This window comes from Phascolarctos cinereus, unplaced genomic scaffold (genome assembly GCF_003287225.1).
Source record: "Phascolarctos cinereus isolate Bilbo 61053 unplaced genomic scaffold, phaCin_HiC Scaffold_4;HRSCAF=312, whole genome shotgun sequence".
Lineage (NCBI taxonomy): Eukaryota > Metazoa > Chordata > Mammalia > Diprotodontia > Phascolarctidae > Phascolarctos > Phascolarctos cinereus.
The window spans coordinates 249,715,965-250,004,322 of NW_027555847.1; the positions used below are offsets into that span (position 1 = coordinate 249,715,965).

Sequence of the window (288,358 nt, forward strand, 5' to 3'; positions counted from 1 at the left end):
ACCTTCCAGTAACATTTTTAAGCTATTATGTAAAAAAGGGTTTTTTTTTGTCACATTGTAGCTATCGTTGCTAAATGCAAGTTTTTTCTTCATTTTAAAAAATTTTATGCAGAGAGGGTTGTTAATGCCATGTATATCAAGTACAACATTACTGAATTCTTTCAATGAAAAATTCAACTTTTGTAGGATTATACTTTTCAGATATACTATACATCTGACAAGTATATTCAAAATCAACTGTCAGCAAAGAATTTTAAAAGATATTTAAAACAGTCATTGAAAACTATCATAATGCTGGGTTCATTCAACATTACACCCACAGCTTTTTTTTCCAATCTTAAAAAGAAACCATCTGTGTTAGATTTTTTTTTAAAATAAGTCACAAAACCCTTTCTACTAACTTCCAAGTAATAAATATTTACAGTGTGTGCTTTGAATACTGTACAGATTTTAAGTTATTTTGAAGACAAAGCTGTCTTCAAAAAGAGAAAATGCAATTTATAATTAGCATGCATGAGATTAAATGTTCACAATGTATAGGTACTCTATATTGACCACAGAAATGCAGTGGTCTAGAGGAATTACATCAAGGATGTATCTTAAAATAATAATATTTCATCATGTTGCTTTCATGTCAGTGATTTGCCTACCATGGAAAGCATTCTTCTGTTAAAGCAGAAATTAATTCTGTTCTTTTATTATAAGAAACAGGTTCTTATTCCAACCCCCCAATTCTCCCCCAAAAAATCCCTTTTTAAAAAAAGCATTATAACAAAACCTTGAAAATGCTTGTTTTCATATTTTTTTTTCAGATTCATGTAACTTTCTATCAAAGAACTCAGAATTTTTTTTTCCTAAACAATCTGGTTCTTTTCAGTACTGAAGTATGTAAAGTATAGCAGCTTGCAAAAAAAGAATTATGTTTCTATGCATATAAATGTATAATTTCTTTCTCCCCTAATACAGAGAAACGTACATTGTGTTTTACCCCTTAAGGGTATTTCAGACAATATCTTCTATACTAACAATCCACTATGAAACAGCAAGAAAATTACAGAATGCTCTGATTTTGGGAAAAAGTTAGATTTTCATTTTTTTTTACCTGCTTCAGAGTTTGAAAGTAGAAAGAGTATCTGAGCTTAATTTTTTAAAAAAGGGTTTTGGGGTACAGATGTTATGGAATAAAAGACCATTTTGTTGGTTTGGAAGAGGGAGAAAAAAAGTTTTTCTTACAGTGGTAAATTTTGAGCTTGTTCATTCTTTATATACCATGAGATTAATGGAAAACCAATAAGCAATAGCTTATTCAATAATTTATTATAATGAATCTAACAATACTTTATCTGTTCAGCCTAGAAGAAAAATCACTCCAATTTTCTAGTGGAGAAGAATCATAAGATGAATTTCTCTTTATGAAGATAAAATTTGAGGGATATGATGATTTTTCACTATGAATATTGGAAATGTAGATTTCATGTTGGAATAAAGAAAAAGAGGGAAAATTAATTTTAAAGATATCTTTTAAAAACAAAATATAGCATGCATTTCAGCAAGATCTCTTTTATAAACATTATTTTTGGTTAACTTTAAGAACTGTTTGTGTTATTCTACATGGAAATTATCTATTTATTTTAGTCAGTGTATTTCTACTCTCAATGGAACAGAAAGATGACAGAAACTGATTCCAGGTTAGAGGAAATTTAGAAACACAACAGGTAATATATTGCACCCTTTACTATAATAGACTTTAGGAAAGCTATTAGCAGGTAAAACTGAGAACTTTTGAGTAAGTATGAATCATTTCTTGGGTAGGCTCTTTATGTGGATATCAGCAGTAAACACAGATTCTGTGTTTCTATTTCAAAAAAAAGGTCTTTTTTCAGTCAACTAACAATCATTTGAATTATGAAGAGGAAGCTGAAGAACGAACCATTATATCTACAGATTCTTCCATTCAATATCGTAATGCCTCATTTACTCAGGAAATGAATCTTCAAGTTTAATAAAGTGCTGAGTATTAATTTTTAATATTCTAAAGGTTTTCATGAGCAATGGCTATTATTTCCTTGACTTTGAAAACAGGACATTGAACATAATAATCACATTTGGTGTCCTTGAGAATTTATTGTGGTAAAAGGGCTATTTGCTGCAGACCTAAATGGCTATCAGCTGCTGTGCTTTTCTGGTCAGTGTTCCTTCTCTGTCATCTGTTGTCTTCCCTGATGGGATAAAAAATAATAGTTTTCCTTGATGTCTGCTTAGTTCAGCGTTATCTTTTATCTTCGTTTCAGGACGCCTGAAGTTACTAGATTAGTGAGGCTAACTACAATTTAATTTCTAGCTGAGAACCAAATCTACTATTTTGGAAAGAAGGTATAATAGATCTTTAGTTTTGTCTGTAGTTAAATTTTCATTTATGTAGTTTCTTTTATTAAACGTGATTAAAAAACTTGTATTGATACCTTCCTTTCCTTCTTACAACTTTCAGTTTGGCTGACCTTTGCTTATACATAGGAAATGTAGGTCTTATTACCTACATTTTACATTTCTCTATGTATGGCATCAATGTCTATTTAAATGATTATTTAGTTTATTCTAAATATATTATGCCAATAATAACTTTGAGGTGAAGCATAAAGTTATTAAAGAAGTGACTTGCCCAAGGCCTTTGCTAGTTAGTGGTAGAGCCAGGACTAGAACCCTGACTTCCATTGTAATACCTTTACTCTCTTCCCAAATAAAATTGGAGTCCAAAAGAAAGATAATCTTGATATGGTTAGAGTTTGGGTTATAAAGGAGAGTTAGTGTTCAGATCTTAAAATTCTTCAACATGCTAAAAATTACATTGCTACATCTACTTCTGGAGTGAATACATTTCATTAAATGCCAATACTAGTTGACTAGAATAATACTAGCTGACATTTATATGGCACTTTGAAGTTTGCAAAGTGCTTTACATAGTTCTTAAAGAAAACGTCTCTAATTTTTAAAGCCATCATTTCTTTTATTTGGCTTTGTGTTTTTAGTGCTCTTATGAGGCAACTTGCTGTTCTCTCCTCCTATATGGACAACTTGATGCATCAGCCATTTCTACTATGCAAACAAATAGTTTCATTTCTCATTCACTCTATTCATTCTCATCCACTAGGCCAAAGACAATCCTTATCTTGATTTCAGTTACTTATTTCTGCTTCTGCTGATAGTACTAACAACCAACACAATCCAAAATTGTCAGGGTATTTGGAACACCACCAGCAGTTTCACTGTCTTATGTCTATCTACCCTATCAATCCTTCATCTTATACTTTCCTGTCTCGTAATTCACTTTCCCAAAGGTATATGCCGTGTCTGCTGAATCACATGCCTCTTGTCTTATGTCATTGTCAACTCCCGCCAAGTGAAACAGAAGAACCCAGAATGTCCTTATTTTATAGTTACCTTAAAAAGAAGAAAAAACACTCAGGAGGATACTCACTTTTCCTCCACAAGTACTAAATTAGTTAACTGATGCTTTTAGGGGACTAATTTCTAGAATTAGGATCATTAAATAGTTTTCCAATGGATTTAGTTACCTAGATAATTGTATGAAAAATATTGAGGGATGCTACCTTTTAGCTACCTAACTTTTTTTAGAGTATGATCCCTTCAGAATCTAGGAAAATGAAGCTGTGTGGGAAAGGATGTAGCTCACTCATCTTACAAACACTGTACCAGTCTGTGTGTTGTTGTCCAGGCCATCTTCATCTGGTGGCAGAAGAAATAAGGTCACTTGCTTTTACTTGCCTAGTTAAAATTCTTACTCATCTTTGTATCTCAGGCAAAAAAAAATCCTCAACAATAAGTGCAATCAGTACCTAATGAATGAAATAAATGATATACGGAGTGTGTTCTTGTACAGTGCAGGTGGCTTCATCGTTGTTTGTTGAACTGAATTTAACTGTAAGGTAGGGAAAGGCCAAAAGAGAAGAGATCTGCTATTTTCTCATCTACCTCAACACAAATATCCTACTTTTCCCCTACATAACTAGATAGTAAAACAAGCATTCCAGTTTCCACACTAGGCTACTTTTTGAGAGAAGCGGGAAAGCTCAAATAACAGCATTTCATGTTCTCTCACTTGGTCGTCTTCTCTGAGAATTAGGAGGCTGGGTAACTAAAGAAACAACATCCAAATACGTTCACTTAGTTTGCTTAGGTCAAAGTGTTATAGAAGAAGCAAAACAAAATGCAAACTTCCACATGCAGGTAAGCTTGATTTTCATAGAGAAGGAAATAAATGATACAACACAGCAAAATTGTAAATATCCTTGGCAGTGCCTCAAGTCAGATTCAGTTTGTCTCCTAGTACCAAACCCTATATTCTCGTCTGCTACACTTCCTCCTTGCCCTAAGATGATTTGCAAGCCTAACTCTCAGGAGGGCCATGCGTTCCCAGAGAGGCAAATGTGAGCAGCACCACACCAAAAGCAAATGGACACCACCTCTATCAATCACCTGCTTCAAAAGCAGGGATTCCACTACCAGGTCTAGCATATGCAAGTAAAATATTATTTTATAGATTGCAGGAAATAACTTCCTGCTTACAAAGGGAATTCTAGCTTTTGAATATTCAAAAGATGTGATATGGAACACAGCACATGCACACACACAAATCACTAGCCATTTGTAGCAACTCTGCCACCAGGTGGTTTCTATTTTATAGATTTAAAAAATACTATTTGATTCTCAGTTTCTATTACGTACAACAAGTATCATAAAAACTCACCCTTCCTTGTGATATAATGACAGGCATAGGCTCTCTTAACCATTTAGAAGCTGGAAGAGTATTAATACTTAAGTTAAAAGAAAGGAAGTGAATGGATAGTGTGAATGGGATTGGAGGTTTAAAGTGTTCAAGTAAGACAAGAATAAGTTGAGTGTTTACTGTAATTAAAGGTCATTTCCCCACCTCTACCCTTTCCATCCATATAGTTTAGTATTTTAGCCTGCCTTCCCAGGTTACTGTGTTTTACTCAGTCTTTTTAAGTAAGTTGAGCAGGATGGTATTAATAGTAATTTTATTCTAAATCACCTACCCATTTGCCAGATAGAAACTTGCTATAAAAGATTGGCCAAGTCAACTCTGTTCAAATTCAGGGGGGAAAACCCCACCTTTAGGGCCATCTAAAGCTAAAATGCATTTTGAAAGAGGACTTTTAGCAATATAGGTGTCAAGTTAACTCCAAGATGAAGGAAAAAGGATGAATCCATCAAAAGGACCTTATTTCAGACTTTTCTTTCTTTCTTTTTTTTTTTTTACTTTGAAAGACAACAGAACTAGTTCTCACTTGCGGTAAAGTGTTGTTTAATCTTCAACTTAACGCAGAGTTATTAGTCCTAAGGATTTTGAACGGACCTTAACAAATCCAATCTAATTCACAAAGTATTAAAATATCATGCAAAATTGTTAGCATTGTCTTATTTTGACTAGGGTTTGTTTTTTTTAAGTCACTACTGATCTCAGTTGAATTTAGGAATAATTTATAAAAGATGACATTCCAAAAGAGTGTCACCACCTCCTCATGTTCCTTCCCCCTCCCTCCCTTCAACAAACTACATGGACATGGTTTATATGGGGAGTAATTTCAAAAAAGGTTAAATTTTTAGAGCAGGCACTTTTCACTGATTGCAGGAATCACAATGCAAAACCCCAATCCATATTTCAAAAATAGGTGATCACTGAAAATAACATAAGAACGATCGGAGGAAGTAATGAGAGGGGGAGATGGTGTTTTGTGCAAGATTTAATTAAAAAAAAACAAACAAGAATTAGGAACGATCAGTTTCAACAATTCTGTTGTAGTACTTTGCCACAATATTCTGGGATGTGTGGTTCTAAGCTGCATTAGTAGAAGGAGTACAAAATGCCATCATTTCCACTCCCCACTCCCCCCACCCCCCGAAAAATCTTTTATCAGAGTCGAGATCAAGGGTGGCAGAATCAGGGTTACAAACCACCTCTCCTCTCCAACTCCCCCTCTAATTTCTCTCCAGTAGGTCAGTGCTGTAAATCTAGGCAGAAACAGAATGTCCTCAGGCTTTACCTCAGAGAAACACGAGTTAAGACTAACTCCTGGCGTACTTGGCTCAAAGTGCACACGAGCACCAAACCACTGCCAGTTAGCAGCAGAGCTAGATACGCCAACTGGGCCCTGTTTCCATACCAATACATTCGGTAAGACAGAGCTAGCTTATCAATAGGCTGCTGAGCCTTAATACTGACACTTAGTGTAATGAATTACAGTAAAGAATTCTAATACAGGCTGCTAGAATGGGAGGGAAATTAGATCGTTTGCCTTCCTCCCCCCTCCAAATCATTTACTAAGTCTAGAATACAGTGGAAGAAAAGATTTGCTAAGATGTTGGGAGGGAGGAGTTGAAGGAATCAACACAGCAGGAAGTGGTGTGAACTACAATCCATAAATCAGTCTCTTATCCATCCATACAGTTAATGATGACAATAATAACAATAACAATAATAATAATAATAAAATACGGTACAGACAAAAATCAGCCTTTGTGTTGTGCTGCTGCAAGCCAGGTGGGATGTGTATTCAAGTTGAATGGGATACAACTAGTCTTTCTTCAAGTCCCTGGATTCAAAGAGTTTCAGACGTTCTTGCACAGTCAGGCCTTCCTTCAGACTCTGGGTGTGGAAAGATTAAAAAAAAAAAATGCAGAAGATTTTAAACTTCCCAAATCACAGCTCTTGGCAATTTAGGTAAAAGTCCCAAATAAAGGAGGACATGGTGCAAACAAAGAAATGGTGTTGGTGCTCAGGCAAAGGAAGGAGAAAGGCTGGTCTCCTTTGTGGAGAGATTAGTGGAACATGCTGGAGAGAAACATATCATGAAGTGTTATTGGGGAATTCTAGAGTTTCCTGCCCTCTCTCTCCCAAAGTAACTGGATGATAAAAGGAGAAACGAGAAGGTGTGCATAAAGAAGCTGAACTCTGCAAATGAACAGGCTTGAAGCTGTACGACAAACAGTCCGAGTGGTTAGGTTAAAAATCTTGTAGCTACCTGGATAGCCAAAAGTGTACAGACCAAAACCCTGTCACACCTTATCATGTGGAATTCTCGTACATCCGCACCCCTAAGAAGTCAACAGAGTATCCCCCAGTATGCTGGAGATCTTTTTCTGTGTGTAATTCCCCGCCCCCCACCCCTTGAATATCTTGAAAAAGATACTTATGTAGAAGCCAGGCTATTCATCTACTGACTCTCATTCTCACTACCCAACTGATTTTCCTCCTTTTCCAGTCCCATGTGTCTTTAGTGGGATTTGTATTCAATTTCTCAAATGCTAGTCATAATCAGTAATTATGATGCTACATAGCTTATTTGCACAGCCAGTATGTTTTTTCATTGTCGTTTGGATCACAAGGAATTGATACTTCTGAGATTCGCATCCTTTGTTGCAGCCATATAGCACTGATGGGATAATACTAACATAGGGAGCAATGAGTAGCACCGAAACCATTAACTGTAGCGATTGCTTTCGGTACCGGAGGCCAGAGAATGAATTCTACCTCCCTTGTCTAAGGGAGATAGAGGACTCTAGATGAGGAATGGGGCATGTTCTGTCAGACACAGTTGCCATCCGTTGGTTTTGTTAGAGTGTTTTTCTTTGTTACTATTGCAGTGCAATGAGGAGAAGAAGGTGGGAGAAGCTGTGGGGAAATGATTATCGCAGTGTGTACAAAAGGCACAAAAAAGAAAGTGCTAAAAAAAAAAAAGAAAAGAAAAAGAAAGTGCTACACGGCTTTTCCAAAGATGATCCTACTCAATTCCGAAGCAGAGAACTGACCATCTATAACATGTGTCCAAGAAAGACGAAGAAGCGAACTGACTCAGTGGGATTTGTGACACAGCTGCCTGTCACAATCTATAAGATGTCTTTTTAGCCATGTGGTCAGCCAAACCAAACTGAATAAATTGACCTCTTTCATATTATCACAGATTTCACCGGGACTCAGTGAAATTAAGTGTCATTTACTACTAGGAACATTTGGAGTACCCTGCCTTTTGAACTTAAGACAGAAAATTTTCTCTCTCTCTTTTCATGGCAACTTATTCATCTTTTATTATGAACATTGTGTACCAACTTAGTAGAGTTGGGAAGCTCCAGCTCTGTTGCTGACTATATAACTAAACATAATTAATGACCCTGTACCATCATTTGTCATTTAAAGTGGTGATGATACTTTTACTTTACACATGTATTGTGAGAATAAAGTGACATTGTAGTAATGTTGTGAACTATAATAGTGATACTATAAAACTCACAACATGAATGCTCTGTATTGCCTTTTTATGTGTTACATGTATTTATCATCTCTCCCAACTAAAATGTCAATTGCTTAAGGGCAGGAACTGAGGCTTACTCATCTCTTCATCCTTTAAGGTGCTCAGCATAGTGCTTTGAAACATGAGAAGCATTAACAAATTATAAACCAATAAATGTCTAAATAAACCTAAATCACAAAAGGTTGAGACAGTATGCTCCGCAGGACCAGGCAAGACCCTGGGGCTGAGCCAGAATGCGAACCTTCTAGAAGCTAAAATCTCATACCCTTTTGCCGTGCACAAACATGTTCATGTGAACTGTGTGAACAGCCAAGGGGCCTTCTTGCGCCCTATCCTATGTAGGGGGCTGCAGGGAAACAAGGATCGTCAACAACAGAGCATCCATGCAGAGACACAGGCCTGTCAAACGGTCACAAATCACAGCAAACAGGGTTGAGGGGACATTATTTTTTTTTCAGGCTCTAGCAGTTTTTTCTACACTGAAGAAGAGAAGCAGGAAGGAAGAACAGTTAGTAAATCACCAGTGACAAGCTGTGGACTGCAAAAACACCAGTACTCATTCATTCACTGTGCAGCTTCCTCACTCAACACTCATGTGGTCTGCTGCTGTATGTGTCACTTCAGAATCCAAATAGAAAGATTTGGGTAAAAAACCCACAATTCTCTGGGGCAGCTTACTTTTTCCTTTTCTCTTTATATTCTGTTGTTTGTTAATAAAACCAAAATCACAGGTTCGATTCCCCATTTATGCTAGGTAGATTCATGGATACATTATCTTCTATCCCCAAGACCATACCTCAAACTTCAGTCAACATTTTAGAAAAAAAAAACGTGCTGCAATTGTTTACTACAAAGTCCTGCTGGGACTACAGAAATTACCCAATGTGTCTTATTGTCATTATGGGGAAAACTACTGAAAACTGTTCCCATTCGTGCTGAGTTGATATAATTTTTGAGTTATGACAGACTTTTTTTAAACATTACTAACTCATCTTATACATACTTAAAAGAATGTTAAGTCCTATTGGTGAAGCATACTGTCATGGCTTGTGAAAATCTACTGTTGAGATATGGAGCTCTTAGTGATACAGGTAGCACATATAAATATCACTTTGTGAGTCATAACTAAAGCATGACATACCTAGTTCCAGAAAACTGTCTACTTGAAACCACACCAGCAGCTATTGACAATACTACACTATTTCCATTTTAATTCTCCTACTGTTTTTCATTAGTTTTTACAAATGTTTATATTAAGGAAAATAAAAATGTACTTCATTTCTTAATTGTTGTCAAACACCAGGATTTCTGACCTGTGAGCTAGAATTTATTGGTCTGTTAACATGGCATGCCCATTAACTAACCCTGTTATTTCATATAACTAAATATGGCAATGATACAGAAGGCAGTACTTCTAGATATCTGTCCTTAAGAGACTGGTGAATATTAGAATGCTAAAAATTTAAGCACTGGAGTCATTCAGCAGATCTGAGGCTGAATTGGAACTTGAAGTGGCCACTTCTAATGCTACAAAGAACAATAAAGGAGATTTATAAGTGCAAGGAAACCTATTACAGATACCAGGAAGAAGAGAAGTATTATAATGATTATTGACTCCCTGTTGAAGGGTCCAGAGACAGTCATATGGAGGCTTGACTTAGCTCATTAGAAGGGAGTGGTGTCTTTCTGGAGTTAGCTCTGAGATATGACAGACTTATCAAACGCACAGACAGCTATCCTCCTGCTGATTAAGGTGGAAATAACGACACTAAACCTAAAAAAACTCGAGGCAGGTAGCAGGAAGCCAAAGGACCTAGGAGGTCCTGACATTGTTTTCATCTGTTTCCCTAGAAGAAGGTTAGCATCCTGAAAGAAAAAAGAGGATATAAGAAGTGAACAATCCACTATGTTGATATCAAAGAAGAGGAATTTCTTTTCTGGACCATGGCTTCAGACACCAAAATGACACCTGACCATGAATGCCTTTACTGAGTGATGGGAAGAATGAATTTGACCAGACCCTTGCCAACCTGACCAAAAAGGATTTAAACCAAAACTAAAGAGGGAAGAGGGAAGATGTCCACATAAAACTATAAAATGAGAAACTGTAGAGTTTAATAGGTATAACACGGGACAATGGTAGAATAAGTGCTTGATAATTCAAAGGAAAAGAATGGAGAAGAATAGAAAAAAAAAACAGGGTCTCAGATGTCTACATGCACAGAATATGGATAATAAACTGAACTTGACATTTAACAAGTATATATAAGCTCATTAAGACTTGGTGGGATATGACACAGTTTTAAGTGAGCAAAATCCATAGAACAGTTTATACAAGGGCAGAATGGTTGTAAAGAAACAACTCTGAAAAACTTGAGAACTCTGATTCATGCAACATACAACTGCATCTCCACAAGACCTAACAATGAAGCATGTTACCACCAGACAGGTGCTGGACATAAGATGCAGGAAGACAACATTTTTGGACGTGGTTTAACTAAAGTGGCAGGTAGGTGGTGCAGTGGATAAAGCACGGGCCCTGAAGTCAAGAGGACCTGAGTTCAAATGTGGCCTCAGATACTTGACAGTTACTAGCTGTGTGACCCTGGGCAAGTCACTTAACCTCATTGCCTAGCAAAAACAAAAACAAACCATGTTGTTTAACTATGCTTCTCTGTTACAATGATTTTTCCCCTTTCTGTTTTTAGTAGTTGGGGGGAGGGGGTGGGGGGAGGGGAATGTCACAAGGGGACAATAGGGATGCCAAAAATAAAAGGGCCATTGATGCATTTTTGAAAATGCACAGACAAGAAATAATAATAATAGCTAACATTTATATAGCCCTTCTCCCAAGGGCCACTGTGCTAAGTACTTTACCATTTTTATCTCATTTGATCCTCACAACAACCCTGGGAGGTAAGTGCTATTATTATTTATTCCCATTTTACAGATAAAGAAACTGAAGTAAACAGGTTAAGTGACTTGCCCAGGGTCACACAGCCAGTGTCTGAGGCTGAATTTGAACTCAGATCTTCCTGACCCCAGGCCTAGCATTCTATCCACTGTGCCACCTACCTGCCATAACACAGATATTGTGTGTGTGTGTGTGTGTGTGTGTGTGTGTGTGTGTATAGAAATGCCCTTTTGGGAGGTGTTTTAAGTTCAGTGTAAAAGACTTGGTGGGACAGGCTTCACGGTCAAACAAAGGAACAAAGCTGATAGAAGGGGAAGATTAGCACTAATGGGTATGGAAAGACCTGCACCCGAGATGGAAAGACCTGACCCCCAATGACAAGAGAAAGAAGTAGAACTGATTTACTCCAGATAACCCAGTGAGACAGGGATGGTGCCCCGGCACAAACACACACAGCTCCAGAGGACTGGCACTAATGGGTGGCAGAGACAGAATGATACAGTGACCCAAGCTCTACAGTCCTGGCTCTCTGTTCCCTTGGGCAAATCACTTAACTTTTGGGTCTGAGTTTCCTTATCTGTAAAAGAAAGTTGGGCTAGATGACTTACAGGATTCATTTTCAACAGTGACATTCTATGACCTTATGTTACAAAGAGGCAGATTTTGGATCTATATAGGAAAGAGAATGGACTATGGATTCTGTGTCACTAAGAAGTTCTTTTTTTTGGCTAGGCAATGGGGTTAAGTGACTTGCCCAGGGTCACACAGCTAGTAAGTGTTATGTGTCTGAGGCTGGATTTGAACTCAGGTCCTCCTGAATCCAGGGCTGGTGCTCTATCCACTAAAGAAGTTCTTAAGAAAGAGGTGAGATGCCTATATTTTAGAAACGCAACCTACTCTCCCTCCTCCTTCTCAGCTTAGGACCTTGACTCTTACACCACTGAAAAAAGGAGGCTACCTGGAATGAGCTTCCTCTTCTCTCCAATCCCACATTTCAAATCATCTCAACATTCTCTCCTGTAACCCAGTCTCAGAGGATGGGGTTGGCCCTTCTCCTCACCAACATATTCTTTACTTGACCCCTTGATCTCACATTCCCTACCATGCTGCTCTCCAGAGGCTTGCCCCTTCAATCATTCCATTTTTTCCACTACTTTCATTTGTTCCTTATCCATTCTTGCCTTATCTTTTCCTGCCACCTACAAACATGCTCAAATTTTTCTCCTTAAAAAATCTCAACCCTACTCTCCCCACAGGTAGCTAGATGGTGCAGTTGATGAACATGCCAGTAGTGGAGTCAGGAAGACGAGTCTTCCCGAGTTCACATCCAGCTTCAGACACTTACCTAGCTATGTGACTGTGGGCAAGTCACTTAATCCTGTTTGCCTCAGTTTCCTCATCTGTAAAATGAGCTAGAGAAGGAAATGGTAAAGCACTCCAGTATCTTTGCCAAGAAAACCCCAAACGGGGTCATGAAGAGTAGGAGCAAAAGAAATGATTGAACACCACCACCACTAATCCCCACAGACTATTTATTGTTCTATATCTCCCCTCCCTTTTACAATCAGAATTCCATGAAAAAAGGTCTTCAAATTCAGCTCCACTTTCTCACCTCCCATTCATCTTTCAAAGCTTTGTCTGGTTTCTGGGGGATGATTCAAAGGAAGTTACCCTTTTCCAAGATCACAAATGATCTCTTACTTGTCAGATCTAATGGCCTTTTCTTAGTCCTAATTCTTCCTGATCTCTCAGCCCTTGACACGGCTGATCACCACCTTCTAGATGTTCATAACACCATTCTGTCCTGGTTCTCTTTCTACTTGTCAGATCCTTCTTAGTCTTCTTTACAAGTTAATCATTCGTACGTCAGGTCTAATGTACAGTTGTACCCTCTGGGTTCTGTTCTGGGCCCTCTCCTTTGCTCCCTCTGTATTCTCTGGGGTGGTCCCATCAGCTCCCCTGGACTCCACTATCATCTCTATGCATATGTTATCAGCACCTGCATCTCCAGCTCTCAGCTGAGCTCCAGTTCCACATCTTCAATGGCTTCCACTTGACGCCATCAGCAGAGCAGAACAGAAAAAGCAATGACTCTGGTATCAGACCCACCTCTGACTCTCCCCGCCCGGGGGACCTTGCGGAAGTGCCTTCACCTTGCTGGGTTCCAGTTTTCATATCTGTACAATGAGGGAGTTGAACTAGATTCCTTCTGAGATCTTTTCACCTCAACTGAAAAAGGAAGGTTTCCTGTTGAATTCGTGTCTACCCTGATGTCTCATAGGTATCCCAAATATGATACTCTCCTTTTCTACTGAGGGCACTGCTGTGCTTCTAGTCAAGTCAGGCTTACAACCTACACAGCCCTGGCTCCTTCTTCTCTGCCTCCTCTTCTGCCATCTTTATTCAGCAGTCCAGGTTTGTCAGTTCCTTCTCTATTTGTTCCTTTCTTCTTATTCACACCACAATGACCTTAATCCAAGCTTTTATCACCTCTCACTTGGATTATTTATTGCAAAAGCCTCCTAAGTGGTTGCCTGTATCCAATCACTCTACAGCCCAACTTCCACACAGATGTAAACAGCTCAGGTCTGACTATGACACTCTCCTGCTCAAAAAGCATCAGTAACTCTTATTTCCCCATAGGATAAAAATACATCCCCCTTTGTCTGGCATTTAAAGTCCCTCACAATCTGGTTCCAGCTTAGTTTTCTAGGCCAATTACAAATTACTGCTACCCTAATGCACTCTAAGTAAGCTCAAACTGGCATACTTGCCGATACCCATACATTACCCCTCCAGTTCTCACCTCTGGGTTTACAAAGGCTATGCTCCCCATCCTTGGAATGCTCTCCTTTCCTCATTTCCTCTTGGAATCGCTAGGTCCTTTGGAGGTTCAGGTTAAGAAAGCCATCTCCTCACCTCCTTCAAAATTCCTTTCCTCATTCCCCTGGTTGTTAATCCCCTCTCCCCCAACATTGTGTTTTTGATAGATATCATTTTTGTATCAATACCTCTCTATATACATATACACATATTTTATATGTACTTATCTGTGAATTTTATCTGCCTCAATAGGCTGTAAGCTCTGTGAGGGAATGGGACTATTTAATTTTTCATGTAATAGATTTAAAGGTTAAAATGCCATAAATCACATTTAGATGCCTCTAGGTGAACAGCACTCCTTTAAATAAAAATTAACTTAATCCTGTCCCGCTTGCAATAATATACTCATTATTCCATTTACCATAACTGACCATCTCTTTTGGATCCTGTAACTTTTTTTTTTTAAGGCAACTGGGGTTTAGTGACTTACCTAGGGTCACACAGCTAGTAAGTGTTTGGTCTGAGGCCGGATTTGAACTCAGGCCCTGACTTCAGGGCTGATGCTCTATCTCCTATGCCACCTAGCTGCCCCAATCCTGTTACCTTTTTTAACTAGGTAAGGGAATCTGGGTGAACAATAGCTTAATTATAAAGTACATGTACTCAACTACCTCCATCTTATTCACAATCCAACGTATGGTGGAAATCCTCTTATTCAGCATTTCAAGTCCTTTATTCTCTCTTCTGACCAAAATCCTTCCCTTGTTTCCATTAAAGATTGTTAAAAAGCCTCAGAAGAGTTCCATTTTGATAAAACAAAACATTTAAAAATACCAAAAAAGGGGAAAGATTAAATCCATTCAAAGTTACTTTCTCCTGATGTTTCCCCCTTTAAACAGCTTACCTAACCAGAGAACGCTACAATCAACGTCTGTCAAATCTCTGCATTATTTTATAGCATTGACACTCACCAACTAGATAAAATACAAACTGCAAATGTGCACAACAGCAAATATCCACTAGGTTAACTCAGCAAATCTGGAATATAGGGTACTTCCACTATGCCAGTGGAATAGGGGGTGGTTGGTTTTAAAAAGCACGATGGTGACTACCGTCTTTGACTTTTTCATGTTATCTGAGTAGGTACTTGATAAATGTCAGCTTCTCCGTATTGAGGGAAATAAAATAACTCTTGTGAAACTCTTTCTCCTTGCAAATGTCTGATTTGTTGTTGTTTTTTCTTTAAAAATGTATCTGTGCACGATGCAGCGAGTTTAGTTGGGGACATGCACAGGTCATTCAGCATGCATGCTTGGCTGTTCCCACAGGTGCCATTGTAGCCCCTTCATACAACACATCCTGCCCACCCATGAGAAGCCAGCTTCACAAAGAGCCTGCTATTCTTCAAAGTCAACAAAGTGAAGGTGTACTAATTCCCTGGGCAAGGTGTCCCGTTTAGAGATTGCAATGCCAAGCAGGGTGGCAAAATGTGAGGGAGGAACTCGCCAGGGGAAGGTGCAAAGAAACTTTATGTGGTTTTCCATGTAGATTCTGGAGTGGGAGAGATGATCAATTAAAAAGAGTAATAATAAAATAAGGAGAAAGATTATAGCTTGATATGGAGGTATGAGTAGTGCATGCAGAGTGTGCTGCTCCCTCAAGGGAGTCAGGTTGGTTGGTTGGTATGGGTTGTTTACCTACATGACAGGGAACCTGGAATCTGGCTCGTTTCAGTTATCCCATGAGACCTGCTCAATTACGGACTGTCAGGGGAAAGAGCAAAAATAAACAACAAGAAGCATATAAATCCTAAATGCAACAGTGTTCATAACAATCCACCCTCCACCCACCACAGGGGCCCAGAAAAAGCATGGACACCCTTTAAAAAAACTCCCCTGGGCTGCATCCCATGGAACAAAAAGGAGATAATTCAAGTACTCAGCACGATGGGTGAAGAGGGTCTTTGTTTACCTATATATACCCACAACCTCATGCTTTCTCCAAAAGTCATCAGTACCAAGATATGGAGACACAAGTGATGATACATGACGGAAGTAGTGATGACAGGAGGCAAAACAATATCGGACAACACAGAAGCTTGGATGATACTGGTTACTGAAGTAGAAAGTAGAACTAACTAGAAATTCTACTTCTCAGTCCTGGCCTCTTAAAGATTAATTTCGTTTGTGAGACAGAAACCTGACCCTTGCTAAAATTCTTGTAGTAGATACACTCAATATGTAATTAGTAATTCTGCAGATGGCATAAGCTCTGTGAAATTAAAGTTCATTTCTGGAAATGAATGGCTGTTTCCATTTTGGCTGCCTTCTACTGCTCTTGAAGTTGAACTCTTCCATATCACCGTAGTCTTTAAAAATCAAAACTCACCTTTGACCTGATATTCCTTAACTGACGGCTAACACTGGATCTGTCTTTCTTCAAAAAGTCAGGATTGCTTTTAGATTTCATGATATCTGAAAAAACCATACAGGCCCATTAACCTTTTCCTTCTATAAGTCTTTAAATAGCTTATAACTTTTAAAAATTGCAAAGCATTTCTAAGCATAATGATTATAAGTGGGGGTAAGGGAAATACTCAATGAGGAGTTAGGGAACTCAGTTATACTGAATTAAATTTCCATGACCATCTTTGCTAAGACTTAAGAAATGCCACTAGAAACTAATTACAGTTTATTAATAATATTTATGTAACTTCAATCGAATAACACAAAATACTTTAGTAATGTGATTTTGTGATAATAGCACTTTACAAAGTATTTCCCCCACAACAACCCTCAGAGGTTAAGTGGTCCTAGTATTTTACCTCAGTTTTACAGATGGGGAAACTGAGGCTCAGAGACAGTAAGTAATTTGGCCATGGCCATAAACTTATTAGCAAGTGGCAAGTCCACAACTTGAACCGGTATCTTTTGACTCCAAGTAAAATATTACCATACCTTTGACCTAGTAATTCACTGTTAGGGACTATACTCCCATAGTGTTATCAAAAACAAAACAAAAATTGTTCTTGTCTTTTCTCATATCTGTAAGTAGTAAACAAATGCTTGTTGATTGGTCGATTGACTAAAACGTCACTCTCCTTTGCAGAGAAGACAAACAAAATAATAAGTGAGCTGCTTTCTATCAACTGTCATCATCCCATTTACTCCATAAACAGGAACTATCCCTCCTGTGATCCTCTTTTTTTCTTCCAGTATAGCTTTAAAAAAACCCTTTCTGCTGTCCATAGCTTCCCCCAGTCTCCCTCATTCTGAACTTTAGCATTCCTAGTACCATTTTTAAGGGTCATGCCACAATTTAATATTCATTTTCTATTGTCTGGCTTTGCTTCCATCCTCCATATATTTCTTTTAAAAAATCTAAGTCGGCTAATAAGTTCCTTGTGCATTCACAACAGTCTCTTGAAACAAGTGCCATTTTTTCTCCACGATGGAATTATTTTCCTTTGTTTCTCTGGAATTTCATTCTTGAGTAACTTCCATGTCTCCTGGGCTGACCTCTCTTAAAGCATTTTAGTCCATGGGATTGTACCTATCTTTCTTTTGACCCACATGAAATTTGCTTTCCCAAAATCTAGAAAGTATCTGTCAGGCTCTACCAGGATTTCCTCTCCTCTGTTACAAAGTCTAGGATTGAGTGGTCACTCCTCTCAGAGTTCACATCATTTCTACCCCAGCAATCAGTTCCCTCCCTGCTATTGAGAACCATATCCAGATTAGAATTTCTCTTTGTTGGTTCTTCTACCTTTTCAAGGATGAAATTATCTGTCAGACATGTGAAGAAGTTACCAGCGGTTCTGCTTTTAGTAGAACGAAACCTCCAGCAGATATCTAGATAAATGAAGGCCCCCTCCCCCATCCGCCCATCACTAACACTACTATGCCTCTGTGCCAGGCTTGTGATCTGCTTCCCAAACTTCTCATCTATAGTATGACGACATTCTCTTCCTCTGTAGTAGAGTTTTATAGCCTGCTGCTCCTGGAAAACAGAGTGGTTCCTGACTGAAGCAGTTTTTAGGCTGCTTTTAGTTTCATTACTACAACTGGTTTACATCTGTTAAACTTTTGTATAAAATCAATTTTTCAGTAGCAATAATGCATTTAAATAGGCTGGAACTATTCTCAACGCACATCTATTATTTTCGCATTTTCTTTTAGTCTTGTTTTAGTATTAATCTTTTCTCTAAAATGTCAGCAGTTTGATTGGATACAGACTGCTTGATTCAAGGAATGAAACCCACATGGTGTCTACTAAATGTATTCAACTTCACTTCCTATAACGTTTCTTGTTGCTTATCATGTCCATAGCTTCCCAATCTATTTCTCTTAAATTCTCCATTTATGAGGATATAGCTATGTGTAGCATTCACTACTAACAGTCTTCATTTCTTTTGTCTCTGTTGGGATAATATTTATAGTATTTCTGTCAAACATTACTACACCAAAAGCTGTGGACTGATGCGTTATACAGGCATTCCTTTCTCTGCCGCATATCCTGATGTAGAGATTAATACTTTGCATTCAACCCTTCTCTCTTTTTATACTGTACTAAATACAGCATGTAATGATAATGATGATGATGATGATATGGACATAAACTTCAGCTTTCACAAAAGCCAATACACATTCATGATTTCAGTAGTATCCACAAGTTAATGTAATTTGGTGCGTATTAATGAGGGCATAGGAACTAAGAAAGAAAGGAAAACTAAAGGAAACCAACCGTATCCCGACACCGTAGTATTTTCAGGAGACTTTTCACCCAGTGCTTCTGTGGCTGCTTTTAGCTGCTCTTTCAACCTGCTGATATCACAGTCTGCCTTGGCCTTCACAATACTCAACTCTGTGTAGATATCTTTGTACTTATCACTAGCATACTTCTTGTCCTGGAAAAAAAAAAGATTATAGATTAACAGGGAAATCAACATATGACCAAGTCAAAGTGATGTGTCAAAATGTTGATACATTCAGTATGACCTTGTCTATTATTCTAACTGAGCCACATGTTCTGTGAGTAGGCATTTCACACATAAATCTAAAAGGAGAAGCAGGCAGTGAGAGATGCATCATTCACAGAATTGTACCTTCGAGGAATATCTACCCTTCTTCTAGTAACACCTCTAATGTTTGGGAAAGGATCAGCTTAAGTAAAAGCAGACTCCCCAGTTATCAATGACTTGAAAAACAAACAAACAAACCCTAGAAGACACCTTCAATTAATGCTTTAAGCTAGAAGATTCATTCCCTGTCTTATACATGTTATTTTCCTATTAGGAAAGTGGCTGTACATTGGAGCTGTGATGAATGAAGTGACCAATCTTGCTTTCAGATGACAGAGAGTAAAACATAAATCCTTCTCTCAGTAGAGAGCTTTAGACTTTAGGTACAGGATGAGGCACGCACTCCCAAACATGGCCGATGTGCCTGATTTTACTCAATTATACTTCATTGTTACATAAAAGGGCTTTACTAGGGAAGTGGGCCAGGAGGTGGTTGTGATAGTAACTGTTAAAAAAAAAAAGCCAACATGACATTTTAGAACAAAAAATGTGGCTGAATAACCAATGAAACTTTTGGCATTTCCTTTATTTAAGTTCCTGAAACCCCCGCACATCCATCTATCTATCTATCTATCTATCTATCTATCTATCTATCTATCTATCTATCTTCCTTCCTTCCTTCCAGTCAGGGTTAAGTGACTTGCCCAAAGTCACATGGCTAGTGAGTGTTATGTGTCCAAGGCTGCATTTGAACTCAGGTCCCCCTGACTCCAGGGCCGGTGCTCTATCCACTGCACCACCTCACATTTTCTTAGAATAAAAAACATGGCCTGGGTAAACTATATATGGCACAACTGAAATTCTATTAACTTTAAAGGACTATATTACTCCATGGTAACTCTTGAGGTTTTGCTTGAAAACTGAGAAGCAGATCCCAGGATACAAATGGGATCATACTGCTATTGATGGGGAATGACCTTCACATTTTCCCTTCATATTTCTCAGTTTATTCACTCTTTGCTGTTAATCACATAGTTATTCCAACATTACCCTCAGTGCTGTCTGCAGCTCATCCTTGAGAGAGCTGATTTCCTGTTTCAGGTACTGTATTTCTGATTCCTTGACCCGCAATAAGACCTATAAAACAAAAACGAAATGTGATTGTTCAGAAACAAACCTGCCAAGCCTATAAATGCAATCAAGGGTTGGGGGTAGGGGGGGAAGAGGGAAAGGAGGGAGAGAAAAACACACACACACACACACACACACACACACACACACAAAAAGTGATTCACTCACTTTCAAAAAGACTCCTTAATCTCCCTTCTCAAAAAGATCCTTTACATTTCAGTCACTAGCTGAAGTTTGCTCTTTCACAGTTTTTAAAGAATGGCTTGCTAAGTGTCTAGCAAATAACTCATATATAGTGCATTAAAGCTTATAAAGTGTTTTCTTCAAATGGTCCTGTGAGACAGATAGCACAAGAATTTTGATCCCCATATTTCAAAGGCAGAAACTGAAGCTCAGAGATGTTATGTGCCTTGTTTAAGATCACACAGTGTCAAAGCCATGATTTAAACCCAGGTCTCTTCAAACACCAAAAGGATCATGCTCTCTCTTACCAGCTTAACCAAAGTACATATTCTATATCAAAAGTCATGTTCTGAGTTTGGACCCACCTACTTTATGGGTTTTGAAGTGTAGTTATCAAGTAGATCCTAAATTCGGCAATTACAATTTATATTATCAGTACCTGCAGTTGATGGTAAAGGTACAGGTAAAGGAACAAGGAAAAGCAAGTCTAGCCGCTCCATCCCTTCGAGGGAATAGTCAACTCTCTGTATTATTAATAGGATATCCATCACAATCTCCCCAATTCAGCCAAAGCCTCTTTTCCTTCAAGACATAGCTTCCATTGACATTTCTCTTCCATAAAGCCATCTCTGACCTCTCCATCTGTAATAATTGCTTCTTGCTCTGAACTCTAAAAGAACTAGATGATGAACTTGATGTCTCTGTAATTGATTTGTCAACTAATAACTCACAGCCTTCTGGTACCTCTTCTATTCCTACATTGGGCTATCGCTTAAATCTTTTATCATTTAACTCTCGAATGTGTATGTCTTGTGTTCCCAGGTAGGCACTGGTAAGTTCCTTGAGGGGAGGGAACAAGTTTAATACATTTGTATCTCATACTGGGCCTTACATGTTTATTGATTTGTCCTCAATTTACTGATTTTAGTTTGAAAAGTACCTCTAATTCATAAGCATCCTTGCCCTGTGTGAGAGGCGAACCAGCAGCCTCTCCACCACCCTCCCCAGTCAGTAGCGTTCGTAACCGAGTGATCTCCGCAGCCAGGCGGTTATTTAACTCCTGAAAGAAGGGAAAAAAAAATCAGCAACACCCATAGTAGGCATAGAGATTTGCAAACCCAAGCACTGCCCCTTCAGTGACATAATTATTAGAATCAAATTAGGCTGCAAAAGAAAATGAAATCAAGTCTCCTAATCTCGTTCCAGTTTATCCTGTTAGCTCCAACTTCTCCCCAATATAAATATTCTATTACACTCATTTTCTCTCTCTGTCATCCCCTAACATGGTGATCTCCAAAGTATGAATTGTGACATGGCCTCAAGGGGATAGGTGCGTCATCAAACAATTAGAAGATGAGAAGATGCAAATCACTCTCCCAGCAACAGCTATTTGTGGGGTTGGCTCCAAGCCAACTGCATTTTACCTATTATCCTCTATCACTTCCTTACTCCAACTCCAACTTCCCCATTTCCACCCCAGTCACTGTGAAGGCTCCCATCTTCCCCCAACCATGATCTAAGCACCCACCACAACAGCTGTAAAGATGCCATTAGGAAAATTTCCTCTTCTCTGGCATATCCACCTACTACCCACCATATCACCTTATGGCTGTTACTCTGGGGCAGTGACTAGTGAGTAATAATTTTAATCACAGCAAAAAAAGAATTTTTGTACTGCTTTAAAAAATGCCATTTATCTCCTTCTTTAAAAATGTCTACTTTTGTGTATGTTTTAATATATATATATATATATGTTTATGTATATATGTATGTATACACACATACATGTATATACACATATTTGTATAAGGAACAGGCTTCTTGCTCAAAAAGGTCTGGAGATTATTGCCCTAAGCAGACCTGTCACTGGGTGCCCTCCCTTCTTGTCTTCCCACCTTGCCCTGGCACCTGGATGCCAAACTGCTAACACCACTTGGAGGAGGGTGAGTTACCAATTCCATTCCTTAGATGACCACCAGGCTTTACTATCTGCCTGCCGCTGCTTCCTAAGTTCTTCTAGTTCTTACCACCTACTCTGCCTCTATGCCCCCGACCCTGGAACTGCCATCTGACCCATTATGTAGCCTTTTCAAGACCCCTGGACTTTGTGCTGCCTCCATGCAGTACCCCTAGGACTTCTGGGCCTTTCTACCACCCTACAGCTGAACATTCTTTAGGTGTTCTTTCCCCCAGTCAGAACATTAGGAGAGCTCCTGGAAAGTAGCCAATGTACTGAGGTTTCTATTTCTATTTTTAAAATATTCCGATCCCCAGCACTTAGCATAGTACTTGGCTCATAGTTAGCACTTAATACATTCCAAAGCCTATCTCTTTAGGGCTAACTCAAGTTCTACCTTCCTGTAAGTACTCCAGCACCGATAGCTCTCTGATCTGACCTAGCCTCGCATAGTCTGTAACCATGCAAGGCAATGTTATAATTGTCTCGTGTGCACATATCAGCAGCATCACAGTCTTTTGGAGCGACAAGAAACTTCTCATTATCTAGTCCAACTTTCCATCCAAAATCTAAAGATGTTACCAATGATTCTAAGTGCCTGGGGACAGGGACTGTCTCCCACCATGCCTAACCGGGCTTTGGACACAGTAGGTGCCCAATAAATATTTATTCAGGCATGCAGGGCTTGAGAGCAAAAGAGACAACAATGGTCTTAGATTCTGAATTCATTTTCTAAACCTCTCTTATGGGAGAAACTGTTCAAAGAAACTTAGGGGGAGTGAATCTAAACTTCCAAGACTCCAAAGCTGGACTAATGGGGAAAGGATGAATATGAGGAACAGTAGCAGAAGGAAAAGATGGAATATCTCTCTGTGGAAAACTTCTTTGTTGTGGTCTTACATATACCACTCCTTAACTGGAGACTCTTGCTGCTTGCTTTCCTCTCCACGGAGAGCTTTTGAATGTCTTACCTGATTGTGCGCATTGAGCTCCTGGTTTTCTCTCTGGCACTGGCGAAGGGCCTGCCTCTCCGCCTCCAAGGCCTGAGCCAAATGAGCATTTTCCAAGCATTTCTGAGAGTACTGTTCTGAAAGGACTTCCAGTTCCCGCTGGACTGATTGCAACTCTTCCCTGTAAATAAACAACGAGCAAAGCTGACATTTCTACGGGGCTTTGAGGTTTACAAAGTGCTTTGTGAACATGATCTCATCTGACCCTCACAAGAACCCTATGGTTCTTGTATTCTACAGGTATTACTGCCCTCATTTTACAAATGAGGACACAGACAGATTTAGAAAGGTTCATCACATACTCACATAGCTAATAAGTGTTTGAGGCAGGGCTCAACCTGAGGTCACCTGCTTCTGAAGAAGCCCAGCGCCATGCCATGCTACCTAAGACCCTATCATTTTATGTAATCTCTGTAAAACTTTCTTCATAGGGTCTCTTAAATATTTTAAAATTAAGGGTGCTTCCCTCTTTAAACACAATCAATGCATATTTGAGGTCTCTGATTCTCTGTCTCTTGAAGGCAAAAAGCTGTTAATCTTTACACATCTCGCTTAATATGATAAATGTCCAACAAATGTTAGACAAACAGCCAGAAGCACCCGACCCCTGTGATTCCACTATGGTAAAGAAGGCCCAGGCCCAGAAGAAAAGGAGTCATTAGAGACAGCTGTTACTTCTCCCCACTTCCCTTTAGCCTCCACAGCCTTGTGCTTTACTGGATTCTCCTCGGTTTCTGTAGAACTGCAAGTGGCTTAAGATAAAAGGAAACCCAGGTGGGGCTGGAGTTAAAAGCAGCTGTGGTCAAGTCCCAATTTGGGTGAAAGTCAATGAAATAAATTAACCTGCCACCAGCCACCATGATGTTGCAAAATCCACCCAACTACTCCTAAGCAAACTATTGAACATATGTGTTCAGAAAGTGAAAGACTTTGATACAGAAAACATGCCAGTAATTATTATCTGATGGAGAGGTTTCATTAAGTCCCCAGCCTTAGGTTAATTTCCATATAAGAAAAAAATATTTTTACATATTCAATTTGGGCAGTTCCATGTAGAAATAAAAACAGCCTGTATATATGGGATTGGCTAACATCTAGCATTATATCTTTGCCAATGTCCCCAAAATAAAAGAAGAAAAGGCAGAAAAGAAAGAATCCTTTATCTAGTAGTCTTCTCAGAGCATTCCAGGTGGAACCCATCTCATAAGTGGGTAAAATTGGAATTAAAGCTGAATATTCTTATTTGATGCACAAGCCTCTAATTTGAAGGTTCTTCCCTTTGAGAAAAGGGAATTACTGGATGTACATCAGGGCTCTAGTAGTGTGTTGTTGCTGGCTAACTAAGTAGCCATTCACCATGGTTGTGCACAAACACTTGCCACTGAGGAGGCCCTTTCTTGCTAACAGCAGAAAGTTTGTGTCTCTCCCTCCCTCCCTCCCTCTCCTCTGCGTGTATACCCACATTCCTAAACAACAACAACAACAACAACCACCCCCCAAAAAAAAAAACCAAATCAATAAAACCAAACATACAGGTACTGTCTCCTAAGGGCCTCAATATCTGAATTGACACTGCTGATCTGAGAGCGATGTGTCTTCTCCAACTCCCGCTCCATTTCTTCCCGATGAGCATTCTTCATTGCCTCAATTGCTGTAAAGATCGAAAAGAAGCTAAGTAATTGCAAGGGGTTGTGGGGTGTGGGCATTCTGTATTTCAAGGTGGTCTGGAGTAAGGTGGGTTTTTTTTGTTTTATTTTTTTCACATTAAACAAGCAACCTTCCTGAGGAACTTATTTCCTCCTAGTTAGTTCATGTGGCAAATAGCAATAACACGTTGTAAGGAATTTTTAAAGACAATTTTCTGGCAAGCAGCCTAGATTTTCAAATAGTAAATCATTGGTGAGCCTGGCTTAAAGAGGCAGAAGGCAGAGCTCCTCAGGTTTTCAAAGAAATGAGAGACTCTATCACATCCCTGCTTCTTAGAGGAGGGAGCAACGGAGAAAAGGTTTGTCTCCCTCTTCACAACTGAGATGATGTTTTCTTTCTTTCCTTTTTTTTTAAAGTTGGAAGAGAATGGGACTAATAAGATAATTGTTGGATTCAAACACTGGTTTCTAAACAACGGAATTTTTTATAACTGCATTTTAGGGTTGGTGTATTTTCATCCTTAGGATAAAAGCAGTAAGTCTCTTTGGAAATAGTAATTAATTTCAGGCATGAGTAATACTATGCTTCAAAGGAAGAGTAAAACAAAATAAATTTGGTGGCGCTTGCCTAGGACAAAGCATTGCTCAACTAAAAAAAAAAAAGGCAGAGGGATATCTTTGAAGCAAGAGCTTTACCCATCTTTATATCTTGGCCACTGTAGAGAATCCTTTTTTGGGGGTCACACTTCACTACGATCAGTTTGTAGAAGTCTTTTCTTTAGGGTTTCACATTCTCATGTCTGTTCAATTATTGTCAAATTTAAAGGCACACCAAATGGCCTAAACCAAACGGGTAATAGCCAAAAGGGTATGGAGCCAAGAGCAGATGCAGAGCCAGCAATGAGGCTGAGTGAGGGTCACTGGAGGCTGAAGGATAAAAGCCACCTGTTGGAGAGCAGCCTGGCTGAGGAAAACCTCCTGCTAGGACATTACACTGGCCTCAAGAGTGTTGTACCATTTCTCTGCTACCTCCCAGCCACATCGATCTTGAGCACTCTGGAAAAATCTCAAAGGTCTCCAACACCAGCACTTTTTCCAGGGAAAAAAAATTTTTTTTTTTTGCTTTTTGGTGAGGCAATTGGGGTTAAGTGACTTGCCCAGGGTCACACAGCTAGTTAAGCATCAAATGTCTAAGGTCACATTTGAACTTAGGTCCTCCTGACTCCAAGGCTGGAGCTCTATGCACTGTGCCACCTAGCTGCCCCTTCCAGGGAAAAATTTAATCACTTCTCTAGGAACTAACTTAAAATCATCCCAGGCTCTAATACAGCAATATAACTCAATAAGTGACACCTTATCCAGTCTTAAAGAGATCTAGTCAAGCTAAGAGGAAGCTCCAAGTCTTGCATGCAAGCTTGACTACCTGATATAGTCGCAGCTGTTTCCTCTGCTAACAGGCGATCTTTCTCTTCCCGCAGTTTCTCCAGTTCCCGCTGGTGCTGCCTTTGTAGATCTTCTATCTTCTTCTGATGCGTCTCTTCCATAGCAGCAAACCCTCGTTCACATGTTGCCTACAAAATGCAAAAGGGACTTGGTGCTTCTATTCTTTTTCTTCAGATCTAAGTCAGGATGCCAATCTATAAAGCAAGCAATACTCTTCAAGCCAGGCCTCTTGAAGCAGACTCACATCATTCACCAAAATCATGTTCAGTGCCAGAATTCTACTGAAGATGCAGTGATTGAGAGCACATGCATAAACTGGCTGGGGAAGGAATAAGGCGGAAGAGCTAGACAGGGCGAAAGATAGCTGTAAAGGCTCTTTACATTGTCACTGGTGCTAAGAGGGACTTTTCACCTGTCCAAAATTTTAGCAAAAGATTTTTTCAGTGGGAAAAAAAAAGCCAATCTTACTTCCATGCAACTGTTTTGAACTTCATCACTATCAAGTGCAAAGCTCATGTGCTTAAATACATAAAAACAGGTCATACTGTTGTTAAGAGTTGGGTCTATAGTGCAATAAAACTCAAATGGACAAACTTTTGAAGGCTGATAGCCAACCTTTACTTCATGATGGCTGAAGAGAAGGGGTAAAGGAGTTGGCAGATAAATTAAGAAAGCTGATACTTAAAGTTTGGGTTTTAAAGTGAAATCTCAAGGGACTATGTTGTAAGGAATGGAAAGCATAATTTGTAAAATGTGTTTAATACTACAAAACAAAACAAAACAAACCCCATCTGGACTCTACTGTTGTCATTATTTAATGGAAAATGCAGTGGACTAGAGTCAGGCATCCTGGGTTCTATTCTCAACTTTGCATTAAACTAGCTGCACTGACCTTGGGTTCAACTTTTCCTGAGTGTTTCCTCTTACGTAAAATAAAGAAGTTGGACCAGATGATTTCTCCAATCTCTTCCAGCTCGAATTCTATGTTTTATGCCCCAATGCCAAGTTTGATTCTAATTTTCAAACTTTCAAGTACTTTTAAGAGATTATTAGTAATGGAACTTAATTGCTTACAGAAGTTATTGCTGGCACTCCATATCTACACTCAATATAAATAAAGTCTAAGTGCCTTTTCAAGCTCAGGAAGGCAAAGTGGCACCAGGCTGTGTCACGTGACTTAACGTGATGGCTTTTTAAATAGCTGAAAATTCATTTGGGCGTGGCTCAGTATTTTCAAACTGTGAGGGACACAAGTCTTCACCAGGAAATCATAGAACAGTCCCACAATTTCAGGATGGAAATTTTAGCCTGCCCCACCTAAGTAGGGTGCCAAAAACAGATGTATGGTATTAGATCAATTCTGAAGGTGACATTGGTGAAAAAACCAACTCTGTGTTTCACTGCACTGACACATTCCCCCTCCTGGACCCTGAAGGATCTCTCAAATGCCAGGTTTTTTGTGAGGACAGGCCATTATTTTTAAAAGAATGGAAGAAATGACAAGCAACAATTGAAGCAGTAGTTTAAATTGCACACTGCTGCTCGTTGGATTGTGGATCTGAGCACATCTATCCAGAGATCAAACTATATAATATCTTTGGATATTTTTATTTTGGTCTCTAAAGTGACAGCTAAACTTGATTCCGGTGCAGCAATCCTTCCTAGGGATGGAGTCAGACTGTTTAACTTAGAATGTAAACTCTTTAAATAAACTCTAGAATTCTGTTCAGCATTTCCTCTCTTGTGTCAGGTCATTTGCTGCACATTTCTTATTGGGCACGACAAAAGCTTTACTTTCTACTTTTTGTGAATCCCACTTGAGATTTTGCTGCTTCTTGGTGCATTTTTCCCTTTTCAGAAGATGACCTAATCACATTAGCAGAAGATTTCCATAACTGTAACCGGGAAGGGTTAGAGGAGAGAGACATAATCATAAGGGCCTCAGAAGAGGATCTTCCTGAACCCTCACACAGGAAATAGACACTAAAGTACATACTTTGCAGGTATACTTGCCACCGCTCAACACAGCTATTCTATGCAACAACAGACTTAGCTAGGCTCTCAAGCACGTAATTTGTTTTTACAGGATTACCAAGTAATGGATAGCGTGCTTAACGTATAAGGGCCAGACTAATTAAGGATTAAAGAAGTTTACTCCCTAGAGACCACCAAATGATGGATTTTTTTCAGCCTATTTGCTAAGGCACACGATCCAGTTCAACAAATATTTATTAAGTACCTACTGTGCGCAAGGCACTGCATTGGTTAGAAAAGGACCAGATATCAAATCGCACATCCTTGAGGTAGTAAACAAGTATTCGCATATTTCCTATTTCTGTCCTAAACTATTAAGCTCAATGAGGGTAGGAACTATGCCTTACTTAAATTTTATATCTCTTTTCAGGAACTAACAAAGTTCTCCATACACAGCTGGCACTTAATGAGTTTTGTTTAATTGAATTTGGCCTAGAAGCTGAATCACAGTTGGAAGGAACCTCACAGGTCACCTCGTTCAGCCTAGTTCACATCTACATATATCAAAGAGCTCTCTAAAAATGACGTGGACAAACCAGACACAGAAATTTGATGACGAAGTACACCATAACTAAGGTAGAAATAAATCTAGCAACGCTAAGCCCTCAAAGAGATTCTCTAAATAAAGACATTTCAATTATGAAGATGCCTGCCCATTTTATGTCACCATTATCATGTGAATAGTGCCTAGGTCTGAGTCTTTGGCTATTATTTTTTCATCCAGAAACAGTTTTTCCTTTCTGATCTCTTGCTAAGTACTAGTGTGATACTGCCCAGCATAAGGCTTCATCTGAGCATAATTGATTAAACTGCAGGCTAAAGAAGCCATATTTTTATGAATTTATTTATTTATGAATTTATATGAATGTGTATATCTATCTATCCCACAGATAGGAGGCAATTAACCTTTAAAGGAAGGCAAGAAGTATTGAGCTCAATGTAAATGCTGATTATAAAACCTAGAAATTTAATTATAAAGACTCACTTAGGTCCCATGAAAGGGTAACTAACTCCATAGAGGATATGAAAAAGGGACACTTTTTTCCTGCTCTCTGCAAAAGTTTATACACACAAAAAGCTTTAAGGTAAGTGAGTGCTTTTAAAAGACTTCAATGATTTATTTCTTCACTTACAATAGATACCACATAGCTGTTGCAAGTGCAATCTGAGGAAGAGTTGGTAAATACTTCCTCTACTGCTATCCATTATTGTTTTCTCAATAAAATACAATCTTCCTAATTTCTCACTCTCACTACTCTCACTTGTGCTCTGCATGTACTAGGGTTGCTCTTCAAGTCAGTCTTCGTTGTGAACAAAGAGTTAGAATACAAAGCTGATGATTTCTATCTGCTCTCTCAGGGTGGGAGTATGCAATCTGGATCCCGGCTGCAGAGTCTAGTGGGAGAGACTGTTAGTCTGCCAGCAGCAAAGAAAATTCCTGGATATTAGAATTCTACTAAGGATGCCATAGGGGCAACTGTACCATAAAAGAAGGGCATTGGTCTTTTCAAAATTTTGACACTGTAAATACAGAGAGCAACACCTTCTGGGGAGTTTGGATGAGGCTCATTTGGGGATCAAATTCCTAGGAAACCGGAATTGATATGTGGCCTCTAAAGAAAGGGAAGTAAAAGTCAGATAAATATTTAAAACCAATGTTCTGATGACTTAAGAGCAGGCCATTATACACATTATCTGAGTTAGTACCCAGTTGAGGCCAGTGAACTTTAAAAACAGAAAGAAAGAATTGTTCTACGGCAACAGGTTGAACTCAAACCCTGAGCAGCCACTTGCAAATTCTGTTCCCTAGAAGTCAGAGGAAGTGGGAGAAAGAGCGTGAATGGTTTAGTACAACCCATCACCACTATAGGCACAAGTCAAAGGACCTAACTATGTACCATTATCTTTGCATTCATGGGACAGTGCATTTATTTAAATTGTGGTCATGAGGACAATTAGTAGAAAAGGTGATTTTTCAAAGTTGATAGAAAAAAGGAAATACGTAAACCCATGCATGGCAAAAAAACCCCTACATGTTCTCATGAAGGAAACCTATAAACTAAAAGGTCCAATCCAACCAAGAGTGGAATTACACAGGGTACTATGAACTGTGCACTGTTTGTCTTGCAAAATTTCTTATTTCAGAGGAAAATCCCATAAAATTATTTTAGAACTATCAAACATGAAAGGGCAAAACAGATCTCTGAATTGCCCTTTAGCAAAGGTGATATGTATTTCATAACCTTTGACAGTTTTCATTCTAAAAAGATCTCAAAAATAAGGGACTAGCTTGAGGTCAGTGGTGCCAGTTCTTTTATCAAGGAGGGAGTTTGGGAAAAGGAAAAGAGAGGAAAAGCAAACTCTAAAATGCAAAACTGCTTTCATAGGGAAGTCATGAAAGGGGCATCTCAAGCAGAAGGAAAAAACATTATGCAATGTTCATGTCTGATAAAACATTAGGAAAAAAGCCATGGAAATGTATTTTCACCATTTGCCTTTCTGCTCTGGGAATAGCAGCTCCCCCACCCACCCTGAGAAAAATGACCAAAAGCTTTTCTCTGAGGAATCTTTCCAAAGAGAAGCTATTTTTCTCTTATCCTTTTGCTAAAGTCAAACTGAAAGACCATTACCAGAAGCCCTGAGCAATGCAATAAGATTGCATCATGGCAAATGAAGAACACATGTAGTTAATACAATTTAAAACGTATCCATTGTTTCAAGGCATTTAACTTAGAATCAAGACGTCGCTTAACTCCAACCTAAAAGCCAAAATATATCAGGAAAATTCTTCCCTGAGCAAACAGGAACATTGCATTGTTTAAAAGGGTAACATTCTCCCCAGTAACTATTTTGTAAATTAAATAATGCTTTTAAAACCTTCAGATTCTCAAAGTCTTTTTGGTATTTTTCCCTCAGAGTTGAGGCATTTCCCTCCAGGTCTTTATGCTCCAGTTCTTCCCTCATGACGTTCATCTTGGCCTCCAGCTCTTGGATGCGCTCTCTCAGCCCGGTCATAGAATCTGGCTCACCTTCTGTCACTAGCATGGCACCATCTAGTTGATCTGGCGGCCAAATGTGATGGATGGATTGGGGCTCTGTGGAAGGTGGTACTTCTGAGTTCTGCCTTTGGTAATGGTTCAGCGTTTCTTGTAAGCACTGCAAGTTCTGAGTATAATGTTCCTGCAAGGTCCGAAGTTCTTCTTCATGAATTATCTGCAATTCTTTTATTTTCAGCTGAAATTTGTCCTCTAGGGTCTGCATTTGCTCCACATGAAACCTTTCCATATCCTGCTTATCTTTCACAGATGCATCAAGTTGACTCAGGACCCTGGTTCTCTCTGCCTGCAAAGTGTTTTTGGTGCTGTTTAATTGTTCCACCACGCTTCGGATCTCCTCTTCATATCGATCCTGCAGAGCAAAGATGCTTTCACTGTGTTTGCTTTCCACCTCTTCCAAACACCGCTGCTGGCAGTCCAGCTGAGCAACTTTTGCTTTCAGCTCCTCATTTTCCCTTTCAATAATGGAAATCAATTCCAAGTACTCACTCTTCTGCTTGTGAAGAAGCTCTTCATACTCCAGCCGAAGGGCAACAATGGCCTGTGTCGGTTCATGGTACGAGGCATCCACACTGTTCTTCCAGGACTCTTTGTAAAACTTAAGCTCCCTTTCATACTCCAGCCTCATTTTGCAGACTGAGTAACAAACCTGAGCCTGAATAATAGCATCTTGAACTAGTAAGGAAGAATAACGGCCAAGGTGACTTAAGCAACTAAAATAGGAAAGGCTTTGTGAAGCCTTGAGAAGCTGCTGACAGTCACTCGTGGATGCCACTGCAGGAAGTGAGATGAGAGCAGAAGCTATTTCCTCTAAGACCCGGGCCCTATCCTTCAGCTGCTGGGCAATCTGCTCATTAAGGGCCACACTGCTCTGACTTGGCAAGCCAGGGCACTCCTGGGATCCACCCGAGTCTGGACCCGGCAGCATTTCTGATGAGCTCCAGTCCCCAGCTACCACCAGATCTCCAGTAACACCACCAGGAAAACCAAAGGTTTCTGAAATCTGTTGCATTACTCTTTCAAAATCAGGAGTCCTGTAGGCTTTCAGGATTTCACCTAGCACACACTTATGTTGTCGAAGTGCAATTCTGGTCCTGTTGAGGTTGTCTTCGATACTCTCTAACTTTTGATAAAATGACTCCCTCATTGACTGTGCAGTTAAACCAACTTCTGCCCTGATCAATGTGGTATCTGCCACTGCTGCGACAAGGTCTTGCGGAAAACTGAAATGGTCAGCTTCTGATTTATCTGCTTCCTCTTCCCTACGTGGTTCCAAGTGCTTACTTAGTTCCTCTACCTGGTTCCAAAACTCACCTTCCAGTATTAATTTTTTAGACAAGGTATCTGCTAAGGATGAAGCTGTGTTAACCACATGTGTAGGCTCCATCACCACCTTCGCTGTCAGGTAAATCTCTTGGAGGATATGGGAAATATCAGAACTTGCATTTTTTAAGGACTCGGCTATCTGATTTATCAGTGAAGCTTCAAAAGCTATTCTCTGAGAAAGTAACCTTAACTGCTCTTGCTCAGTCAGTTCAGGACCTGGGGTTGTACCTGTAAAGTTGATTTCCCTTCATTTAATGAACTGCCCTCTCTGAACTGAGCTTGACTCATGGCATTCGAAGAGGACGGTAAGTGATGCAAAACCCGGATGGCATTTGATAAAGTGGCCTCCAGGCTGGCCAAAGTAGCCATACATAAATCTTGTTCTAGTTCTTTTTCAGCCTTTGGCAAAGATCTTAGCTGTTCCCTGCATTTCTCTAAACAGGTTAGGGCCTGACTGTTTTTTATTTGGAAGTCTCCCAGCTCACCAACATGGTTTTCTACCATCTTCAGCTTTTCTTGTCTTTCATTTTCTAGTTGGGAAACCAAGGCACCAACTTGGGACAAACTGGCTTGTAACTGTTCGTGAAGCTGCGATTCCGTACCAGCCCACTGGTGGTGAAGAGCAATTAAAGTCTCTTGATTTTGACCCTGCTGACTCTCCAGTTTCATCGTCACATCTTTGAGCTTTTCTTCAGTGATATAAAGTTTGGTTTCCAAGGAATGTATTATGGAAAGATACGTTTCGGGGTCACTGACTCCAGAAGAGATACAGCTAGCAATAGGTTCCGATGACATGCTCTCTTCAGAGAGGGACCGATCCTGGCTGGTGTCTGAAGACGTGCTACTCGTCCAGTTCTTTTCTGACCCTTCTGGATGAATGTATTTTTGGCACTGGATGCTAGAAAAACGAATTCTCTGCCTTTTAGCACCCGGGGCTCCCCCGTCAGGCTTCACGATGGTTTTCTGATGCCCTTGTTGATCTTGGGGCTCTGTTGACTTGAGGGGGGCAATGGCATCTTCCAGGCCTTGCTCATAAGGCTCACCACACACTTCCTTCTGACCAGCTTCCTCACTTTGCAGGGGTGTGTGGTAAGAACCCAGTGGCACTCCTGGAGCTTGTATGAGTGGTCCCAGACCTACAGAGTTGTCCTCCAGCACGTCCAGTCTACTGGATGGCTCTTCCATGTCCTTAGGGCTGCTGTCAGCAGCCTTTCTTAACAGCTCCTCCTTTGCATGGAAGAGCTTCATTTCCGTGTCTTCCAGGCTGCCACCCAAAGCAGCCATTTTCACCAGAGCCTCGTGGAGGTCCTGGTCTTTCCTTTCCAGAATTTTCTCATGCATTTCCTTGATGTGTTTCAATTCCTCTTCCTTTTCTTTCAGGACTGTGTGCATACCCTGGAACTGATCCAGTACTTTCTGATAAGACTGCTCCAGAGTCTGGTAATCCACCTCCCACAACTTGAGTTTTTCTTGTAGTTTAGCTACTTTGTTATCAGACTCTGCAACTTGATTCATCAGCTCTGAGAACCGCTGCCTGATTTCATCCCGTTCTTCCTGAAGACTCTGAATGTGCTCAGCCAGCTTCTGAATGCTGGCCTCCTTCATCTCCAGCTGCTCCTCCAGCTGATGAACAATCTCACTGCCTTCAAATTTCGCACTTAGCTTCTCTTTCTGAAGAATTTCCATCTGCTGCTCGTGGTCTTGGAGCTGGTCCTCATACTCACAGGCCTTGTCCTCGACCTCCTTCAGGTTCTGCAGCAAAGCCTGCTTTTCCTTCTCACAGCTTTCCAACAAAAGCTCGTAATTCTTCTGCAGCTTCTCCTCCATGAGGGCCTGAGCCTGCTCCCTGGCCCCGAGCTGCTGGCTGAGGTCAGCAATTCTGTCCTGGAGCCTCTGCACCTCCTTCTGATGGTCTCGGTGTAAGGCCTGCTGCATCTCCAGGTCCCGCAGCTCCTGGGTCTTCTCGAGGAGCAGGGCTTCCGCGCTCCGCAGCTGCTGCTCGCTCACTCTCAGCTGGAAGCTCAGGGTACTTTCGCTCTGCTGCCACTCTTCCAGCTGTTCTGTAACTTTTTCCTTTTCCATCTTTAAGTCACTCCTGAGCTTGGCCAGAGCCTGCTCTTTGATAGACAGCTCTGCGGCAGCATTGCTCAGTCTCGCCTGCAGCCGTTGGATTTCAGCCTCATGGTGCCGGATGATGTCCTTTGCCTCCCCGTAACTACGTTTCAGGGACTGAATTTGATGATTGATCAACTCCTGGCGTTGGCATTGGGTTTCAAGCTCACTTTGGAGGTCTTGATTGACTTTATGGAGCCTCTGCCAGGCACCGGATGGTGAGGTGGCCACCTCAGTCTTAAAAAAATTGATCAAATATTAAATTAGTAACACTCTTGGTGTTCATTTCTGAGTGTCACACCTCTGGTCAGGATGGACCATAGAAAAGTTCCTTGGGTTGGCCCATCTTGGATGGCCTTTGTCCTTTGCATATTTTAATTTTTTGAAAAATTTTATAAAATTCAACAAATCATCTTAGCTTTTTAATCAACTGCTTCCAGGTAAACAGAAAACATGGACAATAACATCAAACAGCTCTAATATATAACAGAGTCTAAGAGAAATCAACCAAACCAAACTGAAAAATGGAACACACCAATAAGTAAAACGAAGACAAAACAACAAGAGAAAGGTCAGAAGTGAGGACAAGAGGGAAAGAGGGGAGAAATCTGCAATTTTTTGTTTGTTTGTTTTGCAAAACAAAAAGTGCACAGCTCTGGGTAGCAAGTCCTGAAAGGAAAAAAAACAACAGTGAAGTGACGTGCAAGGGAATGACATCACTTCCTGCCAAATACAAGAAGGGAAGATGGCTGCTTGGGATGACATTTGTGTAGGCTGCTCATTTCTTTTTGAAATGTTACTAAATCCTATAACATGGAGGATTTAATCTTAACCTATAAATAGACAAATGGAAGGGGATGGGAATCATAAAGAAAATAAATCACTAACAAAACAAACAAACCTTTGTAGAATTCAAAACAAGAAAGTGAGGCATGCAAAGAGGAAAAAAATGAACAAATGGAAGGCATGCAAAAGGAGACAGAACTAATATTTTTTTCAAAAATGAAAAAAAAATAAAACAAAGATGAAAAAAGCAGCCCAGCCTAAAAATTTGGCCTGCCTGTGGTACTCTGTTTTCTGGTAAGGAAAGCCCACAGATGTGACACTCAGTTACGTTTAGTTAGAATCCATGCTTAAAACCAAAACCATGCAATACTGCCCTCCCAGCATGTTAGACAGCCCACCCAGAAAGGCTGATGAACAACCTCATGATATCTGAATGATAAAGTGTGCTTGTTCATTTCCGACTCCTGTTAGGGTTTGAAAAGTCTCCAAGCACTATATAAATCATGACAAGTAACAGCAATGAATCAAAGGAAAAGTTAGTACCCAAGGACTGAAACTGGGGGCTTCAGTGAAAGATTGATGCAATCATCCAGGTTAGCCATAAAGAGCATTTATCAAGTAAGCAATGTGCAAAATCTGCTGTTAGTCAGTAGATACCACTATCAGCTAACAAGCAGTGATCCCACATATTTATATGGTTCAATTTAGAACCCCAAACTGTTGGGGTTTTTAAATAGGCCATATAAGAACAGCGTAATAAGATTTGAGGGGCAGCTAGGTGGTGCAGTGGATAGAGTGCTGGACTTGGAATCAGGAAGACTCATCTTCCTCAGTTCATATCCAGCCTCAGACACTTCCTAGCTGTGTGACCCTGGGGAAATCACTTAACCTGGTTTGCCTCAGTTCCTCATCTGTAAAATGAGCTGGAGAAGGAAATGGCAAACCACTCCAATTTCTTTACAAAGAAAACCCTAAATGGGCTCACAAAGAGTCAGACATGACTGAAAAATGACTGAAAAAAGGAAGATTTCAGTATCATTTCTGTGAGACAGACAACTAAAAATATTTCTAGGTTCGAGGTTGTATAGGACATGAAATTAAAAATTCAAGGGGGCTGGAATAATGAAGGAATTGAATCACATTAAGGGGAGCTACAAACAGGATTGAGGAATGTCCAAAGAGCCATCAGTCCACAAGCTCAAACTAGTCAGGGCAGAAGGGGAAAATAGGGAAAGAGAGAAAGAAGAGGAGAAGAGGAAAAAAGAGAAGGAAAGGAGAGAAGGAGAAGAGAAAATAAAAGACAAAAAGGAGAAGAAGAAGGAAAGAGATAAGGGACAAGAGAATGGGGAGAAAGGGAGATGGAAAGAAGGGAAGAAAAGCAAAGGAAGAAATATGTGCCCAGAAGGGAAAGCAGTAGTGCCACTAGACCTACATCTGAGGCTGGTTCACTTTCTGGTTTGATCATTCCTGTTGTACCAATTCCTGGACTGTTCTGGAACTTGGCTGTATAGAAGGCATGTGAAGACATACTCTACTTAAGTACTTGGCTGGGATTTGGAACTGATTTTTACTATACAGAGAAGATAGCTGTATTTGCTTTATAATTCTAGGGCTGAAAGCCAAAGACAGGAAGATCTGCCTCAGGAAAAGCAGTGGCCACGCTACTTCTAGAGGTGACAGAGCCCACACAAAGCAGCCACAGCTGGCAACAGTGAAAAACTGAGGCCAAAGAAACATCTGGATCCTGTCAACAAACAGTCATGACTGTTTTGTTCCAGGGATGGGGAGGGGAAGGAGAAGAGACAGTGGGGCACTGTCATGGGGGTGGCGGAGGGAATCCGAGTAAAGCTTTCTAAAACCCTAACTTGGTATCACAAAAATCTCATTTGCCTCTCTCAAAGGTGGGCCATCACACTGGCTGTTCTGACCCAGGAAGAGTGAGGGCCACCAGAAAGACTTCTGAGAAAAGGCATTCAAACCTCTCCCCCTCTGGAGGAGATGTGAGGGTCCCAAGGCATATTTCTTATTTGCTTTGGTTCTACCTCAGCTGCCAGCTGACCTTATCACCAAAGACCAATCTTTATGGTTCACAGGCAATCATCTTTCCTTGTCTAGAGAGAGTATTCTGGGAACAAAGAGCAGTTCTTTATAGAACTTTCAAAAACTCGTATCAATTTAGTACTTGACAGTTTCTAAAGTGCTTTCTGACCCTGGCCCACAAAGCTGGGAGAAACAGTGAACACAGCGGATGACGTGTTAAGTATCAAGAACAAAAGGATGACATTTAATAGGAATAAATGTGAGTTAATTAATTTTAAAACGTAAATTATTCTTCCTAGGTTCAAAGATTAAACTTTACAAATGCAAGATGGGAAAGGCATGGTTGAATGGCATTTCATCTGGAAAAGGTCTAGGGGGTTTGAGTTTAATAAAATGTGACATGGTAGGCAAGAAAGTTAATGCCGTTTTTGAGGTATAATGACCAGGACAAAGGAAGTGATAGTCCCCGTGTACTCTTCCTCAGCAGATTACATCTGGTTTATTATCTATGCTCCTTTAGTCACTGACCCCATGGAAGTCATTTTGCTTCTCAGTCTCAGTTTCCTTATCTTAAAAATGGGGCTACCATCTTACCTACCTACCTTTACAGCTTATTATGAAGATAAAGAAGATAATGTTTGTAAAAAAACATTTTGAGAAGGTAAGAAGAAACGTGTGTTTACGTGTTATATTCCCACGGTTGATTATAAGTTCCTTGAAGGCAGGAACTGTTTTTCATTTTGTCCTTGTATCTTCAGCACATACTAAATGCCTTGAACATAGCAGGCAATTAATTAATATTTATTAGGTTGAACTATTATAGTAAATATTCACTGAGTACTCTGAGAGCCAAAAGGAAAGAGAACCCTGTTTCTGCCAGATATGAACAACTGTTTTTCAAAATATATTCCTTCCACTGAACCCTCTCCCCACAAATTCTAAAAAAAATTCTTAAATAAATTCTTAAATTTCAGGTAAATTTCTTGAATATAGAACCAAGGCTTTAGCTCATACCATGTTGACTAAAAATCCTCAGCCCATATGTGAGGAAGGCCTGAAGAAATAAATGTTTAAAGAGGCCACATTCCAGAGGTCAGGTTTTGCACGTTTCTAATAGACCTGGACACAAATGATATGCACCTTTACACTGAAGCCCAGTGAGTACAACAGAAAACAGCAGATCCTCTTCTGTTCTCCTACCTGCAACACGTATCCCTCCCTGGCACTCTGCTCCCGACCCAAAGCCACCTTTAGCTGATCCTGCAGAAGTCGGTTCTGTTCTAAGAGATCAGAGGCTTCTTTCTGGCTCTGCTCCAGCTGTCGGGAAGAAGAAAAAAATCCAGAACAAGGGGAAAAAAATACAAACCAAAAACCCAAACAGACAAAAACAGAGTAATGAGCACAAGAAAAATCCAACAAATATATTTCTGGATTCAAGTGCTGCAAAGATAAACCAAGTGTTTGTCAGAATTTACAAATTTTAGTAAATACACCTGACTGTTCCTTTGATCGCAGCATCTAAGGAATAAATGAGCCAGATGGACTGATATCAACCAGAAGCAGATGCTGTGTTATGTACCCCATGGCTAAAAGGAACATACTTCCCCATCTTTTCCAGCCTGGGCTCTGACATAAACCAGTCATTCGATAGAGTTTGAATGAGGAGGGCTGTGTATGAGGCCAAACACTTGACACCAGGCAGTTGATTCCATTTAGAGCCATTTGCCACTATCTTTGTGGAAAATAAAAGGCAAGTTGCCCACCTCTCTCTTGTGCTTGTAAAACAAGCTTTTCTCCTTTTGTTTAATCAGAAGTGTGATATCTTCACTATAGGGAGTGCCCAGGGAGGGACACTTACTATCAAAGAGAAAAGAACCTTCTCTGTAACTTAGAGTCTCCTAGAGTTGCCTAGGGGCACCAAGGGGCTGGGGGATTTGTTTCAGGGCCACAAAATCAGCATGCTCATGGATGGAACTTGAACCCAGGCCTTCTTGACTCCAGGCCCAACTCTATCCACTATGTCACACTTCCTCTTACTAAGACAGAAGAAATGTCATCCATTTGTGAAGAAAAAAGTCAATGTAATCCATCATTCAGTATATGACTAAGCCTCCTCAATGCTCACAGGTGAAGTGTTTTGTGACCTCTGTGTTTAATATATACAACCTGTAAAATATATTCAACTGTATGTGGTTTTACATACAATCCTCTTAGTATATTGAAATATTTGGGCTAGCTGATGTCTGTCAAATTCACAATTAAAAAAAAGAATTTCTTAGTCATCTCTTAAACTTCAAATAAAAAGAGACAGTAAGCAGGTTTAGACTCTCCTTCATGGCAGCCTTAAAATTAACTCTATCCCTTCGGGAAAATCAAAAGGAAACCTTTTTAATAAGACATTATACTAGACTAGTAAATGGCATCATTTCCTTCCCATCTTGGAGAAAGCCAATTTCTGGTAGCATCTACAAGATGGAATGAAAATGGTTTTCTAAACCAAATAAAAACAAACCAAATCAGACCCACACTGATAAAAGATGAGGGAAATTATGGGCCATGTCTCACATGGCCCTGCAGCAATCTTCTTTTCAAGGACAATACAGCCCAAGAGGTTCCCTTATGACAAACGGGAAAAGTTATCCCAGTGTCCAGCTCTCTAGAAAGAGGCCCTTCCCTCTCTCTCACCCCAACAAATATTACCTCCTTCTCCAACAAGGAGGTTAGCTCCTGTGTTGGGAGTCGGTCACTGCCGTCTTCTGAAGACAGGTGTAAAGGAGCAATGGGCACTTGCTTTTCCTCACGAAGAGGGGTAGTCTCCACCTGATGCCATCTTTGCTCAATCTCCACGTGGACATTCTGTGGCTTCAGCTCTGTGGCCACTGGTAAGACCGGACTCCTGTCCACCTCCATCCGTAAGATGGTGTCATCTGCACTTGGCCCATCAACAGAATCAATCATCTCGAAGCGTTTACGTCGCTCTTCTCTCCGCCGCGCACGCTCCTTCTCCAAGTCCGTTAGGTCCATTTCTGAACTCCCAGGTTCTCGTGTCTTAGAGGAATCTGCGGCATTGGCCCTTTCCTGAGCCAGGGCTTGCTGGATAGGGCGAAACTCAGCCCAGTCAAAGGTTTTAGAACGTCCCTCTCGCCTCCTTTCCCGGGCACGACTCCTTTTCTGCTCAGGATCCAACTCAGCTTGGTCCACATCCTGTTTCTCACTTGGCTTTGGGCAGGTCTCAAAGGAAGAGCTGGTTTTATTCTTCTCTTCTGGCAATGAGCTATTTGAAACAAAACATAAGGAAAGTATATATCAGTCAGGCACTCTCACAGTGCCAACTGTCCTCACCATTACTCATGCTCTAGATGCTAAAGTTAAAGATGCTGCTATATTTAAGTGGCAAACAAAATCACTCAACCTAAGGTACTTTCACTATTTCTTATTTCCACTACAGTTCCAGCTTTAGGTTACAAAATAAGAATTAAAAAACAAAAAACAAAAAACCTCCTGTTTTCAGCATCTTTCAGTTCCTTCATGATCACCCAAAACTGATCTTGGCTGTGGAAAAAGGGGTAGAAGTTGACCTATTTATCCCTTGCTATTTGGAAACACACACACATGGTGTCCCTTCAAAGAAATAAATACAGGGAGGAGAAGGAATTTTAATTATGAAAAAGGCAAATCTTACAGTTCAACTGGGATTGATCAAAGAATAGGTCACAGCAAATAACCAAGAGCAAATTCCTAACTTGGAGTCTTCCAACAGCAGAGTTGAAACAGCCCTTCTACTCTGTTAAGTTGCAGGTTCGTTAAATGTGATGTTAACTATTTTTAGTGGCAGACAGAACACAAGAAAACAAGATTAAGTGCCAGGGTAGAGGATAGATACAAAGATACCTATTCTTAAGGATCAAGCCAAATGGAAGCAAGGAGACAAAGTTAAGTTACGGAGATGTTTAAGAGGCTAGCTACCTAACCTATATGAAACAATTTAATTACTGTTCTACCCCAAAGCCTGGGGGCTGGGGTGGGGGAAGGAGAGGAGGGAAGAAAAGTGAAATGTTTAGGCTCCATCCAACTCTCTAATTATATAATTTTTTTTTTTAGGCAATTGGGGCTAAGTGATTTGTCCAAAGTCACACAGCTAGTAAGCGTCAACTGTTTGGTCTGAGGCTGGACTTGAACTCAGGTCCTCCTGATTTCAGGGCCAGTGCTCTATCTACTGTGCCACCTAGCTGCCCCCTAATTTTTTTTTTTAGAGGTGAAACCAAGATGTTTTTTGTTGCAATGGACACTTAATTTCTTATTTTCTGCAGGAGACATCAGAATGGCCTAGGGCATATTGCCATCAGTGTCCCTGGGGGTCAGGAAAGGTCAAAGAGTATCCTAATGCAATGACATTTTTAGCAGCTGGCACTGTGGGCTTTTGCTGTCTCTTCAGTTTCACCCTTAAAGAAGCCTATTTTTGAATAATCAAGGCATATGGAAAACAGAAAATAAAGGTTACTCTTCTTAAGTACAGAAAGCCCATGGGTAGATGCATTAATTTATAGAAATCCCCATGATTCTAGCCTACCTGGGATGAGTTTGAACTAACCTGAAGTACAGTTATCAGTATTCCACCCTACTTGGTCATGAAATGCTAACTGGGAAGGCCCAAGAAAATGACATTCCCACTAAGAGATCCTCTGGGATCAGATGACACTGTCTAGTCTCACAAAGACTATAAAGGTATGAAGAGATGATCAATGGGTCCCTGAAATTTCTTATAGAAATTCTGCCATAATTATATCCACAGAGGACACCATACAATCCCAGCAGTTAAGTAGCAAAGAAAAAAAACCTTTTGACGTTTTTAAGTTAAAAGGAAAACATTAAAATATTATACTTGTAGATTAAATGGCTAATAAAGACCTTTACACAGAACTCATGCATACCAACCTTGTACTATTCAGAAATAGCCCAGCAGTAAAGATAACTCAGAAGAATACAATTAGTATAGAATAATATTACCCTGTAGGGGGAGACAAAAAATATGTTGTCCATTCTCTTTAAAAGCCCCTCAAAAGGTGAAGTTGCCCGAAGTTAGCCATACCCTTTTAGCTATCTATACGTTAAATCCTTGCATCTTCTGACCTGTTTTACATGGACATAGTGAGCAGATATGGATAAAATCCTTTGCAAACAAAAATTCCAAGATAACTCTAGATTAGCCTTACCAGTGTCCTAGAAATTACAAAAGTCACTGGTCCTCAGACTCCACCCTTTCCGATCCATCCCACAGACGATTCCTAAGACACAACTCTGATGAAACCATTTCCCTGCTCAAAAACATTGAAGGGCTCCCTAAAAGCTAACAAATCAAGACCAAATTTCTTAGCATCATATTAGACTAGGAAAACAACGTTGCTACACTTTCAGTCTACGTCATACGTCGCCACACTTTCAGTCTACCTCATACACTCAAACACATACAGAATTCCTATAGGATCCTACCCCCAGAAAGCCATCACAGCTGGATTTTTATGTTGGCAGTCTTGGTAAAGAAGCCAAACTAACTGCTTCTTCAGGCCTGGCTTAATAAATGCTCACTGATTGACTATTTAACACTGAGGAGAGTGGAAGGATTCTGCTGGTGCTGAGAAGTAATGAGTGAAGCGTCATCTTTATAAAACCTTTCTTCTAACACCTAGCTTCCCAGAGATCCACGTCAGAATCCAATCACTGGAATTGCATTGTGCCACTGAGCCAAAAAAAAAAAAAAGGTCACTGAGGGAGTCCAAGAGATACACAGATCTAATGTCATAGACCCAGCACAATCCATCTTTTTCAGGCCAATGAAACAATAGAAATGATGCAGATTGATATGTTAGAAAATGATTAACTCCTTAAAAAAAAACCCTCTCATTTTTCCTCTGTTCCTTCCTGATTCTAAAGGATTTTTGGTTGGATAAGAGAGGCAGCTAGAAGGGTTATGAGAAGGAACTTTTCTTTGTGGGGGATGGGGTAAGAGAAGAAAATATCAACAAGGAGACTAGTTATGTATCTACTTCAAAGCTGTAGGTTCACACACTGAATATTTCAAATTTGAATACTTAAGCTTATAGTCTACTTTCAAATTTCCTATTAGAAAAGGAAGTTTAAGGATAAACTTTAAATACTGATATTTTTTAGATCTCAATTATGGCTCCTGTCATTGCCCTTATCTTTAGACCTATTTGCATCAGAAGATATCCATGTGAGAGATGGCTCTGGAATCACAATTGGTACAAAAGAGTGATGGGTAGAAGACTCTGTGTGTGTGTGTGTGTGTGTGTGTGTGTGTGTGTGTGTGTGTGTGTGTGTGTGTATACACACATACATATTTTCTAGATATTTAGGTAGATGTATATATGTGTGTATACCAATGAATCAAGTTTCTCTGCTGTCTCTTTCTTCCCCCTTTCTCACCTCCCACCTTTTAATAAAGGAAAACTGCTGGCTTTTGACCTGAAATGCAGGAAAGGGAAGACATGCAGTGAATCATGAGATATACAAACCACAAAATGTTAAAACAGGAGAGAACACAGTTTTCCAACCTGGGCTTCAGCACCGAGAGATTCAAATAGACGTTTTTCCTGGTTGCATGAAAATTAAGAGATTCAGGAATGAGGAGAAGAGAGAATTCTAAGAGAAAAAAATTCTAAGATGCTTTTTGCCTCTGGTTCAACCAGATTGCAATAGCCAAAGAGAGTCACCTCCTTTCTTCCTGATGTGGGAGAAAGATGTAAACAGACTTAGAGCTAGCAATGCAGCTGACAGTATGAATACCACCTTCAACCAAATGAAGCACTAAAAAATGAGATTAAGAACCCCTTAAATAGTTAAAAAAAAAAATACCAGCAGAGACACCATGCAACCCAACATGGGAAATGACCAGTAAGAGAACATGAATGAAGGAGAGGAAGGAAAGCCAAGTTTGTTTGAAATTGATAACGAAGTAGCCCTGCCACCCTCCTCACCCCTGGGGCGAAAAATGAAAAAAGAAGGGAAAGAGGAAGCTAAATGGGAAGAGAATGGAAGAATACCTAAAAGAACTCTGGGGATATTTTTAATATACTTACCTAGTGACATCTGGGGCAGTGGTTGGGTGTACATGTTTCATGATGGTCTGGATCCAATTCCGTCGAATTCCAGAAGTCATGGCAGACAGAGTGAACTCTCCTTCTTTTGTCTAGACAGAACACAATAAATACCTAATCAATGATGACAACATAAAGATGCATCAAAATGTTGCTCAAAATTCTGTCTTCCCTTCTCTATGGGAATCATTTGAAATGGATTTGGACAACTGTAGTCAGGGTCTAAAGGGAGACTTTACCAATAAGGTTCGTAGTCTCAGACCTCTAAAGGCAGTCTATCTTGAAGATCAGCTTCAAAATACATGGCCATGACCAATGTATATTTTTAAATGCAACCAGCCTTTACAGCCTTCTGTTTAACTGTGCATGTTGTTGGAATGGGATTAGGTTATCATCTGGCTCCATCAGAGCAGAGTCAGCATCCGTCAAAAAGTAGTTCATTAGGAAAATCTCAAGCACTGTTCTAACCATGTCACCCACTTGCTCAAAAAATTTTCAAGCTCCCTGGTGCCTACAAGAGAAAATATAACCTTTAACACATGGCATCTGTCTGTGAGCTGGTTCTAAGCTATTTTTCTTTCTTTTTTTTTTTTTAGGCAATTGGGGTTAAGTGACTTGCCTAGGGTCACACAACTAGTAAGTATCAAGTGTTTGGTCCGAGGCTGGGATCTGAACTCAGGTCCTCCTGACTTCAGGGCTGGTGCTCTATCCACTGTGCCACCTAGCTGCCCCTGAAGCTATCTTTCTATCATTATTGACATTACTCCCTTCATGGAGTCTACTTCTGTGTCAATATGAATGAGAAGCTGCTTCCCAATGTAGTCCTGGGCTCTTCTTCCTCCCCTGGAAATTCAGTCAATAAGGCTATTCAGAAACACCCACTCCCGGCTCCACACCCTACACATTCTATCCTCTTCTCTACTCCTCATGCGCCTGCTGAAATCCTCTTTTTTCTACGCAGAGCTCAGGTCTGACGTCATCCATGAACGAAGCCTTCCCAGAGAAAAATGATCTCCCCTCCTCAAATTTTTCATAGCACATAGCTGGATCTCTCCTTTTCCCCTCATATGCTCTAGCTTTTATGACACTTTTTTTGTTTACAAGTTGCATCCATCCCCCTCCCTCCTCCCCATTACAACGCAAATTCCCTGAGAGCAGATTTAGCATGTTTTTTCTCTTCGGTATCACCAGGGCCTAGTACACTGTGCTCTCATTCACTGAGGACGCATTAAGTGCCCATCATGGACTACGCACCAGGGATACAAAGATAAGAATGAAACCATTTCTGCCCCCAAGGAGGTTACATTCTATTGGAGGGAAACAATATGTACATAGAAAACTAAACAAAAAGCATATTCAAAGTGAAAATAAAGAAATTTCCCAACAGGGGAGAATTAGCAACTGGGGAAAATCAGGAAAGATCTACCACAGGAGGGAACACTGGAACTGAGTCTCAATGGAGAAAGACTCGGTGAGGGGGAGGGGAGGAGGGAAGTGTGTTCTAGGCACAGGGATTGGAGTGTGCTCTTGTGTATGAGCTGCAACAACCAGGCCTGCGGGGAAGGAACACAGGGCGAGTAAAGGAGTTGAAAGTGCAAAAAGCCCAGAGAGGCAGGCTGGACTCAAACAGTGAAGGATTTTAAAAACCAAACAGGAGATTAGACTTTACCCCAGAGGCAAGAGGGAGCCACACAGGAGCTTCTTAAGCAGGGGAGTGATAGGGCCAGCAGACACAAGAAGCCTACACAAAGTTGATGTTTGATATTCATGGAACTGAAGTGGATTTATCCTTTCCTGATTCCTCACCTTTATGTTCTTATTCTAATTCAAACAAGATACTTTAAAAAGTGATAAAAAGAAAGACTTTAACCTTCTAGTCCACCTGGAAAACTGGCTAACGCGAAAAGACAGAATGATTGTTGTGAGATGGGTACAAAAACAGACAGAAGCCACCAACGTAAATGCTAAATCCAGTTTGGCGTGTACGACAAAGCCAAAGCTGAAAATTCATCTCCTCAGTCGCTATGTTGAGACGCCGACTAACACTCACTAAAAGAGAAAGGTTAAAACATCAGATATTTCTCCCTCCTCTTAAAGAAAATATAGGGGCAGCTAGGTGGCACAGTGGATAGAGCACCGGCCCTGAAGTCAGGAGAACCTAAGTTCAAATCTGGCCTCAGACCAAACACTTGACACTAGCTGTGTGACCCTGAGCAAGTCACTTAACCCCAATTGCCTTAAAAAAAAAAAGAAAAGAAAAGAAAAGGAAAGGAAACTATAAATCTGGTCTATAGTTGACATGGCCAGACTTATCTTGCTGTCTTATCAACTCTCTCCTGATGGAATTCATTTTAAAATTTGTTTTTCCTCCTGTCAATTTTTCTATTTATATATAAGATGGTAGTGAAAACTCAGTACTTCCTCAATCTCCCTACAATATGGACACCATTGAACACCACCTTGAACATCTCTTCTTGCTTCCCTATCCTGATTTTCCTACTGCTGCCTTTCTAAATGCCTTCCCCGCCCTCCCACTCACCTTCTAAATGACAGTGTTCCTTATAGCTCTGTCCTCAGTCCTCTTTTCATGTTTCCAATATCCTCACTGAGTGACATTTGTTATCTACTCCAACAGCTTCAAATATCAAAATATCTATTCAAATTCCCAAATCCTTCCACTCTCTCTTTCCTTAAACACTGTTCCTCAAGCTCCAGACCTGTATTTCCTAGTTCCCCAAGCTCCAGACCTATATTTCCAGACCTGTCTTACCCACTAGACTTTTCTACCAGGATCTTAAACTCAACACATTCACAATTAAAGTCATAATCTTCCTTCTCAGAGAAAACAATCTCCCCAACTCACCATTTCTATTAATGATACCACCATTCTTCCTATGACCACAACCTGAAATACCACTTGTTTTTCTATGGGGAATAAAACAGAGGAAAAAGATAACTGCTAAATTCTCTCAATTCTTTATCTGAAGTGTCTCTAAGATGCTCTCCCTCCTTTCCATTCCTGCTATTAACACCACAGTTCAAATTTTATTATACTTCTAATATGGACTATTGCAATAGTCCAATCTCTGTTTCAAGCCTTTTCCCCATATTTCATTCCATGATGCATGACTATTTTCTTAATCTTCCTAAAGCACAGTTTTGATCATCACTTCCCTGCTTAAATACGTTTATTAACGTATCATGCCTGAGAATAAAATCCAACCTCATTAAGTTTGGCTTTCACAGACTCCACTCAACTTTCCTTTTCAGCTTTTATCTTCCTTTACACTCCTTTTCATACAGCTAAACTGCTCTAACTTACTATACCTAAAATAAATTTTGTGCTTATGCTCTGGCTTTACTACTCACATTATTACCTCTTCTTAAAATACTCTACGTTCACAACTAACAGAATCCCACATCTTCTGTGAGCCTTTCCCTCATCACACCAGTCACAAGTAAGCCATTTTGGACTTGAATGCCAGATGGATTCCAATTCTAATTCCAAGACTTCCTTAGTTGCGTGACCCTGGGAAAGACTTTTTAACCTCTCTGTCAGCTGACTCACCTATAAAATAAATGGAGATGATAATAATGATACCCACCTCGCAGTATGATACTGTGGGGATCAAATAACATAAATCTGTTTGGAAATGTTTAAGTGTCATATCATTGTCAACTATTATTATTCCTCACCCAAGTTATTTTTCTGTATAATTCTCATATTTTACTTATCACATACTCTCTTTTATCATAATTATATCTGTAAATACAACTTCTCTCTCCTATAGGTTGCAAACTCATTGAGGGTAGAGATCAAGTCTTATTCACAGAATATTCACTGAATGAATTGACAAATTAGCCTTAGTTTGTTGTTGTTATTCAGTTGTTTTCAGTCAATGTTTGACTCTTCATGACCCTGTTTGGGGTTTTCTTGGCAAAGATACTGAGAGGGTTGCCATTTCCTCCTCTAGCTCATTTTACAGGTGTGGAAACTGAGGCAAACAGGGTTAAGTAACTTGCCCAGGGTCACACAGCCAGCAACTGTCTGAGGCCAAATCTGAACTCAGGAAGAAGAGTCTTCCTGAATCCAGAGCTGGTACTCTATCCACTCTACCACTTAGCTGTCCATAATAGCCTTAGTCCATTGGTGCATAGATCAGTGGCTCTCAACAATTTCATCTCAGATCCTCATGCTTCTTGCAAAAGATCCTCAATAAGATTTCCATGCTTTTAAGAACAGAAAATACAAGTACAACTATTCTTTGTTCAGATTAGAACTGGAGGGAATAACAGAAAAGAAGGGACAACTGGGTGATAATGGAAAGTAACAGAAGCAGTGAAGGCAGTGATAAATACCAATGACAACAGAGAATACTGATTGGGAGGCATCAGATTTTTCTCCATAATTCGCACTATGGGAAGAATTACAGCAACAAACTGGGGGCCAGAATAATCTCTCCTTAAAGAAGTATAATATTGGGGCAGCTAGGTGGTGCAATGGATAGAGCTCTGGCCTTGGAGTCAAAAGGACCTGAGTTCAAATCTGGCTCAGACACTTGACACTTACTAGCTATGTGATCTTGGGCAAGTCACTTAACCTCATTGCTTAAACCCTCAGCCAAAAAAAGTATAGTATTTCATAGGAAGATGAATTATCCTGAGAACAGAGATGTACTCAATTTTCTGAAACCAGTTACTGAGAAGGTAGATGGTGGTGGTCCATTTAACAAAAAGTCTTCCACATTCTGTTTCATCCCATCTCTCCTCTCTAACAACTGTGTTGTGGGCACAGCAACTCAAGAGTCAGAAGGTCCTGGGATCCGACCTCACTTCCCTCAACAGCTGTGTCCCCTCAGACTCCCTATACCTCCACCTCCTCCTATACAAGATGAGGGTGTTGAACTTGAGGACTTCTGAGGTCCCTTTCCTCCAAATGGTTCTGAATCTATGACCCTAAGAATTTGTGAGCTGAGCTCTTTCCTGGCCCTTGTTCTGCTTACATGGATTTGAAAGCCATAGTTTCTCTGGACTGGATATTCTGTGACATTGCAGCAGGTAGACAGGTCAATTTCACCATCCAAATCAGCCGCCTGGAAAAGAAAAGAAAGAATCATAAAGGGTACCACCTATGTCGGTCAGGTTTATTTAAAATAGTTGGGGGGGGGGTTTCCCCCCAAAACTTAAGGAAAAAGTTCATATCAAGAGCCATTTCTGTCTGGTCTTGAACTGTGGCCACTGTGGGCTCAAGAGCCTATCAAGTGGGCAAAGTGAATATGATTTATCATGCGTTTATCCAGGTTGCTGCTCAGTCATTTTTCAGTCAAATCTTTGGGTCTGTTTGTTTTGTTTGTCTGTGTTTTGGCAAAGATACTGGAGTGGTTTGCCATTTCCTTTTCTAGTTCATTTTACAGATGATAAAATGGATATTAAACAGGGTTAAGTGACTTGCCCAGGGTCACACAGCTATTATGGGTCCGAGGTCATATTTAAACCCAAGAAGAAGAGTCTTCTTGACTCTAGACCTAGCCTTCTATCAACTCCACTGCCTAGCTGCCCTGTTTATCCAGGTAACAATAGGAAATACCGAACTCTTTTTTCTTGGAGTTCAGCATGCTAAAACTATCTCGTCATAAAGAAAACATACTGGACCGTTCATCCTGAGCTTTTTACCTAACATTTTCCAAAGAACAGAGAAAAGCTGGTGAGCCACATCATATACATATCTCTCTTAGGCGGAGTCTTCTAAAAGCTAAACATCAGAGGCAGGAAAGCATTTAACAAGAACATCAAAAGCATCTCACTGTACTCAAACTTTCCCAACAGGATCTGGAAACACAAGACAACATACGCTAGCACCCTTCAATTAACAAAGGAAGGAATTTGAGGCAAGAAGAAAGCAGAATCACTGAGAGCTAGACACCCCTGGATTTACTCAATCTGAATTCACTCAGCTAACTCTGGAATAAATGTGGAACGGGAGATGCTCACCTCCTCAGCTACTGAATCCCTGTAGTATCTCAGGCTCTGATCTGCCAGGACAAACCAGTGTTTCTTCCACTAAATAAAAAAAAATTTAAAAGGATACATGAATACTTTTCAGGGATCTCACTCTGCCTGCCTGGTTTGCAGCTGAGAAAGTATAACCCCTGGAATGCCTCCCATGAGCACAGGTAAAGCGAATGACGCTCTGGCCCCTCCCAGTGACTGGTGGAACACAGAGGATACTGCTTAGGCTCCAAGCAGCCATGCATTTATGTCAGGACAACTTGCGAAGCTGTAGCTTCTCCAGTGAAAAGCCAACCCAGAAAGCCAAGAGCTGGGCTTGTAGTGGCAGGGCTCTCTCCAGACTCCACAGTGTTGGGTGCTTGGTGAACACAGCCCAATTGCATTGCTGCCCTCAATCGATTTTCTATCAGAGGCCTCATAATTAAGGCTTCCTACCGATGAAGCCTGGGAAAGGTGACAGGTGGTCCTGAGTGGTCAAACCTGGCTGGCTAATGAGATGGACACCTGTTTTGTTGTGTTTTGGGTTGTTTTTTTTTCTCACGCCTGCAGCCAATAAGCAGCAAACTAACCAGCTAAGTTCCCAAGTCTTCACTGTGGGTGGCAATGAGGGAAACTCGGATCTTCACGCAAAACCAAGGGGATTGGATATGGAGGAGAAAGAGAAAAGAGCAAGATGACCTTTGGGAAGTCATTCAGGAAACAAGAAGTAGATTCTGGGGCTGGTAGGAACCTTCAGAGCGCCCTTTGGTGGAACGTTAGCCAACCATAATTCACTGCTACCTGGTGGGTCCTAGTTCCCTAAAGCTCCCCCTTCTCCCCACCACCCAGGGAGGTCACTGCAAGGACGTGAAATGTAAAGCAGAGGCTGGGAAATTGTCACAGGCATTAACACGAGCCCATCTTCAGGTCAGTAGTTCCTGTATAGGCTGAATGGGTTTGAGGGTAGTGGTAGTGGTGGTAGAGGTAGTAGCAACAATAATAATAGCAGTCACAGCATTTATATAGAGCTTTAAGGTTTGCAAAGCGCTTTACAAACGTTATTTCACTTGACCTGCACAACCACCCTGGGAAGTAGGTGCTAATACTGCCTCTATTTCACAGGTGAGGAAACAGGCAGATAGGGGTTAAGTGACTCTCCCAGGGTCATACAACTAGTAAGTGTCTGAAGCTCAGGTCTTTCTGACTCCAAGCCCAGAGCTTCATCCATGGCACCACTCAGCTTTACTGCTTGGGGAAGAGGGAAGAAGGAGAAATAGGCAAGTTCCATCAGAACTCCAATGCAATCATTTTCATTTCATGTTTCTCCACTTGGGATTCAAGCTGCTCAGGAGTGTTCTCCACTCCACTGCGAGGGAGGCAGATGCCAGAGGTGCTTTGTTCAAATAGACTAATGAAAAGTTGAAAGCAACAAAACTAACCCAATGATACACGTCTTCCACTAAGGAAACCAAAAGCCCACAGGGACCTTCTAAAAAGGCTGCTCAATAATGTGGGAATTTGTTTTGCTGGACTGAGATAATATGTATTAAGTGATTTAAGTCAATGAGGAGAAAGGGTAGGGGGAAAGAGAGATTAATTAGGCAAAAACTTTCTGAAAAATTTTTTTAATATATCTGGAGCTTTCCAACTGAAAAGACAGGTGCGATATCAAATGCATTTGAGAACAGGAAAACACTCATTCATCTGAAATAGTTCAACAGAGATATGAGGCAAAAAGTCCATTTCACCAGTGCCATGGATAGCTCTTAGGAAGGAAAGCCTGAGAAGGGTTTAGAATGGTGACAGGGTGAAAATGACAAAATAAATCTAGAGGGGGAAAAAAGGCTCTTTTTTTTTTTTTGAAAAAAGGCTTTAAAAATATATACATATATTTTTTTTAAAGGCTGCTCAGAGGCAACTAGGGTATGGTGCCTTAAAATGCAGCCTTGGGACCAAGTCCCTTATTTCTGGGAGCAAATGGGGCAGGTTTGGGCATCCTGCAGGAAGCAGCTACCTGGGGGGAAAAATATACATATATATACATATATATGCATGCATGTATATGTATGTATATGCGTATGTATATGTACACCCTCCCCCGCCCCCCCAGGTTCCTCCAAAGAGTAGTTGGCATAGACCTCTTCCCTCTGAGGTTCTCAGTCAGATGGATCAGTAGTAAAAATATTCAATTAGACTAATGGAAGTTTGGGGACAGAGAAAGAAGATACTGATACTTCCTTAACAGATCCATGCTCTGACTCAACTCCTGGCCAAGCAGGCACTAAACTCACCTGGCCATCCTCGTACTGCTTGGTCAGCCAGCCTTTCTTGAAGTTCAGTAGGTCAGGCTATGAAAAGGAATGAGAAAGAATTACAGGACAGCATCAAGAGATTTCATCCCTTGCAAGAAGGCAAATGTTAGGAGCAGAAGTGCTCTACATTAGGTGACAAGCATCTCTTCCTATTGGGAGGATGCTGAGTAAAAGAGGGTTTTGTTCTGCGTAACTGTACTGGTACCCAACAATACTGCTTATGTTGCTTTCCGTTCCATAACGAGACACTGGACAAACTCCTCAGAAAACAGGGAGAAATTGTGCTCAGAGTGGTCATGATGGAAGTGGACTTGATCATCCCCCCCTCCAGTTCTTTGTACGTGTAGTAGCAGCAGCAGAGGTGAGTAGCTCTGAACTACTCCTCAGGAGAGGACAGAATCACTTCCTCCTAAGTAAGACCTCTACACACTAGGTTGGAAGTGATGAGGTTGAGAGAGAGATCCCAGGACAAAAACATTTGTTCTTCAATGTGAACTATATGAAGGTGGCAAAGAGTCACAAAAGCCCAGGTTTAAAACACAAAGTGATTCCATTTCAGTCGGAAAGAGGTAATATCTCTGGTGGGGACAGAGAAGAAAATCTGTCATCTCCAACAAAAGGAACAGGCACAGCACTGATTTTCTAAGCAAAACTCATTACTTAATGATAGCAGTGACCTCCCCAGAATGACCTTGTGGCTGACCAATTAAGATCATTTCTTATTTACTTGTTTCCCTATAAACTAGGAATAGACTGCATAGTTGGAAAAATCAAAACTAAGTGATAGGATAATTCTTCCAGCCTTTTTTTTTCTTCTTGAATGTCTATCATGTAATAGACAAAATCCTAGTGCTCCTAGGACTTTCACATAGATTTAGAAGATAGGATTCAAGCACCTAAAAGAGTCCTTGTCTTTCCTTATTTTCTCCACTTCATTTGGACTTTTGCACATACTAGTTCTTGTCAGATTAGGATTAAGGAAAAGAACAGAATATGTGAGGATCCTGTCTTTTGGATTTGCCTTAATTCTTCACCGTTCTGGCCCCCTCCCTGCAACATATAGGTTCCTTCTGACCAGGCCAGCACACTTACTTTGTCTATAAATTCCATACATTGCAGAAGCACTAAGACCCCAACCTCCACTATTAGGAAGTGGATTTTGATACTTTTCACTGCAACTGTTAGGACAGCTTAAAGAGGCCAAGGAAGGAGCTGTTCTCTGGAAATCATAAAGCAAGAGATGGTATGAGAGCTTGCTGAGGCCATCTTCGAGTACTTCAAACTCGAGAGTTAAAATGGAAGGTAAAAACCAAAGCTCCCATTCTATGTCTCCATTTCCATATGCACTTAGTTTATCCCAAATCATAAGAGTGAAGATTCTAAATAATTATCCCAAAGTAACTAGAATTGAGATGAGAGTAGAGGAGAAAACAGCCCCTGAGTGGTAGAAACTGAGACACTTATGTCAGATGTATCATTCCATGAATTCAAGAATCTAATTATTGGTCAAAAAAAAAAATGAAAAGGAGTGGAGGTCTCAGAATGATTGGTCCCTGTTTGAGAAATTAGTTTTCTTCTCCAGCCCAATGCCTCACCATTCCTTTCTGTTTCACCCTGGAACCACTGTGATCAGAGACCCTGACTAAATCGAGACTATCCACTTTTAATAGCAAGCAGAGGAGAGAACAGCTGGGGATAGACAAGATATATAGAACAATGAAACAAAAGTTTCACTAAGAAATTCTCAAGAATGCCTACGAACTACCCAAAGCACGGATCTGGTTTGTGCCCTAAAGCAAGACTCACTCTAGGAAGACAAGAAAGCCATTTTCTACAGAAACAAAATCCGATAAAAATGGATGCTGCTTCAAAATGATTTTTAAAAAATCACAACATTAGAGGAAGATAGATGGAGAAGCCAAGGTCCTCTGTAGATGACCAGTCCCCAGAGTCCTGATTTTATTCAGACACTCTTACAGCGTAGCTGGCCCATATCTACAGGGAAACTTTTCCCAGAGATCCCCATTAAGTTGTGCCTTAGGCCTCCTCTGCCTTTTTGTAGGCACAAAAAAAGAGAGGGATTAGAGAAATAGTGTTTCAAGTGTCCCAAAGACTAGAGCAAAATTTAAAAAAAAAAATAGAGGGCATGAGGGGCGAGGGTGGGAGAGCCTTCTGTTTCAATTCACTCCAAACAGAGCCCTGGTGTACAATCAGTACAGATGTGAAGGCACATGCATGTACACACAAGGTGCCAGAGAATGGAGAGAAGATGTCCGGCCCTAAAATGAGAATAAACAGAAAAGGAATAATTGTGAACAGAAACAGATGGGACCTTGTGTCTTGAAACCTCACTTCCATGTTGCCCGGTCCTGTGGAATGCAGAAGGCCAGGACAAACTGGGCTCACCGTCATGGAGGACTCTGTGGACCTTCTATCCAGTGACTTGGCTCTTCGATGCGGAGACAGGGGAGAAGCTGAAACATCTGGGATGGAGCCAGCGGTGGGGGCGATAGCTTCTGTGGTACAGTCCTGTGGCAGAGAGCAGCCTCCAGTCAGTATAACCCAAACTCATAAGGAAGCTGCAGAGTCGGGCTGAAGACCTTGAGGACAACCCTTGAACTCATTTATAAAGCCTCTGCTTAGGATGAAGTCAATGAAACAAAGAAGGAATTTTCAGCAGAAGATTATAGGCTTCTCAAGCACGAAAGGGGTGGGATGAGGACACCCAGCTTCCCCTCCTATATGACCTTGTGTGGCTGTGGGTTCTGAAAACGCCTGCAGAAGCCAACTTAGCTCACTTTTAGAGCAAGACTTTTCACTGAGATGTATCCAGCATCACTTTTCTCGAACCTCTTTTCTAGTCCACACAAACCCCTCTCTAACCTCCCCACGCCCACCAATTCTCACATCAAGGGCTTCCTAGATTCACAGAAAGAATATAACTATCTCGTGGTAGTAGGAAAATGTGGAAATAGGCAGAAAATTTCAGAGCCAGGTCAAGTCCTCTGCGGTTCACATTCATGTCAACATGGTAACAGGAAGAAGAAGAAAGATATGGGAGAAGTAGAAATGAGGGCTTTGGAAGACACCAACTAGAAAATGTATTCTCATCTCCTTTTTCTTTATATTTTACCGAAAATACAGGAATGTCTCAGGTAGGGTGACAGCTGCCACCCTGGATAAGTAAAATTAGTAGGTGGATGGCCTTATAAAAGGAGGAACAAGGAGTGAGACTAGGAAGCAGCTGTCTTTCAAAGAAGACGGGAAAGAGGCATTTCATCTAGCCTCATCACTGGTGATTAGTCAGTATCAAGAAGAAAGATGTTTAGCACAACTTTTTGGGATACCATCTGGATCTGTATGTGAAGCATCTAGCCCTGGGTGTAGCCATCTGAGGTTCCTTTTAGCCAGTCAGGAGCCACATAAAGTCTCACCACTGTGCATAGCTTCCCCAGAACCAGCAGCGGCTAGCCAGAGAGAATCCAAGGGGGCTTACCCGCTTCCTGGGGAAAACTCTCTTCTCACTTCGGCCCTGGCGAGTGTCACTAGACAGCATGGGGCCAGCTGACAAGTTGGTCTCCATGTGTTCAGCCTTCTCAATATCCAAGGCCTCAAACTTTTCAATTACCTGGGACCTCCTGTAAAATAGACAGGACACAGAAGCCACTGAATGGAAGCAGGGAAATTTATACATTGGCCAAGACCACCGTTGGCGGGTTCATTCAGAAGCCAACGATTCTTATAAAAGTGAGACTTTGAACATCTGTTCAACCCTTAGCTCTACGATGCTCACCCCCTTCCCACTGTACTTTGTGTGTAAAAAGTAGAGGGAGCAGAGAACAAGGAAAAAGGGACAAAGAGAGCTTATTAAACTTGGCTCCGAGAAAGAACCTCATACACATTTAAATATTTCACTGTAGGATCAAGGAGAATTAAATGAATACCACCATAGCCTGTTGTACATCAAACACTTTCTTAGGCTGTGAACACTTGCACCTTTCTCATTGCAAAGTTTTAATATCTGGCATCAAAAAACTGGAACATTTCCCCCTTTTTCATCATGGAAAGTCCTCGCCCTTCTTAGTACATATTCAGGTTTGTCTGAAGCATGAAGAGGCAGTTCTGAGCCCCTGTATATTACCCCATGATTTTTTTTTTCACATCCTCTTTTGAACAAATAGCCCGGTGTGTTTGCTTACATGTGCCAGTGCACATGCATACACACACACACACACACACACAGGCACATGCACACACATTTCCACATGTATACAATCAAAAGGTAACCACCACCTTGCAGCAGGAAGGAAAAGATTCAGTTCCCAATATTATTCATCATTTGATCATGACGCTGGCTTAGTCTCCTATTGTTCTTGGTTTAGCAAGAAAAAGGCCCATGAATTAACATTGTTTTTGCCAAACAGTAAAAAGGATCAAAACCAAATTAAAATAAAAACAAGCAAGTTGATTTCATATGAGAGGGTTGGATGTGCCATCAAGTTGTCTACTGCTGGAGACTGAGATGAGATGGGAGCGAAGCAGGTGGAGTAAAGGCGAATAACGTCACACAGCAACACAGCAGGAGAAGGTGGAGAGGAGCAAGACCTGAAAGAAAACAAGGCTGGAAAATGAATGAACAGAAAAGGTTTTACGGTTTTTTTTAAAGCAACAATAAATCAAAACTTATTTAAAGAATTCAAGACACAAAAATCAAAGATTATCATTGAAAAAGGGGGGAAATTAACAAATCACAGCTCTAAGAGGTTAATCCTGCTGATTGAAGTGGACAAGGGGCTTCTGAAAAGTTAACCAGCATTTCTCTAAGCTTCTCTATGGCTTCTCCCAACAGTCACGGGAGCCGGAATTCTCTAGGAATAGCTAATTCCACCTCCCTCCCCAGATATATCACCTTTTCAATGTCACATCAGAGGAGAGAAACCACAAAAAACTAGTACATTAGTAACAGTATGTGAGGATGGTTCTCTCAAGACTCATGTGGCGTACAGGGTGTCACTCTCTGCCTTGGCCACTTATTTTTTAGCTAATTTATTTATTTTTAGTTGTCAACATTCACTTCCACAAGATTTTGAGTTCCAAGTTTTCTTCCCATCTCATCCCTCCCCCCATCCCAGAGATGGCATGCATTCTGAATATCCCTTCTCCTAATCTGCCCTCCCTTTTATCTACCCCCCCTTCTCTTATCCCCTTCCTGTCTCAGCCAATTAAAGATTACTCGTCATGTTCTCCCCCAACCCCTTCCCTCCCCCCACCCCAACAGTTCACTAGGGCTATTTGGAAGACAAGGGGTAAAAGAACACTGAGAAGAAGCTAAGACCTCTAGAGACAGACTCCAAAATTCTCCCTGATTGGCAGAGTTTTATTACATTCATTATGAACAAGAGACACAGAAAGGAACATAGTTGCCTCTAAGCTTCGACTCTAAAGGGTAATAGCACCACAAGCCCCAGAAAATTAAAATTCATCCCTGAAATGAAGAAATGAGGGAAGCGGTTGAAATTCTGGGACAGCCTGAGGAACCAGCTTATCCAGGAGGAAGGTTAGAGGCAGACACTTTTAGGATGTTCCATCTGAAGGCTGGAAGAATCACATTTTTTCTCAGGATACTGAATCGAAATTTAACACTCTGGTTTGCAATCTTGACTTTAAATCAGGCAGCAAAGACAGAGTGATGAGAAAGAGGAGAGACATAGCAAGCCATGCGATAATACAAATCATGTCACCTCTTTTCATAATGTCTTGACGGGACTCTAAGTGAGGCATCTACAATATTCTGAATTCTCTTGGTGAGATGCTAATAAATCAGGAGGCATTCAAAGGATTTTGCATTTGGTTTTTCCTTTACAAGAATACTTTGCCCTATGGACATTAGAGTTACAGGAAACCATTGGATGGCAGCAGTAGAGAGCACTACCAGTACTACTGTGGATTTCTACAAAGAGGAGGCGAGGGATAGAGTAAACCACCTTAGTAACATTATATTATTATTAACACTTTATTGTTATTATACAATATTATTAATAACACTTTAGCTACAATGCCTTTATCTATGAAGCATTCTGATGGTCTCTAAGACCAAAGTTTTAATTTGTACTTCTTGTATTTCCTGTTCGTTGGGAAGTTGCCAATTCTCTTGAAAACAGGTTTATGTTACAGCTGACATAATATAAAAACCCTCTATCAGCTACTGCCATGAAGGTGTGCATACTGCATACTTCACCCAGCATATAGGAAAATTTACCTGCTCCAATCTCCCTTAGTGAAATTGGCTCAGATGTGCAGAGAACATCTGTGTCATTTTACTTCTTTTTACAGACCTGTGCCCGGGGAATCGACCCTGATTTTTAGACCCCTTCTCCTGTTCTTGTTACTGCTGCTTTCCTAGAGTTAGAATTCAGCAGCTGCTCTGCCAAACGGGTCAAGCTTTGTGACAAGCTTAAGGAATAAGAAGTTTTAAATTCAACACTATGCTCAGATAAGACTGGTTCTGTAGAAGAGCAGCAGGGCTCCCTAGCAGGTTTATCCCAGATGCATCACGAAGAAGTTGCTGGCTGAGAAATCAGGGTGGGGGGAAGAAGCTGACCAAAATATGCTGGGCTTTTCTAGAACCAGTGAATATGAATCAGAAAGCAGACGTTATAATTGGGTTTCATCATGGACAATCAGAAGCTGGTGTTACTCAAAATAAACCAGATCCAACATGGATCCTTGCAGCTGAGGAGCAGAGTTGGTGAGCATGCTGAATGAAAGCAAAGAGAAAAAATTCTATCCCAAATCATTATACAACCACTAAATTTCAAATGAATCATTCTAAAAGCAGCCAAGCCAAGCAGATAAGCACCAAATGTTAATTCTCTGGTATGGCGCTAAACCAGGACTCTGCTAGCCCCATTCGAAAACTGCCACATACAACAGTGCCCCAGGAAGCTGAGCTTCTCCCATACCCTCCCCCAGCCCCATCTTTTAGGAGTGTGTTTTTATAAAAGGACAATCCAAGCCGAAAAAAGTAACTTATTAAATCCTGGTTTTGTTCCCAGGAGTCAGAGTTTCACCTTGAATCCTTTTCCAGGGGACTGAGCAGGAACCCCATGGCCAACTCCCTGTGTAGCCACAGAGCAAAAGTGGGTTGATTTTCACTCCCCAGCTTATAAGAACAAGGCCAACTATCCTTGCATCCCTTCATCTAGTGCTTCAATGACAGATGGAAAAACAGCACATTGAGAAGGGTGCTCACAATACACAACACAAGAAATGCCTCCTCCTGGTACGTGCACCATGAGGCTCTCTTTATATAGACCCGCCTTGGACTCTAGTTTACTACCATAGATGCAGCATAAGGCAGAACTATTCACACATTAAGTAACTCAAGTACCAAAAGAGCTTCATTCTACAAAGCTGTTCCATGGTGAGGAAGTGCCATAGTCATAGCATGGGAACTTCAATGACAGTATTACAATGACAGTTAAGTACAGTTTTCTAATTTAAAATTTGCATTGGTTCTAGATAACCAATCAAATGGGCTAACATATGTAAAGTGCTCTGCAAACCTTAAAGCACTATATAAATACTATTTATAAAGTTTCTTCATAGTTTCCTCTTTTCAAGACATTTAGTAACCCTCCCTATACTCACTGACTATCCTAGATTTCTTCAGAAATATTTTCTTTACAAAGACTTTAAGTTAATGTATGGCCTTTGGCGTGTCATTTCTCTAGATCTCAATTTCCTCCTTTGTTAAAACAAAGGGGGGTTAGACGAGAGGATGCCAAGGTCCCATTCCAATATTCCACGATACTGAAACCAAGGAGTTCTTGACTATCTGTCCATGGTTAAAGAGGAAAAAGCAGTACCTAGGGAACCAAAACACCCCTTTAAATTCTCAACAGACGATGCTCCAAATCCCTTGACACTTAAGCAACAACTTTAGTCACTGAAGATGTCCATCTAATCATGAATTTTCAGTTTCTGAGGGTTTCCTCTGAAAAAGCTTTTCATAGGCCCACATGGTAATATCACTCACTGTTCTTTGGTCAAAAAGGTAAAGAATGGCCGCTTAAGTACTCAAGTGTCTCCAGAAAACACCATGGAACCCTCCCTTGGTCCCAAAACAGGACCCAGCCACTTCTGGAGCCAAGTTGAACTCTTACTTCCTAGCCAACCTGGAAACAGAGGAGCAAGGTTTCCACACAGGTAGTCTACAGAAGGGGGAAAAGGGTTCTCTCAACCTTCAGAAAGCAAGGAATGAAGATGGAAGAGGAAGAGGAAAGAAGGACACAGTTGCCCAAATTCCACGTCCTTCCAGTAAGACAGAGTCACTGGCTGAATGGTGTTCACAGAAATGAGGTTTCAGATAAGAATTACTTTATTGGTCTCAGCAAAAGGTTTCAATTCATAATCCTAAACTATGAGGATTAGGAGTAGGTAGGAGATAGGAGTCAAGTGTGAAGTTTTATGGATTTTTAGAGCTGGAAGATTACCTGGCTTTGAATCCCTTCCTCTTCTAACATTGCTATGAGTGACCTTGGGAAAGTCACTTAACTACCTTTGGTCTTAGTTTCCTTCTCTGTAAAATGAGGGTGAAATGGAGGCCCAAAGAGGTAGAATGATTTGCCCACTATCCTATGATGGACTAGTGGCAGTGAAGGCCTGAACACAGGTCTTTCAACATCTAGTCCAGGACTCTTTCCATTTCACTAAAAAAGAAAAACCAGTGCCCTTTTCTTTTTTTTCTTTTCAGTGTTCCTGTTGGGTAGCCCCTTTGCTTCTTTTGTTGCCATTGTCTTAGGCCTCAGTAAGGACTGACTTCGCTTTCATGGGACCAAGTGGCTCACCTCAAACCAGGCAAGACACAGCTCTGAGAAACTGGCCACAATGGCACCAACATGAGACACCAGTCAGTGACTACAGGGGATGACTCAAGACCCGGGGCAATAAGAGAATTCTGGGCTAGCTGCACTACAGAGGCCTTACTCTAGGAGCCGGTCGAAGGACAGCAGCATGGAATCTGCCTGGATGAATTTTAGTATCAGGAGCACAGGAGGTTCAGTGCGAAAGGGAAAAGAATCCCTGCAAACACTGAGCCAAGCAGCAAAGGGAGGGTCTGCTCCCCCTGTAGAGGCCCTTTCACCCCCTCCTTACCTTCGTTGGTTGCCAAACAGACGAGCCACCTCCTCCCTGCCAGGGCTGCGGGCCCGGGTCTTGCGCTCCAGCCGCCTTCTCTCCACCTGGAAGGCCTCTCGATTACTGATCCTGATGGCCTTAGGCACGTCGGCTAGAGTGGCGTACTGCCTGCTGGCTTTAAAGGCAAAGAGGCGCCCCGGTTTCTCTGCTTCCCTCCCCCCAGCGCTGCTGGAGTCCTTGTGGATGGGGTGCTGGCTTGCTGAATCCAGGGAGTTCAGGGAGATGCTGCAGATTATTCGGCCGGCAGTCTGGGGACCTGGGGAAGAAAAGGGGCGGCCATGCTCCTGGAAAGGTAGTTCTGGGTAACTATACCTGTTATTGGGGATGCTGGGGCTGGGAGGGGATGGTGGTGGTGCCAACTGCTGCTCTTCTGCCTTCAAGTCTTGCTTGGTCTTCTCCAGGGAAAAGTAGCCACTTTCCACTCTGGCCTTCCGTCCACAGTCTACTCGGTCACCATTCATGGTGCTCTCCTCTGAGAGAGGGAAAAGAGGGAAGGGGGTGGGGGGAAGAAAAGAGGAAAAGGAGAAAGACAAGGAGGGAGACAGAGGGCGTGTACTGAGCTTGGAGGCCACCTGGGGCTGGCTGCCATTGTCTGTTTCAAAGAGTTCTAACGGAGCCAGGATTTTTAAAAGGGTGCCTACTCCACAGTTCCTAAAAGTCTCTTTACATACCATTTCTCTCTTTTGATTTCCTTCTCAACTCTGAAAGAGTTTTGTGACAGTTCCACTTCCCCACTGCTGCCTCCTTAACCCCTTGAAATGTGACTTGGCTCCCCACCATTCCATGCACACTGCCCTAAGGCCGGCGGCCACGGCCCCATTCTGCTTGACCGCCACTGCTTCTGACATGGCTGGTGACTGCTTTGAGACACCACTTTCCTGGTTCTGTATCACTGGCCCCTCTCTCTTCATGTCCTCCACTGGCTGCTCAGCATTCTCCCAACTCCCAGTTCTCTCAAGATGGGTTTCTCCTTTGTTTTCTTCTCTTCCCTCTTAACTTTCTCTTGGAAATCTTGGCTCCTTTTTCATTTGGCAATCTCATTCATTGTAACAACTTCAACTACTGCCTCTTACGCAGATTATCCTAAAATATACACCCACCCCATGACCTCTGTTCTGAGCTCCAAACCTGCAATTCAAGCTGCTTTCAAGACACCCTCACCCAGATGTTCCACCAGCACCTTGAACTCTACACGTCTGAAATGGAGCTCTTTTCTCCTAAATCTGTCCCTCTTTCTACTCTTATGTCATTCATCTAGTCATCCATGCCCTCAGCTTTGGGTTTAACTCTGATTCAACTTCCATCACCTGTCCTATCTAATCAGTTACAAAGGCCTGGTGCTTCCATCCCTATAACATCTCTGACATCAGTCTCTTCCCCTTTCTTCTTCTCCCCAACATCTTAGGTCCTCACTAGCACCTATCTGGAATATTATACTCTTCCAATAGGTCTTTCCACTTGTCTTCTGCCTTCCCTAACCGATCCTTCATCCTCCTGCTTAAATAATTTTTCTAATCATGTTAGTCTACCATTCATGGCTCCCTACTGCCTACTAAGTTCAAACTTATGCTTCGCATTCAAAGCCCTTCATAGACCGTCAACAACTTGCATTTCCAGTCTTCTCCCCTATTATTACTCTCCATACATTCTGTACTTAAAAACTGTTTTGTTTTGGGTCCTCCAAATGTGTTTTACACCTTCTCACGTCTGTTCACACCATTTGATATCCCTGAAATACTGTTCTTCCACCTCTTCACCAGCAACTTCCTGTCGATCCTTTAAAAGCCAATTCAACAGCTACCTCCTCCACTAAAGCACGGCTGATGCCTCCCGATCGATAGCAACCTTTTCCCTAAGACCCTACATTGTACTATGTTTGGTTAATTAGTATTTTTAAATGAACTCACCACTAGTAGTCAGAGTGGGCAATTTCTCTGGCCCATCTTCCAGACTACCACTTGCCTATCTTCTCTGCCAGAGAATTCTTTTGCCAATTCTTTTCAGAGGGTGAGAGGCCTAGGTAACATATTTGTACCTTTTCTCTAAAGATATTGTCACTTAGTTTTCTGAACCAAAGATAAGCACACACTGACTGATGACACAGAATGCTAGGCTTTTGACTCAGAAGATCTGGGATCAAATACTACCTCTGACACTTGCTAGCTGTGTAACTCAGGACAGGTAGGTCATCTGATCTCTAAGAATATCAGTTTTTTCATCTGTAAAAAGGGCATAATACTTTCAAGTGTCTATCTCCCGGGGTTGTGGGGAGGCTCAGATGAGATTACAAAGTGCTTAACATATGTAAAGTACTTTGTAAACTTTAAAGTACTAGAAGTTAGCAGTTATTTTTATTTTCCTGGAAACCAAATGTCTCCCCAGATTCACAGAATTTGAGAGTTAACATAAAAATGTCAAACAGTACAGGGCCAAGAAGAAGTGCTTGGGTGCTTCAGTGGAGCTCTCCTGTTGTGCTGGCACTGAAACACGCACAATTCCCATGAATCTGACCATCTCTACAGCTCTGGTCCACGTCTCTCCATCTCCTCTACAGGAAAAGTGACACTCATGACACATGTATTCTATGAGTATGAATCACAACTGATGCCCAGATGGGAAACTGTGTGAAGTTGTCCTCCCCCTCCAGCTTCATCTGAGTTACTTTTATCATTTGAAACTCCATTTTAAGACTGGAGATTTGAGGGATGTAAGGTTTAGATAATTTTAAAAATCAGAGTAATTAATGGTGGTAGGAGTAATTTATAATACATAAAAACATAAGAACCTTTAAAATGTTTGAAATCTTTTTTTTCCCCTCTTTGGCTGAAACCAAGGCATTATTTTGCCTGGTGAGAACATCATTAGGAAAAAATAAAGTAGAAAATGGTATTCAGAGAAGGGACTAAGAAAAGAAGAAAGAGAAGGGGAATAACTAGAAGGGGAACCTGCAGCCTTGAGGACACATGTGGCCCTCTAGGTCCTCAAGTGCTGCCCTTTGACTAAATCCAAACTTCACAGAACAAATTCCCTTAATAAAAGGATTTGTTTTGTGAAACTGGGACTCAGTCAAAAGGCTGAACTCGAGGACCTAGATGGTCACATATGGCCTTGAGCCCACAGTTTCCCCACTCCTGGACTAGAAGAATCTAGATCTGAGGTTTGTTAAGGCTAAAGATGGGGAACCCTTCCCTAAAAATTCCAAAAGAAATTAATTGTGTATCAGGGGGCTAGACTTTTCTCTCTCTCTCTTTTTTTTTTTGAGGCAGTCAGGGTTAAGTGACTTGCCCAGGGTCACACAGGCAGTGAGTATCATGCATTTGAGGCCAGATTTGAACTCAGATCCCCCTGAGTCCAGAGCCAGTATTCTATCAATTGGGCCACCTAGCTGCCCCGGAGCTAAACTTTTACCATCACAAAGAGGTTTCCTTTTTTTCCTAAGCTGCAGGTCCCAGCATGTCACCATCACAGGGAGAAAACAAAAGGGGGAAGGATCATGTATACATTCAGGTGAGTTACTATGAGAGAAGTGGGATCCCCCAACTTACTACTAGTTCCTAGGAAAAGCCTTGCTAAATCTTAGCTTGGATCAAAACAAATGACAGATTCATATTCAAAAGCCTGCTTGCTATTTATTGACCATGGGACCCATCTCAGTCTAGAGTTTCTGAGAATTCAAGAAGGTCAGTATCAGGTGCCCAACCTTGCCTTCAAAAAGTCCCCATCCATTTTCCCTCATCAAGGCTGGCAAAGAATACTGGACCAGCTGTCAGCACACCTGGGTACTAGTCCTAGCACAGCAAAAACATGGTAATTGGAAGCCAATCCCTTAATTTCTCTGGGTTCCTTGTTTTCTTCTGTATAAAACAAAGGAACTGGGATAGCTGATCGATCTCTAGTTTCTTATGACTCTAATGTTCTAAGGTTTTAGGAAGCTACAAAAAATGACTTGGTAAGTTGCTTTTTTTAGGGAGAGGAACAGTTAGAAGAGTACCAGTCAGTATCATAAGTGAAAGAACCATTTCCCAATCAGCTCTATTTCCCAAACAGCTAGAAGGAAATGGATGGTCTATTTGCATTTGTTTATTTTCATTTGGTGAGAATAGAAATTAAGTGAATTCATAGGGATGTCATTTTCAAACCTAATTTTGCTTCTAAAACAGAGTCTAGGCCTACTCTATGAAAGCCAGATAAATAATCAATACAATTTTCCTGATAATTCAGACAAAGCTCCACTTTTACCTGAAATACCTGGGATAACCCTAATTATGTTTTTATCTCTGATGAGCTGGATCCAGTGTGTCTTACCTTCTTTGTTTTCCAGCCCAGGTTCTTTCAACGAGCTGGCTGGGAGCACTTGACTTGATCCAGAACTCGGTACTGGACTAAGGGTACTCCCATCTGGCTGGTCCTTGACCCTTATCTCCTCCTGCCAGAGTGTTGACTTGGTGGTGGGGATTTTTTCTGCACTCGGAATGTTGCTGCTGGTGACAGCCATCTTGGCAGGGCCAGGCTCCTAAAGGAGAAAGACAGAAGTATTAAGTGAGGGTAGATCTCCTTGGAGGATCAAGGGGTTTTTCATTTCAAATTACTTTAAAAACTATAAAGGCTGTGACTTTGTTCATCTGGAATCATTTTGTCTTAAATTTTGGCAGAATTCAAACCTAAGAAAGCAAAAAGGTACCCAGGAGGCTAAGAAGGGCAAAACTGAAGCAGTGACCTAGCAAAGTTTCTTCTATATGATTTATGTTCAAATAGGACAGTTTTCCTAGTCTAGAAAACCAAACTACAGAAGGAACCAAACTACAAAAATACTAATACCATGTAATAATTACTTAGAACTTTTCATTCCTAGATTTTCGGAGGAGAGGGGGAGAGGAAGAGGGAGAGGGACAGAAGAGGAGGGGGAAAGGAGAGGACCCTACCCCCCTCTCCCCCAAGAGGTAAAGGATCTTGTTCAAATTTGTAGGAAAATCTGTACACCTAAAAGACACAGGGCATGTGGCCCTCTAGGTCCTCAAGCACGGCCATTTGACTGAATCCACACATCATAGAACAAATCCTCTTAATAAAAGGATTTGTTCTGTAAAACTTGGACTTAGTCAAAAGGCCGCATACAAGGACCTAGAAGGCCACATGTGGCCTCAAGGCCAACGGTTCCCCACACTTGTGATAAAACATGTCACTTTTTTTTCCTTCTTGTTCTTTATATAAGTCACATAGGATAATGCTACAAATCATTAACTGTAAAATATTAGAATGATGAGGTTTTACCTCACACTCATCAAACTGGCTGATGAAACATAAAGGAGTTAGTGTTCAAAATTGCCATGGGAAGACAAATGCGTTAACATGCTGCTGGCAGAACTAGGAATTGGTTAAAAAAAAAAAAGTAAAAAAACAGACAAACCCAGAAACCTAACACTGTGGAAAACAGGAATTACAAGTGAACAGTTCTAAGCTGACCATACACTTTATTTCAGCAATCTCATTCATGTTCATATACCATAAGGAGGTCAGAGTCAAGGTCTCATAGATACAAAAATACTCATAGCTACTATTTAGCACAGTGCCTGGCCCATGGTAGTAAGTGCTTAATAAATGTATATTGATTGTTAATAGTCACACTTCTTCTGTTAACAAAAAAACAAACTTAGGAACAAACTAGATACTCATCAATTAGAGAATGACCAGATGAATCGTGATAATGGATAATGTAATAGAACACTGTTGTGCTTCAAGAAATGAGTATTAAGAATGCAGAAAATAATAAGAACAGTATGAACTGATTGATGCTTTATGTAGAAAAGCAAACTCAAGAGAACAATATATATGACTACAATAATGTAAATAAAAAATTTTTTAAAACCACTATAAGGCACTTGAACTTGGATGAAATGCAGTGATCAATCACACACTTCATTTAGTGAACAGATGATGTTAACACATTTCCCTCCTTTTGGAAGAAAGATAGATGACTACAGGCATTGCCTATGCTATCAAACATGAGCACTATGTCACAGAATTTATGGGTTGGAAAGAACCTTTGCAGTCATCTTGGACAGTGGTGTCAAACTCGAACAGAAATGGAGGCCACTAAACCATACATTAGCACCTCTGCAGGCCACGTATTGACTTAGTTTAAAGTGTAACATCATCTTGGTTTTATGGGATTTTTACTTATTTTTGTTAAATAGTTCCCAATTACATTTTCATGTGGTTGGGGCCACTCAGTAAGTCTGACACCTCTGATCTGGTCCAGCATAGATTCCCCGCTCCCCATCCCCCCCCAAAAAAATCTCCACTATCCTGTGTCCCATAAATGGACATCCAGCCTTGGCTTGAGGACCATCCAGGAAGGGAAAGCACAAATCTAGAGGTGGCCCATTTCATTTTTGGAGAGTGTTGTTAGTAAGTTTCTCCTGACAGGGAGCCTAAATCTGCTTCTTCGCCATTTCTAGATGAAAGAAAAATGGTCTAATCTCTCTTCCACATGAAAGCCCTTCAAATACTTAAAGACAACTATTACAATGTCCCCTCCTCACTATGAATCTTCTTTTCATCAAACTAAACATTCTCAGTTCCTTTAATTGATCCTATATAACATGGCTGCCCTTCCATGGACATTATCCACCTTATCAATGTCCTTAAAACTTAAAGGCAGGCAAAGGTGACTATACTCTAAGTGAGTTCTGACATGGGCAGAATACAGGGGCATTACCACCTGCCTTTTCCTGGAAGCTATGCCCCCTTAATGCAGCCTAAGATCAAATTAATCATTATTAATCAAATTATAATCAAATTAATCAAATGTGGCATGCCACACTGACATGTGTTGAACACTTGGCTCAATAAGATCCCCCAATTTTTTTTTCTGACTGTACCATCCACCAAAAAAATCCCATCCTCTACAAGAAGCCATTCCCAATCCTTCTTAATTATCGATTTGTTCTGTATATAGCTGGTTTGTATATACTTGTTTGGTAGTTGTCTCCCCCATTAGACTGTGAGCTTCTAGAGGTAGGAGATTTTTGCTCCTTTTATTATCCCCAGTACTTAGCACCAGAGCCTGACACACAGTAGGTGTTTAATAAATGTTTGACTGACAGCTACTTGTGAAACTGATTTTTTTGTACCCAAGTACAAAACTTTATCCCTATTCAGTTACATAGTATTTGATTTAGTCCAACGTTCTGGTCTGTCAGGATCTTTTTGATCCTAAATCTTCTGTCCACTCTGTCACCAAAGCCAAAAGCTCTTCAATGTAGTTTAAGACTGCACAAGAAGATGTCCAGAAGCCTGGGGGGGGGGTGTATATGGGGGGACCATCATGCCAGAGGGTATAAAAACTAGCACAAGGTCCAGGAAACAGGTCTGCTAAGCAAGGACACTGAAGGGGAGTGGAAGCCAATGTGAACTCAGGTCACTGGTGCCAGTCTTTTGTAGAAACAGTGGTCACAGGGGCAACTAGGTGGCACAGTGGCTACAGCATTGGCCCTGAAGTCAGGAGGACCTGAGTTCAAATCCAGCCTCAAACCAAACACTTGACACTTACTAGCTGTGTGACCCTGGGCAAGTCACTTAATCCCAATTGCCTTAAAAAAAAAGAGCGGTCACAAAGCCAGAGCCCACAGAGCCATGTAGCTAGAAACTGTACACACCTGAGCAGCTAACATCAATTAAGAAATACTATGGGTTAAGAGAGGTACAAGAGGCTGACCCGGAAGAAAAAAATAATTTCACAACAAATATAAGTAGAGTATCGCAAGCTTCTATCCAAGATTAGATAGAAAAACAAGCAAAGAATTCTTGATGAAAAGAGTGGAACTGGGAAGAATTTTTGAAAATGCAAACAAAGAAGACAAGAACAACCTAGAAATAAATATGTCAGAGTATTCGAAGAGAATAAATGAAATATTTATATTCTAATGGGGGAGAAGGGACAAATATCCCTTCAGAATTCTATTATCTTCAAAGATGACAGAGGGAATTAACAAAAACTAAAGTGACTGGATTGTGGTTTTGTTTTGCTTGGATTCTTTTCAAAAAGTAATGATACAGAAGGAAAACTACAATACAGAAGAAATAAGAAAGTGGGAAGAACTAATTATTTCTCATAATTTGGGTATACCAGAAGAAGAATATATAAACATGGAAGAGGGGTGATGGAAATAGGCATCTCATGAAACTACTGAAACTAGACAAAGGAAGGTTGATTACTTACACACACACACACACACACACACACACACACACACACACTTTGGTATAGAAATATATCAAATTCAACAAGAAAGCAGGTAGGGACTATGAGAGTGGGAAAAGGCAGAGCTGGGGAGAGAGCAGTCACAAGCACAGAAAATTCCAACTACAGAGGGTGGATCACAGAGGGATTAAAAAACCAAAGTTTTAAGAACTAGGGATCAGGGTCTGGACTAGGTGAAAAGAGGGGTAAGGAAGTGGGAGAAAATCAGTTCTAGATTACTAACTTTAATCACATTCTTATTAAAGAAGGGGAGGCAAGGAGGGAAAATATAATAGGATGTAATAGAGGAAAATATTAAATGAACAGTCAATAAATGTGAACGGGATGAACATATACATAAAGCAGAGGAAGGCAGTAGGATGGATTGAAAAGCGAAATCCAACTAAATGTTTACAGGAAATATACTTGAAACAAAAAATGTAGAGTTAAAAGGAGCCATAAAAATTTTTATTTTGCCATGTGGGAATTCAAAAAAACAGGTAGTAATCATGCTATTAGTATGACTTTACAACAGTAAAAACAGACGTAGATAAAAGCAATAAAACTGGAAAGCAATGTTATATTTAAAGGCACTCCAGCTTATTAAGTTGTAAGTGGCACTAAGACTTTTGGGACACCTGTATATGCATAATAGCAAAGAACAAAATAGTAAAGGACAAATAGCAAAAGCCACTAAAGTTGGGGAGGTCAGACCTGGAAAAGCCTTCAAACAGGTCATTGAATTGAAGAAGACAAAACTAGAAAAACAAAAGAGTTATTCTGATAATCGAGAAATTTTAAAATGAAAGCAAAATTGAGCTGATAAATAAAACCAGGAACTGTTAAGAAATAAACTATTAATCTGATTTTTAAGAGGAAAATCAAATTGCAAAATATCAAAATAAAAAAACTTCACAAAATATTAAGATGAAGGAAAACATAAATGTTTGACCAATTATATGCCAACAGACATGATAACTTAAATGGATGAAAATCTAAAGTACTCAGATTAACAGTACAAGAGAATTTAAATAACCAAATATCACTAAAAGAAAACTCCCAAGAAAAGAACCCCAACACCAGATAGTTTCTAAAGGTGAATTTTATGAAACCTTCAAAGAAAAATAGCAATATTATTTAAATTGTTTGTAAAAAATAAGAAAAGGGGGGAAGCTAGGTGGCACAGTGAAGTCAGAAGGACCTGAGTTCAAATCTGGTCTCAGACCAACCACTTGACACTTACTAGTTGTGTGACCCTGCACAAGTCACTTAACCTCAACTGCCTAAAAAAAAATACATAATAAAAGAGATGATCTTGTCAAATACCTTATATGAAGTAAACATGGTTCTGATACCTTAACAAGAAAAAAAAAAGAGGGGAAAAAACCAACACTATAGACCAATATCTCTGGTGAATATTGAAGCAAAAATACTGAATAAAATATTACCAAAGAGGCTATGAAAACACAATCAAAAAATTATACACTCTGTCCTGGTTGAATTTATATCAGAAACACAAAGGATGGCTCAGTATCAGGAAAAATATAAATGTAACTAATTTTAAATTAATTTTGATATCAAAGTCATATGATTTTATTAATAGATGCAAAAAAGATCTCTCACAAAATTCAATATCCCTTTTTGTTAAAAAATTTTAAACTAGAGGAATAAATGGACTATTCCTTAACATTGTAAATTCAAGAGCTAGCATTAGCAGTTAATGGGGAAACATTACAGGCTCTTTAGTAAGACCAGGGACAAAGGATATTGACTGTCACCATTATTATTTGATAGAATCCTATAAAAGTTAGTTATAGCAATGAGACAAGAAAAAACAATTAAGGGAATAAGCGTAGGCAAAGAAAAAACAAAATGATCACTTTTTTTTTTAAACAGATGAATGCTGCTCTACAGCTTTAGGATTCTAGATATCCAAATACAAAATTCACTGATATAATTAACAACTTCACTAAGATGGTAAGATATAAATTAAACCCATAAATCTCATCAGTTTTTCGATATGTTACCAACAAGAGGAAGAAATAGAAAAAGATTCCATTCAAAGTAGCAACATGAAGTATAAAATATCTGGGATTTCTTCTACTAAGACAGACACACAGAGGAATTATATGAACATATGAATGAAGTATTCATTACTGAAATAAAGGATTTAAAAACTGGAGATTTTATTTTTATTATATAAAATTATATATAATTATTATTTTTCATAGATAGATTGTGCCAATATAATAATAATGACAATTAAATCTTATTTAATTTACAGATTCAGTACCACACCTAACTTTTGCTGTTCAGTTGTTTCAGACTCTCCATGACCCCATATGGGGTTTTCTTGGCAAAGACACCGGAGGGGTCTATCATTTCCTCCTCCAGCTCATTTTACAGATGAGGAAACTGAAACAAAGAGGATTAAATGACTTGTCCAGGCTCATACAGCTAGTGTCTGAGGCCGAATTTGAACTCAAGAAGAAGAGTCTCCTTTACTCCAGGCCTGGAGCTCTACCTACTCTGCTACCTAGCATCCTTGCCACACCTAAATACCAGAGATCTATACTTTATAGCACAAGATAAAATAGTAACAAAATTCATCTGGAGGTACAAAATGTCAAAAAATCTTCTTCCTTTATCCATAGCTATGAAAGTTAATCTCCTTTTCTTCTCTAATTTTTTTCAATTACTATTTGTTTATTTACCTTTATTATTGAGGTTATATATCCATGTGGCTTTTGTTATGGTATATAATGTGACATTGGTTATAAACCTCCTTTCTACCATACTGCTTTCCAATCTCTCCAGTAATTTTTGTTAACTGGGGATCTCATACCTTGTAGCTGGTGTCCATGGGTTTATTCAACTCTCTGCTGCTCTGTCTTATGTACCCAATCTGGTCCACTGTTTAACTTTTCTATTTTTTAACTAGTACCAAATATAGTTGATAATTACTGCTTTGTAGGACTGTCTGAGACCTAGTATATTATTTCCCTTAAGATGCTTGAGCTTTTCTTCCTTCAGATGAATTTTGTTACAATTTTGTCCTGTTGTTTAGAGTAATTCTTTGATAGTCTGATTTGTATGGCAATAAAACTGTAAATTAATTTAGGCACTATTGCCCATTTTTATTCTAATGGCATGGCCCACTATAAACTAAATATCTTTTCAATTATTTAAATCGATTTTTAATTCTGTAAAGTGTGTTTCATAATTTTCAGATAGTTCCTGTGTCTTGGTAGGTAGACCCCCAAATACTTTAAACATTCTCTAGTTATTCTGAATAGAATTTCATTTTCTATCTCTTCCTGCTGGATTTTGTTGGTAATATACAGAAATGCTAATGATTGCCATAGATTTATTTTATATCCTAATACTTTACTAGAGTTAACTATTTTACTGAATTTTTTACTTGGCTGTCTATGAAGCTTGGTAGCTCAGTGGACAAAGTGCTGGGCCAGAAGTCAGGAAGGCTCATCTTCCTGAGTTCCAATCTGACCCGAGACACTTACTAGTTGTGTGACCCTGGGCAAGTCACTTAACCCTGTTTGCCTCAGTTACTCATCTATAAAATGCGCTGGAGAAGGAAATGACAAACATTCCAATATCTTGCCACGTAAATCCCAAATGGGGTTATGGAGAGTCAGACATGCCTCAAATGATTGAACAACAAAATTCCCCCTTCCTTTCGAAGGATGAATGTATCACTATGGGAAGTCAAAAAGTTATTAGCTGCTTTGCTCTCCTCAGAAAGAGAACGTCAGCATCTATCTGAATAACTGCAGTACCTCATCACTACTAAGCCGTAACTCTGTGCTAAGCTGGTGATGGGTTTCCTAAATCCTTCACCCTTTCTGTTCGGACATTCTCTACCATGTTTCACTTCTCCAGAGCTTGTACCCTTTCATGAGTAGGCCCTCTTAAAATACAAAGCTACTCCCACCCCACTTTTTACCTCTTCTCTTTCCTCTAACTTATACCCGTCCATGGTCCAGTTATGGGTTTCACCATACCAAGCCTCAGTCATAACAGCTGGTGTCACTTGGTTTTTCCTTAATTCTTTTTCTTTGTTTTAATAGAGGGACACACAGATATTCCTATTCACGAGTTATCAGAAGGTCACTAGGAATCAATAAAAGGCATTAATAATTTTTTTTAAAAAGACAGACCTTGCCTTGTAATATGCTTCAAATAATTATATACCTATTTATTTTTAGGACTCTGAAGATCAATAATGAACTGCTTAAAAGAATCATATTTACCTAGTCCATATACCATGAATCAGGGTTTCAATCTCCCAGATGCCTTTTCTTTGTCCTTCATATGACAGCCCCAACTTTTCAATCTTAAGGCACATATTCTTCACCCTGCTTCTCCTCTGATCTTTGCCTAGACAGAATCTATAATAAATCATCTTTCTCTAGGTGTGGAATGCACACTGACTCACGGGTTATGGATTAATACAAGGAACCCTGGCTGGAGGAGGAGAAAAGATCTTGTATTCTGGAACACATATTGCAGACCCCAAGCTACCACTTCCCAAAACTACCTGCTGAACACGCAGTTCACCAGGAACAGACTCCACACAAAATCACAAGGAAAGCAGGCACTGGTACAGCTTTTCAACAAGCCAGTCTTTCCCCAAACATGGAAACAGCTATTTGCCACTCAAGCCAAATATATTTCATCAGAGACGAGAAAAAATAATGATGACTGGTATCACACAGCACTGAGTCCCTAAGGAAGGGAGGGCAAGTTGTTAATACACTACCAGCTGACTTCTGCTCAAATGAAGTAAGCAGAGCCAGGAAAACAAGAGATGCAACGATATTAACAATGGTAACGGAAAGAAAAGCAGCAGCGTAACAGTCAAAACTGAATGCTGTGAAATGATAATGACCAAATTTGGACACTCAAAAGAGCTGAGGAAAAATACCTTTCTTAACTAGAGAGATTTCTGGGGGTCTGGATAGGGGGGAAATCATCTTTATTTTATCAACCTCTAAGATATAGCATTTCCTTCAATTAGGAATTTAAAAACAAACAAACAAACATTACTCTGAGAAGCAGTTCACAGGCTTCACAGGTCTGCCAAAGAGGTACCATGACACAAACAAGGTTAAAAGCCCTGGCTATAGAGCTAGGGGGCTATGAGTATGAAATATTGTATATACTGTCATGGTCAATGTGTTAGTTGGTTTTGCTGAAATGTAGTGTTATTTCTTTCCCCTTTAATTCTTGTAACAAGGGAGAATTTATTAAATAGGGTAGGGGAAGAAGGATATATCAGGAAACAATGTGACACAAAAATAAGTCATCAATTAAAAATCACTTACTTCCATTCCTCCTATAAACACAAAACGATGAGGACTAGATTTCTATTTCTCTATTAAGCATTTGCTGAATTAGCAAAAGAAACAGAGATTCTAGGAATGGCACTCTGCAGGACAATGATCCAGGTGAGAGGCTGGGCATTTCCTCCCATGGTGGCTTCATCAACCAGCCAGTTGTGAGATAGGGTATATTTGTGAGGAAATGGCATTTTGTCCTTCATTCAAAGCTGGTGTGACATTGGCATTGCCTAGGTCAAACCAAAAGATATATGTAATTAATTCACCCCAAATTTCCCTCCATGTTCCAGCATCACCAGTAGGTTCCTGATCTTTGGGCACAGTAAGAAAATTCTAGAGAACACCAACACAGAGGGACATAGTGTAGGTACACAAACACAAAACCGTGCAGGGTAAATGTGACCTCCATGATACCATGCAATAGCACCCTTAATAGCACCCTTGTATTTTTTATCTGTCCCTTACCAAACATTTCTTGCCCCAAGGATGTGGTCAGGCAGCTCAAGCCAGTTCTGGTAGCTACAAATCACAGGTAATTAAAGCGATTACAGGCAACACACAGTGGCCCTTCAAAAGGATGGCAGCCATTTTGCCAGGTTAGGAAAACATGTGAAAGGAAGGATTTCCATCTTTCAGAACAGTGATGGGAGAAGGGAAAAACCTCCCAGACAAGCTGACTAAGCAAAAAGTATGGGAAAGGCATATTTGCCCAAGGTCACACAGCTAGCTAATTAACTGACAGAGCCAGGATCTGAACCCAGGATCTGTGTCCAGAATTTTTTCCATCATTACTAATCACATCTCAGATACTATTGTGCCTTGTGGGAAGATATGTGCCAAGCACAAAAATCCTACAGATGGTTTATAGGCGTTATGTGCCGAGCTGAGAGGTTATGTACCCACAGCAGCACAGAATTCATATGGTGGATTTCATTCCCAACCTATAGTCATCTTAAGTCAAGTCAGTCGACAAGCCCAAGTGGTGAAAACAGCTCTGAAACTTGAGTCACAGAAGAGCTTCCTTTCCTGCTCAGCTGTGTATAGACAGAAGAAGTGAAACCTCCCAAGGTTTCAAGTGTTTCTTGCTACCTCTAGGTCAACTAAAGGCAGTTTTCCTAGCTGGGGCCCCCTCGCCAGAAGGAGCTGAGCCATTCAGATTGCATTTTCAGAGATTTCATGGGAAGGGGCTGATTCAAGGAGATCAGCACAGGGAAAACTCTGGCTCCTCTTCCCTTGACACTACCAAGGGCCAGGGCCAGGATCCCTTTTGTGCCAGCAGAAGAGATTTTCAACATGAACAAAAGTAGAAATGATTATTTTCCTAAGAATGGGAGAAGAGAACAATCATGAAACATTCCAAGAGCTGAGGGACAAGAGGGAAAGCTGGGTCAACAGGGACACTTCTCCAAACTTGTTCACTCAATCACAGGTTTATGTTTCCATTTCTGCCTCTTTTAAAAATAGACCATAGAAGAAATGTAAAAAGAAAAAAAACACTGAGAAAGCCAGGTAGAGCAAAGGGTAAAGGGGATGGGAGGGGTGAGAGTTTTCCTTCTGGGTCACTTTCCCAAATTAAAAATTAAAAGGTGTGTGGGAAATGGCCAGGTGAGAGTCCAAATCCTGTCATCCAAATATCCCAAAAGTCCAAACCAACATCATGACAGTATTCACTCTAGAACGTTTCCTCATTCCTGGTCTCTGTGCCTGAACATCAGGGATTAGAAGTAAGGGCGACCACAGTCCATGGAAGGAGCTGGCAGGGAGGGTCTGGAGGACAGGAGGAAGCATAACAGTGAGGGCAAAGCGACAACACAGAAAAAAAGAAGGAATGTTTTTTCTTCTTGTTACTGGAAGAGTCTGAACCAACAAAAGGAATTTGGACTAGGGAATAAAAGTCTAAGTCACAGTTTGAGGGCCACGGGGTCAAGGTCCATTTTAAGGCTGATTTTGGAAAGCAGCTCCCAGGGATTTAATGCCCAGACATATCCCACCTCACCAACCACAGATCACTCTGGAAGCCACTGTGCCCATGCCACTGCCCCCTCTGCCCGCATTTATCTGAACTACACTAAGCCCTGTGCCCTCTCCATCCCATTTCAAGAAGTTTTCTCTGACTACCCACAACCCACAGACATTGCCCTCTCTAATCTTTTAGTTCCTATAGTATTTAATATCTCTACCACTCATTTGGCAAATACCTACACTGACGTGTTATAGCATATGATAACATTTAATGCTTTTTACTTAATTTTTGCTGTATTACTTCCCCAGACAGACTGTAAACTCCTTGAGAGCAGGAACCGTGTCTAGTTTCTCTGAGTCCCTCCCCCTTACCACCACCCTCCACCCTAGCCTTCCTCTAGCACCCAACAGACAAGACAAGACCCAGTGATTTAATACTGAATTTGCCCCAGAGTCAGGCTTGGCCCTATGAAGGGAGCCAGACGAAGACATGAGCTATGCAAGGATTCCCAAGAATCTAGAGAGATAGAGAACCTTGTTGGCATCTCCGCTGAGCCCTCACCTCACCCTCGGCCCCTATCTGGTGCTTGATGAAACTTGGATTAGGAATGCTGAGCTCTGGCCCCCTAGTTTCCAGTTCCACATTAGGCCTTTGACGTTGTGTTATCAATTAGCGTGTCCAGCATAATGGGTGCCTACAGAATCGGGAGGGATGGGGAATGGCAGTGGGTTCCATCGGTGGGTCAGGCTCTCCGAAGTCCTCTACCTCTCTGACCATTCTTCCACAGAATATTTATCACTTCACAGTCCTTAAGATTAGGGGGTGGGGTGGGGAGGGGAATGATGAGAATTTTAAAAGATAAGTCTCCTAGTTATGTTTGGAAACCTGTAAAGCAAGCACCTGCAAAAATTCAGGGACATTGGCTCCATCAACATGATTGTGAGGGTACCGGGACATGCCACAGCTATGACCCCCAGAAATCACTGTGGCCCTAAGGGGAGAAAAAGGAAAACTGGTAACTAGGAGCCACTGGATTTGGTAAACTGGGTTAGACTGTTCCCCTGGATCTGCCCCAGCCCTCCAACAAACTTGTAAGGTCAAATCGGGCCATTCTTGTGCAAGAGTAGGGAAAGGAGTAGGGAGAAGGAAGACATTCCCTGGTCTGGGCTGAATCTGTCTTTTCTACAAGTGGTTACCTTATTTGGAGCTCAGGAGCTCAGCTCCTGTACCATTTCCAAGCTGTTGCTATAGTAATGCAATATAACCCTAAACTATGTTACTCTGCCTGGGTTTTTTCCTCTCAAAACTCAGCAGCTTTGATGGCGGGGGTAGGGAGGGACATGGGGGGGGTAGTGAGTATGTGCTTAACTTCTGCTCCCCAGCCTGCACTTCCATGGAGCCCCACTCTCAGTCACAGGAAAGGTACCAAATCAGCATGTTCACTGTTCAGAGACCCCATCCCTCAACCTGACTGCCTTAGTTTCTATCCAACAAGATAAGGAAACCTGTTCCCCACGCAGGAAATGGACTCTTCCAAGAACACCTCACATTCTCTACTCTATCCCTCCCAAGAAGTTAGTCCCATCTTATAGAATTAGCTTCAACAGGGTTTGCATCCAGAACCTCTGACTTAGCCTAAACAGCACAGCGTTAAAGCAACTGTTCATTTTTCTATAACCCTGGCCTGTGACACAGGGGGAGTTCAGGACCAGGCCCCTGATGGGGGCCTGAGGAAGTACCTAGGGCAATGAAATTTTTTCCGTCTCCAGTCTTACACAACCCCACCTTAAGGAGTAGCATCTCCTCCATTCTCTAAAGATTCACTTCCTTTCCCCCTAGACTGTTCACAGTTGTGCAAGCAAAACATAGGGTAGGAGACAGAGGCAGTATCTGGAGACAAGCCCAGAGCAGGAAAAGAGAAACCCACATCTTTCAGTGGAAAGGTCAGGAGTCACAGGGGCAGATTTAAGCCTAGGGAAAGCCAAAATCAGTAGAATCCATGAAAGAATAAAGTTTGTGAAGAATACAGAACTGAGATACGGAAATCTGATCCCTACAGAAGGTAAAGAATCAGGCAGCTGGGTGGCGAGGTAATTAGAGTGCCTGGCCTAGTATCAGGAAGTCCTGAGTTCAAATCCAGCCTCAGACACCTGCTAGTTGTGTGATCCCAGGCAAGTCCTTTGACCTGTCCCTCAGTTTCCTCATCTGTAAAATGGGGATCGTAATACCTACCTACCTCCCAGAGTTGTTGTGAGGATCAAATGAAATAATAATTGTAAAGTACCAGGCCCATGCAGAGAGGTGTGTGCATGCACATATGTGCACACACTCACAAACACACACACACACATCTCTCAACTGAAAAAGATATGAAATGGGGAAGAGAAGGAAAAAGGAAGAGGACACATTAGAACACATGAGTGGAATGGGCCAGAGGCAGCTACTACAGGCTCAGGTCTCTTGTTTCTATGCTTCTGTCAGCAGAAAGATTTAGCAGGGGGACCAAGAAAGGTCAGAAGGAAAGAAAGGCAGTGATTCTCCTCTGGGGACCTACTACCCTTAAAGGGCAGTGGGAAGACACAGAGAATATGTGAGGCAGAGTAGAAAAGAGAAATAATTGGTCTTAGGAATATGTCTGAGCAGAGAGAGAGAAGGGAGGGAGGGAAAGAGAGAGACAGAAAGAAAGAGAGGAGAAAGAGAGAGAAGGGAGGGAGGGAAAGAGAAACAGAGAGGAGAGAAACAGAGAGAAAGAAACAGAGAGAGGAGAGAAAGGGAGAGATGGGAGGGAGGAAACGAGAGAGAGTGAAGGGAAGGAGGAAGATAAGGGAGGGAGACAGAGGGAGAAAGAGGGAGAGGGGGAGAGGGAGAGAGAGGGAGAGAGAGAGAGAGAGAGAGAGAGAGGAGAGAGAGAGAGAGAGAGAGAGAGAGAGAGCGCGCACGCGCACATGTGAGCAAGCACCCCTGCCAGGTACTCTGGGCTGCTTCCAGAATCTACATCTTGAAATCTAGCTCTAATAACAGTTGCTAACACTTATATAGCACTTTAAATTTTGCAAAGCACTTTACATATTTTATTTGATCCTTACAACAGCCCTGTGAGGTAGATGAAGGGAATCATTATTCCCATTTTACAGATGAGGAAACAGATGTAAAGCCTGGTTAGTCCTCCAGAACTCAAGGGCTGGAACCACGGGGAAGAAATCTGAGCTGGTGGGATTCCCACCCCACCCCCGCCCCCTCAAGCCACGTGGGAGCCCCTAGGAGGAGGGAGGGAAGGAGAGAGTGAGTCACAGGCAGCTTTTACCATTTATAGTCAGAGAGCACAGAGTTGGGTCAGGTCCCCAGAGGGCACAGTACTAGTCCCCTGACACTCCAATGAGGCCCTGAGCTCTGTGAAGTTCTCTCTCCCAGCCCTCCCCCAGTCCCATCCAGTTATCTCCAATCTCATCTCCTGCAAAGAAAGTGGAGGCTAGCCAAATTCTTTCCAGAGCTGCTTTTTGAGGAACCTACCCCTCTCCTCAAACATGCCACTATCACAAACCCCATGAGCCCAGCCCTCACCCCATTCTTGGAGGCAGCTGGTGGGGGGGGGGGAGAGAGAAAGAGGGGGGGGGAGAGAGAGAGAGAGAGAGAGAGAGAGAGAGAGAGAGAGAGAGAGAGAGAGAGAGAGAGAGAGAGAGAACTAGCCCTACATTGCATTCTCCAAAAAGAGGTAAAGAACCAGACACATTCACACCAAGTTTTCATTCTACCCTGTTTCCCAGCTACAAACTTCCTTATCCCCAAGAGAATCCATACCATCATCACCTTCCCCAAATCCTCTGTGGCTAAACTAGAAGGGAGACACAATGGACTAGGTGAAATTGGACAGCAAAGGGTATGGAGCAGAAAGAAGGCTGCATCTAGTGTTCCAGGAATGACAGTCCTGTCCATCAACTCCTCTTACTTAGAAAAAATTCAGGCCATTTAGTCAATCCCACAGTGGATAGATGGAAATTAACTGTAATAGCTAAAAGGCATTAGGGAGCTTTTCTCCCCTCCCCCCATACTCCAAGCAAGAAGATGCTACACAGTCCTACACTGACTAAAAGCCCCAATTAGCACCACTCCTCTGGCTCCCCTAAGCACTGAAGTGTCCAAAGCCTCTTATGGGTCCCCAGGGCTCTCCAATGAAAAAGTAAACATTTAGGCCAGCGATTCTTAAGCTGGGGTCCATGAGTAGATTTCAAGGGGTCCTTAAGCTTGGATGGAAACAGTAACAAGGAAAAAAAAAACACAACAGAACTACATCTTTGTTTTTATTTACCTCTAACTGAAATTTAGCATTTTCGTCAATTATGAATTAAAAAAACAAACACCATTATTCTGAGGAGGGGACTAGTACATTATTCTGAGGAATACATAGGCTTTCTCAGATTGCCAAAGGGGGTCCATAATACAAAAAAGATGAAGAGCTCGTGATCTAAATTCTCCTCAGTACCTGTGCTTCAGACTCTCCCCCATGCCAAACAGATGCAGGCTACTCACCTGAGGAGTCGGAGGCTCTACCTTCCGTTTTTTCTTCTGGTTCTGTTTATTGGTCCTAGGGTAGACGATGAGCATCTCCAACCATCTGCAGGAAACAGAGATGACAGGTAAGCCTCTTATGGCTCCTCTCAATGTTCAAGAAAGGAGTATCAGGGCCCCAGCCTACCACTGTAACTTACATATCTCCCGGATATATTCAAAAACAGGCCACTACCATCATTTTGGCATAATAGAAAAAGATTTATTGAAGTCCTTTTTTTTTTTTTGGTGAGGCAACTGGGGTTGAGTGACTTGCCCAGGATCACACAGCTAGTAAGTGTCAAGTATCTGAGGCTGGATTTGAACTCAGGTCCTCTTGATTCCAAAACCGGTGCTCTATCTACTGTATCACCTAGCTGCCCCCAAAAATGGTTCAAAGGGGGGAATATTGGGTGGATAGGGTCTGGTGACCACAAAAGACTACTGGCCAGTTGCTAGACTGCAACCTTAATTCCACTGAGGTGGGGGTGGGGGAAGGAGGCCAATAACTAGAATATCATTAATGCCAACGAGCCTGCCCTGGGAAGCTCCCCCCAAAAGCCTGGCATAGCAGGCATACATCTTCAGCCTGTTGAGCAGAGGATCATTCAACCCTGGGCCTGCCAAGGCCTGCTTGGCAGTATATCCTGGGCAAGAACTACCAGCTTAGAAGGTCCACTTGTCTTCTTGGGGCAAAGATCTGTGCTAGTGCAAGATGGAGAGGGGGGATCATCACAACGAGACAGTGATTTCGGAACACTCCTAGCAGGAACGAGGCTTCCTAGGCCTTCAGCCACAGGCCCCACCTGGCTCCCAAAGGTTCTTTCCTCTTATCTACTGCCTGGTCCCCCATAAAAGGGCAATAAGGACAAGGCCTAAGGAGCACCTCTGGCCAGCTGAAAGGCAAACCTGACCACAGGCAGCCCACACCAGGGCCCCAGTCCTGAGCCAAGCAGCCTTGGGCCCTGGGAGTTCAGGGCACGTCAGTGTTTCCATTACTAACCCTTATTTCAGGGGCTTGTAACAACCATAAAAATTCCCTCCTAGCTAGGACTTGGCAAGTACACAGGACTACAGCAGCATTTTGGAGCCATTTAGGGCCATCCCAGGCTGCAATCCTCAGTCATTCAGCTGCTTTCCCAAGAGACAGGAAATCCTTGGTATCAAAGGTCAGCTTCACCAATGCCTTTTGCAAAAAGACAGAAAAACACCAACACTAAATAAGCTAATCCACGTAGAAAATGCTCTGGATCTGACTCCAGGAGTCTAGGAAGAAAGCATCAATGCCCTTATGGATTCAAGTTGTCTCGGTCTCCACCAGTCAGAGAAGATGGAATCAATGGTTTGGAAAGAATTCTTAGGGGTGATGCAGTCTATTCTTTATCCACCCACCAATCAGTGGCCAGTCACTCTTCCTAAACTTTCTTTAAAAAAAAAAACATTTTTAATCTTGTACCATCTTCATTTCCCAATACTCCTTGCCCCATAGTATCTTTCTTTATAATAGAAAACCAAAATAATCAAGTAAAACCAATCATGCCCGGATAGTACTTCTTGTTATTACTGTTGTTTCAGTTGTGTCTAACTCTCTGTGACCCCAGTTGGGGTTTTCTTGGCAAAGATACTGGAGGGGTTTGCCATTTCCTTCTCCAGCTCATTTTACAGATGAGGAAACTGAGGCAAACAAGGTTACGCGACTTACGCAGGGTCACACAGTTACTAAGTGTCTGAGGTCAGATTTGAACTCATGAAGAGGAGTCTTCTTGACTCTAGGCCGGGAACTCTATCCACTGCGCCACCTAGCTGCAGGTACACAATATCCCATACCTACGATCCACTGAAAGTATTATTTTCCAAAATCAGTCATCAGGAAGCATTACTGAACATTACATTTGACTTGCATTCTGTTATCTTTGTATTTTTCTTTGTTGTTATTCTGTTGTTTCAATCATGTCTTATTCTTTGAGATCACATTTGGGGTTTTCTTGGCAAAGATACCAGACTGGTATGCCATTTCCTTCTCCAGCTCATTTTATAGATGAGGAAACTGAGGCAAACAGGGCTAAGTGACTTGCTTTACAATATAATATTTATAACACAATATAATAAAATGAAGTTACACAGCTAGTAAATGTCTGAGGCCACATTTGAACTCTGGTCTTCCTGACTCCAGGTCCAACATTCTATCCACTGTGCCATCTAGCTGTCCTAAATATTACTCCAGTCATTGTGTGTGTTATTTTCCTGGTTCTACTTTCTGCAATTCTAAATTTTATTTTTAAAGATCTCCAGGAAACAAGGAATCCATGACTCTCCTAGTAAAACATTCCAACGTCTTCATAACTCTCCCCATCACAAGTAAGTTCTTATATTTAACCTAATTCCTACCTTCTGCAATTTAATCTGAAGACAGGAAGAAGACACATACACAAGTAAGCATGATACAAAACACAGGGTGGCTGGAAAAGAGATCTGTATGTAAACATTTATACTAAAGCCTTGGTCACGTCTATCAGCTTTTCTTTAAATTAATTTATTTTGAATTATCAACAATCACTTCCATAAGCTTTTGAGTTTTAAATTTTTTCTCCCCCTCCCTCCCCCAAGATGGCACACAATCTGATATAGGTTATACATACATATTCCTATTAAACATATTTTCACATTAGTGATGTTGTAAGTAAGAATTAGAACCAATAGGAAGAACTACCAGAGAGGGGAAACAAAACACAACAGAAGAAAAAAATAGCAAATAGTATGCTTCGATCTGCATTCATACTCCATAGTTCTTTCTCTGTATGTTTCAGTTTTTTCTTAACTTATACATGCATTTCTTAATCACCTAAATAAGTGCAAGGTACTGTGCTACGTACTATGAACACAAGGACCAAAAAACCCTCAAAAAGCCAACAATTCTTACTGTCAAGGAGTTTTCATCGTACTGGGAGTAAACAATAGGTACAGACAGGATAGAAATAGGGACAGAACCCGTGATTTCTTTGGTACAAGAAACTTCTGGCTGGGGAACCTCTCTCCCTGTGTGTAGCATCTTAGCTATCATCTTAGAGGGTTGCCTAGACCACTGAGAGATTATGTGACTTGCCCATGGGTCACAGTGATGTGTCAAAGGTGAGAGTTCAACCAAGGTCTTCCTGGTTTCAGGAGCGGCTCTGAATTAAATCTACCACCTCTGCCTCTCTTTACAAAGACAGGTTAATACAAAATACAAAGTAATGCCTCCTCGGAGCTGCCAGCGTAGAAGGATGAGGGTCTAAGAAGATGTTCTGCTAAAGGAGAACCACAGATCATAAATGAATAAATAAATAAAGCTAGTTTCTAGCTAGTCACTTTGTCCTCAAGGGAAACCATTCTCCAACTTCCTCTGATCCTGGAACAGGGCCTGGCCTGGACTTCTCCCAACCAGTTGAGATCAAAGAGCTCGTTTAGACAAATCTGAACAGTATGAATAAGGAAATAGAAGGCATTTTCTTGTCTCCCTCCCTGGAGCCAGTATTCCATTCTGTCCTGAGAACAGAAGCCACGGCTGTCGGTTCCTTTGGCAGGAAGAAGACTTACTGAGTAATGGAGTTGAGAGTTTATTTAAAAGAAGACTTGAGAGCAGAGCTGACCCTGGCCCAAAGCCAGGGAAAAAGGCCTGTGAGGGGCAGGGCAAGCCCCCTGGCCGAGACAGGAAGATGCTTCCAATCTCATGTAGAAGAGTAGGGCCTCTGGGGACCCAGGTCCTGAAGCCACTGCTCTTTAAAAAGCCAAAGAGGAATGTGAGATCCTGATACTGGAAAGAAGGCACATTTCTTGAGGCTTATATCTGGGCTGGACATGGAGAGCCCTTAGTCAGGGTCACTCGATAACGAAGGCAACAGCAAACAAGCCCAGGCATGGTCAGCTTTCAGAACAACTTGTCCTACCCCAGACATGTATAACACCAAGCATCCAAGACCATATCTTAATTATCTCTGTATCTCCCACAGTGTTTGGCAAAAAGTAGATGCTTAATAAATGGTTTATAGACATGTGTAATTGTAGAGTGTGGAGGGACCTCAGAGGTCACTGGGTCCAAACTCTACATGAATCAGCGATCTCATCCACAACATCCTTGTTGAATGGTCTTCTTTCCTCCACCCGAAGGCTTTCAGTGATGGATTTAGGGCAGCTGGATGATTTTAATTGATGATGAAGAAATAACAGCTGACATATAAGGTTTGTAAAGCACGTTACATGATCTCGTCTAATCCTCCTAACAGGCCTGTGAAGTGAGAGCTACCATTTTTTTTTCCTTTTACAGATGAGGAAACTGAGGTTTAGATAAGTTAAGATCCCTGAAGGTGATCACATAGCTACTAAGTTACAGAGGCAAGATTAGAAACCATGTCACTCTCTTGATCAGTAGGCTTTCCATTAGAACCTCCAATCATGTTTCTCTTCATATTGAACAAAAATCTGCACCTATAACTTCCACCCATTTCTCCTAGAGCTCCTCTCTAGGGCCACAGAGAATAAGTCTAATCTCTCTTCCAAATGGTGACCATTCAGTGATCAGCATGGGACTGGCACATCCTGGTTTCTTTTCTGAAACTGAATCCAAAAACAGAGGAAGCAAGAGAAAAGGATTTATGGGGAAAAAAGAGAAGAGCACATTTTATACAACCTTTAACCTTTCCTGTGGGTTCCTTCCTTGAGAAGGATAGAAGGTGTTGGCCAGATTTCTAACAAAGTTTTTTTTTTAATTAAGGAACAGAATGATAGGATCATAGGAGATAGAGCCTTAGAGGTTATCTAAACCAACCCCCTCCTTTTACAAATAGGGAAACTGAGGCACATATAGGTTAAGTGTCTTGATGAAGTGACACAGGAAGGAAGGTTCGGAGACAAAGTTTGAACCCAGGTCCCTTGATTCCAAACTGAGTGTCTGCTGTATTGGCTGGAGACAATCACAGGTGAAGGGGTCTGGCCTGAACCAGAAAAATCATAGTGATCAAGAGCTCAAGAATCAAATATTGATGTTCCAAAAGGGCCATATGCCTACCAACCTCTCTGCATATGCTCAGGAAACAGAAAGCTGAACAAATCATCTTAGAAGATCTTATAAGCTAGATGGGAGGCAATCCTCTCAATTCTCTGGTAAGGCAGTCTCTAGGGACCCGCTACTTCTCTCTGATGCCCACCTTCTGCCCCACTCATTCCAAGTCCCTCTGAAGGGGTGAGTCACCATGATTTGATATGAAATGTGTGGTTGCTCAAAAATGTCTCTGCTGACCTGCCTGCCAGAGTGATTTTAATTTTAAGCTCTAGAGTCACTTTTGAATGTATATTAATTACATCACTAGGAGGCTCCATTTGCATTATCTGGAAGGGGTAACATACTGATAAATTAGTACACCTTAATGAGGTGACTATATAGGTAACCTATTGTCTGGTGCCAACCAAAAAGAAAAAAAAGATAATTTTTGATTAGAGGAAAAATGATGAGAATATCGATTGACAGCTGGAAAGGTCCTCTGAGGACAATGAGTCCAATCTTCTCATTTGACAGATGAGGAAACTGAGGCATAAGGAAATCAAACAACTAGTCCAAGGTCACGCAGGTAGTCAATAGCAGCTCCAGGATCTGAACACAAACTCTGACTTCAAACCTAACCCACTTTCCACTCTACCATAGCGATCCCAAGAAAGGTCCAAAATATTAGATGCTACCCTAAGAAGGGCAGGCCTGGTTGAGTGAGGAGCTAATGGGGGGCTTCCCAAACAAGAAGGGCATTAAACACTTGCAGGAAGAGCAGTTGTAGAGGACTTTCACCTTTCTGTGTGTCACAAAGCCCTTTGGAAGAATCAGTGAAGACTAAGGACACCTCAGAATCATTTTTAAATACATACAAGACACAGGATTATAAAAGAAATCAATTATATTGAAAAACACTTTGTAGGCAAGAAGGCTGCGATCATGTTCTTTTTTATCAGCAAGTCTAATACCACAGTAATTTTTAAGAGTCATTCAGTCATTTAAGCCATGTCCAACTCTTCATGACCTCATTTGGGGTTTTCTTGGCAAAGATACTAGAATGGTTTGCCCATTTCCTTCTCCAGCTCATTTTCCAGATGAGGAAATGGAGGCAAACAGGGTTAACTGACTTCACCAGGGTCATACAGCTAGTAAGTGTCTGAGGCCAGATTTGAGCTCTATCCAATGCACCACCTAACACCTCAAGAATTCTGACGTAGCGATGGGCCTATTTCAAGATATCTGCAACAATCCTAATACTATATGAAAATATCTGTGATTTCTATTGTAACAAAGTCACAGGTAAATGCTAATTCTACTGTGGTTTGTAGCCTACATTCATAACCGAAGCTAGATGGAAAGGTGAGTATCAGATCTGGAGAGAGAGGAAGACCTGAGTTCAAATTTGCCCTCATACACTTATTAATTGTATGACCTCACAGTATCTACCTCCCAAGGTTATTTTGAGGATAAAATGAAATATTTATAAAAGCACACTGCACGGGGCAGCTAGGTGGCACGGTGGATAGAGCTCTGGCCTTGGAATCAGGAGGACCTGAGTTCAAATCCAACCTCAGACACATGACACTAGCTGTGACTCTGGGCAAGTCACTTAACCCTGAATGCCTCACCAAAAAAAACCCAAAAACCAAAAAACAAAAACCCAAAGAGAGAACAAGAGGAAAATTTTTGATAAAAAGAGTAATAATGAATGGGGGCCCTGTCAGAAAGCATGTATTTGGGGGCAGCTAGACAGCGCAGTAGATAGAGCGCCAACCTTGAAGTCAGGAGGACCTGAGTTCAAATCTGGTCTTAGACACAACACACAACACATACTAGCTGTGTGACCCTGGGAAATTCACTTAACCCCAATTGCCTAGCAGAAAAAAAAAAAGCCCATACAGGAAGCAATGAGACTTTAATGCCATCTCACTTTTTTTTTTTGTTATTGTCAACATGGCAGTTGAACGTCCAGGGGATGACTGGATTACCAGAGAAAACAATCTGCCAAACCCCTCTGACTTTTGTTCTCACAAAAGACAAGTAACACTATCCAAATGCATTAATAAGCATAAAAGAGTAAACCCAGTAAGAGGAAGGTGGGGAGGGCAGTTGGGGGGAGGGCGGTTGGCCAGGTGGCCCCAACTCCAGCTGCACACTGTTCAAAATGGCTTCCAATGCTCAGGTCCTTTTAGAAGCAGAGAGAGAAAGCAGAAACTTAGAGAGTGGAAGGAACCCATGGCACGATCTCATTTAAGAAAATGGCAAGAAAATTCCCCCCCAACAGCCACGCGGCATTCTGAGCACCCACCAGTCTACCAGCTGAGAGATAAGAAAGAGCAGAAGAACAGGTGGCAAACTCAGAGTGAACAGAGGAAACCATTCTTTGATCTTCCCCATGAGAAATAATGTCTAATTCTCCAATTAGCGCAGCGCTAGGAGGTGGCGGGAGGGTTGTAAACTCTGAACTGTTCACAATACCAAGGAACTTCCTCTTAGAATGATTTCTTGAAACCAGAGGATTCTTAAGGTCCTTTGCAACTCAAAAACCTGTGATTTCAGGGGAGGTGGTTTGACTCTTGATGGTACTTAGCTTAAAGTGAAATTAAACTGTGATAAGACATAAAATATGCAGAAGTGAGCCTGCCACCATGGCGGAGATTTCCATCACGAGGGTTACTCCTGTGACTTAAATCTAGCAGTCCGTACTTCCCTTAAACTCACCCCCAGAGGCTCAGTGACAGCATCCATTTCTCAGCCATAGGGGTTATTCCAAGATGAAACTACAAATGCAAAGAGGTCAAAGGCGAGGGAAGGGTTTAAATCCAAGACTATCCTGATCTCTTCTACATAAGGAGCCCGAAGACACAGGTGGCAGAAATATTACCCAGGGCGCTCAACTTAGGTTTGTCTGGTGTCTGCATGCCCAATCCTGTTGTTTCACATGGATACAAAAGAGAAAGTGTGAGGGCAAGAAAGGGTTAAGAGGATAGGCGCTGTGTGAGAAAGGATAATGGAGAGGAGCACAAAATAAGTGCTCAAATACTTCTGAATGAATTATTGAATAAATGGATAAAGGGAACTGACAGAGTCCTCTTCAGATTCAATGTCTGGCTTGATTTCCATGTTAGAACATATGACCTACCTCCCCTTATCCCAGACTATTGCACAGAAGGGTAGACTGAGGTACAGAGAAAGGAAGTGATAAGTTGAAGCTCACATACAAACAGTAGCTTCAGGACCCTAAATTCAAAACACAGAGTTATGATTGTTTCTAAATGGAATAAGAGAAGTCACAGAATTTTAGAGCCAGAAAGGGAGGTTCCACTACACTCTGCTCTTGTCAGACCTCATCTAGAGGACTAGATTTGATCCTGGGCATCACAGTTTAGGAACAATAGGCCAGAGAGTGTCTAGAGTAGGACAAGTAACATGGTGAAGGGCTCTGAGTCTGACATATAAGGATCTACTAAAGAGACCTGACATATTTAGCCAAGGGAAAAGAGTGGGGTGGGGAGTCGGGGTATGGGGGGGGGATAGGGAGAGGAAAGAGGAACATAATAGCTATATTTGTATAGTATTTGGGGGCTTTCAGGGTTAAGAGGGATTAAACTTGTTCTGTTTGGCCCCACAGGACAGAATCAGGAAGGCTAGAAATTGCCAAAGGACCCACTTCAGGCTCAACGTCAGGAGGAAGCCCTAAGGATTCAAGCAGTCCAGATGTGGATCCAGATGTGCCTCTGGGGGTAGGGTTCTTTCCTTGGAGGTCTTCAATTTGAGGCAGGATGACTAATTTTGGGGTACAAGTGGGGATTCATTTTGTGTACTGGTTGGGCTAGACTGGCTGCTGAGTTGCCATCCAACCTACAAATTCTGTGATTCTCTGACCTCGGACATCACTTAGCCCAACTCCATCATTTGAGGACAAATTATTCCCTCCTGTTTAAAATAGGTTTAAAAAAAAAATTCACAATACTTATTCCCCTTGATGTTTTTCCTAAAACTCAGGTCCTTTTCCACGTCAGAGGACTATAATATAGTTTTCATTAAAGTAGCCCCAACAAATCAACTAACTTCAAGAAGTAAATCATGTTCAGAACACAGACTGTCCTCCTGAGTGTGACCCAACTACCAGCACCCAAAGGGAAGCAAGCTCAGCTCCTCACAAGGTCCCAGGAGAGAAGGGAAAATAAACGAATGGAAACCAGCAAAGGAGCCTGGTAAAAAGAAAGGGCAATGAACTCATGAACCAGCAACTTGGGGCAGGCTCGTGAGCCTCTGACTCCACACCTGGCAGAGCTTCTGGGCCCCGCACCACTCTTCTGGACCGCTGCTGCACCTCCTGAACGGAGCTCTCCCAATTATGGCTACAAAAGAGACAAAAGGCAGGGGCTGCAGAGGGCAGCGGGAGGCCCCTTCAGAGGCCCATAAACTGCTTGGCAGCACCCTATTTGCTAATCAGGAGGAGCTGAGCCACCTGCAGCTAGGGTTTAAATATTAAAAATTTATCACTCATCTAATGTCAGTCAGTAAATTCAGACACCTCACTGAGGGGGTACTCAAAATGCAAACGTGCCTGGCCTTGTCCACTTTCCCTTTCCACGACTCCTAAGATCTCCTCCCAGCTCAAGTCCCTGAGATACCAGAGGATAAAGTGAACTCTGAAGACCAAATCACATCGAAGAAAGGGATAAGGCAACTGAGTCTCTGTATTCATAAAATGGGGATATCTATACCAACTTCTATGAGATCCCCTCCTCATCCCTGGCTTCCTCCAAGCCTCACTTAAAATCAGATTTTCTATAGGAAGCTTTTCTTGATCCCCCACAATGAGAGCACCTTCTCTGTTGGTTTTCTCTAATTTCTCCTGTATATAGTTTATTGGTATAGAATTGTCTACATATTGTATCATCTTCCCCATTAGACTGCGAGCTCCTTGAGGGCAGGTGGCCTCTTTTACTTTGTGTGGCCAGTGTTTATTAGCATAATGTCTAGCATACAGCAGAAACTTAACAAATGCTCACTGATTGACTTGTGAGACCTAGGACAAGTCATTTAACTTTTCTGGGCCCCAGCTTCCTCATGTATAAAATGAAGGAGTTGTACTATATCATTAACATCCCTTTACACATCTAAAAAGATGAAGTACAGAATCTGCCAATGTGAGCTGGTCCTCACAACCCTGCTAAGGGGCAGGGGTACTGTATCTATTATTATCCCCATTTTATATGTGGAAATAGAGGCTCAGGAATGGAGTGTCTTGGCTAAGATCACCTAACAAATCAAGGGTAAAATCTGAGGCTGAAATCTAGCTTTTTGATTCCAATTTCAGTGCCTTTCAACTATACTGTCTTTTCTAAAATTAATAATAGTTAACATTTATATAGCTTTTACTATGGGCTAGGTACATTGCTAAGCACTTTGTAATTATTATTTTATTTTATCTTCCCAACAACATTGGGAGATAAATGTTATTATTACTCCCCTCTCATTTTACAGATGAGGAAGCTGAGGTGAACAGAGGTTAAGTGACTTGCTCAGGGTCACAAAGCTATTAAGTGTCTGAGGCCACATTTGAACTGAGGTCTTCCCAATTCCAGACCTACCACTCTAGCCACTCTGCAATCTAGCTGCAAATTAAGGGGCTGACATGTTGGTTCCTGAGAAATGATGTCAGAATACACTGGCTACTCTTAGAAGAAAAGTGGTGGACAATGTATGCATAATGTTATAAACCCCCTACTGGTTGAAGTTGCTGTATTGATTCATTTTGTTTAACTTTTTTGTTTTGTTTTTATGAAGGAGGATACTGAGGGGAATTACTGGGAAGTGATTATGTCATTAAAAATGCATTACTAAAGAATGTAATAAAATAAAATGAGGGTGTTGGATTAGATGATTTCTAATCTAATTCCAGCTCTGACTTTAAAATAAGGTAAAGGTCTTCACTTAGCTCTTTAGCTATCACAGACTGAGAGTAGCCTTTGAAAAGTCAGAGGGGCAAGAACATGTCCTACAACCTCTCCTCTCATCTCAGAGGACTGAAGAGAACTAAATTTAAAGTAAAATAGAGTGGTACATCCCACCATTTCTCCCTCAGATCAGTTCCAATAGGTTTTTCTTCCTAAATTTCAAAGTTCTGAGTTAGGTGGATGCATTATGCATAACCTGCCCCCTCCCCAAAAGAAACTAGGTCTTAGACTGTACAGTACAGGCCAAACATAAGCCAACATGTAACAACGGAGTAAGAAAATGTCCTCTGATGTTGACTCTCATTATTTCCTTACCAAAGTCTCTTGTTTTCTCAGTCAAACTATGCCTTTCCCTCCCTGACTTCTACAATCACCTCCCCCATGAAGCTTTCCCAGACTAACCCCATGCTGCCAATTAGCTTATTTACTCTGACAGCCTACAGAACTTATTATGAATAGACAGCTCTGTATACAATTCATAAACACAGGGAGATTCTCTCTCTGCCAATGAAGACCACAGCTCCTCTGCAATCTGGTAAGCTACCTTAATAGTGTCTGTACCCCTAAAATCAATCCATCCCCCTGTGGCCAAATTGGTGTTTGCCTGTGATTGGGCTGTTCATGAAACCAAGGACAGGTAGTCCCTCCCCCACCTCATCCTGGAAGGCTTGATGGAACCTGTCAGAGCCCACACTCCGAGGGCACAGCCTTTGAGATTCCTGGGTCCCCTCCATGCCCTGGTGAGGTACCACAGGAGCACTTCAGGTCCTCTTCCCCTAAGATGTTTCTGTTCTGGTCTTGTAGGTTCTTATGTATGTTTTAAGTATGTTGGCCCTACTTCCTCCCTTCGACCAAAAATACTATGCATGACCTTCTCCTTTTGTAGTACCCCATCACAAGGCTCTGCACTTATCAATGTTCCCACCCAAAGAAGATCCCAAGTTAGTTTTTGCTAAGACTTAGGCTTAAGCCTTTGAAAGTCTCTTCTGACAGACATCCCTCACACAGTTCCTAAGGTTCTCCCTGCCCCTCCCCTGAAATTTCCTCAGATTCACTATGTAGACATTTCATATTTATTTATCTGTGTTGTTTCTCCTCAGTACAATATAAGTTCTCTGAGGAAAATGTCTGTGTTTGTTCTTATCTCTGTGCTTCCACAGCCTTGTAGAGGCACCCGGCACTTACAGAAATGCATACCAAAGTCAACTGAGCTGGAAATCTTTTTGCACTCACCTCTGAGCCAATGGAGGCTCAGGAAGCCAACCATAAGGTCAGCAGGGTCCTGGAAATATGCGTAGGGGAAGACTTGGTTCCCAACTTGCACCCTTCGGGTGTTGTCAAGGTAGTTCCCAACAGAGGTACTCTACGTGTAAAATACATTCCCTGACCTCCAAGAGCTAACAATCTATAACTAAGGAGATGAGGCATACACATATACATGCCTCCTTGGTCTTGGTGACACCTTCCTGCTTGGGATATGACCACAAAATGTTAGACCTGGAAGGGCCCTTCCAGCCTTGGAGAGTTGGTCCAACCTTGTCATTGTAGAGACAAGACAATGGAGGTGCAGAGTTTGAATAACTTTCTCAACATCTTACAACAAGTATGTGATAGGGGCAGCTAGGTGATGCAGTGGATAGAGGTCCAGCCTTGGAGTCAGGAGGACCCCAGACACTTGACACTTAATAGTTGTATGACCCTGGGCAAGTCACTTAACCCCAATTGCCTCACCAAAAACCAACAAAGTATGTGACAGAGCTGAGTTTGGAAACTACATCTCCTGATTCCAAGGGTCCTGTGTTCTTTTCCATAAAAACCACAATGCCTTGTAGATGCCCCACCTTGTCCCCTCTGATCAGGGCAGGCTAACTTCAAGACTGAGGTTTAGTTCTAACTCCTTCATAAAGGTCTGAACTGCTTCAACATGCAGTAATCTCTCCCCTTACCAGCCCAAAATCACTAATCTGTCCCTTAAGGGGACATAGCATGTCTTCTGCTTCTTTATATCTCAGAACCTTGCACATAGTAGGAATCCAATATATGCTTAATGCTGAAAATAGAAGGCAAGTCAACTTCATTAAACTTTGTTTCATCTGTAAAATGGAGATAATATCTCTCACCATCTTTCTCATAACGTGATTCTTACAAGGTTAAAAGGCAAGAAAGATGTAAAGTCCTTTGTAACAACCTTAAAAAACTCTGGGTTGATGATATATACTGTAGTTAACAAATTCATGCACTGTATATTCAAGTCAACACGGCTTAGTGGAGAGAAGTAAATGGGAAAGGGAAAGGGACAGGGCAATTTGGCATAATAGATACAGGGTCAACCATGGGATCAAGAAGGCCATGATTCAAGCCCTGCCCCTTGGCACATACTAGCCAAGTCCTTTAACCTCTCAGCCCCTCAGGGAATTTGAAGTTGCAGACCCGGCGCCAACAGACATTGAAATAGGGAGTTTTGACTGTGGAAGTTCCCACAAAGTATGAACAAATCATCCCCTTAACCATTATCATCATCATCATCATTAGACTTCCTGGACAGTTAACACTCTTGAAGGATAGAGATGCCTGGTGATCCCAGAGACCCTCTGTGCTCCCCCTACTCACAGCTCATGTTTCTCCACAGTCAATAAGTGGAGAAAACTTTGGGTCATATTTATACAAGGTAGACTTTCAACTCAGGACTTAGGTGGATTGGCCAGACCGCTAATCCTTAATAGTTAATGCCCAATGATACCTGATCCTACATGCTTGACAGAGTCTAAACATTCGTACCCATGAAGGTGACCACACGGCCTCCTGCAGGGCATCCAAGCTCAGCGTCCCAGGGTAAAGCTGTATTTTCAGAAGCCCTTTCCACAACTCAGACAACACTTACCCACTGATGATCTCTTTGTTCTCTGCCCGGATGAAGTGCTCCTTTTCAGGCGTCAGAATACACAAAGAGAACTTTTGGCCGGTGCGGCCCTCTCCATCCACCACATCTGTGCACTGGTTCATGTTGATGGTGCCCTGAGGAAGTGTTGTAGGCTACAAGGAAGAGAAAAATGCAACAGATTATTCACAGGAAGGAACAGAGGATACATGATAAGGCAACAAATACAAATACCATGTCAAGGTAGCTTTTTTTGTTTGTTTGGTTTTGGTTTTTTTGCTAGGCAATGGAGTTCAGTGACTTGCCAAGGGTCACAGCTAGTGAGTGTTTTGTGTCTGAGGCTGGATTTGAACTCAAGTCCTCCTGACTCCAGGGCCGGGGTTCTATCCACTGTAGCACCTAGCTGCCCCTTATTTTTTTTTTAAATAAAATTTTACTGTTAACTTTTGTTTTTATATCACCTTCATGCCTCAGTGTAATCTTCTCCTCTCTCCCCTTCCCAGATAGTAATTCTTTCAGGAAAAAGAACAACAAAGTTCAGAAAAGGTGACCAACAAATCAATAAAGTCTGACATGATGTGCTCATAGTCACCTCCACAAAGAAAAAAGGGAGGTTCTCTCTTACATCTCTTCTTCAGAGCCAAGCTTAATCCTTATAATCTCATAGCATTCAATTTTTTTAAAAAATTTATATTGCTGTTATCATCGTGTGGTATTGTTTTCCTGGTTCTAACTACTTTAACTTTTCATCAGTTCATAAAAGTTCCCCTGTATGTATCATATTCAACATTTCTTCTAGCTCAATAATATTCAATTACTTTTGTCGTCCACAAATTGTTTAGCCATTCCACAACTGATGGGCATTTGCTTTGTTTCCAGTCCTTTTCTACTAAAAAAAGTGCTGCTATAAATTTTTTGTACACACAGGGCCTCTTTGTTTTTTTTAAATCACTGACATCAATTTACTTTCAACCACCTAAATTTTACTATATCTATATTAATTACATCTCCCTCAAGAACCGCAAGAGTTTAATAACCTCATAGTTTATATTATGGAAGGAAAGCACCGAATTTGGGACACTTAAACATACCAAGTCCCCCACGGCTCTATTTACTCCATTTCTGTGTGTGTGTGGATAAAAACTTATTTTTAGTTTTCAACAATCACTTCCAAAAGCTTTTGAGTTTTAAATTTTCTACCCCTCCCTTCCCAAGATGGCACAAAATCTGCTATAGGCTCTACATATACATTCCTATTAAACATATTTTCACATTAGTATTGTTGTAAGGAAGAATTAGAACCAACAGGAGGAATCAACCACCAGAAAGAGGAAACAAAACAAAACAGAAGGGAAAAAAAAGAACAAATAGTATGCTTCAATCTGCATTCAAACTCCACAGTTCTTTCTCTGGATGTGGATAGCATTTTACTCCATTTCTTTTATTCTCAAGTGGCAAGAAAGAGAAATCACCTTGCTTCACCTGAAGAAGAATCAGAACCTGGCTCTTTTCCCCTGTTTCTAGCTGGAAGACAATGCCCCAGGGGAGACAGGAAGGGTAGAGACCAATTAGGCAGAACACGGAAAATTAGGATTAGGCAGGCAAAGCTCCCAGACTCAGAAGAGCTAACTGGTCCAAGAAAGTAAGAAAACAATGCTTTGGAAGAGATGGTTTTTAAATAGCAGAGCTATTTTTAGAGGCAGAGTAGGGGCCAGGGAGACAGAGAGGAGAGACCACAGCCTTGCCCACAGGTTACAGGACCAAAATGGACCTAAGCTTCTATTAGACACATTTAGGCACAGCACAGGAAACTGTCTCCCAGGGACGCCAAGAGATCTTCTCCAGAGCCTTCCAAGCACAGTTTGGCAAAGGGACACAAGGACTCGTTATGATTACTTTAAGATGCTTCCTCCCACCTCTCCCCCAAAATCTTTGCAATAGTGAAGGCTATAAAACACCAGAAATGGTGATCATTGGAGGGGATGAAATTTCATTCTCTGGAATACTTTTTATTATTATAATTCTTGGTATCAATGACAATAACAATAAAAAATCACGAACAACTTTTAAGAACTTGACTTTAGTTCTCAAAGATTCTAGTTTAGCACCTTCAATTCATTATGTAACTCTAGGAAGGCTGCTTATGGGAAATCTTCCTAAAGTTGAAGTATAAAACCTGTTAAGGATAATCCCAGCTTCTGGAATTCTGTGGTTTCTGGGGCTCCCTTTTCTCTTTCCTGGATGTGAATCTTACAGATCTAAGATACTGGTCCCTTTCTACCTTCCCAGTCTTTTCCACCTTTCTTCCCCCTATGTACTCTTTGATCCAGTGATTCTGGTCTCCTTGAAATTCCTCCCACACTGACTCTGTGAATTCTCACTGGCTGTCCTCGTGCCTGGATTCTCTCCCTCCCTGGCCTCCTGGTTTCCTTTACACCTCAGCTAAAAATCTTATCTTCTACAGAAGCTTTCCAGTCTTCTGCAATGCTAGTGCTTTCTCTTTGTTACCAGCTAATTTATCCTGTATGTATCTTGTCTGTAGCTGATTGCAATATTGTCTCTCCTTTAGATTATGAGTTCCTTGAGGACACACAAACTTTTTGCCCTTTTGGGGGGTATCTCCAGAGCTTAGTGAGTGCCTGGCACACGGTAGGCACTTAACAAAAGCTTATTAACTTGTTTTGATTATGATCTGACACTTTCCAGTTCTTTAACTATAGGCAGATCACTTAGACTTTCTAAGCCTCAGTCTCTTCATCTACACAACAGAAATGATAACATTTGCACCATCTCTAAATAGGGAGGCAGTGCGGTACAGTGGAGATATGACTGGCTCTGGAGTCAGTGAACCTGGGTTCAAATCTGACCCACCGAGAACTTGGGGAAGTTACAAACTCCATCTTCAAAATGATATGCTGGTGAAGCTGTGACCTGATCCAATTATTCTGAAAAGCAGTTTGGAACTATGGCCCCAAAGTCACTAAATTGTACATTCCCACTGACCCAGTGGTGTTAGCGCAATATGGGCTATACCCCCAAACAGGCCACTAAAATGAAAAGAAGAATCCAGGTACAGCAAGGCGTTTTGGCAGATTTTTTTGCAGAACAAAGAACTGGAAACTAATTCGGGGGAGGAGGAGGACATCAACTGGAGAACTGATGAATAAATTAAGTTATATGATTTAATAGAATACTGTTGTGCTGTAAAATACTTTTAGAGAAATCTTGGAAGGCTTTCACGAACTGATGCAAAGTAAAGTGAACAAAACCAAGAAGACAATTTATACAACAACAATAATATTGTAAAAACGAACAACTTTGAACCACTTATGAGCTCTGATAGATGCAGTGACCAATCACAATTCCAAAGGACCTAGGATAAAGCATGCTCCCCACTTTCCAGACAGTGAGGTAACAGACTCAAGAAGAAGACAGACATTTCCTGGACATGGTCAATGTGGGAATCCATTTTGCTTGACTATGCATATTTGTTGCAAAGCTTTTGTTTTTCTTTCTTCAATGGGTAGGGGAGAAGGGAAAGAAAGAAAGAAAGAAAGAAAGAAAGAAAGAAAGAAAGAAAGAAAGAAAGAAAGAAAGAAAGAAAGAAAGAAAGAAAGAAAGAAAGAAAGAAAGAAAGAAAGAAAGAAAGAAAGAAAGAAAGAAAGAAGGAAGGAAGGAAGGAAGGAAGGAAGGAAGGAAGGAAGGAAGGAAGGAAGGAAGGAAGGAAGGAAGGAAGGAAGGAAGGAAGGAAGGAAGGAAGGAAGGAAGGAAATAGATGTTTACTGTAAAAATTATATTTAATGTTAAAAAAACATTTTGGAAAGAAGGTGGCGAAGGAGGTAGAAGAGGGCAGAGACAAAGACCTCTAAAAAAGACTTTATCAACACAGTATTTTTTCCACTTAAATCCTAAGAATGGGCCAACTAAGCTTTAATGCTTCCTATCTTTCAGGCATCAAGAGGAGGACAGGTTGGGTGCTATGGACGAAAACCAATATGAAATGTAACTGGCATAGAGCTTGAATGAGAAATCCTAACAATAATAATAATGATGATGATTAACCACAGTACTAATAGCAGCTAGTATTTATATAATACTTTAAGATTTGTGAAAAGCTTTATTACCTCTCTGATTCCCCACAACAACCCTTTGAAGTAGGTGCTAGTATCGTCCCTCATTGTACAGATTAAGAAATGGAGGCCGAGAGGTTAAAGTGATTTGTCCAGTGTCACACAGTTAATGAGCATCTAAGGTGAGATTTGATCTCAGGTCTTCCTGACTCCAAGTCTAGCATACTACTCCCTGAGCCACCTGACTGCTCCCGCAAGACAAGAGAAATAAATAAAAGGCATAAAGACAGGTAAAAAGCAGAAAAAGCCATTTCCCTTTTGCTAGTGATATAATGATTTACCTAGAAAATCCTAGAGAATCATCAAGTATATTGATTCAGCAAAGTTGTAGGTTATAAAATAAACCCGCAAAAGAGCACATTTCTATATAACAATAAAATCCAAGAAGCAGAATCCAAGAAGGGAAATGCCATTTCATAACTACAAAATGCACTAAATGTCAGTCTACCAAGGCACACAAAATACATGTATAGGTTCAACAACAAAGTCCTTCTTAAAGAAACAAAGGGCAACTTATGTAATATTTGGTGCTCATGGCTGGGTCATGCCAGTGTAATAAAAATGATGATCCTAACAAGGTTAATTTTTCACTTTAATCTATACCAATCAAGGGATACTATACAGAACCTGACAAAATAATAACAAAATTCATTTGGAGAAATAATGATCCAGAATATCATGGTAAATCATTCATGCTTTCTGTCTCCTGCCTTTACTCCTCCCCACCTCCGAACAGAACATAAATTCCTGGTGGTGGGGGACTTCTTTTGACGTTGCTTTGAATCCTCTCCTTCTGGCACAGTGCCTTACACATAACACAAGTCTAAGAAGTACTTGCTGGATCAGATATCATCAGTGTAGGGGTGTCTGTTCTGTCAGTTCATGTCACGTTCCTCTATACCTTCTTACCCCATATAGATCCCTGTCTCTGTCACCCACAAAGGATCCACCCAATGACCTGGAAGCCACCTTCTAGCTCTCTTAACATTCTGTAAGTATGTACCAGGGGAATACTGAGGTAGTCTACCTTTTATCCCTCACTGTTACTACATTACATCTTCATCAACATGCTTTATTCTAAGATCAGGTAGATGAGTTTATAATTCCAAATTGATGTCGCTCTTTTGGCTGTGACTTCTTTGTACCTGACAAGAAGATAAAATGTACTCTGGCTAAAGGAATTTCTAGGCTCCTTTGCTCTCCTCATCATGGCTCTTTAAAGAGGCCACATACATGCATGTATATACACATGTGCAAAAAATATACACAAATACATACTAATGGGATAGGCTTCATACTGAAACACAATGTGTGCTTGTCATCCATTTGATTTATGCGTGGATGATTAAATTAATCTCTTTCAAATAACAAACATTTCACTTAAGAGCTATTTTGAGAGTCTCTGCAATTAGTACACATTGTTAATCTTCTCAAAGGAAGCTTGTACAACGAGAACAATGTTAATCTTCTACATGGAAGACTTGGAGAAACTCACCATCAACTGTAAACTCTGTCTCTGGACCCTGGGCAACGCATCTTCCATGGCACTACCGGACAATTCTTGTGAAAATGTCTCTCTGTTTAATTCCTTATTAATAGTCATACTTGGCCAACTGCTGAACAAAGATATTTCTGTAGTTGTAGTTGTCATCCAATAATGAATGATCTTATACGTGTCCAGGAAACAACTTATTGGGGCAGCTAGGTATAGAGCTCTGGCCTTGGAGTCAGGAGGACCTGAGTTCAAATTCAGCCTCAGACACATAACACTTACTAGCTGTGTGACTCTGGGCAAGTCATTTACCCCTCAACTGCCTCACCAAAAAAAAAAAAAAAAAAAGCAACTTATTTAGAGAGAATTTTATTCTACTCTACTTTATCAGATACTTATTTCCCCCCCCATCAACAGACATACATAGCAGGATCTTATGTTATCTGAGCCTTCCAGTTCATCACAGGATTATCTTGTAGAAAAATGAGAAAGCTTGCCAATTCCCTTCCCCTATTTTAGGAAGATCTTCAATCTATACATATATAGGTCATTTAAAAAGAATTTTTAGAAACGAAAGAGAAAAATGTATCAGTATTTGCTGGTGTCTTCTTGGTCGCTTTCCGGTAAAAGGTCATCTTTTCATTTGTTTGCAATCTTTTCCTCTTTGATATCTTGAAAATCAACTCCTGTAGTTCTTAACATTTTAATAGGTCCAGCATGGATTTCTTCTCTGTTTAATTATAGGCTTAGCTATTCTTTCTGTTTGAACCTTAGGTGCTATTTTTCACTAGGTACTGAGATTGAAATGCCAACCATGGGGTCCGCATTACCATCAATGACGATGATTATATAAACAACAATCTGTTCCATGTTATGTCTATTTGTTATCCAATGTTCAGTTTCAATTACAAGTGTTCCCAGGATGATCTAGCTTAACTAGATGACAAACAAAACTCTCTATAAGCTTCCCCACCCCCCATGCTCTTGGCTATTTTACGAGACACCTTTTGTCTACTTAATAATCACCATATTAATTTCATCCTCAGCACCATACTCATCATTCCATATTGAACTTCAGGGGTCAGTATGGCTCCTTCCCAGACTGAATATAGGAGAAATGGAAAGATTACTTTATTAATCCTAAATCTAACTCAGCTCCACTTTCCAAAAGAGTAGTAAAGAAAGACAAAAAGGTGAGACACATCTTTAGACCACCTATATACTAACTCAAGGCCATATAAAGGCTTCTCAGGTACAGGCTAGAGTCAAAGCCAGCAATGGAAGGGGTCTAGGCAGTAAGACAATCTTTAAGGTGGGAACACTGTGGGTATCTAAATCACACAGCTCTCTCTGTTTTCAGTGAGGCTAGCTGGGAGGGACAGTGTTGTTCACAGCTTTTTTCAATGTACTCAACACAAATAGGCATAACTTCTGTGGCGAAAGCCCCAAGGAGAGGGGGGAAAAAATCTTTTTTTTATCTGGATGGGTGGCCCAGAGACCAAGAGCCCTGAGTTGATGAGTTTTTCCCCCCACTGACATTAACGAAACAGTGAGTTTACTGAACCTGACTGAAACTCATAGGCCTCCTGGGAAAAGGCTTCCTTCTTTTCCAATTAAAGGGTTATATCAGCACTACTGGGGCAACTAGATGGTTCAGTGGATCGAATCCTGGCCAAGGACCTCAATTCAAATTTTATATCAGACACTTACTAGGCACGTAACTGTGGGCAAATCACAGTTCCTCATCTGTCAAAAATGAACTAGAGAAGGAAAGGCGAAACCACTTTAATATCTTTGCCAAGAAGACCCCAAAATGGGGTACTAGAGAGCCCAACACAATGGAAAAGACTCGATAACATCAAACAAAATCAGCACTTGGGTGCTAGAGTTCCACCCCTCCACTGCCTCAGACCAGCCCCCTTCCCTGAAAAGGCAAAAATGGTGACTCCCAAACTGCACCTCAGATCAAGTGCTCAGAAAGAACACTCCCCCAACCTAATTCATGTTACATCTTGAATTTATTTCCTTCCTGTTCTTTAAAGAGTTCAGAGCATTCCACCATTAGCCCACCCATCTTCACTATGTTCTTGTAAAGTGGGGCTGGTTATCAACACCATTTCACAAAGAGAAAGTTGTACCTGACATGACACAGTTGGTATGAAGACCAAACTAAACCCAAGTGGTCAGTCTTCCCTCAATGACTTCATCAAGGTCCAAAGGCAGGTAGTGCCTGAGGGATTGTCCCAACTTCTCTTTCCCTTGCCAAATCCATCACCATTTCTCAACCCCAGAACTATTCAGACAATCCTTTCTGTAGTACCCCACTGTCCTCCCACAAAGGTTGTTCCTAGGTCTCAGCAATATGAACACAGAATTGAATAAAGTCACAGTCCACCACCTAGTAACTGTCCTCTAGCACTTTGGGTACTAGAGGGTGCTAAACTTCTGAGAGGACATGGAGAAGAGGAGATCAGGAGAGGTTGTGATCAGCACCACTGAAGGGAACTCCCACTCTGATGAGATGGCAGACCCCTCTGAGAATGCCTTATGTGCCTAATTGGGTTATAGCCCCCTTGAGGACCAAGACCATGTCGTATCTCTCACAGCAGCAGCCAAGGGTATGTCATTCCCTAAGCAGGTGCCACACACTTGCAAGATGTCTGAATACATTCTCAAGAATACCTAAGCAATAAGCTTCCTTTAGCAAGAATATCAAAGTGAATTTGGTGAAGGACTTTCAGAGTGGCGTCAGCACTCAGGGTGATTCACTTTGGTCTAAGACAACACAATGCCTAGCTACTGCCTCTTCTGATCTACCAGTGCCTTCCAACTCCTATTCCCATTGCCAGAAGTCCTGAGTACAAAGGAAATTCTTGTAGGTTTCCTGACACATCAATCTTCCATGTCAGACAAACTTCTAGCAAAGAGAACAGCAAAAAAAAGGAATACCAGGCTGTAACCCCCATCTAACTTCAGGGAATGCCCAGCTATCGAGGTCAAATTGTTCATAGGAACTCCTCTCCCCTCACTGTGTATCTTCCAGAGGCTCGCCAAAGTAGAAAGTCTGCAATTTTCTTACTGACATTAAAAAAAAAAATCCAAGCTTAATTGCCTGTTTCTCAATAACATCCTACTCCATGACCTTTAGAGACTCAGTTGGGCCTCTCAATCTCTTTTTTTAGGGGAGAGGTTAAGTGACTTGCCCAGGGACATACAGGTAGAACGTATCTGAGGCTGGATTTGAACTCAGGTCCTCCTAACTCCAGGACCAGTGATCTATCTACTGTACTACCTAGCTGCCCTTTTCTAAATCTCCTGAAAAGCAAGCTGAAGTTCAGTTCTTGTGCAAATGGTGAGTTTCAACAATCTAACAATAACAAGCTAATATTAATATATCACTTTAAAGTTTGCAAAGTGCTAATGTACAGGGTACCCAAAAGTGTTTGTGCAGTTTTAAAATATTAAATACTTTAAACAACAGAAGCTTAAAACATCACAAAGACTTCTGGGACTCTGTGTGTGTGTGTGTGTGTGTGTGTGTGTGTGTGTGTGTGTGTGTGTGTGTGTGTGTGTGAGAGAGACAGAGAGAGAGAGAGAGAGAGAGAGAGAATGAGAGAACAAATGAGAGGGAGAAGGAGAAAGGGAGAGAGAGAGAAGGATAGGGAGAAGGAGAGAACGAAGGAGAGGGAGAGGGAGAAGGGGGGAAAGAGGGAAGGAGGGAGGGAGGGAGAGAGAGAGAGAGAGAGAGAGAGAGAGAGAGAGAGAGAGAATGAGAACGAATGAGAGGGAAAGGGAGAAGAAGAGGGAGGGAGGGAGGGAGAGAATGAGAGAACGAATGGGGGGAGAGGAAGACAGAGAGAAAGAGAGAGACAAAGAGAGAGGGGGAGAGAATGAGAGAACGAATGAGAGACGGCGAGAGGGAGAGAGAAATCTATTTGTTCCTTACAACCACCACCACAACCTTGTGAGATACGTGCTTATATCCATCTTGCCAATGAGGACATTGAAGCAGAGAAAAAAGTTAAGTGAGATTTGTCTAAGGCCTCGCAGCTCATATATATATGTAAGGGGATCTAAGCTTCCATGTCAAGTCTTCCTGACCCCAGCAGTCTATTCCCTATAACCACCTGCTACAGGCCTGAGAAAGGAGCAGTAATCATGAGGACGGCACTTTCACATCTTCTGAATACTGTGCCAACTGAGCTCTTCTTAGCCCAAAGGAAATTCAAACATTCCATAAATATTGGTTTATGCACCAACTGCTCTAGGTGCTAAAAGAGAGACAAAGATTAGGTAAAGCGATCTCTAGCCTGTAGGAGCTAACAACTTAGGGAAAACACAGGTTAACATAACACAAATGGAAATGAGGCAGAAGAAGAGAACAGAAATTCCTGTGATCAAAAGAGGGAGAAATCACTTCTGGTAGGCAAAGGCTGCTATGAGAAGCAGGAATGTAAGGGCAGGATCCAAACTTGACAAGAGCCCAGAATACGAACACTAACAAAATACGAGTTCTAGTACCACTACCATTACTGCTGCTGCCGCCACCACCACCACCCCACCATTAACAGTAACTATGACATTTAAAGAATGTCTTATGGTTTATGAAGAGCTTTATATAAGTTCGCATTTTATGCTCACAGCAGTCCTGTGATACAAGCAGGACAGGTAACCACCCCATTTTTCATATAAGCAAACTGAGTCTCAATACGGCACAAGACCAAAGGACTAGACCTTAGGTCTTCTGACCCAAAACCCAATATTCCTCTTCTATCATGGCAAAGCCTTTCTCTAATCCCAATAGAAAAACACTAAGATGATGTGACTTTGCAGCTAGTATCATAGAGGCCTCTAGAGATCACCCTTTTTAAAGGAAGCCTTAAAACATGGGGGAGAAGGGAACAGAAAAAGAAAAAAGGTGAAAATGGAGAAATGGGACAAAGGGCCTCAATCAGACCCCTAGAGCTTAAATCTAGAGCTAGCTTTGTCTTCTGCTTTGGAAGCTCTGGGGTTCCAAAGTTTTCCCTGTGGCCATAATTTCTGATTTTCCACAATGGAGCACCAAGACAGGGAAAGAAATCGGAAACCCCCTTTATACATCCAGGTTGAAACAATGCTCCAGTTCAGGCCCAGGGGAAGAGGACAGGAAGTCCTAATGATCTCCTGGAAAATCCATGACACACACTGGCCTCCGGCCTGCCTCTCCCTAGAGCGCCCAACTAGGTGGGCCTTTGGAAAGTGCCCCTCCCTGCTTCACAGGCCAAAGGAGGAAGGCCCAGGCCAGGGTGGAGGAGGTCTCCTGTTGTGTCTGCTTGGCCCCTTCCTTCCTTTCAACAAGCTCTGCAGTCCAGGTAGGAACAATCTGCACAGGCAGATCCAAACAGAAAACCAGGGGCCACAAGGATTTTCCCTCTACCTTTTCCAATTTAACCACGAGGTTAGTAAGACTAATGATACCAGAATCAGGCGGTCCTTTCCTTCCAAAGTGTTCAAAGGCAGGAAAATAAGGAGGGAAGTTGGGCTTATTTGCAAGTATGGATGTAGCGGAAAGAGTGATGGGCTGTAAATCCAGAGATCTGAGTTCTAGTGTGGACCTCAGTTTCCTCATCTGCAAGCTAAAAGGGAGGAGGGGAGGGTGAACATTCTAGGATCCATCCCCCCACTGCAGTAAGTCACAGAGAACTTGAAAGAGTTGCCCGAACTCCCTCATCAGGTTGATGGTACTGATGTGACATGAGCATGGGTCATTCAGCTCCCAGTCTAGAGTTTTTTCCCCTGATACCACAGTCTCTGAAAGGAGACAGCATTGACTGTGCCCAATTCTCAACATTCCTCAACATCTATTTCCTCTCTAGTGGCCTGTGTGGTTTTGGTCCATCCTGGAAAAAGGGATCTTATCAAGAAAGGCACATACATATATAACACAGGTTCCATCCTGAGAGTGGCTACCCCATCTCATTTAAGAAAGGGCATATGGGGCAGCTAGGTGGCACAGTGGATAGAGCACTGGCCCTGGAATCAGGAGGACCTGAGTTCAAATCTGGCCTCAGACACTTAACACTTACTAGCTGTGTGACCTTGGGTAAGTCACTTAACCGCATTGCCTAACTTAGCACCCCCCCCCCCAAAGAAACGAATCCCAATTTTTGGGCAGCTAGGTGGCACAGTGGATAGAGCAGTGGTGCTGAAGTCAGGAGTTCAAATCCGACCTCAGACACTTACTAGCTATGGGACCCTGGGCAAGTCATTTAACCCCAATTGGGGGGGGGAGGAGGAGGAGGAGGAGGAGGAGGAGGAGGAGGAGGAGGAGGAGGAGGAGGAGGAGGAGGAGAGGAGGAGAGAAGAAGAAGAAGAAGAAGAAGAAGAAGAAGAAGAAGAAGAAGAAGAAGAAGAAGAAGAAGAAGAAGAAGAAGAAGAAGAAGAAGAAGAAGAAAGGGCATATGTTAACCAAGGGCAGCTAGGTGGCGAAGTGGATAGAGTGCTGACCCTGGAGTCAGGAAGAACCAAGTTCAAATTTGGCCTCAGACACTTATTAGCTGTGTGACCCTGGGCAAGTCACTTAACCCTGTTTGTCTCAGTTTCCTAATCTGTCAAATGACCTGGAGAAGAAAATGGCAAACCACTCTAGAATCTCTGCCAAGAAAACTCCAAATGGGGTCACAGAGTCAGACATGACTGAAAATGACTGAATGAACCATATACTAATCAATACAACAGGGTCTTCTGAGACAGACCTACTGGAAAGAGAGAAGGAAATTTGAAGAAAGGCTAAAAGATACTTTTGTCACACCCATCCTATTCTTAGGATCCCAGAAAGAGCACCAGGATTAAATTGTTATTGTTAGTTTTCCAAGTAGCCCCACCTCCATCACCCTGTTTCCTCCAAGCATAAGCTTTGTATATTTATAGCCCCCAGCCTTCCCTGTCCTTAGCTAGGTCATGTACAGTACTATTTTTTTTTTGGCTAGGCAATGGGGTTAAGTGACTTACCCAGGGTTACACAGCTAGTAAGTGTCAAGTGTCTGAGGCTGAATTTGAACTTGGATCCTCCTGATTCCAGAGCTGGTGTTTCTACCCATTGTACCACCTAGCTGCCCCCAAAACTATTCTTTAGGAGAGTCACTGGCACCACTGAGTGCAGGATGAATTGCAGCTGGGGAAGAAATTTAAGGCAGGAAGACTGATCAGAGGACTAATATAGTAAGTCCAGACTAGAGGTGATAAGGGCCTGACCCAAGATGGTGACTAATGTGAACAGACAGAAGGGGACACCTATAAGGGATGTTGTGAAGGCAGAAACAACAGACTTAGTGATACACTGGCTATATGGGGTGAAAGAGAGAAGTCACAGATGTCACTGAGGTTATGGGACTAGGAGACTGAGAGAATGGTGGTACCCTCAACAGGAGATCCAAAAGAAGGGAGGGATTAGTGAGGGTTAGGGAGTAGGGAGGGATAATAGATGTTTCTGGACATGTTGAGTTTGAGATATCCAAAAAGCAGGAGGTGATGTAGGAATGGGGCTCAGGAGACTGGCTAGGGCCCGATATATAGAGCTGAGAATCACCTGCAGAAAAGTGATAACTAAATCCAAGGGAGCTAATGAGATCACCAGATGAGACAGTATAGAAGGAAAAGAGAAGGCCCCAGCCACAGCCTTGGGGGATGACCCCAGTTAGTGGGTATGACATGAAGACCTAGCAAACGAGAAAGGAGGAGCAATCAGACCAGCAGGAGGAGAACCAGGAGAAAGCACTATCATGAAAACTTGGGGAGATGAGTGTGATTAACTATGTGAAATGATGCCCAGAGTTCAAGCAGGACAGAGACTGAGAAAAGGCCAATAGATCTGTCAACTGAGAGAACACTGAGAACAGAAGGAAGGCCAGATAAGCAGGAAAGCTTTGGAAATTACATATTGATGTATAACCTATATCAGATTGCTCACTGCCTCAGAGTGGGAGGAGAGAAGGGAGAGAGGGATAGAATTTGGAGCTCAAAACTTTTTTTTTAATGTAAAAAAAAATTTTTACATGTAATTTGGGGAAAAATATCAAAAAATTACATGTTAAATTTGTCATATACTTACAAGGAAAAATAAAGGTCTGTATCCCAAAAAGATTATAATAAAATGAAAAAGGACCCACATGTACAAAAATATTTATAGCAGCTCTTTTTGTGGTGGCAAAGAATTAGAAATTGAGGGAATGCCTATCAATTGGGCATTGTTCAGCCATTAAGCTAATTGTGGTAAATGAATGTAATGGAATATTATCATTCCCTAAAAAATGATGAGCAGGCAGACTTTAGAAAAACCTGGAAAGACTTGAATGAACCGATGCTGAGTGATGTGAGCAGAACCAGGAGAACACTGTACACAGTAACAGCTACAATGTGTGATGACTAACTTTCCCAGACTTAGCCCTTCTTAGCAATGCAAGGATCTAAGACATCTCCAAAAGTCTCATGGTGGAAAATGCTATCCACATCCTGAGAAAGAATTATGGAGTTTGAATGCAGATCAAAACATGCTATCTGCTCTTTTTTTTTTGTTTGTTTCTTCTTTCTCTTGGTTTCTCCCATTGGTTCTAATTCTTCTTTACAACATGACTAATGTGAAAACATGCAGGAAGACCTGGATTTAAACCCTATCTCAGACTACTCCTGTGATGCTAGGCAAGTAGTTCACCTTTCTGAGCCTCAGGTTCCTCATATGTAATATTAGGATAATAACAGCCTCTCCTTTGTGGGGTTATGATGAGGATCAACCAAACAATCAATAAGCATTTACCAAGCACCTACTATTACATGTCCTGAACTGCACTCGGTACTATGGATACAAAGACAAACAAGAAAGAGTCCTTGCTCGCCCTCAAGGAGCTTCCAGTTTACCAGGGAGACAATGCATACAAAGATCAGTCTAGACAAAGCAAACACAAAATTGGAAGAAGGGCACTAGCAGTGGTGGATCAGGAAAAGTTCTGTCCCTTGCAAACCTTACAGTGATATATGTGTGAATTATTATCATTTTTTGTTGTGATGGTTGTTCAGTTGTTTCACTCACGTCTGACTCTGTGACCCCCAATTGGGGTTTGCTTGGCAAAGGTATTGGTGTGGTTTGCCATTCCCTTCTCCAGTTCTTTTTACAGATGAGGAAACTGAGGCAAACAGGATTAACTGACTTGCCCAGGGTCCCACAGCTAATACATTTGAACTCAGGTCCTTCCTGACTTCAGGTCCTGAGCTCTATGCACTACGTCACCTAGGTACCCCATTATTACTGTGATTATTAAAGGAGCCAGAATGTGGAGGGATTTAAATGTTGAAGAATTTGGATTTTAACCTATCCAATTCTTCCCCGTTTGTTCTTCCTTCACAGAATAGCATACAGCCCCTTTCGCAAAACAGGCAAGGAGCTCATCTGACATATTTGGATAGGCCATCCTAGGGAGCCCAGAACTAGACTTTGTCCTTGACTCCTTTCTCCCAAGGGCTTCCAGGAAACTCTCCATCACACCCGGGCTGACTGATCCCCTAGGCTGGGCATTCCAGGTTCTTAGCTAGTGAGGGGCTATCCAAGCCACGGTGCCTGATGCAAGATCTGACTCATTTCCTGATCAAGTTCCATTAAAGGCCAAGCAGCCCGGGCACTAAATGTCAGGGGCAAGAGCATGAATACAGATGGCCTCATTGTCTCACTCTGGCTCCCCATCCCCACAAGGGCATAAAGGGAAGGAAAGCACACTTACAGACACTCTTCAACCTGTCCTCTTATTCCCTAGAGTACAGCCCTTTGGCTGCGTCCCGGACAGGTTTATGCTTATGCTTTAATCAACCCATCCCTCTTTCAGACCTCTTCTCAAAGAGCGAAGAGCAAGGAAGGGAATATAAGACCATATACCTTCCTCATCTTGCTCAGTAGTAGCCCAGGGACAGGGCTCTACCACAGGCTGCTCCCAAAGGACAAAAAGGGAGCTCTGGATGGGTTAGACAGCCACCCCGGGTCCCAAGCAGGAGAAATGCCAGACTACCTGCTTTATCACATTCTGGGGATAGTAGTCAACAAGAATTGAGAGAGGCACTGGATTTAGAGTCAAGAAGACCTGAGTTAGACTCTTGAGTTGCCTCAGAGATCGAATAGCTCTATCATCCAGGAAAGTCATTTAATCTTTCTCAGCCTCAGTTTCCTCATCTGTAAAATGGGGATAACAGAAGACCTTACATCACAGGTTCACTGCAAAGATCAAATGAGAGAAGTTATATAAAGCACTTAGCAAACCTTATTCTTGCTGTCAATTTAGTTGTTTCAGTTGTGTCCAACTCTTTGTGACCCTGTCTGGGGTTTTCTTGGCAAAGACACTAGAGTGATTTGCCATTTCCTTCTCCAGCTCATTTTACAGATGAGGAAACTGAGGCAAACAGGGTTAAGTGACTTGCCCAGGGTCACACAGTTAGTGTCTAAAGCCAGATTTGAACTCACCAAGATGAGTCTTCCTGACTCCAAATCTGGCACTCTATCCACTGCACCACCCAGTACTATTTAAATGCTAGCTATTCTTATCATTAAACACCTATTATGTGCTAAGCACTGTGGTAGGCCCTAAGCATACAAACACAACAAATATAATTCCTACTCACATGCAGCTTTGTCCTCATAGTATATGCACTGGCACATGGGGCTTACTGCAGGAAAAAGAATGAAACTTCAGACTTTTGCATGGAAGCCTAATGGAGCTAGGCATCTGACAAGTGCCAGCTGTCCCCTTAGGAAGCAACCCTTCAGCGCAAGACTTCTAACAGGAAGAACTTGAAAAGAATGGACCAGGAGTGGGTGGACATCACACAGCTGTGTGACCTTGAGAAGGGCACTCAATCCCTCAGTGTTTCGGTACTCAGAGATCCGTCCCTCTCCAGAGAACATCAGAAAGAAGCCAAATATGGCACTCCCCAAAAGAGAAAGGGGTGGAAGGAAATTTGTTGTTGTTCAGTCATTTTTCAGTTGCGTCCGACTCTTTATGAACCCATTTGGGGTTTTCTGGGCAAAGATATTGGAGTGGTTGGCCATTTCCTTCTCCAGCTCATTTTACAGATGAGGAAACTGAGGCAAACAGGGTGAAGTGACTTGCACAGTCACACAGCTAGTAAGTGTGAGGCCAGATCTGAACTCAGGTCTTCTTGACTCCAGATCCAGAACTCTATCTACTTCACCACTTAGCTACCTCTAATATTACCTCCCTGTATATCTACAGGAAGGCAAAGACCAGGTCTTATGTGAATTTTATATTGCCCCCAGCAACCAGAAAGAATGGGGCTCTATACAAAGCAGGTATTTAACAAATTATTTTTTTCATTAACTTCATCCTTCTCATCATCAGCCAGAGTAGGCAGCCATGAGGTCAAGTGCAAAGTACCCTCAGATGGCCTACTAGACCATGTTATATTTTCAAAAAGTAAATTTTATAGATGCCTTTTGTTTTTATAGCTACTACTATAGCAATAGCTCCCACCTCCCCAAGTAACTGTCCCTTATAGCAAAAGTGATCATGTCTGATAATGAACATTCATTCAACTGTCAAATATATCCAGAGACAGGCAACATACAAGAGAAATCATCCAAAAAATGTGTGATGGGAAAAGAGAAAACAGATGGACAGCCTGAGGGGTGTACTGGGACCCCAGGAATGTAAAAAGAACTAGAAGGAGGCTCTCCAAGCTCCTTGGGCTGATCTTTTGTGGAAGAATGTGGAAAAGAACTGCAAAGGATGAGAAACATCATGGAAGGGCTACAGTCTGTACCTATGAAACAAACATCACAAGCATTGGAGATCCATTTTAATTAGTTGGTTCCTCAAACTAAAGTTTAACACCTGTCTTTTCTTTTAAAAAACATTATAAGCGGTAGCTAGGTGGCGCAGTGGATAGAGCACCGGCCCTGAAGTCAGGAGGACCAGAGTTCAAATCTGGCCTCAGACCAAACACTTGACACATACTAGCTGTGTGACCTAGATTGCCTCACAAAAAAACCAAAACAAAACAAAACAAAATTATAGAATTGTGCATAGAGACAAAACACGTGTTTCTGGATTTGGGAAAAGCAAAAGGCTATCTTACATGTAGGATATATTATTATTTATTTGATTATTATTATGCATTATTTGATGCAAACTTAAAGCTTATATGGTAAGTCTAAATTAGAAGTGATTCCCAGGATGCTACAATGGGACAAGGCGAGGAATCAGGGAGAGACAGAAGCAGGGTGGTGAAGGGGGCATTCACCGAACTGTGATCACATTACTGTTTTTGGTTTGAAGCCAAAACTCAGGCTGAATCAGGATATTGATAAAGGGAAGCAGAAAGGCAGGTGGTGTGTTTTGGGAGGGCAAAAAGCCAGGTGGAAGGCAAGCAGGAAAAGCCGATGTCACTGACAGTCAAGGTAGAGGTCATCCAGTACAAAGTTATTTTATAGAGGAGGAAGGTGAGGCCCAGGGACAGAGTGACTTAGCAAGATCAAACTAGTTAGCACAGCAGTGAGAAAGGAACAGGTCCTCTGACTCCCAAGCCAGTATTCCTTCTATACATCACACTTTTATGTTTTCCAAGGTAGGTAGGGAGGCTCCTGAGGATTCCCACTAGGCCTCACTATTATTCCCAGGGAGAGCTGAGTACTTGTGAAAGGAGTCAGGATAACCTAGCTCAGGTCCACACAACAGGTGCCATACAATTCATCTCTATATTGGATGTCTGATCCACAGTATTATTGAGAAACCTGTCCTTTGTTGGTGACGATACAAAAATATCTGTCTTTTTCTCTCTGTCTCTCTGTCTCCTTCCCTCCTCCACCTCTGCTTTGAATGTTTTTATTCTAAACTTACCAAACAGCATTTTCATATACATAGAACAGAAAAAGGATTGTAACATATGTACAATTTGCTTTTTTTTAATATTTACTAAGTCTAACATATAACTTTCAAAGCTGTCCTGCTTATGTCTGTGATTCTTTTCTGACCTTTCTTTTCTCTTCTGCGCATTAAAAAAAAAGTGCTTCAATGACCCTCTTGTTATTTGTTTCTTTTTTCAGACACTATGTCTACCTCTCCTTTCCCTTCCACCCAAATTGAAAAACAAAAAAAACTTTCTTAAAAATTTTTTTATTTAAAAAAAAAAACCTTTTAAGAAATATGTATAGTGAAGCAAAACAAATTCCCACAATGGCCAGATCCAAAAATGTATGTCTTATTCTGCATCTCAAGTCCATCACCTTTCTGTCAGTCACTGGATAACCTGCTTCATTATTAGCCTTCTAAAAGCAGGGTTGGTTACTGATCAGAGTTCTTAATTTTTCAGTTTCATTTTGTTTTTTCTAACAATGTCACGGTTCTCCTGGTTCTGCTCAATTCACTCTGTATCAATTCATACAAGTCTTCCCAAGTTTCTCTGAAACTCTTCCATTTGTCATTTCTTACAGCACAATAATTATTCCATTACATTCACACACCATAATTTGTTCAGCCATTCCCCAAATGATGGAAACTCTCTTAGTTTTCAGTTCTTTGCTGTAACAAAAAGAACTACTAAAAATATTTTTCTATAAATGACAGTCTCTCCTTTGATCTCTTTGATCAATGTGGGCCAAGTAGTGATATCACTATGTAAAAGGGTATGCAAGGTAGCGACATTTTTTTTTATCTTACCCCCTTTTCTAAGCTCTGACTTTATTTACCATGTTCTCAATTAAGACACTATCTAATTGATGGTAGCAAGGGACACAGGAGGAACCCAAAGAAAAATAAGGGCATCTGAAGGAGGGAGGAAAAAAAGGAGCCTGGGGCAGACAGAAATCTAGAAGAGCAGAACAAAGAGTTTGACAAATTCTCATTTCAAGGACCTGAACTGGCTGTATTTGAAGCTGTCTTTAGGATTCAGGAACTTAACTAATGCCCTGATTTTTGGGCTCTGTACTAGATCTAGTCCCATAGGGAAAACAGACAAGGCAAGAAAAGCAGAGACAAGGAAATGAGCTTCTAGGCTGCTTCCAGGAGTTGTTTTCCAAAAATCTTAGCTCAGGGAGACTATGGGTGAGGGTGTGTTGAACACACAAGGTCAAGTCCTGTGGGACTATATAGTGGGAGAGGGAAGGGACGGAAGAGGGGAGAGAAGAGTAAAGAGGATACCCAGCACGTTCCAGAGATGGGTATGGGTGTGTCTGTGGCTGTCATCTGGACTGACACACCAACCAAACTTCCTTACATAAAGGTGAACAGAGAGATCTAAGCAACTTGCTATTTTAAAGAAAGGGGGAGAGGGTGGGTGGGGGTGGGAAGTGAATGCTACGAGGGAAGTTTTTTAGTCATTGCCATTTCAGAAAGTTCACTCCAACACCTGCCCTGGTAACCTATGGCCTAAACACCTATCTCCAACTAGAATAAGTGAGCCCAACTGGCTGGACCAGGGACCTCAATGCTAGAAAAGGCTTTTCCTTGGCTGATCTCTGCTGTCCAGTTATGACCCTTATGGCCAGACCAACCTTCTTTCCAGTTTGGAGAGAAGGGATACACAGACTGACATTTCCTCTTCCTCACACACAGAAGACCATGATGCTAATCCCACTCCCCTCAACGGTGGTTAGCATGAAGAAACAATTTCCAAAGTTAATTCTAAAGAGATGCTAGGTCTGAGGCGTGGGAGAGTTATTACAATGATAGTACAGCACCGTGGAAAGAACACTGGATTTGGAATCGGAGAACCTGGGTTCAAGTCCTACCTCTGACACTTGCTACCTGTGTAAGCCTCTTAATGTCTCTCGGTCTCAGTTTCCTTACTGATAAAATTTAAAAGTGAAACTAGTTGGCCTCTTGGTCCCTTCTAGCTCTTATGACCTATGATCCAATGACCCTAGGAACCCTGTTCTGTCACTTACTACCTACGGTACTGGAGGCAACTCAACCTGAGTTTCAATTTCCTCATCTACAAATGACCTTTAAACGTTCCTTCCAGTTCCAAATCTAAGATACAAGACCTTAAGGCAGGAACACTGATTGTAAGAGGGCCTGAGCTTCCTCCACCTTCATTACATCTTTATGTAAGTGGAGAGTAACCATAAATCAGACACTGGAGTCAAGCAAGGAAAGATAATGAGGGGAAAACCTATTGTGTTTGGGGAAACCCAGGACTTCCTATGCAGGTGGCAAGCATGGAGACCTATAAAATGGAACCCTGGGAAGAAGGGAGGGGGGGAGAGACTGGGAGTCACTTTATTCATGGAATTGTTGAGCTGAAGAGGACACCTCTGGTTATCTAGTACTGCCCCATAATTATATAAAGAAAAAAACTGAGGTCCCAACAAGAGAAGCCATTTGCCTAAGATGACGGCTTGTAGGTAAAGGTGAAACCCAGATTTACTGACTCCCAGTCTGGGCTCTTTTCACTAACAAACCCCACCTCTTCTGTCAGACTTATGAAACTCACAGCTGCCTAACCTCAGAGATGCCAGGTAAGCCTGCTGGACCCAGTCAGAGACACAGGCTCCAGTTTCAGCTGTCCCTAATGTCTTGTGTGACTTGAGATAACTGCTGCTCTCTCTGATGCTCAGTTTCCTTGTCTGTAAAATAAGAAGACTGTACAAAATGATCTCTAAGGACGCTTTCTAGCTCTAACTTTTGAGGCTCCCATCCTAGAAAGAAACTCTTGTATTGGAAAATGGTTGAAGGACTGTTTAAACAAGCACATTGGTTTATTCTTGAGACTGGGAAGAAAGCAGCTTTGTGGCCAGGCAATACTTTTTTTTTTTTTTGCTTTTTGGTGAGGCATTCGGTGTTAAGTGACTTGCCCAGGATCAGCTAGTAAGTGTCAAGTATCTGAGGTCACATTTGAACTCAGGTTTTCCTGACTCCAAGGCTGGAGCTCTAACCACTGTGTCACCTATCTTCCCCCCTGCAATACATTCTTCCCTAGAGAAGCCCTTCACCTTACTCCCATACCCCCTGTCCCACTTCCAAGAGCCCTTAAGGGAAATTTAGCTCTTGCAGTATACCCAGGGAAACTAGATGGCACAGTGAACAGACTACCAGGCCTGAAGTCAGGAAGACCACTGTTTACATCCAGTCTCAGACACTTATTGGGTATGTGACCCTGGGCAAGTCGCTTAACTCTGTTTGCCTCAGTTTACTTATCTATAAAATGAACTGGAGAAGAAAACTGCAAATCTCTCCAGTATCTCTGCTAAGAACATCCCAAATGGGGTCAGGAAGAGTCAGATGCGACCGGACAAGAACAACACAAGGTATACCCAGCTGTCTTTTTCCATAGGGTCACAGGAAGGTCACTTCATAAGATCACACACTTAGAGTAAGAAGGAACTTTGGAGGTCATCTAGTCCAATGCCCTCATATCATGTGTAAAGATTAAACGACTAAGGCTCAGGGCCACTAAGCAATCTGCTCATGGTCACACAGTACTGTAAGCATCTGAGGTAGCATTTGAACTGAGAGATTTCTGGCTCCAAGCCCGGCCCTCTATCAACAACATGGGAATTTCTCTCCTTTTTGTCCTTTTCTTATAGAGCAAGAGTATTCCATTACATTGATATACCACAACTTGTTCAGCCATTCCCCAATTGATGGACATCCCCTTAACTTCCAATTCTTTGCCACCACAAAAAGAGCTGCTATAAATATTTTTGTACATGTGGGTCCTTTTCCCTTTTTTACGATCTCTTTGGGATATAGACCTAGCAGTGGTATTGCTGGACCAAAGGGTATGCAAAGTTTTATATCCCTTTGGGCATAGCTCCAAACCGCTCTCCAGAAATGGTTGGATCAGTTCACAACTCCACCAACAATGCAGTAGCATTTCAATTTTCCCACACCTTCTCCAACATTTATCATTGTCCTATTTTGTCACATTAGCCAATCTAACAGATAATAGATCTAATTGGTACCTCAGAGTTGTTTCAATTTGTATTTCTCTGATCAGTAGTGATTTTGAGCATTTTTTCATACAACTATAGATAGCTTTAATTTCTTCATTTGAAAACTGCCTGTTCATATCCTTTGACCATTTATCAATTGGGGAATGACTTGTATTCTATAAACTTGGGTCAGTTCTCTATATATTTTAGAATGAGGCATTTATCAGAGAGGCTGGCTGTAAAAATTATTTCCCAGCTTTCTGCTTCCTTTCTCTAGCCTTGATTGTACTGCCTTTGCGTATGCAAAACCTTTTTAATTTCATGTAATCAAAATTATCCATTTTGCATTTCATAATGTTCTCTATCTCTTGTTTGGTCATCAATTCTCCCATTCTCCATAGATTGTCATTGAGGCTAAATCCCAGAGGATCTTGAGGAAGAGAATAAAGTGGGAAGTTGGGGGAGCCAAGGAGAGAAAAGCAACCTCCAGCTGAGGAGAGAAGCCCAACATATGGAGGTGCTGCTAGGGAGGGGCCTTTGAAGCTCAGGCTCTTGTGTCCCCTTTGCACTGATTGGGTGGCCCGATGCCGAGAACAGAGGTTTCTCATGAGTAAATTAAAAAGGAAGAAACTATACTTGCTAATTGTTGCTGGTAGTTAAAAGGAGGTCATAAGATAGTAGTCTCAAGACCCAGAGAATAAAATCTATTGATTTTTGAGAAACAGTATGCAAAGTAAAGAGAAGAACAGGATGATTTAGGATGGCTCCAAAAGGTAATTTCCCCCTCTTTCCTTTTCCTCTCCATCTCATTATTAGGCCTAAAGGAAGAAAGAAGGCCAAAGTGTGCTTTTACTCTTCTGCTACACGAGAACAGTCTCCCTGGGCTGAAGGCCCAGGGGAAGCAGTCATTGCAGAGACTGGGGAAAGAAGAGCACAGTATGTGTTGGGAGGGGGAGGCGGTGAGTAGGGACTGTCATTTGCTTTTTTCATTTCTTTGGTCTAAAAAAAAAACCCTCCCAAACCCTAGCTCCTTTACTGCACTTCTTTGAGAAAGCTCTGTGGGCATTCATATCCATTATCTCAGGTATTCCCACAGGCTCTGAGGCTTTTTTCTAGGGCAATGCAGTACTGGGATTCTTTTCTTTAGATCAACCTGTTCCCTGCCTCCCCTCACCCATATTCAAGATGACACCATTTATCTAAATCTGTTCTGTCCTTTGCTCTTATAGACCCCTCTCTATATAGACTCCTCTGAGCCACCAGCAGCTGTTAATAAGCAAAGGACACTCTCAACGTATACATCCTAATGGTTTGTCCTTTACCTTCTTGGTTTTAAAATAACTCTTTTCCTCTTCCTTATTCCCCACCAACCACCTCTCTTCTTAATGGCCCCAATGACACAATTATTCTGCGTGTCTTATGCTGAAAATAGGCCATATGATGACTTCTGTGTGATTGTTCCCCAAATACTTTAATTCCCACTGCAGTGTGGTCCAATGTTCAGAGTCAGAAGACTCAAGTGCAAAGACTTATTTTGCTACCTGAAAATTAGAGGGTTGGACCTGATAGACACACTCTTCTGGCTCTAAATCTAATGATCTTCCCAATCAATGTATTCTTCCCCTAGACTTCTCTCATTTCTGTTCCCACCAATTATTAGTGCATGGCAAGAACACCTTTCTTTACTATCAGCCTCTAGAATTCCCACTCTTTGAAGTCTGTTAGTCAATAAAAGCAGAAAAGAGCCTCATCTGTCCTAAAGGCAATGTGGTATGACAAGAAAAGCCCTGGACTAGTAGGTGGAAGCCCTGTGTGCTGCTCTCACCTGGCACTCCCTCCCCATGGGACCTTGGACAACTCTTACAATGGAACAGCTGGAAAGAACCTTCCAGAGTCTCTAAGAAGCCTGCTCTGCAACCCGGGTCTCCAGCTCCTTCCTGCCATCCGGAAGAAGTTATAATTTAGCTGGGGAGATGAGCTATACATAAATAAGAGTCATATGGAAGGAAGAGAGGGAGGGAGGGAGGAAGGGAAGGAGGAAGAGAGGAAGACAAGGAGGGAGAAAAAATGAAAGGATGGAGAAGGAAGAAAGGAGGGAAAGAAGGGAGGGAGGGAAAGCGAAAGAGGAGGGGGGAGGGACAAGGGGAAGAGGAAATGAAAGGGGGAAAGGAGAAGGGGAAGGAAGGAAGGAAGGAAGGAAGGAAGGAAGGAAGGAAGGAAGGAAGGAAGGAAGGGGATTGATTAAGTGCCTATTATGTGCTGATCCTCTTAACAACCCCGGGAGGTAGATGCTATTATTATCTCTGTTTTACAGTTGAAGAAACTGAGGCAGACAGGTTAAGTGTCTTGCCCAGGATCACAAGGGAGGAGATAAGTGCCAAAAGATGTATAAGTACAATTAAATATTGTAGGGGTCCAAAAGAGTAGGGAGCAGCGTGGTAAACAAAAAGCTTTAGACTTGTAGTTAGAAGGCATGGATTCAAATTCCAGCTCTCTTCCTTGCTACCTCTTTGTACTTCCCTACCCTGGAACTCAGCTTCTTCATCTGTAAAATGAGTGAATTGGATTAAATAATCTCCGAGGTCCCTTCTACTTCAAAATGTAAGATCCAAGGTGAAGACTGGGATAAACCTCACTATCTTAGTCTAAACTGTCAAAAACTCTGGGTCTGTATTCTTCCTAACATTTCAGACCTTTTCTGGGTTGGAGATTGGAAAAGGTGAAATCCTGACCATCTTTGAGTAGGAGGCAGAATTTATTGAATGTACAATCCTTGGGTGCAGGAGCAGTTTCTTTGCTTTTGGTCACTGTATTGCACTAGCACAGTGCCTTACACATAGCACATGTTTAATAAATATTTGTTGGTTTCCAGCTGGATCCTTTGATTAGGGTAGAAAGACACTATACTGCCCTGGGGACAGAGAGACCCAATGAAATTCCAACTTAAGTCAGCAGAGGACTCACCATTTTCCCTATGTGAATGCAGCTAAGGGTACATATGTCTCTCCTTAAAGGCTAGTCAGACTCATTCCTGAGCCAGGCTCATGATGCTATGTCCCAGGAAAAAACAGCCCCTGATGGGCAGGCCCTTACAGGGAAGAGGTAAAAGCTAATAAGCCTCTCTCTAGAGCTCTTCCTAAAGGCCATGCAGCTCCCGGGCAGTGTGTGTGTGCTTGTGTGAGCCTGCTTAGGAGAGGGAAAGGGAAGGGGAGCAGATTTCAGGATGTAGGCAGCTTTAGCATCCCCACAGCCCTTTCCTGTCTTTCCTCCCTCTCCTCCTCCAGGCTTTTGCCTGGAACAGCTTAGCAATAAGCCCAAGGCAAAAAGCCTTTCTTTTTGCTATTCAAGTTATTTGTAGCTCTCTGCCCCGGCTTCCTTCTCCCAAACACAACCTAGCTCTAACTCACCTGGCCACCCCTCTCCCTTTACAGGGGCTTAGAGAGATGGTGTGTCTGGGGACGTCCTGTTAAGTCTTTTCTCAGGAAGCAGAGACATCAAGTGTAAAGAAAGCTCGAGAGGCCTCCCAGACATGTGGCCAAGACTTTCAGAGACCCAGTGAGGTGAGATGTCTGACACAACCTGGCCCCTTCCCATCTTTCTAGTCTTCTTACACCTTACTTTCCCCTATACCCCATAAAGTCTTTGATCCAACCACACTGGCTTCTGTGCTGTTCCTTCTACAACAGGAACAATTATGGGCATTTTCATTGGCTGTCCTCCATGTCTGGAATACTCTCTCTCCTCCTCTAAGCCTCTTGGCTTTCTTGGCTTCCTTCAAATCCCAGCTAAAGTTCTAACTTCTGGGGGAAACCTTTTTGATCCCCCTTAATGCTCACACCTTCCCTCTGTCGATTATCTTCAACTGATCCTGTTCATATACTTTGTATGTCTTTTACCTTTCTTTTGCATTTTCAGTGCTTAATATCAAGTCTTCGGCATAGCAGGTGCTTAATAAATACTTACTAACAATCCTCCCCCTCCCCCAAACGAAAGAAAAGGGAAAAAAAGGTGGGAGAGACTGGTTACTTAGAATAAAGGCTCAAAGGAAAAGACAGTGGAAGGCAGAATCAATTCTCCAGAGAAGAAAAACAAAGAGTTTGTCCTATACCAAGTTTCCCTAATCACTTTTGTGGGGAGAACCTACTGTTCAGTTCCTGGAAGACTTGAGCAAACGTAGAGAGGGTACAGGGAATCCAAAAATCATGGTGGGAGGAGGTCAGCAGCCTTTAGACCCAGCCTCACACTAGAAAACTGCGTTTAAGGAGACCTGCTATATATACTTAATCTTTTGATAGGGATCCCTGATTCTAGAAGCTGACGTATACGACCTTGCAATCTGCCTTCTTACTCCTTCTATGTCAGCACGGTGACTTGCGTGAACTAGGGACTTAATAAATTGTTTGTTGCCTTGGATGGGATTTCCAAAACCTTGGCTTTATCAGGATAGAAGAAATCAAAGCAAAAACTAAGCCTTAGTCACACCAATTCCCCTGACTGGGAGCTATGCCCAAAAGGGTTTAGGAGCAGGCCACCTACATAGTGAGATTATGGGAGATTAAGGTAACTGATCATCTATCGTCCTGTGTGGACCCACAGAACTCAGATTCAGAAGTCTGTTCTCAGCCTAGATACGCCTATCAACATATACCACGTGACTCTTTTCCATGTCCTCCCGAGGATTTTCCATGGGGGGAAGGGTCTGCCTCTTGTCCTCTTTTCATCTGGTGGATACTGAAGGAGTCTATGGGTTGTCCAACATTTATCCCTCGATTTCCTCCCATGACCAGCCCCACTTCTTCCCCCCACCCTTTTCTAGCTGTCTATCTCTAGTGACTTTATGGCACTTCTCTCACACAGTTCTCAGCTGATAATGTGCTGCCTCCAATACATGCTCACCAGAGACCTCTCCATTGACTGACCTTTGGCTGAGGTAGAGCCCAAGGTTACATGACTTGCCAAACACTTAGTAACTATGTGAGTCTGGATTTGAACTCAGGTCTTCCTGACTCTGGGCACAGAGCTCTAGCACTATACCACTCAGCTGCCTCTTGTCCTCTTCGAGCTACAAAAGAAGAAAATAAGGACCAGAGATAGAAAACTGACTTGACTAAGATCATACCTGAAATAATGGATCCAGAATTTGAACTCAGATCCACTGACTCCAACCAGTACTCTGCCCTTTTTTTATGCAGACATTCTTGCCTATTAACTCCTTACACAAACAGCAGTTCAATAAGCCACACTTCATACTTTATACATATAAATGATCTCATTCGATCCTCACAACCCCATAAGGAAAGAACTGCAAGAATTATTATCCGCATTTTACAGATGAGGAAACTGAGATCCAGAGAAGACAACTGCCTCTGTGATCACGTGGCCAAGCCAACACTCTGTCCACTACTGTCCTTATACTGCGTTCTTCAGTATTCTCCATAGGGGCTCTAGCAGAAAGACATGGCTCTAGTAAGAGCTCAATAAATATTTGAAGACTCTTAGTTTACCTTGGGGTAAGAGAGTTCCTCTCTTTTTCCAAGCAGGAAGTTTGTATAAGGGAATGGGATACAGCAAAAGGATGCATGTTAGGTGATGAGTGGGAGAAAGGACTACCTGACATAAGGAAAGGTGCAAGCCAAGAACAACCTTCACCATTCGACTTGGTAAGTAAGTACACAGTGGAGACTCCTCCATGGGGCCCTCGGATGGAATGGTCCTGGAGCTAGACAGAGACTGAACTCCAGTTCTGGAATTTACAGCCTAAGGCCCAGCCCCGGGAGGGAAGAGGCCTTTGGCAGGTGGGAGGAGTGCTGCTTGGGAGAGAGGTAATCAGGCAGGCAGAGGAGCAGAGGGCTGGAATGGGTTGTCTCATCAAGTGATCCTGGCCTTATATGGAGATTCCCAAGGCGAAGCACACCCAGCCCTCAGCTGTTTTCCACCCCAGCAGACTGCATTTGGCCAAAGAAGAGAGATCTGCCTGCTCAGCCCGGTTTAACTACTTTCCTACCAAAGGCAGACCAGGTAGGATCCAGAGAACAAAAAAAAGGGGGGGGTAGGAGAGGTATTCTTCCCACAGAAAGCCCTTATTAAATATTGTCAGATTGAGAGACCCTATATCCAAAGGCTGCAAAAAGGACCATTTCCCCATGCCCATCCATAGGACATCACTCTCAGAAATGAGAAATGTAACCATTAGGTAACAGAAGATCAAAAGTTTCCCCTAGTTTGGAGACCTGAGGGAAACGAGATGAACTTAAGGACAGCCTAGGCACTGGTCCACCCTTCCCCAAGGCTCAGTCATCCTAATAACTGACATTTATCCTGCACTTTAAAGTCTGCAAAGCACTTTACATACATTGTCTCACTTAATTCCCTCAAGAACTCTGTGACAGAGGCACAACCTATATTATTATCTCCATTTTACAGAAGAAGAAACTAAAATTAGGCGAGATTAAATGATTTGCCTTAATAGTAAGACAACTATTAAGTGTCAGGGGTGGGCCGTGAAGTCAGGTCTCCCTCACTCCTGTACCTGGCACAATCTGTGACACAGGAAACTTAATAAATGCTTGTTGGCTGCCTGACTCTAAGTCCCATACTCTATTTGCTATGTCACGTTCAACACTTCCATTTAATACCATAAACAGGACAAGTGAGTTTGTTACATCTGTTCATTTTCAAGGTGTGTGTCCATCCCAACATTAAGTAAAGCTGCATAAAGCCTTTCGTGGGGTAATGTGGAAAAAGACTGGATTAAGAAAAAAATCTTAAGACCATAGATTTAGAGTTGAAAGTACTTTAAAGTCATTAAATTCAGGCCTTCTCTCTCCTATGTACTTTTAAGTTTATTTTTAAGTCTTTCTCCCTGAAAAGAGAAAAAGGAAAAGAAAAACTTCCTGGTAATAAATAAGCATAGATAAGCAAAATAAATATACATAGACATTTGTCACATTCAAAAATGGATGCCTCATTCTGCACCTTGAATCCATTCCCTTCTGACAGGAGATAGGTAGCTACTTACTTTATCATCAGCTTCCTGGAGTCAGGATTAATAAAAGCATCTATTAAATATACTTAAGTCTTTGAAAATTGTTTTCCTTTTTTAATGCTACAGTCATTCAATAAAGTCTTTTCCTGGTTCTGCTCATGTCGCTCTGCATTAGTTTATATAAGTCCTCAGGTTTCTCGGAAGTCAGTCAGTAAGTTTTTATTAAACATTTGCTATGTACCAGACACTGTGCTATCTTCTAGGGACACAAAGAAAAGCCAAAAAACATACAAACAAACAAAAGGGCCTCTGATCTCAAAGAACTCATGGTCTGGGAGGAAGCAACATGAAAACAACTGCATACAAACAAAATATAGACAGGATAAATTGGAGATCATTACAGAAGGAAGGGACTAACATTAAAGGGGAGTGGAGAAGCTTCTCCTAGATGGTGGGATTTTAGGTAAGACTTGTGGGAAATCAAGGAAGTCAGGGTACAAAAGTACAGGGACAGAAAGTATTCCAGCCACAGGGGACAGCCAATAAAAATGCCCAGGGTCAGGAGATGGACTGTCTTATGAGAGTAACAGCAAGAAGGCCCAGGAAAGGCTGGAAAGGGCCAGGTTATGAAGGGCTTTAAAAGACAAACATGGGATTTTATAGTTAATCCTAGGGTTTATTGAATAGGGAGATGACATGGTCAGACTTGTACTTTAGGAAGATCAATTTGACAGATAAGTAGAAGATGGGCTGTGAGGGAGAGAGATGAGGCAGGGACACCTGCCAGCAGGCTATTGAAATAGGCCAAACTGGGGTGCTGAATGCCTGCACCCAGGTGGCGACAGATACAGAGAGGAGAAGAGTGAAGATACAGGAGATGTTGGGAAGGTAGAATCTATAGGAAAGGGCAATTTATAGGCATAGGTAGAGAGAGTGAACAATCAACGGTGACATGTGAACCTAGGTGACTCCGGGGATGGTGGTATGTTCTATAATAATAGGGAAATTTGGAAGATATGCAGAACAGCTAAAACTTAGCAGGGAAAATATCGATGGCTATTTAGTGGGTTTTGTTTTTGTTGGAAGCAGGGACCCAGGCAGGATGGGACAGAGAAGAGAGAAAGGACTGGGGAAGCAGAAGTAATTTGTAAAATCTGTTGCAGTACTCCATGTTCATGCCTGCACCTCAAATGCTTATGTCTGCCAAAAATTAATGAATAAAATTAAAAAATAAAATCTCTCAAGCAGCAGGGAGAAAATAGAGGCATGGGGGGGTGGCCTTCTAGTCAACATTAATCTTGGAGAAATTAAGGAGTGAGGGGGACAGGGTATACAGACAAGGAAAGCCAGAAGCATCCAAGTCAGAACAGCCTGTTGCCATGGTAATAAGATCCCACAAGGAAACCCAGCAAAAAACTACCCTATTACTAAAGGAAACAGAAGTGGAAAGAAGACAGAAAGGAGGGGAGGACAGTCCAGAGGAAGCAGGCCATTTGGCCAGTTATTCAGTAGTAGACCACTGGGCAATTACTTAGTAATAGTCCGTCATGAGAAGCAGACTTCCCTATGTCCCCTCCCATTCAGGTCTTCTGTCTGGATCCTCTGACTTAAGTTTAATTGAAAGGGTCTGGCTGGAGTACAGAGCTGGCAAGGCAAGATCGAGCCAACACAGGTGGGGTGTTGAAAAGCAGAACCAAATCATTTGTGTTCACAAACAAGACTGCACCACTCCCTGGGGTGCTTGGCAAAGGGGATTTTAGCTTCATCTTCAACACCAGCCTCTCTAGAAGGGACGGAAAGGGGCGCTGGGGGTACTGCAAGTATACCCTCCTTCCCCAGGTATCAATCAAACCCACCTGAATTAACAACTAACCCCAGTGGAGCTAAAGAACAACATAAACATAACCAAAAAAGGAGAGGAAAAAAAAACCATTAACTAGTCAGAGACTTGACCACCCCTAGGGAATCTTTCTCCTTCTTTATCTCTCTTTAACTGATCATTAAGCTCTCAGAGTTTCCAAAGAACTGAAACAAACTCTAGGAGAAGCCAGGACAGGATGGGTCCTGATGGATAACAGGGCTGTCTTGTCACAGCCTCCAAAACATTTAGGAAAACCACTGAGGAAGCAGAGCAAAGAAGAAAAAGGCCAAAGAATCTTTAGAGGTTACTTATCTAGGCTAAATGTCAACAAGCAAACGACCCAGCTTGGCTTCAGAGAAGTATCTGATTCCAGAGAATTAAGGAAAAGACCCAGGCCCCCAGTACTTCCTTTTCCCATCAGGGCCCACAGAATGCGGGAATACTTTGGGGAACCAAGGAGTCCCAGCAAGCGCTCCTGTCCCAGGGCTGGCTGCTAGCAGAGCCCATCACATTTGGCTTGGAATGTGCCTGGTATAAACCTTCCCTTGCCCCACATCGAATTCTCATTAAGGAAAGAGGACATTGGATTAAGGGGCCTGATTCTGGCCACCACCCTTTCAGTTTGGGCTCCATGTTGGGATGAAATGAGGTGCTCTTGGGCATTCAACAGTTAATAAAAGGAGGTTTAAATATAGCCAGAGCATAGAAAGGATGTTCAACAAAGATACTTCAGCATTTAGCTTGAATAGATGTGGCTTCTCTCGTCTCTATCTGGAAACAACTGGAGTGGTCTTAGGATACCGGCCAGGTCTAAAGGGCCCCAACTTCATTCGAGTGTGCCTCTTAGGTGACCAGGAAGCCACATGAGTATGACCAGAAGCTCTCAGAGAGCTGCATCAAAGGAGAAAGAGAATTGGGTCTCAGTCCCCAAGCCAATCAAATAATGGGGACAGTTTTGTTGCCTTTTAGGGAAGAACTAACCCAAGGGGGTGGGAGGGTGGGGGGAAGGCAACAGTGACAGATATTGATCTTATCACAACAGGGAACTTCTAAATTTCTATGAAAGATAATTTACTTTCATGCCTCATTTCCCATTCACCACTACACAATGATGTCATCTATGGGACCATTAAGCTAGAAAAAATACCTTGCAAACTCCTATCCCCAGAAGATTAATTCAGTAATATTCTGGCCCTAAGAGGAAAGGAGGATCCTCAATGTTGCCCAGGTTTAGGCATGATGGTAATGTATAAAGATCACTGATATTCCAGTCAGAGAACCTGCCTGCATTGCCCTGATGCAAATCACTATCTCCCTGAAACTCACGTTCCTCATCTGTAAAATGGGGCTAACAACATTTTTATGACCTACCTCAAAAGGATGTTTTGTAAAGTTTAGCACTCTCCCTATGGGTCTGTCTCAGAGTATCTCTTCTTTTGCTATGAGATATAACTTCCTAATAATCAATAAGCCAAAAAGCAAGAATCAGGATTGCCCTAGTTCTCCCAGTACTACCCTCTGCATGACAGTTTACAATCAAAGTCTATTTCTAGGCTTCCATGTGAATTACTTAGATTATCTAAATTGTGATTAATTTAGATTGTCCAGAACAGAAGTCACTCATGGCAAGAAAGGGAATGAAGGACAGCTAATATGTACCACAAAGATGCTTCCCTAAATAGCTGCTAGGAAGGAGACAGAATCCCTTCTTCTCCCATTCCATCTGTGACACACTACTTTCAATCTAACAGAATTATAGGATCATAGACTGGAATATATAGAGAATCATACAACTAGAAAGACCATTAGACACCATCTAATCTGCTAACCCCTTAATTTTTACAAATGAGGACACTGAGGTTTCAGAAAAGTAAAATGATTTGTTCAATCATTTAACTTACAAATAATAACTTAATTATAAATGGCACTAAATATCTCGAAGGCAGGATTTGAACCTAGGTCTTCCAACCCCAAGCCTAGCACTTGATTCACTAAGCTAAGATGCTTCTCTAGGTACCAGAGAGGACAGGTTTTTTCACTCTGCCACCTCCCTTCCCACCTCCACTCCTCAGGTCAACAGGGGAAAATGAAAGCAGAGCTTTCAGAGGAAAGATTCATTCCTTAGCCTGAGGTGCTCTGGTGTTCCTCAAGTTTCCTTTGGGTCAGAAAGGTATAAAGGGGGATTAGGGAGGCTTGTCATTATTCAGGGGTCAGCTCCCAGGAGCCAGTGAGTTGGCTGATAACCAGTCTTCTTCCTAAATCACTGCTGGTGAAGGTGGAGGAGGAGGTACATGAGGAAGACAGTGAATCACAGGAAGACAATCATAGCATTGTCTTCTTGTGATGCAGGAAGGAGCACCATAAAACTGTGGCAGCAGAAAGTCGAATAGTATTGGAGAAGGGTGTGCAGAGCATCTCTGCCTTAGAAGCCCCCTACTATTAGCCTGAACTCAGATCCCCTCAAGGGGCCAGGCAGTGGAGAAGGCAAGAAAGGGGCAGAATTCTAACCTTCAGCACCACTCTCTACGTCAGAGAAGGAAGGTACACAGCCCAGATGATAACAATTCATGTTTACAGAGCACCCAATTCAGCACAGGCATTCTTATCCCACTTTATTGAGGGGAAAATAATCTCAGAGATGCAGTTACTTGTCCAAAGCCACAGGGCCAATAAATGTTATGCCAGCATTCAAGCCACTGACTCTGGTCTTAAGGGTCCTGCATTTTTGGAGGGCAGACAATCCTCTCACATCCCTCATAGCTCTTCTCTGCTACCCCAGGAAACATTCTATTCATCCCATACCATTAAGGAAAGAAAGGAAAAGACACTCTTTCAACATCCATCTGGCATATATGACCAAACTTAGTGACACTGCTTTTGAGCTTTACTGCATCTATGTGCAGTCATGGTCATGTTTCATTTGGTTCTTTTCTCCTCTGGCATCTCTGACAGCATAAATGCTTTGGCATTCAGTGCCAAATCAATGACATCCTGCATTATCTTTTGGAACTCTCCAAGCTACTTTTCCAAGCTTAGAGTTTACTATTAGAGGCCTGGGTTTGAATCTTAGTTCTCTCACCAACTAGCAATCTGGGGTCAAAACTTCACCTTCCTCAGATTCAGTTCCTTCATCTGCAAAAGGAGGGTGGTAGATCATTTCCAGTGCCTTCTAGCTCTAAGATTCTATAACTATAAAAGTTTCTCTTCTCTCTCTCCCCCCCTCCCTTTCTCTCTGTTTCCCTACCCTGTCTTCCCTCCCTCCCCTCCTCTCTCTCTCTCCCTCTCTCTCCTCTCTTTGTGCCCCACCCCCCCACTCCTCTCCACCTCCTAACAAGTTATAAGGACCTGGGCATGAGGTCTAGTTTTATAGGGAGTAGTCAGATTTTCCTTCAAAGTGAGATGATCTCTTTGCTTGCTTTATAATAAGTCTTCTCATGTGCGTGAATACACATTCTGGTGTGAGGAGGCCTACCAGCTGACTTCTAACACTATGTTTAATTGTGGACATATGTCAAAGGTCACTGAGGTCAAGAGAGTTTATAGTTAAGTCAGTGCTGGAAGAATCTCAGATCACCCAGTCCAGGCCCCAGCTACCCGGTCTGTTTCAAAATGGGAATGAAAATACTTTGGAAGGAGAATTAACCAAAGGAACTGTTCTGTTTTTTTGTTTGCTTTTTTTTTAAACATAAGAAATGGAGCATCATGAGTCTCCTGCAGCTCTTGCTAAATTACAAGATCATGTTTTTATAGCTAAAAACTTCATTTCATATCATTACCTGTACTGGTCTCCCTAGGGAGACTGAGTTTCCTGTACATAACCAATGCTAGGACCTTAAGAGTTAGAAAGAAATGTGAAGGTTATCTAATACAACTTCCTTCCAACTTCAGACTGGCCAGCCTGACTGTTCTTCCAATTTCCAGTGATGATTTTTGGGGTCAGAGAACCCAAGTCTGATGATCCTTCAGCTCCAAATCTCTACTTCCTATGATTCATTATTAACTGGTCCACAGTTAGGAAATATCTTCCATTTAAGAGAACAGATGGGACTGGATTTCAGGGGTAGGAGGAGCTCCACCATTGAAAGAGAGGCAGGGGACTGCATCTACTAATGCAGGTGAGCATCCTTTCTGCAACAAGAGCAAGTGACACACCCAGGGTCATACAGTCACAGGTAGCACTTGAACCTGGGTCTTCTACACTCTGAAACCAGTTCACCTTCCTTAAGTGAGCCAAAACCTGCCTCTCTATAACATGAACCCATTGGGTCTACTTTCTGGAATCACACAGAATAGTAAATCTACTTCCATTCTGCTAAAGGATTTGAAGAGTTCCCTCAGTGGGAATGACTTAAAACTTGAGTTCCTGAGGGCATATAGGAACAGTGTGAGGTGCCAAATGACTAGTGTGGAGAGGCAAGCCCACTGGAGTGGCCTGAATTTCATCAAATACCCGGATGAACCCTGGGGTTTCTCAGGACATGATGTTCAACAACCTACCTACCAGGAGAATGGAAGACATCAACAGCCAGGTCTGGTCTCTTTGTTAAAAAAGAACTGAAATACAAATATTCCCTGGGAGGCGATTCAACTCTTAAGACAATTAAGTGCTCAATCCACAGACCTACAGGCAGGCCATTCAGGTGTCCTTTTAGGGAAGATATGCTTTGTCTTTAAAATTGATATCATCATGCTAGGGGCAGTAGTAGACACAAAGAAGCAACTGTACACACACACACACACACACACACACACACACACACACACAGAAAATTCTATACAAATGCAAGTTAATACATGAAAAGCCATAAAACAGTTATAGATGAAAAAGATGAAGTGCCATGGAGTATTACAGGCAATGAGCACTCTAGGAGTTCAGAGAGTAGAGATAGGTCCCTGTAGACTGGGGTGGTCAGAGGGAAGGAAGCCTCCCTAAAAGAGGTGGCATATGGATAATATTCAGGTAGGGAGAAGAAGAGTATTTACAGATGGAAGAAATAGCATAAGCAGAGGCAACAACATGCCTAGTGTCCTAAGGGAAGGAAAGGGCAAAGGAATAAGCATTTCTTAAGCACTTATTAAGGGCAGCTAAGTGGTACAGTAGATAGAGCACCAGGCCTGAGTTCAAATCCGCCCTCAGACACTTATTAGCTGTGTGACTCTGGGTAAATCACTTAACCCTGGTTTGCCTCAGTTTCCTCATCTGTAAATTGAGCTGGAGAAGGAAATGGCAAACCACTCCAGTATCTTTGCCAAGAAAACCCCAAATGGGATCATAAAGAGGCAGACATTACTGAAAACAATGAACAATCTAGCCTCAGACACTTGACACTTACTAGCTGTGTGACCCTGGACAAGTCACTTAACCCCAACTGCTTCACCGGAAAAAAAAAAGATGAAGATGAAGCAGCACCTACTATGTGCCAGGCATTGTATTAAGCACTTTACAAATGTTATCACTAGAGGATATTCCATAAGCAAACACACCTGACCAGGAAACTCATGTTGAGACAAGAAGAATCCTAGAATATTAAACCCAAACAGAAAAGCTGAGATCATGTAGTTCAACTCCCTCATTTTAAAGGAATAAAATAACTTATCCAAGATCACACTGCTAATGGAGGCTGAGCCAAGACTAGATGTCATACCCCTGATTCCCAGTCCAACCTTCTTCAGACTCTTCTGGCTGCAGCTCATAAATATTCACCCAGAATTCAAGAAAACTTATGCAAGCAACTACTGGACTATAACCCAAGGAGGGGATACATGGCACAGACATTTTTAGCACTCTATGTTCATTTCCCCCTCCCCACCAGCCCCTTCCCCTTATTACAGCAGACAAGGAGAGGAAGGGAACATACCCTGAAGGAGAAAACATCAAAATTAAAAGCATAATGGAATTTTCTAAAGAGAGAAAGATCAGGCGAAGTCTGTCTCCTGCAAAGCACAGATTCTCTCTGGTCACAGTCAAAGCATAAACCCCGGCTTGTTCCAAGTAAAAGCCAAAACGGCATGATCAAAGCATCAGGTAAAAAAAGTTAAGCCCCACGGGGCCTCCAATTAAATTGCTTGCTCAAAAGAGCACACAGCAGTCATCAAAACGGCCCCTCCATGATACTGTGATAGAACACCAGAACCTGGCTCACCCACAGACTTCGAAATCTGAAATGTTTTTCCATCTGAACAGATGCATGAAGACACACTATAAGATGTCAGTCTTAGGGCTGGCTGTGGAACCAAGTCCCTCTGTATGGCTGACTTGCTCATACAGGGACGGAAGCTGAAAACCTGACTTGGTCTAGTCAGTCTCATACTCCATACAACAAACTGAGCTAGAAGGGGATCTGACAGATTATGGTGTATAGCACTTCTGCCACTGAAAACTTTTGGGCTGGAATGATAGTAATGGAGATAGGCATATCTTGGGAATGTGGAATATACTCAGGATAATGGGAAGAAGGAAAGGGAAGGAAAGAGGAAAGGAAAGGGGAAAGGAAAGGGGAAAGGAAAGGAAAGGAAAGGGGAAAGGAAGGAAAGGAAAGGAAAGGGGAAAGGAAAGGAAAGGAAAGGAAAGGGGAAAGGAAAGGAAAGGAAAGGAAAGGGGAAAGGAAAGGAAAGGGGAAAGGAGAGGAGGGAGAGGAGAGGAGAAGAGAGGAGAGGAGAGGAGAGGGAGGGAGGGAGGGGAGGGAGGAGGGAGGGGAGGGAGGGGAGAGGGAGAGGGAAAAGAAAGGGGAGAGGGAAAAGAAAGGGAGAGGGAAGGGAAGGGAGAGGGAAGGGAAGGAGAGGGAAGGGAAGGAGAGGGAAGGGAAGGAGAGGGAAGGGAAGGAGAGGGAAGGAGAGGGAAGGAGGGAAGGAAGGAAGGGAAGGGAAGGGAAGGGAAGGGAAGGGAAGGGAAGGGAAGGGAAGGGAAGGGAGGGAAGGGGAGGGAGGGAAGGGAAGGGAAGGAAGGGAAGGGAAGGGAAGGGAAGGGAAGGGAAGGGAAGGGAAGGGAAGGGAAGGGAAGGGAAGGGAAGGAAGGGAAGGAAGGGAAGGGAAGGGAAGGGAAGGGAAGGGAAGGAAGGAAGGGAAGGAAGGGAAGGGAGGGAGGGGAAGGGAAGGGAGGGAGGGGAGGGGAGGGAAGGGAAGGGAAGGGGGTTTATTAAGCCAGGCACTATACTACAAAGTTTATAAACATCTCATTTGATCCTCCCAACTCCAGGACATATATGGTATTATTATCCCCATTTTACAGTCAAGGAAAACAAGGCAGACAGAAGTTTAAGTGACTCACTCAGGGCCACACAGCTAGTAAGAGTCTGAAGCAGAATCTGAACTTAGGTCTTCTTGACTCCAAGCTCAGCTTCCTGTTTACTGAGTCACCTAGATGCCTCTAAATTTTAGAGCAGGAGAGGAAATTAAGTTTATTTTCACAGAAAAAAAATGCTGCATGTACTAAGGTGAAGACAGTGTGGTGAAATGAAAAGACTTGGGAGTCAAAGGACCTGAGTTCCTTTCAGATTTAATCTATTATCTTAAGTATTTTGATGATGTGATTTCATATAAAACACAAAATACTTACAGTTAATAAAATGGAAGAGGGAAATATCACTAGCACCAAATTGTCTACCATGGAACCTCTACTCACGTCTTCACCAGAGTTATTCAGAGCACAGCCTGGGAAAATGCTTATCTAACCCAACCTCATCATACTACAAAGGAAGAAACAAAGCACACACAGCAAATGAGTGTCAAAGCAACAAGCTTTGAGTTGTTGTCTCCAGGTTGTTAGGCCAATGCTTTTCTTACTGCCTGCCTGCCTCTTTCCTCTTCCTCCCTTGTTTTGGGGATCCCGCCCAAGTGGCATCCTAATGGGTACAGCTTTCAGAAGGAAAGCCCTATCTTCCAGTTTTCCATCCCCTGACCCAAGCCTCCCAAAACCAGGGTGGAAAAACCTTTCCTCTTAGATTCCTTTCTCCCCTAACTCATAGAACAGTGACCAACAAGGCCCCTTCTTTCCCAACCTTCCCACCAACGTCCCCTTTCACTTGCTGTCTTCTGGATGGATACACTAACTGTTCCCTTTGTCCCTCATCCTCTCCCTTTCCACCACCATAGGGGAAGGAGCACAAAATCCCCTACTCCACTTGAACCTTCAGGCCCTCCTCTTCAATTCCCAATGGTGGTGGGCCAGTGTCCTGCCCCTCCCCCACAGAACTTCCACAGCTTGCTTAACCTAAGGCTTTACATACCTGCCCTTGTACCCTCCAACTTCTCTGACCCTGTCCTCTAACCAGCTGATGCCCCCTCCCCCTTTAGGATTCCTGGTCTCTATAACTGAACTCACATATGTGTTGTCCTCCCAGTTAGAGTCTAACCTTACTGCAAGCAAGAATTGTTTAGCCTTTTCTCTTTATATTCCCATCACTTAGCAGGGATCTTAACCCACATTTTACTGTTGTTCAGTCACGTTTGACTCTTTTTGACCCTATTTGGGGTTTTCTTGATAAAGATACTAGACTGGTTTGCCATGTCCTTCTCCAGCTCATTTTACAGTTAAGAAAACTGAGGCAAACAAGGTGAAGTGACTTGCCCAGGGTCACACAACTAGTAAATGTCTGAGGCCAGATTTGAACTCAGGAAGATGAATCTTCTTGACTCTATGCAGGGTACTTGATCCAATGAGCCACCTAGCTGCCCCACTTGGCCCATAGTAAGTGATAATTAAATGCTTTTTCTTTTATTCATTCACTTGTCATTCAAGTAAATCAGCAATGAGAAGTGAGCTGAGGAAAAAGTACATAAAAATGTACAACTAATGGGAATCACCTAATTAAAAACACACAATGTCAAGAGGTTGGTGGGCTCCCTGTAAACTGAGACATTCCCAAATCTACAAGCATGTACTGCATACGTGACATACACATGCCACCTCCTACTTACTAGTACACATCTTGTACCAGCTACCAAGGCACATGCTAAACAGATGTGTCACAAAAACAGCAATCAGCACAAGAATAAAGGGAAAAACAAAACAAAACAAAACAAAACACATACACACACACGTCTCCCATTGCAGGATGATGTGCTTGGGTGGCTGAGGGTGAGAGAAAATCATTTTGTTTTTGCAAAGTTGTTTTGTAAAGGAGCCCTGGAAGGCAAAGAGGAATTTATTCTCACGCAGAAGAGGCATTATCATAAAAGGGGAAATAAGAAAGATTTAGAGTCAGAGAACCTGAGTTCAAATCTAGACTTTCCTATTAACTACTACCCATGTGACCACGGGGAAAACACTCTGCTACCTCTGGCTTCAGTTTCTCTATGTGTACAATGGAAGAGCTGGATTAGAAGACCCCTAAGGTACCTCAGTCTTAAATCTTACAATGCTAATGTTGCCTAAACAGAAGGGTGGAAATGCCCAAGATTTTGAGAAGAATGGAAATTAAGCAGTAGAGTAGAGCTGGGAACCATGAGTATGGAACACTGTGCATAATGATACACTAACTAGGTGTGTTGGTTGGCTCGAGTGAACTGCTTTTGCTCCCTTCTTTTTTTTAATTGTGTTACAAGAAATATCTCATCGGGTAGGGCTCGGGGAAGAATATATTTGGAAATAAACATGATAAAGATATTAATATAGATCTTAAAAAGAAATTACATCTTTTAAAAAGACTGAACTAGCTGTATGACCCTGGACAAGTCACTCAACCCCAACTGCCTCACCAAAAAGCAAATAAATAAATAAAAATTAAAAATAAAAATAAAAATACTGAAGAAGAAAACCTGATACAAGCTATCCAGGGCCCAGGAGACAGGTGACTGCTAGCCAGTGACCTAGGGTCTCAAGGAGTTATTACCACATCTGTCTCATCTTCACACTGCAAATATGGCAGAATCATAGGGACTGGAAGGCCCTCCGAAGTCATCAAGTATAATGCTTTCACTTTACATCTGAGGAAACTGAGGTACAGAATCTGAAGATCTTCCCAAACACCCAAGTCTAAACTACCCATATAATCAATCACTGATTCACTCTTTCCCAAACACACTTTTGAAAGGATTCTATTAATTGGTACTCTCTTAAAGAATGCCTTCCTGTCTTTTCTACTAGGCTTTATATAAGCTACTTTAAGGAGAGGGACTTCATCTAATTTTGTACTTCAAATGTCCCTCCAGGGTTGTGGGATGATAGACATACTAATATATTGTTGATGGAGCTGTGAAATGGTACAACCATTCTGGAAAACAATTTGTAATTATGGAAATAAAGTGACTAAGCTTTCCATACCCTTAGAACCAAAGACTCCATTACTGTATTTGCACTCCAAGGAAGCCATGATAAGAATAAAGTCCCTATGGACAGCAAAATATTTAAAGCAGCACATTTCATGATAGCAAAGAACTGAAAACAAAGCAAATGTCCACCAACTAGAGAATGGCTAAACAAATTGTGTATGTGATGGAATATCATTGCACTGTAAGAAATATGTGGGAAAATACAGAGAAGCCTCGAAAGATCTATATGAGCTGACAAAGAGTGACACAGAGTGAAGCAAGCAAAACTAAGAAAACAATATAATTACAATAATGTAAATGAAAAGAATGACCACACACTAAGTGAATATAACACAATTATAAAGATCAATCCTGACTCAAATGAAGAAGAATGAGACAACAGCCCCAACCAACCCCTTCACGGAGATGGGAAGTCCACAAGTGTTACACATTCATACTTTTTCAATGTACTGCTCAGTTGTGTAGATTTTTTTCCTTTCCAAAAAACACTATTTACTATATATATAAAATGGCTCTCTGGGAGGGATGATGGGAATAAGTGATGAAATAAGTAAGAAATAGAAGACATCAACAAAAACTTTTAAAAAATCTTTAAATGCCCCTCCCTAGAGTCCCCTATAGGTCACTTGCCACACTCAGTATTGAGATGACGAAGAATTGAAGCTATTGTCTGATAAAAATCAGGGGGTTGGGGGGGGGGAGCATTCTGCTCTGACTGGTCTACTTTCTAAGTTGCCATTGCTTGTACTGCTAAATCATCCTATCTACAAGACCTTTCACATCCCATCCAAGAGTACCACAGGATGAGAGATTAGAGCTGTAAAGGACTACAGAGGCCATCTAGTCCAAACCCCACATTTTACAGATAGGGAAACTGAAGCATAAGGAAATGGAGTGACTTGCCCAAGGTCATAGCCATCAGCTGTATTCTCATTCCTTAACTGTTTCTAAAAATAGGCAGGACCCATAAAACGGCAAGGTTCTTCTCGTTATCATTGGTCCTGCAAAACTTCACTCTGTGGCTATCTTGGGCCTCTTCCCCCTCTGCCCTCTATTGGGATAAGAGTAAAATACCGGGCCTAGGACTTCTGGGTGCCCCTGCCCTCATTCTCATCTTCTATCTCACGCAGCAATAACCAACTCAATACTCCCATTGCTATGCTATCCACCTCCCAAATGAGACCGATATTTTTCAGACAGGGACAATGCGTGAATTTATTTTGCTTGACTGCACATATTTGTTGGAGGGATTTTGTTTTTCTTTGATGCGTCCCCTATCCCCCACCTTGTCAGTTAGGGTAAGGGGTTGGGGAGGAGAAAAGAAAAGCAATTTTTGTTAATTAATGAAAACAAAATTTACTATAAAATAATTACTAATGCTACTGGAAAGAGCTCTAGGGCTTTATTCACCATCCTTGTGACAGCCTAGAAAAACCCTCCCATCCATGGCCAACCCTACCCTGTATTTGTTTTTTCAAAGTACGCTCCTTGACAGCAGAGATTTTCATTGCATTCACTGCTGTAATCCCCAGCACCTAGTACAGTGCCTGGCACATAGCAGGGGCTTACTAAGACCCTGTTGACTGACTGGTAAAACAGATTTCCATTTCCACTCACCAGTCATCCCATCTAAAAGCTCTTCACTGAGCACATAACATCCCCAGCATAAATCTGCAAGCTACACAAAAGCATGTCATGGTGGAGAGAGTTGGCCTGGGTTCATGTCCCATGTCTGCCTCACTGTGTCGCCCTGGGTAAACCACTTAACCTCTCAGGGCTCTAGACAACTCTCCAATAGCTCTCTATCCCCCCACGCTACCATAACAAGGATCTGCTCTTTCCCCTTCATCTGCATAGCAGGTGTCTCTATAAGGGCCACACATATAATCCTCAAAACCTGTTGGACAGTTCAGGTATCATTCCCCTCCTGTGTCTTTGAATTAAAGAAAAAGTTAAATCCTGGGTTAGGGTCAGAAAAAGCAAGCTGACTCTTCTCACCTCCCACCCACCTACCCACCATCAACAGCCCTGCCCACACCCCACCTTCCATCTCCTTCCTGTTTCAAGGACAGAGACCATTTAGACTAACAAACTAATGAACAGCCTTGTGGAAATGCTCAGAGTTAATTATGGCAACTCTTCCTTCACACAGTCCTGTATCCACAGAACCTATCTGCCTGTCACTCCAAATCCTCAGTTGTTTCTTATTTTAAAAAAAAATTATTAATGTCCTTTGTTCTTACATTGCTGTTGTTTCTGGACCTAACCATCCCTGGCCTGATCCCACTCTTTTTTGAAACATTTTTTTCCTTTTTTTTTTTTTAAGGCAATTGGGGTTAAGTGACTTGCCCAGGGTCATGCAGCTAGTAAGTGTCAATTTATTTTGCTTGACTGCACATATTTGTTGGAGGGATTTTGTTTTTCTTCGATGCATCCCCTATCCCCCACCTTGTCAGTTAGGGTAGGGGGTTGGGGAGGAGAAGAGAAAAGCAATTTTTGTTAATTAAAGAAAATAAAATTTACAATAAAATAATTACTAATGCTACTTCCAGGATTCGAACTTCAGGGCCGGTGCTCTATCTGCTGCACCATCTAGCTGCCCCTGATCCCTCTCTTTTAACAAGGAAAGACAGCTAAAGAAAAACAACCAGCTCAGTGGCTAAGTCTGACAACATACCCAGTATTCCTCCAAGGTACCTTTCTTCCCTACACAAAGGGAGCAGAGATTCCTACCCTGTTCTTATATTCAGGCACAGACATTTATAGCTTGGCTGCTTAAACGATCTTGAAATCTGCCCAGGAAATTCCTTTTGACCTTTTGACTTACAGGATGAAGAAAAAAAATGTTGCTTAAAAAAACGAAAACAATAAGGTCTGCCCTTCCATACACTGTAGTTGTTCTACCTTCTTTCTCCCCAACACAATTCACCCAAAACATGAATCTTCTTCCCACAAAGACTATAAGGACCTTTAAATTTCCAATGCCCATCTAGTACAAAGTACAATCCTGCCCCTCCTCATCCCAAGATGCCTCCAGCTTCTGTGGCTTCTTATATGTGGTGGAAATGTATAAGTACAGTGCCTGTATTACCTATATTATCCTATTTATCAGAGGATCATACATCTAGGGTTTGAAGGGACCTCAGGGGTCATCTAGTCTAAACCTTTCATCTTACAGTATAAGAAAATGAGGTCCAAGGAGTTTAAGTGATTGACCCACAATCACAGAGGTGTCAGAGGCAGGGAATCTGAACCCAAGGTATCTGACTCCAGGGCCACTGTCCTCCACTGCCTCCTGCCTACTTCACACTATTGCTATTAAAGGTGAACTGAGATAACACTTTTGCAAACATTAACAAAGAACATAATAGTTAACTATTATTACTCTAACATAGACTCACCCTGGTCTCTACATATACAGGGAAGCTAAAATAGGCATATTAGAGGCAGCTAAGTGGCGCAGTGTATAGAGCACCAACCCTGAAGTCAGGAGGACCTGAGTTCAAATCTGATCTCAGACCAAACACTTGATACTTACTAGCTGTGTGACCCTGGGCAAGTCACTTAACCCCAACTGCCTTTAAAAAAAAAAAAAGGTATATTAAAGGGGTGTAGCTCCCAAAGGATGCAGGGATATGGGAAAGATCATTCAGATCAGAACATCAAGGCAAAATCTGATTCAATTCAATTCAGCAAAAATTTATTGAGACCCTACTATGTGCCAGGGGCACAGAGCTAAGCACTAAGGATTCAAAAACAAAAACTTAAGGTATTGAGGGGAAGAGAGAAGGAAGGGAAGAGGTACATACACACAGTTAAGTAAATAAAAAATATGTATCACGTCATTTCACAATAGAAGAGATCTTCTCTAGTGCCCTAATAAATGAAAGATCACAATAGGCCTAGGGAACTGGGCATAGGAGGTAATGTTCTGAAGAAAGTCAGAGAACTCATGAGGCAGGATTCAGGCATAGTGACTGGAGACTGGATGTAGTGTGAAAGGAACAGCAAAGAGAATGGTTTGAGAAGGAGGAAGAGAATATGAAGAGGAGGAATACACAATAAGTCTGGAAAGGCAGGCTGTGATGGGCTTTATAATCCAAAAGAGTCTGGATCTTATCATCGACACAGAAGATAGTCAGCAGAGTTTCTCTCAGCAGGGGAATGACATGATCAGACATGAGCTGTATGAAAATCACAGTAGATGCTGAGAAGACAATGGATTGGGTGGGAGAGAGACCAGTGAAGCAGAGAGACCTGTCAGAAGGCTATATAGCAGAACTAAGGTAGCAGCCTCAGAGTGGACAGAAAGAGAGAGGAACGTTGAGAAGGTTGAGACAATGGGACTTGGCCATAAACTGAATACGGCTGTGAGGGAGAGCAAAAACTTGAAGATTACTCTGAGGTTTTAAACCTTAGCTGCTGCCAGGATGATGGAACCATTGACAAAAGTCGGGGAAGCTGGGAAAAGGGCTGGGTGAGTGTCACGGGGAGTGGAAGGGAAGGGAATGAGTTCTGCTTTGGACAGGTTGAGTTTGAGAAATACACGTGGAGACATCCAACAGGCAGAAGATGACGTGAGACTAGAATTCAGGAGAAAGACGGGTGCCGTATAAGGAGATTTGGAAGTCACCAGCAGAAAGGATAATTAAGACCAAGGAAGCTGATGAGATCATCAAGGGAGAATAGAGTCTAGAGGGCCCAGGACAAAGCCCCAGGGCACACCCACGTAGAGGGCTATCGAACAAGGAAGATGATCCAGAAGGAGTCCACAGATAGGGAAGAGGAGGAGAACCAGGAGAGTAAAATGTCACAAAAATCTAGGGAGAAGAAAGTGTCTAGGAGGAAAGAGTGGTTAACAGTGTTAAAGGCCGCAGACAGGTCAAGAAATTGAATTAAAGAGTTAGTAGAAAACATTGCAAACCACAATTCCAGAGGACTAGTGATGAAAAGAGACGATGGACTCATATAAACAGACTCACACGTCCATATATTTTTTGGACGTGGTTAATGTAGGAATTAGTTTTCCTTGATTATGTGCACATCTGAGGCAGATAGGTGGCACAGCAGCTAATACTACCCGAATTAGTTAGAATCTCCCTCCTCAGGCACTTACTGACCCTAAGCGAATCACTTAACCTCCTGGTCTCAGTTTCTTCATCTGTAAAATGGAGATAATGGTAAAAGGGGATTATTGTGAGGATCAAAGAAGATGACCTATATATAGCATTTTACAAACCTTAAAAGTGCTATATAAATTGGAACTATTATTTGTTATGTGGGCTTTCTTTTCTTTTTTTTTCTTTTCATTGAGTGGTTAGAGATCTGGGGAAAAGAACAGATTTTTGAGGAGTGCAGCTAGGTGGCACAGTGGATAGAGCACCAGCCCTGGAATCAGGAGGCCCTGATTTCAAATCCTGCCTCAGACACTTGACACTTACTAGCCGTGTAACCCTGGGCAAGTGACTTAACCCCAACTGCCTAGCCAAAAAAAAAAAATAGATTTTTGTTGATTAAAAAAATTTTTTTTAAAGAAAGCATATTTTCAAGGGATTGAGAAATGGAGGCAATGTGTAAAGGCAACTTTTTCTACGAATTTAACTCTAGAAAGGGAACCTGCCATGTACTCTTCAATCTAGAGACACTGGCTTCCTGGCTGTTCCATAGCAAGACATCTCATTTTCTGGCCTCCAGGCATTTTCTCTGACCGTCCCCCATGACTGGACCACTTTCCCTCCTCATCTCCACCTACTGGCTTCTCTGTTTTCCTTCAAGTCCTAGCTAGGACATAGGCATCCCCAGCCCCTCTTAATTCTAGTATCTTTCCTCTGTTAATTATTTCCTATTTATCCTACATATGGATCGTCTGTACATATTTGTTTGTTGTCTCCCCAATTACATGGTAAGTTTCTTGAAAGAAGAAACTGTCCTTTGCCTCTTTTTGCATCTCTAATGCTAAGCACAGAGCCTGGCACATAGTAGGTGCTTAATAAATATTTATTGACTAGTTGATTGAGAGCTATAAGATGAAGGCTTGCAGGGATGGCAAGGTCAAGTGAAGGATTTTTTTCTTCTTTTTTTATGGATGGAAGATGGTGTCAGCTACACGGCACAGTGGATAGAGCACCAGCCCTTTAGTCAGGAGGACCTGAGTTCAAATTCGGCCTCAGACCAATCGTTTGACACTTACTAGTTGTGTGACCCTGGGCAAGTCACTTTACCTCAATTGCCCTAAAAAAAGAAAAAGGATGGGAGAGAAAGGTTAAAGACAAAGGAGAAGAAGCCAACTGACAGAGAAATTAAAAATTATCAACAAAGTGGGTCCCAAAACAGTTTTCATCATTTCCCTCCCACCACCCTCCAGGCCTTCAGCCCTCACTGGGTTAAAAGTCTCTCTTCTTCACCTGGGATATATTTTCAGGAGTGTTCTACCATAACAGATCAATTACAGTCTCTCCTCCTCCCTGGAGCTGTAGTATTCACATCTTTCTAGACAGGCAGTTTTAGGCACAAATAACTGAGCCGGTTTAGTTACAAGTGGCCCCTCCTAGTCGGCCACTGCTCTCTCTCATACACACACACACACACACACACACACACACACACACACACAACGCCAGTTCCACGCAATCAAAACTCCAGCAAGACCAGCAACTTTAGGAAGGCAGCCAGCCAACTTCCTGGCTCCCACTCCACAAGGTGTCTGTCTCCTCTCATCATGATTCCCAGGCTGATAAACTCATCCTATTAGGAAAGAAGGCCAACAATTGCAGGGTCCTTACTGCTTGTTCCAGACCACCGACACCCTATGATTTAGTTGTGACTCCAGACAAAAGGCAGTGTGGAATAACTGTTAAAGAAGAACTGGATTAAAAGACAGGAGACCTGGATCCTACTCCTAGTAGTGCTAATTACCTGTTTTGTTGCCCTGGGCAAGTCATTTAACACCTGGAGAAATACTATCTGCACTCTCTGCCATCCAGGCTTATTAAAAGGACCAGGTGAGGTCAAGGATAAGAAAATCCTTTAAAAAGAGCTAAACTGACTTAAGAGCTTGTTCAGACCTACAACACACACCAGAAATCCCCTTACTAGGCTATTCCAACCAATATTCACTTACATTAATGGGTTGCGGAGGGAGTTTCTTAGCTATTGAGCAATTTGCCCCTCCCCCACCAATTCTTGCCACTACCCTATTTCAATAAATGAATGAAAAAAAAATCATTAAGCATTTACCACATGCTGAGAGTGGTGCAGTGGATAGAGTTCCGGGCCTGGAGTTAGGAAGACTCATCTTCCTGAGATCATCTAGCCTTAGACACTTGCTGTGTGACCTTGGGCAAGTCACTTAACCCCATTTGCCTCAATTTCCTAGTCTGTAAAATGAGCTGGAGAAGGAACTAGCAAAGCACTCTGGTATGTTTGTCAAGAAAACCCCAAATGGGGTCACAAAGAGTCTGATGTTACTGAACTGCGATAACAATAACATACCTAATGACTTTTTTTTTCCCCGAATCTCTGTCTGGATTACAGGTATCTTTTTGGAAAAGCCATTTCATGAAGGGGGGGAAAAAAAAACCTGGGAAAATAGGAAATTCAAGCCAGTACATGCTGACCTGGAGGTAGGCCCTTGAAGAAAGCATAAACTACTCAGGCTCGCTCCAACTATCAGGCCTATGGAACTGCCTCAAAATTTTTATAAAGATGAAGGATTGACAAGGCACAGATCCAACCTCATTTCACAAAGAGGCCCAAGCAAGGATGAGCAGAGCAGTAGACAAGGAAGCAGGAAAATCGAGAGTAGTTATTTTTTAATAAAAACTTAAAAAAAAAAAAAAGCAATGTTCCTGCACATGTGTTATCTATAGCAAATTACTTGCTTTCTCAAGGAGGAGGGAGGGGAAGGAGGAAGAAAATTCGTAACTCGAAATTTTTAAAGACAAGTAATAAAAATTATTTTTTGGATAGAACATTGGCCCAGGAGTCAGGAGGACCTGAGTTCAAATCTAGCCTCAGACACCTCACAGTTACTAGCTGTGTGACCCTGGACAAGTCACTTAACCCCACTGCCTAACCAAAAATAAATTTTTGTTTTTACATGTAACTGAGAAAATAAAATTAAGAATAAATTTTTAAAAACTAAATTAAAAAAAAAACAATGTCCTCTTTAACAGGAAGGCAGAGGAAAGCTGATCTCCTCATTGGTATTGATAGGGAAGGATCTCTAGGGTTTTAAGTCTTGGATAGCAGCACTGAGCACAGCTCAGCCTGGTATAAGAGACAAATCACAAATCACAAGCCCTGCGTATGAGTCCTGACTCGGATATCTCCTAGCTATGTTACTATGGGCAAGTTATTTAACCTCTCAGTCTCAGTTTGATTATTTGAAAAAAAAGCAATGATAGTTGGATCACTGGCTTCAAAGTGAACAAAGCGCTTTGTAAGCCCTGACGTGCTACAAACATGTGAGCTATTACCAATGTTATCTCAGAAATGGCCTAACGACCCAGTTACCAGGTCTTCCTTTGTTGAAGGCAGAGAAACAAAGCCTCTTTAGGCGGGTAGGCACCTCTGGTGCTTTAGCCCAGCTAACCCAGTATTACAGCACTATGGAAAGGACCTGTTCCTCCCTCTACCTACTCTGATTCCAGTCCTGACCTTGGAGGTGACTATGCCAAGAAAAACAGGAGGGAATAATGACTTGAGATGGACAAGTTCAAAGCAGTTTCATTTTAGCAAGCCACAAAATAGGAAAAGAAAGGGGAAAAAAGAAGCCCCACACAGAAACAGGCCGTGTCAGCTTGGACTGCGCCTATTAGCATGTTTGCCCTAAAACTGAATTCTGCTTCACTGCTCTGGAGAGATAAATGCTTTAAGGATAAGGATTTGATTAGTCAAATGCCAGAGAGCGACCCATGTTGTTCTCCTCATTCTTTGTCTTAGCATTAGCTGTACTGCTTTGGATAAGTCACAATCTGCTCAGAGCCTCTGTTTCTTCATCTGTAAAATAAAGAGATTAAACTAGATGAACTCTGAGACAAACTAGATGAACTCCCTTCTAGCCCTATTGCTATTCAGTCCTGTCCTACTCTTCAGGACCCCAGGGAACACAGCATACCAGGCCCTTTGATCCTCCACTATCTCCCTAAGTCTGTCCAAGCTCATGTTCCTTGCTTCCATGACACCATGTATCCATCTCATCCTCTGTCATCCCCTTCTCCTTTTGCCTTCAATCTTTCCCAACATCAGGGTCTTTTCCAATGAGTTCTGTCTTCTCATTATGTGTCCAAAGTATTTAAGCTTCTATATTTGTCCTTCCAGCGAATAGGGTGAACTAATTTCTTTTAAGATTGACTGATTTGATCTCCTTGCTGTCCAAAGAACTCTCAAAAGTCTTCTCCAACACCACAATTCAAAAGCATTGATTCTGTGGCACTCAGCTTTTCTCATAGTACAATTCTCACAGCCACACACTACTACTGGAAAAACGATAGATTTTACGATACAGACCTTTTTCAGCAAGATGATGTCTGTGCTGTCCAGATTTGCCATAGTTTTCCTTCCAAGGAGCAAGCATCTTTTAATTTCATGCCTGTAGCTGCCATCTGCAGTGATCTTTGAGCCCATGAATATAAAACCTGACACTGCTTCCATTTCTTCACCCTCTAGTTGCCAGGAAGTAATAGGATGAGTTGCCATGATCTTAGTTTTGTTTTGTTTTTTTAATGTTAAGCTTCACACCAACTCTTTTTAAAATTCTTTTTTTCTTCACACCAACTTTTACACTCTCCTCTTTTACCCTCATCAAGAGGTTTCTTCACTTTCTGCCATCAGAGTGGCATAATCTGCATATCTGAGATGGTTGATATTTCTCCTGGAAATCTTAATTCTAGCTTTTGATTCATCCATCCTGGCATTTCACATATACTCTGCATATAAATTAAATAAAGTAGCAATGTATAGCCTTGCTGTATTCCTTTTCCAGTCTTAAACCAATCCATGCTCATGTTCTAACTGTTGCTTCTTGACTCACATGTCTCTTGGTGATTACTAATCCTCTTTCTAAACACTCACAAACCATCCCTTTAACATGTCCTAGAATTTGGGAAAAATCAAAGCAGAGCTCAGCAGCCCAGAGTTTGCAGATTCCATCTTCTCTTTTCAAAAACTTAGGACATCTGTTAATCTATCTATTCTCCTCCTGTTGAAGATTTTCAGTCTCTTTCTAACAGTAGCTCAGCAATCACATCCTCCACTTCTTTCAGTAACCCAGGATTTAGTTAATGCTATTAATAATAAGTGACATTTTAAATTATTAACAAAAATTGCTAGCATTTGTATACTGCTTTAAAGTTTGCAAAAACACTTTACAAATATTACCTTATTTTTTTCCTCACAACAACCCTGGAAGTGCTGTTATTATCCACCTTTTACAGATGAGGAAACTGAGGCATGGAGGTAAGAGATTTTCCCAGGGTCACACAGGTAAGTACTTGAGAATGAATCTGAATTCAGGTCTTGCTCACTCCAAGTTCTGGAGTTCTACCCACTGTACTCTTATTAAGTCCTTGCAAGTTTAGAGGGCTTTACAATGTGATATTATCTCCCTGGCATCCTACAACAATCCTGTGAGATGGGTACTACAATTGTTGTTCCCATTTTCACTGGGGTCTGGACACTTCAACTTACTGAGGGGAGCCAGACAATCTTCTTCCTTTCTTCTCCTTTATCTTTGGTGTCAGCTCCTATGACCTGTTTTTGTTCTATCCTTTCCAATCTGAAATTCATTCTCCTTAGCATAAAAGGGTCACAAATATACACCTAGAGAAGACCTTAGAGGCCATCTATAGGTTTATCTCCACCCCCATTTCACAGATGAGGAAACACCCTAGGGAAATGAAATGATTTGTCCAAGGTCATGCTGCAATGTCACAGGCAGGGGCAGCTAGGTGGCGCAGTGGATAGAGCACCAGCCCTGAAGTCAGGAGAAGCTGAGTTCAAATCCGACCTCAGACCAAACACTTGACACTTACTAGCTGTGTGACCCTAGGCAAGTCACTTAACCCCAATTGCCTAAAAATATTTTTTTAAAAAACTGACAATGTCACAGGTAGAATCACAATGTATACCAGGTCTTCTGACTCCAAAGCCAGTACCTTTGCCTCTATATCATCACAGAGAAAGAAAACAAAGTGTCGAGTAGTTCTGTCTGTCAATTGTGGTTCCTTGTTATCATTATCCCACACAATTGAATAGCAGCCCTATCCCTTCTTTGATTTTCCTCTTGCCCCTAATTTGGCTGAAAAAGTTCCTTTTGCCTTATTCATTCACCACCTGTCCTACTTCATTCTGAGTTTCAGCTGTCTCCACACTCCTTCCTTTCCCTTTCCTTCTTTACATCCAGCCCCTTTCTCCTTCCTTCCCTTAATAAACATTAAATCCTTTTAGGGGTGCCTATATTTTCCTAGCTCCTGATTCTTTAAAATATTTGTCTTTTCCAGAACTCCCCAGCCCCACCCAAGTCCCCAAACTCGGTGAAGAAATAAGATCTCCCTCATCCAATCTCTTCAAGGCTCAGAAGGGAATCAAACACTGAGTTTCCAAAGTTAAGGGAGAAAAAAAGCCTTTGTCAGGTCTGGAGAACTGCCACTACTGTCTGGAGCCTACACTATGTGTGTCACAATCCCTTCTTTGGGAAAAGAACCAGAGAGAGAGAGAGAAGTGAGAGAAGGAAGAGCATGAATCAGAGAAAACAAGAAAGCAAGCTGGAGAGAAGAGAAAGAGAGAATAAAAGAGTGGGAAAGCAGAAGGGGGGGAGAGGGAAAAACACACAGAGAGACACAAGAGGCAGAGAAACAGAGACAGAGAGAGGGAGAGGGGGAGACACAGAGGGAGAGACATGAGGCAGAGAAACAGAGATGGGGAGAAAGTGAAAGGGGAAGACAGACACACATGAGACAGAGAGAGAGAGACACATGAGGCAGAGAGACAGGGAGAGATGGAGGGGGGGAAGGGAGGAAGGGGGAAGGAGGGGAGAGAGAGAGAGAGAAAGATGATGATGATGATGATGATGATGTAGAGAAACAGATGTGGAGAGAGGGAAAGGGGAAGATAGACACATGAGAGAAAGAAACAAAGAGAGAGAGATGAGATGGAGAGATGGAGGAGGGAGGGCAGAAAGGGGGGAGAGGGGAAGAGAGAGAGAGAGAGAGAGAGAGAGAGAGAGAGAGAGAGAGAGAGAGAGAGAGAGAGAGAGACATGATGCAGAGAAACAGATGTAGAGAGAAGGAAAGGGGAAGACAGACACACATGAGACAAAAAAGAGAGACATGAGACAGAGAGACAGGGAGAGATGGGGGAAGGGAGGGAGGGGGAAGAGGGAGAGGGAAAGGGAGAGGGAAAGGGAAAGAGAGAGAGAGAAAGAAAGAGGGAGGGAGGGAGAGACATGAGCCAGAGAAACAGAGACAGAGAGAGAGAGAGAGAGATATGCCTTTCCTCAGGCAGATCCTTCCTTTAAGAAAAAGGCTAAAGGATTCACACTGAGGAAGGGAGTGGGAAGCCAGCCCCATCCATAGTCACGTGTTCTTTCTGCTGGCTGGAATCTGAGGCTCATGTTCTTAACATTTAATGTGGGAATAGAACTGAACTCCCAGGCCCCTGGCCCTTCTTGGTCAGTGCAGGCCTAAGAATCTGTGGGAAGCCCACAACCTCAGAGGTTGCCTAAGGCTCCTGAAGCTTTCTCAGGCATTCCTAGATTTGGACATGGCCTCTCTATCCCCCCCACCCCACCCCTCACCCCTCTCCAAACACTGGACAGATGCCTAATTGAGTCTTTATTTATTTCCACATTTTCCCAACTCTGTATAAAGACACAGCTGAGTGGGTGAGGTCTACAGATACTCCCAGGGCCCAGGGGAAAAAAGAAAAGAGAGAAAAACATACTGAAGGGTCTGTTTCCAGTCCCAGAGTAACCAAGAGGATATTGGAAAATGCGCCGGGTGGAGGGGGAGGGGGGTAAGAGGAGAAGAGCAAGTAAGAGAGTTGCTCAGTGAGTTCTATGAGTTTTCAATGACTCCAAAATAGCTGTGACAAAGGCACAATCCTAGCCACAACAAATGGAAAGCTGAGAACCAGAAGTAGCTGCCCATTTGCTGCTCCTGCTAAATCTCCATCTTGTTCCTCTGAAGACTTTCAAAGAAAATGGACACAGGCTCTTTTTTGTCTTCTCTCTCCTCCGATGCCCTCCAGACACAGGGCTGATTCTTCCTTAAGCCTACCACAGCTTTTCCTTCTATTCTCCATTTAATTCATCAGAAAAGACAAATAAGGGAACAGCAGACATCCTTTTTTTAAAAGAGACGTGTTGTGAAAGAGCTGTGTTGAAATCTATTTTTGATAAATCACTTTTTTAAAGTACTAAAGGAATTTTTACTTAAAAGGAAGTCCTAATTTCACTTTCCATTAAGTGTGGTTTTTATATGCTGGATTTTCTTAGGATACACTAGTCGCTTAAATGTAAATAATGGCTTTCCAGCCTGAAAAGTGAAGGAGCAGCAAGGGAAGATGGTATGACATCCATCGTTTGGAGGTTAAATAAGGTGAGCTTTCATCTCCTTTCACTTACTGCCTCCTGGCTGCTTACATGGAGGAGCAAAGCTCCATTTAAGATTACACTCCCTCCAAAAATGTCCACCCTCATCACTTGCATTACAAGCCACCAAGAGTTGTGAGGTAAGTACTTTAAAACCTTGAAAGGCTGTACAAAATCGAGCTATTATTCTCAGAGCAATGACAAATGAGAGGAATCCTTGTTCTGGAGTTGGGGAATCTGGATTTGAATGCGGGCTCTACCTGTGTGACTGGGCTTGACGCTTTGGTTCCCAATTGAGAAAATAGAGGGAAGAAAAATATTAGGACTAGAGGACCTGGAAGGTTCCTTTCAGTGTGACATCTCACAATCTTATGACTATCATGAAAAGCAAAAAGTCTCCCATTACAGAGATGAATCTTCAACCATGGTTCCTAGAGAATAAAATCCAGAACTCCTTAGCTTAACCTTCAAAGCCTAATTCTCCAGCTTCATCTCACACAATGCCTGTACACTCTAGCCAATGTCTCTTCATCATTAATTCCAATGCCAGGTGCATCTTACCAATCTGATCTTATTGTCTGGTGTTAGGTCAAAAATTGGTGGAAGCCTTCAGTGTTCTGTATTTAAACAACTTTACTTGACATAAGGGACTAAGAGTCTGGACCAGCCTGTTTGTATTCACTGTCATTTGAATGTAATCATGTCAATATGAGAAACACTTCCTTCATGCTTTTGTGCTTATTTAAATTGTATAGACAAGACATTGATTAAAATGACTTCTTACTCACTAAAAAAAAAAAAAGACCCAGTCAGGTCTTGTGCCCTCCTTAACTTCATGACTGCCCATGCCATTTTCTTATGCTAAAAAATAAGGGCTCTTCCACTTGCTGAACAATATTACCCATCCTTCATGACCAAATTCAAATGTCATCTCTTTTACATACCCTTCCTTGGTTTCCCCCTGGTCAAAAATGGCCTTTCTTCTTTAGATCTTGAATAGCAATTTGCTTGTACCTTTAGACGGGGAATTTCTTTGTATTTCTAATATGTAGCATAGTGCCTAGCCTGTATTAAGTGCTTTAATAAATGTTATGGACTTGTTTTGCATTAATATTCCACATAATAATATTTCTCCTGCCCAGGGAGGCACATGGACACACACTGCATAAGCTGGACAGGCATGGATGGGTTGGAATCTGCATTCTGGAGAGGATACCCACATCAATTTTTTTTAAAAATTGAAAAAAAAATCGTAGATCTAGCTGAGTATGTCATATATCATACTGTTGTAAGTTTCATTAATCCCCCAGTGTTTTATATTCAATTGGTACTTAATAAATATTTATTATATTCTAAAATCTACCCATCCTTTCCCAACCTTTCTGCTGAACTCCAATGTCACATCTCCAACTGCCTTTCAAACATCTCTAACTGTACATTCAGTAGACATCTTAAGCTCAACATGTCCAAAATGGAGCTCATTATCTTCCCCCCTAAATCCTCCCTCCCTCCTACCTTCCCCTATTACTGTAAATAGCACCACCATCCTCCTGTCCGCTAGGAATTTACAATATAAAGACCTGTGATTTTGTCTATGTGTGCTACCAATGTGGTAACTCTCTCCACTAAAAAGGATGACAGCTCATCTACAACATATAGACTTAGAGAGTTGTTTCAGTGAAATAAATGGCTGACATTTAAAGAATTATTAATCTTTTATTTTTATATAACCTACATTTCTCAATATATTCCTTCCCTTCAACTTCTAGAAAGTGATCCCTTTTAATGAAGAAGAGGGGGGCAAAACAGTTCAGGAAAACCAACCAACATCTAATGCAATATTCTAATTCTACAGTCAACCACTTCTGCAAAATGGAGAGAAAGACATTCTCCTTTCTTTTTTGGGGGCCCCAAACTGTATCATCCTAATTTCACAGCATTCCATTATTTTATTCTTGAGGTCTCTGTTTACATTTTTGAGGTCACTGTGTATATCGTCTCCTGATTCTGCATACTTCACTTTGCATCAGTTCATAAGACTTTCCAATGCATTTCTGAATTCATCTTTTTCATACAGCTCAACACTATTACATTAATGTAATAGCACAATTTGTTTAGTCATTCTCCGATTGACTGACATCTCTGGTTAACTTCTACCTTCTAAAATGGCTGCTCCTTGAGGGCAGCTAGGTGGTACAGTGGATAGAGCACTAGCCCTGGAGTCAGGAGGACCTGAGTTCAAATCCGGCCTCAGACACATAATAATTAGCTGTGTGACTCTGGGCAAGTCACTTAACCCCAACTGCCTCACCTAAAATAAAATGAAATAAGATGTCTGCTCCTTGACACCAGATATTACCAAGACCTAAAGGCAGAATTCTAAAACGTTCTTGTCCAAGCCTCTTATTTTAGAGGAGAAAACTGAAGTCTGAAGAGATCCAGTGACTCTCCCAAAGTCACACCAGATTCCACATCTCCTGACTTTCAAGGTCTACATTTAAAAAAAAATTTCGCTAAAGGAAAATACTATTATATTCATAAGGGGAGGAACAGGGTTAGCACTAGTTCTCACCCTCCACTAAGACTGACCACACTGAATCATAGCAATGTCACTGTGAAAGTAGCTGGACACAGACTGTCTCCTTTTTTTTTTTCTTCCCCTTTATCTGGCACCAAATCCCTTTTCTGTGGGTTTTTCTGTGTGGGTATATCTACTGAGCTACATGTCTTGGTAATAGCTGGGAAAGAATCCAAGAGCATTCCGTACAGATGACCTTTCAAAATGGAATGGAAGATGTAGAGGGCAGGGCTGGGTCAAAGGACCTCATCTACTGACCAAAACAATTAGCATCCCTGAGAAGGGGATTCCTAAGGCAGGTATTCTTTACTCTCCTCCCTCCCCCCCTCGAAGTGTACACACAAATAGAACAGTGTTCGTATCTATCTCATCAAAACTGCGGTTTGTTCTCAAGCTAAGTTGTCCCTCAACTCTTAAATGTTGTCATTCTAGTGTGTATTCTCTCTCTCTCTCCCCCCCTTCTCCCCCTCCCCCCCATTTCCTGGTTCAGAGGGAAGGGAAAAGGACCTGGTCACAAATTGTTGCTGAATGCTGCCCCAGTGAGTCCTCATCTTTATAGAGAGTTGCTTAAATATGGCCAACTCTCAATTATACTGGTGAGGATGAATTATGTCCTTTCTATGTCTTTCTATTTCCTTCTTTACCTGCCGTTTGGCCACATGAATGCTCTTAGGCACACCTCCCAGAAGATACTTAAAGATAAGTAAGGACTTGACTGAAGGGGTGGGGAACCTGCAGCCTCAAGGCCACACGTAGCCTTCTAGGTCCTCAGGTACGGCCTTTTTATTGAGTCTAAGTTTTACAGAACAAATCCTTTATTAAGGGGATTTGTTCTGTGAAGTTTAGATTACACCCTCGAGGCTGCAGGTTCCCCACCCCTGGACTAGAGGGTAAATCTGCTCTGGTCTACCGCTGGTTGGTGATTCTTGTTTTCCAGAGGAGGAATTATCTGTGGGTTTCCAATTAGTCAGGCTATGGTTATTCCTTAAAGCCAAACATAAATGAGAGCTGGATGTAAGACTCATCACTTAAAAAAAAAAATCCCCAGTGGGGAGTGGGGATATCAGTGTAGTGAAAACACCACACAAGTGGAAGAGAGAAGACCTAGGTATGAATCCTACCTCTGCCACAAACTAGTTGTGTGATTCTGTGCAAGGTATTTTTCCTCTTTAGGCCTTAGTTTGTTCCTCTGTAAAACGAAGAGGGTGAACTAGGTTTCTGAGGGGCTTTTCAGCTCACACATTCTAGGATTCTATGGTCTAGAGACCCTGTTTCAGGTCAGTCCTGGTTATGTTCAAGATCTTAGATATTTTCCCATGGCAGCCAATGCTCTTCTGGCTCCACACAAAGAGTTACTGTGAACAAGTATTTGTTATACAAGTAAAGAAAATAATGCCCAGAATAATGTGCCAGTAGGGGATAAAGACAGGGTAGGAATTACTAATGCCTATTCCTCTAAGACAGGCTTACTACCAGCTACAGATGGTGCCCAAAGCATGATTTTCCTGCTGGTAGCAGTCATATAAATGGGCCTGATCTACCAAGCCCCCTTATTCAAGGGGGAAAAAAGATAAGCTAAAATTGCTATCTTCCCACTCTGCTAGGCCATATTCATAAACCCTAAGGTTTCCAACCAGAAAAATTTTGAATTCAAAATACCTGAGAAGCTAGCCCTTTTCTATGGAAAAGGTTCGTAGAAACATCATACACCGTCTATTTAAATTCCATTGACCTACACCATAGAAATACATACAGACCCAATAACAACTTTGAACAGCAAAGGACATAACAGCACGGAAAGAAAGCAGAAGGAAATTGCACTGTAAGTACAAAGAGAATTTACCCATCAACACTGAATACTGAAGCACACATTGGTTAATCAATCAATACACATTAAATATTTACTGTGAGCTAAGCACTGAGGGAAAGAGAGAGAGAGCTTGGATTAGGCCTCAGCACCCGCCCTCATGGGATTTACAGCCTTCTTCTGAACTTCCCAATCTCTGCTGAGGGCACCAACCTTGGAGTCATCCTCGATTCTTCCCTCTCCTCTGACCCCTCACGTCCAATCAGCTGCAAAGTCTTGTTGATTCTACCTCAACGACCTCAAATCCATTCCTTTCCCTTTACTCATGTGGCCCACTACCTCTTTCAAACCCAAGTCACCTCTCATCTGGACCAATATATTAGTCCGTCCCTCCTGCCATCTCCCCTCTCCACTCCCTCCTCCACACAGTTGTCTAATTGATCATCTTAAGTCAATAAGCATTTATCGGGAGCCTTCCATGTACCAGGAACTGCAGGGAGACATAAGGGTAAAACCCAAACAGTCTTCACTCCCAAGCAGCTTTCCGTCCAGGGCAAAAGCATGTACATGTAAATAAATGAAAGGTTATTTGGATGGGGAGGATGGCACTAACAGACAGGAAGATGAGAAAAAGGCCTCCTGTGGAAGGGTGGCCCTGGGGTTGAGTCTTGAAGGAAACTAGGGATTTCAAGAAGTGGGAGGGTATTCCAGGCATGGGGAACGGCCAGTTCAAAAGCACAAAAGAAGTTAAAGGAATGGACTATACGGAGAACAGCAAGTAGACAGGTCTGGTTACAGTGTAGTATGGGTGAAAGGGAGAAATGTGTGTTAACAAGCTTGGAAATGTAGGCTGGCACCAGACTGCAAAGTGCTTTAAATACCAAAGTATTCCCATGTAGGCATTTTATTTACTTTAAAAATAAATTTGTATTGGTCTCTTTCATTTTCATATTACCTCCATTTCCTCAAGTATCCCTCTCTCACCCCCCTCCCAAAGAGCCATTACGTTATAGCAAAGAACAAGAAAGAGGGGAGGAAAACAGTGCTACAAAACTAACAGACCAGAAAAGTTTGACAGTATTTGCCCTATTCCCTACCAGGGTCCCTCTCCACCTCCCACCCTTCATCCCTGCAAAGGGGTAGGAAGTGATACGCCTTCTTAGTATCTCTCCTTTGTGTTCCAGCATGCAGAACATAATGTGGTCATTACAATGTCATAATATTGACTTCTGATTCTTTGCTGTTGTTCTTTCTCATTACGAGGTTGTAATCATTGTATGTATACCATTTCCTGGTTCTGCTGGCTTCATTCATATTAGTTTATTTAAGCCTTTCCAGGATTCTCTGTATTTATGACATCCATCATTTCTTGAAGCACAGTGTTACATTCATATACCATAATTTGTTATTCAACTTAATGATTTCAAATAAGAAATAGAAACATCCTGTAAAATACACCATGAGGCAATAGATTATCATTGTGATCACTCCAGAGCCTGCATTCTTTATAATTCTTCACTGTGACTTGTGCTACAAGCTCTTTGAGGGCCGGAGCTGTTTGTCTTTCATAGCCTCACCAACTGGCACATAGGAGGTGCTTAACTAATGCTTGTTCAATCAATGAGTGAACTGCTTTGGCCAAAAAACACCAAAGCATCTAGTGGCTGATACTCTGATGATAAATCACACTTGGCTAGACTGGTCACCAGGCAACAAGCATACAGTCTATGCTGAATCCTGCTTTCCAGCATGGGAAAACCAGCCAGATCTTATTCTCCATAAGTATCTATTCCAAGAACCCAGGGGGTCACTTCTGTACCACTAAGCATTTTTAAAAACATTTTTATTTAAAGTTTTGAGTTCCAAATTCTATCCCTCCTTCTCCTCCCCCATCCCTGAAATGGTAAGCAATCAGATATAGGTTATATATGTGCAATTATGTAAAACACTTCCATACTGGTTATTTTGCACAAGGCTAGAGTAAAAGAAAAAAGAAAAATAGCGTGCTTCAGTCTGTATTCAAACAATATCAGTTCTTTTTCTGGAAGCAAATAGGATGCTTCATCATTAGTCCTTTGGGATTGTCTTGGATCATTATATTGCTGAGAATAGCTAAGTCACTCACAGTTCTTCACTGAACAATATTACTGATACTATGTACAATGTTATCCTGGTTCTGTTCACTTCACTGTGCATCAGTTCATGTAAGTTCTTCCAGGTTTTTCTGAAATCATCCTGCTTGCCACTTTTTATAGCACAGTAATATTCCAGTACAATCCTATGCCACAGCTTGTTCGGCCATTCCCCAATTGATGGGCATCACTTTGATTTCCAATTCTTAGCCACCACAAAAAGAGCTATAAAAGCATGTTTTTTCAAACAGCTTTTTGGGTCACAAATATAAGTGTCCAAAATTATGTGGAGATGGAACTAAATGAATTTGAGCCTGTACAAAACTGTCTCTAAATGATCCCTTCCTCAAGACCAGCAGTGACCCTTCCCTCCAAAGTTCTCTGCATCTACTTTACACCCTCCTGGATTCTCCTTCTACAACAGCTTTATAAATATATGTTTATCCCTTCTTCTAGATTACAAGCTCCTAGAGAGGCAGCTAGGTGGTGCAGTGGATAGAGGACTGGCCCTGGAATCAGAAGGATCTGAGTTCAAATCGGGCTCAGATACTTATTAGCTGTGTAACCCAGGGCAAATCATTTAAATCCAACTGCCTCCAAAAGAACAAAAACAAAACAAAACAAAAAACCCTACCAAACTCCTAGAGAGCAAGGGTCCTACTTTACTTTGAATGTGTACCTATGTCTTGACACTCAAGGGGGCACTTAGAAAATGTCCATGAATTCAATCTAACAAGCTCCTTACCTAAGCCACAATCAAGAGATTCCTGTGTAGAATTCTATTTTGTTCCCTTCACTGTCTCCTTTCCCCTGACACTAAGCTCAAAGGATTTGCCCTGTACTGTGCTCATTTCTGCTTTATATTTCTCCTTAAAAATATACTCTATTCCCTCAACTAAATGGAAGTTCTTGAGAATCTGTGCAGCATAAAATGGAAGAACTTGGGCTCAAGCCCTGAAACTTACTGATGGGGGGACCAGAGTAAATCACTTCTCTGGATCTCAGTTTCCTCATCCATAGAATGAGACAACTGGTCTGAATGATTTCTATGTTCTCTTCTAACTCTAATAGTATAGGAGTCTAACTCATTTCCAAAGCAATGCAGCTTTAATGAGACACCAAGGTCTGGAATAGTATTAGATAACTTGGGACAGAGGAAGATTCAATATTTTATTGCCCTTTTTTCCACCAGTCCCCAATGGACACATGCCTCTAACTCTCTTTCCCATCTCCCTGTACCCTTCTTTTTCACTCCTACATTTGTTCTTTGGTATCTGGCTATTTTATGTTATTTTCCTAAATCTCAGAAAAATGGTTCTTTACTCCTGCCTCTTAATTGGTTTCCTAATCTATCCTTCCTGCTGTTTAGCTTTCCTCATGCCTAACAACATCATTTCTCTCCCTGCAGGAATGAGACACCCCAGTCCATTATCACACTTACCCAAGCATCATGAACATGGAGTCCCAGAAGAGAAGTCCACCCACAGCTCTGAAAGTGTTTTATGGACATGCCAATCACATCCCATCTTCTCAGCTGCTGCCTACGCAACCAAAAATGGGGTGCAGAACACAAAAATCTACCAACTAAACAGCACTGCTGTTACCTCCACCACCACCCCCAATGCTAGAGAATAACAACACTACAAAAATATGATTAGACAATAAACTCACTAAATGGGCAGCTGTACATGAAATTATGTTGTTCCTCCTCCTCCTCTGACCAATCGATGCATGCAGCCCAAACAATCCCCAGTTGATAGCTACAGGCATACTGGGGAAAATTATGATCTTGTAATCTAATTATGGATCATATGGACTGAGCACAGAGCAGGAAGCTAATTACTATTTTGCAATTTTTGACTCATCATCATTTATATAGCTAAAAAGGGAGGCTGAGTAAGAACTTTGGACATAGTCACTGGTGTGAAAGGGCACTGAACAGCCCAGTTCCCCAGGCTCCCTGGGACAGACCAGATTAACATTTAAAGCAGAAGAGAACTCCACACAGGAGAGCCCAATGGTCAAAGCTCACCAGTGGAGGACTGAAAAGCACTAGAAATATCAAAAGCTTCTAAAAATGAAGATAAGGTAACAATACAAGACTTGATTCCTACTTAACTAAGTAACTATTCTTCTTCATGTATTTCTTGACTCAAGAAATGCTTATAAACAACCATCTCACCAAATTTATCAGATGTTCTTTCAACTTGCTGATATATTATCATTTTACTTTCTACAATTCTCCCTTCCATATCCTCTCATCACTGAACAATAAGAACTCATCCCCTTCCTCATAATGTTATCTTAAATTTACACAGTGTTTGAGGCTGGGTTACAAAGCACTTTGCCTACACTGTCGCATTAGGTCCTCACAACAAACCTACACAGCAGGTAAGGTATGTACCCCCATATTACAGATGAGGAAAAAAAACCCCTCCCATTTTGCAGATGAAGAACTCAGAGATATAAAGCCATTTGTCCAAGGTTATATAGTTAGCAAGTGCTAGGAATGGCCTAGTTCAGGGTTTTTCCATGCTAGAGTCTATCACTGAAAGAGTAGAGGAGAAAGGCCAACTATCCCATGGGCCCCTCTCCTCACTTTACTGAATTCAAAAGTTGTAGCAAACATCTCTTGGAAGACACTGTCAGTCCCCAAAGGGCAACTAATAGGCAACAGACCAAAACAGTACGTAGCAGAAAGAAAACTCACCACATTGGGAGTCAGGATACAGCAGCAGCACACAGTACATGCTCACTAATGTTGACTGATTACTGATCATGATAGTCAGACTCCAGTTTCAGTTCTGCTATTAGCTAGCTGTGTGAACTTGAGCAAATGACTCTCCTCTCTAGGCCTCACTTTTCTCCTCTGTAAAATGGGTGGGGTGGGGTTGTCAAACATCTAGAGTTCTGTCTAGCTCTACGACTCTCTTTCCACTCAAATTCCTACCCCATCTTAGGAGACAAGGTTACCCCAGAAAATGGTTTCTATCCCTTAGTTGTCCCACATGTAGGAAGCATGATCCAGCCCAGTATGCATCAGGGCATTTAAATGTCACAGAAGGGTTGCCAGGTAGGCATAATTCTGCTGCTTTTAAAGAAATGAGACTGACGGTTTAATGAGCCTGTTCCCCCAAGCTCCCACCCACACTGCCTCATTAAAGCTCCTCTCTCAACCACCCTTACATATGTTAATGTGCTACGGGATGGCAGGGGGAGAAAAACTCAGAAGAGGATCTGTCTATACTTGTGAGCCCCAACTGATCACTTCCCCCAATTTGTTTCATTTCAATGGGAGACTGGGGGGAGAGGAATAGAATCTAAACTTTCATCCATTATAATGAACAAAAGTAAATGAGTGTGTTTATATATGTGTGTGTGTGTGTGTGTGTGTGTGTGTGTGTATGGCATGTATGCATATGTAGAGAGTACGTACATATGTATTTAGCATCTATGTATATATAGTATGTGCCTATACGTATACAGTATGTATATATATAGTACACAGTCCATACGTAATACACAGTGTGTATGTATATGTATACACATACATATATATACATGCATACACACACATATGGATATATGTACGCGCATTCCTCAGGATAACAGGGCTTGCTGCTCTCCCACAACTCTCAAGAAAATGCAACTGGACTATTTCCCCAGAGAAATGTAATGGAACATTATCAAATGAAACTGCCTCTCATCTCTTTTCTTGTACATCTGTGTGAATGCATGTCCTTGACCTGAATCCAAAATGAACAAGATATTCCACTCTCGACAGTTAGGTGACAAAGTGGATAGAGCACTAGGCCTGGAGTCTGGAAGGCCTGAATTCAAAATGACCTCAGATACTTAGCAATTGTGTGACCCTGGGCAAGTCATTTAACCTTTGCTTGCTTTGGTTTACTGTAAAATGGAGATAATAACAGCACCTATCTTATAGGGTTGTCGTGAGGATCAAATGAGCCAACATTTCTAAAGGACTTAGCATAGTTCCTAGCACGGGGTAGGCATTATAAAAATCATTATTCTCCTCTAAGCCTTAATTATCATTCAGCCTTTTCAATGGCCACCCTAAAAGTGTGAACTCATAAATGGAAGAGGCGAAGGTCATATAATCAACTCCCTTCATTTTAAAGATGATGCAACTGAGGGAAGGGAGGTTATATGACTTGCCCAAAGTCACACAAAAAGTACACAGCAGAACCAAGAATTAAACCTACACTCCCTGACTTCAAATCCTGCCCTCTCTCCACAACGCCATGCTGGGACCTTGTGCTATGTCACATTTGTCCCCATTAATACATATCAATTAATTTAATTTGCTCAAAAGGTACTACAGACTAGAAAATGCTGATGTTCTCCGCATCCTCCAACAGAATGTGGGGACAGAGTTGGTAAGCATATCATTGACCACTAGCCAACGAGTTAAACTAACCTCCATCTGATTTATAATGCTGTATTAAACTCCTTATAACCTGTGCACCTAAGAGTATAACCCAAACATTGATAATAATGATTAAAAAAACACAATCATGTTTTTATATCAAACATTTCATCCAAAGATTTCAAAGCCCCATCCTACATAATAATATTTATAGGTTGCTTTAAATCTTCAAAGCACTTTACAATTATTAAGGAATTAAACCTTACAACACCCCTACAAAAAGGAAAATGAAGCTATCTTTAGTTAATATGAAAGAAAAATTAAAGACTGAGCAGGTTAAGGTACTCAACCTAGGTCTTCTTGGTAAACTTAAGACAGAAAAAGAATGGAAAACTTCAGAGTTCTCAGATCTTGCTCTAGACCCCCAGATGCTGAAAACAGTTGTTAAAACTCTCAGGCCCACAGCCTATATTGCCTTCAAACCCAGCCCTGCCTCACTCATTGTCCTTTACCTCCTCCTTTCTCAACACAATCACACCCATTTTATTCTCTTCTCCCCCATCTAAAATCATACATAGGAGCACAGATTTAAAGTTGGAAAAGACCCGAGAGATCATTTAGTCTAACCCCTATACCTTAAAAATGAGGAAGCTGAGGCCTAGAAAAGGGAATTGACTCTCTAGGGTTAGTCATATAAGTAATATGTGGCTGAGTTCCAATTTGATCCTAAGGTCTGACTCCAAATCTTACTAATACTGTTCGTTATTCTATCCACTAGACTAAGCATCTGACCCATTCTTAACGGAGCACAACAATACCAGAAAGGACAGGCTAAGGAAGCTGTTTCACATGGGGCTAACCACTTCACCTTTCTGGGCATCAATGCCTTATCTATGAAATGAGCCTGGATTAGATGATCTGTTCAGCTCAGACACTCGGGGGTTATTTCCTTCTAGGTGTGTGGTCTGACTTCCTATTGGATACTTTCATTTTCAGGGTCACTCAAGAGTGGCCATCCTATAAATGGTCAAAGGATATGAAAAGGACGTTCTCAGATGAAGAAATTAAAGCCATCTATAGTCATATGAAAAAATGCTAAATCACTATTGATTAGAGAAATGCAAATCAAAACAACTCTGAGGTACCACATAACACCTATCAGATTGGCCAACATGACAAAACAGGAAAATGATAAATGTTGGAGTAAATGTGGGAAAATTGGAACACTAAGGCATTGTTGGCAGAGTTGTGAAATGATCCGTTTTGGAGAGCACTTTGGAACTATGCCCAAAGGGCTATAAAAATGTGCATACCCTTTGACCCAGCAATAGCACTTCTAAGGCTGTATCCCAAAGAGATCATGAAAATGGGAAAAGGACCCACATGTAAAAATATATTTATAGCAGTTCTTTCTATGGTGGCAAAGAAGTGGAAATTGAGGGAAATCCCCACCAAATGGGGAATGGCTGAACAAGTTGTGGTATATGAATGTAATGGAATACTATAGTGCTATAAGAAATGATGAGCAGGGAGACTTCAGAAAAACCTGGAAAGACTTGTATGGACTGATGCTGAGCGAAGTAAGTAGAATCAGGAGAACACTGTACACAATAACAGCCACACTGTGCAATGACTAACTTTGATAGACTTAAGCTCTTCTCAGCAATGCAAGGATCTAAGACATCTCCAAAAGTCTCATGATGGAAAATGCCATCCACATCCAGAGAAAGAACTACGGAGTTTGAATACAGATCAAAGCATACAATCTGCTCTTTTTTTCCTTTCTGTTTTGTTTTGTTTCTTCTTTCTTATGGTTCCTCCCATTGGTTCTAATTCTTCTTTACAACATGACTAATGTGAAAATATGTTTAATAGGAATGTATATGTAGAACCTACATCAGATTGCATGACATCTTGTGGAGGGAAGGGGAGAAAATTTAAAACTCAAAAGCCTATGATTGTTGAAAACTAAAAATAAATTTAAAAAAAAAGAGTAGCCATCCTAAAGACTCAGGACTCAGCTCCTCCCTTCAAACATACTCAAGGTTAAAAAAAAAATACCACCAACCAACTTATTCAACATATACTATGTGCCTACTGTGTACAAGAACTATGAAAGGGAGGAAGGCAAAAATAAAACTGCTCCTATACCAAGGGGTTTATTACGGTTGGGGGGGGGCGAACTTCCCAAAGAAGGATTACAACATGATCCAAATAGGTAAATACAAAGAGACAAGATTATTTAAGGAGGAAACAAGCTCGTTTGGAGGAAACAGTAAGAAGTACTATAAGAATGGAGCCTTGGAGGATTTTCCAAGAGATTGAAGATGAAAGTTGTACATTTTCAGACAGGGCAAACAGCTTGTGCAAATTAACGCATGAGGTAGAAAACAGAATGTGTTGATATCAGGCAACACTTAGTACTGCTTGGATACCTGAGCGGGAAATCTACATTACCTCCACAACCTTCCCTCTCACTTACTTCTCAGCCCTTAGACATAAATTTCCAGTCTCAACTGAAGCTGCTTGCTACAATGTTACCAACAATCCCTTAAATTGTCAGATTAAATTGCCTCTTCTCAAATCTCATCCTTCTGAACTTCTCTGGAGCACTGGATACTGTTAACCACTCTCTCCTCCTAAAGACTCTCTCCTCTCTGAGTTTTTACATTACTCTATGCTGATTCTCTTTCCTGCTCCATTTCAGTCTCCTTTACTGGATCATGGTCCCCATCATGCTCCCTACCTGTGGAGGCTGCCCACGGCTCTGTCCCCAGCACTCTACTTCTCTCTCCACATGATCTCATTTGGTAACCTCATCATCTCCCCTGTGTTCAGTTGTCACCTCTACAAATAACCCCAGATCTATATATGCAGCCCTTATCTTTTTTCTGAGTCCTGGTCTTATATCACAAACTGACTCCTGGAAATGCCCATTTCATATTAGCTGACTCATCTCAAACTCGGCATGTACAAAACAGAACTCATTATCATTCCTCTCAAACTTGTCTGTCTCTCTTCTAAAACTTCTCTGTTTCTATCACACGCACTTCCATTTTCCCAGTAATCCAGGTCAAAACCATATTATCACTCTACATTTCAATCTTCTTTACTTTCCATAGTTGCTAAATCTTGTTTCCACCATCACAACATCTCACCTTCTGTCCATGCACACAGACACCATTCTAGTTCAAAAACTCATCACCTCTCACCTGGACAATTGCAGCAACTTCAAAATTAGATTACAATGAGCAAAGACTGGAGGTAGGAGCTATTTTGTTCATTCTAATCTATCGTCTACAGTAGAAGGGTCAAACTCAGATTACAACAGATCCCCACAGCCTCATAAAGACTTAGAAAACCACAAATGAACATATCTGTTGTACTGTAAAATCCACACTTCCGAATTGTGGTGCTAGAGATTTTTGACAGTTCCTTGGATAGCAAGGAGGTCAAATCAGTCCATACTAAAAAGAAATTAATTCAGGCTATTCACTGGAAGGTCAAATACTGAAACTGAAGCTTAAATACTCTGGCTATTGAGAAGACTGGACTCATTGGAAAAGATATTGGGCAATATTGAAGGCAAAAGGAAAAGGAAATGGCAGAGGACGAGATGGATAGATAGTATCATGTAAACAATGAACATGAATTTGGACAAACTTCGAGAGACAGTGGAGGGTAGAAGGGTCTGGTGTGATAGTCCTTGGAGTCAAACACAACCGAACAACAACAAAACTTGTATTTTTAAATATTTCTCAATTACATTTTAATCTTCCAGTTTGTGACTCACTTGGTTGTTAATTTGACACCTCTACAGAGGTGGCTATAAACAGCCACCAAAATGAAAACCACTTCGTGAAAATTACTTTCCAATCCTAAAGTGGAGGTCTGACCATATCCCTTCCCTACTCAGACTTCAATGGCTTCCTATCACCTCTAAGATCAAATATAAACTCTTTCATTGGTACTCAGAACTCTTTACAATCTGATTCTAACTCACTTTTCCAGCATTATTACACTGTACAGTATTCCCCTTTTGGCATACTACAGGCTAGTTACATTCACTGGCTTCTTCCTTTTCTTCATACACAATACACCATCTCTGATATCCACATCTATCCCTCACACCTAGAATGAACTTATTACCTTTGCCTCCCAGAATCCCTAGTTTCTTTCAAGACAGCTCAATCGTCTTCTACATGAAGCCTTTTCATGATTCTCCCCTTGCCCCAGCTACAATGCCTCATTCCATCCCCTACTACTTTGTATTTTCTACATACCTAGCTATGTACCATTAGATTATAAACTCCTTAAGGGCAGGAACTGTCTTTTCCCTCTTTTTGTATCCCCAGTTTTTAGTACAGTGCCTAGCACACAGCAGGTGCTTAATAAATATTTGTTGATTGACTGATATACATTTTTATCTCCCCTTAGATAAAATGTATACTCCTTAAGAACAAGGACTACTCTTTGTCTCTGTATTCCCAGTATCTAGCAAAGCACAATGCCTCATATATAATAGGCACTTCATAAATGCTCTAACCAATTTATTTGGCTAAAATGTACAGTGCATAAAGATGAATAGATGGAAACGTAGGTTGGAGAAGACTGTAGAGAGTCTTAAATACCAAGATGAAAAGTTTATGTTTTATCCTAGATGAAATAGGAAGGCATTAAGGATTTTTGATCAGGAAAGAGACACAGCCAGACCTGTACTTTAGGAAGGTTGTTTTCACAGCTAGGTGAAAAATAGAATGGAAAAGGGAGACACAGGAAGCATGGTGATCGTACCAGCACAGAGAAGGGGAAAGATGCAGACAGGTTATGTGCTGTGTCAGCAGAAATGACATGGTTTGGGAAGTGACTGAATTGGGGGTGTTGAAGGAAAGGGAGGGGGTCAATGATGACTCCAAAGCTGCCAAGTCTGGTGACTTGGAAGGGTAGTGGTGGTGGTGGTGGTGCTGGTGGTGGTGGTGGTGGTGGTACCTGCAACAGAAGTTGGAAAATTTAGAGGATCTCTACTTTGAGATAATATTTGTTAGTTGCTAGTGCCTGGCATATAATAGGTACTTAATAAATGCTTGTTCCTGTCCCTTCCCTTTGTGCCTCACTTTTCTGTGTTGTCTGAAGAATGATATGCACTTGAATGGCCAACTTAAAGACCTTACTCTTTTAGGGGAAAATATGGTGAACTGCATCTTGGATATGTTGAGTTTTAAATACAAATAGGACACCTACATGGCCATGTCTAGCTAGGGGGTGACAGTACAGTACTAGACTACTACCTGTACTGATTAAAGATAATAATTAAAGACAATACTCTATTTGAAAAGCTTAAAACATCATACCCTATAATATCTGATGCTGCTCTTTAGTGAAATGATTTAATATTGAATTTTGGGGAAAAATTTTCTAGTCTTTTTTGAGCCTGATTTTGCTTCCTACTTTTGTTCAGCTAAGCTACTTCTGCTGTCTGGGCCACAGGAGCATTCAACAATCTATGCATACATAGCAACCACACAAATAGCTATATACATGCTCAGTGCCCTGGGAAGAGTGTCAGAGTTGGCACTCAGACTAGAGTTCAAATTCCCACCTTGGGGATTTGAACAGTTTTATAATGCTGGATCAGTCACTGGGTCAGCCCTCCAAGCCTCAGTTTTCTAATTCCTAAACCAGAGACAATAACATCTACCTCCTAGCGTTGATGTAAGGAATAAATGAATGAAAAAGTATTTGTTACCCACTTAATACATTTCAGTTATGGTGCTGATACAAAGATTAAAATGTAATTATCCTTGACCTCAGTCCCAACTAAAACCCCATTTTTTAAAGGAAGCCTTTATCAAGTCCTCTTAATTCTAGTGTCTTCTTTCTGTTAAGTATTTCCTATCTATCCTGTATATAGTTTGTTTGTACTATTTGTTTGCTTGTTGTCTCTTCCATTAGATTGTGAGTTCCTTGAGGACAAGGATTGTCTTTTGCTTCTTTTTGTATTCTTAGTACAGTGGCTAGCACACAGTAGGCACCAAATTAATGTTTAATGACTGATTATATTCTGTTGGGGAAGACAATATGTATATATGCAAAAATATACAGAATAAATATAAGACAAATACAAGGTAGTTTGTGGAGGAAAGGAACTCATAGCTGGAAGAAATTAATATTTCAGGTAGAAAAGTAGAGCTTGAGATCGAAGCATACTATTTACTCTCTCTTTTGTTGTTGTTTTGTTTCTCCTTTCTTGTGGTTCCTTCCACTGCTTCTAATTCTTGTTTACAACATGACTAATGTGAAAATATGTTTAATACAAATGTATATGTAGAACCTATAACAGACTGCTCTGGGAAGGGGGGAGGGGAAGAAAGGAAGGGGAAGAAAATTTAAAACTCAAAAGCTTATGGAAATGAATGCTGAAAACTAAAAATAAATTAATTAATTTTTAAAAATCCTGTTAACAATAAAAAAAAGAAAATGGTACCAGTTAGTACTTCACACAGGTCAGAATAAGTCATTTAATCTTAAAAAAAAAAAAAAGAAAAAGAAAGAAGAGTTTGATCTAACTCTTGAAAGAGGTAAGGGCTTCTAAAATGCAGAGGGGAAGAGGGCACTGTGGGAATGGGAGAAGGCCAGTGCCAGGTCATGGAGATGGAAGCAGAGTATAGTCTAAACAAAATATCACAATGATAACATAAAGTACATGAATGGAGGTAATATGTAATAAGGCTGGAAATGTAGAGAGCTGGCCTGGAAAGAGGGTGAAGTGACAAACAGAGGAGTCTACATTTGATTCAAGTTAAAAAGGAACCACTGAATTATAGGAAGCAAGAGAAACACATGATTAGACCTACTCCTTAAGAACATCATCTGGGCAACTGAGTAGAAGACTGAAAGGAGAAAAAAGAAACTTCAAACAGGAAGACTAAATGGCAAACAACTGCAGTAGTCTGAGAAACAAATGTTTTAACCAGGGTGGCAGTCTTCTGAGTGGAGATAAAGAACTAGATTCTAATTCCATTTGAGGATTTACCCATCTCACAAGACTGCAGTGGAAATAAAAATAACACGAAAACACTTTGAATGCTTTTAAATAAATATATAAATGCTTTTAAGTGAATAAAATGCTTTTAAAAACAAAAAAAGATTTTTTTTAAAAAAAGGCAGTATTGCAGGAATGCTAAGTAGGGCAAAAGCAGTTCAAAGTATCATAATTTTAGGGATGGGAAAGACTTAGGGGTCATGTGGTTCAGCTATTTCATTTTAATTTTTTTTCCCCTATTAGCCAGCAGGAAATCTCTGGCTAAAACAGGCATCTACTACTAGATAACTTGCCAGTATGTCCAGAGACAACTCATCTTTCCCTTCTTGTTTAAAGCACTGCCATTCTTGTAGTCCTGCAGCATTCAAAACTTTTGGTCTCGGGACCCTTAGAAATAATTGAGGATCACCCTTAAGAGTTTTTGTTTATCAGAGCAATGTTTATCTCTATTTAACACAACTGGAATTTTAAAATCTTAGTATTATTATAAAAATAGTGTGGATGCACTTAAAGGGTCTTAAGAAGCCCTCAGGGGTCCTCAGACCACACTGTGAGAGCCACTGTCATTCAGGCTGGCAACTGCAAAGTCATCCCTAAGTCTCCTGCACTGCTTACCTCCAATCAACTGTCAAGTTTCATTACCTCTGCTTCAGCAATATCTCTCATTTTCCTAGTTTAGGACCTTGTGGTTTCTCATCTGGACCACTACAGAAACCTTCTAAATGGTCTCCAATTCAACCCCTTTCCCCAGTCCATCCTTCACAAAGCTGAAAAATGGGCATTTCTAAACAGTAAGTCTGACCATGTTACTACCCTGCTGAAGGAGGTCCAGCGGCTCCCTCTCACTTCCATTACTAGGCTTATAATCCATGGAGGCCCACTGATAAGACAAAATCCCCCATATGCACTGAAATATTTGTAGCAGCCCTTTTTTTGTGTGAAATCAAAGAACTGGAAACAAAGTTGATATCCTTCAGTTGGGAAATGGTTGAATAAATTGTGGTATAGAAATATAATGGGACGTTACTTTGCCATAAGAAAAGATGTGTGTGATGAATATAGAGAAGCATGGGAAGATTTACATGAACTGATGCGGAGTGAAGTAAGCAGAGCCAAGAAAGCCAATATACGCAATGACTACAATAACGTAAATGGAAAGAAACACAGGCACGTACAAAAATCAGTAGTAAGTGTTGTAAAATTATAAAAAACAAGCATGGCCGGAAAGAGATGTGAGAAGATACCCCTACCACAAGCCCAAGCCCTTTGCAGATGTGAGAGGTCCACAAGTGTTGTACGCTGCACACATATTCAGACTTTTTCGATGGATTGATCAATTATGCTAATCTTTCTCCTTTTCCTTTGGCTTGTTTTTCACCTATTATTTGTTATATAAGATGGCTCTCTGGACACAGGAGGAAGATTTTGGGAGAAATGATGGTGATATAAAAAAATTGACATTACAAATAAAAACTTAATTTTATAAAATGCTCACCTTCTAGCACTACGTTCCAGCCAACCTGGCCTGCTTGTTGCTCCTCAAGCACTTCCATTATCTGTTCCCATGTCTTTACACAGGCTGCCCACCATGCCCAGAATGCTCTCCCTCCTTACCTCCACCTCACAGCATCCCTGGCTCACTTCAAAGTTCAGCCCCAGTCCTATTTAATAGAGGAAGCTGTACTAATTCCCACTCCCCACCCCTTGAAGTTGCTCATGCTGTCCCCAGCAAAATTAATTGGTATACATTTTATACTTAATTTCTATGTAATCTTGTTTCCATCCAATAGAATATAAACTGTTTGAGGACAAGAATTGTTTCATTCTTGTCTTTGTGTCCCATGATGGGATTTCGAGCTAGAAGGAGCCAGAAAGGTAGCAAGGCATAGTAGATAAACTATTAGATTAAAAACCAAGAAGACCAGGCATCAAATCATACCTCCTAGCTGGGAGACCATGACAACTCATTTAATCTCTTTCAGTCCCTGTTTTTTACACTGGTAGGATAAAAAAACAAAGTGTTTTAATATCAACCTCACGAGCTTACTATGAACTTCAAATAAGATAACGTGTATGGACAATGCTTAACAAACTTCAAAATGCTAAATTAGTATCAGCTATTTTTATCTAGTCCAATGCACCCATTTTATAGATGAGGAAACTGAGGCCTAAAGAGGAAAATAACTCGTTCTATGTCACACAGCCAGTGACATCAGAGGCACAACTGAAACTCAAATAATTTGACAGAAAGGAAACAGATCAGGAGAGCTGGCTTGCAGGCCTAATTAATCTACTTTATAGAGCATTAAAGAAATAACAGATAAATTGAATTATAATCCTGGTTAGGGCCAGACTGTAGCTATGACTAAAACAGAGAGGGAGGGAAAGAACCCACAGCAATTCTTAAGGATAATGATCCCAAGCTCCGCTTACTTTTCCTCCATGTGGGTAACAGATGCCAGCAGAACAGGCTGTGCCATAAGGATCATAGGAAAAGACCTTCAGAGAACACTCCTTGACAGGCCGTCCTTCTCTGTACCCCCTGCCCCTACACCCTGAAAGACTTCCCTTTTCCTATTCCTTCAGTTCTTCCATACCACCTCTACCTGGCATCTGAAGAGAAACACAAAGAACACAGAAGAGAAAATAAATTCTATCGAGAATTTATTCGTACCCTGGGCAAGTCACTTAACTCCACTGCCTAGCCAAAAAAAAAAAAAGAGAGAGAGAGAGAGAGAATTTATTCCTGAAGTTCACCTCAGGCCCACACCCTCCCATACTCATCTCAAAGGCATGGGAGGCAGCCTGACACAGGGGAAAGTATGCGATCTTTGGAGTCAAAAGACCTGGGTTCAAATCCCTGATCTTGTCTTTTCTCACACTCCCACCCACCCTCTTTCCCCCACCTCCCTTCATCATTGCCTGCAGCACCCCAGGACCATACAGCTTCCATCCATCACCTTGTGACAATGAAAACAGTAGCAAGTGGGAGCAACAGTAAACAATAGCAAGTAGCTATTGTAACAGTAGCAAGGGGAAAAACTATAACTTGAAACAATGGCCTTGAAACAGATTTCCAACAAAAAGTGCTTTGAAAGATTTCAGAAAGTATATGAGAGTGAAACTGTGTATCTTAAAAGTGACCTTAAATGACTTCACTCTTCTGGACTTCAGTTTTCTCATCTGTAAAATTTGAGCACTGGACAACAATGTCTCTGAGGTTAATTTCAACTCTTCTTGTATGGTCCCTGGGGGACAGGATAAGGGAAAGGGTAGTACATATACTAGAATGCATTCTCTGACCTGGATAAATTTCACCTATGAGAATCCATTCTTGCAGAGAAGAAAAGGCAAGCTCTCTAAAAGTTCTCCCAGAGCTCTTAGAACTAGAAAGGACCTTAGGAATCATCTCATTCAATCTTCCCATTTTACAGACAAGGCCCAGAGTGGTAGGACAAAGGACTTTGCCAAGGTCGTTCAGATCATTAAGACTAGAATCTAAGTCTCCTGACTCCCAATCTGGGACTCTTTCCACTATATTTATCTAGAATGAGAAACTAGGCCAAATTTCCTTTTACAGACAGAAAAAGTAAAGGATAAAACCAAGGGGAAGGAAAGGAGGGAAAGCAAACAGAATTCCATTAGTCCCAATTAGAGCTACAGCGATAAAGTTCTATCTAGATTTTTCTTACACAGCTCAAACCTACAATACCTTGCCCACCAGCCCACCTGATCCAGAATATACCTTTGGTGTCTCCATGTCCTGGCAAGTTCACAGTGAATACAAATATGTCATTGGGGCCTAGCCAAGCCTAACAGCAACTTTTCACTTAGGATTAATATCAAGACTAGACTCAACGTCTTTGGAGGCAATGAACTCTTATTCTGCATAGGATAGAAAAGTATCTTACAGGTGCTCTAAGGACCTTCTCTCTCAGCTTCTCTCATTCCATCCTAACTACACCCCATGGAGACATCACCCTGCCTACAACCCATAGTTAGTATCTGCTCTATTGAGTAGCCAGTTCTTGCTTCAGCAGTTATCATTTCTTCACCACCATCTATACCTAGATACTTGGCATTAGAATTTTTTTTAATACCCTAGAATACCAGAGGTTATTTTCTAATACAGCACTGGCTTCAGGAATGAATTAGGCAAATTCAAAGGATAATGCAGAAGCAGGATTACCTCAGCTTTCTGCTTTCTTTCCAATAGAAAAGTTATCTTATGCCACAATCTCAATGGTCTTTTCTCTCCATAGAACCAGATCCAAGGGGTCCATCAGTCACTGATTCCAACCTCAGTGCTAACTGTGCCATCTACCAGACTTTACAAGATCACAATCCCAATCGGGACAGAAAGATGGGAGGCTTTTTTTTTTAAATTAGCACACTGAAAACTCAAAGATTTGCAAGTAAGGCATTAAAACCACTTTCTCTCCATCAAGCCAAATGCTACCTGAGTGGTTGATGTTCACCTCTCTCCTCCAACCTGAATATACATCTAGGCAGACAGACATTTAACACAAGCAATGTTCAGAGAAAAGGGAGAGGTGAAAGGAGAAAACAAGGGCTATAAATAGTTACATAGACTGGTCAAGCCTGATCCAAACAGTTCTACGTCCTGTTCCTAAGGTCCTAAGTTGTTTGGACACCAGCTGCTTTACATATAGCTCACATCATTACATTTCTGGCATCCTTTCAGTGGTGGGTGTTGTCTGTCATGTCATATGTATAATTTCTTTGCATAATAGGGAAACTGTTAACGTAGGCATCATTGGGTTTGTGTGGGCAGCGCACAAAGGGAGGTTTCAAGTAGAGCTGTCCTGAAATGATTGTTTAGGGTAAAGTAAAGGAGTGGCAACTAGGTGATGCAATGGATAGAGCACTGAGCTTGGAATCAGAAAGATTCATCTTAGTGAGTTCAAATCCAGCCTCAGACACTTACTGCCTTTGTGACCCTGGGCAAGTCACTTAAACTCTGTCTGCCTCATTACTCATCTGTAAAATGAGCTGGAGAAAGAAATGGCAAACTATTCCAGTATCCGTGCCAAAAAAAACCCAAATGGGGTCACAAAAAGTTGGACACAACTGAGCAACAACAAAGAAGAGGGAATTTGATTCATTTTAAATATCCAAATCACAACTGGGCTCTTCCCTTGTGCTTGCACAAAATAAACTCTAGCAATGTTGAATAAGAATAATAGTAATGATGATATCAATAATTCCTCAAATACATACAACACCTTAAGACTTACAAAGAACTTTCTTTGCCAAACACCAGTAGTACAAATATTACCATCCTCATTTTACAGATGAAAAAACTGAGTCTAGTGTGTATCTATATATACATACATATAATTTTTTTCCTCCAACTACCCTAATACTGACAAAGGTCTCTTGATTTATACATATCATCTTTCCACGAAGGAACATAAACAGTTCAATCTTAATAAGTCTCTTATGATTTCTCTTTCCTGTTTACCTCTTCATGTTCCACTTGAGTCCTGTATTTGAAAGTCAAATTTTCTATTCAGCTCTGGTCTTTTCATCAAGAATGCTTGAAAGTCCTCTATTTCACTCAATGACCATTTTTTCCCCTAAGGATTATACTCAGTTTTGCTGGGTAGGTGATTCTTGGTTGTAATCCTATCTCCTTTGCCCTCCGGAATATTATATTCCATGCCCTGCGGTCCTTTAATGTAGAAACTGCTAAATCTTGTGTTATCCTGATTGTGTTTCCACAGTACTTGAACTGTTTCCTTCTGGCAGCTTGTAATATTTTCTCCTTGACCTGGGAACTCTGGAATTTGGCTATAATATTCCTAGGAGTTTTCCTTTGGGGATCTCTTTCAGGAGGAGATCTGTGGATTCTTTCAATTTCTATTTTGCCCTCTGGTTCTAATATATCAGGGCAGTTTTCCTTGATAATTTCTTGAAAGATGATGTCTAGGCTCTTTTTTTGATCATGGCTTTCAGATAGTCCAATAATTTTTAAATTCTCTCTCCTGGATCTATTTTCCAGGTCAGTTGTTTTTCCAATGAGATATTTCACATTGTTTTCTAATTTTTCATTCTTTTGGATTTGTTCTACTGTGTCGTGATTTCTCATAAAGTCACTATCTTCCAATTGCTCTATTCTAATTTTTAAGGAAGTATTTTCTTCAGCAAGCTTTTGGACTTCCTTTTCCATTTGGCCAATTTTTTTTTAGGGCATTTTCTCCTCATTGGCTTTTTGGACCTCTTTTGCCATTTGGGTCAGGCTATTTTTTAAGGTGTTATTTTTTTCAGTTTTTTTTGGGTCTCCTTTAGCAAGCTGTTGACTTGTTTTTTGTGATTTTCTTGCATCACTCTCAGTTTTTCCTCTACTTCCCTTACTTGCTTCTCAAGATCCCTTTTGAGCTCTTCCAAGGCCTGGGACTGATTCATATTTTTCTTGGAGGCTTTGGATGTAGGAGCTTTGACTTTGTTGTCTTCTTCTGGTTGTATATTTTGATCTTCTTTTTCACCAAAGTAAGATAATATAGTCTGACTCTTTTTGCACTGCTTGCTCAATCCTGGCCAATTACTTCAGTTTTAAACTCTTTGTTAAGGTACGAATCTGCTTCCAATGCGGAGAATGTACTATCCCAAGCTTGGGGGGCAGGGGGGTTGTACAGCTGTTTTCAGAGATACTTGTAGGGACGTGTAAATTTTCAGTTCTTCCAAGGTGGTATGATAAGGGGCGAGGTGTTTACTCCTTTCCTGGCCTGTGACTACAAGTACTCCTTTCTGTCCTGTAACTGTTAGGAGGGGTTCCTCTCTACAGCCACTACAAGCTCCACCAAGCCAGCGCTCCTCCTCACCCCAGCACCTCCGCCCAGAACTGTGGCCTAGATCCAAATACAGGCAAAGCAAAAGATTCCTGCCTCAGCACTGGCAAAGAGATCCCTGCAATCCCTCTCTGATCAGCCACTGGATTCCCCCTCAGTCTGTGGGCTGGAAGCTTGGGAAGCAGCTGCCCCCTCCCCCCCCCAAGATCTTGGGGAATGGAGCTGAGACCCCACCTTCCTTTCTCAGCACTGACAGAAACAGACTTTTCCCACTGACCTTCTAAGTTGTCTTTAGCATTGGTGGATTGAGGAGTCTGGAAACCTCCACAGCTGCCCTAGATTCAGTCCTCTGAGGCCTACTCCAGGTTTGCTGCAGCCTGCGTGCCCACGCCGCACTGCACTGCACTCCCAGCCCAGCACGATACAGCTTTCTGATCAATCATCCAGGTTGTCTTGGGCTGGAAATTTGTTTCACTCTTTTTGTGGGTTCTTCTGCTTCAGAATTTGTTTAGAGCCATTTTTTATGAGTATTTGGAGGGGTTTGGAGGAGAGCTCAAGCAAGTCACTGCTTTCACTCCGCCATCTTGGCTCTGCCCCAACTGCAGACTTTTAGAATCCTTGAACCTCAAAGGTGGAAGGGACCTTAAAGACCACTTGCTCAAACTCACTCCTTAAAAATGAAGAGTAAGATCTGGAGAGAAATGAAGTGACCGATTCGATATCACACAGTTAGTAGCACAGTTCAAGACTAAAGCTTTTATTTCCTTACTGTCCTCTCCATGAAGCACATGGGTCAGGAAGCTCACAGTGGAATAGATTTGCTGTGTGTTTCAAACCTATGAAGTCCACCCACACTCCACCCTCTCCTCCTAGCTTACTGTCTGCAACAGCTTTAACGTTACCCTTTTCCACAACATCCATCTAGAAGAGGAGCTGATGTAGAGACCTCCAATGTGTAAACAGTTCTCCCTCTCTCCGAAAAAAATCCTACAAACATTATCTGACCTTGCAGTCAAGGGCTTAGCTAGGGAGGAGAAAAACAAATACCCAAAGTGAAAGATCAGCTTGTCCTGGCTCCTAACTCTCTGATAACATAATCTGCTTCAATAGTTACAAATCTCCTTCTTCCATCTCTCTCCCCACCCCCACCTCCCACCTCAAGACCAAGGCCTCCCTGCTCAAAATGGCTCCTCTATAGGTTTTCCAGGTGGGACAGAGTCAGGCTGTCCCAGAGCTGACACAGTTTAGGAACATCAGGGAATCTGTTCTCTCTTTCTCTCCCATAAGGGAGAGCGCTTGTAAAACAGGGCTGGGAGGGGCCAGGCTGTCCTACAAACCCAGTTCATGGGGCCAAGTTCAGTGGGAAATATGAGGTCTTCAAAGGCTCAGCTGAAGAAATTTGCCTTCTACTCCCTTGCTTCAGCACTGGGGCACCTGAAATTACTACTTCATCCCCAAATTTAAAACCTCTTTTTGGTGAAGCTCTCTACCTAAAAACAATAACCACTGGCATACACACGCATACACACACACACACACACACACACACACACACACACATATATATATGTACATGTGTGTATATATATATACATACATATATGAAAAAGCATATGTATCTATGTCTGTGTCCCTTGAAGATCTGCCAAGAAGTTTACGTTACTTTGACCCTAACAACAATGTTGTAGGGCAGGCACTATTATTAGCCCCATTTTACACGAGGAAAACTGAGGCTCACGATGTTGGACAACTTCCCCAAGTCATACCACTAAAGTCTGAGAAGGGATACAAACCCAGGTCTTCCTTACTCTGAATCCAGCATCCAATTCATTATGACACACTGCCTATTAACTACAATCTGCCTTAACTCTACACTAGTCCCAAAACAATAAAAATATTAACATTTTACAGAGACTACACTTTACTGTGGAAGAAACTAGCATACAGAGGAGGGGATGGGTAGTTGGATCCATCTGGTCCTTGAGCTCATTAGCCCACTTAGCCAAAATAACTATCACCTCACCAAATTTCGCAAGTTCCTAGTAACTAGTAAGGCTGGACTAAACCCATCTTAATTTTGTTTCCAGCTTGGGAAATCTTTCTTTTTTTTAGATGAAACAGCTTCTTTCTTACACTCGTACACACACAGGAACAAAGCAGCCAATTTATGGGGAAAAAATGTTTCCAAAGTGGCAGGATCAGAGAGATGTCTTGAAAAGAAAATACCTATGATTGCTTGTTCTAGAACACCACTCCAGTCCCCAAATCCTGCAGAATAAATTGCACAACATGTGGCTAGAACACTTCTTCAGAGGCCAAATAACCCATTTACACCATGATCATTTGCCAACAGGCTGGATATAACTAATAAGATCTTCCACAGGGTAATCTGCCATATTGCAGTTCATAGGTATGAGTATATAACATTAAACTTTAACACAAATGTATTCATGTAAATCAATGAAGAATCATTTATTCAGATCCTACAATGTGGTGGGCATTATGCTAAGTGTCAGGCAAACAAAGATAAAAGTGAAATCATCCCTACCCTCAAGGAACCTGCATTCCTACCAGACACAAAAGGTACAGAGGAAATACACACAAAATGATTACAAGCCAATTTGGGGATAGAGGGCACCAGAAGTTGAATGCTCATGTAGAAGGTGGCAGTTGGGCTGAGTCTTGAGAGGAACCAGGGCTTCTCAGAGGCAGAGGTTTAGAAGCAGAGCATTCAGTCAAGGAATAGAAATCAGGCCAGTATGGCTGGATCATTGAGTGGGTGGACAGGGGTAATGTGTACAAAGATGTAAAGTAGGACGAAGCTAAGTCATGAAGACCTTTAAACATCATATAAAGCATTTGTATTTAATTCTAATATGGAGCCTTGGGTAGAAGGTGACATGGCCAAGCTTTGGCCTTTGGTCTGAAGAGGACAGAACGAAGCGGGGAGAGAATTAAGATAAGGAGATCAAATAGGACAATATTATAATAGTCAAGATGAGGGACAAGGACCTGTACTAGGATAATGACATGTGGGGAGAAAAAAGAGAATGGATATGAAATATTGTTTTTTAAAAAAACAAAATGAAAAGATTCAGTGGATAACTGACTTTTCTCAGGCAAACTCCTTGAGAAAACCATCATATCTGTGACGCCACTTCCTTCCCTCTTATTCTCTTGGAAATTCTCTATAAATATCACTTCCAATTTTATCATCCAACTGAAACTATTCTTTGAAAGTTACCAATGATCTTTTTTTTCAGGTTTTAAACCTTTTTAGTTGCATATTTTAAAAACTGTGCATTCCAATAATTAAAATCATTTGAACAAAAAAAAATGGCACTCTGATTAACTGCATTTTACAGCTTGCCAGGACCTTGGTACAGCTTTGCATTTTACTGTTAACTAGACTTACTATAGTCTCACTCAGGTTCTTTTCACCAACATGCAAGCTCTTTTATAAAAAAAAAAATTTTTTTTAATGCCACCAGGACCTAAACTAGCCATGACAGGCAGATGGAAAGAGGGAACTGGGTCGGCCTTCATTCAATTCAATGTCAGTAGTTCCTTACTCTTTTGATGTTGAAAGGGACAGCAGAGTCATTTAAACTTTATCTAACCTCTTTGCATTTTACATAGTTAAACAGCTAAAAGAAGCAAAATTAAGAAGGCAATGCTTATGGAATGTACAGTGCATATTGGCAAGGCAGATTTCATTACAATTCACCTGCCTACTTCTCCTGTTAAATTGTTTCTTTTGAAGGCAGTGGGTTTTTCTGTTGTATTTTAGTCTTCTTCAATTTAGACTTATCAAATTTCTGAATCTCAGCCATATGTGGTTTGTCAGACATTTTTGCAGATTAAGCAGTGATGGGCAGGGTGCACTAATAAGTCTGATCTCCAAGGTGGCAGCTCTGAACCGTGAAATCCTCCTACAAAGGTTTAAACCTTTTTTTTTTTGGGGGGGGGTGAGGCAATTGGGGTTAAATGACTTGCCTAGAGTCACATAGCTAATAAGTGTTATGGGCTGAGGCTAGATTTGAACTCAGGTCCTCCTGACTCCAGGGCCAGTACTCTATCCATTGCACCACATAGCTGCCTCAATGATCTCTTAATCACCAAATTTAATGGCCTCTTCTCAATTGTAGATCTCTCGGTAGCCTTTGAAACTAGTAACTATGCACCCTCTTCTTTCTGGGTTATCCTGGTTCTCCTATGTGTCTGACCTTTCCTCAGTCTCCCTTATTGGACACCTTTATCCACCCCAGGTCCCTATGATGGGTCCCTGTCTCTTTTCTTCTCTCTCCACACTTTTGGACATGCTACACTTTAGACACCTAAAAAGACATACACTTCAAAATATCCAGTAGATAGTTTGTGATGTGGGAATAAAGCTTAGGAAAGAGAATGACAAGGTATACAGATCTCAGAGTCATCTGAGGAGAAATAATTAAACCTGTGAGAAGTGATGAGGCCACAAAGTGAAAGAGTTTAGGAAGAGAGAGGAGGGGGGGGGAAAGCAGAGAGAGGGCCCATAACAGAGACACTCTTCCATTTTCTTTTTCAGTTGCCTGATTTTTGTTTGTCCATTTTAAGAGAGGCTCCTAAGTTAATAATAAAAAAAAAAGACAAAGGAGGAAAAAGAAGAGGGACATTGAAACATTTTTTAAAGTGGACAGAGAACAGAAGGATGCAGAGATAAACTGGACAATTTAGATGTGTTGAATTTATTATATACTTTTAAAAAAAGTAAACTGTATGGAATAAATGCTCATGGGGGAGGAATGTTTGTTAAGTTCAAATAAAACAATTTTTTTAAAAAGGTAAATATTGAAAAGCCCAGAATCTTTCACAGGTCAGAGGGGAATGATCAAGATGGTGGAGTGTACCCAACTATCCCAATCCTCTCCTTCGATCTCATAAGATACTAGCATTTTGAACTCAGAGAGATCTTTAGAGATCACATAATCCAAACCTCTCATTTTACAAATTAGGAAACTGAGGCCTAGGAAGGAGAAGTGGTTTACCTAAAAAATTAATAAACAGACTAGCTGGGATTGGAATTGAGAGCCCCTAAGTCCAAACCAAATGAACGCTGTTTCCACAATCATGACTGGCTTCTATTCCTCAGTGCTTAACTGTACAAGCATATATCTATTTATTGCTCTTTGCTTTATTGTGCTCCACAGATATCATGTTTCTTACACATTGAAGGTTTGTGGCAACCCTGCATGGAGCAAGTCTATCGCCATCTTTTTTCCAACAGCATGTGCTTGCATCATTTTTTGTCACATCTTGGCAATTCTCGTAATGTTTCAAACTTTTTCGTTATTATTATATCTGTTCTGGTGATCTTTGATGTTCCTATCATCATTGCTTTGGGGAGCCATGACCTGCACCCATAACAGCCAATTTAATCAGTAAATGTTGCGTGTGTTCTGACTGCTCTACCAACTGGCCTTTTCCATCTCTCTCCCCCTCCTCAGGCCTCTCTGTTGAAATTAGGCCAACTAATAACCCTACAATGGCCTCTAAGTGTTCAAGTGAAAGGAAGAGTCAATCAATGGGGCAAACTTTGCAGTTGCCTTATTTTAAGAAATTGCCACAGCCACCCCAATCTTTGGCATCCACCATCCTGATCAGTCAGTAATCATCAACATTGAGGCAAGAGCCTCCATCAACAAAAAGATTAGAACTACTGAAGGCTCAGACGATAGTTAGCATTTTTTTTTAGCAATCAAGCATTATTAAATTACAGTATGTACTTTTTTTAGACAGAAGACTACTGCACACCTAATATGCTACAGTACAGTGTAAATATAACTTTTATATGCACTGGGAAACCAAAATATTTGTGTGACTTGCTTTATTACACTTTTTGCTTTATTGCAGTGGTCTGAAACCGAACCTGCAATATCTCTGATGTAATGCCTGTACTCATCTCACTTGGCACCTATCAACTCACTGGTATAGGATTATATTCTCATTAACGTGAACTTCTCTCTCAGGCAAGGTGCCTTATGCAAGACAGGCACTCACAAAATCCCACAGTTCCAAAGGACTTCTACAGTAAGTAGCTATGGCCCAACCTGTGCCTAAAACATGGTTATCAGTATTTGCTGATTGGCCCTTCTGTTAAACTTCCAGGTGAGAGATCATTTGCCCTAATGTCAAGTCTGAATTGATGTTTCCTTTCAATGACCTGCCACACTTCCTAACAATTATAAAATTTTGTCACAATTTTCTTCATTTCCTATCCTGCTCTCTTGCTCTCCCACACACACACACCTTCACAAATAAATTCAGGGGAGACAGTGGTAAGCTTGGGCCTATTCTAATTCATTCTTTTGCTTTTGAAGAACACATTCCATGGCAGCTGACGGCACAGTGGATAGAATACCAGCCCTGGAGTGAGGAGGAGGACCCGAGTTCAAATCTGGCCTCAGATATCTACTAGCTGTGTGACCCTAAGCAAGTCACTTAACCCCAATTACCTAAAAACCAACAAAAGAGCCACATTCCCCCCTCCTCCTAAAATCTGTCCCTATTTAAGTCCCATCTCTCCTTAGTCAAACCGTTTCCAATGTTCAAAGAACAACCCCAGAAAACCCCTTTTCTGGATGGAATATAAACCATATGTCTTTCCAGCCCTAACCAATGATTTGAACACAACTCTAATGGACCATATAAATATTTTAGGGTATATTAGAGCATCTTCACAGTATCAGGTATAATCACAAAAAATGATAATTAGATGGACAACCAGGGAATTGGGGGAGGGGAGGGAACAACCCGCTTCTTCTCTTTCATCCCCCGGCACTCTCCCCAGGTTAGCCTTTTCAACTCCTAGAAAAGGTCAAGAGCCAAGTAATAGCCTCCAATAAACAAAGGTTGGTGTTTTTTTTTTTAATTACAGAGGGATGGAAATCCACTATGTGACCTGGCCCCAATATTCCCTCTTTTCTTTCCTTTTTAGCCATAGGTGGTTCTAAGGGCTCCTCTTCTTCATCCACGTGGCTGGCAAAGAGTCTCTTCTCCATCCTGGCTGGACATGAAATAACATCCCAGCAATTGTCCAGGTTGCTGGGAGACTAAAAATTGATCACAGGGTGCCGGTGTTCCTTGCTGAGCAACCTCAATTATTTAGAAGACTTGGGTTCAACTCCAGAAACAAGGTTCTTGGGTTGTGGTGCTACGTGCTCGGCATCACAAAAGCCTTTTGGAGCAGCTCCCCACCCTATGATCATGCAACTGAGCCCAAGAGACAAAAGCGAACATCAGACATGGAAAGTGCAAAGGCAGAGAGACTAAACCATTTGGATGGATTTAGGACAGACTTAGGGAAAGCCTTCTTAACCAAAATAACAGGTTTCTAAGGGAATCTGTCATCTTTAAGAAGGGCAGTAAACACCTTTGTCGGCAATAATACACACACATACAAAGAAATGGCTCTAAAGACCCTCCCTGACCCTTTCTGGAACGATGAAACTGTGGCTGACCTGAAGCAAAGGCCAGCCCTGGTTAGACAAAAGGAAATCTCAAAGCAGTTTAGGAGGCTGGGCCTCAAACTAAAAGCAATGCCACACTCTGAAAAAATGTCAGCAGGACACACACACACACACCACACACACACACAACACACCACACACACACACACACAGAGCCAAGGGTCTGACAAGCTCAGATTCCTTTTTACCAGAGGGATAATGAACCAAAGAATTTGTTTTCCAGGTTCCTTAACTACAACATAAATCCTGTACTAACTGGAGCACATTCCCTCTCTCACTGCCCTCCTCCCTAAGTCAATAATTCTCAAACTTTTATTTTTTGGTCAATGGGCATCCTCGATACCCCCCCCTCACCCCAGGCTCCTGACTGCCACTAGAAACACTCAGCAGGCACATGGGAAGAATGACATTAGTGGGAATTAGCAGCCAATGAAGAGATATGAAACACTGAACAGCATCAGCAAAGTAACTCATTTATAAACATGACAAGCCAAGGACAAAACCCAACTCATTCAAGATTTCCATGAGTGGAATGAACAAGTAATACTACTCTAAATACTACTAAATTGGGATAAATTGGGAGAGGACTGTTATGGTAATTAGGAGGAGGAGGAGGAGGAGGGTCACTGAAACATTTTTTTAAAATGCACAAAGAACAGAAGGAAGCTGGAAGATTCCTGCACACTCATCAGCAGCCCTTCATCTACACTTTGAAACCTGCTGCTCTAAGTTGAAAAATGAGGGGGTTGTGTTGTAACAACCAATCTTGGCCCTGAAGAATACATGATGAAACATATTTTCATTATAGAGGTGGGACCTATGGGTAGGAATGCTATATATACTGCCAGATGTGGTTGATGGAGTGTTTGGTTTTGCTTAATTTTTTTCCTATTATGTTCCATGGGAGGAGGGGAAGTAAAAAGGTAAATACTTATGATGAAAATTTTTTAAAAGGAATGTTTAAAATTGTCTCTACAGGTAAGTGGGGGAAAATAAAATACAGTTATCTCTTCCACATCGCAACTTTCCCATCCCGTTTTCAATATACGGAGGGTCGGCATAAGAAATTAAACAGGAATTTTGAAGTTTTGCAGAAACCACAGATGACACACAAAGACCAGAAGACAACAGGAAAAAGTTTAGAAATTCAGAAATGCATAAAATATGTGTATAGCAGTAAATAATATCAAGATATTTTACCTTTTAATACCATAATAATAAATAATTCTTCCCTGGTATGAAGGAAGGGCCAATAATAAAGAATTCTTCTCTGGTTCAAAGGAAGGGCCAAAAAATTTTATGCAAATTTTCCAGATTATGTGGGTGCTGCGCCACTTACTCCCACAAATTTTAAAACAATTTATTTTTCTAAAAGACTTATGATATAAAAAGGGCAATGATTTTTTTTTAAATGATATGGTTGTACCAAGTGATCTTTAAAGGTTACTCCTTCCTCTATAATTTTATATCTATAGTGCTAAACAAGGAACTTTAGCTAGGCAAGAGTTCTGCCTATCTTATACAGGGATATATATTGCCTCCCCAGAGGAATATAAACTCCTTGTGGGCAGGGACTGTTTAATTCTTATTATGTTATCTCCAGCAATTACCATACTGCCTGGTACTCAGTTAAGTACTTAATCAATTCTTACTGAACTGCTTGGACTGGTTGAACGATTCTTCCATTTGTCCCCCTCTTCTCCTTCCACATATACATCAGAAAGAGAATAACCTAGCCTCGAACCCTTCCCAAAGGCCAGGCTTCAAACTGAAAGGGAAGCTGACCAGGCTAACAGAATAAAGGTTGGAGAGAGGGGAAAGAGAAAGGAACAATTCTGTTCAACCTGAGTATTCTAGAGGAAGGGGACCTGATTTTTTTTAAAAAACATGTTTTATTGGGGCAGCTAGGTGGTACAGTGGATAGAGCACCAGTCCTGGATGCAGGAGGACCTGAGTTCAAATCCAACCTCAGACACATAACACTTACTAGCTGTGTGACCCTGGGCAAGTCACTTATCCCCACTGCCTAGCCAAAAAAAAAAAAGTTTTATTGATGTCTTTGATGTTTAAGTCTTGCTCATTCCTAAGGGAAAAATAAGACTTTCCCTGTCCAGATTAAACCCTCCCTTGTGACAAAGACAACTCTCATTCAGTGACTGCTTTTGATAGACAATGTATGCAACATTCTGCCCTAACAGTCCTTCCCTCTCTTAGATGGAGATACATTTTATTATCTATTCTTCAGGACCTTCCTGCACTAGGTTTTGAAAATTACTTCAATAAAAAGGAAGCTGATTTTTTTCATTTATGTATTATAATCTCTGTGAATGTTGTTCCCTTATTTCTGTTTATTTCACTGTATCGGTTCATACAAATCTAAAGTTTCTCTAAAATCTTCACCTATGACATTTCTCAACAGACAATTATGTCGCACTATGCTCACATCATAGGTTTTTGAGCTGTTGGTTTTTTCCCCCAACCATTACCAAAAGAGGCCTGATGGGGAGTGGGGGGTGGGGATGGGCATCACATGACAATAGCACCTACTGGCCCAGTTCCCAAAGGAAAACAGGTGGGGGGGCCCCCAAATATCAGAGAAGAAAGGTATTTCTGTCACTGGCGGAGCAATCATATCAGTATGACTAGGGACATACTGACCACCAGCCCACTACCTCCTCCAAAGTCCCCACATACACCGACTTTCTCTCAGCTCAGTAAGGCCTAGAAAACCTTAAGGCAAAAAGGACAAATAATGATTTTGAGATAGGGAAGACACTAATCCCCATCCAGACCAATGAACGTGCTTAAATTCAGCATTCCTTAATTTCAGCTTATCACCCAGAGCTCAAAGCTACAAGACAAACTCCAAAGAAGGCTCAATTCTTAGATGTAAATGAAGTAAACTTCTGACTCTTAGCTCTTCTCTACCTGGACATGCTCTGGTGGAACCTAGAAGCTTATCAGCACTTAGATAGAAGAGGTTTTCTCTTGGACTTTGTTCTCAGCCCCATGACCTCTGAATAAGACCCTTCCAACCTAAGACCTACATCAAACCCAAGAACTTCCTATCCAATGCCATAAGCTTTTCACATCGAACCAAAGAGCAACCAGTGACAATAACCCATTGTAGTTGGGTCAAGACACAACCCAAAGGTGTAGTCTCATCAATAAGGAGAGGGGCAAAAAAAAAATACACACACACACACACACACACACACACACACACACAACACACACACACACACACACACACATATATATATAAGGGGAAAGCTTAAAAATAAAAAGGTTGCTTACCATTTCATCCAAAGCATAGCGCAGAAGTCCGTGTTCATAGAGGATGAAGAATCTCCGCTGCCATTTCTAGAAAGAGGATGGAGAGTGGGTGATTAGGAAGGTTCTGAGCTTGGGGCCTTGGGCCTTCAGATTAGACCACCCAACATTAGGCAGAGAAACCGAATGGAAGCTCATTTTGTCCTATGAACCAATGCTGAGGGGATCTCTGGCTAAGCAAACCCCAAAGTTGGATCTTTCCTTTGCTGGTCACAGTGTAATTCTGAGATGTAATCATCAACTGTCTCTACTCTCTCCATACATGGACACCAGTCATTCAATTCAACAAATTTTAACTATTTACTATGCACAAGGTGCTGTACAAACATGGAGATTACAAAGACAAAAATGACATGATTCCTGCCCTCAAGAGCTCACTTTCTACTAAGGAGATATCAAATACAAGTCAAATAGAGAAAAGAAAATTCCTAGCAACGGGGGGATTAGGAAAGAATGAACTTTGAAAAAAGAATTCCATTCCAGGAAAGGGAAAAATCTTGTCGTACATGGAGTTACCAAATTCTTGGATGGGACATAAAGTTTGTAAAAGAGATTATTATGAAATGAGTAGTAAGAAACAGTCAGAAAAAAGAAGTAAGGAAGCAGAGGGTGGAACGCCTCAAATGCCAGACTGAGGAGATCCTATTTTATCATAGAGGCAATAGGGAGCCACTGAAACTTTTGAGCAGTGAAGTAAGTGACTTGGTCAGCAACATGTCTCAGGAAAATTACTTTAGCAGCTGAAGGAAGGACAGATTGGAGAGGAGACATTAGAGGTATTGCCTCCGACTGGCATTTGATGCCCTCCACTATCTGGTTTCTTACTATTTTTCCAGCCTTATTTCATAATAATCCCCCTCAAAAATGTTATGCCTGCTCCACGAATTTGATAACACCATTTTTTTACTCCATGTACTCCTACAAGCTTTTTTCCCTTTCTTGGAATGCACTACTTCCCCAGTTCCATTTCCAGATTGGACGAGAGAGGGGACACTGGAGGCAAGGAGATAAATTGCTGTTTTAGTAGTTCAGGAAAAAGGTGAAAATGGCCTGAATTGAGGTGATAACTATGTAAGTGGAAAAAGGGGGAGAGATATAAGAGATGTTGTAGAACGAGAATTAAATAAGACTTGGTAACTGGATAGGTGGGGTGAGGGATAGGGAGGGTCAATTTAAACTCTAACCTGAGATTCACCCAGCGTCACAAACCTGGATAACTGGAAGAATGAATTCCTCAACAGAAATGGGGGAGTCTGTACCAGTGTAAATCCCAGCCTGGCCTGCCAAGTATTACTTTTTCACCAAGTAGAAGGCAGAGAGAATATCAGCACTTATTAACCATAGCTGGAATTATGACATATACCCAGGGGGAAAAGACCTCTCTTTCTTCATCATGTTTTCCATAAAAGAAACCTGGCTGAGGGGCAGCTAGGTGGTGCAGTGGATACAGCACCAGCCCCGTTGTCAGGAGGACCTGAGTTCAAATCCAGCCTCAGACCAGACACTTGACACTTACTAGCTATGTGACCCTGGGCAAGTCACTTAACCCCAACAGCCTAAAAAATAAAAAAATGTTAAAAAAGAAGTCTGGCCTTTCCAAGGAGCCTAAATCTCTCATCTGACTAGCTCATGGGGCAACTACAAAGATGCCAGGTAACTGAGAACCACTCTAGAGATACTCTAGAAGTTATAAGGCTAATAACCTGAGAAATATCTGAGATGGGATGCTCCAGGGAATTTCCATCAAAATTAAGGTCCCATGGGAGATCTCAAGCAGGGAACAGGAGCAAAGGACCAGAGCTGGGGCAGGGAGGTTAGGGAGAAGAGAAAGGAAGAATATGGCATTAACTGAAGCTGTAATGACCAAAATATCAAAGAGTAAACCAAAACAGTGGTATTCCTCTGCCTAAAGGATCCAGGGGGGTGACCTATCAATGGAGTTCTGGCCCCAGAGAAAGAATCTTCTCTACCTCCACCAATCCTGGACAGACAATAAGGTCAAATGTTACAAGCTACAAAATTAAGAGGCGCTTGGGAGAAAGGCTAATTCAAGTCAACAAGCATTTATTATACCTGAGCACCAGCCACTGTACTAGGCACTAAAAATACTAAAAATTAATGCAGTCCTTCCTTTTAGAGGGCTTACATTCTCCACAACTAAGAGCCTGTCACTTAAATGTGAACCTGAATGCCTTTTCCCCTCTCTAGGCCTCAGTTTCCTCCTCTGTAAAATGAAAGAGTGGGTCTAAATGATTTCCAAAGTCCTTTCCAACTCCAACATTCTATAGCTATGACAAGCCCAGTCACAGGCAGGCTGGTTTTTTAAAAACAAAACAAAACAAAAACCAAAAAATACCAACTATACAGCATAGGCTCCCACATGTTGGGAAACAGCTGGACATGGGGACCTCACAATCTTCAAGTTCCAAGCCACTGGGCCACATTATAGATGAATCAGTGCTTCAGGACCATCTTCAGAGGAAGAGGGTCAGAAAAGTCCTTCTTGGCCCTGGGACACTCCCAAAACACAGAAACATGTTGCAGCATAAATTCTGGAGTTATCCTTAGGAGACAGCGGTTTTATGGATGAAAGTCCTAGGAAACTGGATTATATTAACTTTGTTACCTCCCCTCATTTCTAATGGTCCTTGTCGAAGAGGATCTAAGTTCTAGAAATTTTCAAAACTTAAAAGGACATTCCGGATCCCAAGGGCTAGAAGATACTACTGAAAAGACAGCCTAAAATTCAGGATTGGAAGGGCAGGTCATAGGAATTGAACAGAAAGGGCCGGGTAGCCCACAGGAAGGCTAGAGGACTGGAACCACTCTTCAGGGTAAAGAGGCAGTGCCAAAAGGAGGCAAAAACACATGAAAAACAAAAGGTTTGTGTGATGCTGTCAGCTCCAAAAAGGCTTCCTGACAAAAGAACAAACCACTGGCTGGGAACCATGTTTTTTTAGTTCCTCTTCCTTTTCCTTGTCATGCTTGACTACGCTGAGAGCACCCATGACATTATGAAAAGACCACTCTGATGTCATGACATCAACAAGCAGCTCGTAGAGCACATGAGGGAAGCAGATGTTGATGGACCTGTTTCTAAAATCTCAGGGAATTAATTTGTTTTTAAGTGGAAGGTCTGGAAGAAGATTAGGGTTTGATTTGCTAAAAACTTTTACAATCACAATTACAAAAAACACACTTTCATAATTTCTTTCTGCTTTTAGTCTCCAACTCTATTTTCTCCAGGGCAGATCAGTCCAGAAGACTAGCAGATGATTACCCACTGGGCCCTTTTCTTAAGGGTCCTATACTAAAAGAAACCCTTTCTGTGAAGTCCTAAACCCTATAATGGGTATTTCACCTATCCAGATTTCTTCTTTACTCTGCTCTTATTCACAAACTTCAAAATCCTCCCTTGATTTTCTAGTCTAACAAGTTAAGGTTAAGGAGCCATTTCGAAAAATGAGTTTTAATATGCAAAGGAAAAGAACCACAATTTTTTCCTTACCCGAGACCTGTGCACAGGATTATCAAAATCAGTCCCTTCTGGAGCAAGAAGCAGCCAGCCACCATAAATGGGTTTTGCCTAGAGGAAAAAAACAGGAAGGTCAGAGGCAGTCTCAGACTAAACAGATGCTTTAAGGCCAGGGTCAATAAACAGGCACTCACTAGAAGAGAAGTCATTTCTGCTTAGCAAACTCCAAGAACCTTAAGTCCCTAACTCCAAGATAGCATCTCAAGAGCTAGAGGAAGTTTCAGAAGTTCAGTGGGGGGTAGTTCATAGCTTGTAAGGTTGAGCTTCACCCCCTCTGAAAGAGAAGTCAGTCAATAGGCACTTATTCAATAAATCTATCCATCAATAAAGATTAATTGAGTACTTACTATGGTGCCAGGCACTATGCTAACTGCTGGAGATACAAAGAAAGGCAAAAACATGGTCCCCACCCCCAAGGAGCTCACATTCTAACGGATGAGACAATATGCAAATAACTGGTACACACAAGGTATTTACACAGTAGACAGAAATTAATCTCAGAAAGAAGGTACTAGCAGCCAGGGAGGACCAGGAACATAGCTCCTGAAGATGGTGGAATTTGAGCTCAATCTTCGAGGAAGCCAAGAAAACCAGGAGGTAGAAGTGAGGAGGTAGAGCATTCCAGACAAGGAGGACAGCCCACGCCCAAAAGCATGGAGTCAAGAGATAGAAAGCTATGTTTGAGGAACAGCAAAAACTGCATCATGAGATCATAGAGTACTCCAAAGGGAGCAAAGAAGACGGGAAAGGCAGGAAGGAAATTATGGCAGAGGCTGGAATATAGATGAAGACAGGACCCTGTAAGGGACTAGCACAAATGATGAAGATTTGCAGAACCTAATCACTACGTAAAAAACACAATTTCCCCCGTCCCACTGGACAGCACACCAAAGAGGACAGCATCCTATAAAGAATCCAAGCAAAAATCTCTCCCACCTATGGCAACAGGCCATCAAGTACTCATGTAGAAAAGGTTGGGAAGACATCTCTAAGCATACAAAAGTCAATATTCACAAAGATTTGAGCTAACAACCTCCCTCCCCTAAAAGTAAAAAGAACCCAGGTCCAAAGTTTTCAGTGAATAACAAGGAACCAAAAATAATAAATACAGCTAACTTTGAAAGGCAATAATAAGACTATAACACGAGTAGAAATAGGATTGAGGGTCAGAGAATATGGGTTCAAATCTTTTCTCAGTCACATTCACTACCTTGACCTTGGGCAAATCATATAGGCTATTCAGGCCTTCAACAGCCTCTTTTTTAAAACGAGAAAGTAGGCAAAGCACTTTACAGAAATTATTACATTTGATCCTTACAACAACCCCTTGAGATAAATGCTATTATTATCCCCTTTTTATAAAAGAGCACATTAATTCTGAGAAATAACACATAATGCCTAGGGTCATATAGGTGATAAGCTTCAAAGGTACAGGTGCTAGTAGAACCTAAGTCTTCCTGACTCCGAGTCCTGCATTTGGAGCATAAGGCTTCACTGTGTGGGAGAAACACTGGACTCCCAGTTTCTAGGGGTAGGGATGGAAGAGACGGCTATAGAGAAGGGGGAAAAAAAGACTGAGAACAAAAACCTCTTTAGGTAAAGCAGAAAAGTGAGAGGGGTTAGAACTATGAGTTCTACTAGGCAGGCCCAGGAAGCTTACTGCTAAAAGGGTCAGGAACTCAGATCACTTCAGACTGAGAAAATAGAACAAAGCCACCAGGCAGTGTGTTTACTAAGCAAACAGAAATCTGACAGCCCCACTCAGAGCCAAGGGTTGTGGGGAAGGGAAAGAGGGAGTGGGTGGGGAGAAAAGATTGAGAAGTAACAAATTAACTCCCAATACAGAACCATGACCTTCCGCCTTACAGTTCCTGTGGTCAGACAAGATCCAGATCTGTGGACAGAAGGTGACCCGGAACTGGCTACACCGCATCCTCCCTTCGGCCAAAATAGATTTGGGGTATACGAGGTATCGGCACCTACTTCACCTTCAGAAGCCCAGTCATAGCTTCCCGTAACTTCCATTCTGTCATTCACTCAAGTATTTTCCTAGCATAGAAGATTCCACCCCTAGAAAATCCCACAGCACTTCACCCAGGAATTTAAATACAAGCGCAGCTAGGTGGTACAGTGGGTAGAGTGCCGGGCCTAGAGTCAAGAAGAGTCTTCTTCCCAAGTCCAAATCTGGAATCAGACACTTACTAGCTGTGTGACCCTGGCCAAGTCACTTAACCCTATTTGCCACAGTTTCCTCATCTGTAAAATGAGCTGAAGAAAGAAATGGCAAACCACTCCAGTATCTTTGCCAAGAAAACCCCAAATCGGGTAGCAAAGAATCGGACACAATTGAAAAAAAGACTGAACAATTTACCGGTAGGTAGAATGGTGATGAATAAATGACCTGGGGAAGGTTGGGTGGATCAGTCTGGGAAATGCTGATGGCAAGGAGACAAGGAAAAGAGGGCTGCTCAAGTTTCACCATTCATTCCCTTTTCCATCCAACAAGTCTTTATTTGACGCCTATCAGGGCTGCTGACAATCAACTAACTTCCAATTCTGATTCTCTTTTTATTTTGTCACATGGCCTCCCTCCCCAACAAATCTGACAAAAATGAACACTTTCATGTAAAAGGACATAAAAACAGGATCATACATGAAATCATCAGTTTCTATTACCTAACTGAGTGGTTTTTAAAAAGCATATATGAAATTTTAACACTGAAATAACACTGCCTTTCTTGTCTATGTGCCATTTGGAGCTTTTGTCTGTTCTTCATCTCCCTTCTCTCTCTCTCTCTCTCTCTCTCTCTCTCTCTCTCTCTCTCTCTCTCTCTCTCTCTCGTATCTCAATTATTAACTCCCTTTAGTCTTCCAACATAACCAATAAGTAGTTGAGCAAAAAAAAATTTTTTTTTTTAAATTCTACACTGGTCAGCTAGGTAGCTCAGTGGATAGAGCTCTGGCCCTGAAGACAGGAAGACCTAGGTTCAAATTCAGCTTCAGATAACTTACTAGCTGTGTGACCCTGGGCAAGTCACTTAACCTGCTTGCCTTAGTTTCCTCATCTGTAAAATGAGTCAGAGAAGGAAATGCCAAATCACTCCAGTGTCTCTGCCAAGAAAACCACAAATGAGGACATGGAGAGTCCGACACAACTGAAACGACTCAACAACATGTCTAAAAATATATGTTGCATTCTGCAATTACAGTCCATCCACTTCTCTAAGGTGGGAAGCACAACTAATCATTAGTCTTCTGGAGTCATGACTGATCAAAAAGCTTAAGTCTTTCAAAGTTGTTTTCCAAAATGTTCTAGTCATTAATATTCCATTACCTTTAGATACCACAATTTTTTCAGCCTTTCCTCCATTATTGGATACTCTTTCCATCTCTTAGCTACAACAGAAAAGAGTGGCTGGAAATTTGTTTATCCACAGAGGCGTTCCCTCAGGCCACAGTCTGTTGTTTCCTGGTCTAAGTTTCTAAAGTATAGAACAGAACTTTGATGGTCTGATTGGTATGACACTAAATGCAATGTTGGATTTTGGTATATTCTTATTTTTATTATAATAATGCAACTATGAGCAATTATTCTCTCTCCAATCATTTAAATCTTCTTTCATTTCAGTAAAGATTATTTTGTATTTGTATCCATATAATTCTTACATGTTTCTCAGAAGGTGGAATCCCAAATATTTTTATATATTCTGTAGTTGCTTTGAATGGAATTTTTTTTCCTGCCTCTTCCTGATGAATTTTGATGGCTACATACAGAAGGCCTGATGATTTTTGTAGGTTTGTTTTATGTTCTGTACTTTGCTAAAGTTATTAACTGCTCCAATTATTTTTTGTTGAATCTATAGGGCAAATCATCATGCCATCTGCAAAAAGTGATAATTTTGTTTCTTCCTGTCCTATGCTTATTCTCACAATTTCTTTCACCTTGTCTTTTTTGCTATAGCTACCACTTCTAACCTATGCTAACAGGGGTAACAATGGACATCTTTATTTTTATCCCTGATAAAACTGGAAAGACCTTGTGTTTTTCCACTAGAAATAAGGCTGACTTCTCAGTTTCAGACACTATTTATCATAATAAAAATTCTTATGCTTTTCAGTGTTTTCAAAATAAGTATAGATATCATATTTTGCCATGTTCCTCTATATTTACAGACATAATTGCATGGTTTTTGTTGTTTTGATATCAATATGATCTGATATGTTTCTCGTTTTCCTAATATTGAACCAACCTTGCATTCCTACTATATATCCAAACTAGTCATAGTGAATAATTTTTAAAAATATTGCTACAACCCTTTTGCCAATATTTTATTCAATAGTTTTACACTGAAGTTCATTAGAGATAGTCTAGTTTCTTTCCCTGCCTCTGTTATCAGGACCATGTCTATTTCATAAGAATTTGATAGAATCCCTTCACTCCACTTTTTTCCCCCCCAAACAATTAGGTAATATTGGATTTAATTATTTTTGGAACGTTTGAGAGAATTCACTTTGTAAATCCATCTGAGTTTTTTCAAGAGTTTTATGGATGGTTCAATTTCATCTTTAAAACTGGAGTGTTTAACAAAACATGAAATAGAGTTTAATCTTGGTATTCTGTGATTTTGTAAATACTTATCCATTTCATTTATCATTTTGTTAGCATATAATCAAGCAAAAGAACTTCTAATGATTTTGCTTGTTTCATCTTCATCTGTTCTGAATTCTTATTCATGTTTACGTTGGCAATTTGGTTTTCTTTTTTAAATCAATTGGCTAATGGTTTGTCTTTTTGTTTTTGTTTTTACAGATCCTAGTTTTATTTATCAATTCAATGATTTTTTTTCAATTGTGTTTATTGCTTTGATTTTCAGAACTTTTTTCATATTTAGATGAGTTTTTTATTTGTTGTTTGTTTTGGTTTTTTCAGTTATATATCCAATTCACTGAGCTGTTCAGTGATGAAAAATAATGAAAGAATTGTTGGTGAAATTACTTAAAAGTATAATTTCCCCTTTAAAAATAGGATTAAATTATTTAATCCTTTAGGATTTAATTCTTTAGGAAAAAATTATTTAGTCTCTAAGTTTCAGCCCTATCTTCAAAGGTCCTTTACTGATTATAATTTTTATTACACTGAGGTCAATGAAGAATGTGCTTAATATTTCTGATTTTCTGCATCTGTTTATGAGATTTTTAATGCCCTAGCACCTGGTTCAATTTTTGTAACAGTGCTATACATGAGAAATATGTACACTCCTTTAGATCCCCATTTAGCAATCATTATGACTTTCCTAAAATTCTATTCTGTTCCTTGTTTATCTTGTTAGATTTATCAAGATCTGAAAGTGATTTAAGTCTCCAAATATTATAACTCTGCTGTCTATTTCTCTCTGTGATTTAATCAGCTTTTATACAACAAGAACACTATAAAGTCAAGCAACTTTGAAAAACTTAACTCTGATCAATGCAACCAACAGCTACAGGGGAACAACAACAAAACAGCCTACCTACCTCCTGACAGCTAATAAGACACAAGACAAAGAAATGTTTTTGGACACAGCCAATGAAGGAATTTGTTTTGACTATGTATGTCTGTCACAAGGGCTTTCAGGAAGGGGAAATGGAGGAGGGAGTCTGAGGAAGAAAGGGCAAGGGAGAGAAAATAAATGCTTGTTAATTGAAAATAAAATCTAAAGAATAAAAAAGAGGAAGGTATAAGAGAAGTGGAATGTGATCAGCATTAGTAATCTGTAATTGAGGTTATTTTGCTCCCAACACCTCTATTCTTTCTCTATTCATCCAGCTTAGACTAAATGGTTCTTAATATTTTCTTTTTAATCCCTCCTTATGATTCTCTCTTCCAAGCTTTATTTGTTCTGCTTGTGACTTTCTTCCCCCAACACACTCTATAGCTTGGTCCTTAAACTCTTCCCTTCTCCATATTTCTTTTGAAAGCCATGTTTTATAAGATTAATAGTTAATGTGTTATTATTTATTAATGATTATTAAATAATTAAATGGTCGATATAATTTATTATTTATTTTAATTACTAACACAGTTGCTGCTTTTTCACCCGGTCTTTTTTATTCTTTGTTACAAGGGCATAGTTCACTCAGTGCAGGGGAAAGGACAAAATTACAAATGACGATAACATATATGATTGATAAAAATGTTTTTCAATTTCACTTAGTCCCGAAGGAAGGAAGGAGAGAGGGAGTGAGAAAGAGGGAAGATGGGGAGGAAGGAAAAAGGGATGGAAATAAGGAAGGAGGAAAGAAAGGAAGGAAGGAAAGAAGGAAGGTTATACATTGCGTAACCTCAATATCTGTAAGCCTGAAACAAGAGAGGGGTTATGCTGAGCAACTCTTGGCAGAGATCATGTCCTACAAGTTTGTAAGTCAGTTGTTTGGAACTCAGAATATATGTTTCCCTAAAAAGTGTCTAAAATTGTTAGATTTTTAGAGTAGTATACCCCTTCCCTAAAAAAAAAAGTTTATCTAAATTAGAAATAGTTGAACAAGGGGCAGCTAGATGGCACAGTAAATAGAGCACCGGCCCTGAAGTCAGGAGGACCTGAGTTCAAATCCAGCCTCAGACCAAACATCTGACACTTACTAGCTGTGTGACCCTGGGCAAGTCACTTAACTCCAATTGCCTAAAAATAAAAACAAAAAAGAAAAAAGAAAAAAAAAGAAATAGTTGAACAGGATGACTATGCAAAGACAGGACCTAGAACCTAGGAATGTGAAGTAGAAAACAGAAGCAAAAGGGGGGGAAAATGTCCTTTATCTGGTCAAAGAAGAAATTTTTAAAATTTTGAAACCTCCAACTTTATACCCTCCTCCAACCTTCCATTTCCCCTTCCCCCAGATTTACAGGGGCCAGGTTTCACTTAGGCATCCAAGTTTTGCCAATTCTACCTACACATCATTTCCATCCATCTCCTTTCTACTCACATGGCATTCATTACCCTAGTTCAAGCCATCATCACCTCTAGCCTGAATTATTACAATACCTTCCTAATTTGTTTCCTTGCTTCGGTTTTTCCTGCTTTCTAATCCGTTCCACAAAGAGGTAAAATTGTTATTTTCAAAGAATAGGTCAGCCCTACTCTAAAAGCCCTTGCCTCTAGCATCAAATACAAATCTCACTGTTCCACATTTTAAAGCCCTCAATTTAGCTACAATCTCTCCAGATCATTATTCTTCTATTCTCATTCTATTCTCTAACCAAATAGCCTATTTACTGTTCCCCATATACTATATTCTACCTCTGGATAGGTTGCCTCCCCTTTACCGAGAATGTTCTCCTTCCTTTTGGAATCCCTTAGCTCCCTTCGGACTCAGCTAGAATGCCAGTTCCCACCTGATGCATTTCCTCATCCACCCCAATCCCTTCCCAACTGTTAGCACCATCCCCACAGTTGTCAGGGGTCTCCCCTCTGAATTACTTGGCAAATATTTTGTTTTTACTTGTCTGTATACATGCCTTCCAGTCCTTTCCATAGATCATGTACCTCCCTCCCCAATCCTCTTGAGAGCAGGGGGCTGTTTCTTGTTTTGTCCTTTGTTATAACAGCATCTGACAGTACCCAGCCAGTTCATAGGTGCTTACTGAATAAACGCTGTCCTAAATTTCAGGCTACACTTCAACTTAGTGATGGTAGCCACCCCTCAAAGAACTCCATTTTTCAATATTACCTACCTTCTATACTCCCAATCAAAACACTCATTCCCTCATTGGAGCTAACCTCACCTATGCATTTGGAGTAAACTGACTTAGTAATTTATGCTGACATGTGAAAAGCCTCAACTTTTCCAGAGGTATTCACATTCATTTAAAAAAAAAAGAAGCTGCTTTAAACCAAATGCTGAAATTGTGCCAAAGTAAAGTAAAAAATGGTTCTGACAATATGAGACAAGGTATTTGTCATTGGCACCAGAAAGATGAGTCAACTCTACCTAGGCAAGTGTCATCTGCCCCTCTGCTACTTACAGACTCTATCCTAAGCACTGCTATACTCACATGTTCTCTAAAACAGCATGGGTTTCTCCTTTCCCCCATCCCCCTACTCCAACATACACTAAGTTGAGGGTATAAGATGAAATATCTATGTATGGGCATTTATAAATCTGGGGTTGTCTACACAGTCTCCCTGTATTCCCACAGGTAGCAGGTTCTTTCTTCCACTTAAATGCTTCTTAGCATCCTTCCCAAATAAAAACTCAAGTTTAAAAGTTAATATCCCCGTGAAGTAGCACCCCACCTTCTCCACTTCTAGGGGTCGTGGAGGAGGAGGCTAGCTCTGCTGGGCCACAGCAGCGTCATCTTACTGAGATCCCAGTGATGTGAGGACTAAACCAGAAAACCAGAAAAACAGCAGATGACTGTTAAAATAAGAAGTGGGAGTCTTGTATTACTGGAGCTGGCACAGAGGACTTGCCCTCGGCTCAGAAAACCCAAAGGATTGAATTTAAGAAATAAGTTAACAAATCCTAATCCGAACCTGTTTGTTCAAAGCCACGTTCATGAAATACATGCTTGTTTTCCAAGCAGACCATCCAAAACAGGCATAAACTCTAGACTATTAAATGATTCCCAAAGAAAATTTACTGAGCAAAACATTCCAGGGAACTATTAGTTCCATAGAACTCAAGTTAGAAAAAGGCCATCAGAATGATCATGTACCAGGCTTCTATGATGGTGCAAATATATAATGGCTAAATAGGAACAACAGGAAGAATGGCCCCTGTTTTAAAATGTTACCTCTAAACCATTTCCCTGATAATTAAATTCAGCCTTCCCTTACTAATCAGTCTTAAAACAGGGCCTGGACTTCCGTAGCTTTGTTCAAGAACTGGAAACTACATAGATATTCAGCAACAGTAGAATGGCTAAACAAATAATGATATAAGAATGTAATAGAATTTTACTGGAAGAAATGACTATAATGAATAAGGAAAAGCATGGGAGAAACTACATGAATTGATGCAAAGTGAAGTAAACAGAGCCAGAAAAACAATATACACAATGACTACAACAATGGAATGGAAAGAACCACAAAATAATTGACAGTCAATGTTGCAAAATTACAAAAAACTCTAGCCCCAAGGAAAAGATATAAGACACAATCTCTTATTCTTTTGCAAAGGTAAGGAAATCCATGGATGTGCAACATGGCATATAATGACATTTTTTCAATGAATGGACTGATTGATTTTGCTGATTGCTTTTTCTCTTCCTCTTTTTCTTAGGAAAAAAATCTTTATTTATTTTATTTACATAAAGAAAGGCTCTCTTGAAAGGGAGTTGGTGGAAAATGCAATGAGAAATTTGGATGATATAAGAACAAAAGATATTAATGAAAATTTGTTTTGTTTTGTTGTTTTTTTAAGTGGCCATCGTTAGAGTATAATCTTTAAATCAGGTCACAAAAAACTAGCTACTTCATACACACCCTGCCTGTCCCTCCTCCATCCAGGTGTTCAGCAATGAAACTCCAACAGCCTATGCTCACTGGCTTCCCAGGCTCTCTTCCAAGACAGCCAAAACAAAGTCACACTGTCCTAGGCCAAAACTGGAACCCATGTGACAGGAAGAATTTCTTGTCCTTCTGGTCCTGCACAATGTCCAGGGGCGAAACTTCTCCTCCCGTGGAACCTCATTCCCTTTCCTCAAAGGCATTGGCAGCTATGCTATTCATTCATTCATTCATTCAATAAGCATTTATTAAACTTCTATTACATGCCAGGGGCTGTGCTAAACACTCAAGATTCAGAGACCAAAAATAATTAATTATGAAACAATCCCTGCCCTCAAGAAGCTTACAGTACCACAAACTCCACAGAGCATAATTTCTCCCCTGCCAAATTTCCCTCACTTCCTCCCCTAATATATTTCCACAAGAAGCCTGAAATCAAGCCTTATTCAACTTTGGGGTTTTCTCCTTCTCTACTACCTCTTCCGTATCCCCTCTCACTCACAGATCCAAGCTGCTACAGGAATACAGGAAATTATTTCAGCTCTGGGCCAGCAGATGAAAGGACCACACAGGAAGATGAAGCGTCCTAGCTGGCTTGACACAAGGTTGCCAAGATGCACGTGGATGCCACCATTCCCCTCCTGGCTGTGTTTCTAACTCACCAAACTTTACCACCCTAGCTAAGCTGACTTCTCTCAGCCGCAGCATGCTACTGCCAGGCCAGTCTTCCCACTTAGGTAAGTGCCTTCCGGGGCCTTCGTCTGGGGACCAGCCCAGCCTGGACATACTTCATTCTCTCTCAGCTGAGCTTCTAATGTTAGGGCCTTCACCACCATTCCCCTGCTCCCCACATCTTTTCAGCTTCCTCTTATGAATTGTCTTATCCCCCACCCAAAACTTATTCCCAGCACTCAGTACAGTGCCTGGCACATAACCAATGCTTAATAAGTGTTTGTTGCCTGACTGCTTGCCATCAGAAATTTGTAAACATCTACACAAAAAGAAGGAAGTACTCACTTATTCAGAACCAACTGCATGCTAGGCACTGTGCTAACTGCTTTACAAAGATTATCTTACTTGATCCTCACAAGAACTCTGTTACATAGGTTTTTATCATATATAACCTATGTCAAATTGCTTGCCTTCTCAATGGGTGGGGAAAAACAGAATTTGGAACTCAAAATTTGGAAAAAAAAAAAGAATGTTAAAATGGTTTTTACATATAATTGGGGGAAAAATAAAATATCAAATTAAGAATGTGGGGGAAAAGAGAATTAAAAAAAGTAGGCATCATGATCATCCTCATTCCACAATCGACGAAACTGAGGCAAACAGAGGTCACACTTCCCCAGGGTCACACTGAGGCCAGATTTGAGTGTGGGGTCTTTCTGACTCAAGGCCCAGAGCTCTATCCACTGCACCATGCAACTGCCTCTGCAAACCACCTTACAAAGAGCTCAAGAAGGCATTGGAAGTATGTTTGAGGAGGAAAAAAACCCACTGGATTTGGAGTGAAAAGACTATGGGTTATAGGTTCAAATCCTACTCCAATGCTTGGCTTGAGTCTTTGCAAAGCACTTTACATGCATCTGAATCCTCTAGCAACTTGATGAATTAGGCACTAGAGATATTCTCATCCCTATTTTACAGAGGGGGATACCAAGGTTCACAGAGGTTAAGTGTCTCACCCACAGTCACAAAGCAAGTATGAATCCATTCGTCCTCCTTACTGAAAAGCCATCTAGCTCTCTCTCCATTATGCCAGGAGTTAATTGTTCTGGGATGGACTAGGGGCTTTCTAAGGTCTCTTCCAGCTTCATATTCTATGACTGCAAGAACCATAATGACTACATGTGGCTCCAGGCCAGGGGTTCTTAACCTTGTTTGTGTCATGGACCCCTTTGCCAATCTGGTGAAGCCTAGGGACCCCTTCTCAAAAGAATGTTGTTGTTGTTGTTGTTGTTGTTGTTGTTGTTGTTGTTTTATATTCATAATTGAAGCAAATGTTAAATTTCAGTTGTTAGTCATTTTCAATTGCGTCCAACTCTATATGACTCCATTTGGGGTTTTCTTGGCAAAAATAATGGAGTGGTTTGCCATCTTCTTCTCTAGCTCATTTTTTACAGATGACGTTGAGGCAAACAGGGTTAAGTGACTTGCTCAGGGTCACACAGAGAGTAAGCGTGTAGGAGCAAAACTGAACTCAGGTCTTCCAGCCTCCAGTCCAGTGCTCTATCCACCACATCACCTAGCTGCCCTAAAGATGGTGTGGTGTTAAGACATTTGCTCTGGCACTCTGAACCTCAGAGACTGCCTTCATAAAAGGGAGATACCAATACATGCCTTACTTATCTCACAAGGTTGTTCCCAAATGAAGTAAGAGGTGCAAGGCTCTTTGTTACCTTAAAGTCTATGTGTAAATGTAAATGATATTCAATACAAGTTTGTTACCCAATAGTTAAAGGCAGGCCAGAAGCAAACAATGGAAGAGACCTTGTGGTTTTATGAAAACGATAACCACACTGGAGAGTCAGGAGAGAAACACTGCAGGTGGATGGTCTTCAGATCTCCCACTACTTAACTCACTTCTCTGAAACCAGGTCGCAGCAAATCAGCTATCCAGGCAGGGGTAAGACTGACTGACTAGGCGAGGTAAGATGGCTGATGGAAAAGATCGAATAGAATGCAATTATAAAAAGCCTGAACCCTCCCTCCCAGAAGAATTTTTGTTGTTGTTCAGTCATGTCCAACTCTCAGTGACTCCATTTGGGGTTTTCTTGGCCAAGATACTGAAATGGCTTGCCATTTCCTTCTCCAGCTCATTTGACAGATGAGGAAACTGAGGCAAACAGAGTTAAGTGACTTGGGTCACACAGCTAGTAAGCATCTGAAGCAGTCCTCCTGACTCCAGAACCTGCACTCTATCCACTGTGCCACCTAACTCCCCACCCCAACCCCTGAAATGCTGCAAGTAAAAAACAAAAATCAAACAAAACACTATGTTCTGCACAACTCCTCTGGAAAAATGGATATTAATCAATCAACCAACCAATAAGCATTTAGAAGTGCCTATGCTCCAGGCACTGTGCTAAGCTAGGGATACAAAAAGAGACAAACAGACCACGCCCTCAAAGAGTTTACAATCTAAGGGGGAAAACAATAAATACAAACTAGGTACAGGATAAATAGGAAATAATTAAAAGAAAGAAAGCATTAGGATTAAGAGGGGTTGGGGAAGGCTTCCTGCAGAAGGTAGGATTGTAGTTGGGACTTAGAAGGAAGCCAGGCAAAGCAATGGAAAAAGACGAGGAGGTAGAGCATTCCAGACATAGGAGGGTCAGCCAGAGAAAATGCCCAGAACCTAAGGACGGAGTGTCTTGTTTGTGGGACAGCCAGGAGGTCAGTGTCACTGGACTGAAAAGTACACGTCAGAGAGAAAGGTGGAAAAAGAATGGAAAGGCAGGAGGAAGCTAGGTTATGAAGAGTTATGAACACAACAGAGGATTTTGTATTTTATCCTGGAAGCAATAGGGAGCCACTGGAGTTTACTGAGTAGGTAAGGGTCCAATATGCTCGGGTGCTTTAGGAAACCTGCTTTCATGGCCAAAAGGAAGATGGGACTGTTGCAATAGTCCAGGTGTGAGGTGATAAGGGCCTTTACCAGAGTGGTGGAGGTGGCCGTTACCAGTGAAGAGAAGGGGGTGCATTTGGGAGACGCTGAAAAGGTGAAATTCACAGGTCTTGGCAACAGCTTGGATATGGGAGGGTGAGAGATAGAAAGGAATCCAGGAAGATTCCTAGGTTATGAGCCTGAAGGACTGGGAGGCCCCTCTATAGCTATGAGATGGAGGATAGGGAGGGAAGATAACGAGGTCAGTTTCAGACACATTGAATTTAAGATGTCTACTGGACATTAGGTTTGAGATGTTGGAAAGGTAGTCAGACACAAGACTGGAGGTCAGCAGAGAGGCTGGGGCAAAATAGGTACATTTGAAAATCATCAGTATAAAGACAGAAATTAAATCCATGGGGACCTGATGAGATCACCAAGTAAAGTTATAAAGAGGGAGAAGAGAAGAGAAGAGGGCCCTGTGAGACACCTATAACCATAGAGGTAGCAATCTAGAGAAAGACCCAACAAGGGGCAGCTAGGTGGATAGAGCACCAGCCCTGGAGTCAGGAGGACCTGAGTTCAAATCCGGCCTCAGACACACGACGCTTACTAGCTGTGTGACCCTGGGCAAGTCACTTAACCCCATTGCCTAACCAAAAAAAAAAAAAAAGGATAAACAGAAAGACCCAACAAAGAGCAGTCAGATAGGTAGGAGGAGACCCAAGAGAAAGCCTAGAGAGAAGAGAGCACCATGTAGGAGAGAGTGATCAGCAGAGTCAGAGGCTGCAGAGACGTCAAGGAGAATGAGGATTGAGAACAGGCTGGTGGACCTGGTAACTGAGAGATCAACAGGAACTTTGGAGAGCAGTTTCAGTGGAATGACACAGTCGGAAGCTGAACTGTAAAGGGTTATGAGACGGGAGAGAAAGTGGAGGCCCCTATATAAAGTGGTGACCTTTTCAAGGAATTTAGCCACAAAGGACAGAAGAGATATTATTGGGGATGGAAGGATCAGGTGAGGATTTTTCAGAATAGGAGAGACATGGGCATATTTATAGGTAGTAGGAAATGAGCCAGTGGAGAGGAAGAGAATGAAAATAAGCGAAAAAGTAGAGATGGGGGGGTGCAATATGTTGGAGGAGATGGGATGGAATGGGATTGCTTGAAAAAGTAGATGGATTAACCTCCGGAAAGAGTGAAGCTATTCCATCATGTGAGACAGGGATGAAAGAGGAGAGAGGAACAGAAGGCAAGTGAGTGACAGATGAGGCAGAGGTGAGAAGAAGGAGCTTGTGGCAAATGGGCTCAATTTTTTCTGTAAAATATGAGGCAAGTTCTCAGCTGAGAGGGCAGAGGAAAGAGGGGAACCATGGAAGGTTTAAGGAGGGATGAAAAGATTTGGAAGAGCTGTTGTGCAGAACGAGATAGTGAGATGATAAAGGAGACACAGCAGGATTGCCTAGCAGCAGAAAGGGCCTGGTTGACGTTGTGCAATATAAACTTCTGAGGGTAGCTAGGTGGCACAGTAGATAGAGTGCCAGGCCTGGAGTCAGGAAGACTCATATTCATGAGTTCAAATCCAGCCTCAGACACTTATTAGCTGTGTGATCCTGGACAAGTCACTTAACCCTGCTTGCCTCAGTTTCCTCATCTGTAAAATGAGCTGGAGAAGTAAATGGCAAATCACTCCAGTGTCTTTGTCATGAAAACCCCAAATGGGGTCACAAAGAGTAAGACATGACTGAAAAACAACTGAACAACAAATCCTTTCAACAACCCTGGGACATATACGCTATTACTGTCCACATTTTAGAGATGCATACACTGGGGCTGAGAGAATTTCACAGGATGGTCAGTTTTAGATAGGTTGTTGCAATCTGCAACCATTGGAGGGAACTCCAGAATAGATGAGACTACAGATCTATTTGAGTATATAATCCAAGTAAGAAACAGAAGGATACTTACTCCTTAGACCCAGAAGTCCTCAGTGAAAGGATATGACAGTCAATACTTCATAGGCTAACCCTCCCCATTTATCCCAATGGGACTCCACACTGGGCAAGCCATATAGCAAGAATGACCAACATACAGCAAGAGACCAAAATAGACCATAAGATCATCTTTTGAGTGTTTGGTAGGTATCTGCTCTCTCTGCGAAGACAAAATGAAATACAAAAATGTGACCCCGGCACTAGAGCTCATCTAGGTTCTGAGGTCTATACTAAAAGGGCAGGGGCAAGATATAAAACAGACTGAGGAAAGATCCACTCAAGGATTCTAAAAAGTGGATACTATCCCCAAGAAAACTCTCTCAGGAAGCAAATTCCAATTAGTCCCAAATGATGGACTCACCCCTACCAATGGATAATCCACTCAGGTCAATGTCCTTGCAGGAAATTCCTTCAGAATAATTTCCTCTCGTTAACACTGGCCAATTTTTTAAGATGATGATGATGATGATAATGATGATGATGACGACAACGACGACTATGATGATGTTAGCATTTATGTAGTGTCCAAGCTGAAGTAAAAAACCCTCTGGCAGAAAGGTCTATGGGCAGAGTGTGCATTGCAGTTGATATTTCTTTTGTGGTTATTTAATTGGCTTTTTTTTTGCAAAGGAGTTTGTTCCTGTTGGTAACTTCTCCATATGTGGCTTACTGTTTGGCATTTCCCATACTCTGAGCCACAGAAAAAGGGGAAACAATGCTTCTACAGCCAACTCCCTGAACATCTTTGTGAACTTATAAATAATTTACTGTCTCTCCTCTTTATTTCTTGGACTACTTATTAAATGGAAGCCAGTAAATGGGGTGTGTGAGAATATTTCTAAGACTAATCACAGACCTTCCCTCCACCAAAACTTACTGGTTGCCCTGGCTACAAAGAAGATAAAAGCACTTAGAGAAATACATATATATATACTCATGTGTATATATGTATAATAATAATACCTAACATTTATATAGGGCTTGCTATGTGCCAGGCACTGTGCTAAGAGCTTTACAATTATTAACTCATTTGATCCTCACAACAGCCGTGGGAGATAGGTGCTATTATCATCTCAACTTCAGAGATAAGGAAACTGCTGCAAACAAAGGTTAAGTGACTTGCTCAGGGTCACACAGCTAGTAAGTATCTGAGGATGGACCTAAACTCAGGTCTTCCTGATTCCAGGTCTGGCACTCCTAATTCAAGATTAAGTGAACTCAGGGCAGGTAGGTAGCGGAGTGGATAGAGCACCAGCCTTGGAGTCAGGAGGACCTAAGCTCAAATCCAGCCTCGACACTTGACACTTACTAGCTGTGTGACCTGGGCAAGTCACTTAACCCCACCGCCTGGCAAAAATAAAAATAAATCAATAAGATTAATGAACTTCCTGATAGGATCTGTCCACCCCACCCAGGCCAGCCTACAATACTAAGCACTCCTTTTTCTCTAAGTATGCAAGTAAAACCAACCTGTAAACCACAAAGTGTTATATTACCTCAGCTATGATGATGAGATTTCAAAAATTACTGATTTATTCAAAAGAGTGAGGTCCACTTCCAAGCAGTCCTCTTGGGAGGTTGCATGGCTATTCCAATAAGACATCTATGGCTCAAAATACCATTATAAGCCTCACGAGAGCCTTCCTGCCTCATTACTTTGTCCACATTTCATTTTGGGGGACCCAGGCTCAGATTTCCCAATTTGATCTGCCTTTTATTCAACACATTCTGCACAGAATGCCACTTGGTACTTCCCAAAATCAAATTCACCAAAAAAAACACCAAAATAAAACAAAAAAAAAACCAACCACAACAAAAATCCAGCCTCAGACACTGTGTGACCTTGGGCAAGTCACTTAACCCCAACCGCCTCACCAAAAACAAAACAAAACAAAACAAATTCACCGTCAGAGGATAATAATTTACTGCCCCTGAGGACAATCCAAAGAACATGCTATAGGCTGTTAAAAGCAGTTCCCACTGAAGAATGGAAGGAATGTTGCAAGCAATGCCCACAGCTCAGAGTATATAACTTCCCAAATGGTGTACTTTCAAGCTCAGGTACAGGGTTCCCAACTTGTGGACAGAGGACTATGGGAGGGCCACAGACTTTGGGGTGAATCCATGGGCAAATACCTTCTGAACACGTAAGAGTATGTCTCATGCACACAAGTAAGATACAGGGTACTGCATCCTAATTATTCAAACCAGCAGCACTAACACACTTGCCAAAAGATTCTAACCACTAATTGGAAATGATTACAACCCACTACTCGTACTGCCAATCATCTACAGGGAAAGAGACATTACAAGGACGAGAAGGAGGAAGGCAGCTATGGTACCGTAGAAATAGGATTCGACTACTCCCCCATAGAAGGTAAGCTCGCTCCTTGAGAACAGGGACTGTTGACTTTTGTCTTTGTATCTTCTCTACCTAGCACATAACAGGCACTTAGCAAATGTTTGTTAATTGATTAGTGGTAAGGAAACCTGGATTTTACTCCTATCTGTGCCACCTCTGTGATTTTGGACAAATCGTTTCCTTTCTCTTGGCCTCAGTTTCCTCATCTGTAGAGTAAAAGGGTTGAGCAAGAGGATCTCTAAGGTGCCTTTCAGTTCTACAAAAAAAAAAGAGACCAAAACAGGGGCCCTGGAAAGAGAGGACGGGTAAGATACACAGAAAACCAAAAAACAGGCCCTGCCCTCAAGGAAGCCTCAAAGTCTAATGGGAAAGACAGTGTGCAAGTAACTACGTACAAACAAGATAAACTGAGAATAATTTTAGTGGGAAGGCCCTAGAGGTAAAAGGGAACCTGAAAGGCTTCTTATATCTTATTTATTTTTGGTGAGGCAATTCAGGTTAAGTGACTTGCCCAGGGTCACACAGTTAGTAAGTGTCAAGCGTCTGAGGAGGAATTTAAACTCAGGTCCCCTTGACTTCCAAGGCTGGAGCACAATCCACTGCACCAACTAGCTGCCTCCTAAAGGCTTTTTATAGAAGGTGGGATTTTAGCGGGGACTTGAAGAAAGCCAGAAGGCTCCCATGAGGAGGAAGGGAGTTCCAGGCATGGAGCATGGCCAATGAAAACGATCATAGGAGATGAAGCCTTGCTCGAGAAGAACAAGGAGACCGCATGCAGAATCTTCGGAGGGAATAGAGTATAAGAACACTGGAAAGGTAGGTTAGGAAGGGCTTTAAATGCCAAACAGAGGATTTTATATTTTATTCTGGAAACAACAGGGAGCCACTGGAGCTTGCTGGATGGGAGGTGGGATGGGAGGAGGGATGGGAGGAAGACACCTTTAAATATTAAAGCTAACTAATTAAATAATTAAAGATAACTTTAATAACTGAGTGGAGGATAGACTAGAGTAGGAAGAAGCTTGAGGCAGGTAATACAGTCTACGGAAGGGAGTGAGGTATAACCCTGGCAAGGGAGGTATGTGCCAGGTTGTAAAAAGCTTTAAAAGCCAAACAGGAAGTAGCTATCTCTCCAATCTAGTTCCACGTCACCCCACAGAGAAGGGTCAACCGACTTGGAGACTCCTAAGACAAAGTCCAAATTCTTCAGCCTGACAGTTTAGGCCCTTCATAATCTAGCCCCACTGGATCCTATCTAAATATTTCCCACACCTCCCAACGCTAAAGGGCTGGACTCTTTACTGCTCTCTACATGTGCCAAAGCTCAGGTGTTCAAATCATATTTGCTGGACACAATCCAATTCTAACCTCTGAGACTTCACTCATGCCATCTTCTTCTCTTGAAATGCTAACTCTCTTCTTGACAGCTCCAACTCTTCCCCTTCCCCTTAAAAACCTAGCTGAAGTCCCACCATCCAGCCTTCCCTCATTGCTCCAGCCCACAAGGATCTCCCCGTTGAGCAGCTCAGCACTTTACTGTCTTTTAAGTGTTTCATGGACGTTAGTCTTTTTTTTTTTTTACATTAGTCTTATTTGCCCACCTGAACTAGAAGCTCCTGCTGGGCAGGAACTAGGCTGCGTTTTCTCATCTCCATACCAGTGCCTAGTATAGTGTGGCAGACAGAAGGCACTCACAAAACAATTGTTACTTGATCAAGAAAAGCTCTCAGCTCTGCTAAAAAACAAAACAAAACAAAATTTAAAAACCTACCTATAATTTGAGAAACATACCAAGCACGAAGCAAGCTAAGAGTGCTATTAGTCCAGCTTGACAGCAGGCCCCTAAAAGCCAGGCTTAGAAGCCATCAAGACAAACACGGCAACCTATCTTTCCAGCCTTATTAGATATGCATTACTTCCCAAACTCCATTATACATCCAAACCGGCCATTTCTCTCCATTCCTTACACGCTGACCTACAGCTCTCTGTTCCTACACCAATGGGGGGTGGGGAAAAGAGGGTCCCTCTGACTTCCTCAGCTCAACCTCACTGAATACTTCTCTTCCATTAAGAGGCAGTTCAAGCCCCAACTTTCCTGATCCTTCCCTCATCTGCCAGTTTCCTCCCCAATTACCTTGCATTTATTTTGCATTTATTATATACGTGTGTGTGTGTGTGTATATATATATATATATATATGAATACACTCACACACACATACACACATATGCAGATGTGTCCCCCTCATTGAGTGGGATTCTTTCTTTAACTTTTATTTTTTGTCTTTGTATCCCCAGCACCTAGCTCAGTGCCTGACATGTTGGAAACACTTAAAAAATGCTGGTTGACTGAGATTAACATACACATACATTTTGCCAAACTCCTTAAGATTATGAAATCCAGTCAAAACAAAAAGCAGGGTGCGGGTGACAGAAGAGACAAAGAACAATTGGAAAGTCACTCAGAGACAGAAGTAAAACCAAGTTCTAAGGAAAAAGTTAACCTCAGAAAACACTGACACCAGAAGAGAGCCAACTTGAAGGGCAGATGGGGCCAATTATCCTGGGGCTTGGATTTCTTCTGGAGAAGACAGTAGGGTTTAAAATCAAACCAAACCAAGAAAACTTGCACCATTCCCACATGCCACTGTTCCCCACCAGGCCAGAGGAATGTTGTTGCTGGTGAAGGGAAGAAAGACCATGTATAGATCCAAAATTCGACCAAAACACCAGTCCATCATAAAGGCCCAGGCTGGGGGCTATCATTGAGACCCCCAAAATATTAGCTTATCTCAAGTAGGAAGTAACAATGTTTTCACGGCCCATATGGAACCCTGAAATCTCAAAGTCAACTTTTACACTTCTAATTCTTTCATCTCATCTCCAACCAAAAACTCAGAATTGTATTCATCCATCATGGGGTAACAGAGTATTAGATTTGGAGTCAGGAAAAACCTGGCTCTAAATTTTGCTTCTGTTCAGAGGATCAGAGAACATTACATTATCCCTGCCTGGGACATAACTCCCTCCTTACCTTTGCCTCTTAGAATCCTTAGTTTCCATCAAGACTTAACCCAGGTGCCACTTTCTCTGTGAAGCCGTTCCTGATTTCCCCTAAATACTTTGTATTTATTTTGTCTATTCTTATATATGTAGTCTTCTTCCCCAGTAGAATTTAAATTCTCTAATTCATTTTGTTGCTGTATCTCAAGGGCCTAAATAGCAGACTTATAATGAATGCAGCTGAATGAAACCAGGATTCAAATTCTCCCTCTTACACTTAGAAACAAGTCATTTACTTGGCCTCTGAGACTCAGTTTCCTCATCTGTAAAACAGGGATACTAATACCTATAACACCTACTTCACAGGATTGTTGTAAGGATAATTAGGCCATGGATGGAAAGTTTCGAAAGTGCTCTATAAATGTTAGCTATTATTATTATTATTATTATCATTATTATTATTCTAACTCAGAGCCAGGGGAAAACAAAGTACAAAGAGAATGAAGTTATCACACAACCTTTAAATATTCACAGGACTTCACAGTTTCCAAAGGACTTTTCCATATGATCCTGACAACTTAATCCTGACAACTAGCCCATAAAGTAGGCAGAGGACAGTTTATCATCCCCTCTTTACAGCTGAAGAAACAGACTTTCAGAGTTTGACTCATCTGTTGTTACAGCAGGTAACCGGCAGAGCAAGGCCTCCAAACCAAGTCTCTGGACTCCAGGATCACTGCTCCTGTGGAAAAGCTAAACTCAGGGAAGTAAGAACTTCAACACAACTCAGTGAAAAGGGAAAATCCTGGCTATATACCCAGTGAGCTACAAGCATTTGGGGGAATTGCCATAATCTAGGCCACTTTTTTTCATAGAGCTGTCTCCTGGCTTGTCCTTCCTAGCCATTTTCACATCATGCCGCTGCCGGCCATGGAGTCATCTTCATCCTCCTCCTCTTTCTCCTTCCCCTCCCCCTCCTTTTCCTCCCAGAATGATGGACCCTGGAACCTTCACCTTATCCAGAAGACGACCATCTCCTTTGCTTCGTATCTGTATCTCCAGCACTTACCACAGTACCTGGCACAAAGTAAGCACTTAATAAATGAGTTAGCACATGTAAAGTGTTTTCCAGACCCTAAAGCGTTATATAAATGCTAGCTATTTGTTATGATTATCACCATTATTACAAATCCAGCAAGGCAATCAATCAACAAGAATTTATTAAACGTCTGTTATGTGCCAGGCTCCATACTACCACATACTACAATGTACGAGGGGTACAAAAACAAAAAAAAATCCCTGCCTTCAAGAAAATTACATTCTACTCAATGAAAAACTGAACTTCAGAGAGAGAAAATTATTTGCTCTGACTTGAAATTCAACATCCTAAGCATGGGGAATATAAAGATATGATGTATACTCTGCTCTAAAGAAATTTATAATTTTGGTTTGCCCACCCCAATGTTCTCCCACTCTAGTCCATCCTCAGCTATCAAAGTTATCTTCGTTAAGGGCAGACCTGACCACGTCACCTCACTATTCAATAATCTCCAGTGGCTCCCTATTATCTTTAGGATCAAATATAAAGTGCTGCATTTGGCTTCAAAGCCCTTCCTAATCTGGCCCCAATCTACCTTTCCAGCCTTTGTATACTTTACTCCATTCACAGACTCTAGGATCTAGTGACACTGGTCTCCCTGCTATCTGCCCCACAAGACACTCCATTTCCTGACTCCATGAGTTTTCATGAGCTGTCCCCCATGTCTTCCTTCTTGTTGTGAAGTTATTTCAGTTATGTCCAGCACTCCATGAACCCACTTGGGATTTTTTTTTTAATTTTGGATTATTTTTTTAAATTAATTTATTTTTAGTTTTTTTCAACAATCACTTCCATAAGCTTTTGAGTTTTAAATTTTTCTCCCTCTCCTTTCCCACCTCTCTCCCCAAGAAGGTGTGCAATCTGATATAGGCTCTATAAATACATTCCTATTAAAATATTTTCATATTAGTCATGTTGTAAGGAAGAATTAGAACCAATAGAAGGAACCACAAGAAAGAGGAAACAAAACACAACAGAAGAAAAAGAAAAGACCAAATAGTATGCTTCAATCTGCATTCAAACTCCATAGTCCTTTCTCTGGATGTGGCCTGCATTTTCTATCATGAGATTTATGGAGATGTCTTAGATTTTTGCATTGCTGAGAAGGGCTAAGTCTATCAAAGTTAGTCATCACACAACATGGCTGTCACTGTGTACAAGGTTTTCCTGGTTCTGCTCACTTCACTCAGCATCAGTCATTTGTGATTTTCCTGACAAAGATCCTGGAGTGGTTTGCCATTTCCTTCTCCAGCTCATCTGACAGATGAGGAAACTGAGGCAAACAGGGTGAGGTGTCTTGCCCAGGGTACCACAGCTTGTAAGTGTCTGAGGCTAGATTCAAACTCAGGTATCCCTCACTCCAGACCCAGTATTCTATCCATTTTGCCACCTAGCTGCCTCTTCAATTCTCAGCTAAAGTCCCACCTTCTACAAGAAGCCTTTTTCCAGTTTACCTTAAAGCTGTCTTTCCTCTGAGATTAACTCCAACATATCTTGTTTGTACATAGTTGCTTGCATGTTGACTCCTCCATTTGATGGGTAACTCCCCGACGGTAGAGGCGCTTTTTGCCTTTCTCTTTATGCTGAGGACTTAGCACTGTGCCTGGTAGATTTAATAAATGCTTGCTGATTTGACTTAAGGTGGAAAGTAAGATAGGTGGGTAAATAATTAATTATGATATAGGAGAGAACATAAGTGCAAGAAAAGGTTCAGGAGGGGCAGCTAGGTGGCGCAGTGGATAGAGCACCAGCCCTGAAGTCAGGAAGATATGAGTTCAAATCCGGTCTCAAACCAAACACCTTGACACTTATTAGCTGTGTGACCCCGAGCAAGTCATATAACCCCAACTGCCAAAAAAAAAAAAAGGTTCAGGAGAAGAAAAGAGAATGCAAAGAAGTCCAAGAAATATGCAGATGAAGAGGTCACTTTTAAGCAATGTGTATACTTAAGTGAGTGATAAGGAGGGCTCTGTGGAGAAAAATGGCAGCTAAGCAGGAACTCAAGGGTAGAGAAGGGCTCCAATATTTCAACAGACAGATGCATTTTTGCTTTGTTTTGTTTATTTTGGGGGCATTTTTTTTTTGAGGCAGGGGAAGAGAGTGGAACCAATCCAAGCCACTGGGAACAGCAAGAACAAAGATACAGAGATAAGAGAGAAAAGAATGAGACCAAGGAATGGTGGATAGGATGGTCTGAATGGAACGTAGAGAACATGCTAGTGAGTAAGATGAGGCTAGAAGGGAAAGCTGGAGCCAGACTGCGGAAGACTTTGAATGCCAGGATCAGAAATTCATACTTTATTTGGTAGGCAATGGAAGGAAGAAGACAAGGGAGAGGAAAGGAGGAGGAGGAAGGAGAGTAGGAAGGACTCTCATTCTGGCAACAAGTCTGCATTGCTGACATTTGTTTGATGTGTTGGCTCAAAAAGGAAAAATTAAAATCAAACAGCACTCCGAAAGAAAGCATCTGATGCCCAGTCCTGAAATTCTTCCCTCCCTCTCTAATTTACCCTTGTTTTTCACTTCACACACCCCCAGTTCAAAACAATGCACAGCTCTCAGGTCTCCTACCCACACTGCAGTATGGCAGCAACTGGAGGGGGTGGGAGCAAGAGAAAATGGCATTTTCAAAAAACTCCTCCCCATTGGGCCCTGACAATGAGAACCTCATGGCTCTGATTTCTGGAGCAAGAGGCAACTAGTGACAAAGGAAGACTCCTGCCCGCCTGCCAGAGAACTCCCAAGGGCAATTTTCTAGGGCAAGAGCTTTTCAGGAAAGATTCCCACTCACCTCCCTTTCCCCTCCAAAAAAAGCAAGATTGAAAGGTAGAAAAAGGAAAGAGAGACAGGAAATCAAAGCTAGTTCAAACTCAAGGTAGCTCCTCAGACCTCATCCTCAACAACAGAATGTCAAAAAAAAAAAAAAAAACAGAATGTCCACTGACTTCCTGTAGTAGTTACAGGCCAGAAACCAGAGGACCCAGTACAACACTGTAGTCCAGGATCCCAACACTCCAAAGGCCTGCCTGACCTCCAGGCATGCTTATACTGCTGTAAAATAAACAGGCCCAAAGTTAACAATTTGTTTTCATTATCTATCAACCCAAGAATGCTGCCATTTTGTTAGACTGCTCAGATCTGCCTGTGGATGAGAAGACTTGGACGGGAGTTCCAAAACAGGATGTAAATGCAACCACTTCATATTATAGAAGAGGACGATGAAGCCAGAAGAAGGTAAATGACTTTGAGTGTCCCAGCAAGTTTGTGGCAGAACAGGGACATGGGGCTACTGTTCTTTCTACCACACCAGACAGGCTGGGCCTTAGATATATATCCTCACAGACTGAAGTAGGGAGTAATCAGAGGCTAGGGGTGGCAGAAAGACTAGGCAACAGAAAGGGGAAGGGAAAAGAAGCTATTTGTGGCAACATCAAATGCTAGCAAGACCTGGAAAAGGAAACTGGGCTTCTTTTAATCATTTGTCAGCAGCAATTTAGTATTCCCCATGAAGAGATGCATGAAACCAAGCACTCTTCCACCCATTATGGTACTTCCATTTCACAATGGAACCTAGGAGTTTCCAAACTCTGGCGAATCTAACACTGTAGGCAGCCAGCCTGTCAGTATAAATGAAAATCTGGCTGGATTGCAAGCTCAAGGGCAGAGGCTACGCCTTGCACAGAATACACCCTTAATAAGTATCTTTGGAATTGCATTGATTTGTCACCTCCCCACACATGCCTGTTACCAAAATTTTTAAAAGCAGCACAGTTGAGCTGGGGAGGGGGAGGGGGGTGGGGAGGTGAGGAGGCAATAAAGGGTGGGAATGTAAGTAAGGAGACCACTGCCATGACCAACTAATCTAAGCTACCTACAAGCCTCTTTTCAAGGACAGTGCTACTGAAAGCCAGGAAATAAAAGTAAAAGTAGAGAGCAGGGCTTCTTCTGCCAATCAATTTTGTATTGGAACTCTGCTACTCTTTTAACTCCAACCTGTTCTAGAGTCATCATTTTTGTTGTTGTTGTTTGTTCTTCGTTCTTGAAGAGGACCATGGCATCAGGAAGGTGATGCCATAACTTGCAAGTGAGCTGGATTTAAGTGAGGGAGGGAGATCTGTGCAAAGTCACCAGTCTCACTTTCTCCTCCGGAGCCATCTGGGTCAGTGGCTAGATATAGATCAGGATGACTGGAGATCCATTTAGAGCTAGAAGGTCATCCAGTTTGACTCCCTCAAGGTCTTGGTGTGAGAGCAGATCAGTTCAGGGTCTGGGTGGTGTCCAGTCTCTGAGCCTGTGTGTTGGATCCCTTCATCCTACTTACGTTCCTAGGCAAGTCTTGTGTGTCAGGTCATACTATGAAGATGTCCAAAGTTCAGAACCCAAAGACCACTAAAATTTTTGTTGGTGACAAATCTGTGTTGCAGGGTCAGTCACACGTACCTCTGTGACAATCCACCTTCCATGGGTCGCCCTTGGGCCAAAGGTCACAGGATTCGATTCTACAGCATCCAGTCACCTCCCCTACAATCTATAAGAATTCTAAGTTCAGATGCCCAAAACTGTGCACAGACTTTGACCCAGCAATAGCAATTCTAGGATTGTATGCCAAAGAGATCATAAAAATGGAAAAGGACCCACATGCACAAAAAAAAATTTAGCAGCTCTTTTGGTGGTGACAAAGAACTAGAAATTGAGGGGATGCCCATCACTTGGGAAATGGCTGAACAAGCTGTGGTATATGAATGGAATGGAATACTATTGTTCCATAAAAAATTATGAGCAGGTAGACTTCAGAAAAACCTGGAAAGACTTACATGAACTGATGCTGAGTGAAGTGAGCAAAACCAGGCAAACATCATACACAGTAACAGCAACATTGTGTGATGATCAACTATAACAGACTTAGCTCTTCTCAGCAATACAAGGATCTAAGACAATTCCAAAAGACTCATAATAGAAAATGCTATCTACACCCAGAAAAGAACTATGGAGTCTGAATGCAGATGGAAACATACTATTTGGTCTTTTTTGTTGCTGTTGTTTTGCTCTTTCTTTCTCCGTGGTTTTTCCCTTTTTTTCTAATTCTTTACAACACAATTAAAGTGGAAATATGTTTAATATGATTGTACATGTATAACCTATATCAGATTGCATGCCATCTTGGGGAGGGGGGGAGTGGAGAGAGGAGGAGAAAATTTAGAACTCAAAATCTCATAGAAATGAATGTTGAAAACTAAAAACAAATAAATAAATAAAGCTTTTTTAAAAAAGAATTCTAAGTTCAGCTCATGTTGCAAATTGGCTCTTAGAAAGCATATTTTGGGTGGTGATGTTTTATTTTTATTTTACTTTAACCAGACCCATAAAGACAAAGTTTCAGTCTTCCTTTAAATACCCTTTTTCCTATTGCTGGTGGTTTTGCTGAAATTGTGACAAAATCCAACATTTTTAAAAAACTAAAAATGAATGAAGAAAATTATTTGTTATATGGAATGGTTGGGGGAAGGAGAAGAAAATATAGGGAGAACTTTAGGCGACATAAGAACAAAAGATAACGATTTTTTAAAAAAGTAAATAAGAGTAGGGAATATAGAAATAGCAATGACCTAGAAGTCAGGCAACCTGGGTTTTAGTCTCTACTATGCCACCGTCAGTGTGACTCTGGGCAAATCACTTTACTCCTATGGGCCTCTCTTGTTCAGTTGCTTCAGTCATGTCCCGTTTTTCATGAGCCTATTTTGGGGTTTTCTTGGCAAAGGTCCCAGCGTGATTTGCCATTTCCTTTTCTGGCTCATTTGAGAGATGAGAAAACTAAGGCAAGCAGGGGTAAGTGACTTGCCCAGGGTCACATGGCTAGTAATTGTCTGTGTCTAGATTTGAACTCAGGAAGATGAGTCTTCCTGACTTCAAGCCCAGTGCTGTCTCCACTGTACCACCCAGCTGGGTCTTAGGTTCATCGTCTATAAAAAGGGAGAGATTGAATTAGGTTTATGTTCTAGATCCCAACCTCTTGAAGCCTAAGTTTCTTCACCTATAAAAATGTAGATACTAATAGTACTTTTCTGGAAGCCCTAACTTACTGGCTACAATGCAGTGAAAGTCATTTGACATCTTGGCATCATTTCTAGCTCTAACAGTCATCAATTCTATGAATCTTTGAACCGCCATAGAACTGGGGCTAAAACAGAGCTGGAAGGAACCAAGTTATCTATGAACATAATTTGGTTTCTTTTTCTATACATCTATTCTCCCTACAACTAGCCTATCCCCTGCAAAACCCACATGTAGAGCCTAACTAGAGAGGCTGGGGGGGGAAAAGTTCCCAGGTATCCTGATACTACTAACCTCATGAGAATTTCTTTTTTTTTATTTTTTATTTTTTAGTTTTAGTTTTCAACATTCACTTTTATAAGATTTTGAGTTCTAAATTCCCCCTCTCCCCCTATTGCACCCTTCCCAAAACAACATGCTATCTGATACAAGCTATACATGTACAATCACATTAAACATATTTCCACATTAGTCATGTTGTGAAAGAAGAATCAGAACAAAATGAAAAAACCACAAGAAAGAAAAAGCAAAAAACAATAACAAAAAAAGGGAAAATAGTATGCTTCGATCTGCATTCAGACTCCATAGTTCTTTCTCTGGATGTGGATAGCATTTTCCATCATGAGTCTTTTGGAATTGTCTTAGATCATTGCACTGCTGAGAAGGGCTAAGTCTAACAAAGTTCATCATCTTACAATGCTCATGAGACTTTTAGAATGCAAGTTCTTTATAAACCTTAGGGGAAGCTAAGTGAGGAAGTGGATAGAGTGCTGGGCATGGAGTCAGGAAGCTCAGAGTTCAAACCAGAACCTTCCTGTGTGACCTGGACAAGTCACTTTCACCTCTGTTTGCCTCAATTTCCTCATCTGTAAAACAGGAATAATAATAGCCTACCTAATAGCAAGGAACAAATGACATAATCATTGTAAAGTACTTAGCATAGTGCCAGGCACACAGTAAACACTACATAAATGTTAGCTATTATTCTTACCTTAAAGCACTATAGAAGGAGCAGATTAAGGAACAGTCTAGTATAACAGAACAACAGCTAGACTTGGTATCAGTGGAGATCTGGGTTCCAATTCTACATCTATACTCTATACTAGCCATCTAACCAGAAGCAAATAACAATCTCTCTGAACCCCAGTTTTCTCCTCTGTATAATGGGGATGATAATGTCTATGGCACCCACATCATGAGTCTGTTCTGAGTATGAAGTGAGATAATGTAACTAAGGTAAACCTTAAAGCGATAAACGTCAGCTATGATACAAAGATGAGTTAATCACATCAGCATCGCCACCATCACCACCATCACTATCATCATCATCTCAGTCCTGGCACCAAGAAGAAAGTGAGAATTATAGGGGAATGTAACAGGCCAGCAGAAATTTTCACAATCTGCCTAAGGTGCCTAGGAGTTCTACTTGTCTAGAGACAGGCACTCACCTGCTAGATCAATAAACCAGATGGAATCAAAAGGGTTAAAATCTCCAGGCAAACCAGGCTGTGGTTTCAAGTGAACTAGAATGACCTGACTTAGAAGATCCTGGCCCCGGTCTCCAGAGAGAATATGCCAACATATTGACCCACTTCTCTCTCTCTCTGATGAAGGAGGTGATAAACCGAGAAGAAAGCAATGAGACTTAAGGGCCATTCCAGACCAACTATAATGCTGAAAGCCAAGAATTCTGGAGTCCTACACCAAGCCAGCTACTGATGTGCCACAAAGTTATACTAAGACATAGTATTTTAGAGCAGAAAAGCGCCTTAATGACCATCTAGGCAAATTCTTTTGTTTTACCGATGAGAAAATTGGAACCCAGATGTCAAATGGCTTGGCCAAGGTCATAACAAGTTACTGGAAAAGCCAGGACTAGATTCCAGTTCTCTAATGCTCCTTTCACTATACCACATTCATTGCTCCCAAAGTAGCAGAGAAATCACTTATCTTTGCTTCTAAAAGAGATGCTTCCCCTCTCCCATGACTAACTAGCAGATGTAAGATTTGAAAGCAACACCCAAGCACCTTCATTTCAGCACAGCAGCATCAGGGTTCCTAGTAATTACAAGACATTCTAAACTGAAACATGATTTCCCACTCAGAGATAAATAGGGAACATACTTAATATAGCACTCACTCTCATAAGGAAGCTTTAGTATCTTCAACAGACTTCAAGTTATCTCTGGATTTCTTTTTTGTCTACTTGATTTTCACACGTCATTCTCTTAGAGTTTAAACTGATGCCGTGACCTCAAGGTCTTATGATACTCTGGATTCTCCAATTCCAGTCTCCCTCCCCCAGTCCATCCTCCACATAACTGCCAAAATAATATTCCTAAATCACCAGTATGACTATATCACTCCCATTATGAAAAACTTTCTGTGGTTTCCTTATTGGCTCTAAAATAAAACATAAAGTACTTAAGGCTGCCATTTCTGAAAATCTTTAATAAGACTTTTTTTCCTGGCTTCCTTCCCATTACTCTTCTTTGTGCATTCTATATCCCAACCAAACTGGCTTGATCGTTGTTTCCAGAACTTGGTATTTCAAATCCAACCTCCATGCCTTAATACAGTCTGTCTCTCATGAATGGAATGAACTCCTCCTTGCCTCTACTTCTTAGAATTACTGGCTCCCTTCAAGATACAGCTCAGATACCAACTCCAACAGGAAGCATTTACACACACACACACACACACACACACACACACACCCCATTAGTGCAGAAAAAACACTTCTTCAAATAATTCATATCATTTATCTATACACTTATTTGTTAACATGTTGTTTCCCACTAGTCGACCATAAGTTCTTCTGGGTCAGGGGCTGTTTTTCCTTTTGTCTTTGAATTTTCCTTACCCATCACAGTGCCCTGCACAGAATCTGTACTTAATAAATGCTTCTTGGTTAAATCTGTAAAATGAAGGGTTGGTGTACCTAATCACTAAAGGTAGCTTCCAGTTCTAGTAGCCTATGGTTTACCTGTCCCATTTTACAGACAGGGAAATGGGCAGAGAGAGAATAAACAACTTTTCCTGAGGTCACATAGCATACCTGTGCTGGCTGAAACCCTATCTCATCCTTCAAGACCCAGCTCAAATGTCACCTCCTTCATGAAACTATATCTGATCCCTGCTGGTGGAAATTATTTTTCCTTCCTCAAGCCTCAAAGAACATTTGGTTTTCACCTTTCATTCATTTACTGCAAGTTAGTTGCCCAACACTGAACCATAAGCTTCATGAGGACAAAGACCACATGTGATTTAATCTATTTTCCAATCCTCACCAGTGTCTAACAGTGATCTGAACAGAGGTGATACTAAAACTATTCGTGAATTGAAGACCAAATTGCAGATCTCCTAGTTACAACTATTTGTCTACATAACATTTTTAAGTTTTATGAAGAACTTTACTCACGATGACCCTGTAAGCTAAGCTGTGCAAATGTTATTACCCCCATCTGACAGATGGGGAAATCAAGACACAGAGTAATTGAGTTGCTAGTAAGTTGTAAAGATGCATTCTGAATCCCGATATTCTGACACCAAGATAGCCATTCTTTCCACTATAAAACATATAGCCCTTCTTTCTTGCCCAGACAACTTCCAAGGTGTGGAGATCAGTAAGAAATATCATCTATGGGGAAAGGTCTAGGAATAAACTAAAACCCAGGGAAAATTTGTCAAAATGCAACTGTAAGGCATTTCACAAACATAAAAGCATGACCACTGCTCAAATTCCTTCCTGCCCTCCAAGGATTCTCCAGGAAAAGCCCTACAACATAAGCCAAATCTCAAAATCTCTCATCATCTGCCAGCCCCCATCATCTCTGCAGGAGGGGGACAGCCAAGAGTGGGCCCTAACCAGAGCTTTCAAACACAGCAAAAGAACAGTAGCCACCAGGAAACAGACTAACCCAGAGCAAACTTGGAAAAAAAGAAAGCCACGAAAAGTCAGGGATGGGGAGGTTCGAAGGAAGCAGAGTTAGCCAAACAGGAAGATTCTGGGTAAGAACTAGCATTCCAAGAATGTTTCCAACCAAGGCCACCTGCGCAGAGAATACCAAGGAAGTAAAAGCACCAAAACCATAGCCAGATAGCAGGCCCACAAGCTACATCCTTTATTGAAAATAGCACTCACCAAGTCACCCAAGAATCTCAAGTCCTCAGTAACTGGAAGTCCAATTCTCCCTATTTCATAGACTGGGCTGAGGTCCAGAAACAGTAAGTTTAAAGACTCATTCACAGGCACTGAAGTACCTACTATATATGGAAGCCACTTTGCTAGACAGTTCAAGCCAAGGAAAGATGAGTAATTCAAGGTTCTTGTACTCAAGGAACTTACAGTCTATAAGGTGGACACATATAAGCAAATATTCTAAGACAAATTCAAAAATAAAGCATCCCCCACTGTAGAAGAGGTCAAAGATATGAACAGTCTTCAAAAAATATTCAAACTTATCAATGACCACACAAAGATGTGCTCCAAATCCTTAAGCCATTGGATTTTTTTTTTAAAGGCAATTGGGGTTAAGTGACTTGCCCAGGGTCACACAGCTAGTAAGTGTCAAGTGCTTGGTCTGAGGCCGGATTTGAACTCAGGTTCTCCTGACTTCAGGACTGCTGCTCTATCCACTGTGCCACCTAGCTGCCTCTGGATTTTTTTTTAAGGCAAAACAAAACATCTCTGCTAGAAAATACTTGTATGTATCGATGCAGAGCAAAGTGACCAGAACTTAAAGAACCATTTATACAGTGACTATCACATTACAAAAGAAAACAACTGCAAAAGTCTAAGAATTAGTAACGGAATGCAATGACCAATCACATCTCCAGAAGACTGATGATAAAGTATGCATCCCAGAGATGATGAACTGAAAGTACAGAATGAACACACATTTTCACACAGCTCTTTTTCTTACCTACGCTCACTTGTTATAATAAGAGGGCTTTTTAGGAGGACAGGAAGGACATTTTAAAAAATACAAAAAGAAATCAGAAGGATGTTCAGAAAGACATACTGACTAGCAGGGACATATTGGAACTACCAGGGCAAATTTAATATATATTTCAGGGATAAGACAATTGTATGGAATAGAGACTCATAGTGTCATATACAATACACTTTCCCTGTTCTCTGTACAAAGAAAATTCCCTGTACGTTGATGTTTGTCAATTTCAAAATAATGACTTTTTAAAAAAAGATTTTGAACTTTGAAATTTCACCTCATACCCTAATACGACAAAAGTTTAGAACAGTTAATGTTGGACAGCTGTAAGAAGGCAGGAAAACGAATGCCCCAGACTTGGAGCTTTGAAGTGGTCCAACTGTTATGGGTTTCAACTTGGATATTACACAATTAAAGTGACTAAGCATTCCATACCCTTTGACCTAGCAATCCCAATCTTGGGCATATTCCCCACAGAAGTCAAAGACAAAGCAAAGCGCTAACACATACCAACAATTTGCGGCAATGCTCTTGGTAGTAGCAAAAAAAAAGCTGGAAATAAAACTATAGCAGAATGCAAAAAGCTTGCAGAAAAAAAAACCCATAGCAATGAATTTAATGAGATATTATTGTGGAGTAAAGAATGAATGATGAATATTAAGAATTCAGAGAAACATGAGAAGATACGTAGGAACTGATACAGAACAGAAGAAGCAGAACCAAGACAACATAGCTAGAGCAATGTAAAAGATTACTGAAGAAAGGCCAAACAGACTGAAAAAACAGTATAAAGGGCCTGGAAAACAGATAATGAAACATAATTTATCTCTCATGACAAGGAGGTGAAAAAGCTACTAGAACAGAATATTACTCTCAGATACAGTTATTATTTGGGGACCTTTACAAGGAAAGGTCCCAACAGCTGTTAGAGCCTTCCCCAAAGTTACCTTCCATTTACAGTATATGTATCTTCTATTTACATGCTCTATTTACATCTCTCTTCCACTTGACAGCCTTTCAAATATTTGAACATAGTTCTGATGTATCACACCTCCTCCAAATCCTCTCCAGGCTACACATCCCTAGTTCTTTTCTAGGATCCCAGAAGTCCTAGAATACTAGAATTTAGAGCTGGGAAGAACCACAGAGATCAGACAGCTAGTTTAGGGAAGGTTGGTCAAGAGAAGCTTCATGAAGAAAGCTGGCAACAAAAATAGGGCTTTAAGGATGGGTAGTATTTCAACAGGCGGAGTTTGGAGAAAGTGCCAGGACTGGCAGTGCTAACTAAAAGATGGGAGAGCATGGCAGATTAAGTGAACTTCATGAGTTTGTTTGGGAGGAGAAAGTAATGAGAGATTCAGTTACAGACAGGTTATAAAAGGCCTTGAATGACTAAGAAGTCTAGATTTGGAAGCAAGAGCCCTAACTAATCACTCTGTAATTCGCTGCTGTTGTTCAGTTGCATACAACTCTATGATCCTGTGGGACCATTGCACGCCAATACTGTGCATAAGGTTTTCTTGGCAAAGATACTGGAAGATACTGGAGTGGTTTGCCATTTCCTTCTACAGTGGATTAAGGCAAACAGGGTTAATTGACTTGACCAGGATCACACAACTAGTTAAGTATTTAAGACTAGATTTGAACTCAGGTCTTCCTGACCCCAGGCCCAGTGCTCTATCCACTGAGCCATCTAGCTGCAATTCATATCTGAACTTAAAAGATGGGGAGCCAGTGGGGCCTGGAGTTGAAAACTGGCTCAACCAAAAGAAGACTGACTGAGCCAGCAAATGTCAACGTCAGAGGGCAAAGAGAAAGCAGCAAAGTGCTGTTTGTATAAAGCAGACTTTGTTGGTTAGGTTTTGCTAATTTTTTACCCCTTCTTTTTTTATTCTTTGTTTTAGGGGATGGCTCTCTGGGAGCCATAGGAGATTATGTACAGTAAAAAAGTACACACACACACACACACACACACACACACACACACAGACATCACGTTAAAACAATTTGGTCTAAGTCATTTAGTGGGCAGAAGGATAAGAACACCATAGAAGATTAAAACATCCTCTACCAATGATAAAACATATACTTTCAAGTTTATATTTTCATATCAATTTTATTCTAAATGTAACAATACTATAAGCAACTTTTTTCTTAGCAAGAATAATGTGCCCGCTACAAACATATTACAATTGGGAATAGTACTGAATTGTGACAGCTTACCTCATAAGATACTTCAAAATATTTTTCATTTTCTACCTTACTTACAATATTGTTGGGGATCCTTTGAGTATACCGCTTTCACTTAAAAGACAAGAGCTTGGTTTTTTTAATTTGCTGTTTTGTTTGTAATTGCCTTGATAGTTTTGCCAGAAGCATGAAATTCTGGCTGCCATTTAGTCCCTACTAATGTTTTCTATGTCACCTACTTTGGGCCTCAATTTCCTCACTATTATTATCCTCTTTTACCAATGAGGAAACCGAGGATCAGAATTAATCAACCTGTCCAGAGACACACTGCTAGTTAGCGTTCTCATCTGTAAAAATCAGGAAGGTTGGCCTAGATGATCTTGGAAGTACTTTCCGGTTTTAAATCAATCAACATTTATTATGTGCCTACTATGAGTCAAGTACTTTGCTAAGCACTGGAGATACTAAAAGAGGTTAAAAAAAAAGGAAGGAAGGAAAAAAGAAAAGAAAAAACAGTCCCTGTCCTCAAGGAGCTTATATTCTAATAGGGAAGACAACATGCAAATAAATATATACGATGCAAGCTATATACAGTATAAACAGGAAATAATTAACAGCAAAAGCACTAGAATTAAGAAGGCTTTCTGTAGAAGGTGGGATTTTAGATGGGTCTTAAAGGAAGCTGGGAAGGCCATTAATCAGGGGGCATTCCAGGCATGGGGAACAGCCAGAGAGAACAGCCAGTGCCAAGGGATAAGAGTGCATTATTGTTCACGAAACAGCCAATAGGCCAATATCACTTGGACCCAAGATTTGGAGTAAGGTGTAAGGAGACTGGAAAGGCAGGAAAGAGCTAGGTTATGAAGGACTTTGAATGCCAAACAGAGCATTTTGTATTTGCTCCTAGAGGTAATAAAAAGCCACTGGAGTTTATTAAATTGGGGAGTAACAGCTGGACCGATATTTTAAGAAAATCACTTTGATGACTGGATGTTAGATGATTTTGAGTGGGGAAAGACAAGGCAGACAGACCCACCAGCAGGCTTATCTCAGTAATCAAGGCATGAGGTGGGTGGTGGCAGCATCAGAGGAAAGAAGGGGTCATACTCAAGAGGTGAAATCTGACGGCCTTGACAACAGCTTAGATATGAAGGGTGAGAGATAGTGAGGAATCCAAGATGATTCCTAGGTTGTGAGGGACTGAGGGTGTGGGAGGATAGTGCTACCCTCCATAGTAATAGGGAAGGGGATAGGGAGAGGGCTGGGGGGAAAGATAATTAGTCAAGTTTTGAAGGTATTGAGTTTCAGATGTCTCCTAGACATACAGTTTGAGATATAAGATTTAAACCTATGTCAATCAGTTAGTTTATTAAATCCCTACTATGTTCTAGGCATTGGGCTAAGTGCTTCCTGATTCCAAGTCCACCACTCAAGCAACTGCCACATTTATATGTTCTCCCTGTTAGGGACTGTGGTCCCTCTATTTCATGGATATTCTATAATTCTTTCTTGGCAGAATAATCTGACTCTGTAATATGAAGCAACAGGATATGGTAAAAAGCACACACCCCCAACTAGGAGTTAGGTGACCAGAGATCCAGTCTCAACTAATAAAAGCTAGTGTTTATATAGTGCTTGCTATGTGCCAGGTACTGTGCTAAGCACTTTACAAAAACCTCCTTAGCTGATCCTAACAACAATGAAACTTAGGTGCTATTATTATCTCCATTTTACAGCTGAGGCAAACAGAGGTTAAGTGACTGGCCTAAGTTCACACAGTTAGTGTCTGAGTCCGAATTTGAACTCAGGTATTTCTGACTCCAGGCCACTGTACTAACTAGCTGCCCAACCTCTCTATCATTCTACATTTCCACCTCTACCACTAACTCAGCATGTAATTTTGACCTAAGTCACTTACTCTGTCTGGGCTCCAATTTCTCCCTCTGCAAAATTTCACGGCTAAAAGTGTTGACCTTTAAAAGTCCCTTCCAGTTCTAAGATTCCATGATTATGTTTAGGATTATAGCATTACAAAATATTGTATATTTCCACAGCACCTTTCTTCCAAGAAACTCAAAAGATTTTTTTCTAGTAGTTTTAATTCTTACTTTCACCATAATCCCTTGGGTGTAGGAATGGATCAGGTCTTATTATTAGCTCCATTTTATACAAAAGGAAAACAAGCCCAGAAGAGTCAAGTAAATTTCCTAAAGTTACAAAGTAAGAAGATTCCATTCCTTGATAGCAGGGATGGTTTCATTTTTGCCTTTAGAGGCCTAGCACATAACATAGTATAACACTGTAAGTTCTTAATAATTGTTTGTTGAAAAGGAAGGAAAGAAAAGCAGGTCAACACCAATAAGCTGCACAACTACATCCTTTGGCCAAAAGACCAAGCTATTTCAACTGTTACTTATACCTAGAAGAGCTGGGAAGAATCACATCTTCTGTCAGACTCATCAAGTCCCCTCTGATCATTCTATATATCACTGCCAAATTAATCTTGTTGATACACTATGCCAGGCTAAATGGTGTGCTTAAAATGGCATTCGATTTGAAGTCAGGAGTCACTTCAACCAATGTGCATTAAGTAACTGTGCTCCAATTTGGTGTAAGGCACTCTGCTAGACACAAGGAATACAAAACCAAACAAAAATAGAACATTCTCTGCCCTCAAAGGGCTTATGTTCTCTCTGTCTCTGTGGAGAGAGAGGAGGAAAAACACAGAGGGATAGAAAGACAGAGACACAGATACAGAGACAGGCACAGAGAGACAAAGAGAAGAGAGACAGAGAGAGTTTACATTCTGGGTCCTGACTGCCTGAATGATCTGGGGCATGTCCCTTTATATCTCTGGCTCTCTTTATGGGAGGAAGGGAAAAGAGTTCTCCTGGCCAGCTCAAGGCACTTGAGATTACTAAATATTTTGTTTCCTGAGCCAACATGGGAGGTTGGGAACCTGCTGAGGAAATACAAATAATTAAGGGGAAAAAAATACAACTGCTGGAGGAAACATAGTTTAAATCAGAGAGGAAAGAAAAAAAACCCAGAAGAAACAACTTCTGTGTCTCCTAAGATGATGGCCTAATGATATCAAGGTCCACTAAATTCTGTTTAAATGTCCACTGGATTTTTATAAGGCGCATTTAAAGTAAAATTGGGGAATGGGGTGGAGGGGAAGGAGAAAGTAAGACCTCTAGGGGAGGCAGAAGGGGGAACTGACTGGTTAGGTCATTTAGTGAAGAGAACTTGAGTGAAGACCAGATGCAGAGGAAGTTGGAACTGCTGGCAAAATCACAGGCTCCCGCCTTCATGAGAAAAACCTTCTGAAAAAAATCCCAAGTATAAGTCCAGCCTAATCTCTCCCAACACAAAAGAGCTATCATTTCTGAAAAGAACAACTCCAGATGTTCCCCAAACACTTCGATGTTTCTCTGAGACCCACAATTCAACTTCTTAAAGAAAAAAGATCAAATATTTTAAATAATCAGTGTATCTCCCCTATACCATTAATAACAGTTCACTAATTCAAATAAAATTGAAAAATTGAAAAGCACTTAAGTATTTACTATGTGCCAAGTACTGTGCTGTGTTGGGAATACAAATAGAAAAAAGAAAGATAGTTGCTACTTTCAAAGACCTTACATTCCAATTGGGGGAGAGAATATATATAAAAAATTTGGCTACAGGGCAATTGGAAAGGTCCTTAGGTACCAGCAGCATTGAAGATATTAAGTACTGGCAATCCTCCATTTTGCCAGAAGGATTGTAGTTGGTAACCCTTTGATTATCAATAATCCATTCAATAATACATTCCTATGCAATGCACACTAAGTCAAGCTAATAAGTATTTATTAAGCACCTACTATGTGCCACTGTGAACTAAGCAATGGGAATACAAAGAAAAACAAAATTGAGTCCCTACTTTTAGGAAGAACATACATTCTGGTGGGGGAAATAACATGCAAACAACTATAACACCATACATACAGATAAATATGAGATGATATTAGATGGAAAGCACTAAAATTAAGGACTAGAAAAGGCTTCTTGTAGCAGTGAAATTTTAGCTGAGACTTGAAAGAAGCCAAGAAGGGCAGGAAATAAAGAAGAGGAGAGAGAGAATTCCAGACAGAGGAGACAGCCTTGCTCAGTACAAAAGCCATATGACCTTCCTTAATGTAATAGGGTTACACTTTACTTATTCCCATATACATTCTTATTATCAAATTAATAAGCATTTACAAAGCACTTACTCTGTAAAAACTGATCAACTGTCTCTTTCATCAGACTCATAAAATTTTCTTTACAACGTTTTTTCATAAAATAAGGAAATTTGCCCAAGAAAAGTTTTTCCTTACTTTTTCTTCTCCATAAACTCCTCACAGATCTTCACAAATTGAAGTTAAACTTACCCATAGTCTCCCTAATTCAATTGAGGGAAGCATTCCTAGAATGTCAATTACAACTTAAACACTTAGTGTTTTTAAAGAGACAGCAACAATTCTCTATCATCTCCAGCAGAGATTTTTGAAACAGGTGTTAGTTACATTTCTCCCCATGGTCAAAAACTTTTCAGTCCCCTAAAAATCATTTTGAAGCATGTGAACTCTTCAACAATATTAAATACAACATATAAACATATAGATACCATGATAGAAAGCACCACTTGACAAACTTTTAAGTAAGAAAAAAATGCAGCACTAGCAACAGTAACAATAAAAATAATCAACAACATGCCTAATGTATTAAAGGAGCAAAAATATTAAATAGAATTTGACAATGAATCATAGATAGCTGAAAGAGTATACCCTTCTATTTATAGGTTGTGTTATTCTAATTCTATTTGACCTATTGATTTTTATATATCTGTATCCAAGTTGGTTGCTGTTATAGGCCCATTACCAGTATTTTTAACGTCTATATCTTGTTTTCTTTTCCTAAGGGATTCTACATTGTTCCAAGTTGGCCCTCCATCATTGTTTGAACTAGAGTTTCCCTCACCCCTAGGCAAAGTTATTGGGCTTCCATATGTGATCTCTGATTTTCTCCAAGAAACTACTTTCTCAGCATTTCTCTGTCATAAAAGGGGGAAACAGGCATGGGCTTCAACATTTGAGTTGCCACTTCAATATAGCAGTTTCTTCTTTAGCGCCTTTTAATAGTTCTTTTGTATCAAGCAGATGAATTGTTTAATTTCTTTTACACACAAAGCCTCTGCTCTACTTGACTTTTCCATTCAGTCTTCTTCAACTGAGTCATTTACAATAGAATTTTTCTATCTAGTTTCAAAATGTCTGCTTAATTTCTATTCCAAAAATCTTCCATATACTCTGACCACCAATGCCTCTCAGCAAAATTTTTTCATCTTTCTTCAATTCTTGATAACTAGGACCTAATATGATGGCTTGTTTCTCAACACTGGTTCTTTGGACAGCAACTTCCTCTGATTGAAATTAAAATTCTCTTCTCAAGTACATTTGACAAGTTTATGATCATCTAGCTCACATTTGTAACAGAAACCATTTCTACTTTTCTGCCTGTACCTTGTTGGTGTCCTTGTATCAAACTGTTATGACCTGATGACTAGGTCATTCTACTACTAGGCAACATCCATCCTTGACTATTTTCATTTTCCAATGCTGATTCTTTGGAATTCAACTTGTCATACACCAACTCCGCATTTTTCTTTCGAGTACACTTGTCATTTACACCACTATCCTGGCCCACAATTGTAACAGAAGATAATTCTACTTCAGTTGTACTGTGCTGGAGGTAACCTTGCTTTCAAGCTGTTTCAACCTTTGTTCTCTTCTCCAATCTTTACAAACAACAATTTGTCCATTTTCCCACAGACTTTGTAAACATTTGTCTTCAAATCAGTATTACAATCCTTTTATTGTATTTCTCTAATCCAGACATGAGAGGATGCTGTAGTATTAATCAGCATTGTTTTCCCCTGCTGGGAATCCTTCTTTGCAAGGATGTCTACCTTCACACTCATAGTCTCCCTCACTTGGATGCTACTTTTCTGTTCCATTCTGAGAAGGTAATTCGAGCTTCAAACACAGATGAGTAAGGACCAATGTCCATTCTTACAGGTGAGCTCTCCTTTTCTCACTCAAAAACTTTCTTTTTTCTCCTTTTCCAATGTAAGCTCAACATTCTTGACCAACTCCTCCTCTTTGTAAGGGGGTACAGGTACTATCTCCTACTGTTAACATGTCTGGTATTTTTCAATGACCAAATAGATTGGAAAATACTTAAGGGACTCCCCAGGACTAACTTTACTATGAATTACTTTGTGATTCCCCCCAATCCCTTATCCTTTCTCTGGGTTTGCTCCAAAATTAGGCAACCGCTAGAAGTTCCAATTAAAAACAATTCAATATATATTAAATATATCCATCTCTGTCTTTAAAGTAGCAATAACAAATTTACATTAGAAAACCAAAAAGGCTAAAGTAATCAATAAATATACAAGTTACCCATGGAGAAGGGAGAGGGGGATTAAAAATACCGAATATGAGGACCCAAGCATAACAAAGCTTATGAGGATAAGCTGAACATGTAACAAGGTTATAAAGGATCACCAACCAACTTCACTTGTAAGTTACCCCTTGAGCCTGCTGCTTGACTCATTCCCGCATTTCATCTTATTACCCTGAGTTCTAGAGTGTTTGGACGCTTCTTTATTAATAAAATTATAACTTCTTTCTCATTCATTTATCATTTAGCTCCAGTCCCCCATCCCAGCTTGTTAAATACTATTTAACGGACTGGAGAAATCTTCTTACTTGAAAGTTCTTTCTACCTATTAATTCCCTTTATCTCTTAAAATTAAGAATTAAAATTACTGAATAAGCAATTTATTAACAATGTCATCAATATTTATACAAAGACATAAATAATTACACAGACAAAAATAAAGAGTTATACTTAGAAAGTTCACAACTAAAGTAACTTTGCACCTTCACTATAACTGTGGGTGACTTCTTACTTCTGAAAACAGAGTCCCGCCATTTAGTTCACTCAATATACCAAGCTTTTCTCAAGAATTTTCATTAAAAAAAAATTTTTTTCTTCATCTCTTCATCTTTTTTGAAAGATAAAGGTTAAAATAGTTCTATTAAGAAAAGCCTTTCCAATGGAAAAATTTATGACCAAACAAGAAATAGAGAACATTATGAAATGCAAAATGGATAATTCTGACTACATTAAATTGAAACATTTTTGCAAAAAGCCAATGCAACCAAGATTAGGAGGGAAGCAGAAAACTGGTAATGATTTTTTACAATCAGTGTCTCTGATAAAGTCCTCATTTCTAAAATATATAGAAAACTAAGTCAAATTTATAAGAACACAAGTCATTCCCCAATTGGTAAATGGTCAAAAGATATGAACAGGCAGTTTTCAGATGAAGAAATTAAAGCTATCTATAACCATACAAAAAAATGCTCTAAATCACTCCTGATTAGAGAAATGTAAATCAAAACAACTCTGAGGTACATCACACCTATCAGATTGGCTAACAAGACAAAACAGGAAAATGATAAATGTTGGAGAAGGTGTGGGAAAATCGAACCGTTAATGCATTGTTGGCGGAGTTATGAACTGATCCAAACATTGTGAAGAGCAATTTAGAACTATGCCCAAAGGGCTATAAAAATGTGCATACCCTTTGACCCAGCTATAGCACTTCTAGGTCTGTATCCGAAAGAGATCATAAAAATGGGGAAAGGACCCATATGTACAAAAATATTTATAGCAGCTCTTTCTGTGGTGGCAAAGAATTGGAAATTGAGGGAAATCTCCATCAACTGGGGAATGGCTGCACAAGTTGTGGTATATGAATGTAATGGAATACTATTGTGTTATAAGAAATGATGAGCAAGCAGACTTCAGAAAAACCTGGAAAGATTTGTATGGACTGATGCTGAGTGAATTAAGCAGAACCAGGAGAATGTTGTACACTGTAAGAGCCACACTGTGCAATGACTAACTTTGACAGACTTAGCCCTTCTCAGCAATGCAAGGACCTCCAAAAGTCTCATGCTAACCACATCCAAAGAGAACGATGGAGTGTGAATACAGATCAAAGCATACTATTTGCTCTTTTTTTTTCCCTTCTGTTTTGGTTTGTTTCTTCTTTCTTGTGGTTCCTCCTATTGGTTCTAATTCTTCTTTATAACTTGACTAATGTGAAAAAACATTTAACAGGAATGTATATGTATAGCCTATATCAGATTGCACACTGTCTTGGGGAGGGGGGAGGTGATAGAGAGGGAGAAAAGTTAAAACTCAAAAACTTATGGAAGTGAATGTTGAAAACTAAAAATAAATTAATTAAAAACAAAAAGAAAAGCCTCTCCAGCTTCTGTCTTTCCAACTTCTCTCCAATCTTTTGCCTTCTCTCAAGCAGTCACTCTAGACAGTCTCCATCAAATTCTCAATATGATGTTTCTTCATAAAATAAGGTAAAACACCTCACCCAAGAAGCTTTCCTCCCCTTCTTTCTCTCTGACTTCTCCCCAAACTCTTCATAGATCCTTACAAATCAAAGTTAAACTCACACACACTTTCCTCCTTACTCCACAGGGAGAAGCAGTCATAGAATGGCAGATAGAATTGTAACTCTTAAAGAGACAATCTCAGTTCCTATAGGTCCCTTAGGAGGGGCTTTTGAAATAGATGTTACACTAACTTTGATAGCCTTGGAGTATAACACCAAAGTTCTCAAAAACTTCCTCATCATTGATGAAAATGGGATAACCTATAAAGTTAACTGACAAAGAGGATACAATGCTTCCTTCCTTCTTAAAACTAAAACCAAATTCCCCTTCTCAATACACTCTAGTGGTTCCTTATTACTTCTAGGATCAAATACAAATTCCACTGTTTAGGATCTACAGCCCTTCACAATGTAGCCCCAACTTATCTTTCCATGATAATTACACACTGATCAACTTCCTGGACTTCACAATCCAGCCAAACTAGCTTCTTGCTGTTCCTTACAACATAGGGCATTCTCTCCAGGACATATAGCTCCATCTCTCTCTGTGTCTTTATATCAGCTGTTCCTCATGGCTGGAATGTACTCCTCACCTCTGTCTCTTAGGAGTCTCTTGTTGCTTTCAAAACTCAGCTCACATTTCACCTTCTACATAAATCCTTTCCTGACTTCCCAGTTCCTAGTACCCTTTTCCTCCCTAACCCTTCCCTCAAAATTACCTTGTATTTATCTTTTACAGACTTCTGTCTTGTATATGCTTTAATACGTACATTCTCTCATGACAGAATGTAAGCTACTTGAGAGGAGGAGCGGTTTCATTTTTTTTCTTATATCCCTTGCACCTAGGACAGAGTAGGCACTTAAACATATGTTGATTGATTATGAGAACTATGACTCTACTAGCTCACCTTTCTTTGGCAATAATCAGTCAACTGCTATTAGAAGAAACTAGGAACTGAAGTGCCTAGACCTGGAGTCAGGAAGACCTGAGTTCAAATCCAGTCTCAGATACTTACTAGCTGTGTGGCCCTAGGCAAGTCACTTAACCTTTGTCTTGCTCAGTTTCCTCATCTAGAAAGTGGAGAAATAATAATACCTCCCTCCCAGGATTGTCATGAGAATAACACAGATAATATTTCTAAAATGCTCTGCAAACCTTAAAATGATATATAAGCGCCTGCTTATGCAACCAGTCATTTCTTCCCTCTCAGTCATTTCTAATCTCTCCCTTTTAACCAGCTCCTTTATCTCTCTCCAATCACGTCTTCCCAGATGCAAAAATAACTTCCCTTGGCTCTTCCAGACTTAGCCAGCTACCATTCCATCTCTCCCTCTCACCTCAATTGCTAAATTTATTGGAAAAAGCTGTCATTACCAAGAGCTTCACTTTCCATTCTCTCAACTCCTCATCATGTGGCTTCAGTTCATTGAAACGGCTTTCTCAATGGTTAACTCCTTGCCACCAAACTCAATGACCTTGTTTCAGTTCTCATCATCCTTGTCTTCTTGGAGGCTTTTGACATAGCTGCTCATCCTCAAACCTCGCTTGGTTGAGGAACTTTCCTGGTTCTCCTCCTACTTAGCTAATCACTTCTACTGGCTCCAGATCTCCCCAATCTCCTCAGAGAAAGAGAGAGACAGAGTGTGTTCCAAGGCTCAGTTATTGATTTTTTTTTCTTCCTCTCCCCCCAAGCAGTCTTATTTACTTAGATGGTTTTGAAATGCTACCTCTAAACAGATCATTCTCAAATCTCTAATTCCAGTCCTGACTTGTCCTCTTAGCTCCATACCATTATCTCTAACTGACCACAAGACATCTTCATTTGTATATCCCACCCTCTAAACCACAGTGTGAAGCAGAAAGTTCGTGGCTTCAACCTTTCTCGCTGTTACAGCAAAATTCACCCACCCTCCCTTGTTTGAAATGTTGGGACTATAACTTTTTTCCCCCCTCATCTCTCATATCCAATCGGCTACCCCCATCCTAATGATTCCACCTCTTCAACATCACTTGGCACTCATCCCTTCTCCTCCTCTCTGTTCTCACCAGACTAGCACAGGTCTTCAGGAGATGCCTAACAGGATCTCAATAGGTCATCTGCCTTCCAGCTCTAATCTTTCCTTCATACAACTGCCAGAAAAGAAAAAAATCCTTCTTATACCTAACTTGGTCATCTGTGCTAAAAAATCTTTAGTGGTTCCTACTGCTTGTCTTTTGAGTTTCTTTTTAATAATTTTTGTTGTCCCATGAAGTCACTGGCTTTTATTTGGTCCGTAATTTTCAGGGTGTTTGTTGCCTGACAAGTCCTATTGCTTGTCAAGTACAGTTCAGATTCCACTATCTGCCCTCCACAAACCGGTGCCACCTTACTTTCTAGTTTTCTCATTTTTACTCCTCTCCCGTGCTCTAGGGCCCAGTCAAACTGGACTACTCTCTCTGATCTACCAACTTGCATGATGTTCTGCCTTGGCTCAGAGCCTAAACTATCCTTTCCTCCTTTGCCTGTTGACGACTGATTAAAGCCAACCCAAGTGCCACCTTCTCAACAAAGCCTTTCCTGATCACTCCTCCTCCTTCTTTACCCCTATCCTCATCTTACCCTCAAAGAATCTCATACTGTAAATCTCGCATAGTAACTGTGAATTACAGCTATCTGTGCTGGCCCTCTTTCCCCTACTGGACTCTCAGTTCCATCGAGGGCAAACACAACGTCTTATGTAAACTCTGTATTTTTCCAACACCTACCAGATGCACACGGAAGGTGTTTAATAAATGTTTACTGTATAAATGAACACATGTAAATAAACCAATCTTAGGTACATTGTAACATAAAAACAGGTCTCCCTCCATGCTTCCTGGGCTCCCCCATCTGCAACAGGAATTATTATAACTAGGTCACTATGACTGGAATGCATGGAAATGAAGAGCAACAAAGTTCACTACCAGATCCCCAGGCTAAATGGATACATTTAATGGGAAGTAGGTGGGTGGGAGGAGGAAGAGAAGAGGGATATAGGAGAGAAGGTCACAGACAGTATTCACTACAATTTCTAGGCAGGAATTTACAGGGTACCAGTCGGAGACTCAAGTCTCCAATTAACACAAAAATATAAAGCCTTGCACCACTTCACACAGCTATTAAACCACTACATTCTGTCAGGCTGAGTAGAAAGAGCACTGATTGGACTGGGGAATCAGGAAACCTGGATTCCACCTGACTGTATGAGGTTGAACAGTCACTATTCTCTGGATCTCAGTTTCCCCATCTGTAAAATGAAGGAGGTGGTCTAGAACATTCCCGTGGTCCTTTCCAGCCACAGATTTCTCTAAGCAGTACATCTATGAACTGAGTCAAAAAGCATTTTCCCACGGTAGAACACATCTCTGGACCTCCCACTAACAAAGATACCCAGATTTTAAATCAAAGGCAAGCCCTTCCTCATTGAGATCTCAGGAAAACTCTTATCCAATCCCTCTTGACATTGGGGGAGGGGGGGAAGAAGAGGGGACCCAGGCAGTGAGAGGATGTGCTCGAAGGAAACAAAAGCAAATTGGGTCAGAAAAGATCAGAATCTCTAGCCTAGGCCTGATTCCTCTCCTCCTCTCCCCACCCTTTTCCACCCTATGACTGGGCTGATACCAAAAGTCCAACCTCCCCAACCCCAAACACTGACTCTAAAGAACCCAAAATGGGCAAGTGGCCTGTTTTCTCAAAAGTAATAAAAATCAAGCATTTTTTGAGTCTCACATACACAAAACCAATCCCCAAAAATCCATGAATCACATCACTAAGCTATGGTAACAAGAAAGGATGTTATTTTTCAGCATACTTCAGGATTCTCCCTTTGTCCAGACTCTGTCTATCAATTACACTTCCCGCTCCTCCTCTTTCCCCCACAAACGCATATTTTTTCTGTTACATTTTTTTCCATATTAGCCTTGAGATTTCATTACCTCCCCCAACAATGTCTGACATCTTTTCCATAATAGGATTGTAACCAGGCCATTAGAACTTGGGATGGGTGGGGGTGTTCCAGTATCACCATTTGCTCCCTATTTCCCCCTCCCCCAACCTCCTCCCCTTCGGTGTTTACTAACAGCTGTGAATGCCGCTGCTTCAACGGTTTATTTACACACCGACAGAACAATCAACTCAGTTTTTTATACTGATTTTTAAAAATTAAATAAGACATCTTAGAAGGTAAACTTCCTACAATGGCAGAGATGCAGTTAATTACATTTAAGATAGATTTCCCAGGACTTGCTTGGCTCTTTTTTTTTTAATATTTGTAAAGACTCTGATTCTTGTTTGCATTTTTTCTTTTAATTTACTCTTTTCCCCTCTCAGAGGAAATCCCAAAGCCATTTTGCAAAAACACAACACACTCATCCACTGGCCTCCCTTTTCCCCAAGCTCTGCTTTGGTGGGCTTTGCTTTCCCTCCCCTTCCACAAATTAAATTAAAGCAAATCAAATCCATGACCCCTTTATAAGCCTCTTCACATATCAAGTCCAAGGGCTTCTCCATCGCATAGGTTGAGCTTTAAAGATCCACGCCACAGGGACGGGGGCGGAGGGGGGTGGGGGCGAAGAGACACGATAAGCTTGTGGATAAAATAATGGAGAAGGCCCAAAGCTAGGCAGGATGGGAAAAATAAAAATAAATAAATAAAAGCCAAACGCTGACAGCCAGGGAGCCGAGTCCATGAAAAACTCCCCTGCAAATTAGAGACTGAAAAGAAAGCCATCAGAAGGGAATGAACATGTGCAAGGGCAGCGGCTGAGATCACAGACTTGGGAAGGGAGGGGGGCCTCTGGTACAAAATTAAGCAAAATCTAAAGACTCACCTGGTTTAAATCTTCATCATTGAGCAAATGAGATTCCCGGGGCTTGAAGCAATTCTGACACTTGCTTTTGTTGAAGATGTTGGCCTGAAATTTCCGGCAGGGGTTCTCCTTCGCGGACATTTTTCGGGTGTCCAGACAATCTCTAGAACTGTCCTCTTTACTTCAAGGAAGGAGAGATGGAGAATGCCCCAGCGCCCTGACCCTCGCCCTGGCGGGTTCTCTTTCCCAGGAAGATCATCCAAGGAGCCCCGCGGGCAGGGGATGGGGACTCGAGACGAAGGAGAGGGAGACGGAGGTGGGGAGGGGCCCGAGAGAGCCCGGCACGGTTTCCTCTCAGTTGGGTTGTGCAATAATATCCTCGGATCGGCTGCAGGCTTTGGCAATCCAAGGGCTGGGCGTCTCAAACCGGTCCCCGCTCACTTTGGGGGCATCCCAATTTCAGAAGACGCGAGAAGGAGGCATGGGAACAAAGCTAAAGATATAAAATGTGGGGTCAAGCTAGGCACTGGATCAGTCACCGAAAGAAACGTGCAAACCCATATCCCTTGTCCCGGGAAAAGCGACCAGACCAAGCTATACCACCACAAGCAGGGAGTTATTCCAGGGACGCGGTCGTAACGCCTCTCCCTCCACGACCCGGTGGAGGCAAGCCTTGGGGGTGGGGACAGTCCCCCGGATAAGGCACGAATGCAAGGCGGCTGCGGGCACTGGGCCCGTCCGTATTTCAGGGCCGGGGATTTTCCATGCAGAAGAATCCAGATGGGAAGCCGCCTGGAGGAGTGGGGTCCGAGGGCCCGCCAGCAGAGGCTGAACAGGACGGAGAAATACAACTCCCACCCTCCCCCCTCCCAAACCCCCCCCCTTCCCAGCAAGGGCAACGCTGCAGGTGAAAAAACGCCGGCCCTGGGAGGTCCCCCCTCAATTAAGGAACAATCCCCAGCCGCGGCTTCCCAGGGCTACTCCGCTCGTACAGCCACAGCCTCCGCGGCCGCTTTCTGGTTTTAGCTGGCCCATGGACGCATCCTCTGAAGCTGCAGCTCCTCACTCCGATTCGTCTGCGAGTCCAGGTTATTCAGGGAGAATCACTGCATGGTTCCTCGGGAAAGAGTCCTCCCCGCTGGCACCCTCCGCCGCTCCCCTTTGCACTCCCGGGCAGTTGCAAATGGTAGCCTAGCGTCTCGCGCGTTCCTGGGATCGAGCGAGAGAGGGTGGGAGGGTGGGGGAGGGGTCACGGTTAGAAGAGGAGGGAGGGATTTAGAAGGAGAGGGGGGGAGTTGGTAGGGGCCGAGGGGTAAGTGGAGCCTCGCCCCTTCTCCGATGGACAGCCCGACCTGACCAATGATGGTGGCCCTTACTTGCTAACAAAGGAACCCTTTGACCAATGAGAACCAAGACGGGGGTTGGGGAGGAAAGAAACCGAGTGAAAGCGCTCAAGAGGTAGGTAACTTTAAAAAAAAAAAGAGAGAGAGAGAGAAGAGAAGGTGGGGGTGCTGGGATGGGACATTAAGGCTTGGTGGACCGGTGAGTGAGTCCAGCCTTCTTTCTTGACAGCTGCTGGGATTGGGTCTGGGGCCAAGGACAGAAGCAGGGCAAGGCAAAGGAAAGAAGGGAAACTGTTCTTGAAATGAAAGATTGCAACTTCCCCACCCCATTGCATACTCAATCAGGGTGGGTAGGTAAAAGGCATGGCATGTAATGAACATTGCATTAATCATTCAGCAAACATTCACCAAACCCTGCTCCGGGCTGGGGAAAGTCGAGTTGCAAAGGGGAACATAACGTCGTTGCTGCCCCCGAGAAGTCACTGACAAGTATATGATAATGTAGAACCTGCTCAGGGTTCTACACCTTCCCAAACTTTAGAAAAGAACAGCATTCACAGATTGAGTCCTCCTCCTCCTCCCCACCTTAGTTCTTAGTACTCCAACGGTCCCCACTCTTAAAACTAAAGCTGAGGAGCCCCCATTGGTACATTAGTATCAGCAGTCAGCCAGTTGATACAAACAAAGCAAAGGCATTTTCTGAAATAGTACAACATGAATAGTAGTTTTAAAACAACAACAACAACATTCCTCCATAAAGGTGGAGTACGCTCTCCTACAAATACACAAGAATGGACACTTTATGGACTACACAAATAGATATAGGCACATAGTGGGGAACACTTGTGGACAAGGCAACTCAAAACTCTGATGCTGAAAGCTCCACGTGTCCTTTCTCCTATTGTGGTGTCCTCATGCTGCTCCCTACTGGGTTCCCTGAATCTGCTCCTCTGTGCATCTCAATTCCTAACTACTAGGACTAATTTTACCTCATATCTCAGGAATGATTCTGTTCAGTCAGGTTTGGCTCTTGCTTTTTAAAAGGTACCGGGGGAGAAGCTTATTCTCCAGTCAGCCAATGACTAGCTGCCCTATAATTCTGCCAAATTGTTGGAGGAATTTTTTTGTACCTCCTGAAGGAGTTAGAAATTCCTTTTAGGAGTTGGGTTATTATAGGATCACAGTTGGAGCTACAGGATCATAGACACAGAAATGGAAGGGACCTCAAAAGCCATGTCGTTCAACTCTTTTGGTCTCCCATACTGGTGTTGCAATCAGGCAAGTTCTGTCTCTAACACATACCAGCTGTGTGACCCTGGCACGTCAATTGACCTCTCATTTTAGTGTCAAACTCAAATAAAAATGGATCCTGCAGATGCATATTGACTTAGAAAGCCACAAATCAATATTATCTATGTTATATTGTATTTTTATTTATTTTGCTCAAGATTTCCCAATTACATTTTAATCAGGTTCTGATTGGACCCAGGAGTTTTGTAGGCCACTCAGGATGGAGGTGTGTATCTAGGCAACTCTCTAAGACTCTAAGTGGCAGAGAAGATGCTGACCTGCATTAGTGAAGGGAGTTTCTTCATCCAGGAGTTTTCAATATACATAAAATCATAGGTCCAGTCCCTATTACTAGCCCTAAGACTCTTTTACAAGCTATGAATTAGCCACTCTCACTTTTACACCCTTTTCAATCTACAAATAGGTCACTTGAGTTAGCTATTCATTGTCTGAAATGGACAAAGTCTAAGGGGGGGGGTTGCCCCACAATCCTACATTCTCCTCTTTGGCAAAAAACATGCAGTCCCTGCAAATCATTTGGAATACACCAAGCTATCAGTTATGCAGGTTTGATCCAAGTACCTAATATATGTTATTCATAGCCTGAAAGACAACCTTGCGCATATATATATATATATATATATATATATATATATATATACACACACATAATTATAATGCAAGTCTCATGACATATATAATGCATGCTAGCCATAATGGAGTCACCGAAATAAACATGTATACATTACAAGCAGAAACACATTATATACATGCCACAATTGTATATATAGGACAATACATACTAGAATACATATCACAGAAGCAAATGTCGCTAGCATGTGCAGAACATTGCAACCAACCTGTACATCAACACTATGTTCACATTTATGAAATATAATTTGCATGTGGTTGTGAAACACACACGTCCATCACAGTGTTTCATCTCTCTACATAAATAATCATCTCATCCATTTTTCCAAAATAATGATAACTAAGTCTTTTCATTGGCCAAATAGTCCTGGCATTCCTACCATGACTTCCTAAGCTTGTAGATATCAGTACAGCCCTGTGACCCTAATCCTGAGTTAATTGATAGGTCAGGCTGGCTACCACAGCCTCCCATCAATCTACTCTAGGAGCCTCTACAACTATTTCAACTCCTGACCACTAAGGACTAATTTCCCCCAAAATCCCAGACATGATTCTGCTCATGATTCTCCCTTTTGGCTCTTTTTAAAAGCTACTAGGGGAGTGGTCCCCTGCCTTTACCCTGAGGAAGACCTAGTGAACTTCAAAGGATGCCAAGGATGTTGGATTTCTCTCTTTACCAGCAATGTCCTTGCTTCATCTCCAAATTAGTTGTGTCTGCATTGAAAACCAGAGACAGACTGGATGTAGATTCATAGCACCACAAGGAGCCTAACTAAGAATCTATTTCATACACAAGAGGAATTTCTTGGGCACCCTATGAACAGAAGAAAAGGATTTCTAGTAACCAAAAGCTGTGAGTTAACCCTTTTACCACATGTGGTCTCTAAGCTTGAGCATTCTATCCCCTGGAATCTGTATGTACTTGTGGGAGAGTGATTCATAGACTTTTGGAAAGATGTTTGTATCAGCCTTTCTTATAATACTACCTTAGTAATACTTTCTAAAATTTGGATGACTAAAATGATTCTCAATATTGTTTGGAGAAGTACATTGGTGTAGGCTGGATAGTATTAAGATACCTTAACTATTCAGGGGTACCTCTAGAACCCTCAGGAAGAGATACAGCATTGCTCAAGAACCTGCAACTTGTTTGTGAGAGTGGAGAGGAAATTAGGGTAAGAATTCCCAGAGCTTGTATGAGCTACATGATGCTATAGAATTGGTATTCTGTCTATCAGGGAGTCAAGGAACTCAACCAAGTGCATTCCAGACACAGGACTGGGAGAAGATGAACATGACATAATTGCAGAGAACAGAAGGTAAACATAAAAGACTGTGGTATATAGCCTGGGCTATCTACAAATGTAGGATTTAGACTACTGGCTGACTAGGAGGAAATTCCTGTCCAACCTAATACTTTATCTAGTCTTTCCACAGCTTGGCATGAGGTGGACTTCTATTGATCTGTTATCTTGTGAATTCCTTGCACATCAAGGTTTCTTAGTAGAACCCTTTCACCTGGACAGAAATCTAGGCAACAAATTAGTATAAGGCTGCTACTCCTTTCCCTCAAAGATATTCTTTCCTCTTTTCCTCCCTCCCCTTTTTCTTTCTTCCTCTCTTTCCTTCTTTCCTTCCTTTCTCTGTCTCTCTGTCTCTGTCTCTGTTTCTCTCTCTCTCTCTCTCTCCCCCCCCCTTATTTCACCCACACTAGAAGTACAGAAGCCACACCCAGGTCTGATCTTGCTAATCAGCATAGGAGCTTTGACTTGCTCTGTTTCCAGCCTAAGCCAGTTTGCCTGTCCTTGGCCAGCCTAGCAGCTCCCTTTTTTCATTTAATGGTAACCTTGCAGGAAGTTATACCTCTGGGTGGAAAAAAAAATCTAATCTCAAGTCAAAAAGGAAATCCCAGAAAGAAAGGTGGTCTGGGAGTATGCAAAACCAGGATAATGGCCCAACTAGAGCCTTTCATTGAATTATACATGATACAGTAAAGTGAAAGGCAATACCAGTCATAAAAAGTATTTATTATAAATGGTGTGTATTTAATGATTCTTATCCCTGTTTTTCAACAAGGTAAATCCACATAGGGTCTATTTTTTTAAATGGCAGTCTTCCTCTGGATCTTTTTATATATCAGATACCAATGCATATATAAATGAAGCCAACATTCTTTCATTGTTCCTCTCTCTTGATACATGGCTGAAACATCTTTAATCTGGCCTCAGACATTTAATCAGTGTGTGACCCTTGGCAAGACACACTTATTTCTGCCTCAGTTTCCTCAACTGTAAAATGAGAGAAGAATGGCACCTACCTCACAGAATTGTTGTAAGGATAAATTGAGATAATATTTGAAAATTGCTTAGCATAGTGCCTGCCACATAATAGGAGCTTATTAAATGCTTGTTTTCTACTTCTAATATTCTTTTGTAAAAATGTTATATTGATACATTTTGTTTTTCACAGCATAGTCATTTCCCAATTACTCTTCATAGTACCAGCCTTGTTAAAATAAAATGAAAAATCATCTGATATTGTACTGTAACTATCAAGGGGTCTAGCATTTCACACCCACAATCAGTGAGTGACCCTTCTACCAAAAGAGAGACTCAGATCCCTGAAGGGAGAGGAAGACCCTAGGAAGAGCTGGCATGTAGAGTAGCTGGCACCTTAATCATTTTTCCAACCCTAGCTGACTACATTGGAGACTTTGGAAACTCTACCACCGCCACCATCCTGGGTGAGATCTGAGATTCTCTCCTTTGGTTGAATTATCTCACTGCCAATGGGAAACTTCATTCACTCTGTATCATCTGGTATATTCTTACTTGTATACTTTTTCTGATTTCTGTTTGCTGTCTATTTGGATAAATGGGTTTTATTCAAGATTCTCTATATATATTTATTCAAGATTCTTATTGTGGAACTGTTACTTGGGAAAGGAAGTCAAGCCTTGTATATATCTTGAGACATTTCTTTACCAATAAGGGCTAACAATCAAGAGCACTGCTTAAACTTAAAAATTAATTCCCCTAGACCGGGGTGGGGAACCTTTGGCCTCGAGGCCACATGTGACCCTCTAAGTCCTCAAGTGCAACCCTTTGACTGAATCCTAACTCCATAGAACAAATCCCCTTAATAAAAGGATTTGTTGATCAATTGAGGCAGGCAGAGCATTGTTGTTGTGTTGCTCCCTGAGTCTGGCTTCCCTGAGAGTGGAGACTCCTCCCATCACATCCCCACTATGGCTGAGAGTGACTGGGACACAGTGATGGTGCTGCTCAAGAAGGGCCCCACGGCAGCCCAGGCCATCTTAGCAACTCAGAGAAGATGAGATGTGGAAACTTTCAAGAAATGGGCTACTGGCCAAAACAAACAGCACTCCATCACAAAGAACCAGAGCCAAGCTGGACCCAGAGACTGAGGAACTTCACCATGGCAGGGTCACTAGAAGTGGGCAAAGTGATCCAGTAGGACTGGAAGAGCAAGGGGCTGACACAGAAGGATCTGGCCACAAAAATCACTGAAAAGCAACAAGTTGTTGCTGACTATGAATGTGGATGGGCCATTCCTAATAACCTGGTCTTAGGCAAGATGGAAAGAGCCGTTGGTCTCAAGCTTTGCGGGAAGGACATTGGGGACCAAAGGGGAAATGAACACAAAGCCTCAGAATCGAACTGATCTCATCTGGCGGGTTCTCCTTCACCACCAGAACCAATGTGTCTCTTCACATTGCCAACCTGAACACAGGGGTATCAGACTAGTTTGGGGGAGCAACCTTCCAAATCTATACTTGCTATAACAAAAACAAAAAACAAAGCCTTGCAAATTAAATGATTCTCCTGACTTTTTTCCCCTTCCTTTTCTGATGATTGAGGAGCCAGAACTAATAATCCTCTTAATTTTATCAGAAAATGTTTATCTCTCTAGAAGCAGTTATAACTTTTTGAAGCATTGGGGCATATGTTGAAATGGGATCAATTTAAATTAATGTGCTTTAAGGGGAGGGTTAGTGTGGAGGGAGGTATATCTATTTGGCATGCAGGGATCTTGCTCCCTGTTTTGCAAAGAGTACAAATGTGTCCCCAACTTAAGTGACCTCTGTTCTCCCTAGCCTGCATTTTCAAGAGAAACTAATAAAAGTTTGTTACCCTTAAAACAACAACAAAAAAAGATTTGTTTTGTAAAACTTGGACTCAGTCAAAAGGCCACACCGGAGGACCTAGAAGGCCACATGTGGCCTCAAGGCTGCAAGTTCTCCCATTGACTTAACAGTTTTTAAGGGAGCAAATAGATATAGTTCTAGCCTAGTGCCCCCTCTGTCTTAGGAGGGTAGAGTAGCTGGTGGAATCAAAGGCTTCCTCTGAGAAGAGTGGGAGGGAGAAAACTCTAAAGATATTTATTCTTGTCTGCTTATGAGTCGCATCTAGATAGACCTATGTGGACATACATAACCTATACGGGCAAAACACAGTACACCCCCACATGCCCAGATTATCCATTTAGAGCTTCTTAGAGCATATAGTATAAGATAACTGGTCTACATCTGTCTTCTGCCTAGTTGCCTTTTAGTTTTCCTAGTACTTTTTGTCAAAGACAAGTCCTTGTGTTCTTGGGCTTATTACCCTCAACTTGGTTTAGCTCATCTGCCAAGATGGTTTCCTGGGGTATGGCAACTGATGCTACAGCTTCTTAGAGCTGCAGGTGAGAGAATTGGGTGAAGGTGGACACCAAAGGTGGATGAGCAGCCCTGAAAAGGGCTCAGCAAGCCTTCACATCAGAGGTGCTAGTCCTCAATGATATCTTTTATACCATTTCTAATGCAAGTTATTTTGGCAATATGCAACAGAAAAAAAAATGCTATAGCCCATGTGTCTTTTTATTGCCCTATGGGCTGTCTGAAATTTTAATTATTTTCGGATTATCTTGTTCCATGATACATAGCCATTTAGCATCACCAGAGAGTATCAGTATTTAAAAGATAGCCTTTGATGGCATTTTCCCAAATTCAGTCCGAATCCTATTTAATTCTAGTAATTGGTACATAATATGTATTGATGGACTAATTGAATAGGTTGTCTGTGCCTGTTATGGTTTGGGCAATGTATATTTTTGATCCATTTGGTTCTTCTTGTGTGGATTGCTAGCTTATTTCTTTTGAACGACTAACCCTGTAGTATTCTGCAGGTAGTTTTATCCGCAAACAGGACCATCTGAAGAAATGCATCATTTATAGAAATTCCTTTTCTCACTTAAAAGTTGCATAGGACATCTTCTGTGACACTGGTAAACACTTTGGCAAGAATCTGTCTCCTTGTTTTGTTTTGTTTTTTGCCTAGTTTGATCTTGATACTCAAAGGATCATTGGACAATGTTATCTCTGTGGTTACATCTATCAAAGAATCTTATATCATCTTAACAAAGAGAGGCAGTATGATGTAGTTGTTGTGAGGAAAATGCTGTAGGAACCTCAAAGTACTGTATACATGTGAACTCCACATGCATGGAGACACCTAGCTGGAGAAGAGCTTTCAAAGCTGCATTTTACTCTCCTGAGTCAAATGCCTTTTTTTTTGGGTAGAGGGGAGTAATCAACAAACAATGAACACAGTGGAATCTTCTATTTCTATACCTCTTAGTCAATTAATTGTATGACAGTAAACATGTGGTCTGCTGTAGAAAATTATTTTCAAAAGCCTTCTTGTTTTCTTTTCATATAAAGCATTCTGATAAAGATTTTCTAGAGATGAGATATTAGGTATATGGGGTAGTGGTTAATAGTAGTTTGGTTCATTTCCATAATAATGCCACCTGAAATCTTTTCCATTCTTTTGGAATATTTCCATCTTTGATATATCTTGAAACCAATCCCTGTTTATCTTTAAACTTGTGTCACTTCCAGCATGGATTTCTTTTGTATATTTTTGATCATCTCTGGTAATCCTCCCATGTAATATTTTGCAAATAAGTGTAAGGGGGACAGCAATCAGGGCATAGTCAGTGGCAGGAATGCAGGGCAAAAGTCACTAGCTCTGCCTCATCCTCTCTAGGGTTACTAAGTGCCTCCTTGAAGCTTATCTAAGCTCAGGGTAATTTGCTGCCAGACACTACCCTAAGAGTGTGAGTTGTTCAGGGAATATTCCTGTTCTCGCTGGTGGTGTGGCAATCCATGGGAAATTTTACCCCTTTGTGTATGGAGAAATTTTCCTTGATATTTGCTTTACTGTTCTGCCCTACTTGAAAACTTTGCTATTTGATCTATGGATTTTCTGGTTTGTTGTTATATACCCTATCATGGTCATAATAACAATAAACAGTAATAATAATTGAAATTTTTATTGCACATACTATGGAATCACTCTTCCAACTCATATTTGGACTAGTGATTTGGGTCCCCAAAGTATGATAGCTACTTTTCCCTCAGAATTTTATAAGTAACACTGAAGGGCTGGAGGGTTTTCTAGTACTATTGCTTATGAGCCCCCATCAGCTACATTTCCCCACTACCGTTTGACCAGTTAACAACTCCCTAATATCAATTAACCAATTAACATTGATTTTTTTAAGCAAGAGCATATTTACTGAGAAAGTAAAGTGATTACTGAAGTGCTCCCAAATTAGGAGCATACTCTCTGCCCTAGTACTTTAGTCCTTGTGGAAAGGAAGCTCAAACTTCGTGTTTACTACAAAACATTCAGCCCACCAACTTTACTTCTGGGTGCGTAGCAAGGCTGATGGATTAGTGGTTCCCTTGCTTGAAAGATATGGTGTCTGACTGCCATATTTATTCAGTCTTGGACTGGCTCCTCACCTGACTCAGCTGATGTGGCTACCAGCAGACTTTGTTACCAACTCTAGTTGTTAGATCTCTGATACTTATGACGTAAAATTTGTATGTTCATAACCTGGTCCATTCTGTCTCTGATACTCATTTGCTCAAGACCAAGAAAGAACAAACATAGCAGAGACAGAAGAAATAGAGAAGGTAAGAAGAAATAGAGGTACCATGGCTTCACAGACACATGGCAGCCAGGTAGGGGAAGGGCTCCCCCCACCCATTAGGTCACAGGAGTTCTTGCCGTGCTCACAGCTAGGGAAATGAGAGAGTTCATCTGTTAAAGCCTTTTGTATGCACAGTCAGTTCTAGCTCAGCAACCAATTAAAAGTCTTTTTGTCACTTTGCAGATAAGTTAGAAAATAGTGGCAAGGTACATGCTCTGATATGGGGGTAGGGTGGGGAAGGGCCCTTTCTCTCACGTTTTCGGAAGGAGGCTAACCAAGTCTCCATGTGGATATGGCTTGTGCTCTAAGAACTGAGGTCTCATTGGCCAATCCCTTCATTATACGTACAGCTTTAAAATTTTTGTTTTTCAAAGTGATACTGTTTTATTTTCATTAAAGATAATAAGGTTATTTCTAAAAATTAACAACCATGAAAAACAATATACTACAAAGAGGTTAATACTTTAAAACTCTCCAGAGTCATGTAGGAACATACTAAAAGAATTTGTACTCTAAATCTGTGTTGGCTGCCATGTTTCTTCACTTGATGAAGATAACATGTGTTTGCAAATGGATTCTAGGCTCTTTTGACCTCCTTTTGTGGTGACTGTTTTATACAAGTTAAACTTTTCTAGAACATGATAACAATCAGCTGACAATCAGCATTAATATTTTTACTTTTATCAGTTTCTCATTTTTCATAGTCAACAACTTGTTCAAATAGGCGAGTCTGGAGTTGTCATCATCATACACATTTAGAAGAATTAGAAGTAATGAAAATGATTGTCTTTTTTCTCATCCTTTTCATTTCTTCTAATTTGGTGTTTATTTCAATCCTTAATCTAATGATCTAATGGCACAGAGACAGCTGATTTTGGAATGACTACACCACAAATTTTTATTGGTTAAGATAAAGCCATTTTCATTTTTTGTGGTTTTGCCAGTTTAGAGCTAAAAAATTTCTTAGACATCATCTATTGCAACTGCATCATTTTACAGATGAGGAAACTTGAAGATCAGAGAGATCAGATATCTTATCCAAGGTCAAACAGAATTGGGATTGGGCTCTACATTCCATGCTCTTCCCATTCTACCCCCCCACACACACAAATAGACTCTTGTTCAACATTTAATGTTTCTAACACCTGCTAGCCCTCTTCTTGAAAAAAGTACTCCTGATATTACAAATGTGAAATCTCCAAATAATCCACAAGCCCTTCACTTTTTTCCTTTCTTAATCCCAAACCATGTTTTCCCACACATTTTTCATTATTCTCCACCTGACTCCACCTTTGCAATGAAAAAAAATCACCAAGTACAAAAAAATATTTTTATGTGGTGCTTCTGACTTTCTGGATTTTGCCACCATGCCTCAGCTTCATTCTCACAGTTTCTACTACCATACCGTATACCCACAGCTAATAACCTTCTGAAAGCTGGTGGGGGTAGGAGGAGGAAAGAAGATAGAGAAAAGAAGAGGATAGAAACCCACATGTCCAATGGGAACAGTAAAAGGGGGCTTGGACTGTTTCAATAGAAGATCTAGAAGCTTTAACTTTTAACAGAACCTTCTGACTGTACGATCTGTGTAACTGAGCTGCATGGTACCATTGAAGGCTTTGGAACTGTGAGATTGCTGGATCCCTGACTCTACCTGTTGAATATTTGAGGATCTTAGGAAAAGAACTACATTTAGACAATCCCAAATGTCTCTCTGGGATAGTGAAATACGGTTCAAAGGCAAGGCAACAAACAAAATAAATGACCTCTTAAGATTCCCTTCCAAACCTAGCATGACCAAGACAGGAATAGAGTCTGAGTTCCTGATGCCTTCCCCGCCCCCCCCAGCCAGGAGAGAAGAATTTGTTTAGCAATGACTGGTAGTACAACTCCCTTTCTTTCCACGTGACAAACCTTCATTCAGTATGTCTGATAAGCCTTGTCCTATACTGTCACTCTAGAGAGTCCTCTTTCCTTCCCACCTCAAACATACATATACATGCACCTCAGGCCCCTAATTTGACCAGTCCCAACCTTTTGCTTCCCCAAACTTGTCTGGCCTCTAGTACTTAGTCATAATGCTCGCCTTTAAGTACATGATATCTGTATCATGTGAGTGGCTTGGCAAACCCACCTTAAGTACTCTATCCTGCCTAGTGGCTGTCTCTGTGTAGGAGAGTCAAAGGCTGCCTCAGGAAAGAATAAGGTTCATTGTTCTGAAATAGCTAGGTCCCCTTTAGAAAGGAATGGCAAATGCTGGGGTCCCTCTAAGGAGGGATATCTATAGGGACAGCATTTATTTTATTTAGCTTTATTTAGCTTTCAAGGTAGATAAGAATTTGCCAAGAGTGCACATAGCAAGGAGACCCCTCTTTAAAATCATCTCTCCTCCCACTTACTGCCAGATGAAAGAAATTCCTCCATGGGGAATCTGGTTCTTTTTTAAAATGCAAATGATCCTGAGAAGAGGAGTATATTAGGTCATTAACACTTTAGTGTGAATTAGATTGCTTAAATGGGCCTCAGACTTTATCTAGTGTACTGGCTTCACTTCATAGATTAGGAGAGGCCCAGAAAAGACAAATGATTTACCCAAGAACACGTAGTGCTAGAGCTGGAAGTAGAATCCAGCTGTCCTGGATTCTAATTCAAAGCATTTTCCTTTATGCCATGTTGTTTCTCCCCAAATCTATCTCTCCTTTCACAGTGAAATAAGTTTGGAGATGTGAACTATAGTTTGGGATGAGAGCAGACCTGTATACTAATCCTACTTTTGTGGTGTTTTCATTTTAGGATTTTTTTTTTGGGGGGGAGGGTTGGAGAGGGGCAGGAATTGAAGGGATTTAGGGAGGATTTGGTCCAGACCTTTGATTTCATCAGTATGAGAGAGGTCCTGCTATGGAAACTCCCTCCGCCAATGTACATCAGTAACTTTTCTGTAACTTATAGTATGACTTCAAGGTCAGCCCTGGCCACATTATCAGGCAGTTCCCAAGGGAAGTAACATACAACATAATTACTCTGCTGCCTTGGAAGATCACTCCAATAACTTCTGGTAAGCTGAAAAGAATATTGCTGAGGTCTGATGGGAGATTTTTCTAGTGGGCTCTGCTAAAAATACAGGGACATATCTATAAGTGAGAGACACTGAATATTCCTTCTCCTCCCTTGTACAACAGGACCGTGAACATACAATTGAAATTACAAATTCTTACCTGAATATCTTTTCAGAGTTGTCACAAAGAGATACTTCCAGCTGATTAATTAAATCAGTATTTCAAGATGAAGTTTTGGTTTCCAACCAATGGATTAATTATCTTGAGTTCTCTTTCCTCCCTTCCAAGACTCAGCTCTTTCTTTCTCACCTTTTCCCCAAACTTCTCAGATGGCTGTAGATAACTTACGGTTTGGGGTTTTGTTTTTGGTTTTTTTTTTGCTTTTTTCTTTCCTGTTTTGTTAAATGCCAGTTGACAGACTTGAGTCAGAGCTCAGCACCATACTGATGGAGAACATGAGAAGCAAGAGTTGTCCAGAGCCCACGTGTGGAAGCCCAGGAATTCAATTGATGGCATCTTTAACTGTAAAACATTAATGGACCCCACAAAAGACTAAAAGGCTAATCAGAGAGCACAGGATTTGTATAAAATGGCTCTTTCTTGCAGTATAGCAAGACCCACAAGGCATACTTTTCTTATTTTAATTCCCACAACACACCAGAAGAGCAGCTTGGTTCATTAAAGGGCATCTTTCCCCCTAGAGCAGAAGAGGCAAAATTTTAAGTTGCTGGGTGTAGCTTCCAGGAGTTCATACCACTGCTACTTCCTGCTCCCTCCTACTCTAACAATTCAAATTATGTAGGGACATCCATAGGCCTCTAAGGGAAGGGTAAATGGGCCCTCTGTAACAGTTTAATTCTGATTTGATCTTCACAAAGAAACAAAGATGAGTTACAGATAAGTGAATGTATATGCCATGACTACCAAGCAAACAATTTAAACAAATTCATGAATTATGCTTCCATTTACATTTCTACTGTCAAATGTAATCATGTATTTAAAGTAAGATAGTCTATCTCAACTGAGACCACTTTGGGCCATGAGTAAATTTTTTTTAAAAATTGTTTGAATTTCCATAGATATTTTTGAATTCTACACATCTTATATTTCATAGCAGGGAAATTTTCATTTTAAGAAAAGAGGAAAATAGGTTTGGTTTCAGAAAAAGCATGGCAAGATCTATATGAACTTATGCAAAGTAAAGTAAGAAGAAGTGAGAGATTATTGCCTGTAGTAATAGCAATGTTGGAATGGTGATCAACTGTGAAAGATTTGGCTGTTCCGATCAATACAATGATCCAAGACAATTCCAAAGGACCCATGATAAAAAATGCTATCCCCCTCCAAAGACTCTGAGTGCAAATTGAAGTATGATTTTCTTTCTTTCTTTTTTCTTTCTTTCTTTCTCTCTCTCTCTTTCTTTCTTTCTTCCTTCCTTCCTTCCTCTCTCTTTCTTCTTCCTTCCTTCCTTCTTTCCTTTCTTTCTTCCTTCCTTCTTTCCTTCCTTTCTCCCTCCCTCCGTACCTCCCTTCCTTTCATTGTGATATGGCTAATATGGAAATATATTTTGCATGATTTCACATGTATAATTGATGTCATTTTGCTTGTCTTCACAGTGTGTGGAGAAGAGGTGGGAATGAGGGAGAGAATTTGGAACTCAAAATCTAAATAGAGAAGATTATTAAAAATAAATAATAAATTTGGGGGGGACAAAAGAGAAGGGCACAGTGCTTTCATTGGAAGCAATAAGTAGCTGAATTTTAGACAGGGTGTCCCTAATGATATTACAGACAGCTGCCTATAGGTGCCCTTCATCTCACACTCTGAACTTGGGGGACCAAGGTAGTACTAGACAATAAAATATGAATCCCACTCATTCCAACCAAATTAGATACTGCAAAGCTGGGATTTTCCTTCTTTCTCACAAGTTTTGCTCCCAATCTTTTAGCCTCTCCTTCAAAATGATCATGGGGGAACCAAAAATTTGGCCCTCAGTGGAAGAGAGCTAGATCAGTCTCTCCCCTGACAGTAACTGGCATTCATTTTTTCATTTTTTTATTTTTTTGCTTGGAAGCTTCAAAACACATTGAAAATATATCTCCCCTCCACCCCCACCCTCACCAGTCAAGTTCTCATTTGAACTAGCAAAGTACTCATTGTGGCAGCTCATTGGGTAACTTGGTAGGCTGTGCCTACTCCATTCAGTGAAAAAGAATGTTGTAGTCTGGCCACTCAGTCCTTTATCTACTTGGCTTTTTTTTTTTAACTTTTTTTAGTTTATATGAACAGAGGACATGGGCACTCACAAAGCTCCAATGAATTCTAGGACTACCACACCACTTTATATGGCCATGAAATATTAGAGCTGGAAGAGATGCTAGAATTAATCTAATCTAACCCCCGCTCACCCATTTTACAGAAGGGGAAGTAGAGGCCCGAAGAGAGAAACTGTACTCTAAGAAGTTGTGATTTTGTCCAAGTTCACACAGTAAATTGGTGACAAGAGTCAGAACTAGAACACTGGTTTCTTACACAAAAGATGCAGGCTATTTTCACTTCACCATTTCCAGGCCATCTCCATCCTGTGGTATCTGCTCTCTGGCAGTCAACCCTATCTCCCCTGCCCTGCCCCTCCCACTTCAGAACCTTGGACTCTGTCCCTGAGGTCCCAGGTTCTGATAGGCAAGGTTATGCTTTATCTTTCTGGGAACCAGGCCTCCAAATGTCTTTCTGACCATCCACCCACTGGGGTGTTAGGAGAGTACATGTGCCAGCCTTTCCAGGCTGTTCCCTCCATGCCTTGTTTTCCTCAGTTAGACCATAAGCTCTTTGAGGGCAAGGATTATCTAGTTTTCTTGTATTTGTATCCTCAGAATTAGCACAGTAGCTACCACAGAGTAAGTGCTTAGTAAATGCTTTATGTATCTTGCTTTCCACTGCACCATGCAATTTTTTGTTTCTTGAAGATTCATTTTCCTCTTTTCATAGTTGTTTCTGTGCAGTTTTTGGTTTTTTGTGTTTTTGGTGGAAAAGATCCCTTTCTAAATCCTCCTTGTTAAAATTCAGTTACTTATTGCTTCCAATTAAAGCACTGTGCCCTTCTCTTTTGTCCCCCCCAAATTTATTATTTATTTTTAATAATCTTCTCTATTCTAAATCCTAAAGTAATCCCTTAGATGGAGTGATTGAGTAGCTCTGGTGCTATGGGTCAAAAGAGGTACGTACGAGGGGGGTCAGGAGGTGTCAGATGTGAAACTTGAACCCAGACATTCCTCACTTTGAGATCAGTTCTCTATCCACACTACCTTTCATATATATGTTGTTGCTGTCATTCAGTCACTTCAGTCATGTCCTACTCTTTGTGACCCCATTGGGGATTTTCTTGGCAGAGATACTGGAGTGGTTTGCCATTTCCTTCTCATTTTAAATATGAAGAAACTAAGGCAAACAGGGTCAAGTGACTTGTCCAGGGTCACACAGCTAGTAAGTATCATACATGTGTAGCAGTCATCTAATCTCTGATACACATAGGCTCAGAACCAGGAGATATCCTCAACTTCTCACTATGTCTCACCCCTCCCCATCTAATCTGCCTCCAAGGTCTGCCAATTTTACCTCTGCATCATCTCCTAGAAACTCCCCCTTTTCTCCTCTAAAACTCTGGTACAGGCCCTTATCACCTCATGTCTGGACTATTGGCAATAGACTGCTGGTGGTCTGCCTGCCTCAAGTGTCTCCCCTTCCAATCCATTCTCCATTAAGTCATTAAAGTGATTTTCCTAAAGCCCAGGTCTGACTTTGTTACTCTCCTACTCAGTAATCTCCAGTGGCTTCCTATCATCTCCAGGATCAAATACAAAATCCTCTGCTTGGTGTTCAAAGCCCTCTATAACCTAAGTCCTCTCCTATCTTTCCAATCTTTTTCCATCTTACTACCTGACATGGATTATTTCAATCCAGTGACACTGGCCTCCTGGCTCTCTTGGCTCTGGGCATTTTCTCTGACTATCCCCCATACCTGGAACACTCTCCCTCCTCAGCTCTGCCTCCTGACCTCTGTGACTTCTTTAAATCTCGACTAAAATTCTGCCTTCTACAAGAAACCTTTCCCAACTCCTCTTAATTCAAGTGCCTTCCCTCTGTTAATTATTTCTTGTCTGTCCTGTATATAGCTTGCTTTGTATATGTTTGTTGGCATATTGTCTCCCCTGGTGGATATCAAGCTCTATGAGGGCAGGGATTATCCTTTGCCTCTTTTTGTGTCCTCAGAGCTTAGTACAAGACCCGCACACAGTAGGTGCGAAATAAAAGTTTATGGATTGATTGTGTGACCCTGGGCAAGTCACATGACCTCTCAGTGCCCCCACACAACTCTCTAAGATGACAGGTTGAACAAAAGTGGCTGATCTGCATTGGTAGAGGAGTTACCTCACCAGAAAGCTCCCTACACCCATAAAATCTTAAATCTGGACCAAAGATTTGTGTATACAATCTATGTAAATCTATGTATATCACTATGTATATAAATATCTATAATACATATATATGTATAATATAGATTTACATACATAGATTTGTATACACATACACATAATTCAATAAACCTTTATTAAATACCTACTATGTGCCAAGCACTATGCTAAGCTCGGGGATACAAATAACAAAAAGAAGAAAAAGAAAGACGATCCTTACCCTCAAGAAGCATGTGATTTGAGGGAGAAAGACAATACACATAAGAAAGCTGAAAAGGAGGTGGTGGAGGGACCACCTTGGGTACTTGGTGCAGGGGCATGGTATTCTGTGGAGTCAAAACCTAGCAAGGCAACTGATAGAGAACTGAAGAATTACCAAGGAGAGCTGCTGATTGAAAATGGAGACTTACACATACACACACACACACACTCACACATACTCACACACACACATAGTATATATATATATACACGATATATACGTGTATGCGTATGTATATACATACACTTGTGTATATATACATATGTGGATATGGATACATATATACATGTGCATATGCATGCGTATACATGGGCTGATAAAGAGTGTAGTTTTCCCAAATGAAAGGGGAAACAGCTCAAAAGTTAGCTAGCTTCCCAGTTCTGTGTGGCTCACCTCCCATGATCCTCCAGTCCCTCTTTCTAGCTGGAAAAACTAGGAGCTACATATTTATATATATATATATATATATATATATATATATATATATATATATATATATATATATATATATATGTACTATTCACATCCCCTTAAAGGAAAAGATAACAGCACAAATCAGAATATGCTGTGTCAAATAAACGATACAGACAATAATATCAAAGGTGTTTAGAGGAGGAGGAGATCACTGTTATCTGGGGTGGTTACAGAAAAGTCCACCCATGAGGAAGGCTTCAGAACATGGAGGAAGAAATACTGGTTTGATGTTGTTAACACTTCTACCCACTCTCCCAGTTATTTTTTGTACTGCAGCCTACCTCCCAGTAAGTACAGTTCTGACACTCACCCTACTCCACTCCCATTACCTGTTTAGCTCCCTTTCATCCTGAAAATTTTCTATAGCTTGAAAGGAGCACATATATACATACACATATGTTTTTGTACATACACACAAATGCACACACATATTGTGTACACACACACACACACACACACACATCTGAGAGGAGTGTGGCAGTGGAGAGAGGGCTGGAGCTGGAATCAGGAAGGCCTGGGTTCATATGTCTCACCTGTGACACTTGCTAGCCTTGTGATCATAGGTAAATCACTGAACTCTTCTAAATCTCAGGCAAGTCTCTAAGACTATAAGTGAGTTTTGATCTCTGCTAGTGGAGAAGTTAATGAAATCACATGACCCTGACATATTAAAATATATACTTACATATACCATATACTCTCTGTAGAGCAGGAAATGCCTTGAGAATGGTGACAGTATTATACTTCTCTTGTCTCTCCCTTAACATCTAACGCTGAAGTGACTTACATATCCTGGGGCAACCAGGAGAGTGAAGGGTTGGTAGTCAAGCCATACAAATACACCTAAAGGAACTGGGAACATTTAACACAAGGAAGAGAAGACTCAGGGGAGACATAATAACTGTCTCCAAGTACATGGAGGGCTGTCATGTGGACGAGCGCAGACTCATTCTACTTGGCCTCAGAAATAGAACTGGGAACAGCGTGTAGAAATTTCAGAAAGGAAGATTTTTGGCCCATTATAAGAAAAAACTGCCCAGCAATTGGAGCTATCTAAAATTGGAATGGATTCTTAAGTGGTAATGGGTCTCCTCTCACTGGAGGGATAACATCTGGATGAAAAACCATCTGGATGACTACTTATCAGGAATATTTCAAAGCAGATTCCTGTGTAGTTATTGTTTGTGCTAGAAGGCATGTGAGATTCTATGATTTTGTAGTAAGGACACTGGTCTCTTGATTCCCAGTACTTTTCCTTTAAAAAAATTAATTTGGGGCAGCTAGGTGGCACAGTGGATAGAGCACTGGCCCTGGAGTGAGGAGAACTTGAGTCCAAATCCAGCCTCAGACACATAAAACTCATTGGGTGTGTGACTCTGGGCAAGTCACTTAACCTCGAGTGCCACACACACACACACACACACACACACACACACACACACACACACACAAAATTAAATCACCTTTTTTTATTGACTTAATCAGCAACATGAACTTGTTAATACACAAAGAAACAGAACAACAAATCAGATTGCACATAAAACCTTGAAGTTACATACAGTTGGGTTTTTTAAACGGATAATACATTTAACAAAATAGAGACAAAATTGACATTTGCTTATCTCTCTTTCTGAACAGCTTGTTGTTTACTTCTGTGTACTTTTAACTTTTAATTGTTGCTTTTCTTATGTATCTGTTACTACCCGCTAACTCACCCTCCCCAAAAGAAGCCTCCCCTTATTCTAGTACATGTTCCATCATACAACATTGCCATTATTTTTTAAAAAAAATTTTCATAGTTGGTCCTCAGCAAATATCTTTGATTAACTGAAGAATTCTCTTCCAATTACAGCATGTTCAATTTTAAGTTTAATTAATTTGTCTCATTGCTGCTTAAAGTTTTTAGTTCATAGTAAATTGTTTCTTTTAAAAATTACTTGGCTTTCTGTATTTCTCTTTTTATTCTCCCTTTTCCACTCCACTCCATGGCCTCCCCCCCATATAACCAAAATGAAAAATTCCCCAAAACCTATTGATGAACCTGTAGATCGCTATCACTGCCAATAAAAACTTATGTAAATTCAACCAATGACCATTTACAACATTTATTTTCTACAAGTATGGTTCTTAAATACTTGGAACATATTCATATCCATCTCTAGTTGCTGTATGCCTATAGACAACTGCTTACTTTCTAATGCTATTAAATCAGTCAGTCAAATATTAAGTATGTTCTAAGGGCAGCTAGGTGGTGTAGTGGATAGAGAACCAGGTCTGGAGTCAGGAAGACCTTCAAATCTGGCCTCAGACACTTACTAGCTGCGTGACCCTGGGCAAGTCATTTAACCCTATTTGCCTCAGTTCCTTATAAATGAGCTGGAGAAAGAAATGGCAAACCACTCCAAGAAAATCCCAAATGGGGTCACAGAGAGTCAGACATGATTGAGAAATGACTGAACAACAAAAGATCTACTGTGTTCTAGACATTGCACTAAATGCTAGATATATAAAGGAAGGTAAGAGACAAGCTGTGCTTTCAAGGAACTCATAGCCTAACGGGGGATGAAAATTAACAATTATGTATAAGCAAGCTCCAAACATGATGAATTAGAAATAATGAACAGAGGAAAGGCACTGAAGAGGAAAAGGATGGGAAAGCTTCCTGTGGAAGGTGGGATTTTAGATAGAACTTAGAGGAAGCCAGGAAGTTGAAATGAAGAGGGAGAGGTTTCCAGGGACGGGGAAAGCCAGTGAAAATGCCTCGAGTTGGGTGGGAGCCATATCTTGTTACGCAGGTAGAATCATCACCAGAAACAAAGCAGTCTCAGGGTGCAAGACTTGGTCATAGTTGTCTCTGATTACTCCGAGGCTCCCATTCTTCCTCTGAATGCCCTTCCCCAGCTTCAGCCATATAACCATCCTAATCTAATCCTGCCAACTAATGTCAAATGATGGAGGCCAGACCTGGCTCAAGCCCATGTGATAGTCCAGGTTTAGAATTGAGATGAATTGATACACTCATAGACTAAGTAAACATGACATTTACTTAGCTATAGCATGGAAAGGATATTTAGCAAAAACACACTATTAATTCAGTTGTGCTCTTGTGCTAGTCTTACTGGCTCTTTGGTCAGAAACCTATGTCAAGCCTGAAGGATGAGCCAATGAGCTTTTGTACTTAGGTGATCAGGAAGCTATGTCCATGACCTCACCTTCATCCCCTGGACCAAATTACATCTTAATGACAGTTTCACTCCCTTTTGATGGAAAAACCAGCCTACCCTACATGGCAGGGACCTTAATAAATTTTATTCCTACTGCTACTTCCTACAAACCAGAACCCCGGAAGCACAAATGAGGTAAACAGACTCACAGAATCTTACTGTTTGAAGGGACCATAGAGATTTGATTCATTTCCTTCATTTTATAAATTTAAAAAAACTCAAGCCAAGTGAGGTGGAATAACTTGCCCAATGTCACAAAGCTAGATAGTGGCAGAACTGGGGCTAAAACTCAAGTCTTCTGATATTCAACCCTGGGTGATTTCCACTTTACTATGCTACCTCACAAAATCAGGACTAGAGGTGAGGGATTAAGTGAGTGGAGAAGTGAATCTCATGGGAATTTTTTGTTTGGTTCAGCTGAATTCCTTTCAAGGCAGTGAAATCCTGAGTCCTAAGTCTTATCATGCCGATTAGTTGCTAGAAAACAAACAAACAGATCCTTTGAAATTTGAACACCTTGAACTCTGAGGAGAAAACAAGTAGGACTTGGGTAATATAATAGTAACCTTTTTATCTAGGATCAAGTCAAGTCAACAAGCTTTTATTAAGCACCTACTATGTGCCAGGCACTATGTTAAGTGCTGGGGGAAGGGAGGAGAACAAAGAAAGATAAAAGACATCCCTTGCTTTCAAGGAGCTCACAATCTGATCGGGGAGACAACATGCAAATAAATATGTACAAACAAGTTATACACAGAAAAAACTGGAGATAATAGATGGTAGGCGATTGCATTAAAGGAAACTGAGAAAGGCTTCTTGTAGAAGATGGGATTTTAGCTGAGATGTCAGGGAAGCCAGCAGGTGAAGAAGATGAGGGAGAGAATGTCCATGAGGGACAGCCCAAGACAATGCCTGGATTCAGGAGATGTGGTATCTAGTTCAAATAGCATCAAAGAAGCAGCCTATCCCTAAGTATTCTTAGGCTTTTCAAAAGTGTTGATTTCATGGGGGTTTGAACATTGAAAATATAAAGTGACACCAAGTTATGGTACAGAAGAAACTATGTGGTCCAGGCCTGGGGTGTATTCTTGTATGGAATCCCATCAAGGAAGCTCCCTTTATCAATACAGACCTCTAGAGACTTAAATTACAGTCACAGATCTACTACTCTGTCACTGTCTGATATAGAACAAATGACTTCATCTCTCTAAGACTCAGTTTCTGCACCAGTAAAATGAAGAGGTTTGAACTCAACAATTGCTAAATTACTACCCAGCTCTTGATATCTGATGATCCTATGACCCTTCCAGCTCTAAAATTATATAAGTCTATGATATAATTAATTAGAATAGCTTATTGCAGCCCTCAAGACAGCTAGGTGACACAGTGGATAGAGTCCTGGGCTTGGAGTCAGGAGGAAATGAGTTCAAATCCACCCTCAGACACTTATTAGCTGTGTGACCTTGGACAAATCACTTAACCTCTATTTGTCTTAATCCATTGGAAAGGAAAATGGCAAGCCACTCCAGTATCTTTGCCAAGAGAACCCCATGTGTAGCTTTGGCATGTTATGGTCCATGGGGTCACGAAGAGTCAGACACACCAACAAATTCCAGCCCTATTCACCTCACAGAGAACAAAGCACATAGGAAATGCAAAACCATTTACAGATCAATGAACTTCATCATGTTCCAAATTAGAAGCAGAAGCAAGTAAAGAAGGTCAGACTAAAATGATCCCTGATTCCCCCCTAATGTCCTGTCCAATGATTTTATACCTCTAATGTGTGAGAAGAGTGGATCAGCAGCCTACCAGGAGTGTGCCATAGGCTTCTTTGTCAAATTTCTCTTATTAACACATACCCACAGGTGCTAAAATTAATCCAAGAAGGGTGTGCCACTGCCCAGTGGGTGAAGTAATTTCAACTCTTATAAGAGGCTCAAAGCTGAAGACAGAGAGTGGTCATAAGGTGTTAACAAAATTCAGAGCTAGAAAATCTAACCTCCTCATTCTACAAGTACCAAAAAAGAAATTAAAAAAAATAAAAAATAAAAAGACCCAGAGAGTCCTAAGATCCTAGATCTAGATCGGGGAGACCTCAGAGGCATGTACACCACCTCTACCACTTGTCATCTTATAGATGAAGAAACTGGAAGGTCATACAAGTAATAGACATCAGATCCAACCATTCTGGAGAGCAATTTGGAACTAGGTCCAAAGGGCTATAAAACTCTGCATACCCTTTAACGAAGTAATACCACTATTTAAAAAAATTTTATGCTAAAAACATAGGAAACTGGGGACAACTTCAGTGAACTTGGGGCAGCTAGGTGGCACAGTGGATTCGGCACTGGCCCTGAAGTCAGGAGGACCTGAGTTCAAATCTGACCTCAGACCAAACACTTGACATGTACTAGCTGTGCGACCTTGGGCAAGTCACTTAACCCTGATTGCCTCACTAAAAAAAACCCCAAAAAACAAAAACAAAAAAAAACTTCAGTGAACTGATGCAGAATTAAGTGAGTAGAACCAGAAGAACAAATTATACAATAACAATATTGCAAAGATGAACAATATCGAAGAGATTTTTTAAAAAAAAGGTGAAAAGGACCTATTTTTACAAAATTATTCATAGCAGGTTTTTGTGGTGGCAAATAATTGGAAATCAAGGGGATGCTCATCAACTGGTGAATGGCTGAACAAATTGTATAGATTATGATGGAATATTACTGTACTATAACAAATGATGAGCAGGCAGATTTCAGAAAAACCTGGAAAGAACCAGAACATTGCACACCATAACAACAACAACACAGATCAACTGTGAATTACTTAGATATTCTCAGAAACACCATGATCCAAGACAATTCCAAAAGACTCAGGATGAAAAATGCTATCTACCTCCAGAGAAAAAAACCCAACAAAAGTCTGAATGCAAATCAAAGCACACTTTTTTCCACTTTTTTTCCCTAGTTTTTTTCCTCCCTTTGGGTCCATGTCTTCTATGACATGACTAATATGATGACATGTTTAGCATGATTGAACATATATAAACTATAACAAATTGCTTACTGTCTCAGGGAGGAGGGAGGTAAGGGAGGGAGAAAATTTGAAACTCAAAATTATTTAAAAATGAATGTTAAAAATTATATTTACATGTAACTGAAGGAAAAATATTATTTAAACATTTTTTAAAATAGACATCAGAGGCAGGATATGCACCAAGACCTTCTAATAACAGAGCAAGTGCTATTTCTACTGTAGTATTAGGTGACTTGCCCCCAAATCACACAGGTACTAAGTAACAGAGCCCCAAATGGAATCCAGTTCCTCTAGCTAAAAATCTTTTTCTTAAAAGAGTGTTGAGATCTCTGATCTTGGCCATGTGAAGAGAGCCAATTCTCAACAGTCTAGACTCACCTACAATATTTTTCATTTGGTGAGTCTTAACACTTGTCCCTGAAGGATATTGGATTTCTATTTTACTTTGGTCTATTCAATAATTTTCTTTCTCAAATCTGTTCTTTTATATTTTGTAAATACTCTAAATTCTGATAACACATCAATGAAACATATAAAAAATACAAAAGAGAACGGAAGCAAGTTCAGAAGAAGACCCAGATAAGAATAAGATACCATCATGTTAAAGTTTGTTTATATTTTAAAAATCAAGTAGTACATGGAAGATGCATGTTATAATGTGCCATCACATTTTTTAATTTCCCTTTGTATAGGGAAATATTGATGTCTGTTGATGACTGTGAAGTTCTTAATAAAACTTTTTAAATAAAAAAAATCTTTTCCTTAGAACACTCCGGTCAGGAATCTTTTTCTTTTCTTTCGGTGCCATTTTTCATCAAAGATGATGGTGATCAAGTGAGGTATTGGGTTCTTCACACTAACCATTTGCTAGGTGACTGTAAACAAGTTGTTTAATCTCTTTGGGCGCTAGTTTCCTCACCTATAGGATGATGGGGCTAGACTAGGTGATGGAAGAGAGGCAACATGATGTAATTCAGTAGTTCCCAACCTTTGTCAGTAAAAGGATCAGTTTTTTAAATTTTACTTAAATTAAATTTTATTTTTTACAATCAGTGAAAATCTACCTTCTCTTCCTTCCAAGCCTCCCCCATTGAGAAAGAAATAAAAACAAACATGTATAAACAACAATTTGTACTTGTTTCTATATAACAATTGTGTTTGTTCAATAAAAATTGAATTTGTTAAATAATCACTGCACTCTGCATCTGTTGCTCTGCCTGTTTTCAACTCAAAACAAGATGCCTCTGATCACCCTGGTCTCTTCCCTCACCCCTTTTCTACCTCCCTTTGTGTGTTGTCTCTCTGCCATTTGATTGTAAGTTCTTTGAGGGGCAGGGACTGTCCTTTTATTAATAATAACCCCCCCATACTTGACACAGTGCCTGGCACGTTGTAGATGCTGAATGTTTATTGGATTGGAAAACAAATTCTTGCATTGGCCGTGTGAAAAAAAGAATTTCAATCTGCACTCTGAATTCATCACCTCTTTATCTGGAGAAGGCAGACATGCTTTACCATGAGTCCTTTGAAATTGTGGTTGGTCATTGCATTCTTCAGAGTTCCCAAGTCTTTCAAAATTGTTCATCTTTACCATATTGTTCTCATATAATCTGTTTTCCTGGTTCTATGCTCTTAACTCTTCTTTAGTTCACTGAAGTCTTTCCCAGTTTCTCTGAAACTGCCTCTTCATTTCTTTCTCCTTTTTTTTGTCTCTTCATTTCTTGTGATTTTTTTTAAAGGCAATTGGGTTTAAGTGACTTGCCCAGGGTCATACAGCTAGTAAGTATCAAGTGTTTGGTCTGGGGCTGGATTTGAACTCAGGTCTTCCTGACTTCAGTGCCGGTGCTCTATCTATTGCGCCATCTAGCTGCCCCTTGTCTCTTCATTTCTTACAGTACAAGAGTATTGTATCACATGGCAAAACTTGTTCAGCCATTCTCAAATTAATGGCCACCCCTTTGGTTTCCAATCTTTTTATACTTCAAAAAGAGCTATGATAAATATTTTATATGATAGACTATTTTAAGTACCCCCTTAGTATTATACTATTATTGAGAAAATGAATAATGATAAAAAGCCACTATAAATTCAATAACTCTTACATGAATTTGCATTTTACAATAGCATCTACATATATTTTAAGATAGTACATATTGTACTGTGAGATATTATTTATTCGTTTTGCGGAAGATTTGTTTGATGCATATATGGATTTATGGAATATATGCACAAGTTCTATGGCCCTCCTAAAGATCTGGGTCTTGCAGGTTGGGAACCATCACTATAACAGAAAGAGCAATACACTGGGGGAGACTCACAGAGTCCTAATGAGAGTAGGCAACTGGAGCAGACCAGGGTGCCAAAATTTGCTCCTTCCCCAGAGCAAAAACCATCAGGTGGCTCAATTCTTCTCCTCCCCTCCCACCTAGCTGTTGTAACCCAGGTAAACTGTCTCTTTTTTATCTTAAGTAGAAATTTGCTTTTTATTTAAGGGAAAAAACCTTTACAAGAGAAAAAAATTCTTCTGTCAGGGTTTAATGAGTATGGTTTACAAAACTACCTTTCTTTCTTTTTTTTTCCCTAAACAATGTAATTCAAAAGCAATCTGACACTCTTTCTCAATCATCACCACCTCCCTCCCAGCTCAGTTTTTGTTTGGTTCCATCCTACCTCTCAAGGTGCCCACCGAATCCCACTCTGCCCAAACCTGACAGAATATGTCTTTAAGATTTGATTTGAGGTCATGTCTTATGTTACTTGCCCTTAGCCCTGGGCACCAAAAATGCTAGTTATAGCTCTGGATACCTAAGTTTTAGTCGTAGCTCTACCATTAACCAGATGTGTGGTCTTAGCCCTTGGTACCAGAAGGAGAATTGTCCTTAGGGTAAATACAATGATCACCCATACTTTGAGGAAGCATTCACTCCCCACAATGTTTTCTTCTCACTCTCTGGAAGAGACTCAATTACTTCTGTCTTAAGCTCTACAGGAGACAGGAGATGGATGTAGTTCTGTCCGATTCTGCTGATACAGACCTGAGGATTACATATATACAATTAATACAGTTTGAGAAGGCTAGCAGCCTGGCAAAAACACTGTTAGACTCACCACTCTGGAACAGTTTCCCTCCCCTGTCCTTTTGCCCCTCAAGGATACTCTTAGTACTCAAGGTAACAAAATTTCACCTATATCAAAAATGTTATAAGATGGGAACAATCAGAATAGTGAAATCAAATGATATAAGTTGATTTCCCTGAGAAGGGGCAAGTAAAGAATGAAAAATGATTGTCTTCCCCTAGATAGGGAGGGTTCTGGTCTTTAGGTTCTTCCTTCTTCCATCCTTTCAAGAGCAGTGCTAAACTTGACAAAGATCAATACCACCCCTACTGGACAGCAGTCAATATACACTTGAATGTCTACATTCATGGCAATTGTGAAGCTTTTCAACCACAGCAACCCATTAAGTCTTCTAAGCCTCCATTTCCTCATCTATAAAATGAGAATGAGGGGCAGCTAGATGGTACAGTGGGTAGCGTGCCGGGTCTGGAGTCAGAAAGACCTGAGTTCAAACCCTGCTTCAGATACTTACTGGCCGTGTTACCCTGGGCAAGTCACTTAAACCTATTTGCCTCAGTTTCCTCATCTGTAAAATGATCTGGAGAAGGAAATGACAACTTTGCCAAGAAAACCCCAAATGGGATCATGAAGAATTGGACATGACTGAAACTAAACAACAACAATGAGAGTGACAATAACTATGATAGTTCCTGTATTACCTACCTCACAGGGTTATTGTGAAGGTCAAATGAAATAATATCAAGTGCTTTGTAAGCCTCAAAGTAGCAGATAAATGTGAGCTATTATCATTATTGTTAGTGAGTTCTCTCTTTGGTAGAGAAGTTGCCATGTGCCCCTGTGGACAGAAGCCTGCTATCTATTTCTTTGGCTGTCCCCCATTCTTGGAAATCTCTGCTCTCTGCCTCCTGGCTTCCCTGGCTTCCTTCTGATCCCAGCTAAAATCCCAGCTTGAGCACGAATCCTTTCTCAATGCCCCTTAATGCTAGTTAGTGCCTTTCTTCTATGATTATCTCCGGTTTTTCTTACACACCCATGTGTGTGTGTGTGTGTGTGTGTGTGTGTGTGTATTGTTTGTACATAGTTTTTTTGCATGTTGCCTCCCCCATTATGTTGTAATCTTTTTGAGGGCGGGGACTGTTTTGTGCCTTTACACCCCACAACACTTACTACAGTACCTAGCACATAGTAACCACTTCATAAATACTTGCTGACTCCTTGATCAATGAAATCAAAGACTTCAAACATACTGAGGGGAACTGTGCTAGAGCGTAAAATTATGCTGAGTTTGGATTCAGAAGCCCTGGCTGCTATCCCAGCTCTGCCGCTTCCTTACCTATGTGACTTTAAGCAGATTGCTTGACCTTTGGACCTCTCTTTCTTCATCTGTAAAATGTAGAGGTTGGACTAAATGACTCTCATGTCCCTTCTAGCTCCAAACCAATGCAGTCTTCACCCGGGCAGGAAGAAATGTATCATGAAGGGATGGACCCAAGCTTACAAAGCAGATAAATTAGGGTGCAATTATTCACATTACACAAAGATTCTTCACTCTGTGGCCTTTTCCTTCCTTCCAAAAAGGGCTTGTCATACCAAGAAAAGGAACGTGTATTTCAGAAACCAAATCCCAGGTTGAGAATCAAGGAAGGTATTTCTGGGAGTGGCTCACATTCAGGAAATAAGAGATGAGAAGGAAGAGAGAGGTATTGGGTCCTTTTGTTGTTGTTGTTGTTCAGTGGTGTTCCACTCTTTGTGAGTCCTCATTTTGGGGTTTTCTTGGCGGAGATATTAGAGTGGTTTGCCATTTCCTTCTCCAGCTCATCTTACAGATGAGAAACTGAGGCAAATGGGGATAAGTAACTTGCCCAGGGTTACACAGCTAGAAAGTATCTGAAGCTGGATTTTAATTCATGAAAATTAGTCTTCATGATTCCAAGCGTAGTGCTCTATCCACTGTGCCACCTAGCTGCCTTGGGTCCTTTAGCAGGAATTAAAAGACTTTAGTGCTTCCCAAAGGAAAACAATACAGGGTGTGCTCCACCCTCCACCATAACTGATATTGGAAATCTGAATTGTTCAATAAGTCCTCCATGCATTTACATTGGTTTCTTTAAACAATCACTCCTCCAGTTCTTCCTCATCAAAATAGTTTCTCTTTGTGTCTTCTTTACTTATCCCTCTTGACTTAGCTTTACCTATAGAACTTTGAGACATGACATCTTAAAGAAGAATCCTTCTCTTGAACAACATATATGGTGTTTCTCAAGCCTCAGAGAAATTTCTTTATAATCAATCAATAAGTATTTATTAAGGGGCAGCTAGATGGCACAGTGGATAGAGTACTGGCCCTGGAGTCAGGAGGACCTGAGTTCAAATTTGACCTCAGACAATTACTAGCTGTGTGACCCTAAGCAAGTCACTTAACCCTGATTGCCTCCCCCTCCCAAGTATTTATTAAGTGTCTACCATGTGCCAAGCACTGTGCTTGGATGCTGGGGAGAAAGTAGTACAAAGAATGATATAATTCCAACTTGCACAAAGCTTACATTCTAACAGGAGAGATAAAAAATGTGCATAAAAATGAACACAAATATATACAAAGTAGCTAATACAAGGTTGTGGGAGAGAAGACAACTAGCAAGTGGGTATGTGTGTTGGTGGTGGTGGGGGGAAATCAGGAAAGGCTTTTCACTGAAGCTAGTACTGAAACTATGTCTTAAAGGAAAAGAGAAACAATGTTTCTTAAAGGCAAGAAGGGAGTACATTTCAGGTAAGGGGGAAAGCCTGGATGAGGAGAACCTTAACGGTGGTGTCTGTGTGAGTGGAGAAAAGGGGTCAGATATAAGAGATACTGCAAAGTTAGAAACAATATGGTTTGGAAACTGTTGGGTAAGAGAAATTGAGGAGTCTAGGAAAACGCCAAGGTTACCAAGCCAAGAGGGAGCCAGAGGAGGATATGTAGAAGGCATGTGGAGTGAAGAGGAGGTTTGGAATAGTTTCTGTGAGCAATAAGTTATGGAGGGATAAAAGGATTACCTTGCTGAAGTGAGGGCCCAGTTGAGCTTGGATGACATGAATTTGTCATGTGTCCAGTTGGCACTGCTGTGAGACTTCCTCCAGCTGCATTCAACAGTTTATGAGTAGGAGTAGGGGATGAGTAGGAATAGAGAGAAAGTGGGAGTAATGCAGAACTAAGGTTTGGCAAGAGAATGGTGAAATGACAACAGGCAAGGGATTCCATAGCAGAAGGCAACGTAGAGTTGAAATGGCTAAATATTGGGTTGAGGTTAGAGAGGGAGGAGAATCAAGTCAGAGCATGGGTAATGGTCTGAGAAAATTCCGAGGAGTGGAGGGATTGGAGGTCTTGGTGAAGGTAAAGGATGATGTGGTAGAATGATGGGAGGATATGGTAAGGTAGAGGATTATCAGAATTTCTAATTTGGAAACTGGAACATTTGTCAGTAATGTTGAGATCTAGCATATGGCCAGATCTCACGTAGAGTGAAGGAAAAGGTCATGGGATTTAAAAAGGCTGAGGAATTGGCAGGCTAGGGAGCCTGAAGGAGCATCTTTGTGGCTATTAAAGTCCTCTACTATAAAGGTAGGCATTAGGAAGGAGAGAAAGGTGGTGAGCCTTAAGAAAAAGGAGAATAACCTGGTGGTCAATATACTACAGCTACCACAATTTGGACAGGTAAAAAAGATTTGTTTGGTTTTTTTTAATTGGGTGGACTTCAAAGGAGAAAAGGTTACTCAATAAAGGAGGTAAAGAGTTTGAAAGTGACTGATGATGGGGAGCAAAGACACAACCGGAAGGGGTTGGTTGGAAGACTTTGCCTCCCAGATTCCTGATCTCATGCCATCTGAGAGAAATGCAGTTGAAGCAAGTATCCTGACATTGCCATCATTCTGGAAATGAGTGAGGCTCTTAGGAGGGAGGGGCTGGAACTTGGCCACAGCTCTATATCTGGGCCAGTGCTCCCATATCATTCCCCTCCAGTGACTCATGTTGGTACCACCCACTCCCTCCCTACCACACCCACCTCTAGGTCTTTGTGGCTCCAATGCAAGGGCACCTTCCTGGTCTAAGGAACCACAGGACCACATGAGCAAGATGAATGGTCTTGATGAGAATGGCTTGAGTCACCCTTGAGGATTTAGAAGTGAAGGAGAGGCTCTGTGGTAGCTCCACCAAGACTGGTTGGTCAAGAAGTGGTCATCTACCATTAGGCAGTTCATGCAATCCTGTGGCTAGAATCCTACATCTGACCTTGAGAGATTACCTCATCCATCTCTCTGCTTTCAGCCAAGACAGTCCTCTAATTCCATGCCAGACCAATGACAGTCTTCCTCATTTGTTTGTTTGTTTGGTTTTGTGTTTGCTTAAAATACAAATAAAAATCTCTGGAGTGGGAAATCTTACAACATCAGCATCTAACAATGATCGAGGTGAGAACAGGCAGAATGAAAAGTTCCTGTGTTGGAGGGAGGCTGTAATTGAAGTCCCTTTCTGTCATCTGTGGGGATAGTGACAGAAGGTTGCAACCCTACAGGTCTTGGTGAGCACAGAGGCAAAAAGGCTTATTACAAAAGAAACTGCTGGAAGCTATGATAAGAAAGGAAGCCATAACATCATCCCTATCTTAATGAACTGCATCATCATAATCGGAAAACATTACTTGAGCAATTGTTGTGTGTACAGCATGGTACCAGATGCTATAAAGAATTGAGTTTCCCATTACACCAGCTATAATCTTTCTCAAATAGAGGCTCATTTTCCACCAGACTCAAGGCAAGTGGTACTGCATCTGGGTTTTTTAATTTCTTATCCCTAGCATCTTCTCCAAGCTGACAATATAATTTCTCCCCTGAATTGCTAGAGCAACTTCTTTGACCTACTGGCCTTATGGTGTTTTGGTTTTTTTCTCTCTTCTGTGTGTATGTGTATATGTTTGTGTATCTGTTTGTTTATGTATATGTAGGTGTGTGACATTAATGGGATTATATTACCCACTGTCTCCTAAATGAATTATCTATACAGTAAACCTGAAGGTGGAATAAGAAAAGAGTTGGACAGCTTCCATAGTGCTAAGTGAAGAAAATTGTCAGAAAGTTACTCTATTATGTGGAGCTTTTGAAGGTGTGAGGATCACTCCACTCTTCAGACCCTTCCTCCTTTGACAATTTCACTCACCCACCAGGGTTTCAAAAACCACATCTATGTACATGCATCCCGAATCAGTCAGTAAGTCACTATACATTTATTAAGCACCTACTGTAAGGCAGCACTGTGCTAAGCGCTGGGGATACAAAAAGAGGCAAAGACAGTCCTTGACCTCAAGGAGTTCCCAATCTAGTAGGAGAGACAACAGGTAAACAAATAGGTACAAACAAGCTATATGCAGGATAAACAGCAAATAATTAAAACAGGGAAGGCACTAGAATTAAGAGGGGCTGGGAAAGGCTTCTTGTAGAAAGTAGAATTTCAGTTGGGACTTAGAGGAATCTAGGGAAGGTGAAGGTGGAAATGAGGCAAGCGTGCATTACAGGCCTTGGAGACAGCCAGAGTAAATGTTGGGAGCTAAAAGATGGAGTGTCACTCATGGAACAACCAGGAGCCAGTGTGACTGGACTGAAGAGTACAGAGCAAGGTGTAAGAAGACTGGAAAGGGAAGAGGGGGCTATGTTATAAAGTGCTTTGAATGCCAAACAAATGTATGTAACCAACAATGATCTTATTATTCCCTACCCACCCAAATATGTTTGTAGAAGTGTATTAGAATAGAAAGAACATAGGGGAAGCTAGGTGGCGCAGTAGATAGAGCACTGGCCCTGGATTCAGGAGGACCTGAGTTCAAATCCAGCCTCAGACACATAACACTTACTAGCTGTGTGACCCTGGGCAAGTCACTTAACCCCGTTGCCTAGGCCCCCCCCCGAAAAAAGAAAAGAATAGAAAGAACACTAAGGAGTCAGGGGACCAAAGTTCAAATGCTGCCTTTGATGCTCACTACTTGTGTGACCTTGGGCAAGTCACTTAAATCTTTGGATATCCATTTTCCTATATGTAAAATGAGAAGGTTGAGCTGCTAAAGTCCCTTGAAGTTCAAAGTCTACGACTTCACTATTCCCACCAGTTGCACCACCTTCATGTTTGATTTCTTGTTTGTTTTTTCTTAACCTCCCTCTGTCTCACTTTTCACAGCCAATCAGTGACCAAGTTCTGCTGATGTCACTTCCATAGTATCTTTTTCATCTCTCCATCTTTCTGTTCCCCCTGCCCAGAGTCTATCTCCAGTCATCCTGATCTATATCTTGCCACTGGACTCAGATGGCTCTGGAGGAGAAAGTCAGGCTAGTAACTTTGCACAGCTCTCCCTCACTTAAATTCAATTCATTTGCAAGTCATGGCATCTGATCCTTTCTGATGTCATGGTCCTCTTCAAGAAAGCTCCTCTTGTCTGAATCCTTGTCTTTGTTTTCATTATGACCTGCCTAAGCTATTGTATTATGATATCTTCCTAATAGTTTTTTCTTTCCTTCTTTCTTTTTAAAAACTGTTATTTTATTGCAATTACAAGAATTTATTATCTCTCCTTCCTACCTTCTGCTCCCCCCAAAGGAAAAAAGAAAAAGAAACCCTTGCAACAAATACAAATAGCCAAACAACACAAGTTCCTACATTTGGCCATGTCCTCCACCCATTCTTTATACTGCTGTCAGAGACATTTTTCTTATGCATCAACCTGATATATTGCTCCTTTGCTCAGAAATACTCAGTGGCTCCTTGTTGCTTACACAATAAAGTTCTAAGTTCTTTGTCCATGAAAATGTATTCAAGCCCTTCCACAGTCTGATCTGCCAGTTTACCTTTCCTACCCTATTTTATATTATTCCTCACTAATCAAACTAAGGAGGCAAATAGGTAGCAAAGTGGATAGAGTGAGCAGCCTCAAGTCAGGAAGACTCATCTTCCTGAGTTCAAATCTGGCCTCAGACACTTACTAGCTGTGTGAACCTGGCCAAGTCACTTAACCCCATTTGCCTCAGTTTCCTCATCTGTAAAATGAACTGGAAAAGGAAATGGCAAATCACTTCAGTATTTTTACCAAGCAAGCCCCAAATGGGATCAAGAAGAGTCAGACACAACTGAAAAACAACGGAACAATCAAACTAAACTATTCTTTGCTCCCAGAACACACCTTGAACACTTCTGCCTCCATGTCTTTGAAAGGCAAATGCCTACAATGTTTTTACCTGTTTATTTCCTTCCCATGCTTTAAAGCCTAACTCAAATGCCCCTCCCATATGGCTCCTTCTTTGATTCCTGCAATCAGTAAAGATCTTTCCCTTGAAACCTCCCATAATGCTTTGTTTTTGTTCTTTTCTAACACACTCGTCGCATGTGTACTCTTCACTATTCCCAGGTTGAATGTGACTTGTTTTGTACAATCTATTATGCAATGTATGGCCTAAGCCTCCATTTCTTTTGCCAGACCACATAACTCATAAATCCAGTGGCAAAACTTTTAATTGAGACATGAAACAACATAAATAACAAAAGAGGGGATCAAGTTGTCAAAACATTCTTTGCACCCATTGTAGGTATGGCATAAAGGAGCACAATTTCGTAATACACCTCAGACAAGGAAAGGGAAGAGAATAAGCAATTTCTATAACTCCTGGTATGTGTTGCCCACATAATATCTCATATGAGCCTCACAGCACCACTGGGAGGTAGTACTTATTATTATCGTCCCTATTTGACAGTTGAGGAAATTGAGATTAAAAGACTTGCCCAGGGTCTCATAGCTCGTAAGTGTCTGAGGCTAGATTTGAACTCAGGTCTTTCTGACTGTAGGCCCACTTTTCAATCCATTAGCACTACTAGGGAGACTTTGTTTAAAACCTCACAGGAAAAACTTACAAGGAGATGGAGAAACTGTCTCTCAACTCATAAGCAGTCAGGGTGAAGAAACTATTTATTAGTCTTCACTTCTTTCCAGCATGCTCTCAGTAGGCCACATAAAGGTCTTCTTACCTTTGAATGCAGCTGGCCAGAATCTGGGGCAGCTAGGTGGTGCAGTGGATAGAGTACTATACCTGGAATCGGGAATACCTGAATTCAAATCCAGCCTCACACACTTAATAGCTATGTTATGTGACTCAACCTCTATTTGTCTCAGTTTCCACGTCTGTGAAACAGGGATAATAAGAGTACCTGCCTCCCAAGGTTGCTGTAAGGATCAGGTGAGATTATTATTGTGAAGATTTAGTATCTGATAAGTGCTATGTAAGTGGTGTTGAGTTGTTTCATTCGTGTCCAACTCTTTGTGACCCCTTTTGGGGCTTTCTTGGCAAAGTTACTGGAGTAGTTTGTCATTTCCTTCTCCAGCTTATTTTACAGATGAGGAAACTGAGGTAAACAGGGTTAAGTGACAGGTAGGAAGTGTCTAAAGCCAGATTTGAAATCAGGAAGAGGAGTCTTCCCGACTCCAGGCCCAGGATTCTAACCTCTTTATCACCTAACTGCCTCTCTCCACCTAACTGCCCCTAGTTCAACTACCTAAGTTCAAAAGAGTTTAGGCTTTAGACCTTCTGAAAAAGAAGAGAAGCACTCATATAATTAGTGAAAGCATCCATCCTAGAAGAAAGAAGAGGTTTTCTCTTGTGGTACCTACAGCTGAAGCACTAATCTCTATCTTAAGTCATGGGTGAAGGGAAAGAGGGGAAGAAATCCAAAAAGTATATTTTTATTCCAGGACCTCAGAAGTTTCACACTCTATGGGTTTAAATAGGGATTCACCAGAATTAGAAACAGCCAGGATCACTTTCCATGTTTTCTGTACCTTTTTATGGGCTCATCTGCAAGGGTTTTTTTTGGCAGTTAGGGGGCTCCACAGTGCACCAAGCACTAGGCCCTGAGTCAGGAAAACTCATATTTGTGAGTTCAAATCTGACCTCAGACACGTACTAGCTGTGTGACCTTGGCAAGTCACCTAACCTCCTTCACCTCAGTTTCTTCAGCTGTAAAATGAACTGGAGAAGGAAATGGCAAACCACTCCAGTATCTTTGCTAAGAAAACTCAAGATGGGGTCACAAATGAATAACAACTTCAAGTTCTTCATTTTTTATGGGGTAAAATAAATAAAGCCTTTATAATACTCTGAGGATCCTTACCCCAACTCCAACCCACACTGAAAAGTCAGGTCACCTGAAAGCAGCTACTTTTCCTTCCTCAAGGGCTTGGTGTGTCTTCCTATTACTATCAATTTGAGCCCCTCTTCTAGTGTGTTCTCCCCAATATCACGTCCAGTTATGGTTAATATCTTCCCTATATCATTTTTCAACCCAGTGATCTTTGCCCCACTATCCATTTAAAGAGATGATTTTTTTACTTTATAAGTGCTAATCAATTAACATCAATTAGCTTTTGCAAAAGGATATTTACTAAAAAGATAATGTAAAAACCAAAGTAGTAAAAACATCCCTGCACCATCCAATAAGGAGTTTTAGAATTGGGAGAGATCTGGAAAGCCTTCCTCTAGAAGGTAGGATTTTATTTGGGACTTGAAGGAAACCAAGTACTGGCTTCCTGTAATATAATCACATAATGCTCTATCCACTGCACCAGATCCTAGCCAGCTTTATTTAAAAGTAAGAAGTAATAAATAGTTTCTTTACTCTGACTGCTCATGAGTTGAGAGACAGCTTCTCTGCCCCCTCGTAAGTTTTCCCTGTGAGGTTTTAAGCAGATTTAAACAGCTAGGTTGTGCAGCAGGTAGAGAACTGGGCTTGAAATCAGAGAGACTCCTCTTCCTGAGTTAAAAATCTGGCCTCAGACACTAACTAGCTGTGTATCCATGGGCAAGTCACTTAACCCTGTTTGCCTCAGTTTCCTCATCTGTAAAATGAGCTAGAGAAGGAAATGGCAAACCACTGCAATATCTTTGCCAAGAAAACACCAAATGGGGTCACAAACTGTAGGACAGGACTGAACAACAATGTATCACTTCCCCTACTCTATTCCTCTGTTTCTCCATCTGTAAAAATAAACATAATGGTAACTTAGGTTCATGACAGGACCATAGATTTAAAGCTGGAAAGGATCTTAAAGACCATCTAGTGAGTTCAATCCTCTCACTTTGCAGATAAGGAAACTGAAGCCCCGAAAGGTTAAATTAATTGCCCAGGGTCACAGAGGTAAGAATTAGAAGTAGGATTTGAACCTAGGTCTTCTGACACCAGAGCCATACCTGATAAAATACTATACTATTGTTGAGGATTAGGGGTTTAGAGGTGCTGGGAAGCCAAAATCACAACATACGGGTCCTCTCCAAAAGAATTTGACCCAAGCCTTCTTTCAGCCAAAGACAAGGTTTATTAGAACATCAGTCATATTGAGCAGACTCCTAAGGAGTTTGAATGTTAGCTGTTGGCTAGATTATAAGAATTTGAGCACCTTAATGGAGACAAGATGGACTTTATATACAAAAAGACTGTGGGAGGGATCTAGGAGTAGCCAAATAGTTTGGGGTTACTGGAGTACGGGTCTAAGGAAGATCTGAAAGGGAATGGCCAGTAAACTCAGGTGAACAGAACACCTGGGACCTGGACCACATAGCCTAGGGAGAATGGAGCCTAGCTAGGATTAAGGGTGGGAAATGGCCAGGGCTGTAGGGAGGTAAGACATGGAGGGCTAGGCTAGGTTAAGGGTAACAGAGAATTGGGAGATTGGGTGTAGCCACAATGAAAGGCCAGTTGATGGGATTATAGCCTCAGGAGAATACCAGAGATTTGGCCATATGGGAAAGTCCAGGGTTTTTCCTTTCAGGGATATAGATCCCATCCTCATCAGTATTATTTTACTTGCACTAACCACTAAACAGAAGCCAATACTCTTCCTTCCTTCCTTTCTTTCTCTTTTTCTTTCTTTCTTCCTAAACGTACCACATCTGAGCTCTTCTGAGATCTCACCTTATGCCAAGGGAGGTAGAGGCAGCTGGTAGTGAAGTGGATAAAGTACTGGGTCTGGAGGAAGAAAGATCTGGGGGTAGCTAGATGTAGAAGTAATACACCACTCACTGGCCTTGGAATCAGGAAGACTCATGGTTATGAGTTCAAATCTGGCTACAGATACTTACTAGTGACCCTGGGCAAGTCACTTAACCCTATTTGACTCAATTTCCTCATCTGTAAAATGAGCTGGAGAAGGAAATAGTAAACCACTCCAGTGTCTTTGCCAAGAAAACCCCAAATGGGGTCACAATTGAATGACAACTGTAAATTCTTCATTTTTATGGGGTAAAATACATAAAGCCTTTTTAATACTCTTTGTATCTTTGCCAAGACAAACCCCACACGGAGTCAAGAAGCTCTGGACACTACTGAACAACAAGGAAGAGCTGAATTTAAATCCAGCCTGTGTGACCATAGGCAAATCACTTAGCCTTAGTTTCCTCAACTGTAAAATGAGGGTAACAATAGCACCTACCTTGCAGGGTTGTTCTTGGGATAAAATGAGATGATATTTGTAAAAAGTGTTTAGCACAGTGCCTACCACATAGTAGGTACTATATAAATTCTTTAAATGCTAAGGGACCATAAGGGTAGATCTCTTCTTACTGAATGCACCAGATTTTCTGTCACTTAGACAAAGTAGGAGGGGTAGGAGGGAAATCCCAATAAGCTGAATGAAGAGAACAAAAGCCACTGTTTGAACAAAATCAGATAAAGGTCACCCCCACCCTACATCCTCTTGCATTCCAGAACACTGAGTGCTGATTACCAGCATGTGACATTGGAAAGGTCACGGTCAGGTTCTTTCTCAAGTAGACAGTCTAGTGGATTATATTTGACAAAAAATGTAAAACTCCAGCAGCAAGCACACAGTAGGCATTCCACAAATATTGCCGCCTGAAGGGACTAATTGAATTTCATTCAGGAAGATGGTTCAGGTCCTATCTGGGTGACCAGCTGACCGGAAATGCCAGCTGTTTGCTAGAGGAGGTTAACACAGGAAAAACAGATTGACCTAAATTGCCTCAGTCCGCAACACCACCCAGGAGACAACCCCTGTAAACACTGGGGCACAGGAAGGGAGGTAGGGATGGAGAGGAAATACAGCTCAAAGGGCTCACAACCCACCTGTTCCCTGCACCCCCCACCCCATTCACTTAAGTTCAATTTGATTTGATTCAACATTTATTAAGCATTTACTTTGTGCCAGGCCTGGTGCTAGGTTATAGCAATATTGTTTGGTCATTTTCAGTCGTGTCCAACTCTTCATGGGATGTTCTTGACAAAGATGCTGGAATGGCTTGCCATTTCCTTCTCATTTTATAGATGAGGAAACTGAGGTAAACAGGGTGAAGTGACTTGCCCAGGGTCACACAGCTAGTAAGTGTCTGAGGTTGGATTTGAATTCAGGTCTTCTTGACTCCAGGTCCAGCTCTTCTGATGACAGCAATACAAAGACAAAAAGGAAGCAGTCCCTGTGCTTGAGAAACTTCCCTTCTACTATAGGGGTAAATACACAGACAAGTCAATTACAAGGTCTATATGACCCTAGACAAGTCACTTGATCTTTCTGAGTGTAAGTTCCCACACCTGTAAAATGGGAATGAATATTACTATTTCTCTCACAGAACTGTTGTGAGGAAAATCCCCTACAAAACCTCAAAGCCATATACAAACATGAGTTGTTATTATGGTCATTCAAATTATTGTTAATTTGATTTCTCACCTGTTTTTTAGCCCACAATGCTCTCTTTTGTCCCCCAGACTTTTCATTTTTGTAATGGGTACCATTTATTTGGTCATTTCATTACATCCTGTCTTGTTTTGGAACTCTAATTATTCCCACATTAATCTTGTCTCCTAGGGGCAGCTAGGTGTCGCAGTGGATAGAGCACTGGCCTTGGAGTCAGGAAGACCTGAGTTCAAATCTGGCCTCAGACACATAACACTTACTACCTGTGTGACCCTGGGCAAGTCACTTAGCCCCATTGCCTAGCAAAAAAAAAAAATCTTGTCTCCTCAGTTACATTGCAAATTCCTTGAAGGTGAGGATGGGTCTTATTCTCTGCTATCTTCCAGGGCAATTTTGCACAGGTCTAGGCATGCTAGTAGAATGTTAAAGACTTGTTGAATTGAGTGGTATTGGTTTGGGAACCACTGCATGCTAAGGTCCCATGCATGCAGAGGCCCCATGTATTTTGAAGATCTATCCCCCACAAGTAGCATGAGGATGTCATTGGGTAGCTGAAACGGAAGCGGAATAGATATCTCTAGCCTCTTCTCCCTCCACCTTTTTCCAATAGAAACTTTAATTCTTGACAGGAAGGGAAGTTGGACTCTGACTCTGCTCTCCGCAGAGAGAAGGGGATACTGGGCTAGAATTATGTCTTTCTGCTCTCTTAAATATTACTAGTCTAGCCCTGGGGATGTGATCAGGTTCAATCTAGCTTCTGATTGTTGTTCCATTATTGGGGAGACCCCTGGCTCTCTCTATATCTGAAGCGTGACCCTTTTCTCACCAATACCAGTTTTACAATGAACGTACATAGCACTTAGCAAAGAAACCCATATGTCCAAGCTGGTAGCAAAACAGAAACAGAGAATATATACCAGCCCATACAGAGGGAGGGAGCTCTTAGACATTGGGAGCCAGATAACTCAGCTAATCAAGAAAGACCTAAAGGGAAACTCCCCAAAATCTCTTGAATAGCAAGCTGGGAATAGGGACATGATGGAAGCTACCTGCTTTTTCCATGTCTTTCCAGAGTGTTTTCCTTCAGCAATCTGAAGTGGGATTGGCCTTTTCCATCTCCCCTATGGAAGCCAGAGGCACTAAGAGTGCTTTGACTCTTCAAGAGACTCAAAGAAGATTGAAGAGAGGTGAAGGATCTCTTTTACTAACTCCACCCTACCCTCCACTAAAGGTGGGCATTCATCTCCACCAAGGAAGAGAGAGTCCCACAGCAATGGACTTTGGGAGTGGCATTATAACTAGAACCCACCTGAGAGATCCCTCCCATTATATCTAGGCCTTGGGAATGGTCATTCACCTACTTTTCCCTGGCAACTAATAATTCTTCATGAATGAAGAGGAGAAAAAATGGTGATTTCATTCAATAAATAGTAAGTCCACTTGTGGGGTGGATAGAGCACAGGCTCTGGAGTCAGGAAGATCTGAGTTCAAATCCAGTCTCAGACATTTATTAGCTGTGTGAACCTGGACAAGTCATTTAACCCTGTTTGCCTCAGTTTCCTCATCTGTCAAATGAGCTAGAGAAGGAAAAGGCAAACCCTTCCAGCATCTTTGCCAAGAGCACTCCAAATGGGGTCACAAAAAGTTAGTCACAACTGAAAACAACTGAACAACACTGAGCCCACTTAAAGCATTGGTAGGGCTGGTAAAAAATGTTGGTATAGTCAGATTATTGCTATTGTGATACCCTCTTCCCCCTCACACACAAAATAGCCTCCCAATAGCTACCTCAGGGTCAAAGTTCTCAGCAGGTCCATATAGACTGATAATAATAACCCAGGAGTCCAGCATATTTCCTTTTTCTCTAGGCAGCTAGAGAACACAATTAGTTCAAAGCAAAGGCACAGTGAAACAGTACAATAAGATTTGCAATAGCCCATCCCTCTGATAAACATAGGGCATGCTCTCCCACAAATATACACACCATCAATGGGAAGAGTGAGCATGCACAGGAATCACGTATGAGTGGCCCACACTGGGGAAATGTATGTGTATGGGAAATGCATACCTCCCATGCTGCAGGATGTTATCTTCTGATGATGTCATCTATCATTTTACTCTCAGGAGGCTTGCTCCTCAAAGAGTGTGGTGTCTCGTGGGTGGGTTGCTCCTTGATGAGTTTGACAGTATCTCTGCCTGGCCTGATCCTGGCTAGATATAGCATTTCTGGCTTGGTAGGGTAGGGTTTAGAGATTAGAACCTGCCAGGTAAGGCTGACAGCTCTTTAGTCATAGTGACCCCACCTAGCTAACAAAACTAGGGCAGAATAGCCCCAGGATGAGGTTAGGTCTGTCATTTTCTACTCCAAAGTCTGGGCCATGCATCAAAGACTTCTTGGTTAGGCACTCTCCACTATTCTGTCAGGATTTAGTTGCAAATGAATTTGAGCTGGGACAAAAGGTGACCTAAGGAAGCAAGACCTGAGTTCTCTACCCACCACTCACATTCCTATCTTTATTGTGCATATTTGTCAATAGTAAAGTCCAATTGCTTTAGCACTATATTTCAGTCAGAAAAAAGCTCAAGTTTCTCAAAATGGTAACCTAGGCTTATGAGCTATGATGTTGTCAATAAGGAGTTTTGTTTACCTCTCTCAGAAAGGGAAGTCATTGAGTTAACTCCTATGAAATTAAAAATCAGTGTTAACAAGCATATTACTAGGCAGCTACTATGTGAAAGACACTGATAAATTCTGAGAATTCAACAATGAAAAAAACTAAAAGTAAAAAACCAATTGAGACATTTGCAATCTAAAGACATGCACAAATAATTACTAAGTGCAACCTCTCCAACCAAGCCTGGAGGATTTGCATTTGCACATGTCTGTATATGCAGAAGACTAGACTCCAGATTAGACAAGATGTAGATATAATGCTGCATATCTACATGAGGGATGGAGTTGGCAGCAGCGTTTTTTGGGGGTGAGATATGTATGAGACATGTTTTTTGGGAGGTGAGACTATTTGGAAGAGACATCTGGGAAAAGAGAAGTTGCAGACATGTAGGGGAAGCAGGTGTCTCAACACGTCTCATTTCTAGCTTATCTCTCTAAAGAGAGCTGCCACAGGGCAGCTAGGTGGTGTAGTGGATAGAGCACTGAAGTCAGGAGGACCTGAGTTCAAGTTCTGCCTCAGACCAAACACTTAACACTTACTGGCTGTATGACCCTGAGCAAATCACTTAACCCTAATTGCCTCAAAAAAAAAAAAAGGAAATCTGATTGCACACACTTACTAGCTATATGACCCTGGGCAAGTTACTTAACCCTATTTGCCTCAGTTTCCTCATCTGTAAAATGAGCTGGAGAAGGAAATGGTAAACCACTCCAGTATCTTTTCCAAGAAAACCCCAAATAGGGTCACAAAAAGCCGGACAGGACTGATCAACTCCCTGGAGACTTGCTGGAATGATCCTCCTTGAGTGAGATTGGGCTCTTTCCCTTGATTTGAACTGAGAATTCACCTTGCTGCCAGCTAAAGAGCTCATTTGCTCCTAGATATTCTTTAGTATATTTTAATCTGGACTTTTCTGATTTCTAATGGCTGTTTGTTTGGATAAATATATTTAGTTGCTACTCACTATTTGTGATGTTCTTTTGTTCAACCAGTGTTTGAAGAGAAAGAGCTGAGTCATCAAGAATAAGCTATAGGCTATCCTACCTCTTAAGAGCAACCAAGGAAGCAGCTTTCCTTCTAAACCAGATTCATTTCTCTAGAGTTCCAACATGGAGTTCTAATCTGAGGGGGCAGATAGAATTCTAGCCCAGTTCCCTTCTGGAAGATAGCCAGGAAGGAGCAAGCCCAAAACCATAGCCCTTCTCCTGATTCCCTCAAGGCAGAAATCACAATCTGTCTTGGAGAGGAGCAGGCCATATTTGAGAGGCACTGGCAAGCTATATTTCTGCCTACACGGACACACGTCTTACACGATTGTGTCCTCTCTTACATTTGTAATAATAAAGACGAATAACATGAGTATGTAAGAGAGATCAGAGAAACATAAGAGGCTTGAGAAGGGAGGAAGACTGGGAAAAGTTTCATGAAGGAGGTATCACCTGTTGGCCTTGAAGTAAAAGAAATCATCAGTCCAAGGAAAAATGTGCACATGCTTATGAACGTAGGGGAAGGCAGAGTAGAGACCAGTGAATAGGTAATAGTCCAGTTTGGCTGGAGTGTAGAGTTTTAATGGGGAATAGTGGGAGATAAAGTTGGAAAGGTAAGTTTGGAGTCATACCACAGAGGGCCTTGAATGCTCGCGTAAACATGAAGGTGTTTGAGAGCACTTGTGTGTGTGTGTGTGTGTGTTGGGACAGGAGAATATGGCAGGCAGTGCTGCAGTAGATGGAGTACTGGGCTTGGAGTCAGGAAGACCTGAGTTCAAATCCAGCTTCAGATACTTACTAGCTGTGTAACCCTGGGCAAGTCATTTAACCCTGTTTGCCTCAATTTCCTCATCTGCAAAAAAAATGAACTGGAAAAGGAAATGGCAAACCACTCTAGTATTTTTTTCAAGAAAACCCCAAATGGAGTCAACAAAAGATCAGACATACTTGAACAATAACAACATTACTTTGGTATGGGTATGAAAGTGCCAAATGTGTCCTGAGCCATGTTGAAGGAAGTGCTTGCCCTGTAGCCCTCTCTGAGACCTCCTAGGGAAGGTTGTGTAACTTGGGAATACTCTTTGTAGTGTACTAGGGCAGGTGGTGGTACCTTGGAAATGACCTCTGAGTCCCAGTGGCTAGTGTTATACCCCTGACAAAGTCCTTAATCCCAATGGGAACATGACAGGTTGTGTATTCTCTCTGAGCAGTAGAAGGTGACCCTGAGGGCAGAGATCATGCTTTTTCACCTTCACATAGTCCCTGGCACATAAGTGCTTACTAAATGCTTCTTCCCTGACCAACAGAATGACTGAGCCTCTGAGCACCAATAGACAAATCCATAGCCTAGAATATCTGAGTCCTTCTGGGGAAAGCTGAGGTCTTTGAATACTCTTGGGCCTTTCTCCAAAAGGGTGTTGAAGTTCTCTCTGAGCCTTATTGGAAAAGTTGGAGGCTCTGATACTCTCTGACTTAGACCATGGAAAGTCAGCACTATGGAACATCCCTTTGAACTGTTCTAGGAAAAGGTGTGGCTCTAAAATGCCCTTGGAACTCTAGTAGGAATATTTCATTTTCAATTCCAAATTCTCTTCCTCCCTCCACCCCTCCTCCACCCATTTGAAGGTGTGAAATATGACACTAATAGGGATAATTTGGACATTGGAATATTTTCAGCACTATTCTAGGGATGATTGTGGTCTTCGAATTCTTTCTGACCCCTATTTAGAATGGATTTTGTACTATGGATCTTTCTGAATGTTACTGGGAAAGTAGGCGTTCTTGGTAATCTGCTTTCCACCAGGAATATCACAACATGCACTCCAATTCAAACAACAAGCATAAATAATGCTCTAGGCACTGGCAAAGGCAGCTAGATGGTATAGTGGATAGAGTGCTGGGCCTGGAATCAGGACAACCTGAGTTCAAATCCAGCCTCAGACACTTAGTATCTGTGTGACCCTGGGCAAAGTCATTTAACATTGTTTGCCTCAGTTTGCTCATCTGTAAAAAAAAATGAGCTAGAGAAGGAAATAGCAAACTACTCCAGTATCTTTTGCCAAAAACAACCAAGAAATGGGGTCATGAAGAGTCAGATACAACTAAACAACAATCACCTCACAGGGTTATTGTGAACGTCAAATGAGATGATATTTATGGAATGCTTAGCACAGTGTCTGGCACTAGTATTATTCCTTTCCCCTACTCAGCTCCAGGAAATCAAACAGTTCCTGCCCTCAAAGAGCTGACAGTCTACTGTGGGAGGAGGAACGGGAAGACACATACACAGATAAATCAAATATAAAACAAATACATATGATGCGATATAAACTATATACAAAATGATTACAGGATGAGGGGAACACTACATACTAAGAGAATCAGAAAAGATCTCTTCTAGTAGGAAGTACCACTTAAGCTGAGCCTTGAAGGGAGCTAGGAGCTATAAGAGGTAGACGTGAAGAGAAAAACCATTCTAAGTATAGAGGGCAGCTTGTGCAAAGACAGGGAGGTGGGAGATCAAATGTGTATAGCAGACAGCAAGTAGAATAAAAATGGCTGTGTTCTTAGTTACTATGCCTGGCTAAAAGCATGGCCCTAGAATGCTCTCTGATCCCTACTGGAAAAATGGAATAGACCCATTAATCATTATGAGCCCATAGGGACCATGATATGCACGAGGAGGCCTCATGGATAATGTAGAAGCCCTGAAATACTCTATCAATTGTAATTCAGAAGACTATGGTTTTTGCATATTCTGTGAACCTCACAGAAGAAGGCTGTGGTGCTGGAGCTCCGTTCGAGTACTAGCGGGCAAAGTTATGGACCTGAAAAACCTTGTGGTATTAGAAGAGAAGGCAGTGGTGGTCAGATACGCTTCAAGCCCTATTGGCAAAGGCTAAAATTGAGGCAAGAATTGAGTCTATTTGTGCCTCGTGATGCAGCTCCACTGGAGTCCAGTCCTAGTTTTGAAGAAAAAAAAAACCATAGCTATTTGCTGAAAATCCAGTTCTGAGCAAAACCAAGTCATCAAGCATGGTTTTGTGTCCCACCTGGCACCTTAATTGGAAGAATCTAGATTCAGTGGTTTGGACTGATTTCTAGGACAAATGGAACTACAGGAAGTTCTGAACTTTATAAATTTATAACCTCTCTAGCTCTCAATATTCTTTAAAACGGGTATAATACTTGCTCTGCCTATTTCATAGAGTTGGCGTGAGGCTCCCTGCTTGGGAAGGCTGTGGTTAAATTGTGCCATTGCAACAATCCATGTTTTAATTTCCAAGTAGCCTTGCCAAACACTGATTTGATCGTGCTCAACAGGAAGGACCAGGAACTAGGGGTTCTGTGTTCATGCTGAAGGTTGGGGTGTTCTACCCTACAGAGAAGTAGGGTGGTCAGTCAGTCAACAAACATTTATCAAGCTCCGACTATGTGCCAGTCACTATGTTAAGCATCAAAGATACAAAAATAGGTGAAAGATTGTCCCTGACCTCAAAGAGTTCACAATCTAATGAAGCAGACAACAAAGAAAGAAATATGTATGAAAAGTCATGTACTGGATAAATAGGAGATAATTAAAAGAGAAAAGGCATTTGAATTAAGAGGGGTTGTGAAAGGCTTCCTGCAGTAGGGAGGATTTTAGTTGGGACTTAAAGGAAGCCAAGGAGGTCAATAGTCAAATTGGAGGAGGAAGAGCATTCCAGGTACGCAGAACATGAGCTGAGAGGTGGAGTGTCTTGCTTGTGGAATGCCAGTGTCCCTGAAGCTGAGGATGAGGTGGGGGGAGTAAGGTAAAGAAGACTAGAAAGGTACAAGGGTGCTAGGTTATGAAAGGCTTTGAATGCCAAACAGCATTTTGTATTTGATCCCAGAAGCATTAGGGAGTCACAGGAGTTTATTGAGTTTTAGGGGTGACATGGTTGGACCTGGGCTTTAAGAAAATCTCTTTGGTAGCTGAATGGAGCATGGACTGAGGTGAGGAAAGATTTGAGGCACGCAGACCCACCAGTGGGCTATGGCAGTGATCCAGGTGTGAAGAAGTGCTAATGCTGCCTAGCGGAGGTCCCCATGGCTGGCTCAGAGAGTGACCTCTTCAGGTCTGTTCCTCTCCCCCTCCTCCCCCTCTTCCCCCCTCCTCCTTGAAGGGGTTGAGGAAAACCCAAAGGTCCCTAGTGCCAAGCAACCTGCCCTCTTGGAAACAGTGAGATTAACTCTTGAAGGTTGCAATTTCGAGAAGTGAAAGTCCCAACTTCATTTTTCTGCAAAGTTTAAAAAAAATTTTAAAAATACAAATTGAAATGAAATTCATAAAATGCTTCAGGCCCTCAAGCAATCTGTGGTTTGCAAAACCTGAAGGATGTTCTCCTAGAAGGCTGAATTTAGCTCAAGTATCCTCAGTCTCATATCTATTCTCTCTCCCAAAAACATAAACCCAGGTTTCAGTTTTTAATTGAATATATAAATACTTATTACCTCCCCTTCCTCTTCTGCTACTAGACTCTGGGGAATCAAAGACCAAAACAAAATAGTCCCTCCCCTCAAAGAGCTTACATTCTCCTGGGGCAGGGATGGGGGAGGAGAAGAGGATAATATTCTCAATATTCTAAAAAAAATATTGTTGGGGCAGCTAGGTGGCACAGTGGATAGAGCACCAGCCCTGAAGTCAGGAGGATCTGAGTTCAAATTCAGCCTCAGACCAATCACTTGACACTTACTAGCTGTGTGACCTTGGGCAAGTCACTTAACCCTAATTGCCTAAAAAAAAAGAAAGAAAAATATTGTTTATCCAACAAACCATTGTTAAAAGATAGAAAAAACAGTAAATAAACAAAAGTTTAAATAGCAAAGAAATCATTAGTAATTAGCAATGGCAATAAAGCAAAAGAGAAATTGAGAGTGGAGAAAATCCTATGTAGTTCCTGGTTCCTCCGGTTTCTATTTCCTTCTGCAGCCCTTAGAGTCAGAAAGAATTCTGACCTTGGTCTATGGAAACACGGAGCTCTCTTTTTTTTTTAATATAAATTTATTTATTTTTAGTTTTCAACATTCCCTTCCACAAGTTTTTGAGTTCCAAATTTTCACCCCATTTCTCCCCTCCCCCCACTCCAAGATGGCATGCATTCTGAATATCCCCTAGTCTGTCCTCTCTTCTATCTCTCTCCCTTTCTCTTATCCCCTTCCCCTTCTATTTTCCTGGAGGGCAGGATAGACT

General features: G+C 41.2%; 2 protein-coding genes and 1 pseudogene across 2 annotated transcripts; 1 reads left to right on the top strand and 2 right to left on the bottom strand.

Moving 5' to 3' along the window:
- Positions 1–5,765: 5,765 nt before the first annotated feature.
- On the bottom strand, positions 5,766–239,736 carry MPRIP (myosin phosphatase Rho interacting protein). The gene is given in 25 exon segments (XM_020967312.2): positions 5,766–6,685; positions 16,474–16,559; positions 18,829–18,991; positions 20,156–20,242; positions 21,360–21,479; positions 23,348–23,507; positions 24,920–25,037; positions 26,456–26,603; positions 31,387–33,105; positions 33,108–35,240; positions 39,030–39,146; positions 40,530–41,103; positions 44,927–45,036; positions 49,948–50,037; positions 50,936–51,004; positions 53,224–53,280; positions 55,651–55,773; positions 56,741–56,882; positions 62,401–62,914; positions 66,748–66,955; positions 82,535–82,619; positions 96,423–96,574; positions 187,220–187,285; positions 190,764–190,841; positions 238,897–239,736. Coding segments are annotated over 25 exon segments (7,311 nt in total). The 5' UTR covers positions 239,017–239,736; the 3' UTR covers positions 5,766–6,613.
- On the bottom strand, positions 180,131–180,293 carry LOC110194789 (thymosin beta-4-like). Its single transcript, XM_078151929.1, is given in 1 exon segment — positions 180,131–180,293. A coding segment is annotated over 1 exon segment (135 nt). The 5' UTR covers positions 180,266–180,293.
- A 2,468-nt stretch (positions 239,737–242,204) lies between the features above and the next one.
- On the top strand, positions 242,205–246,321 carry LOC144456881 (endothelial differentiation-related factor 1 pseudogene; annotated as a pseudogene).
- Positions 246,322–288,358: the final 42,037 nt, after the last annotated feature.